The 288,358-nt window shown below is 39.0% G+C and overlaps 1 protein-coding gene across 7 annotated transcripts; it reads right to left on the bottom strand.

The window, feature by feature from the left end:
- Positions 1 to 63,516: 63,516 nt before the first annotated feature.
- On the bottom strand, positions 63,517 to 235,512 carry FBXW7 (F-box and WD repeat domain containing 7). 7 transcript variants are annotated; one of them, XM_079770885.1, is made up of 15 exons: positions 234,416 to 235,512; positions 191,159 to 191,206; positions 160,534 to 160,672; positions 155,063 to 155,112; positions 153,837 to 154,409; positions 90,503 to 90,585; positions 87,386 to 87,527; positions 78,642 to 78,776; positions 73,469 to 73,592; positions 72,635 to 72,771; positions 71,630 to 71,743; positions 70,220 to 70,401; positions 68,333 to 68,558; positions 66,567 to 66,777; positions 63,517 to 65,486 (listed from the first exon to the last, which is right to left on the bottom strand). In XM_079770885.1, exons 5-15 carry the CDS (start codon positions 154,338 to 154,340, stop codon positions 65,218 to 65,220), a joined length of 2,127 nt encoding a protein of 708 aa, XP_079627011.1. In that variant the 5' UTR covers positions 154,341 to 154,409; positions 155,063 to 155,112; positions 160,534 to 160,672; positions 191,159 to 191,206; positions 234,416 to 235,512; the 3' UTR covers positions 63,517 to 65,217. The 7 variants fall into 7 exon arrangements, with proteins under 7 accessions (XP_079627011.1, XP_079627010.1, XP_079627012.1 ...); XM_079770884.1 differs by lacking the exon at positions 160,534 to 160,672; XM_079770886.1 differs by lacking the exons at positions 160,534 to 160,672; positions 191,159 to 191,206.
- Positions 235,513 to 288,358: the final 52,846 nt, after the last annotated feature.

Here is a 288,358-nt window from a genome sequence, read left to right as displayed (position 1 = left end):
AAACTGAGAGACTTTATCACCAACAAATTTTCATGAAAGATAGAGATTTGAAAGAAAGAAAATTATCTCTGAGGGAAAATTTAAGATGCAAGAAGAAATATAAGAATAGGAAAACATGCAAGTAAATCTAAATAAATAGAGCTACACATGTGTAGAGCTACAAGATAGTGCATAATTTAGGAATTTCAAAAAAGCAGTCAATAATAATGTGTAACATAAGAGGGAATGGTCAGATTAAATGTACTAAAAACTTTTAAAAGAGTAAGAGATATAAGTAATTTTAGGCTTTTTTAAGTACAATTAAACTTTTAAGGCTCACCAATAAATAATGAAAATACAGTTTATCATTTCCAAAAAGTAATGGGGAAAATGCTTTATTTAAAAAATTCTCAATCAAAACAAGTCACAAAATAAAGAAAAAAGTATTCAAAATCTATAATAATAAAAGCATAATATGCTAATTAGACTGGACAGCCAAATGACCTTCTGGACATCCTTCCGGATGACCTTCCGGACGAAGCTGGGGCTGTGAGGGCCGAGGCAAGCAGCTGCAGCTGTGAGGGCTGAGCCCCTTGCACGAATTTCGTGTATCAGGCCTCTAGTTTTTAAACAAATAGCACAGGACAGTAAATACAAGTTTAAATATATAAATAATCACAATAAATATAAATGAACTAAAGTTGCCAGATAAAGATGGGGATTGTCAAATTATGTTTTTAATATCAGCTCTATGCTGTTTGTAAGAGACATATCTAACATAGAAGGGATGGAAAGATTGAAAATAACCAATAAAAGCGGATATTATACAAATATCAACTAAAAGAAATCATATATAGTTACATTAATACTAGGGGTTCAGTGCACAAAATTCATGCATGCGGGGGGGGGGTGGTCCCTCAGCCCGACCTGCACCATCTCCAATCTGGGAGCCCTCAGGGGATGTCCTACTGACGGCTTAGGCCTGCTCACCGTGGTTCTCTGCTCTCTGCGGACCTGCGTGCTTGACGCCACCGCAGGCCCTGGTGTCTGCTCTCTGTGGGGGCCTGCTTGCCCTTAGCCGCTGGGGCCAGGGGCAAACAGGGCCCTGCTGTCTACTCTCTGGCTCACCACCACAGGGGCAAGCAGGGCCCTGGTGTCTGCTCTCTGTGGGGGCCCTGCGGGGGACTGCTTGCCCATCACTGCCACAGCCAGGGGAAAGCAGGGCCCTGGTGTCTGCTCTCTGTGGGGGTCCTGCGGGGGACTGCTTCCCCCTCACTGCCATGGCCAGGGGCAAGCAGAGCCCTGCTGTCTGCTCGCTCACTGCAGGGGACTGCTGTCTGCTCGCTCGCTGCAGGGGACGTTCCCACCCCGCCCCTGGCCGCTTGCACGCGAGCCGGCTCGGAGCCCCTGGGTCCCAGGGATGTTCCCCCCTACCTCCGGCTTCTCAGTGCCTGTGTACATAGGCCCAGAGTGGCCAGGGGTCATTCTGGGACCCCGGCTGCTCCGGGCCTATGCACGGGCCTATAGGCTCAGAGCGGCCTGGTTCCTGAGGACGCCTGTCCCAGGGATGCAGGCCGCTTGGCGCTGGCGCACACGTAAGCGGCCACCCCCAGCCACTCCATGCCTGCATATATTAATTAACCCGCCATCTTTGTTGGGTTAATTTGCATACTCACTCCCGATTGGCTGGTGGGCTTCATGGAGGTACAGTCAATTTGCATATTTCTCTTTTATTAGTGTAGATAAAATAGACTTTAATCCTTTTAAATATTAAGGAGCCTCCATAATGATAAAATGTTAAATTCACTAGGAAAAAAATAACAATTTTAATCTTGTATGAACTAAGAACCTAGCATCAAATATACAAATGATATCTGATAGAATTATAAGGAGCAATTGAAAAATCCACAGTGGGAGATTTTAACATACCTCTCTCTGAAACTGATATATCAAGCAGACAAAAAATTAATAAAAGTCTAGAAGATTTGACAACACAATTAACACCTTGATTTCTGGTTTAAAAACCAGAAAACACACGCATAAAATTTATTTTAGAACATGTGTTAAATGGCACATGTGTAAAACTGACTTCATAATAGAGGTCAATAAATAAGTCTCAACATATTCTAAAGAATCTGTGTACTTACAGACCATATTTCATAAGTTACTGCAATTAGCTTATAATAAATAATAAAAAGATACTTTTTAAAACATTTATTTTAAAATTAAAAACTTATATCTAGATTATCAGTGTGTCAAAAATATAACATCATGAAACTATAATAAAACCATTATGACCCACAATGATCATATAAGATGTCAAAACTTACAGGATGCAGCTAGTGGTAAATAGAGGGAATTTTGTAGCCTCGGGGCTCAGTGAAGCTTTCCTTCATTTCTCCAATTAAGCAGTTCATTGATTTATATATTCATTCAAAAAATGCTTAAGCTGGCATTGTGGAAATCATAAGGACAGAGGCTGCACAGCCCTCAGCTCCTGTTAACAGCTGTAGTTACTAATAGCTCCAAAATGAAAATCCTGAGTTGCTTGGTCTGTTCTCCAATTGCTGATCTGCAAGAGCTGCCAGAACTTAGATTGTCTCGCAATCAGGACATCGCAGGCTGTAAATTCCCCATGACTATTCTGCTACTGGTCAGAGGCCTTGACTATGGTCTCATATTCAGACAGACTACAGATAGTGGAATTCGTCAAACCAAAAGGTAATACAGAGCATTCCTGGATATGTTCTTATCTTCTTGGCTTTCCACCTCATCTACTGTAATTCCCATTTTCCCTTTTGACAGTAAAGCTTTTCTCCATATTCTCTCCACTCTAAAAGAAAAAAATCTCATAGGACTAAAGGATAGATATTTCTTCCCATCTAGAAGTTATTTCAAAGATTGTGTAGGAGACATAAGAGAAGGGGTGGGGGAATCTGGCTTTCCCAGGAGCAAAGTTTAAGTAGAAATGTAAGGACAATGGCCATCAGTTTCCTTACCTTGGCAGTGACAGAACAATGCTATACAATTAGCAATATAATGAAGTTGAGTTTAAAGAACATATTTGTTTTTACTGTTGTGTTATCATTTTTAAAAAACATGATCAGATTCCATAATAAAATCAGGATAAGATCCATCTCCAGTCCATTTCTTTTGATTTTTTCAGATTGTCCCAGGTTACCAGGTCTCAAGGAAATTGTGTTCTGTATTTCTCACCATCAGTTGTCTAAATTCCATGCTGGAAAAGTTGCCCCTAATCTTGTTTTCTGACATCAAAGGCTGATACTCATTTCTCAATTGTGGGGGACAAGTTTTGAGGATAAACAGTTGTAGCTGAATTTTAAGGCCACCTAAATCCCAGCATTTGTTTGTTCTGAAACATAATACTCACTGTTCTTTATTTATTAGACTTCCTCATTATGCAGGACATTTTAATTACAGTGCTATCATAGATTACAGTGGATATGGCTCCTCTTCTGAAAGTTAAAAATAGTGGGCATGATGCAGCTGACTTTATAGATGCTGTATCTGGGCAGATAACACTGAGTGTGCCACTGCAAATGCAAACTAGGAAAGATAAATATTGCTGCTAATCATTGGAGCCCGCTGTGTCGTTATTATAGCTTGGCTGTTCAAGTTAAAACAGTCGCTATGAGTCAGACTGTTCCTCCCTTGGGCTTCAGAAAACTTATTTCTTTAACCAAGAGTAGTTTAGTCTTTGGGTTGTGCATGATGAGGTTGCTCCAAGTTCCAAGACAAGGCATTGGAAAACAAGAGAATGTAAGCAAAGCCGGATGCATGAGTTCTCTCCTCAATAGCCTCCTCTCCCCAAAGATTTTCTGCTATTTAAAGCTGAGGTTCCACAAGTTGGTCTTCATCTGAGGGCAAGCTTGATAGAAGACTGGTTTCAAGCAACACACTATTTATGGACATGGAAGACGCATGTGCTGCCTACACATCCTGGTTCTTTATATAAGGGCTATCAGGAAAGTTCAAGATGCTCAGATAATGTACAAACCAGAACTGATAAATCTCTGCAGAGAAGACACCACATACTTTAACTCCTTTTGAGATTAAATTAAAAGCACCCTTTTAAATGCCTGCTTTAAAGACTATGCCTGCGAGGGAGAAACCAAGATGGCGGCATAAGTAAACACCTGAAATTGCTGCCTCGCACAACCACTTCAAAACTACAACTAAAAGACAAAACAGACATCATCCAGAACCACAGGAAGGCTGGCTAAGTGGAAAGTCTACAACTAGAAGGGAAGAGAAAAGCACACTGAGACTCAGAGGAGCTGCAGAAGTAAAGTGTAGAGGTACGGAGGCGCGCGCGGAGAGGGCTGGCAACTGAGTATGCACTGGCTTTTTCAATCCGCAGGGAGACACAAGCTCCTGACTGCTCTGAACTCCAGTTCTGGGTGAGACTCTGGGGACCCAGACTCATACGGGGAGAAACTGGACTGTCTGGCAGCAGGCGGAACTCAAGGGCGGCTTTCTCTCAGAGGTGCTTGCAGCGATTACCAAGGGACACTGAAACCCGGGGGTCTCTTAGGGCAGGGATGACGGGAAGCCATTGCTGTTTCTCCACCCTGAGATTCTGCCCCACCCAAGCTGTGAACAGAGGCTTTTGCATATGAATGGCCTGGTCCTTTGAAATCTAAACTTCCCTAACAAACTGTAGCTGAGTCAGAGAGACCCAGAATATCCAAAAGAAGGCCCAAGGCCCCACAGCAGCTTGCACTGCTTCACATCTGGGCCTCATCTGGGCACCTCCAAAACCCAAACAAAAAAGAGGAATCTTGAGATCTCTCCATAGCTCCTGCTGGTTGGCCTCAGGCAGAGGCTAAATTAGCATCTCCTTGGAGATCCAAGAGCCACTGTACCCAGGGGTCAGAGTAGAACCATCCAGATTACAACTCCTCAGATCCATAAGGGACACACTCAGGGGACAGACTCAGTGAGCACCAAAGCCCCACTGAAGCAAGTTTTGCCTCATAAGGGTGTCTCCAGCACAGAAGTTCTCCCATCGTAGACACAGCTGAGCCTCACAGCCAATTGGCCTGGAGGTCAATTCCTCCCAGTGATATCAACAACAATCAAGGCTTAACTACAACAAAACTGTGCACACAGCCCACAAAGGAGTGCACCAAGAGTGTCTACCTCAGATAACTGGGGAGGCTGAGCCACTGGGCCCTATAGGACACCTAGCACACAAAGCCACTCTATCAACACAGGGAAGCAGCCAAAATGCGGAGACAAAGAAACAGGTCACAAATGACAGAAATGGAGGAAAGCAAACGACTGGATATAGAGTTCAAAACCACGGTTATAAGGTTTTTCAAGAATTTTCTAGAAAAGGCCAATAAATTTAGTGAGACCCTCAAGGATATGAAAAAGGACCAACTAGAAATTAAGCATACACTGACTGAAATAAAAAATAATATACAGAGATCCAACAGCAGACTAGAGGATCGCAAGAATCAAGTCAAAGATTTGAAATACAAAGATGCAAAAAACACCCAACTGGAAAAGCAAAAAGAAAAAAGAATCCAAAAATATGAAGATAGTGTAAGGAGCCTCTGGGACAACTTCAAGCATACAAACATCCGAATTATGGGAGTGCCAGAAGAAGAGAGAGAGCAAGATACTGAAAACCTATTTGAAGGAATAATGACCAAAAACTTCCCCCACCTGGTGAAAGAAATAGACTTACAAGTCCAGGAAGCACACAGAACCCCAAACAAAAGGAATCCAAAGAGGACCACACCAAGACACATCATAATTAAAATGCCAAGAACAAAAGACAAAGAGAGAATATTAAAAGCAGCAAGAGAAAAACAGTTAGTTACCTACAAGGGAGCACCCATACGATTGTCAGCTGATTTCTCAACAGAAACTATGCAGGCCAGACGGGAGTGGCAAGAAATATTCAAAGTGATGAATAGCAAGAACCTACAACCAAGATTACTCTACCCAGCAAAGCTATCATTCAGAATTGAAGGTCAGATAAAGAGCTTCACAGATAAGAAAAAGCTAAAGGAGTTCATCACCACCAAACCAGTATTATATGAAATACTGAAAGGTATTCTTTAAGAAGAGGAAGAAGAAGAAAAAGGTAAAGATAAAAATTATGAACAACAAATACATATCTATCAACAAGTGAATCTAAAAATCAAGTGAATAAAAAATCTGATGAACAGAATAATCTGGTGAATATAATAGAATCAGGGGCATAGAAAGGGAGTGGACTGACAATCCTCGGGGGGAAAGGGGTGTGGGAAGAAACTGGACAAAAATCATACACGTATGGATGAGGACAGTGGGGGGGGGGGGTAGGTAAGGGCATGGGGATGGGGTGGGAACCAGGTGGAGGGGAGCTATGGGGGGGAAAAAGAGGAACAACTGTAATAATCTGAACAATAAAGATTTAATAAAAAATAAATAACTAGTGAGGAATGAGTGAAGAAAACAAGATGGAATCTGTACAGCTAAGCTGATTTAAAAGGGGGTCTGTATAGTCAAGCTGACAAAACTGGTTCAGACTAAATGGGAAGAAGCATGAGAAATAGATTTTATTTTACTTTAACTAGCTCGAGGTCTTAAACTTTTAAACTTTTCAGCTATGCATCAGTACCTGGAGATATATAAATCCTATAGATAACCCTCTAAAGAACTTAGGGAAGACTGTTCACATGTCTAGACCATCTGATATCCATCACCCAGACCATCTGACATCCATTTTCCAGACCACAGGACATCTGGAAGATCGGTATCTCAGACCAGTCTAGAGGCTAAGAATGTAGGACTGAGTCTTCTCAAGAAGGTACTTTTCCTGTAAGAACTCTTAGCTTTTCTTTCTTCCTCAGAATACTCTGGGAATTGCCTAGTTGTGTTTCCGGTTTGCAAACCCTAAGACCCCTGAATAAATCTTTGCCATTTATTTCTAGTCAAAGTCTCCTGACTCTTTGTGCTCAGTTGACACTAGAGAAAAAAAAGACTATGACTATTTATTAGAAACTGATGTATAATTAATTGAATGTAGATCATTTGGGTGGGGGATTAGTGGTAAGAAAATGCCTGTATGTAAATACATATTATTTATTTATATTCTGTCTCATTTAATAAAAAATTTGTGGTGAAAGATTAAAAAAAATAAAATAAAGACTATGCCTGCATACTTTTTATGTTCTAATAGCAGATGCCCTAAGCTAGTCTGTAATATAAACTTCAGATAGAAAGCCCCGACTAGAAGAAACCAGAGGGGCTGTCCTTCAAAATAGCATTCATAGCATTTTTTCTACACGACAAAAGTAAATATATGTTCATGGTAGAAATCTTGTTAAAAACAGAAAAGCAGATCTTGCCACTAAGAAATTACTCACTATATCATCTCAGTCTTTTTTCTTAGGTATACATAGTTTTGTAAGCCTGAACTATACATATGTGTATGTCTGTGTATAATATGATCTACAAGTTTTCACTTAATATGTCATACCCATTTTCTCATATTATTAAGTATTATCATGGAATTTACTTTTTGATAGTATCATGTCATATGAATATACCACAATTTTCCAGATGAGCCCCTTTTGTTGAATATAAAAGTATTTTCAATTATTCTACTATTATAAATCCTAAAATGGTGAACATATTTAACATGCTATTAAATTTTCCAGCAGTGTACTTTATTTAGAAGTTTTGCATCTATTAATGTTCTATTTCTAAAACCTGTGAGACGTGCATGCAAGCAAAATCATTGTGTCCCATGTTTCAGAAAGAATTGTCTTGGGGAAGGGGTTTAAAACTGGAAACAGTCTTGGTACCACAACTATTTAACATTGTGTTTGCTACAGGTCTTCTGAAGAATGCAAAGCCAAAGTAATTCAATTGGCATTGGAATTAGAGCAACTGTTCTATTATTGTGTGCAAACTCCTGCTATAAATAGCCTGACAGTATCCATCTGCACGGGATGCAGAAAAACAAGAAACATGCAAAGTAAAGACCAAAATAGACTTTGGGTCCATCTGGTATACCCTCTTCATGGGGCCCCAAACAGATGGCACAAATTCCCAAGATATACCTGCCTAATGGCATTGTCCTATCTCGGGAAGGAATGGGGATTCCTTCCAGCAAATGGTGCAGCCAAAAAGGAAAGGGAAATGAGCCAGTGGGATTCATCCTTTTATTTAACAAATTATTCTGTGAACACCTGGCATGTTTCAGGCATTATTCTAGACCCTAGGAACACAATAATGAACAAGAGAGACAAGTTCCCTCAGTTCATGGTCTGGTGATGGTTACTGTTTCCCAACCCCATTTTGCCAGTTTTTCCTCCTCTCTCTCCACCTGGTCTTCTTCTTGTCTCCCAGTTGGATTTCCCAGGCTGAGTGTCTGCTTTCCACTGAGATTTTCCTCTAGAAGAGTTTGCAACAGCTGGTAAAAGTTCAGTAACTGGCCATGTCTTCAGCCTGAGTTCTCACCCACTAGACTTCTGGCCAGTTCTAGAGCTCAGAGGCTATGACCTATTTATGAACCTGTGGCCTAGCATAGAAGTCAGCACCTAAAAAAATGCTCAATAAATAATGACCTCAAGATATTAGCCTTTCAAAAGAGGAGACATAGCATCTCTGAATAAGCTCTCCAGAAATTGTCATCGTCTTCTCTCCCTGATCTCTCCCCAGAGGACTAGAAAAGATAGTTATATTTTCTCAAGGAGGTGTGATGGAGAAAAATGTGTGTCATTCCAGGTATTTACTGTACATTAAACTTGGAGGAGCTCTTTCTTTATGGGTCTCACTAACATTTTTCAACTCTTAGCAAAGAGATGGAGATATATGAGAGAGAGAGAGAGAGAGAGAGAGAGAGAGAGAGAGAGAGAGAGAGAGAGAGAGAGAGAGAGAGACCAGTAGATAGAGATAAATGGATGACCGAGGAAGTGGAAACTGGCAGGGAACACCATGTGTCGCAGGCAGGAAAGAGATGAAAGATGAAAAGGAAGACTGATTATAGCCCAAAGCACCAAAGCTCTGAGTGATCCACAAAGAGGTGAGAATCATTGGGAGACTCAGGAATTAGCACTTTCCAGTAGACAGTATCAGGGCTTTAAAGGTTTTTTAAAAGCACGGGCTCCTCACTTTTAGAGTTTACAGCTAGAGGGGAAAAAGAAAGGACAGTCTGTGAGTGCTTTCAGCAAAGGGAAATGAAGACATACACCCATATGCATCGGGTTAGACACATGTACTAAAAAGTAACAGGATGGCCTCAGGTCATCCATTTCTGACCAAATCCAAGCCCTGAATATGTCTCAGGATATGTTCCTTAGAGCAAAGTTACCTCCATTCCTGAGAAAGACAGCAGATCTGAGATTCTTGCAGAGGTTGGGTCCTGGGGTTCTTCAAGGAAAGTTATGAGAATGATGACTGAAAACAGGGGCCCTGCCCTCACTTATCCACTGCCTGAGCCCCACAGGGGATTTTCTCCTAGGGGCTCTGCAATGAGGGGGTGCTACCAGTGGAGATGAAGCTACTACATGGACTCCAGAAAGGTAAGCTGATGAGAAATGAGGGCAGAACCAACAGATGTCTAGCCCAACATCTCTGAGCTCCCTGGCAAGCCACGACCCAGGAGAAATCAAGCCAAATAACTGGGAATGAACTCGAGTTTGAATGTGGTAATTAATCCAACCCAACCATCTGTGCCAAGAAAGAAAAATATCAAGTAGAAAAACTTCCCCTCTGCCAGAAAAGAATGACAAACAAACAAACCATGGCAAGAAATGTCCAATTCAGTCTGCCCTCTTGTAAGACAGCTTGGTGTGGGCTTTTAGCTACACTACTTCTATCTCCTTAACCTCCTTTAAACGAAGTCCACCTCTGAATATTTGTGCTTCAGAGAATGGGGTTAAGACTCAGGGGTGTGTGGAATTGAATCCATTTCAAACGCCTACCTAGTAATTTTTATTTCTAGGAAACTCTGGTCAACCACTGGATCCATGGAAAGCTCAAGCCAAGGTGAAAAGCCCCCCTTGGGAGGCTGGACCCCCATAAATTCCCCTTCTCATCCTGAGTTTAGCAGGAGGCATGTCCTGAAATCAAGAGAAAAGCCACTAGACAAGCCCAGAGAGACAGGCATAAAATGGTTGTTAAATGTGATCCATCATCACTGTGTACAGAAGACGTCGGAACCCATTCCTCTTTACCCCTTTACAAATACTTTCAATGGCCTTATTGTGGGGAATCACCAAAAGTGTCAACCCTGCTATTTCACCTCTGAAATTAACAAGGCTTTTTGGAGGCTGCATCCCTCACCTGTCAAAAGCAACACTCAGCTGAGCATGAGCCCAAAGGTGCGGTAGAGGACAAGCCCTTCACAGGTGGGAAAGAGGTGATGTAGACCCAGGTCCCTTCTCTTGGCAAAGACTGGGATTTGCTGTCAGGTCTAAATAGATTCTTTTATGAAAAGAGCTCAGTCCTTTCTTTGGCAAGTACATATTGGCCTATATTTTTAATCCATGTGGGGGTGTGTACAGATCATATTTATGCAGTCGTTTTCTCACTCAAGGATGAACCTGCTGGCAGTGTGGCTCTGTGTGCACAAATGTGAACGCGGAACCTGCTATATCCCTTCATCTGTTCCATATGGGTATCTGAATGAGCTCTCACATGGGAGCAGTGGCTGGGCTCCCATAGAATCTGAGGCCCCACACTAGGCACTCTAAGACTGATTTTGTGGGTTTCAATCAATTTCTGCCTGCAAGTAGCTAGCCTACTTACAGGGAATGAATGGGGAAGAGAGAATAGAGTCACCACACATAGGATTAAACTAGGATGACTTTTCTAGAGGGAATGACAAATTGTACTCTGCCCTACAAGATTTGTGAATGTAATTAAAGATGTATTGATCAAGTGTGAGGTGTATCCATGTACATCGTCTCATTTATTCCTCGCATAGCAATCCCAGGTGGTAGGCATTACTGGTTCCATCTTAGTCAATGGGTGAACCCAAGCTCAGAGAGGCTACATGCCTTCCTCAATGCACCCAGTGGATGGCACAGCCAGGGTCTAAACCCAGTGTTCTACGGCTCCTAAGCCTGTTCTTACCACTACTAGTCACTGATTTATGCACAGCCCCAGCCAGGCAGTGTTCTGAGAGCTTCAGGTGAAGAGAAGGAAGCAAGTTGAGGTCAAACATGTGACCAGTATGGAGCGATGGCTGGAGAAAATCGACTAGGGCAGCTGGTAAATCCCTTTTCCTTAGGAAGGAACCAGCAGAACCTCATACTGAGGACAGATCGGGTCCCTGCAATACCCAAGGTAGTTGGCAAAGAGCCCAGCATGAGGACTTCTGGACAGTGGAGGTCGTCCATGAACCTCCACTGGGTTGTCTGCAGGGGGATCTATTAAAGTCAAATACACAGGACAGCAGAAGTCAGGGCAAGCTCTGGGGAACACAGTATGTAGGACAGGGCAAGAGGATGTGCCTTTCAGCCCACAACTCTCAAGAGCAGGTAAAGGGAAAACAATGAAATTAAGCTCCAGATTCTTGTTTATGCCTTCCCAGGCTCACCCAAGCCCTCCTGTGACCAGCACCCAAAGTAGCAGTGGCCACTGCTCCTGCCCATCCCCAGGCTCATCTCACCCACTGCTCCCTGCATTTTCTTCCTGGATTTCACACTCCAGTGGCTTCCTTGGGCCCCTTTGCCTCAGAACCCACTGGACACCCCCCTTCTGCTCCTTGGACCTTCGATTTCCCACACCTGGTTTCTTGCTGTGCTACAAATATTGGAAAGAGAAAAATTATTTTCCTAGCCTGGTCTAAAAAAATATCACTAGAACTGCAGGCAGTGGGAGTATATGTGGTTCCTTGTCCAGTGGGAAATTTGCTGGAATTGTCTGGGGGGACTTTATAATAATTATGAGGCTTCTTCTAGTGGGTTTGAGAGGATGAAGTTAGGTATTGTAAGTTATAATGTATGTTCCAACTTCAGGAGCAAAGTAAAGTGACATGATGGGTATATTTTTATAGGGAGTTAAATCTAATTTGAGTTAATGAAGTTTGAGGTGAGGGAGATTGGTGTTAAACATTGCTTGACTGTTTGGTTCAGGAATTAGGTATTTAAATGCTTGATTGCCTGATGCTCTTTTTAATTCACTGTATAGAGAACTACAGCTAAGTCAATGGAGCCAGAGGTATCAATGGGAGGTGGGGATGTCCCCATCCAGAATGAGATGGTCTTGAATTACAAATACTCACTGCTGAAGTCAGCAAGACCCCCATAGAGACATCCCAGAGAACCAAGGTGTGCAATCATCCCCTGCTAGGAGATGCTGCCCGGGCACGTTCTGTATGGAAGCAATAACCAGGGAAACAGTAAGCTGAGGCAGGACAATGATGGGGCTGAGGCAGCCAGAGGAGCCACTGGAGAGGGGCCTTTTCAGGGGAGGGACATGGGAGGGTCCATCATTGATTTCACAGAATTCTATGAGCTCCAGGTGCACCCTGTGCAGGTCCCAGATTGTGAATGTCCCATCACAGCTGCCACATCAGTGTCACACTCTGAAGGAGCATTCACAAGCCTACCTTGTCCCTGTCTGCACTGAACTCCCACTGCTTTCTGGAATAAAAGACTGGACAGAGATTGGTTTGCCCTGGGACTTCCAGCTTGGGTCTTTCTGCTATTTTTTTGAGGGCCTTGCCCCCTGACAACCCAGCAGGCGGGGGTCTGCACCATTCTGTGTGTGAGAGACTACTCAGAGATAAAAGGGATAGATACAGGTGGCTACCCACAGGAAACTCATAGTTTAGTTTTTCAGAATATTCTTTTATGATCTTTTTCCAGAATCATTTTTATAATATTTTCCCTAATAATTCTGAGTACTTTAGATGACATTAAGTCTATACCTTGTTCTAAGCAGAAGGAATAGCTATACAATACATACTATGTAGTTGTCCCATCTAACACCAGGCGGCCTAGCCACTCCCTCTCAAGTTTTCTTTGGTCTTTCATAAAGTTTGTCATTTTTCTTCATACAGGGCACACACATTTCCCTAAAGGGAGAATTTTCTAAGTAGTGTTTTGTCTTGCAAATTCTTAAATTCATTCCACAATATTGTGCAAGGCACTAGGAATTGAGTAGTGGGCAAGACACCCTCTAACCTATCTTCTGTCTAGTGGAAACACTTGCTGGCTAGTAAGAAAGATAGAAGTTTAAGCTGTAATTGGTAATTCCAATGAACAAGATAAATATGGAGTGCTCTGAAAACACAGCAGGGGGTACTTAACCAGTCTAAGGGATCTTGGAAGCCCTTTCTTAGGGCACAACATCTCTGGCTACATCCAATGAACAGGTATGAGGTAACCTGACAAAACCCCATGGAGAAGGAATGTAGTTTCAGGCCAAACACTTTGTTTGTTTGTTTGCCTCTTGTATTTTTCTTGAATATTCTAAGTATATAGGAATATAACTGAGTATTATTCATGTTTATATCCTCTTCTGTTTATATAATATTATTTTACTAATTCTAATAGCTTTTTAGTTAATTTCTTTGAGTTTTCCTGGTAAATAAGCCTTTCCTATGCAAATCTAATCTGTTCACTCTACTTCTACCTTTTATGAAATAAATTATTTATTCACAGACTAAAAGCAAAAATGCATGTACTGAAATAAACTGGAAACCCTCCCCCTTCCTCTTTCATCAGGAAAATCCAAAAGAATATAATCCAAGTGTGTGCCATCCCTCCTGGGTACCACAGAGAGAGCTATTTCATTGTCAGTGTGTGTCTCTTATAATGTAATACAATAGCAGATTCAAGAAAAAAAACAAATGCTTCTTAGCACAATAATGGTAGGGACTAAGGTTATGGAAAGGGCAAGAACAAAGTTCTCCTAATAGGAGCAATGTTGTTTCTTTTATAAAGTTAAGATTGTGTCGCCTTCCAGAGAAAGTTAAACCTTGCACAGGTGAGGTGTGCTACCTTAGGTGCACCAGTGAGGAAGCAGCCACTATAGGCCGAATGGGCAGCAACAGACCCTCCATGACTCTCACCTGTCTACTGGAATCTATTCTCTCCCTGGTGCTGCCAGCAAGACATGGGAAAAGACAGAGGTAGACCTTGCTCCCATGAGGAGACATGGAGTCTCCCAGGGAAGAGGATAGATGAAGATAGGGAACCCATGGATTTGAAAGAGAGAGAGGTTGGATGGGAAGGATCATGCATGGTGGAGATCCCTTTCCCAAGATTCAGGTCTGGAAGGACCTTCCTTTATGTTGGGCAAGGGTGTTGATCAAACTGATGATGGTGCCCCCGCTCCCTCCCCACACACACATACACTGTCTACTAATCTGAGGACTTCCTAGCAGTTCAGGAGAGAACTTGTTTTTTTACCTCCCTGGTGTTCCTGCTTGTCTGGTCAGGGGTGGGGATGAGGTGGGTGATAAGACAGGGTGGCTCCAAGATGGCATGGACCCCACCTGCACTCTTCCTAAGGATCATCTGGCAGACTAAACCCTGGAATCAGAAATGAGTTCAGACTGCACCATTCATTGGCTAGAGACACCCTTTGAGACAGAAAACGAGTCCCACCAATTACCAGTTACACAAGTCATGAACATAATAGGAAAAATCAGTTACACCACAGCGGGAAAGCCACCAGGCCACCTGGAGGACTGTCCACAGCCAGCCACATGTCTGGTGAAAGCATTCCAGCATAAAGCTCCATGTTAATGGAAGCCCGGGTCTCTGGCCCTCTTGGAACTGAATGGGAAGCATACCCAGGCCTATTAATCAGCCTCTTCTGGAGAAGCTGGCCATCCCCAGATCAGCTCTCCATCCAGCTAACACTCTGTCTATGACAAAAAGGTTTGGATTCATCTCTTCAAATCCTCACAGCGGGATTACTAAGGTCTATGATCCCAACTTCACAGGTGAAGAAAGAGCAACAAAGACGCTATAGCAGTCACTATGGGTTGCCAACCCAACAACAACTCACCCCTCATCCTCCTATCCAACAGAAGCCTGATTTTACTTAGGTGTCCAGACTTCTCTACATGGCCATGATCTTCAGGGGCCCCATCACTAGCCTAGGAAGGAGCCATGATGGTTCTACTCCCTTTCTCAGTGATTGGTTAGAAGGTGGGCATGAGACAAACATCTGGAAGTAGAATGTGATAGCATGTCTCCTAGAGAGCTTCCAGGAACTGCTTTCTTTCTCATAAAAGAGACGCGCCCTTGTCTGCAGTTGCACTTTGTTGGGTCTATGTAAGGTTCCTGGAACTGAGGCAGCCTCCACAACCACAGGGCTAGGTTAGGAGCCCAGGCCAGCCCACCAAGGACAACAGTGGACAATGATGGAAAGAATCGAGGCTCTTCATTTGCATTGATGGACTGCTGCATTTGGAGTTACATAAAATCAGAACTTCTTACAGGATATAAAACATTTGCTTTAATTATTCAGTCACTCTGGGTTGGTATTTTTCTTATCTGCAGCCCAAAGCACCTTGACAGATACAGAAGGTGAGTAACTTGCCTGAGGTCATGCAGCTAGTAAGCCGTGGAGTTGGGTTAAAATTCTAGATCTGTGGGATTACAAGCAGCATACACCTACTCTGCTGGGGTGTACAAGAGTGTGAAGAGTAATTTCATGGGATTCATTAGAATCCTTCCCCACACCAGGATCTCTCTATTAGTCGGGCATCTGTCAACTTTCTAGTGCTAAAAAAAGACTCCATGAAAATGGTTTTTTAAAAAGTACAAAACAAATCTCCTTCTCTCTCTTCACAGTGTTTTTCCTCTCTGAAGCATCACAACTGCTTTTTCTTCTGCCCGTGGCGTCAAGATAACAGGATTTAATTACCAAATTTCTACACCCCTGGCATGGCCTAAATGCACTGACCTGAACTGAAATAAATGCAGTTATTAGAAAAAGAAAAGAAATGCTGCATCTATACAGTGAGAGCAGACACAGCGATGACAGTTTTATTTACTTTATCTCCTTGAAGGAAGCCGTTAAGCCATTTCAAAGAGATTATTGGGTTTTAATGATCCAGGACATTAAAAGACACTTTTCCCAGTGACACTGACACTGTACCACAGGTAAAGGAGGTGATAATTCAAAAAACAATGGCCTGTTTGTGGCAACCCCTCCCGGATCTTTCGTGACGGTCCCCACCCCGTGGTCATCCTCCAGATGCTCCAGTTAGTGCGGGTCCCTGGCTAGGGGTGGCATTGGAGAAGGCTGTTTAAGCCTCTGAGTAGGCAGGGGAGATCTTCCCACATGGAGACTCAGAAGTGGCTTTCAGGCTCCACAATGACAACCACCGCTGGTGCTGAGCCCTGTCTCCAGCTGCCACAGAATTCTATCAACAGTGCACTCGGCTGCCTCGCCCATCCAGGGCTAAGTCCATGTTCTCAGAACTAAGTCCAAGTTCCAAGGACCAGCATCTCCTGTGATTCCCCTGGAGCTGAGAGACACTCTCCAGACATTAGTTAGGGAGAGGCTCTCAAAATGACCCGATTTTCTAGGGCTCTGAGCCAACCAACCTAGAGAACTCAGCCACAGCAGTTTCCCTATTATCTGCCTTGCACTCTGGATGTTCACAACAGACTCTTAAAAAAAAAAAAAAGAAGAAGAAGAAGAAGAAGAGACTGCAATTTTAAAAGTTTGGAAACTGAGGATCTAGGCCAATCTCTTTATTTTGCAGAGTCTGAGGGCCAGAGAGAGGAAGGTAAGGTCTGGATGGTGTTGAAGAGAGAGATAAGCTGCAGCCAGGTCTCCATTCTTCCCAGGCTGCTCCTGTATTCCTCCTGATGGGGTGCAGATGCACTTGAAGGTTTTTTTAAAAAACTTCTAACCACCAACTGCCCCCCTCCAGCAACCATGCTAGCCGTTAGCTGGTTGCTGTGCCCTGTCCAGGTAAATAAGAAAGTGACTAAGTGCTCTCCATTCCCCAGGTACCCTCTCTTGGATTTATAAAGTAAAGATCCAGTCATTCATTGGGTATTACCAATACAGTCAGAACTGAGTGAGCTTCCTAACACTTTTAGCCTCCTCAAGTTTTCTATAAGAAACCTACTCTAGAGCTGTTTCCTTGGAGATGTGAAGAAAATAACTTTGTTAATCGTTTTCCTAATGATATTCCTCCTCCGTAAGCATATTGGTACATGGCTGAATTTTGCAGAAATCTCCGGACTTTTCTGCTGAGCTTAAGAATACAACATTTAGATGCAACACCAATGAAGCCATGGTCATTAGAGGTGATCTTACCAGCTTAAGTAGTGCCCTGGTCCTTTGTCATGGAGGAAATTATTGGACCACCTAGCCCAGGGAGCCCCCCAAAACTGTATTTTTCTGGACAGCTGAAGGCACTCAGCCAAGGGTGGGCCTGAGGTGGAGCATGTGTGGGCAGGTTTCCTGATGATAATGTGCACGGAGGAGGACAAATCTGGGTTGGAACTTGTGAGTGGGGAGAAACTGGTGACCTTGTCAGGGACTGAGGTGCCTGGGAGTGCGGGTGGCAAGGGGATCTCTTCATAAAAGGGAGGCATCCCTATAGATAAGGGAACCCCAAGGACAATTCAAGCCTCATATCTAAAAGAAATGAAGACCATTGCTGGCTGTTACTCAAACACTGCTAACAAGGCCGATATGAGACAGGCAGATTCCAGGATTCACATGTTAAGCCCTCCTCCTCTTTCCCAGTATGAGGTGGTCCAGCAGCAGGCAGGAGTAGCCAGGGGTTGGAGCCAGCCTACCTGGGTCACAGCCAGCCTCCCCAGGGAAAAGCTGAGCTGTTTGGGGCAAATTCCTTAGCCTCTCTCAGCCTCAGTTCCCACCACTGTGAGATGGGGATACTGGCACTCACCTCTCAGAGCACAAGTTTAAAAGAGAACATGCATTTGGAGCACCCAGCAGGGTGCCTGGGGCACTGAACAGTGGTAGCTATTGTTAGTGTTAGGCTGTTCTTCAGACCTCCCAGGAGGTCCCTATGGACCCAATCCAGTGCTGGAATAGAAAACCTCACAGGGCAACCCTTCCACCTCATCAGAGACCTGCCTGGTGGCCTCACTATGTTCTAGGGCAACAGCAAGTTTGATCTAAGCATCATGGGGAAGAGGAGGTGCAGGAGGGAACATATGCTGAAATATTTCAAGGGCTCTCAGAGAGAAGTGGAGTTACAGGCTGTGCTACCCCAAAGGACAGCCTGGAGTCCACTTGTAGGGTGGAGCTGGGAGGCAGCCCAAGCAAGTCCCGTCTCCTAATGAGAACAGAAGATGCTGCCTGAAAAATCTCTGAGCTCCCTTCTCGAAGTCCTTTAATGTGGTTATAGTGTGTGTGCTGTAAACAACCCTCAGGAGAACAGAACTAGTGAGACTTTGCCTCAGGAAATGTTTGAGCGGAACCGGATGATCCAGTGCTGTCATGGGACGCCCTGTACTATGCAAGCCTGGGACCCTGGGACCCCCTCCTGGGACATAATTATCTATAGATAAACTGCACAGTCTATATGCCAGGCAGGCCCAAGGCAAGTGCTTAATACACAGTTACTGGCTTCATCCCCCACAACAGCAACACAACACAAGGCAGGCATGCTGCATATCCCCGCTGTACAGAAGAGGACACTGAGGCACACAGATGGTAAATCACTTGCCCAAAGTTGCAGTTACTAGAATATGGACCCAGGATCCAAATCCAAGCACATTTCAGCCTCAGAGCCTATGAGTTAACCATTGCTTTGCACTGCTCCAACCAAGGCAGGATTCATCATTCCCCTGTCTTCATGCTACTTGTGGCCAAGGCCTCTGGGGACAAAGAGGATGGGAGGATGCAGATCTGGGAAGCAGGCGGGGGCCAGGACAGGAGGCAGGCAGTTCATTGCTGGCATTGCCCCTCTGGCCTGGAGTGGGGCCCTGGCGCACAGCTCTCTATATGAACTGAGAGAGATGACCCTGACTAGGCCAGGAGGGTTCTGGGAAGTTTCTCTAGCAGCACCAGCTGCGTAGTTGCTTTACATGCCTATTGCTTCTGTATGTAGTAGATACCTGATTTCCCACATATGCTAACTTCCCATCTGTCTTCTCTTCCCTGTATACCAGCCCCTGAAAGCCACCCTCAACTGACAGAGGCATAGTCATCCATGGGCTTGGGAATGTCCTCCCTCCCCCAGGCCCCTCACTGCCCTCTCCCTTCCATCCCCCCAAAAGATACTTGGAATCATTGACAGCAAGTGGGTCAGAAAGCAAAATCAAGAATAAAGACCCACCTGGCCAGTGTGTCTCAGTGGTTGAATGGTGACTAATGAACCAGGAGGTCATGGTTCAATTCCCGGTCACAGCACATGCCCAGGGAACATGCAGGATACAAGTGATCAATGATTCTCTCTCATCATTGATGGTTCTATCTCTCTCCCTCTCCCTTCCTCTCTGAAATCAATAAAAATATATTAAAAAGAAAAAAGAAATAAAAAACCTAAGGGCAGCAACAATTAATTTTTTTTTTAAAAAGTTTCTTTCATTCATTTAATTGACACAATAGAGCAATTGATGGATGTGTTTGGGTCAACATCAGATTATGCCTCTGTATCAGTGCACACATTTACTAGGATGAGAATATCAGTACTTCCCAGTCTCAGCATTCACACAATTTCTCTCAGTATGTATAGGATGTCCCCAAAGAATGTATACACACTTTAAACAGCTGTTAACTCACTTAATTTTCACCCCTTTTCAGGCTTAACTGATTTTAAATAATGGATGAAGTCAGACTAAGCTCTGAACAACAAAAAAATTTATCCTAACGTGCCACTAGACTTTTTTTTATGGGGATACATGAAAGATAAAGTTCATGGTACAAAATTGGCAATAGTCCACAAATCGAGAGTGCACAAATACCAAACAAAATGATTCTTGATGTTTGCAATTCCATTGCTTTGAGTTATCAGCAGAGCCTGGATCAGAATGGCCGTTTGAAAAGAAGCATTGACAAAAAAAAAATTATTTCTGTAGATTCTTTTAAATTTTGAAAATGAACTGTATGTTAATATACATTGACTTTATAATACTCAAAGTGTGTATACATTTTTTGGAACACCCTTACCTTTCAGCCATAATCTGAGCTAGAAATTTTTGCTCAAATCTTTTACTCATAGAAAGTGTCTGAGTTTTTTCCTATTGGTTTCCTGTGACACAAAATAAGGTATAATTTATCACTGAAGGCCAGACCACACTCACTGCATTCATAAGGTTTCCATTCTGTGCAAATCCTCCTGAGGGTGCACATCTGGCCACAGGCTGGCCCACTATGACTACATTCCTGTTTGCTAAGAGCCCACTAATTAATGCTGTGTGAGAGGCTGCAGAAGGCACCTATAGAGTCATTATATTACCAAGAATTTTCTTCTGCAGGACAACACTGGTCTGGGGTGACCAGTGACTCTATGAGGAAAAATGTACCACCAAACTGAGTGAATTTTCTGATGCTCATTGAGGAGTTACTTCACTTGGAAGGCTTTTTCACATTCATTGCAAATAGTCTCTTTCCTATGTGAATTATTTCATGTTTAATGAGACCTATCTTCTGGAAACAGGATTTCCCACATTCACAGCACACAAAGGGTGTCTTTCCCATGTGAAATCTCCAGTGTATCATGAGAGACATCTCTGGCTGAAGCCTTTTCCACATTCGTTTTATATATATATATATAGTTTCTCACCTGTATGAGTTTGTAGATGGACCATGAGATTGTCCTTACAGATGAAGCTTTTCCCACAGTCACTGCATACACTCAGTTTTCCCTGTATCTATTTTGTAATGTATGTTAAACGATGATTTCTTGAGAAAAGCTTTGCCACACTCTGCACATTCCTGAGATTTTTCTCCTGTGTGTGACATCTGGTGTTCGTTCAGTGTCACCTTTCTGGAGAAGGCTTTCCCACACAGACTACATTGATGGGGCTTCTCTCCTATATGAATATTCTGGTGATCACAGAGCAAACACTTCTCCATGAAGACTTTCCCACATTCATTGCATACATGACATTTCTTTATTTTCTATGATTAGTGATGCTTACTGAGTGGGAACTTAGGCCTGATGAGTTTTCAGCTTTCTGGGAATCTCATTTCAGTATGTAATTATTCACAGTTAGCATGGAGAAAAATTTCCCATCTCCAGAAAGTCTACTAGTCTTCTTGATTTCATAGCTCCTGCTCTAAGCAAAGATGAATCTGCTTTCATACTTTCTCCATGTGAGTCAAACACATCACAATTTTGCTGTAACAGAAATTGAGTTTTGCTCTGATGGACAGAATTTTTTAATACCTTTTTTTATGCCATTGTTCTAGGCTATTTATTGTCCATGCTTTAATTTTGTACGTGCTCTGGGATGACCATCAAGTTTTCAGATTTCTGAACAGGTTTGACAATGGATTTCACTTTCCATTGTCCATGGTGGTTCTCTGTGATCTAACCTGGAGAGTGTATCTGATTTGCTAGCTTGATAACCCACTGAAACCAGGTTGCTGCAGTTCTCCAACATCATATCCCAGTTCAGGTTCTTCTGAGCAGGAGCCAGGAGCTGCCACTCCTCCATGTGATGCCCATAGCCACTTCGTCAAATGTCAGGAATTCCTGAGGCTGGAGCATTTTCTTCTGTTCTCCAAAAACAAAACAAAAAAACAGCTGGCAACTGGGATGCTCTGTCTTGTTGTGTTCTGGGTCTGCTCTAAATTTCTGTTCAGAAATCTATCTTCAGTCAAGTGTGTCCCTGGAAATGCTGATACCCAATCCTACAACTTTTGCCCCATCACATGATTCTATTGCTTCCGGGGAATCAGAACCTGTGCCTCCGAGGTGATGCACTAGGAAGGTCCCACCATTATCTGTGTGTAGTTCTGTTCAAATGTTGAGCCCAAGTCTCAGGAGGAGAGACACCACCAGAGAAATCCACTCTGAAGCACATTCTGGCCTCCTTGAGGCCCTCAGGTCATACCAAAGGCTTTTACAGTACCCTGCACACTTCTGCTTCTCACCCACAGCATTCAGGGCTGTTGGGACAGGGGCCATCCTGGCACCCTCAGCCCTCAGCGGGCTGCCAAGGTACCCATGCCAACAATTAATATTTAACTTGAAAATTGCCTTGGAACAGAAAGTACAAGCTATTCATGTGCAAATAATATGCAAATAATATGCAAACAACTGTACATCAGCCCCTGTAGTTATTCTGTAAACCTCCTTGACCAGCTCTAAGTGGCAGTTTGAGGACCCCCTTTCAGCCTTCCAACCCTGCTCCAGCTGCACAGCACCCCATCCAGGACTGGTAGGAGCCTCTGGGTGACAACTAGCTTGCCCTGGAACTCCTCGGGTAAAAGCCCCTTCCAAGTCTGAGGTCATGCTTTGCCTGCCACAGAGAGTTCCTAGCCATGAAGCCTCGCACCTCTCACTACTCCCCACAAGTGCCTTCCTGAAGTTCCTACCAGGCTGACTGATAATAAATATCTGATACTAAGAAGGACAGAGTTGGAGGAATCATGCTACCTAATATCAAACTGTATTACAAGGTCATAATAATCGAAACAGCGTGGTATTGGCATAAAAACAGACATATAGATCAATGGAACAGAATAGAGAGCCCAGAAATAAATCCACACCTTTATGGTCAATTAATATTTTACAAAAGAGGTGAAAACATACAATGGAGTAAGGACAATCTATTCAATAAATAGTATTGGGAAAACTGGACAGATACATGCAAAAAAATAAAACTAGACCACCTTTTTACACCATACATAAGAATAAACTCAAAATGGATTAAAGACTTCAATGTTAAACTCAAAAACATACCAGTAAAAATCCTAGAAGAAAACATAGGCAGTAAAACCTTGAACATTTCTCATAGCAATATTTTTTCTGCTCTATCTCCTCAGGCAAGGGAAACAAAAGAAAAATAAACAGATGAGACTACATCAAACTAAAACGGTTTTGCACAGCAGAGGAAACCATCAAAAAATGAAAAGACAACCCACTGAATGGGAGAGCATATTTGCAGATATATCTGATAAAGAGTTAATGTCCAAAATTTATAAAGAACTTATAAAGCTCAACACCAAAATAAACAATCCAACTTAAAAATGAGCGAAAGATCTGAATAGACACTTCTCCAAAGAGGCCATACATATGGCCCATAAACCTATGAAAAGATGCTCCAAGTTACTAATTACCAGAGAAATGCAAATTAAAAGCACAATGAGATATCACCTCACACCTGTCAGAATGACTATCATCAATAAATCAACAAACAAGTGTTGGTGAGGATATGGAGAAAAGGGAACCCTCATGCAATGTTGGTGGGAATGTAGATTGGAAAGCAGTATGGAGTTACCTCAAAAAATTAAAAATGGAACTGCCTTATGACCCAGTGATTCCACTTCTGGGAATATATCTGAAGAAACTCAAAACACTAATCAGAAAGACTATATGCACCCCTATGTTCATGGCAGCACTATTTACAGTAGCTAAGAACTGGAAACAGCCCAAGTGTCCATCAGTAGATTAGGGATAAAAAAGCTGTACTACATTTACACAATGGAATAATACTTGGCCATAAAAAAGAATGAAATCTTACCCTTTACGACAGCATGGGTGGACCTAGAGAGCCTTATACTAAATGAAATAAGCCAGTCAGAGAAAGAAAAGTACCATATGATTTCACTCATATGTAGAATCTAATGAACTAACAAACAAAATAGACGGACTCACAGACAGCAGGCTTACAGCTGCTATCTGGCAGGGGAGGGAGGGAGATGGAAGCTGGACTGGGGGCTGGAGGGATTGAGCCCAAAAGAGAAAAAAAGAGAAAAAAAGAGAGAGAGAGAAAAAAACTCATGGACACAGACAACAGTATAGTGATTGCTTGGGGCAGGGAGGTGGAGGAGGGTATGTGGGGATAAATGATGGTGGAGGGAGACTTGACTTGGGGTGGTGAACACACAATACAGTGTATAGATTATGTGTTACAGAAATGTGCACCTGAAACTTATGTAATTTTTTCAACCAGTGTCACCCCAATAAATTCAATCAATGCATGTGAAATAAATAAATAAATAACGGGAAATAAATCCCTGATACTAATCCTCTGCTTCATCCTCCTGCAAGACCTGGCACTGCTATGCCTGAGCCGGCCCCTCCTCCTCCTGACCCTGTTGGTATTAACTCTAAGGGCAGGGTGGTCTGAGGAGGGCCCTCTCAGGAGGTAGGGGCTGGGAGGGACGGCTCTCAACTGAAGAGGGGGCAGCGGAGGGGTGATGTGGAAGCCTAAGCTTCCGAATTTTTCTGCAAGTGGCAGGAAAAGTGTTCACTGTCCCCTCCCTCCCCAGGTCGCCCAAGGCCAGTCCCAAATGGGGGTAAACCGGGAGCCAAGAGTTCACATGCAGGGTTGGGTGGCGTGGCCTTCCAGGCTTGAGGCCACAGGCTGAAGGCTGAAGGCTGAAGGCTGAAGGCTGAAGGCTGAAGGCTGAAGGCTGAAGGCTGAAGGCAGAAGGAAGGGTGAGGAGCCTTTCTCTTTCTCCGCGCAGTGGGGAGCTCCCCAGCAGGAAGCAGCCCACAGTCCTCCGGCCTGTGCTCCTCCGGCCTCCCCTCAAACTGCAGCCAGGCTGGGAAAGGAGTCGGGAGTCACAGGCCAAGGACAGGGAGCAGGTCGCTAGCCGCGCCCAGGCCCTGCAGTCGAGCCTTCCGCCCCGCCCTGGGCTCCCATCTGTCTGCATCCTCACTCTGACACTTCAGGTTCCCGGAGGGCAGGGACGGGTCTTACTTATTCTGTGTCCCCAGCACCAGGCATGGAAGCCTACCTCGTCTGCAGCGGAACCTGAACAACGTGGGTCTGAGCCGCGCTGGTCCACTTGCACGCAGGTGTTTCCAGTCTGTGCCGCTGGCCCTCGTGACCAACTTCCCATCCGCAGGTTTCGCATCTGCAGATTCAACCCTCCCAGTAGCAGGGCCTTCGCATTCCCAGCAGCGGATTCTCTACGTGGATTCCTAATTGAGGAAGGAAAACACTGCTCTTGATTCGCAGTTGGTTGCATCTGCAGATGCAAAGGGTTGACTATAGTTAAGTTTTAGGGGAGTCAAAAATTATAACCGGCCCTAACCAGTTTGGCTCAGTGGCTAGAGTTGGCCTGCGGACTGAAGGGTCCCGGTTGGATCTGGGTCAAGGGCATGTACCTTGGTTGCAGGCTCCTCCCCAGCCCAGGCCCTGGTCGGGCTCGCGCAGGAGGCAACCAATCGATGTGTTTATCTCACATCAATATTTCTCTCTGTCTTTCCCTCTCTCTTCCGCTCTCTCTAAAACAATGGAAAAATATCCTCGGGTGAGGATTGGAAAAAAAAAAGTTACATCCAGGTTTTCCACTGGGCAGGGTGGTTGGGTGCCCCTTACTTTGTGCCGTTCAAGGGTCACATTGTACGTGGAGAGAAGGGTCTGCAAAGAGGTCAGTAAGTCCACTGCAGCATTCAGCACCTAATCAGTGCTAACTGCCCTTGACCACGAATGTTGGATTGTCTTTCCTTACCTGCATTCCCACAGCCTAGAGCAGTGGTCAGCAAACTCATTAGTCAACAGAGCCAAATATCAACAGTACAATGATTGAAATTTCTTTTGAGAGCCAAATTTTTTAAACTTAAACTTCTTCTAACGCCACTTCTTCAAAATAGACTCGCCCAGGCCGTGGTATTTTGTGGAAGAGCCACACTCAAGGGGCCAAAGAGCCGTATGTGGCTCGTGAGCCACAGTTTGCCGACCATGGGCCTAGAGCTATGTGTTGGGGGCCCGGGGCCAGCATGACCGCCCTCACCATGCCCAGGGCTGGATGGAAAGGTGGATGGTGAGAGAAAGAGCCCCCAGCCTGCTGGACCGCCAAGAAAAGTTCTGATGCTTTCCCCCGCCTCGCACCCCAAAGGCACTGATGGTCCAACTACTGAGTTATCCAAGCACTGGCCTTTCCTGGTGGATGATTTGGTGACAGCCAGGTGAGGGACTGAGGCAGCATAGATGTTGATGCATGAAGGTGGGTTTCTCTAAGAAAGCTCTGGGAGGAGGGAGAGCTGGGGCGGAGACTTAAAAGCTGGAGCAGAGACTTAGAAGCTGAAGCTGGGGTTTAAAATTAATTAAAAGAGAATGTGTTCAGGGTTTGGAAACAGCTTGGGCCAAAGTCTCAGGTGGCCGTGGAAAGTGTGGATTGAGGTCTAGAGAACAACATACTGGGTCTTGGGAGTTGGGTCTGGGGTGGCTCCTCCCATCTGCTCCTCTCTGACAATCCCCTGACTCAGTGACACACAGGACTAACTGGGTCACTTATTCACTGAGTATTTAGTGAATATCGTTGTGCCCAGCACTGTCCTGGCACTAAAACAAGGCCCTTCTCTTAGGGACCTTCCATAACAATGAAGAGGGTGTTCATAAGACAAAGCTCTGATTGACCGACAGCTTTGAGAGGAAAAAAATACACTAAACATTTGCTGCATTAAACATTAGTAACGAGGTCCAAAGTGAGATAAAAGTGCATCCCATTTTTAGAAATATTAAGTGTGGGAATGTGCATCTGAGATCTGAAGAATTATAATAATATAATTTATAGTAATATATTAATAACCATGTATAGTAATAGGTATAATATAGTAATCCTATCTAATAAAGAGGGAATATGCTAATTGACTGTCATGCCCTCACAAATATGGTGGTGCCCACAGCCAATAAGGAGGGAATATGCTAATTACTACCACGCCCTCAAAGATGGCAGCGCCCACAGCCACAAGATGGTGGTGCCCAGTCCCCTCAGCCCCACCGGGGCAGCAGGCATTCCTACCTCTGGACTCCCCCAGTCCCCTCAGCCCCCCAGCTGCCCAGGGCTGGCCTGAGGCGCAGGCAGGCCTTGGATGGCGGCTGCCCAGCCGCCCAGGGCTGCCCGAGGTTCAGGTAACCAGGGCTGAGCGAGGCTTGCACTGCCAGCACTGGCAGCAGCAGTAATGGGGGCGTTGCCTTCCCCCGATCGCTGGGTCGCCTCCTGCCTCTGAGGGCTCCTGGACTGTGAGAAGGGGCCAGCTGGGCTGAGGGAATTTTCATGCACTGGGCCTCTAGGATAATGATAAAGGGAATTTTATTTTAATTATTAGTATAACTCACTTGGTTGCAAAGAATAGAAACCATCATAGCAACTCAAGTAAAAGGAACACAGGGCAATTTTATGACACTCGACAGCAGGAGACACATCTGGGCCCCACAGGAACGATGCTGGGGCCTGGCACGTCATCTAGAATGGCAGCAGCCACTCTCCAGGACATTCCTCCTTTGTCTCTTTTTCACTGCACATTTACTCCTCTCTCTCTAGCTTCCTCTGTTTACTCAAGGTCTTTGGGCTGGACGGGCTCTGACTCTGGCCAGGGCCTTTGCCCGCTCCCTCACCCCCCAACCCCAGCTAGTTCCCAGGGTATTCATTCTAAATTCTTGGGAAAGAACTTGAAGGCTCAGTGCATTTGTTTGGATATCAGTTTGACTACTGCAGCAGGGAGACCCCCAAATAACAGCTGGCATACATAGAGCATTAGGTTCACTTCCCTGGCTGTCTGTGCTGCCACGACAGCTAGCCTATGCAAAGCTGTCCGAGACCTCGGTGCCTTCCCTCTTATCACTGTCACTCCTAGGGTGATGACTTTGCCCATATGGCCTGGGATAACTCACCATCATACCCACACGGCAGGAGCAGGATGGAGGGATGGCCCTGAAATTGCACACATCACTTCCACTCCCAGGCCAGAATCTATCTGCATGACTAAGCCCAGCTTCAAAGTTGCCCAGAAAATGTCTCTTTGCTAGGCAGGCAGGCAGCTGGGGGGCAGACAGCCATCTCTGGCACACACAGATCAGTAGGTTATAGTGGGAGGGAGGGAGGACCGAGAGGAAAGAGAGCCGGGAACCAGCACTGGCCCATGTAAGTCTACCCAACGCAGAATCTATACTCAGCCGGACACTATCCATTGTGGTGTAAACTGCAATGCAGCGGATGTCCGACTTGTGAAAACATTGAGGGTGAACATTTAATAATGGGAGTAGGAGAGAGGACACCCACGGGGTGAGCAGTGTGGGACAGTCTTGGGGTCTTGGGAGTTTCATCTGAGAGAAAATCACTTTCCTTGAGCCAAGGAAAGTGTATTAGGTTTAGGTTTGGTAAGGAGAGAAGAGAAACCCACACAGGAGAGGGGACAAGGGAAGATTTACAGTGGTCAAGTTCATAGGCAAGGGCTCTTACCAGAGTTTCAAGTAAACTCTCTTGTTCAGTTTCTTCTAAATAAAAAGCTTTCTGGGACGGTGGTAGGGAAGATTATTTGGGACAACAAGTATAAAGCACCAGGGGTGTGTCTAGCACATAGTAGGTACTCAATAAATGGTCAAGTGTGTTTAGATTTGAGTGCACAAAAATGCAGTGCCCAGTTCAGTGAGCTGGTCCTTGCACATTGCTCAGTCCAGGAGCTCAGTGAGCTGGTCCTTGCACACTGCTCAGTCCAGGAGCTCAGGCACCCTTCCTTCCCCTCTTCCAGTTCTCAGGGAAGTGGTTCTCCAGTTCCAGAGGACATAGAATCACCCCCCACTCCCTGAGACACTGATATTGGTGGGCCTAAGGTGGACCCAGGACTCTGCATTTTCTTGTCAGGAAATTTGGGGCAGGTGGTTGAAGGGCGGAACTTTGAGAGATACTGCAGAAAGGGGAGCTCCATCTCTCAGACTGACTTTTCTCACCAACACAATCATGTTCTTACACACTGACCAACAGTGTGGCCCTAGGAGTACAGCTTCTCCAGTTCCTTTTTATGTGGCATTTCTAGGGCAATGGGGGACGGGAAGGGAGTGTGGTAGAGAGGGTGAGGTGATGGTGGGAGTCATTTGCTGGTAAAAGCTTATTTGGAGCAGCCACAAGCCCACTAATGATTTCTTTCAAACTTCCATTAGAGAACTAACTCACCATTTGGGCAGCATCTGTGGTCGCCACTGGGACCAGAATGTGCAGACCCATTGGAGACACCGAAACACTATTAATAGTGGGGCTGGGTGAGGCCAGGCTCAGGAGGTGTGAAATGCCTCTTCAGGGAGCTGACAGATCCTTTGAGAGCCCAGGTCTTCTCTGATTCGAACTAGTCGTCTTGGCTGCCATCTCAGATGTGACCTCTGGTGCCCTGGGTGAGGCCAGGGCTCGGCCACAGATGACCCAAGTGCAGGCCTCCCTGAAGTCTTTCCTTCTCATGGACCGGACTCAGAGGAGGCCCTCGGTGCTCCGTGTGTAGCATTGATTGGATTTCCCCCTGATTGCAGAAGAAATATACAATCACCATAAAAAGTGGTTTTTGAAGATATGGAAAGGCACAAAAGAAAAAGAAAAGCCACCTGTAATTGTATCATCCAGAAATAACCATCACATTTTAGAGTAACACACTACTAGTTTTTCCTATGCATATATTTGCATAAACTTGCATATATCTCATTTGGATTTTACCTAATCCCCTGCTCTGTAACCTGCTTGCTTCACTTAACAATTTATAATAATTTCCCACAGCATCAAAAGGTCTTTACCATCCAATTTTTAATAGCTAATCATATTCTAGCATATGGATGCACAACAATTTAATTTGGACATTTAGGTTCTTTCTGTTTTTTGCTTTTATTTCTTTTATTTTACCATTATCAATTATATTGCATATCAATTATGGTTTTTCCTTTTTTTCTATTTTATTTTATTTATTTATTTTTTCTTTATTGATTAAGGTATTACATATGTGTCCTTATCCTCCCATTGCCCCCTCACCCCCTACTCATGCCCTCACCCCCCTGGTGTCTGTGTCCATTGGTTAGGCTTATATGCATGCATACAAGTCCTTTGGTTGATCTCTCCCCATTACCTCCATCCTCACCTACCTTACCTCTGAGGTTTGACGGTCTGATCGATGCTTCTCTGTCTCTGGATCTGTTTTTGCTCATCAGTTTATGTTGTTCATTGTATTCCACAAATGAGTGAGACCATATTCAGTTATGGTTTTTCTTAAGATTGATTATGAGAAGCTAAATTCCTAGATCAAAGGGTGTTTTTTGTTTGTTTGTCATACACACACACACACACACACACACACACACACACACACTAGAGGCCCAGTGCACGAAATTCATGCACTGGGTGGGGGGAGTGTCCCTCAGCCCAGCCTGCACCCTCTCCAATCTGGACCCTCTCCAATAGGGGACCCCTCGAGGGATGTCCGACTGCCAGTTTAGGCCCGATCCCTGTGGAATCGGGCTTAAACTGGCAGTCGGACATCCCTCTCACAATCCAGGACTGCTGGCTCCCAACCGCTCACTTGCCTGCCAGCCTGATCACCCCCTAACCACTCCCCTGCCAGCCTGATCAACACCTAACTGCTCCCCTGCTGGCCCAATTGCCCCCAACTGCCCTCCCCTGCAGGCCTAGTCCCCCACAACTGCCCTCCCCTGCAGGCCTAGTCCCCCATAATTGCCCTTCCCTGCTGGCCTGATCGCCCACAACTACCCTCCCTTTCTGGCCATCTTGTGGCGGCCATCTTTGACCACATGGGGGTGGCCATCTTGTGTGATGGTGTGAGGGTCAATTTGCATATTACCTCTTTATTATAGGATAGGAGATATATATATATATATATCACCAAACTATAGATATGCAAGTAGATATTGAATATGTTGCAGACATTGAAGAAGGCGTGATGAAGTCCAGGAATCCACATCAGGCTTCAGGGTATGGACAAGACAGTATAATCCGAGGACTGTCTAACCCGAGCTAAAGTTCAGACCACAAAGGGGGATTTGATCAAGCTGGCTATGTTAGGAGGACCCCTTTCCCACTATACCCCCACAAAACACCTAAGAGTCCCTTAATGACCCACTGAAGATTTCTCTTCTGTGATTATGCTCAACCCATTTTAGGGATTCTATGCAAATCTGAATCAGGCCTATAGTAATTATTTCTGAAAACCAGACTTTTGACAGAAGTACATTTAATTTTTTTTTAAATAGCTTTTTTAGTGCATGCTATTATCCTTGTTACTTATTCAAATGTGTTGATGGGGGAGTAGCTGGAAGGGTGATGTTTGCATTGGCATGGCAACCAGTGACTAATTGAATTCCCCTCACCACCCGGGATGGCTTTTCTGACTCACATATGGCCAGAAATGGATTTTTCCCCGCCTGTGTGTCATTGCTTATGGTAGAGAAATGGTTACCCACTCATGATCTAACCCTTTTCCATTCTATTTATACTTTCAGTTTGTGCCACCTTCAGGACTAATCAGTTTGGTGAGTTTGCTTCCCACCCTGTGAAGTCAGCTTTCTTTTGATCTACAGTTACCTCTTTTCGGCTGTACAATATGCTCCCTGATTATTATAAAAGCTAATATTTATTAAATCATTACTCTGATTCCAGGGACTCTGCAAGGTGTTTTACATACGTTATTTCTTTTAATCCTAGGATGCGGGAACTGTCAGTATGATCCTTTCTTAAACAGATGAGGAAACTGAGGCAGAGGTCAGATGGCTTGCTGAAAGATACAGAGTTCGAAACATGAGGATCTGAATCTGAGATGGCCAGCCTTACCTCCCCACCCCTAACCACTACCCCACCCTGACCATCTAGGATATGTGCGGTCCCCTCCTCCTGCTGTTGGGGATCTGGGATTGCATGAACCATTCAAAGGTCAAGCACAAGCTTTTCTTTCCTGTTAGAATCCTTGGACATAAATCCCAGACTTTCAAGGCTAAAAAGTGTGAGCAAATCAGTCTGTCCTCATGTAAAAGTTCAAATCCTGGGAATTAACCAAGATTTCCCTCCCCTTTCTCTAAGTTACGAATAGTACCCGAATCTCACTGACAGTCAGTTCTTTCATCTAAAAAATAAAATCTAAAAGCTAGCTCACATGAGGACTGGGACGATGACAAGAGAAGGCCTCTGTAAAAGCCTTTTGTGTAGGGTCTGGCACACAGTAGGTGCTCAATCAAGCTTCCTTCCTTTCCTCTCTTGTAGGACTTCCCAGAGCAGCCTGTCTCTGTTGTTGAGTTCTGGACTGTGGTCACCTCTGGCACCTGCATGCTCCTCCTGAGGGCAGAGGGCAGAGCTCACACTCCTCTTTTGAGGGCTTCCAAAAGCCCCCATGAACACCCATGGTGGTTTGGATCCCAGCCTGGCTCTCTGGTGAGTCACGGTGTCAGGAGGTGCATGTTTAGTCCTATGCAGTTTTATCACACGGTAAATATATTTGAATAGTAATCCAGTCGATTACGCCAGTAAAGGGCTAGGACAGTTTAACTGGGGAGGTAAGGCTGGCCATCTAATAGGATTCCTCTGTTTGAAACAGTTTATGGAGAATGGTAGGACTAAAGCAGAGAAAACAAGAGTTTCTAAATCTATCCTAAGGAGTGTGTAAATGTAGTGGATATTTGTAGCTTTGGCCTACCAGCATCCAGGCCCCCTTCTGGTGCCAGAACTTGTATTTTGCTTTGGGAAACCATCCCTCTCTCACTCTCAGGCCACATGTGCAGGAGGGTAAAGCACATTCTAAGCTTTGAGGGTGAGCATCAGGCCTGGCCTTGCCACCTGTACGATGCCCCTGGCTGCAGCCATTGGTTCAGAGATGGGCACATGAGCCAAGCTAGTTCCAGGACTTTGTATGAATTCTATTGATAAAGACGTTCTCTTTTCACCTGAGTGGCTGAGCTGGTAAATTATAAGCTTGGATCTTCTGGGAGCCACCAGGTAAAGAAAGTCTGGCTGAGAAAGAAATCAACACTAAAAGATGGAGCTAGGAGACCAAACCTTGACATTGAATGACCTCCTTGGATCTGGCCATGCCTGAAATGTCACTACTCTTGCACTCTGCAGCTAAATGAGCTAAAGAATTCTAACTTCTAATTGTTGCATAAACTGGTTCGAATTGGGTTTCCTGATACTTGTTCCTAAAAATGTTTTAGTTGTGATTTACCCTAATTCCTGATGCTAGACAGGGCACCCAAAGGAGGGTGGTGGTGGCTCTCCTCTTCCCAAAATTTAAGTGAAAATGAGTACATACAGAGGGATACACCTAAGCCCTGAGCAGAAACTGTCTACCTAAAAAAAGTCAGCAGGTAAAAGCCCAAGAACATGGAATAAATTCTCTTCCTGCCCTTTACTTTAGTTGGGTTTTCCCCAGCTTGAGAGAGATCTTTCAGATCTGAAAACAGCTTCGTCGCTGACAGCTGATGATTGTAGGACTGACTCCCTGGGTAAGCTTTGAGTCCAGTAACTAGGAAGGCTGTCGAGAAAGCTATAAAATGAACACCGTTCTCAGGCTTTCCCAATGCTGTGCCTCCCAGGGGTTCCAAACCAGACTGAGAGTTCACATGGCTGTGCGGGTACGTGCCGACAGATGGATGCATTTTCCTTCTGGAAAGAAAACCATGTGTGTGTTAGTGTGTGTGTGTTGGGGGGGTAGGGGGGAAGGGATCAATAAAATATGCAAATGAAGCCTCAAACTTCAGAACATGTAAATGTGGGTATATTCACTTCTATTGATATGGACAGACACAGCCATGAGAAGTTCCTTGGGTCTCTTGCCATCTGCCATTTACAGAGAGTGGGAAGCTAGGCAGCAATTAGCTGAGGACTGGGAAGCAGAGTTTGGGGAGGCCATTAAGTGCTGGAACGTGTGAGTACCAGCCATCCCCAAAATGCATAGATCCGCTCAGGAAGCCACTCAAAAAAGTGTAAAAAGAGAGGTCTAAATTGTGAAATTACCCTTCATTCTTCTGCTTCATCTAAAGGGCAGCCACTTGGCTGCTATTGTGATTTTGAAATTTACTGTAAGGAACGTTTATGCCACTGGAAAGTTAATTGTGGCCTGCTCTGAAGACATCCTTTTGTGGGAAATTACAGTTGAACTTTCCGAGCCCTGTTTTCAACGGTCAGTCAGTTCAGCGGGGTCTTTCCCCTCTATTGTTCTTCTAAGTTGGGGTGCAGGGCCCCAGGTCTGAGGACGACTGTGCCCAGCTGGGCATTGGCTCTTGTTGCTGTGTAATCATGACATGTGTGTTGCTTGTCCTTTTTGAGCCTTAGTTTTCCCACATGTACAATATCATACTGATACATATTTCCGAGCTTGGTGGTAAAGATTAATAGATAAGAGATTTATGATCCCTTTGTAAACCAACAACACTATAAACACATGAGATGTTATTTTGCAAACTCCTAAGGCCATCTTCTAGCCACACACATACACACACACACTTCATACGACCAGCCATATGTAGGGGCAATGTGATTTTCTACTATGGAATAAGTCCAGTAAAAATAGGTAGACTTTTACATTTTGGGGTTTAGCCCTTGAAAATAATCAGAAGGGACCCTATTTTGAAGGACAGTAAAGACACAAAAGGTTTTTGGGTCCCTCCAAGGGCTGAACAAACCAGAAGGAAGTTTCTGGAACCGACTCTTAGGTTCCTTGGCATTGGGTAACTGTAGAATACTAGTGAGCGCACAATTTTTGCAGCCAGAACAAGCAGAGTTTGAATCCATGCCTGTGGCCTTCCCCTCGTTTCCTTCCTCAATGCCTCTGAGCAGTAACGTCAGACTTAGGGGACATACCAGAGAAGGTTCACATGAGGATTAAATGAGATACTGCAGGGAAGGCTTTTCACCCCGTGCCTGACAAGAAGTGAATGCCAAGAATGCTATTATTTGAGGGGACTAGGGATTCCAGGAGAGCTAAAGAAAAGTATGTTTTCACAAGGCAAGAGAGAAAATAGAGACCCGTAAAACCACCCTAGCTTTGTCAGCAGATTAAGCTATCTCTTTTCTGCTTTTAAGCTACCATTTCCTCTCTCCTTCATTGTCACCTCAACTGCGTGCCACTCTGATTGTAAGTCCTGTATCCCGACAGGGCACCCTGAGGAAATGAAGCACTTCATGGCATTTCCAACTTACAGAAAGTTTTCAGAAGGGCAGCCTTGTTCCGGGTGATGTTTGCAATAATCCCATGAATGAAGAGTCCATTCCCAGCACTGAGACTGTGAGGGGAGAGGTTTAAACAGAGGGGCAGGCTAGAGAAACCAGATGGATTCCCAGAGCCAACGGAATTAGGTCTTTCCAGTTGTGCCTCATCATATTGTAGGAAATAAATTCCCAGAACATGAGATTCTGCCATTTCCAAAAAAAAAAAAAAATTCCAAAGCCCCATTTAATGTTATTTTGCTGATCAGCATCCTGAAGATGGTCCAAGCTGGTTTCCTCACCATCAGTACAAAGAACCAAGAGTGGATGCTGGCTAAATGGGGAATCCTTTAGAAATACCATCAATAGTAATTTTAGCATTTGATCATAGTTCGTCTTAGGATGGCCCAATATCACCTCACTTCCTTTCTTTCTCACTCCAAGCACGGGCCACACATCATGTTTATATTGTGAGCGGTGGATCTCCGACTGGTTTGAGGGAGAAATGAGGACTGTATCTTACTCAACTTCGTATGCACAGTGCCCAGCACAGTTGCTGGAATGGGTAATAATCTGTATAGGCAGATAAATGTAAGATTTCTCAGAAGAAAAGTTTGTCTTCAACAAAGAAAGAGTTGTAAGCAAATATAGATGACTAATACTGCACTGCTCCGTATCTTCCATAACACGATAGATGACTAATGCACTAATCCAAACCTTCCATAAGCAATGGAGGTGACTGATGCACTGCTCCATGCCTTCTATAAACATTTATTGAGAGCCTATTATGTGCTATACACGGTCTAAGGGCTAGAGATATAACATGAAACATGGATGGTTCCTGCCTTCCTGAGATTCAGTCTGATGGGATAAAGGCAGGTGTGGGTCAAAGTCCTTGGTTGCAGACAATATGACTGACTCTAGCTAGTTTTAAACAGAAAGGAATTAATTAAGGCTTATAAATATTTCACAAAATCATTGGGAAGAAAAAGACTCTATGATGAACTTCCAGGACTCCACCAAAATAGGTGGCCATTGCAATACAGATGTCATTGCCACGGGCAAGAACCTCCAAGATAGTAAGCCATCACTGCCACTACCGGCTCTGCAACCACACCACACCTGCCATTATCAAGCAGCAGAATGAATGGCCCACATTCTGCTTTTTTCCCCCATGAAACTTAGATCTGAACCCAAGTCCTGTGTGAGAGCCCTGCCCAACTGGCAGAAGGCAAATCAGTGTCTGTGCCATAGCACAAAGGGCTGGGAACCATGGGCATTCCTTGATGGGAATTGGAAATTTGTACCAAGGGGACCTCTCAGAGTGTGGAGAAGCTATTTTAAAGAGTTTGGGCCATTGTGAATGACAACTGTTCACACAGCTATTAAATAAACAACTATAGGATGAGGGGAGAACGCTGTGACTGCTGTACACCCAGAGAAGGTTTAAATCACCCAGAGAAGGTTTAAATAGCCCAGGGAGGATTAAGTAACCCAGCATGATGCAGGCATCATGGAAGTTACTTTACTTGTTTGGACCTTGACTGAGGAGGGTTTAGCCAGGCAAAGAAAGCATTCCAGTGACATTCAGCATTCCAAAACATTATTCAAGTCAAAGGGAACCAACTGGCTTGTGCTATGTGCTGAGCAGACCATTGTGAACAAAAAGACCCTGGACCCTGCAGGATGGAACGCACCATCCCAGAGAGCAGGGGAGGAGCTGCAAGCATTTTGGTGGAAGGCCGGGTGTCCTGACGCGTGCCCAGCATCACGGCGCTGTGCTTAGGGAGATGACAGATGTGGCTCATTGTCCTCCGTCCTCCATTAGCTGTTGAGCGGACACTGGCCTGAGGAAGGCTAATCCATGTCAGCCAGCGACCTCTGAGTTGGCATGGAGCAACACTTCTCCCAAACAGAGACAATGGTGATCCACTGCCCAAATTTGATTCTCTCTTTCTAAGGACTGAACTGGCAAGGGTGTGGGGTAGGGGTGGGGGATTCATCAGTTGGTTAATGGAACCAGAAGCAGCAAAGACTCATCTGCACATCAGATAGCAGGAGTTAAGGGTGCCAAAGGAGACCCTGAGTTACATGCAAACAGAAGTCACAAAACTTACACAGATTTCCAATGAACAGCTCTCCCATGCGTCCTCTGGCCAGGGTGATGCTGGGGTGAGGAGGTCATTGGAAAAGTAGAAGCTGAGGTAGCGTGGGCCGAGGCTCAGTGATGGCAGAGAACATAACCGCCTGCTGGGGTGGGCAGTGAGAGAGCCCAGTCCTGGAGCTTTCCGGGACACGCCATTTCCTGGGCTCCATTCCAGTGTCTGTGAGGCCTGGCTCTGTGGTGGGCCTGTGCTCCTGGAAGTTCCTCTCTTCTTAATTCCCACCTGCAGCCTCTCCTGGCAGCCTGTGAGGGGCCGCCCAGCCTCTCTGTTCCTTGCATCAGCTCACACACTGGAAGCTGAAAGGCCTGGAATTGAGCACAAGCAACATGGAAGGGTGGAAATATTTTTCTTAAAACTGAAAAAGGAAACCAGAGTTAAGCATTGATTGATCACTGTTTAAATCTTAGATTTAATTATATTTAATTGATATCTATATGTTTATTTCTGACCCAAATGCTTCATCGTGTTTATTGACTTGAGTTGCTATGAAACTGTTACTAACAAAGATTAAAATAATGCATGCCATGATCACACCCTCCCACCTCAATGCCCTTTGACCCCCCCTGGGTCCTTCCCGGAGGTGAGGTTTGGTGCACAAGGGACTGGGTCATCAGGAAAGCAGAGATCAGGAAGGCATGCTTTATTTGATCATTGCAAAGGAAACCTACTTGACATTCAGAACAATACAGTCCTTCTTTCTTAGCCTCTGCATGTAGTAAAATGCTAAACGCATATCTGGTGCTCTTAAATGCACATTGATTTATAATGTTTAAAATCAAAGGACATTCACAAAAGTTTTGCTTCTGTGTGGAGTCAGATTGGAGAAAGAAAGGCCCTGGGTTACTGACATAAACGGTGCAGCCTTATCCCCACTCCTGGGACTTTTCCTTCGCAGAGGGAGTTTATCGATCCTCTGCCATCACTGAGCCTCAGCCCCGTCTGCCTTGGCTCCCACTGTTCCTGGGAAGGGAGGGACCTGCAGGTCCAGGTGCGAGGCTCAGAGGTGCAGTGGGCAACCAGAAAAGAAGAGAGGAGGAACCAGAGCCCCAGGGACAGGTGAGGGCCAGACCAAGTGGTGACCCAGCAGGACTTGGAGCGAATGTGGAGATAGGAGTGGTGGGAGAGCGGAGTCATTTTTGCATTCATTCATTCATTTACTCATTCATTCATTCAGCAAAGATTTATAGAGAGTGAAGCTAGAACTAGAAGACTTAGTCTCTGCTCTCAGGTTGTTACAACCGAAGGAGTGTGGCCATCAGGGTGATCTCTCTGAGGTGGCATATACAGGTGATAGAGAGGAAGCCCAGCCTCGTGAAATGGACTAGGATGTGTTAGACGTTGTGCCAAGCTCTCTCTTTGTCTTTCTCCTTGAATCCTCACAACTACCCTATGAGGTAGGGATTTCCCAGGGGAGGGACACTGAGCCAAAGGAGATGAAGCTACAAGTCACTGTCACACAGCTGACATATGCCACGGAGGCATCCAACCCAGGCTGGCTCCACACTGCTCCCGCGGACCCCCAGGCATCACACGGAGGCACACAGGCATCTGAACACACAGCCGGTCCTGACCCCACTTGCTCTGATGGAAACAGGCGCTAGAATTTGAATGTGCTGTGTTCACAGTCCTAGGGTCGATGGCACCTTGGGCTCGGACAGGAAGGATCATACGGTTCCCACGTTGGTAGAGCGAGGGGTGGGTCAGCTCTCAGAGGTCTCCCCTCCCTCCAACAGTCTCTGCAAAATGTTCCAGATGCTGAACTAAGTTCAGCGGACGGGCACCACCAAGGGGGTGAGGCGGAGGCTAGCACAGGATGGTCATTCTAGATTTGAGGGAGTCAGAGGTTATATTCCTGAAAGAAGGTGAAATTGTCAGAGAAGGCTGGGAGAATAAGGATGAACCTCGCTGAATGGGGCATGGTCAAGTGGTAGAAAATTGAAAATTGAAGGGCTCACTCTTAATCACACAAAGGAGCAACCTGTACAGGTAGCAAAAAGAAAAATAGGGATGGCCCTAGCCGGCTTGGCTCAGTGGATAGAGCATCAGCCTGTGGACTGAAGGGTACAGGGTTCGATTCTGGCCAAGGGCAAATGCCTGGGTTGTGGGCTCAATCCCCAGGGGGGTATGTGCAGGAGGCAGCCGATCAATGATTCTCTCTCATCATTGATGTTTCTATCTCTCCCTCTCCCTTCCCCTTCCTCTCTGAAATCAATAAAGAAATATATTTTTTTAAAAAAGGAAAAATAGGGATGAATGTCTTTGAGACTAGGGAGATAAGTCGTAAAGAGATGTTTTTTATGGGTGCAGTTGGTTTTACCTTTAGGATCCCCATCTTCATTGAGCCTTGTTCTTTTGTCCTAATATTCTGTTCCAAAGGGATATTTTATCGAATGCCCACTGTGAAGAAATAGGCTCATTTACATAAAATTCAACATTAATGTGATAATCAATCTTTAAACTGGAAACTAGGGGGCCCATTTGTCTGGATCCATCACATCATCATTTAGATGCTGATTTATTTCTGCTGCCTTTCGTTCTCCTTCCCTCAGAGTCCTCCCCAGCCCTCGGCACGGTCATTCTTTACTCACTGCTCCTGCATTCAATCCTTCCTCACAGGCACAGCTGTGGGGGTGACAAAGGTGACTCCAGCCCAGATCTTGCTCTCCTTGTGCTCTGAGAGTTTTGAAACAGTTCAGAGGGAAGGCCGCGGGCATTTAGCAAAGGGGGCGATCCTTCCCGCTGGGGAGAATCAGGGTCAGCCCCGTGGAGGGTTAGCAGGTCTCCATTAGGTGGCATTCTTAAGACAAGGGGAGGATATCCAGGGGCAAGAAAAGCAAATGTTAAGGCCAGAAGAGAGGGATGGGGGTGAGGCTGGGGGCTGGGAGAGAGGGAGCCAGGAGCAAGAGCCAGGGGAAGGATGTGTTAGTTTTACAAAGATGAGCCCATTAAAGCCGCCACTTGCTCTGGGCATTGTACAGCAGTCCCCCATTATCTGCGGGGTATATGGTCCAAGACTCCCAGGGTGTGCCTGAGACCGTGGAGAGTACCAAACCCTCTGTAACTATGTTTCTTCCTATACGTACATACCTATGATAAAGTTTAATTTGTAAATTAGACACAATGAGAGGTTAACCACAATAACTAAAAATCAAATAGAACAACTGCAGGAATATACTGTAATGAGAGTTACCCGAATGCCTTTGAAGCCATTATTCAGTCAAGTAAGGGTGACTTGAACCCAGGCACTGCGATACCATGGCAGCCCATCCGACAACCACAGCCGCTGCTACGTGGCTACTGGGCGGGATCATCTGGCGCGGAGACGCCGGACAAGGGGTGATTCACGTCCCCAGCTGGATGGCATGAGGTTTCATCACGCTACTCAGAACGGCAGGCAATTGAAAACGTATGAATTGTTTATTTCTGGAATTTTCCATTTAGCATTGTCATGCAGCGGTTGACCAAGGGTAACTGAAACCTCGGAAAGCACGGCCGAAGGGGGACCCCTGTATTCTGAATGTGCACTTGGGGCCCTGGGGACGGAGGTGTGAGCGAGGTCTTCCTCCCAAGTCTCCCCAAAACAAAGCGCCACGGGAACGCTTTTGCTTTCAGAGTCACGTCTCAGGCTCTGCCCCCCCCCCCCCCCCACCCCACGCCATGTTCTGATGTTCACTCAGTGGGTCTGCTGAGAAGCCACACTTTGCATTTCTGACAAGTGGATGTTGCCTGGGGCCCGCACTTTGAGAACCACTGCTCTCAAGTATTCTTGCGGCGGGCTAAAGGACCTGGGAAGCATCGGAGTCAAAACCACCTTTGTGTTTGTCAGGATAACACCTTTATTAATTATCCTTTTCAAAGAAATCTCATCAAATGAGATGAGCCAAAAGTAGCTGCAGAACCCCCCGCCCCCCACCCCCCAAAAAATTCTTGAGCTTTAAATGACCACGTTAGATGCAGGGCACGTGCTACTAAGTAGGAAATGCCAGTTGGCAGGACTCTGAGCCACATGGGGCCAGGAAGGGGGGTGGCCTGGTCTAGGGCAGCTCTGTAGAAGCTCCTAAACCTGGGACGCCCTCATCTGTCCTGAGGGCATCACCAGCAACACCTCTGGCACCCAGGTGGCCAGGGCAGGAGGCATCAAAAAAGTTACCAGAACAAGTTGCTGCCTCCGGGACCCAAGGCTGTGCTGGGTCCTGGAGAGAAGCCTCCTGAGCCCACGTGGAAACCTCCCTGCTTGCCCCCGCGGAGGGGAGACCCTGCCTTTGGTCCCCTGGCTGTCTGCTCCTGGTGGCATCGCGTCCTCCCAGCAATTGCCCAGCCTCTGGGACTACCCGGCTCAGATCTTATTTCCCATTTATGATTGTTAAAGAAACAATAACCTCCTGGAAGCTAAGGAAGCAGGGCCATCCGACAGGTCATATCTGTACCAAAAGAAAATCTTTGAAATGAATGTCAAGGTAGCGATTTCTTTCATGTTTATCACAGAGAATTTCTAAGGCACTAATGTTGCTCTCTGTTTCCCCAATAAGCTCAGAAGTCTGTGGCACGCATGTTATTTGGAACAAGAGGGTAAAGGGTGGGGAATGGAGGACTTGGGAAGAAGGGTCCTTTAAAAATCGTATTTTGAAAAGATTAGATAGTTGTCTATTCCCAAAAAAGCTACCAGATATGTGGAATGTCATATTAATAGTGGTTCTCTTTGGTGGTAGAATTATGTGCCGGTTTTATTTATTCTTCGCTCTTGTATTTTGCAGTTGGGGGGAAGGGAGAGAGAGGAGCGGGGAAAGTATGTATTTTAAAAATCAATCTTAGGTCTCTTTGGGAGGTAGTGTGCGTGCAGGAGCCCAAATCTTGCCTTTGGGAGGTAGTGTGTGTGCAGGAGCCCAAACCCACAGGCAAATGGTGACCTGAGAGAAGGGTTCAAGTTGGGAACGAGGGACGACAGACCAGGGCAGAGAAGTCCGGGAGAAATGGGTTGGCAGGTGCCTGAGGGACCCACTCCTCGGACAGAAAAGGAAAAAGTATATAATTTTATCTCTGAAATGAGAACTGGCATTTAATTCAAGAGAGAGAGGAAGAGGAAGACACTGAGTGACCCATTTAGGGGAGGCAGGGGTAGGACTGATTGGAGGTGCCCTCTGGCCCACAGCCACCCTGGTGCCCTCAGTCCCCGGCAGGTCCCTCGTCCCTGGACCACAAGGCCCTCACCTCCTCCAGGAACACCTCCGAAATGGAGAGAAGAGCCCCAGCCGCTGGGTTTTCGTGCCTTTGCTGGATGGAGCCGTGGCTGGCCTCATCTCCTCTGGGCAGGACCTGAGTTCTTTTCTTTCTCTCTCTCTCTCCCTTCCTTCCCTTCTTTCCTCTCCATGTCTCTTGCTAAGGAGGAATTACAGCTAATGCTCATGGGTCCTGTGGCATCTCCCCTTCCTCTGTGTCCTGCCCTCTTCTTGTCACCTGCGTGGCTCGGCTCTTTCCTTCCGTCCCAAGAGCTCTGGGGGACGGCACTTATCCAAGTCACCTTCTCAGCTCCCAGGTGCCTCTCACTGCCCCGTGGACCTCACGGCTGGGGATCATCATCCCCATACATTTGTTGTCAACATTCTCTGTGGCTCTTTCTTGGATTCTTGGACTAGAAATAACCTATATGTCAATGATGGCCAATTAACAATAAAATGAAGGCGGTTAGAACAGCGAGATCTAATTTGCTACCCATCAGCTGGCAAAGATTTTTAATTGATCACGTGTGGAGTCGCAGGATACACTCCCTCGTTTGCCGTTGTTGAAAGTACACATGGAGGCCTCCTTCCTGAGGGGAGATTTGGCAAGAAGTGTAGAAACCTTTAAGACCATGTGGTACAACTTGACCTAGCAATCTCACTGCTTGTGGAATTCATCATAAGGAAATAATCAGAGATGGACACGAACAGTTACGCACAAGATGTTCATCAAAGCATTGTTTACATTATTTTTAAAGGAAAAAGTAGGGGTTGATTAAGTAAATGGATAATAACTGCATGCAGTGGAGTACTTGGCAGCGACTAGAAGCCATGTTGCAGAAATACATTTGATGCCATAGGAAATTGTTTGTGCTAAATGGCGAACTAAAACACTGGCTTGTACACCCAGCCTGCCATTGCCACAGCCCTTGCCTGGGCGTCGACAGCCACCTGCATTTGTGACAAGTGATACACCTCCTCCTGCCCCCACTACCCTGGTCTAGCGGTCTGTGGTCAGCTTTTCCCTTGGTAGCCTTTTTAAAAATTGTAAGTGAAAGAGAACCCAAAGCAGACAGGCTTGGGAACAAAAGGTATTTAATTGGCTAATAACCCAAAGGCAGGTCTGGATTCAGTTGAGATACAACATCACCAAGGGTCCCGTTTCTTTCTGGGGGAGTTATCTCTCCCCCGTTTTTCCTTATGCCTGGCCTCTGAGTTGGTCGTGGACGGGATAATGGCCACGTTTTCATCTCTGCGAGGAAGCTGCTGGCAAAGGCCCCCTTTCATTGCCCCCTGGGATGGAGCGGGTGCTGAGGCTTTCTCCTCCGCCCTCCAGCGAGCTGCTGGCAGCTTTGGGCTTATCTTCCCTTTGCGGCTGCAGTGGTCTCACCTGCACCTCGGGTCTTTCAGAGGAGGAAAGAGGACATGCCTGGTGGCTTCTGTGCAAGTTCTGGGATCAATGCTCTCAGTTGCCCAAATTCTTTCACGTGACCCTGACCCGCCCCTGAATTTGAGGGGATGGGATGGGATGGGTTGCACAAACTGGCTAGAGTTCAGTTATGATAGGTGAAAGAAGGACTCCATGCTGGAAAGGAACACATATTACATAAAGGAAAGTCAAATAAACATGGAAAATGTTAAATGAAATACAATTACTCAGATTTCCTCTCAGCCTTTAATATGCTAATGTGCACTATAAACCACCAGAAAAGAGGTGGGAAGAGGGAAGATAAGATATAATTTTACTTTGGGAAACGCTAGAGTAACCGTAAGGGAGATCAGTGCCTATAAGTAGGGTGAGCTCACACCCGAGTCTGCCCAGACAGTCTCAGTGTACACCTGTTCCTCCAGGTATAAATTATGGTATAATTACCATCAGCACTCACATCCACTCTCAAAAGGATCCCAACTTTAATGATAAATTATATGGTCACCTCCAGTGACCTGTGCTGAGGACCCCATGTTGCTCCGTGTTGAATTGTGAATCATTGTCACAATCAGACCTTCCCTTGAGGGTTGTGAATTTGAGACATAGAAAAAGAGACACTAGGAGAACTCAAAACAGCTAAGCAGATGCAGCAGTTGCATAGACAAAGGGAGACTGACCCCGCGGCTGGTGGGTCACCAGGCAGGAGCAGCAGGAGCAGCAGGAGCAGCAGGGCGTGCTTCTCCAACAGAGGCAGCAGTGGGGGAGACGGGGGGGAGGGGGGGGGGGGCGGGAGGGGGGAAGGGCGGGCAGCAGGCGGCCTGCCCTGACGCCCCTGACAGTTAGGCTGCAGGGATGCTGTCCTGTGTGAGCCTACTTCCCAGGATGCTGCACAGCCCTCACCCGGCAGCTCATCTGAGCACAGGCCAAGACGGCCCCTCTCAGTGAGGGCCTCAGCCCTGGCTGCAGGCACGTCAGGACCACCCATACAGCCTTTAGGATATACAGACCACCCCAACACCCCACCCCTAGCCACAGGTTTTTGATCTGAAAGAAAAATATTTCAACAATTTTGTGAAACTAGATTTTCCAAACCTAGCTTGCTCTAGATGATGAGATTATAGCAGGTTTTAATATAGCATCTTTTGTTCTTTGTTGTATTTCCCAAAACATCTGCCATGAACAAATATCTCTTTTGTAACAAGAAAATAAATTGGTTATTAAAAAAAAACCACAAGGAAGTAGAAATAAACCCTTATATTTACATCAACAAGGGTGGCAAGATAATTCAATAGGGAAGGAACAGTCCTTTCAACAAATGATGCTGGGGAACTAGCTATCCACATACAAAAGAATATAGTTGGAGCCTTACCTCACACCATACATAAAAATTAGGATGGCTTATAGCCCTAAATGTAAGAGCTAAAACTATAAAACTCTCAGTAGAACACATATGTGTAAATCTTCATGACCTTGGGTTAAGCAATGGTTTCTTAGATACAACACAGTAGCTCAAGTAATAAAATAATAATAAGATATATTTGGACCTCATCAAAATTTCAAACGTCTGTGCTTCAAAGGACACTATTCAAAAAGTGAAAATGGCCTGGCCGGTGTGGCTCAGTGGTTGAGCTTTGACCTATGAACTAGGAGGTCAGGGTTCAATCCCCAATCAGGGCACAGGCCCTGGTTATGGGCACGATCCCCAGTAGGGAGGGAGCCGATCAATGATTCTCTCTCAGTATTGATGTTTCTATCTCTCTCTCCCTCTCCCTCTCCCTTCCTCTCTGAAATCAGTAAAAATATATTAATAAAAACAAGAGAATAGAGATGAGTTCAGCCCCATCCCACTTCATCTGGTCCACCGGTCTGAAATCTTTCAGCTGCCAGTGTGCTGGAACATTTTTTTTAAAATCAAAAGATGATTGAGGGGCCAATTATATCTTGGTAATGCATCTGCTCCTATTTTTAAAATAAACTTCATATTTTAGAACAGTTTCAGATTTACAGAAAAATTGCAAAGATGGTACAGAGAGTTCCCACACACCCCATACCCGGTTTCCTCTACTGGGAACATCTTACATTAGTATGATACATTTGTCACAATTAATGAACCAATGTTGATACATGACTGTTAACTGAAGTCTATCCTGTATTCAGTTGTCCTTACCTAATGTCCTTTTTCTGTTGGGGCATCCTCCTGGGACCCCACATTTCATTAGTCGTCCAGTCTCCTACGGCTCCCCTTGGCTGTGACAGTTTCTCAGACTTTCCTGTTTTTGATGACCTTGACAGTTTCAAAGAGTACCGGGCAGGTATTTTGTAGACAGTCCCTCTATTGGGATTTGTCTGATGTTTTTCTCATAATTAGGCTGTGGTTACAGGATTTTTGAGGAAGGTCACAGAGGTAAAGTGCCATTTTTATCATTTATCAAGGGTACATAGTATCAACATGTCTTACCCCTGTTGACGTTGACCTTGATCCCCACCGGGCTGAGTTTAATATTGGCTGATTTCTTCACTTATAAGGTTACTCCTTTCCCCTCCTTTTCTACTCTTGGGAAGGAAGTCACTGTGCACAGCCCACACTAGGGAGTGGGAGTTACACTCCACCTCCTGCAGAGCAGAGTAGACAGAAACCCGTAAGTAATTTGGAATTCCTCTGCACAGAACAGTTGTCTTTTCTCCCCACTTTTTAATGCACTCAACCATTTAATATTATTGTGAATATTTATTTTATACTTTCATGTATAGACTGAAGTACTTTTTCTTTCTTTCTATTCTCAACTTGTTCCAACTTTGGCCATTGGGAACTATACTTGGCCTGCTCTCAGAATTTTGGGTGTTTTGTTTTGCACTCTTTTTTTTAGTCCTTCCTTACTTCCTGGCAGTACAATAATTTTTAAAAAATATATTTTTACTGATTTCAGAGAGGAAGAGAGAGGGAGAGAGAGAGAGAGAAACATCAATAATGAAAGAGAATCATTGATCACCTGCCTCCTGCATGCCCACCACTGGTGATTGAGCCCGCAATTTGGTCATGTGCCCTTGACTGGAATCGAACCTGGGACCCTTCAGTCCACAGGTCAACGCTCTATCCATGAGCCAAACCAGCTAGGGTAGATTCCATTGTTTTATTGCAATAAATAAATGCAGAGAGAATACCATAAACCTCACATACTTATCACTTAGATTTCACAACTTTTAACATTGTTGACATAGCTACCTCATATTTGTTTTTGTCTTTATGGATAACAGGTAAAGATTTTAAAAACATGATCACAATATCATTATCCTACCCAACAAAATGAATACTGATGCCTGAATATCACCTTTTACAGGTCAGGGCTTAATTTTCCCTGTTGTTGTTTTTTATTAAAGCATATTTATAATTGGTTTGTTCACATCAGGTTTACAATGGATTTTGTTCATTGTAGGGTCATGGTGCTATTTAAGATGTTCATCTACCTTCACTAAATTAGCGATAAACTAAATTAGACCTGGGAGCTTGATTATGTTTCCTCCAAAGTTAAAAACACACCTTGAAACCGACTGTTCCTTTCGATGGCACTTATCTCCAGTGGGAGTGAACCCCCCCCCCTGCCCCAGGACCCGCATTTAGAAGCAGAAAGTGAGGCCCCAGGGGAGGGGGAGGGAGGGTGGCTTGAAGGTTTCAAAAAATTCACAGCAGGTGATGCCCAGTGCAAATGCCAAGACAGACATCACCAGGCTCGGGTTTTATGAGGGCCGTGACAGCTCCTGCTAGTGCTCTGGTTACTAAATTGCACAGATTTTTATGGACTGCACAGCTCTATCTCCCCCATAAGCCCTATTACTTTTTAGCACGCCGTTCTGTAGCGCTCGGGGTGTTTAGCCATGTACATAAGATGGTAGAGCAGAAACGCCGGTACAACTTTACCGACAAGAATCAGGATGGCCCTGGAAATCTCAGGACAGTGGGCGTCTCTATGTCCAAGGCCCACCCTGTCCCATTGCCACCTCCGCAGCTCTGACCGTCTCTCCAGGGGACGCCCTGGCCCTCCCTGGGGAGGGGTCCTCCTGCGAGGCTAGCTTCTCCCAATCTCCCGGTGCTGCTGTGCTTACTCCAGCAGGCCCCGTCCCTCACCCAGCGCAGCGGACCCGGTTCTTTTACAGAATATTTCGGGTGCTGCCCGGCTGATGCCCAGGACAGCACTTGGAGCGCCCTCACCCGCCGCCCGAGGAGGGAGGGCCTTTTGGAAATACTGGCTGGTGATGAGCCAGCACGGGCAGACCCAGCCCAGGAAGCAGCCCGGGGTGCTGGGTGCTGGGTGCTGCTGGGGGGTTTGCCAGGCCTCCCTCAGCGCCGGGGGGTGGGGGTGGAGGGGGTGGGGGGGGGTAGGGGACTTGGCGTTTCCTCCATGTCTCTGCTTTATTCCCTCTCCTCCTTCCTTATCTAGGTTTCAACAAGTGATTCCGAAATTCTTAAGAGCCACTGAGAAAATTAAACGTGCACTTTATAAAGCACACACACAGCAGAAAGCACTTGAAGGTGCTTTGAGGAAGAGGCCGGCTGGAAGGCGGGTGTGCAATCACACCACCTGCGAACGGAGGGACGGAGCTTGGGGGAGACCTGCTCTGTGTACCCGGGCCTGGGGACCCGCTTTTCCAGGGGCCAGGGCCCCAGCAGCAGCACAGGGAGCCAAGGAGACAGAGCCTGGTGTCAGGACTGCTCCCTCCTGCGTGGGAGCGTGTCCCAGGGATGGCCCTGCTGTCCTCTGGGCGGGGGACATGGGGGGGGGGGGGTCATTTCAGGACTGGTTTGCGCCGCGCCCCTCCCGGCTCCCCCGTGGCTGCGCCCCCATACCCAGGGCTCTAAGACGTTTCTGGGGTTCTGGACTCCAGCGGGGTGGGAAGAGGACTTGGGGTGACCAGGACCGCTTCCCACGCCTTCTCTCCTTGGGACCCTTCTCTCCTGTGGATTGCTTCCCTGCTTTCCCCAAACACCACCACCTCCATTCCTCTCCTCTGCACGGGCCGCCCCCCCACCTCCGCAGACACCACATCCCAGGTCTCTGTCTTTCAGGTCCTGGCTTCCAGAGCTTCCTGGGATCGGGCGGGGCACCTGTCAGGCTCCCTCCAGGACTTGCAGCTCAGCTGCTGGGAAGTCAAGTTTCACGGGCGGGAGGGAGCCCTGGGGTTTCATTCCTTTCAGATCTCCTCCTGGAGCCAGGGCCGGTGCCACAGTACGGCTCCTGCGGTTTCTCTTCCTCTGGGAGTTCAGTTTCTTCATTTCCCAACAGTTGGGCCTGGAGCCCAGGCCCGGTGAGGCAGGCGCAGGGTGTAGCATCAGAGTCACTGAAAACCGCGTTATAGCATCAGAAGTCACTGAAAACCGCGTTACAGCGGGGCGCCTGGCTGGGGGACAGCGAGCAATGTTTTTTCTCCAAATCAAGTCTGCTGGAGGCACTGTGCCACCCGTCCCCTGAACTCCCAGGTCGCTTCTGAGGTGGGACGCTCCTGATAAGAGCTTTCTTATTCATTGACGGGCAAAAACTCTGCTTATCAAACCATTGTGGGGTCCTCTACAGATACAAAGACCAAAAGGAAAATTAAAGCTTTACTGCGGTCTTGCAGACTGCTGCTTCATCTCCTTGTAAATTGAGTGCGATAAGACACATTCTCAGCAGCCCGCATACGCAGCTGTATACTTTTCCTTTGTGCGTGGAAGTGGTACAAGGCTTCCCTACACTAATTACGTCTTCCTGTATGTCCTTGGCTTAAAGTCTGGTTTGTTCACAGCTTAATGTGCACCATTTCTCACTGTAAAATATCGAAGTACCTGGGAGACTGAATACTCTGTCAAACCTCTCTCCCAACACTCGTTGTCAGAGCCTCTGTGTTCCAAACAGACTTCCGAGGGAGAGGGGCTCTTTCCCGGCCTGCCAGTCACCTCTGAGCTGTAACTGTCCACTTGATTGAAAAGCCACGATCGGCAGCAGACTCGGGTTGTGCTAAAAGTAGTAATAATAACTTTTTAAAGGCTTTCTTAGTGTCGGGACCAGGCGTGACTTGCCAGCTCCCCTCACTGCATTTTGTGGCTGTTTGCTGTCCCAACTTGGTTCCCCCGGAAAGGCTCCTGCTTTCTTCAGGTGCTCTCCCTGCCTCTCTGAGGATTTAGAGGAGGGACAGGGGAGACAGGGGAGGGGAGTCCACCTGGGCCCGGCCCTCATTTCCAGGGTCTCTCCCCTCAAACACTTTACTCCTGGAAGGGTGATGCTGAGGTTAACCTAAAACTTCAAGGCCTTTCAAGGTGAGAGGCAACAAGCATTTATTTGAGCTCAATAAGCATAGCTATTCGGGCCCTAGGCAGTGTGGCTCAGTTGGCTGGAGCGTCGCCCCATGCACCAAAGCATCATAGGTTCAATGTCCGTGAGGGCACAGACCCAGGTTGCAGGTTTGATCCCTGGGAGGAGGCAACAGATCAATGTTTCTCTCTCTCTCAACAGATCAATGTTTCTCTCTCTCTCTCTCTCTCTCTCTCTCTCTCTCAACAGATCAATGTCTCTCTCTCTCTCTCTCTCTCTCTCTCTCAACAGATCAATGTCTCTCTCTCTCTCTCTCAACAGATCAATCTCTCTCTCTCTCTCTCTCTCTCTCTCTCTCTCCCCTCCCTCCCTCCTACTCTCCCTTCCTCTCTGTCTAAAATCAATAAAAACATGTCCTCGGGTGAGGCTTATTTAAAAAAAGAAGAGGTCTTCAGAACGCACTGATTCAGGCAGAAGCCCCGATAGTGCTCCCATTAGGAAATGCTGGCGATGGGTCTTTATGGGAAGGGAAGGGGCGCCGGTACAGCAATAGAAGGAGGGCGTCTGTTGGTGCAGATAAGCTAATATAGTGATGCTAATCCCACACAGTGCTTTCAATTTCCAGTCCAGCAGGGATGGATCATTTATAACTGCTTTCTTGCTCTCTTTGCAAACAGATCTTTGGGGCACAATGTTGCGTTAGCCCCAGTCCAAAGGTTACTTTGACCCGTTTTCACAGTCCACAGGGGGAGGCGCGGCAGTTCCTCTGGGACGGCAGCGCCGGCTCCATTTCTCAAGTGTCTCTGTTTATAGTATTTTAGCAGGAGGTTAGGCACTTCGATGGCCGCTGATCTCAGGGAGAATGGCGATGCTGCGATTCACTTTTCTCTGACTTCCCACAGTGCAGTGAGAAGGGCCATTGGAGAGGAAGGACCGTTCAGGTGCACGGCCCGGAGGACTAAGGACCCATTCTGATTCGGCAGGTCAGGGCACGGAGCACTCAGCCTCAACAGGTATCTGGTCACATCTCTGGAACACGTTCCGCAGCCCCCAAAGACACCAATACATTTTTTAAAAAAAGATTTTTAATTGATTTTTTTTTTTAGAGAGAGAGGGAGGGAGAGTGAGAGAGACAGAGAAACATCAGTGTGAGAGGAAACATCTATTGGCTGCATCCTGCATGTCCCTTACCGGGGGTCGAGCCTGAAACTCGGCCATGTGCCCTGGCCTGGAATCCAACCAGCAACCTTTCGGGGCATGGGATGACGCCCAATGGAGCCACCCCACCCAGGGCACCAAAGTACATTCTGCGTCATTACTGTGAGGCAGGCTGATTGCAGGCAGCAGAGGTAGCTTGCACCTCACTTGAAGCTAACAAATGGCACAATATGCCTTCTAGGTGTCCTTCTCCAATGTGTTAAAACAACCCACCTTCTAGCATTGTGCACCCAAGTCAGGCCCCGAAGGGAGAAAGAAGCACAACACCCAGCGCTTAAGTGTGCAGCCTTCGGAGCCAGACTGCTGAGTTCAGGTCCTGCTCCGACTGGCGGCTATGGGCTGGGGCAGCATGCACAATCTCAGCCTCCCTATGCCTGTTTCCCCGCCTGCAAAGGAGAGGTGATGGTAATGCTAGCCTCTACCTCTATCGGGAACATTTTTTGAGCTAAGTCACGTGAGGTGCCTGCCATCAGAAAATCCCTCAAAACGTGTAAGCTGCCATGACCTTTCTGAGAGTGTCCCCTGGCAATGCAGGGGACCTTTTTGTTTCTTTTCATATGGGTAAGGCCAGGCAGCGAATTTTACTGACTCTTCCCAATAGGAAATCATGGGAGAAGACCTGCCACGGGGCATTTCCCAGGCCACAGCACCTGAAAAGCATCAACAGTAGTCCAGAGCAGGGAGAGAGAAGATGCATAGGTGGGTGTTAGCACTTGTTCAAACCATGCTTCTGTGTACTCATCTAGTCTCCAAGCTCCTTAAATTAAGACCCTCTCCTTGGATGATAACCGTGTGTAAGGCAATATTTGCTGAGCCCAGTACCTGCTGCCAATGCAGGACCGAAATGCAAACACACTTGTAAAGTGGAAACACACTTTTATTTCCTGAGGGCCCTGTAATCACGGCAAAAGCTATTACTTGATCGCATAATTAACCTTAGGAATAGGAGTGTAAACAGCACAATGCAGGAATTTGTTAATTGGTCTTCCCTGCTACTGATATTAGCCCCAAGTTGATCTGTTGTTCTTCTCTGTTGATTTATCTTAAGTTTTCTAATTTGGATTTCTCCCGGGTGAGCAAGGGGAAAGGGTGAAGGAAGAGCTTTTTTTAACAACTTGAGCATATTCTGGGGGTAAGTGATTTTTTTTTTTTTCTTGGAGGTGGACACAGCTTGAAGGAAGTTACTCTCTTTCCAGGCAGAGTCAGGCCTCTGGAGATCCAAATTTCTGTCCTGTGCACGGATTAGCCCGATTGCGGGTTACTGATGTGGGAAGCCCCCAACTCGCACCCCAGGCCGTGGAGACATAAAACCGCCAGTAATGCTCACGGGCAGGCATGCTTCCAGGACTCTGAGTCTCAGTCTAATTTAGTTCTAATTTATGTTCCCCATCACCGTGACGCCTGAGCTGAGTGGGAATGAACAGAAACAATGGTGTGTGTGTGTGTGTGGGGGGGGGGGGGCTCAGGCTCTGTGGTTGGAGGGGGCGCGAGGCTTCCGTGGGCACAGGACCAGAACCCCTCTCCCAGGAGGTTGAGAGGATGACACTCACCAAAGCAGGAGACCTGGGTTCTGATGAAGAGGCATCATCACAGCCTTTCTCCGTGGGGGTGGTGTTTCTCTCCCAACGTGGCGCCCCTGTGTGGGACCTCAGGCCCATCTCCAGAGCAGCAAGTCACTGCAGAGGAGAGTCTTTCGCTGGAGCCCTGGCTTCCTGGTTAGGAAGCAGACTTGCTTAATGAGCCCCGGATCCCTGCTGGCTGCTTAAAAAAGAAAGAAAGAAAGAAAACATATAATTCACTGAGGGTAGTGATACTGCCTGATGTGTCACACATCCTTAAGATTCGAGGATCCAGCTTATGAATGGTCACCTATGACTTCATGACAGTAAGAATCTGCCCACTTCAACAAACAACTGACTTCAATTGACAAGTGGTGGTTAAATAGCTCTCAAAAAAGGAACACTTGCGAATGGTCCCTCCAGGTGCTTTGAAACCTTTAGGAATCTCTGGGTAAGAGTCTAGATCGCCAACCAGAAAGCCACAGTGAAACACACACGAATGAATAAATAGCCTGTAGCTACCAGACCCAAACACGAGAGCAGCCAGGGCTGGTGAAGAGGCCACAGGCGACGCCGAGGACTGTGGAGGGCAGCTTTGGAGGGTCCGGAGTAGCTGGCAGGGACCGCGCCCTGCGCAGCTGGGACAGGCGCCAGACTAAATCCCACCACACACCTCCCCGGTGTGAAGAAGCCTCTGGCATCAGGGAAATTGCGCAGACCTTGAACACAGGCACAAAGGAAGTTTCCGGCAACCCATTGCTTCTACTCCCACTGGCCCCACTCTGGCCTTTTTGAAATTCTGATCTGGAATTTCAAGGGAAAAATAGAGGTTCCAAAAGAGATACCCTGAACTTCATTTTACAAAAAGTTCAGTTTCAGTTTGCTGAGAAGCATTTCCTAGAAGAGAGAACAAGTAAGATACCCGGTGGGAGAATTTGGAAGTAAAACCCAATTTGCTAACTAGCAAGAGATGATAGAAACCCTTTTGGGGGTGGGGTGGAGTGGGGTGGGGTGGGAGAGAGGGGCCTATATTCTGGGGCCTCAGAAGTGGCTAGTCCTCTTGATCTAAGCTACTGGGGCTACAGCTCAGTGTATCCATCACACACGCTTAAATCAGAACCCAAAGTCCAAAGCTCTGGGTCCTGCTAGTTCCAGACTTAATTCAAGTTTCCACCCTGGGACGGAAGGAGGGTGGTAATAATAAAGACCCCTTTAGTAAGAGCTCCTGAGCCAGAGATGCTGCTAAGCATCATCTATTCAGTCCTCCAACAGCCTCATAGGATGGGATTCTTACTGGGGTCCTTATACAGGGGAGAAAAAAAAAAAAAGACAAAGAGAACCCAGGTAACTTGCCTCACACAGCTCCCGTCCTAGCCTCTCCTCGGCTCTGGAACTCTTCTGGAAGGAGCAGTCCTGTAAGCGCCACAGACTAGGTGACTCGTGGTGATGAGCAAGGCCAATGCCTTGTAATGGATATTGACTGGAATGAGTCAAGAAATGTCATTATTTCTGAAAAAATGCTATACTGATTATTTTTGGCTTTGCTTTTAAAAAATATATTTTAGCAACGTAATGCAAAAAAAGTAAAGCATATCCACATGCAGCCCCATCTTCTTCCCCCTGTCACAAAGGCAAACACGTAACTTTTTAGCTGATTTTTCTGATGTGTATGCCCTTTCCTTTTATAATACGCACATCCTCTTGTTTCTTAGTGTCTGTCATTTTAGACATTAATAATTTCTAATTATGGTAGATGAGGATTTAACTCTCTTCCCCTGAATTCTTGTCAGCAACAGCGTGTTAATCAGTATTTACATTTGTATGGCTACATAAATATGGTTTGCTGCGGGGCTAATAGTGCACTGTCCTGTCCTTCTGTTTCTTTCACACACTATAGTGAATTAATAATTACCTCGTTTTTATCTGTTGTATAGCTTTTAACAAATTGAAACTTAAAATTATTTTGTAAATGTATCATTAGATGTCCTGAGTACTAGGAGCTTTTTCTCTAAATGGTCTGCACGATGGTGAGGTGATGTGTCACTTCCCTCTGTCGTCTGGGGGCCTTTCCCCTAAGCCCTCCTCCTCACACCTCCCTGGTAGTTCCTGCGCCCAAAGGCCCATCTGTCATCCAGAACTCCCGTCACCCCTCGCCCATGTTGGAATCCCTGTTTTCTGTATACCACGTTTTCCTCTTCCATGTTTATTTCCTTGTTTTATTGGACCACATTTTTCACAAGCTTTTCAAAAAAAGTATTTTGAATGTATTGGGGTGACAGTGGTTAATAAAATTATAGCAGTTTAAGGTGTAATTTTATATCATCTGTATATTGTATTGTGTGTTCACCATCCCAAGTGAAGTCTCTTTCTGTCACTTATCCCCCCTTTACCCTCTTCTACCTCCCCCACTCCCTTCTCCCAGTACTATTGTGTGTGGGAAGTTTTGTTTTTTTGCTTAATCCCTTCACCTTTTTTATTGGGCGCCCCACCCCCCCTCCAACCCTGTCGCCTCTGGCAGATAAATGTTTTCTGTATCTATGAATCTGTTCTTATTTTGTTTGTTTGTTTTGTTCATTAGATTCCACATATAAGTGAAATCATACGATATTTGTCTTTCTCTGACTGGCTTATTTCACTTAGCATAATACTCTCTCGGTCCATCCATGTTTGTCGAAAAGGCAAGATTTCCTTCTTTTTAATGGCAGAGTAGTATGTACCACAGCGTTTTTACCCGCTCATCTACTGATAAACTCTTTCTAAAGAGGCTGGTGGGCTGCAAGATTTGGAAGCAGTCCACAGGCTTCTTAAGAAAGAGTTTGCGAGTAGTGTTTAGAGACTTTCTATGTCCAGAAATGTCTTTGTTCTTCCTCTGACTTGATCAATAATTTCAATCCTAAATTGAAAATAATCTGCCTGTCAAATTTTGAAGACTTTTTCATTCTAGCATCTGATGTTGCTGTTGAGAAATTTAAAGTTCTGATTTTCAATTTTTAAGCTGATTTTTCTCTCCACGAGATTTTAGGGCTTCTTTTTAGCCTATCTGCTCCAAAATTTCATAATGATGAATCATGGTGTAGATTTTTTTTTCATTCATGTATTCAAAGGACATTCAGTGGGCCCTTTCAATATAGGAATTTTCTCTCCTTCAATTCTGTTAAAATTTTTTTTTGTATTAATTTTTGAATGACTTATTTTGTACTATTTTCCTTTTTGAAAGTCCTGTTATTTAGATGTTAGATGTCTCAGACTGATCCTCTAAGTCTTTTATAGTTTCTCTACTAACTTCCATCTCTTCTTTTTACTTCTATTTGATTTCCTTAATTTTTACTTTCTAGCAAAGGTTTTTCTTTTTCTCGTTAAATTTCTATTACATCTTAGTATCCACGAGGCCTTTTAAAAATTGCATTCTGTCCCTGTATTATAAGATGCAGTATCTGATCTTGTCAAGGTTATTAATTGTAGTTCTTTGTCCAAGTTTATTTCATGGATCTCTTGGCTTACTTAGTAAATGCCTTTCTCAGATGTTTGGTGGTTCTTGACTATTTTTTCCTACTTAAGATACACACAGTCAGATAGCAGCGCCCTCTGTGTGGTTGGGACTCACTGAATGAGGAGTTTCTACTTGGATGGAGGGGGGAGCCTACAGTTTACTTGGAGGAACCCTCGCTTCTTTGTCCGATGACAGTATATGGAGACTTTTTCTCCTGGCTTGATCCCTTCTCTGGGGAGGAATCCCCTGGTAGGTGCCAGCCTGTTGGCCCTCTGGGAGGTGAGGGAGAATTGCAGACTGCAGTGTAATCTCCATTTTCATTTCTGAGCTTTCTCCTGTGGTGTGTACTCAGTTGGGATCACATATCCCCTTCAGAATTCTTGTAAACTATGTGTGGGAGAGTGTTGCGGGGCGGGGGGGGGGGGGGGGGGGGGAAGGGGGTAGCGAGGGGGGAGTTGCATAGGTGGTCCCCTGGCTGCCAGAAGATAAGAAAGAGAAGCGGGCTCCACCCATGTCATGTGCTCTTACTTTCAATGAGCCCCCAGTTCTCAGCCCCATGTCTTGCCCTTGCCTTCCCAATAAAGGAATTAGCCCACTTCTCATTTGTATCCCCCTCTTCCTGGGCACCTAGGTGTAGTTTCTCTCATCTACTATCTGGAGACCACTCCGCCATCTGCTTCCCTTCATCCAAAGTTGTTGATACCTTTTGTCTATTTGGTTTTTTCTCTCCTGCTCCCCTTTTGCGATTACTATGCCTTTTCAGTTTCTCTACTATTACTTAAGTAGGTCTTTGGGGAGAAAGAGATAATTTGTCATCTTAATCTGGATTGCATATTACTTCTAACAGGGGATACTCCTTTTTTTGGATTCCTGGCACATTGGGAAGGTAGTGTGGCCATTGTGTTTCAGAAGTCTTATAGATCTCCTCTTCCAGATTAAGCTTGAAATGATGGCCTGAAAGATAGTCTCCAACTTTTTTACTGTTAGTGGAGGCCTGAGCACATAATTAGCCAAGCCCTGTACCAGGTGCTGCACGTGTTACCTCATCTAACACAACAATTACCTTCTCCTTTGTGGGTGATGGGAGAGGTTCAGAAAGAGTGAAAAAAATCTTCCAGAGTCACACATGAGGCTGAGATGAAATTTGAACACAACTGTATTTTTTCATTAATACTGCCACTAATAATAACTGCTAACAGTTATGGATGTATTATGTACCAACATAACTTCCTCATGGCCCTGGCTCTCCTCAGAACTGTAAGAGCCTGCTCCTCACTTGCCCAAAGTGATCTCAGAAAAACAGGGATCCGCATCCCCGGCTTCAGTAGTTGTAACCTTTATCATTCTATTTGTACAAGTTTGGATCTAGTTTTGCTTTTTAAGAGGGTCCTTTATAAACTTCAGGTCCCCCAAAACCTTACCAGAGTAGCATGCAGTTTTACTGTTTACCTCTGTATCTTCTTGTGTCCTTGCGGGTTTATTGAAGCTGCTGGACCGCACTCGGCAGAGTTGGATAGCATCCTCACGCTGAAGGATCCCGGTGGCTGGGGACTGTATTGTCTTTCTGATTGCATTTATAAGGCATCAGGTTTGGTCAGGTCTTAATGGGCTTCATCAATACACGTTTAAAAGGTCTCACAAAGCCCGGCCAGCATGGCTCAGTGGCTGAGCTTCAACCTATGAATCAGGAGGTCAGGATTCGATTTCCAGCCGGGGCACATGCCTGGGTTGCAGACTCGACCCTGAGTGGAGGCAGCCGATCAATGATTCCCTCTCATCATTGATGTTTCTGTCCCTCTTTCCCTCTCCCTTCCTCTCTGAAATCAATTTTAAAAAATATATATTTAAAAAGGTCTCACAAATAACCTTCCTCTTGTGGTGAGTAGTGTCTGATGTCTCTTTTATAATCTATGAACCTCCTTAAAACTGGGTATATTGGCAATGTATTTTTGTGGTCTATTATATTTGAACTTCTGATTTGCAAGAGTGATTCCAACGTAATTTTTCTTTTGCAGAGCATGACAGCCAAAGCAAAACAAAACCCGAAGGTAAACAGCCTTCAGAGGTGCTGCCACGACAGATTTTCCAAAGCCAAGAATGAAACATCAGAATGTCCACTCACTGGTTCCTTGTCCTTAAAAATCTTGGGGAGAATCGGATCATCTGAAATAGAAACTCTGCTATTTTTATACCCAATTGCAAATGGGGACGTGGCCAGCCTTTCCTCTCAGCGATGCGTCTTCTTAGGAACTGGATCTGGAATGTATTCACACTCTACACTGTGGGGAAAGGCGCATTCTGAGTCCTTTCAGCTTTTGGTGCTTTCATTTCCCTGAAGGACCTTTGAAATTACCTTTTGATATTTTTGGTCTCCTCCACCTAAAAAGAGAAGGAGGCAGAGGGACGAAGTTGGCAAGGACTTCACTCAGTTGGGCATCACTAGTACTAATAGAGTGGAAAATGAGAGGTGTTGGCTGATGAACAATGCCATGCTCTGCTTGTTTGTAATTCCAATCAGTGACTAAGCACTCTCACCGACAGAGAGCTGGTGCAGCCACTCTGGCTCTAACTTGAAACCTATCTCCTGGACCGTAGATAGATTTTAATAAGATAGATTTCAGGGGGGAAAAAGGGATCGGCAGCCAAGGCTTCAGTAGTTGTAATCTTTATCATGCTAACTGTTCAGGTTTGGATCTAATTTTGTTTTTTTGGACAATAGAAAATGCCAAAATCACAAACTGGGCATCAACTTTTCAAATTACTATATGGTTACTTAAAGCAGGGCCCCAAGAACACAGTGTGAACACACACATACCGTCTTCAGAGGCCACTCACCTATCATGGAAAAGACTTAGGGGGTCTCCTCTTGGCCACCAACACCTTCCCTTTCTATGTCCCATTCCTCTTTTTCATGGATAAAAGGGGAACAGCTTAAGGGAAATGATGTTATGATTCACTGGGAACAAGAGGCTTATTCCCAGCTTCCAATATATCCTGTATTTGTGTGTGTGTATACACCCATTCACACACACACACACACAAAATCTATCTTCGAAATGCAGTAGGCAGGGAACATGAAAACAACCTGCATCAGAAGCGTTTATTTAGGTCCTTTCATCGACAGCACTAAACCACTTTCTACCAGTATAACTACAAATGGTGCAAAGAAAACAGGAGGTTCCCCCAGAATTGTTGTTAAGGGATGCCGAGGATGAATCCCTCATTGGCTGAAGAATCTGATGGAGCACAGGTTACAATCCTGACTTTGGGGGTTGGGGATGACTAATAGAAGGAAAAAGAATGAAGAGGAGTGTCTGAGGAAAGGAATCAGAAAAATGCATGAATCTATTCCTGCTCTGACAAGCTGCTTGTTTCTGGTTTCAACATGGACTGGAAGGAAGCACAGGAGGATGGAGCTGGGCAGGCTCCTTCGAGTATCTTCTCTCCTCTACCCCATCCCTTTGTTCCACATCATGCCGTGAGTGCTGCAGGGAAAAGTGTGCAGAAAGCAAGGCACCACCGGGGTCTGGGGAGGCTGCCCTTGATCCTGGCTCACCTCAGGGAAAAGCACAGAGGTCTTTTCCTGTTGTTTGATTTAGACTCTTATCAAGTCAGAGAAATAGAAAGGAGACTATAACAGACAGACTCAAAAGGCATAAAGAAAACTGCTTAAAAACAGTTAACACAAATAATTGAATGTCAATTACTTTTTAAAATTAAACCAATAGGTAGGTTGAAATATTAACTTAACAATTTGGTATGCAGTTGCTGTTGCAAATTAATGAGATAGCTGTGGTTATTGAATCTCAGTGTGTCCAAGTGTCAAAATTAAAACACTTCCAATGAGGTGGGGGGGGGGGGGAGATAGAGAGGGAGAAAGGGGGGGGGAGGGGGAGAGAGAGAGAGAGAGAGAGAGAGAGAGAGAGAGAGAGAGAGAGAGACTCCCTTTACTCAATTCAACAAGTATTCCCTGAGCACTTGCTTCGGGCTTTTATGGGTTACCTTTGTGACCCAATTTTAGCTTTAGTTTCAGGCAATGTCTGATCTTTGGGAACTAGTGACATCTAAATGTGGAGACAGCTGATATTCTGATACGAAGATTTAAAAATTCAGTTATAGAAGGTGGTGAATATCTTCATTAAGGAGGTCACAAAGCAGAGTCCCCTTCGTGACCTTTCTTAGTATAATGACAATAATTTCTTTAGAATGAGGTTAACATTTTCTCTTTTGGAAACAATAATAAAGATTATTCATTGATGAATAAAAAAATGAACACCTAAGTATGTACAAAATTGCCATTAGGTGCTCCAATCCAGTCTACCTCACAAGGTTTTGATAAGAGTCAAATTAGACATTTATGTGACTTTACTCTAAAAAATGTAAATTGCTACATATAGAAATGCTATTTTTATTACATTCCTGGATGACTCATGAACACGTTCAATTGTTCCCAGATACAGAAGTTACAATCATCTGGGTCAATTTTCCTAAAGTTCTAGCAGTAGCTACCATTTATTGAACTCTAAGTATCATATGCGTGCTATATACTTTGCAACATTTCATTCAATCCCTACAGAAACCTTGTAAGGGGGTACTCTTTACATTCTAGATAATGCAACGTGAGGTAAAAAAAAAATCTGATGAAGGTCCCATTACTAGAAAGTAGTATTATAACTGAGATTTGAATTCAGGCCTATTTGTCTGCAAGCCTGTGAATTCACTGTCTTCTATAACGTAGGTGATGTTTTTCTTCGATTATGTTAATGAAGAGTCAGTGTTTACCCTCGAGTGGGCAGGGCTGCTGGCCCCTGCACTTCACGGCCTCAGGATTTTTGCTGTGTTCACACAGTTCTTCCATCTTTCCCTGTAACTTGTCACTCCTCCCTGATATCCTAGTGCTTGTAATGTGCTGTGAACTAATAAACCAAATCACCATCCACACTGGAAAGGTATCGAAGGCAGTGGCTCTCGAAGTTGTGCCCATAACTCACCTGGTGAGCTAGTCTACATGCAGAGACGTGGGTCCCATTCCTAGATGTTGTGACTTAGTAGTTTTGGGAAAGTGAGGCCCTATGAGTAAAGAACACATGCTTTGTGAGAAATTTATTCATTAAGAAGCATCCATTTTGTAGATTTTCATCTATGGCTTGGATAGCTGAGATTACTGGAGATTTTATATTTATATATGCACACGTATAGCCACATATATGCATATATGGGGAAGAGAGAACCTGCTATTTAAGAGTCTACATCATTTGAATAACTGACTTCATTTTTTTCATTTATATTAGACTAGAGGCCCGGTGCACGAAATTCGTGCACGGAGGGGGGGGGGTTGTCCCTCAGCCCAGCCTGTACCCTCTCCAATATGGGACCCCTTGAGGGATGTCCGACTGCCCGTTTAGGCCCGATCCCGGTGGGATCGGGCCTAAACGGGCAGTCGGACACCCTTCTCACAATCCAGGACTGCTGGCTCCCAACTGCTTGCCTGCCTGCCTTCCTGATTGCCCCTAACCGCTTCTGCCTGCCAGCCTGATCACCCCCTAACCACTCTGCTGCCAGCCTGTTTGCCCCCAACTTCCCTCCTCTGCCAGCCTGGTCACCCCTAACTGCCCTCTCCTGCAGGGTTGATCACCTCCAACTGCCCTCCCTTGCAGGCTTGGTCCCTCTCAACTGCCTTCCCTTGCAGGGCAGGTGCCTCCCAACTGCCCTCTCCTGCTGGCCATCTTGTGTCCACATGGGGGCAGGATCTTTGACCACATGGGGGCAGCTATATTGTGTGTTGCAGTGATGATCAATCTGCATATTACTCTTTTATTAGATAGGATAGAGGCCTGGTACAGGGGTGGGGGCCAGCTGGTTTGTCCTGAAGGGCGTCCCGGATCAGGTGGGGGTTCCCTTGGGGTGTGTGGCGGCCTGAGCAAGGGGCCTGTGGTGGTTTGCAGGCCGGCCACGCCCCCTGGTAACCCAAGTGGAGGCCCTGGTATCTGGAATTTATTTTCCTTCTACAATTGAAACTTTGTAGCCTGGAGTGGAGCCAAGCCTGGGGCTCCCTCCGAGGCCGGCAGCCATTTGTGTTGGGGTTATAATTGAAACTTTGTTGCCTTAAGCGGGTGGGCCTGGCCAGGGTGTGTGGAAAGCTTTGCTTTCCCTGTTGCCGGCGGCAACCCTGGCCTTCTCTCCCAAGCTCCATTCTGCCACCATTTGTTTGAATTTGTTTACCTTCTATAATTGAAACTTTGTAGCTTGAGTGGAGGCTTAGGCCTGGCAAGGGCAGGCGAAAAGCTTGGCTTCCTCTGTTACCTAGGAAACCTTGCTCTCTGTGGCTGTAGCCATCTTGGTTTGGGTTAATTTGCATACTCGCTCTGATTGGATGGTGGGTGTGGCTTGTGGGTGTGTCGGAGGTATGGTCAATTTGCATATTTGTCGATTATTAGATAGGATGTACCACATAAAATGGTGGCAGAAGAGCCTGAAAGTACCACAGCCTTGCTTTGGTCAAAATTCTAGATGTTTCTTCTTAAAGTCCACTAGTTAACTGACTTCCAACAAGTCGCCTAACCAGTCTGAGCTGCAGTTGCACCCTCATCGTTACAATGAAGACAATAGTACAGCAGGTCCTCGTATAACGTCACTTTGTTCAAGGCTGTCTTGTTTTAATGTTGACAGATGCCATAGGAACTTAACTTGTTTATATCCATTAACCTGCAGTAAAAGTGGTTTCCTTGTATGTCATTTTGTTTCAAGTTGCAGAACCTATGGACGTTGTTAAGTGAGGACTTACTGTACCTACTTCGCAGGGTGGTGGGAGCCCCACAGATCATGCATAGCAAGTTCCTGGTGCTTGTAATATGCTGTGACCACGTTTGCAAGATGTGGTCAAATTCTTAAAATGAAATTTCAGTTATAGCGGTCACAAGTTTTGTGATTTTTGCCCCTTAGTTATACATCCCAAGGTAATAAGGAGACGAACCCAATGGAGCATCCTTTGGAGTGTAAGGAGAGGAAGAAAACCTGCACTCACAGCACATCCTCTTACTTTAGTATCACATGGGCCGGGAAGCACTGATTTCTAAGTCACACTAGGGAACGCAAAGAAACCAAGACTTTGCTCTTTTAATGATTAGAGACAAACCCTAAATACTTATAATCAAGTATTATGACCCCAGGGGAAGAAACAGGCATACTAACATGAAAAAACACATTTTATTGCACTTAAGTTATAAGAAAATAAAATTTCTAAGTGAATCAAACCATAGACACAATCCCTTTAAAGGTTGTTTTCCTCCATCATGTCAGGTTGTTACATAACTAAAATTAACCAACTTGAAATCTGATTGTTTTAAATCAGACTATAAATAAAACAAACAAAAAAAATAAACAGGAGGAGGAAAAAAAAGATCGCCTAGGATACAGTGTTAAACCACTTTCACAGTTCAGCTTGAGTTGTGGCTCTTGGAGAATGAGGCAAACCATGTGACTTTTTCATTCATCTCGTTCGTTTGCATGTGACGCCTTTACTACAAAAACGGAATCGTTTCTGCTTTGTCAGTTCCTCAGAGCAATAAAACTGTAACAGTTGTTTCCCCAAATACTGTAAAACACTAAGACTGACCAGCAACTTTATTTTACTTTTGTGTTTTATATATTTTTAAAATATCTTGTCAGTTTTATTATGTACGTTCATCCATTCACCACAGCCCTCAAAAAGAAAAGTTTCTCCACAGAACAGGCAGCAACAGCTCTGTTCCAAGGAATGTGTTTTAATTTTTGCCCAGATAAAAGAAAATAAGCTTTGCACACACTCTCAATTCTTTACTTGCAGGCAAACTTCACTCTTTATTATCTGAAACTCTCCCATTCTCAGCCTCTTAGAGGCACAGATGGTTCAAGTTTCAGTGGCAAAAAAGTCTTTTTTTTTTTTTCTGTAACCAAACTAGAGCAAATTTGGAATTCAGTCTGGGACTAAAACGTCACAGCAGAAAAAAAATAAAAAAAAATAATTTGCTTTTTTCTTTCTTTCATTTAGCAGCATAAATAAGTTTGGCCACTGGGAGTACAGTACAGGGGTGGGACAACAATCCCATATTTGAAGACCTACTTCTAGCACCAGCATCAAGAATTAAATCCATCTCTCAGGACTCACAGAACCCAGGACAACTTGCCACCTTTGAGCAACATATGCACTGAAGAGTGTATGTGGAAGCGACAGTGAATAGATTAACAGAGGCTAATACTGTGATTGATTGACATTGGCAATGGTTGGCAAAAAAAAAAAAAAAAAAAAAGCTTTTCATGATAACTGTACAAAAACAATTCACAGTAATATATATTGTTTTAGCTTTTCCACTCCAGAAAAATGACTTTTGTTGCAGATGCTCTCTGATTAGAAAGTCAACCATACTTATTCCGATGTTATTGCAGCTCCTTTCTAAGAGCTCCTTTCTAAGGTCTCAGTGGTAAGAGAACAGACGCGCAGAATCTGTGACGATGTTTCGGTATTAACACTGCCCGGTGACCACTGGAGAAGAAAATAAAGAAAATAATTGCACCTGGTTTGATTTAGAAAGTCTCGTTTTGCAAAGCTGCCCTCAGTCAAAAGTGAAGCCTTTGTAAGTGATGAGACAGCGGACGCCTCTCTTGTCAGTTACGGTTTGTCATCTCTTCCTCTTTTCCTTCTTAGTCTGTAGGTCTTTTCATTCTGTTGCCCCAAGCCAACATCCTGCACCACTGAGAACAGGGATTTTTTTTCTTTTTCTTTTCTTTTTTTTTTCCTTTTTCTTTTTTTTTTCTTTTTGCAGGGGGGAAGGGCAGGGAGTATATCGTCTACACATTTGGACAAATTCATCTTTTCTTGCTCTTCACTTCATGTCCACATCAAAGTCCAGCACCAGCAGCTTAGTTTCTTCAGTTCCATTCCGACTCCCAACAGCACACACCAGCTTTGTGTTCGAGGCTCTGATCCGCCACACAACTCCCCCACTCCCCCCACTCTCCAATGTGACTAGGTTTCGAATAAATTCACCCGTTTTCAAGTCCCACAGTTTTACAGTCCCATCGTCTGAGCTGGTAATTACAAAGTTCTTGTTGAACTGTAAACAGGTCACAGCACTCTGATGCTTGTTGGGACCTAGGCAAAACCAAAGGGACTTAATTACTGGTTAGAACTCACGGCTACGAGTTAGTTACCTTGTAATTTTGTAGGCTTCTACATTAGAACATACAATACAAAGAATATTTGAAATGCTGCATATTTAGAAACCGTGCTCTGAGTATTTTAGGATCAGCAGGGATGTAAGAAAATCTGGTAGGTGTTTGTAACTGAAACATTAACTTTCAAGAGTTCTGTCTTCCAAGAAGCTTGGTTAGCTACCAGCACAAATTTGCTTTCTGGCTGCAGAAATGAGAACTCTTCTTAGTGATGGCAGACATAGCCCAGCATCATGGACTCTGTGAGGGATACGAGCATAAGAGATCTACTGCCCTACTGCTCTGAACTGGCCAGTCAAGGGCAAAGGTTGAATGGACACTATTCCAAAACTCTGAGAAAGAGACAAAACCAATGAGTAAAAAGCTGCAATATGGCCGGCCCACAGATGGCCTCACTGAAAACAAACAAACAAACACATTCTAAGGGCTGTGACCAATATGAAGAAGTTAATCATGATGTAAGATTACACTGTTGAGCCTCATTTAATAACGGTGGCTTTCACATTTTTCTTTCTCTAGTTGAGTGGGCACTATTATTCCTTCCCATTCTGATTAAGCAGATGGTTAAGGGTGTAAATTGAGACCAAAGCAACTTTCTCTCAGATTAGAGAGCTCCCACCCCCAGCAAGACAGTTCTTTAATTTAAAATTGGACAACAAGTTCAAAAGGAAATGATCACTCAAATAATAAAATGAACATGCTGCTTCTGTGATACCGCCAAGGTTGGGTAGAGTTGACTGTACATGCAAGAGGTGGTTAAATAATTTTATATCAAAACCACAATTTACATCTTATATTAAACACACAATTTAACACACTTTCTCAAGGTAGCCTTGTTTTGTCAAGTCAAGAGTGGAAATGCTCATAAGCTTATCCAAAATAAGCATTTTCATTTTGTATGAGGTTAACTCTTTTTGTGACACGAAAGCTCCATATTTCTCTTTTGACCAACAACCTAATTTTTAACAAACACAGCTAAAAGGGGGTAGCCAATACTTACCCTGCAATGTTTGTAAACACTGTCCCGTTTTGATATCCCAGATTTTAACTGTAGAGTCTGCATTCCCAGAGACAAGAATGTTGTCTTTGAGCTCCATTCCACTTGTTAACGACTGGTGTCCTGTTAACGTGTGGATGCAATTCCCTGTCTCCACATCCCACACTCGGATTGATGTGTCAAGAGATCCACTCACCACATGGATGCCATCAAACTACAACAAACACAGTGTATTAGACTAGATGTGTGGATATTCTTGATATTACTTATTGACCTTAATCTTAACGGGGGAGGGGATTAGGGCAAAGAGAACAAGTAATGCCAAGAACAAATGAGGTACTAGGATAAACTGCATGTAATCAAGCAACTCTACGGTGCACCTTCTCAGAAGCTTCCATCCGAAAGATACAGAAACAATTAAAAAGAAAACACAACACCTAAAATGAACATATTACTTCCAGATCATCTGGCTACATACAGTAGCCACATACTATGGACAATTTAACAAGGACTACCATTCAAGTTTTATTTCCCTATAGGAAGTTGAAAGTACTGATACAGCTTGTGATAAAGGGTGTGCCTATCAACACCTATGGCATGAAAAGGGCTAGAGATAAGTTTCATGATGTTTGAAAGATAGTTCCACTAAAAATTGTATGTAAAATAAAAATTTCATTTACAATAACCTAAATGCTAATTAGAAAATGTGCCAATAGATAGTTAAATTTGGAATTAGAAGAGGTGGCACGTTTATAATGAAAGTAAGCTACACAGCACTTTTCCTGCTTCCCATTTATACCCAAAGTCACTAAGTATCTACTAATTCCCAGATCTACAACAATGTTCCTACCTTTTTTCTAAACCTAATCGTTTATTTAAATAAGACTATTATATTCATTAAGGTTCTGAGTATATCACAAAACATAAAAACAGTTGAGCCAATTCCCCCTCCTCCAAATTAATAACCTTTTCTAAGCTAACAAACATCTTTATTATATGTTGATATCTTGTGGCATGGTCAGTATTCTATCAATTAAGAAACAAATACCCCAAAAACAGGTCTGTCAGCACTGGGACTATGTACTAATTTGCTGATCACTAATGGGCAATAACTGTTAAATGAACTATATAAATAATTGGAAATATTTTTGAATGGAAATGCTGTCTTTCAGAAAATAAGACCCATTTTCTAAACTTGCTATTAATTTATTTATCTCAAAATATGGCAATCTATTCAAGGACACCAGGTTCAAATGTACACAAAAAAACTAGTCATATTTATTTCTTTATGACTGAGAATCAGCCCCGCGAGAATAGAGTTTATGCAGGAAGTCTCCACTTTTCCTCTGAATGGGGATGGAATCACAATTACATGGTCCATCAACCTTCAGCTATCAAGGAAAAGGGGCAGCTTTTGGCCAAATTAATCCTCTGCTAAGGAGTTTATTAAAATCTGGGTTATTCTCCTATGAGACTATCTACCCATTAATTAATATAGCAAAAAGCTTAGGGCTCCAAAATCCCAGGTTCCAAGACAAATATTTATATTTTGGAGGGGAAATAGATCACGAAAAACTAAAACAAATCATATAATTTCAAGATTTATGTTTTCTTCATGCTAATTTTAGAGTATATGTAAACAACAGGTAATCTGATCAGTCTTTTTTGGATTGCATTTGATCAACAATTTGACAGTGGTTATCTGAGTAAAACTATCTTGTGATTCACCAGTAGAGCATCTAAGGGGTAGGAGAGATAAGATCTCTTACCTGTAATGAATAGACTCTATTAGTATGCCCCTGCAACGTGTGTAGACAGGTCTCAGTCTCTGGATCCCACACCTTCACCATAAAATCATATGCTCCACTAACAACCCTCCTGCCATCATATTGAACACAGCGAACCGCTGCTACGTGACCCATCAATACATGTAAACACTGGCCTGTCTCAATATCCCAAACCCTAAGAGTGGCATCTCGAGAACCGCTAACAACTCTGTAGGAAGGAAAACAGAAAAAAAAAGTATTACAATTTTTAATAATATGAAAAAGCATTATATATAAAGTCAGTGATTATTAAACCTTTTCTTTCTTTTGTTAAGTATTTTTAAAAAACTCCTATGTAAAAACCCTGATATATAAACATACGAAAGTTGAGTTACTCTGATTGGGATGGGAAGTTGAGGAGCCTAGACTTGGCTGGTTTGGTTCCCCACCTGTGAGAGATCGAGCAGCTCCTTGAGGTTCTGTGGGACAGTCTGAAAACTACTGTATTGTATTTTAAAAGGTATGTGCTTTACACCCTACATACTGGTAAAATGAACCAGTTTTAGACATGTCCTCAAAGGCTGCATATGCTTATAAGTATTCAACAGCTATATAGGGCATTATAATATACAGATTTTAGAAGACACATATGTTGAGGCAACATAAATTCCTTCAAAATTTGGCCCAACATTATTGAAGTTACACTCTTCTGAAGACCAGAGTGATACAAATACTGCAACCATCTCTGGATTACAAAGGAGAACTGAAAACACAAGGCATCTTTATATCATTCCTAAGAGAAAAAGAAAGGCCATAGTTTCCACATTTGGAAGAGTAGAAAGTGGAATCATTGAGAGATTTAAGTCAGAACTAATAGAAACTGAAAGGCAAGGTGTCTTCATAACAATTCTCCAAATTTTAATTGTCGAGTACACTGTTCAAAGTAGACTCAAATTACAATGGAAAAGATACTTTTTCTTCACATATTACCAATCTAGTGTGAAATGTGCTCAGTGCTATGCTTCTTAATAAAGAAGATGTTATGGGCAGAGTTAAAGGTAAAGACTGGAATAGAGTCACTAAAAGGACCCTTCATAAAGACCTGTTCTGACAAATGGAGCAGAAATCACATTTGTTTAATGGGGGGGGGGGGGGGCGGGGGGGGGGGTAGGCGGTTACCATGAAGACATGCCAACAGAAGACAGAAAGGACTTTAAATAGGAGGGCTTTGTAGGAGGAGATAAACAAACAGCAAAGGCACTGAGGGAAAAAAAGGAAGCAGTCTGATTTGATGAAACAATTTTGAAAATTGAACTGAGGATTATGTCCTTGATTTGGTAGACAACAGAGGACCAGGTCTGAAAACTGTGTCAATAGTTCAGGTGATAGGTAATGAGAGAATAAATTAAAAACCGCAGGCCTCAGCTTGTGCCTAGATATAGGGAATATGATGGAGTGAGGGTAGGGTAGGTACATAATTAAAAAGACTTGGAGTCTTGAAACTTGAATAGCTGAATCTGTCCCACTAGCAGAAATATAAGAGAAAAAAGAAAAAGAAACAATGATTTTTTAAAGATGATGAGTCATCAAAGATATAGAGAAATACAGATGTTATTCAAGAGTAGAGAATTTCAAGGAGGAAGCCAACAACACTAATAAATGAAAAAGGAAATGTAAAGATAACCCTCCGATTGTAAGCCAATACACTACTGCTTTCTTAGTACAGAAACATCCGAAATCTAATCATTGAAGTCTAATTTAAGAGCACATTATTGCTATCTCTTTATTAGACACAGTTTAAGTATTATATAACTTGAACTCTACACAAAAGGCTCCAAATTCACAAGTGACAGAAGAGGAATTCCCAACCACAATGGGCGTTTCCCTCACCTTTTTTCATGGAGGTGCATACAACGGACAGTGGAAGTATGCCCATATAAGGTGTGTATACATTCTCCAGTCTCGGCATTCCACACTTTGAGAGTCCGATCTGTGGATCCACTAATGATGATATTGTCTCTCATCTGTGATGACCACACTCCACCCGTGTGTCCCACTAATGTCCTCAGACACTGGAAAAACACTTAAGATGATTACTTTTGGGTAGAAAGAAAAATGATTTAAATAACATTTCAGTAGCTCATTAAAATTTGGAGTAAAGTTATATTAACTCAATTGGATTATTTGGCATATCAGAAAATAATTTCTCACATCAGTATAACATGACCCCATTGCTATTTATTGCTTTTTTTTTTATTCAGTAGCACTACATATTATACACATACACACAACTGAGGAACAAGTACATAGAAAGTAAACAATTATCATTAGAGCATAAAAGCTCTAGCCTGGCCTCTTTGATGAAATAATACTAAAATTGCAATTTGGTTTCGTTCATGGGAGTGGATTCAATGAAAGAATGCCAATGATGTTGGGTGTGGCTACATACCACATTCCATCTCAATCTGCCACAAGGCAGTAGTTAAGAGCCAGGTAAGGTACTTCTAGACAAGTAAAGACAGACATTAAAGCCCTGAAGTCAATCCAAAACTAACATTAAACTATGGAAATATGAAGCTACTTTAAAAAATTTTAACATCTAACTTTGAATATTTAGAAGACTCTTGCCCAAGAAACAACATGTGATAAAACATTTTAAAAGACAGATTTTTGTCCCTACACTTTCTTCCATTATTTTTAGGTGGTCAGTTCATAAAAATATTCTCCACTGGACAGATAAATATAAGTCTTCACTGGAGAACCATTAAAATATAATATTGTTCAAGGGAAATTGATTGTTTGGACTGCTTTTTTCTTCAAACTCCTATTTAATACCTGGTCTGCTTACCTTCCATCTCACAGGGTTTAAGATAAGTCTAAATTAACATGATTTATGTATAACTGCTAAATTGTAAGTAGGTTATCAACAAAGCAGTTGAACAAGGAAAAACAAATATCCCTCAATTATAGTTTTGAAAAAGATTAAAAAGGAAGAAGATATAATTTAGACAGTTAAAAAGGTGGGAAAAATTAAGACAAGAAAACGATAAAGCACATCTCTAAAATCTTAATAGGTATATCACAGAGACAAACTATTTAAATAAGAAGACACTAACAACATTCCTATCACGAGAAACATCATCTTCACACCAAGGGAGAAGCTAAATTAGAAGCTCTGATATTTGCTATTAAAATAAGCTAGAGACAAAAATGAGTTCTTGTTTTCCTTTCACTGGCTGATCTTTGCAAAGATATACACAAAACAGTGACTTTGTGAAGTGCAGAGAGAAGTAAACTTACTTTGCCAGTGACTGCTGACCAAACTTTTAAAGTGTTGTCATCAGAACCACTAACTATTCGGTTACCACAAAACTGTAAGCATGTAATCACATGATCATCATGTCCTTTCAGCACCTAGGAGGTAGACGTACAAGTTAGAAATGTTACCAAATTATGTCTTTTAAAATACTGGTGAAAAGAAAAAATGAAGCCATAAATAGGAACAGTAATCTGTAGTCTATTTCTAGAATTAAAGTTTACATGAAATCTGAAGCATCATCAACCCTCATTGATGAATCAAGTATTAAACATTTTATTGTTTCCATATCCTATTATTTATACTTGAGACAGCAACTGTTTTAATTTTACCGGGTCAAGATCTCATAAAGATGGTTCAAACACAAATGTATTTTATAGTCATCTATTTTATTTGTTCAAACCAAAAGACTATGTATCTTTTGACACACAAAAACAAAAGCACCTATTAACTAGGAAGACAAGAATAATCATCAACTTTTTAACTTAAAACAAAAAAAAGCCCATCATACTGTATGCATAGGAATAGAACAGTATCTCCCCAAATTGCTTAGAATTTTAAGCATTTTTGCTATTCTTTATATACTTGAAATGTTATAAGATAAAAAGTCAGAAGTTAAATTTAAAAAATAAAACACACAAAAGCCACCAAACCAAAACATGGGCACTCCTCAAAAATCATATTCAGACTAAATGGTCAGAGAGGGAGCAAATTCTTAGGTAAAATGTATATGACACAAAATTCAACAGGATATTCAGAAAATTTTTCATTTACATAAGAACCAAATACCAATCAACTCATCTTTTATTCAAAACAATGAGTTGTCAGACTAAAGAGATTCACAATAGAAGGATATTGTCAGTTATGCTTACAGTTATTTTAAAATACATTGTTTTCTTTGTTTCTGGAAATAGGTGTCAAGTTATAAAACACAGTAGGTACTAACACTGATTAATGGATTCTGTTACACTGCGCGCGAGTTCAGTTACCTTAGGAGATTTGAGTTCTCCTCGCCTCCAGTTAGTATCAATTCTATGCTGCCTGATGTATGCGCTTTTCCATGGACTGTGTATGAAACCTGGTTTTATTACTTTTCTTCTCTTGATGTGCAATGGTTCATCAATACCTAGTTTTAAAGAGTTAAAGAGTATCATTGCCTTCACCAATAATAAATATTACACATTTTATAATGTACTTCATTCTCCCCTATGCTGAAAACCACCGAAATGCAGGCATTGTCTAATTTCTAACACTGTTTTACAAAACAAAATAATGTAAAGTTTATCTTTTGTATGGTGCTCTTTTATATCAACAATTTCATTTCTTTCTCAAAATGATTCTATGAAATGTTGGTGAGGAAGTGCAGAAATTGGAACCTTAATGCAATGCTTGTGGCTGCTATGGAAAAGAGTATGGTGGTTCCTCAAAAACACTAAACGTAAGAGGTGCCTAAAAAATATTGTGGAGGAATGAAGAGAATATGGAATATTTGAGTATTTAATTGCTAATATATCTTTGGATTTCCTTTAAGTCATCTTCATCTTGATTTTTTCATACACTTGCTATGAGTTATAGTGTTCTTTAAAGGGATTAGCTGCAAGATTTGACTCACTTGAACGTGTGGAATAACCTGTGGATTTTATGTAAGTAGGTGCATGCAGATGAACACTCATTTTTGATTCCCTGATAGGCTGCCAAAAGTTCTCTTTTTCCATTTGCCCACCACTTTATTCTACTTGCACATAAAACTTATGCTTTTCTATTTGTTTTCAGAATCACTTTGCTTTTTTAGAGTTCGAACATTTTCCCTATGGAAACCTTACCCTCTTCTTTGCATTTCTCTCTCCACAGAAGGTTGTCTTCAGCCAAAATTCTCCAGTAGCGACATGTCTGAGCCGCTTGTAGCAGGTCTTTGGGTTCCAGGAATGAAAGCACATAAAGTGCCAGCTATGGAAAGAAAAAGCATAGTACAGCCATATTTTTACATATATAAAAATAATATCTATTCTCTATGGGGAAAGCACTTATAGATAAATGTAATGCAACTCTACATTCTAATTTCTAACTTCATAAATTTCTAATTTATGAGCTTCACTCCATTAACTCCTCACCTCTTCAAGGAATAATTATTAAACCTCCAGCCTCTGCTCTTGCCTTTGCTGAGTCTCTCAACTCAATTTTATCTACCACCTACCTATTTTATTAGTTATTTAAATGTTGTCTTCTCTATCTCCCCAGTACAATGTAAATTCATCCAAGACAGGATATAAGGTAAGAAATAAGATTTCTTTATATTCTGCATGATATGGTTTGAGATCACTTCTGATAGATATAATTAATAGTTCTTTATCACATCAAAGTGTTTATTAGCACAATGATGAACTTTTCACACATTTCCACCCTTTACTATAAGTGACAAAAGGGGACTATTACCAAACTTCTCCATAGACAATACAAAAGTAATTGTGTGCTAATTACTTGACATTGCTTAAGGGGACTTTCTTGGTGGGCCAGCTCTTTATTGATTTAAAAATTTTATTTCCAATACTTGCAAATCATCAATTTCTTTTTCATTGTGTAAAGTCATTTAAAATAAATAAAGGAAATGGGAAAAAAAGAAAAAAAAGGGGGGGGGGGGAATGAAAGCTTCTGAGTATGCTTATTCAATTAGCTGCACAAATCACACAGAAACTAAATTATGATAGTAGGACAAAAATGATCTAAACAGAGCAATAAAAAAATAAACAGAGCAATAAAATTTAGTTTTCATATAAATTAAATTACAAGGATTAAAAGAAACTATCATTTAAAGGGCCAAAGGCCACATAAGGGAGTAAAAGTACAATTTGAATTATTTTTTAATGCTAGATAAAAATTACATGATATAAATTAAGCTTTCCCAATGAATTTGTATGTATGGAGTTCAACCATTAATCACAAATTTACTGAGTACATTCTATATAGAGAATACTTCAACTAGTCAGTATTCAATTTACTACTAATATTGACTAATGACAGTAGAAAACTTTGTGGAATAATTATTTTTGGTCTATCAGAAAAGATATTCCAGTACCATAAACAGAAACGGAATCATTTAAAATAATAAGGCATAACTATATTCAACAATGTATGTACAGCTCAACAACGTAGTTTTTTAATGAATACTTCATAAGACACTTAATTTTGAAATTATCAATCAAAGCCTAGGCAACTTTGCTTAGAGTCAGCATAACAGTAATGTGATACACCACATTATTAATTTTCCATGTATTACTGATATTTAACACAGAAATTATTAGGAACAAAATTATATTTGTGTAAAAGATACACGAGATTTTTAGAATGGTCATATGAAAAAAGGTCTATTCCTTGCTTTAGTTTTTTAGCTGAGTAGAAATCAGATAACTTAATAAAATATCCCATTTTAAAGGCTAGGAAACAAATCCAGAGTAGCTCAGATTTCAAAGGTATATCCCAGAGATTTTCAATGGGTGTGCTAAGGCAGGCACCTGGTGTGCCACAAGAATTTTTAAAACATGCAATACCTGACTAGTTAGGGGCACTGACCTCTTTTCCCTTACATTGTCAAATAAAAAATGATAACAGCTAATACAACAATAGCGATCTGGTTTGAATGAATCAAAATTATGCCTATTTTTTGGTCAGATCAGTCAGCAAAAAATACCTATTTTTTTGGTGTGCTGCAAAATTTTAGTAAGTAGTTTGTGTGCCATGAGATGAAAAAGGTTGAAAATCGCTGGTATATCCTAAAGTCAATGGGTAAAAGTTCCTTCGATACTAGTGACTAAGAGGTCATCTAGGCCTATGTGTGCATGCATTACAGATAAATGTAAAGAAACATTCATGTACTAAAGAAAGTTGAAGTGCTAACTCCATAGGTAAGGGGCACACTTTAAAATAGCAAAGGAACTCAACCATGAATTTCAATGTAGTAAATGTTTTTCTATTTACATCTAGCCAGTTCCATGAAAACATCTAGGTATTACAGAAAATGCACACAGCAAAATGGGAAAATATGCATGAAAAAGTCAGAAGCAGAAAAAATATAAATTAGAAAAGAAGGTTTTTAAGTTAGGGAAAAAGTAGAACACAAATATGCTGGCAACAATATTTTATATGGTCTTTAAATTAAATTGTCAAGCAAAAAGAGAACAGCAATTACTTACACAATTCTTAGTGTGGGTTATGGGGAAGTATACCAGTTCCTCAAAGCAAGCAAAGATTTGTCATGTGAGGTTCCTTATAGGGGACAGAGAATGGGCATGGTCTAGCTAATGCAGTTTTCTTTCTGTTTGTCTTAAAGGTAAAATCTAGATTAGTTATTCTTCCTAAGGACCACTTCCACCAGATAGATGCTATTAAATTGACAGTCTGTTTCAGGTAATTACCTTCTCTTTGCTCAAATTTTTAATTTCAATGAGAGTTGCTTTTTTTGTTTTTCTCTATAAACTATATAAAAGATCACCATATTATACTTAAAGGTAGCTAATACCTTTCCAGAATTGCTATATTTCAGTGGATTAAATTAGTGAAAGAATAAAGAAAATAGTGGCTGATCCTATGTTAAGAATTTAGGTTTGTTCTAAATCATCTACTATATCACCATACTTTTTTTAGTATTTATTTATAAAATAAGGATAATGCTGTTTATCATAAGCCTCTCAAGTGAGACTAGTGGGGTTTTTGGCAAGGTTTTTGAGATTAATAAGCAAATGTTGATAAAGAACTTTGAGATCTGTTTAAATAAATTATAAGAAATTATATGTTCATTTCCTGACATGAAGGGAATGTTTTAAATAATGATAGTACTTAGTCTCTGATAAAATAATATTCATTTCCTTAAGGACATATACCATTACTAGAGGCCCAGTGCACCAATTCGTGCACAGGTAGGGTCTGGCTGGCCCACCCCCATCAGGGCGGAGGGGCCACGGGCGGTTGGCTGGCCAGCCCACCCCCTGGTTGAACTCCTGGTGGAGGGGACAATTTGTATATTATGCTTTTATTATATAGGATTTCTCCACATATAAAGCATTTTTCAAAATAGAAAATTTTTTTCTAGTTGTTGGGAAAAAAGAGGGGGAAATATAGATGCTATTCTGGGCTTACTCTTATTCTCCAACCTAGCCTCACTTCTTTTTCCTCAGGCAATCTTGAAAAGAACACTTAATCCAAAAAAAGTTTTATTTGTGCTTAATTCTTAGACTCTTAAAAATACGTTTTTATTCTTATTTAAAATCACAGTTTTGTGTGTTAAAAAGTAGAAATACAAATAAAACAAAAACTCACCATTCTCAGAGATAAGGGGACAAACTAGACCAAGAGAAAGTCTATCTTTCAACAAAAAGTACTACCTTCTAAAATAAAATAAAAATCAAGGGAACTATGACGTGTATATCAAAGGTGAATAAATTCACTTTCAGTCAAATACTTATAAAAAAGCGTTTCCTATTATTAACATCCTTCTAGAGGCAAAACGAGCTTATATCACTTTCATAAGCCAAATCTATTCAAAGGATTCTGTTTTAGAATGAACCAGCAAGAATAAAAGTTTTTTTTTCTGGGAGAATGTCATTTAAAAAAAAAATAACTCCAAAGAACATTTCAGGAATGAGGTGTTTTTCCTACTTTGCTTTTTCTTAAAATTATGCTTAGCTCCGTACATTAAATACAATGAAATTATTTCATTCATATATAATATGAAATTATTATTGAGACTATCTTAAATGCCTTTGAGATATTTTCAGAATGGTTATCTGAAGAAAAAAAAAACACTCAAAAAACCAGACTGCTTCTTCAAACTTAAAGTTTAAGGTTCATTTGCAACGGTATATTAGCTTTCTTAATTGACATGTCAGTGGCACACACATACTTTGTGAAAATATGATGACATTGATTACTTAATGGTATACTATTTCTCTTTGCTGACAAAAATGAAACTATGTAGCCTATAACATCAATAAAAACTACAATTAAACTATGCCTCATCTATACAGTCAAGGATGCCCATATGATCATAATCAATCTATGATTAAAAAATAGTGTCAGCTTACATAAAGTCAAAAACTGATGGGCATACAAAATTCCAAAAGAGCCCAGCTGATCTGTCTCAGTGGTTGAGTGTTGACCCATGAATCAAGAGGTCACAGGTTTGATTCCCAGTCAGAGCACATGCCCATGTTGTGGGCTTGATTCCCAGTAGGGGACATGCAGGAGGCAATCAATGAATGTTTCTCCCTTCTCTCTCATCAGTGTTTCTCTCTTCCTGCTCCCTTCCTATCTCTCTAAAAAAAATTTTTTTTAATTCCAAAAGAAATGCTCTAAGAATGCAACTGGCATGGGAATCTATAATTGTGTGTGTGTGTGTGTGTGTGTGTGTGAGAGAGAGAGAGAGAGAGAGAGCGAGAGCGAGAGCGAGAGAGAGAGAGAGAGAGAGGGGGGGGGGAGAAAAGTGGGATGATTAGTAGAAAAAGACATACATGTGAAATTCCATATATTTCAATATAATTACACAATGTAAGTAACAGAAAATCACAATTCAATAGCATCATAAAACTATCACTTTCAAAGGGACTTAGGATAAACAAACAACCAAAAAAAAATTGTTGTTTTAAAAATCGGTATTTTTAAAAAATCTACTACTATAATGAACATACCAAGAAAACTAAAAATTGGGTTTCAAATAACCTGAGAAAAAATCTTGGTAAAGAAACAATCAAATTAATGAAATTCAATAGCTTATTCCCATAAATGACTTACTCCAATGGTAGAAAGAAGTCATTCAGTCCATAAGTATACATTAATATGAAAATTATATTATTAATTCATGACAGGTTCTCATTTACAGCCCTCTTTAGTGCTAATTAACAGTGTTAAACTGTCAATACTGGATACCAAAGGATGATAATGTTTAAAGGTGGTCACTGTTACATTCTCAAATAGCACAAAAGGAAGAATATAAGCGATCACCCTTACCTCTTTAGGGAGCAACGAGATGAAGTCTCGTTGAAACTGGGGTTCTATCACTTGCATCATATGTTTTACTTGGGTTGGTTCACAACTATCAATGAGTTCATCTAAAGCAAGCAATTTCTCTGGTCCACTCCAGCTCTACCAAAGAGGAATTAGAAAATGTTATTATTTTCATACATCTCAAATTAAAGAAAAATCCTCATTTACATACAACATAAAAAAAACCTGCTTACAGTGACATTTTCTCCAGAAGGCAATGAAGTGATAATCATTTAGTCTCATCAAATGTACCACATACCTTCATTTTATAAAAGCTTTAAAAAATTGTCATGGTTTTGATGGAAAAATATTTTTGCATTACATAATTGTAATTGTTATATACTCATCTACCACCAAGATACTGGTTTAGAAACCAAAATTTTATTCACAAACATCAATTTGGGTTACTGAATAAATAGGGAATTTTGATAGATGATTTCCTTCCTTTCCCTACATCTTTCAAGTGTGTACCAGAAAACTTGAGGGTTTGAATGAAGCACTCATCTGAGGAGACGAGCAGCAACATCGAGAGAAAAATTAGTAACTGGATACTGCACATCTGACAAGTGTCTTCAACAAATCAAATTATGTAAAAATAATTTCAGATAAAAAAAAAGCAAACAGTAGAAAATAGTAATTAACTTAGTATTAAAATTAGAATATGAGCAAAGAATAAAAGAGGGTAAGAAATAAAACTACACATAATTCTATTTCAAAAGGAACCTGCATTTTGTAATATGTGAAATAGACAATAATTGAAAACTGAGATATACTGAGGATACAGGAAGCCTTATATAGAACACTTTTTATTTTTAAAAGTATTTATGTGGACTCTACAATAAACGTCATCTCTTTTTCTTATTATAAAGTGTAGATTATGGTAATACTATCAAACATTTCAGTATTACTTCCAGAGTACCTATCACAACATTATCCCATTTGACCATTATAAAAACCTGGGAACTATCCCCATTTTATCACCAAATATGAGAAAACACAGGTTCTATCTAATAAACTTCATCCTTTCCTTTCACTTCTATACATACACACCCAGACCATTGTCCTTGAGAACTCACTCACCTTGTAGCCTTTTGGTTAGGGTGAGGATTCATACATAAAATTAAAAATACTCACATACATGTATATGCCCACACATGACCAATTAAAAGTAGTTAATTTGAAGTTTGATTTCTTTTGTTCAGTTTCCCTCACACAGATTTAAATCCTGGTTCAAAACTAACCTCTTTGATGAAACTTACACTGACCAATCTCTACTCATCTCTGAACAATTAGTATCAATACTATAAATGCTAATTCATTGATTTACATTGCTCACAAGATTTGAGGTGGCTTTTTATATATGGTTCCTCTCTGTCTACATTATAAAGATTCATGGACACTAGCATAAGGAGATACCCATTTTGGGTAAAGAATAACTATGCTGACTTAATTAAAATGCAACTTTAATTAAGTCACTTGATAACAGAATAATTTTAATATAAAATTCTAAATCTCCTTTATATATATTATATACATCATATACTATATATATATATATGTATAATATATATATATATATTATACATATATATATATATATATATGCCTGTTTTAAACACATTTTTGGTAGTGTTTATGGTTAAATTTTAATATAAAAATAAAGATAACCTATGTAATCCTCTATAGCAAAAAGACAGTGAAATTATTTCAATGTATTACTACTTTATATACAATATATTTTAACTACATTTATAGCTACTATGAGTAATTCGAATTTAAAGTAACATACCATATATGATTAATGTTTTTTCTTTATTTTTTAATTTTACATAGGATATCTTTATTTTTATATTAAAATTTAACCATAAACACTACTAAAAATATTTTTAAAGCAGGCATGTGTGTGTGTGTGTGTGTAAATATATATATATATATATATATATATATATGATGTATATAATATATATAAAGGAGATTTAGAATTTTATATTATGTATTATTATGATATTTAAAAAGAAAGGAATATTAAAACACTACCTACACACGGAATATGACTGCTAAAAGAAGAAAAAAATAGCTTTTATTAAGGATTTTAGGAGATGAGAGTATAGAATGAAAAAAGCCAGAATAGAACATAAATAACTAATTCAAATCTCAGGTAAATGTTAGACACTGTGTCAGAAATTTCTATATTTAAGGCAGAATCCATGACAAAAGTTAGGCCTTATAGCAAAACGTTTCTAAGACTTTAAGCTATATTTTTATTTTGTGTTAAATAATACTTGACTTTACAAATCAGATAAGATTAAAATTATATTTCATTTAAATAATACCTTCAATTGGCAAGTGTTACTTTGTGACATTTTACTAAAAAATATACCCTAGAAAGATTGGTAACATAAGCTATTAAACTACATAGTAAATGAGACTGTTCCTACTGATCAGACATATTCAACAGTCTAATTGTTTAGATTCACATATCTTAAGTAAAGGTCTGGACCACATAGGCAGCTCTCCTCTGTCCAGCCTGGATTTCTCCCTGAACTCCAGACCTGTATCTAACATTGCTTACTCAACATGTATTGTTGGATATGTAATAGAAAACTAACATTCCATGATCTTTCTCCTTAAATATGCACGGCCACAATCTCATTTCAGTGCAATGTAACTCTATTAGCTGCTCAGGCCAGAAACTCTGGAGCCATCTCCTCCTCACTCCCCCACTTTCACTGGTAGATGGTTCCAATCCATCTGTGAATTCTAAGGCCTTAAACTTCAAAACATATCCAGAATTTGACTGTTACTACACCGGTTTAAACTATTATCTCTCACCTGGATTATACCTAAAACCTCTTACCTGGCCTCCCAGCTTCCCACCTTTGCCCTCCTTGTTCTAACCTCCAGGAAGTGGTCAGTGGCACTGCTAAAAGGCACTCACTCTTCTGCTTAAAACCCTCCAGACCCACTTCACTCAAAGCAAAACCCAAAGTCGGGTTAGCCTACAAGGTTGTAATTTCCTATTCCTTTTCCTACTCTACTTTAGTCATAAACACGCTTTCTGCGCCTCAAACATACCAAGCATGCTCTGCGTCAGAGCCTTTTCACGTGCTGTTCCCTAGGACATTATTCCCTTGGATACCCACGTGGCATGCTCTATATGTCCTTCTCTGGGCAACCTCTTTAACCCTTTGCACTCACTTGCTTTTTTCTCGATTCCTTTATTCTAATGCTAACCGTGTCGAGTCACACTCTTCGAGTGCAAAAGGTTAAGACTGCAAACCAGTTCCAAGATACCAACCCATTGCCCTCCTGACTACAATGTTCTGCAAAACTGTTTTTTGTTGGTTTTTTTTTTGGGGGGGGGGGGTGGTGGTGGTGAGGGATGGGGAGGATCTTCTTTGTTAACTATTGTAGCCCAGATCCAGAGTAGGGCCTAGTATCTAACAGGTACTCAATAAATATTTGTTGGATCAATGAATGAATTCCCAAAGTCAAGAAATACTGCACCAACACTATCTCAACTCTCTCTGGAACATTTCTATCCTTTATATTTGATGGTATTACTAGAACTTGCTTGCTTAGTCTACTTCCAAGACTGGGTGCAAGTTTTGTATACATATATGTTAAGCAGAAAGGGGAAATATGTATTAATTTGAAAACGCTGCAGTTAATACCTATATTAAAATAAAATAACAACCCACACCAACCTTTAATGAGGAATAGTGAATTGGGGGTTAGAAAATCCAACTTTTGGAGGAGACACTGTCACTAATTAAGTTACCATTTAATCTCTGCAGCCTTAGGAAAGTTTCTTTATCTGCAAAAGTGTTGGATAAGTCTGATAATAATTATTTTATTTTTGTTCTGAAAAGTAGTTATCCTGGAAAAGAAAAAATATCTTCCTTTGGTCTTTCATGGTAAAGTTATGTGGAAACATATTAGAGGGGACAGGAAAAACATTCCAAATTCAGAAAGGTTCACGAGACACAAAATTTAATTTATGGACTAAACTGCAAATGCTGACTTGAAAATTCCCCATGTAAGTGATATTTTATTTCAGGTAATTAGAGAATACAGGTAGCAGAGAAGAATAGAAGGAGCACTGAACTATAATCAGGGGCCTGGGTTTCACCAGCAAACTCACTATGGAACTACTTGGAAGTCTCATAATTAGTCTGAGTCCCAGAGACCCCACCTGTATAATGAGGAGCTTGGTCCAGACCAGTGGTTCGCAAATGCTGGTTGAGGAATGCAAGAATCATAGAGTCCTACAACCCACCATCAAAGCGTCTGATCCAGTGGTCAAGGTGAGGCTGAGGACATTTTATGTTTTAAATAATTCATCCAGGATTGATGCAGAGGATTCACACACCAGCAGTGAAACTGACTAATAACACCTGGATGACCCTTAGCATCCAATCAGATACATATTTTATGACTTTGGACAGTACTGGAGTGAACTCCCTTTGCTAGTTCCTCCAGCAGATGGTTATCATTATGTTTCTAGTTCTTGGAGTGGAGTGCTTACTATTTCCCATTCTACCGTGGGTCAGTTCTAATTGTTAACTTCAACTTACATCAAACTCTGACTCAAAGAATATGATCCAGGTTTTGTTTTCTGAAAATACCAAGAATCAGCTTGATCCTATTTTTTATACGAAATTCTACAAAATGTTACATACAATATTTTTCCTTCACTTTTCTCTGGCCTTTTTAACTCCTCCTCACACAACAAGGTTTCTTGATCATACTGTTTCAAGTACAATTGCAAAGTAATACTGAATTCATTTCCTGCTTTAGTATTTTGCTGACTGTTAAAAAAGATCTAAATAAATAAGTTAGAAAGTGTATGCACAAGTTCTAAATGTTACCATGAAACTTGATTAAATCCTTCAATAGAATAGTTTTTACTCTACTTTTAATTTCAAAACACAGAAGTGTTTTCTACTTTATCATTTTAAACAGTATTTTTAGTATATAACAGGTATTTTCAAAATATATTTACAGTTTTAATGCAATGCAAATATACTTTGATTAAAATAATGCTAATAATGTTAAGTTAATGGCATCCCTATGAAGAGAATGTTAACAGCCCCATTTAGACCTCAGAAAACTGAGGCTCACAATAGCTATTTATTGACCAAGAGAGGAAACTAATCTTTGTTGATTCTCCACTGTATTTCCAAGTATAGCTTAAGCACATTTACATGTTTTCTCCCTTTTGACAATTTTTAGTGTTATATCTATTCTTCAGAGGATAAAAATAAAGGCAAGAGTGGTTATATAATATCAACAAAATGACTCAGTTATTAAGAGGCAAAGCCAGAATTTGTACTAAGAGCTTTTCTTCTAAATCATATGTGCTTCTCATTCTATCAGGATGCCTTTGAACATAAATTTCAACATAAGAGAATGTTGACGTTATTGGTATCTTTACCTAGGCTAAAATTTTCAAGTGAAAAACCACTTATTAACACCCAAATGACATAAACAACACCACAATTTTTTTTTCTTTTCCCCAAAATTAACATTGTAAAGCATCAATCTGGCTGCCAAAGCAAGCAGAATCAATGGCTACTGAACATTCAAACAGTACAAAATTTCTGAGTTTTTTTTGTTTTGTTTTTAATTTGCACTGCTATTTTGCAGTGGCATTCTGTTTCAATTTCCCTTTATCCAAAATGGTGTGTCATTTGTTCTCATTCAATTTATAAATTGAGTACAGAGTACTTTGTCAGAATAGATGGAACTGGACCAAAACAATGCTGTATCACTGCCGTAGGAGCAATAACAGAACAGTGAGGGGACAAACTCTCCCATTTTACTTGTTATGCAACAGAAAAGTCATCATTAAATGCCCCCATAGCATGTCTGTAGAAATCATGCCAGTCTAATTATCCCTCAACTATCCAACACAGGTCAACGCATGACTCCCCCACCTTACTATGAAATCGTATCTCTCTGCAAGTTAGGCATTAAAGCATTTTAAGTCCTTAGGCAAGTGATTCATTTCTAGTTACTTTGGCATCAGCCTTGAAAATAAAGGGCAGTGAACAACAATGAGGCTCTGGGTGTCAGAGACAGACAAGGTCCTTATCTATCTGTCTAGTTGACCTTTGGTTGCGAGTGGATATCTTTGCTACAGAATATTTATCTGAAAATAAAATAGTACGATACCTACAGGGACAATTCTACATGTGATTCCTATTAACTAAGAACAAGTTTTCTTCACTGCATCTACTTCTCATATAAAAAGCGATCAAATGGGCCTTTTTACTGAACAAAAGGTAGTCTTATATTCTTTAGTTTACTGAGTCTCATTAATTCTAAGAAACAAGCTTTTAAAAAAATATTAACATTTTGAAGTTGCGATGCATCTAACAATCGTCTGTATCTCAGATTTGCTGACATACAGTATGTGGCAATGTGGACATTTCATTAAATAAAGCCTGAGCTATCTAAACAAGCAAATACTGTACAAAGGACTTCCTAAAACAGTCCATTGCAAAATAATGCACAAATGTTCCCTAGTATATAGACCAGTATTTGAGAAAGTTCCATTAAAAATTAGGGAGGGGAAGCCTAAATGGCTAGCAAAGAATATTTTGGAATATTGGAAAAAATGGACCCATACTCATTTTAAATCTCACTCTGGACTACCTTCTCGTAAGAAATAAAGTTCTTCATATAAAATAACTATTTGGAGGCTATCTACACTAATGATAATTTTTGATCATGTTGTTACTTATAAAAATTTGATGACATCAGTTTTTGCACTGCTCTCAAGTGCTGTGTTGCTCACACTGCATGTGTGTGCAGGTATATATATAACTACACACACCATATTCCCATTTTGTCTGTTAATCAGACACAGTAAAAATCTTTAAAGTATTTCTTTAAGATTATATTAATGTCTGAGTTCTATTTTCACCTCTTATTGATGGATAACTTTCTTTTGAAAAGGATGCAAACAACAAAAATTAAACTCTGAGGGTATACATATGAAAAAAATTTTTTAAAAAAAGTTTAAATCACGATCCTGGAAGGAGGGGGAAGGATAAACCTTGGGGGAAGATAAATGTAATCAATAAATGACTACGAAAATGAAAAAGAAAAACACTAAACCACACACCACAATTGTTTATAATTGTAGTGGTTCATAATATTGTTAAAACAATAAAATACATTTTTCATTCCTCTAACCATAGATTCTCAATATCAGCAATATTAACATTTGGGGAGGGATAACTCTGTTGTGGGTGGCTGCTCCTTAAATTCCTTCTACCCACTAGATGCCAGCAACCTCATGCCTGCAGTTGTAACAACTGAATTTGTGTCAGCCATGGGAAAATCTGCCCCCTGTCAAGAACCACTGCTATAACTTTTCCGTACCAACAGGCGGGGGTGGGTGGTTGAATGGGAGGGTTATCCTACTTTTTCTGAAATCATCTGAAGGGTAAAAAACAATTTTTTAAAATCCATTTGAAAGCAACATTGCTTCAAGTGAGTTTTCTAGCTGTTGAAGAAAAAAAATTGGGACATTTATTTAGTTTTTGCTCAGGTATTTAAAATATTAGGATTTACATAAATGGACATCTTAAAAATCTGAAATGTCAAATAAAGTATCCTCTTTTCAACTATTATTCCCTTATGCATTCATAAAATACCACCAATCGAGCTAGGTAAGAAAATATATTCATTTTACATTAGAATGGTGGCCAATATCACAGATAGCTTCACTTAACATAATTTATATTATTTACTATCTAAAAGAATAATTACGCAAGTGTTTAATCCATGCCAACGATTTTGCTAAATATGTCATTTATATGCATAATCTCACTGGAAGAAGAGAGAAATCAATTTAATATCACTATCATGAGTTGTAAAATTCATAATTTTCAAGGTTTGGTTGTAGCTAATCATCCCGGTAAACTTTCGAAGAATTTAAATGCTACTAAAATGTAGTCATCAGAGTTTGAGCTCAGTGAGCCACACACAAGCATGGCATAGTGAAAAGAAGCTGCATCAACTCTCGGAGGCTACTAGGTAGAGGAACACTGTTCTTCACATTACTCCTAAATGCTTACTAGTAACTTCCAATCAATGCAGTTTAGAACACAAATACATTTAGTGATACCAGAAACCCAAACTAAAGAGGAGAAGGAAGAAAGGTCTTATTACCTAAAAAGGAATAAAGGAAGATTCGGGAATGCACACCACCATAAAATAAGCACTGAACTCTCCTCACTAATTCACTTAAAAATTAAAATGAGCTTCCCTATTTTAATAGCATTTTTAAATTGAGATATTCTTCACATAACATAAAATCCACTATTTTAAATGTACCCTTCAGTGGTTCCCAGCACAGCCATCTTGCTGTGCAAACATCACTACTATCCAATTCCAGAACACTCCCATCACCCCCCAAAAAACTTGTACAATTAGCAGTTAGTCTACTTTCTACCTCCCCTCCACCATAGCCTAGTAATCACTCAATCTACTCTCTGTTTCTATGGATTTGCCTGTTCTGGAATATAACATACAATATGTGGCTTTCTGTGTCTGGCTTCTTTTACTTAGCATAATGTTTTCAAGGTTCATCTAAGGTGTAGCCTGTAACAATTGCTTTTCATGGCTGAATGATCTCTTATTTTTTTTGCAGCAATTAAGTGAAGGATTTCAAGTACTGTGTTTAGACATGTCACCTGAAACATTTTCAGCCATTCCTGGAGGCCTGTAGGTGGTTGGACAGATGTAATTCGGCGACGTTGTTGCCCTTGGCCATTGGCTGCTCTCAGATCTCCAAAAGTTGTTGGTGTTGCTGAACATGGTACAAGCCCAGTGGTACTACAAAAAATATAAGGGTAAAAGTAAAGACAGATATTTATTAAGATTAACAAACTCAAATTTAATAAGAATTATGATCTGGCATATTTCAAACATTAATCAAATTATTATTTTTATTTGCTTATTCCCAGAGAGCAAGGATACATAAAATCTATTCTTCTATTCTTAGAGTAAGTTTCCTCCCTCCTACATAACCACCTGTTATTATCCCAGCAATGCTAATTGCAACCAAGTGACAGAATCTGTATGGCAAAACTACAAGTTGTTGATACATACAAGTAATGTTAAAATATTTCCTTATAAGATACAGGTTCCACTTCTCTTTTGACTGATCTTTAGTGACATCATTAAATAAAAGTTAAAATTTCCTATATAAAAAGGGATGTGAGACTTACAAATACTTTAAAAAATTCAAATGTAGAAATAGTATGTCCAAATGTTTTGGACATTCACTAGTCACAATGTTCCTTGAGTTTGCCCCAGATGCCTTCTAAATTGTTTATAACATTTGTATATTTCCCTTTCATTTTTGTAATTTATAAAGCTTAGTTTAAATAATATTTGAAAGGCGCAAACCTTGATTAGAAATGTATTTACTCAAAACAGGTGTTGAAAACGTATTATATGCAAAATTAAATTAAATCATCCAAACAGTTTTATCCAATAAACTTTGAGCCAGTTTTTAAAACACCCGAAATTCAATTCTATCATTAATTAGTAAAATGAGGAGTTAAGACTAGATTATCAATCTCCAAAGTTGTCCAACTCTCCTAAAAATGACTAATTAGAAAAAATATAGTGATAATTGTTATTAATATATTAAACTTTACTTTCTAGTTTCAATAACTAAATTATTTAAACTCATGGTAAATACTAAACATCTCTTAGAGATAGTTAAAAAAAGAAAGATTTAGTTAAGTAGTTATATTTGTACAATAAATCTTCAATTTATTGAGCTATAATAATAGTATTTTAAATCCAAAGAACATACATATTGTACCCTAATAGTTGAATATCAAGCTCTGATAAACTACTAATAAAACATCTCTCCCCAATGCTTTGCCAGCCAGCATATCTTATTATTTTGTTTTAAAAAAATGTATCTCAGTCACAGATTTTACAGAAAAATCTACCACCTTTAAATCTTATAACATTATACATCTATGACAATTTCTAACATTCAACAATTAAATCTATTTTTTTTCTTCTACCAAATTTCACAGATATGCTCTATTTTCTTCTCTGAAATGAAACAATTTTTAAATAGTGATTATAACTTACATTTTCTAATAAAAATGATGGAAATTTTTTTCATCTTATTACTAGAAAATCTGTCAAAAATTTTTAAAATATCAAATATATACTGACATTTCCAAAAAGATAGGTTTGCTTTAATAATATTATATGTTAAAAGGCTAAAAATAAAACTCTCACCTTTTCAGGTGCTTTCTCAATATAAAAATAAACAACTAAAGACAAATTTAACTAAAATGTGTTCTGTAGTAAAAAGTCAGCGTTCATTTATAAGCTGCCTTAAAAATAACTGAACAATTTAATACCTTTGCCCTGGTATCAGCCATATTAATAAAAGGTCAAAAATTATATGATTATCTGGAATATACATTTTTTTAAATAGCACATTTTTAACATTACTCTCAACTTTCTCATCCGAGAAATACTTTATCAAGACTAGAAGGAAAAAGCAAAAATGAAGTGAGTAGTTTCACTTATCTCTACATCACTCCACACCCTCTGGTGGAAATACCAAAACACAGTCAAATTGTCAAAAGGCAAAGGGTTAAGTAAAGGGAAGGGGACAGTTAACATGAGAAAATGATACTAAAAGCATTTCCTGAATAACTAAGAGAGAGCTTTATTTTTCTTTTCTGTATCATCCTTGCATTTTTTGTATATAAAACTATTCTAATTATTATCATTTCTAGATTTCACAAAGAAGCTTTTGAAAGAAATATATTCCACAACTGAATTATATAAAAATATAAGCTGTTTTCTCTGAAAAAAAGAAAATGCAATCTGTTAACAATGTTCAATCACAAAAACTTATGTCTGAGGCAAAGTTAACAGCTTATAGAATAAAAATTTTACTGCAGCTTATAGAATAAAAACAACTCTAAATAAAAATATTTAGGGAAAAAGTAATGTCACCATCATGAGTTCTTATGGTTTCTATAGCTAACTTTCAGTTATCTGAAGAACTGACAATTATGAAGGAAAAAAAAAGACCAAAAAAAGTTTTTAAGATACTTTTGTCATTTAAATTTTAAAATACCACACTCCAAGTGACATCCAAAGCCATTTTTAATTGGCTGGGTAATAGATATTGTGCTTAACTTAGCCTAATTAGCGTGAGAGTGGGAAGTTTTATACTGATGCAAAATCCAAAAATGATGGAATGGTGCAGGAAACAAGACTACAATTGTATTTAGTTGTTATGGAAACTATTCTACTGGTGTAGAAATGTATGTGTTAAAAACACAAGACCTACCAAGCAAATAAAAGGGGATTTCTAACACAGTAATTTCGTGAAATATGATTTAGTTAGTAATTGTGAGGCTTATTTCACTGCTAATAAATGTATCTTCTATTTTGCATATATAAATATACTCCCTAGAACAGTTGTTGCTATAGTAACAAGATACATTTGCTCATATTTATGGGTATACTTTTTCGAATTCCTGAAAAATTGTGATTTAAAAATTTTGTTGACAAGAGAACTTCTGCTTGTGTCTTACTTCAATGTATTTGTAAAAAATATAAAGCTATCGTGGTAAACATTTTTCTCCTTATTTAAAATAAGGTATTTACCAATTTTCAATGATCTCAAAATGTATTAGACAGTCAACAATACGAGTGACATTTTATGAGAACAAATGGAAAGAAATGCTTTTACAATCATCAACTCTTTAAAGAAACATGAGAATCATGAGAGATTCAATTATTATACTTAATATTACCTTGGATATTCTGAGACTTTGCATGGTTTCTTTCCCAAAGAAAACGAGCGGACCTCAGAACCATGGTCCAACTTTCTTTTCATCTATAAGGTAAAACAAATAAGATTTTTTTTTAAATCACCGGTCCAACTAACAAATTTTAATAAGTATCTTAAATGTTCATATGCCTAAAATGTTAATTAGGAATAGTTAAATATTATAAAACATAAATGTTTCACAGTTTCTTCTTTAGTTCTACTTTTTTCTACTCTTTACAAGACTGGAAATGTGAATTTTCCACCTAATATTTTGTCCAGAGAACAGTGTATGAGGTTTTAAAAATAGATATCCATTATATATATTCCTTAAGAGCAACATACCTTTCATGTTTTCCGGTTTAAGAACCAACATAGAGGAAAATGTCATGTTAATACACACAGAAAAGAACAATATTTAACATGCCTTTCTTACTGATATGCATTTTCCTTTAAAAACATATTTTAAGAAAGATAAACAAAATTCAAAATTTCAAAATGAAAGTAACAGTAACTACATTTAAAACACATATTATAAAAGGTAAAGAGAGCAAGGCAAATAAAAAGATCTTAAAAAGTAATAATAAGACATAAAGCAATGAATATGGGCAATGAGGACAGCAAAAAAGTAAGTCCATAATAAGAGAAATCTGGAGATCTTATAATAAAGGTGGGGAAAAGCCATCAATTGATATTCATACAGAATATAGTTCTATGGACAGATACTCAAGACAAACATTTTAATTTGAAAAGCAACAAAAAGACTTAAAAAGAATGAGTTATCCATCTTTGTAAGGTATATCCAACAATTATAGCTTTAACGTATTTCATTATGCTATATTTATGTAATACTGTAAATGTATTCAAAACTGCATTTTGTCAATACTGAAATATTTATTTTTTATATTTCACTATCGGTTAACTTAGGTAATCAAACTATACATATATCATAAAACCAGGAAATAAGATGTGATAGGATTCAACTTTTTGTATTTCAACAACCCCTCTCAGATGTGTGTCTGCTAATTAATTACTATATTACTGAAAATTACAAGGAGAAAAACCCCAGAGCGATAGCTAGCTCTTACTTGCATAATAAGGTGAAAACCCTTGCTTTGCAGCAGCCTTATTTTCTTACCTATTGCCTCACGTGGGGACATCATAACACATATGCTACACAGTAAATACTAAAGAGGACCAACATGACTCTAAAAATCTCTCTGAACCACACTCTGAATAATAAAGACTATGTTTTTATCATCATGAAGAAAGTCTTGCAAAACACAGGAACAATCTTACAATATTAGGGGCTAGAGGTGAGAGTATAAGCTCATCTACAATGTATACCTTAGTTCATGAAATACTGGCTTGAAATAAATGGAAGCGGTCTCATTTCAACCCTTTAGAACTTTCTGTACTCATTACATTGTTTTAATGTGCTTCTTCTCAAAAACCATTATTTTCTTTCTCCAACGAATTTTAATAAAAATAAAAAATAAGTATAAAGGATTTAATATATACGTAGTCACGTGTTTGCATGGATATAAATTACAGACACGTACACATACACCCAAATGTATCCATCCATCAGGAAGGTCAGTAAGTACATTTTACTTCAAAATTCTAGTGTGTTTTTTTTAAATAACTTCCACAGATTCTTATTTTTAAAATTATTATGAAAAACTTTGATATGAATTCTAATTAAGTTTGGAATACTGGCTTTCAGAACTTCCCTAGATATCTTGTAAATACATTGGTGCAAATGCCATTTGCCACTAAAAGCAAACTTTATTTCCATCTTAGAAAATCTTCAATTAATAAAAATGGCCAATATAGATATCAAGGGAACCACTGAGAAATGGTTTTTATCTTTAGAATATTTTATAAAATAAAGCAGTTCTTGTATGACTATAGAAGTCTTTTAAATATTATATTGTTTACTGAAAAATACCGAGTTTAGAACCAAAAATTAATTCTGCAATTTTTAAGGGATACAGAAAGTAAATATGATCTCTTTAAATACAAATCCCCAATATCCTAGCAATTCTGCACTTTAAAAGAGTCAACTAAAGAAAAAAGAAAAAAAAATATAGATCTAAGGTGTGGAAAATTAAAGGCAAAAGGTTCACTAAAAGCCAACTAAGGGTAGAGTATTTCCAGGTCAGCATTTAACGGAGCCACATTTCTAAAGTCTGAATATGTTTTTAGTGCAAAATTCTCAGGTTCCATATCCATTCTCTTTTCATTTTAAAGCTTTTTTACAGCTCACGTCTTTCCCTTATTTGCTTACATTCACAATATAAAACAGACTATCAGACATCCAGCCACCCACCAAAATTAGAGGATACTGCAGCCATCTCTGATGATACAGATTTTCCTTCTCAGGCAGACACACATTCACACACATTCACACACACACATACACACACTCATACAACACAGGAAGAAAACAGATTACTTACTTTGTAAAAAATCATTTTTAGCGTGCCGTAGAAACCCATGTTTTCTGTATTTTTCCCCTTCAGTGATTCTGTGCCCCCGTGTGTCCGGCTGCTTGGCAGTCTCTGACAATATAAACCTTTTTCAGGTAGGTATGTCACAGATTCTAATGTGGACATGCTCGGGCACGTCAGAAAAGGAAGATTAGGGTGCAGAACCGGCAACAAAACTCCACAGTAAAGGCAAATGCAGCTCAGTATCAAACCGCTCCTCGGGACACACATACATACATGCAGCTTGACTGAGGAGAACTCGAGGGAATAATGAGAGAGAACCGAGAAGATTATTGGAGGAGACTATGCCCTGTCAAAGCCTTGACTGAACAGATTCCTCCCTCAGCAGCAGAGGGATCAGATTACATCTTCCCTTGAACACAGAATGGTGCAGTCCAGGATTCAGCAATGCAGACTGCACATCAATTATATGGTGATCCGCTCCAGGGAACCCGTGAGCACACAAGGCACTGAACAGAGGGAGGATGTGGGCAGCAAATGAGACCGCCCCCACACGGCAGCCCCCTCCACCCTTTCAAACTTTCAGGAGATCATTTTTGTATTTTGTAAAACCTGCCTTTTTCAAGAGTTTGAAATGGCAAGCATCGTTTCCACAAATAAGTCCTTTCAGAAACATTTTGAAAATGGAACATATTTTCATCGGGTCTTCCCAACAGAAGCCAAACAGGCTATTTTCACTAACTTAACCTATTGCAGTCCTGGCACAGACTGACCAGATTTTGCAAGTAGCTGAATGGTACAAAATGGGCAGTCCCTAAGAGAGGGATATTAAATAGCCTTTGGGGGATTTACAATAAAGTAAGCCAGTCTGGAATATATAACATTTACAGAAAATATGCACTAAGTTATTTTTCAACCTGTATAACTTCTTATATTAAGATTTAATGAAAATATCCACTATGCTTTTCCAATTCATTCATTTCAGTTTTCAAGAAAATTACCACACACTTCAATAATCCTTAGTAATTATAGGAATATATTTTTAAGATTAACAAACTACTACTACTACTACTACTACTACTACTACTACTACTACGTGTATAAAGTTTGCCTAAAGGTTAATTTCTCCAAAGGGAGTAAAAACTGTGCTCATTGAAGAGTCTTAGCCTTATTGTTAATTTAATCTTATGTAAATAGGAGGCACTGAACCTCTATCTCCAAAATTATTTTGACAATATGTATCGCTTATCATTAAAAAGGCATTTTACATAATAAAGGTACCAAAGTTTGCCTGAAGTCAACCTTTTTCTTAAAATGACTACTACACAAATCTAGATATTTCATCTTGCGACTTGCTACACAACTAGCTTCAGAGGCAATTATAAGATTCCTTGGACTAGAAAGGCCCATTATTAAGGGTCTAGTTAATTAACTCCTACCCTCCCCATTAACATTCTTTATTACAAGTAAACTGTGTGCCTGTAGTTATTTAAGTATTTAGAAATTCTTCAGAAAAAGGAAATACTATTTAGACTTATTACATTTTAATATTCTCTGACATGGTAATAAATGATTTTTGCTAGGAAATAATTCTAAATACTGTATAAAGTATTATCATAATTTAAAAAATAAATATGTTTACCTTTATAACTAAGATATTAAGTTGTGTAATGTCTTTTACTTTGTAACATAAATGAAATAATCTAAAATTTTATAAAAACCTACATCTAGGATCTCCTCTTGGAAATTATATTCTATAGTCTATTATCTTTTTAAAAAATCTTCTACTCTCAGCTCTTAAATTAATCCCTATCTTCAGAAACAATACACATGTGTATCTAGAAGAAGTTAGTTTTCTAAATAAAAAATTAGCTTACTTCAAAGGAAAGTTCCTTTAAAAAAGAAATCCCCTACTCTAAGAAAAAGAAAATCCAACCGTTAGGAATGGACCCATAAGCCCTTTCTTTTATTAGAGGTCTCAGAGAACTCAGGATTAAAAAAAAAAAAAAAAAAGAAAGAAAAGAAAAGTTGACCTTCCTCTTTCCTCTAACCCCTTCTGGGCTATCTGAAGAAACTAATTATAAATGAATACCTCTAAAATCAGTGGTACCTAGCTTGTCAGAGAATAAATGGACTACCTACCAGTCATAGTTTATACCTTGACTTCAATTGAAATCTTTTCCTATTTCTAGTTGCACTATCCTTTTCAAATTAAGTCTACCCGGCTGAAGACACAGACCAACTTTAATAAACCAGGGACACTGTCTCAAAACCTAAGCTATTTAAAGAACAACAAATATATATTAATTTTGTATATTCAAAGAATATACAAAGAATGATCTTGGGGTTACATGGTTCCTATGAAGTTACAGGAAACCTGATCCTCACAAATGTATGTTTATATGTAGGTAAGTATATTCATGTTTCATTTTTGAATAGGCAAAATATTTACAAGGTTTAAAAATCAAGAAGATATATAAAATATACATTGAGAAGACTTTCTACTACCCCCCAATTCTCACTACCATGAGAATTCCTATCTACCATGATTCTCACTTAGTAATGTTTTTTAATTAGCTTATCCTTTAAGTGAGAATGTATAAGTACTCATGAAGACTTTATTTTCCTAAGTATTTAAATAACTTTCCATAATATCTTGTTTACCATGTTAATTTGAACTGTGAAGAAAAAATCTTCCAAGCAAAGCTAGTCAACCAAGTCTCTAACTAGATTTCAAGTCAATAGAATAAAAATGAATGATTTTCAATATTCTCTGAGATATTGTTAATGAAAATTGTGATCTATTATACTATTTTCATCCTAATCTACATATGAACACAACAAATGAAATCATTCTCACATTCCTATTTCTGGAAGTCTTGGCTAAAATACAGATGTTTAAAACGTGATACAGAAATTTAAATTTTTTAGTAGTATGATTGAAAAAGACTTTGTCTATCTGTTTTATACCTGTGAGATAGAAACATTTTAGAACTGAGATCAGCCTATATCTATGTTAAGTTTGCAAAAAAAGGAAGTATTTTATGCTTTATGTCAGAATGTTAACTAGTAAGTTCGTGAAAAGGTTAGCTAGTCAACCATGATAGCTAAGAAAATGCCTATTTGTCATCCAAAATTTCAGAATTAATCTCAATGTATTAAATATATTTTCACTGCAATATACAAAATCTTCATGTAATTTCAGCTAAGCAACACCTTTCCCTTTCTATAAAAATTATTTCTTGTGGTGACTAAGAACTTATAAATCTTATTGAAAATCTATTAACAAGGGGAATGACTAACAATGAGGTCCTAGAATATAGCCTATCAGATAACTTAGACCCAATGCTCATCACATCACAACTCTAATGAGCCGGGTGTACAAGAATAGATGAGAGCAATAACTTAATTTAAAAAAATGCACAATGATATGAAGACATACTGCCCAGCGTCTAAGCCTCTGGGGGAAAAATGGGTATAGAATGACTAACCTGTGAGCTAATACAAGAGAAATGGTTTTCTGAACAACTGGTTAGGCAACAAGTTTTATAAGAGCAAGTTGTGATTACAGGCAGAAACAAAACTAATCTACAAACAAATAGTGAGAAAAACAAACAGTAAAAGTTTTGTATCTTCAGAGAAGTATGTATTTTTACACATGGTATCAATAGAAGGAGTAATTAAGAGAGTTCTCCTCTTCACTTTGACTCCCAGAATTCATTATTTTGATGAAAATATATTCTTCTATAATTGCACTTATCATCTCATTGTCATTCTTTTTATACATCTTTCTCCCCTATTATCTACTCCTTGAAAGTTTACGTCTTACTTTAAAATATAGTATAAAATGATACATAAATATAATTAACACTTTTGAAAAATCAGCCACATAAACATTTTTCTAAATATGGTATATTATACTTAAAGTTTATCTATTAATTGATACAATAAACACTATTGGTTCTCTTTGCATTGCCTTGCTAACACTTTTAATAGTAGAAGAATGTATTTATATTCTTATGTCAGTGATTTTTCTTTACTATTATCATGAAAACATTCTTTACTCTGATATTACACCAGGAAAACCACCTACTTCAGTTAGATGTCTTGCCCTGAGCATAGAATTTAGATTAGAGACAGTTCAATATTTCAACATCAAAGAAAGGAATGCCAAGCATGTTGAGGCTGAAAAACTTTTTAAAATCTCACTAACGTACTGTCATTAACTTTCTGGGATGCAACTTCTTATTAACAGGTTCATGACTGACACTGGCAAGTTAATAATCTTATCTTATCACAGGTATTATCAATTAAAATAGTATATATGCCCCGCATCTATATTTCCTCTAATGCAAGTGGGAGGCAGTATTGATCAATAAGCTATAGTCATTCATTAAGCACTTATTTAACACCTATTATGTGTCAGGCACAGGAAAGTATATAATTAAGAAAAAATTTTCTTCCTCTACTGAATTTATGGTGAATTTAAGACACAATAGGCAATACACAAACACACATAAACATACACACATCTGACTCTTAGGACTCACATTGAAATCGGCTCTAAACATTTTTTGATAATAGGTAAAATGAACAAAGTGAGCCAGATTATGTTTGAAATCACCATCCAAGTAAACAAATATTGAAATATTACTGCATTAGAAAAATAATCCAAACACTAACTAGTATAAATATCTAATTTAACTTTTGTTTAACATAAATTTGTTTGGGGGAGGAGGAATGTTTATAATAATACAAGCAAATAATATAACAAAATGCTAACCTCAGAAAAGCAAAACGCAAGTCAGAATTTCATGGCTCATAGTGCTTTTAAAATTCCTTTACAATAACTATAATTGTAGAAATGGTACAAATTTTATTTTTTTTAAGTTTTAAGGTATCTATAACTCCTTTTACAAAAAATGCAGCATCTGAAGGTTTAACACAAATTGTAACATTAATTCAAGCAATAGAAGCATTTTTCCATCCCTTCAGAATGGGCCAAATTTGTGATCTGATAAACATAAGCACCAATGTATACATCCACCAATATATTAATATTCACACTTGAGTTTGACACATAATAGAAGTTAAGAGTTCTATTTATCACAGCCACAGAAGAATACAATTGAGTACGTTCATTTTCCTTGCTTGTTTTCTGAAATTTATATTGTTATACAGAGTTGTCAGAGGGACTTAATACATGTTTCAAAATTCTTTAGACTACTTTAGACAGGCAACACCTGCAATTCTGCTATAATTTAGCCAAGTTAGTAGGTCAGTCTGGACTTTATCTAGAAAGCAATTAATTTTTAAATCTCATGCTTCAAACCCAAAATACCTGACACTCTATTCATGAGAGAGACTTGGGCGAAAAGCCTATTTACTATTACCGTATTTTCCGGCGTATAAGATGACTTTTTAACCCAGGAAAATCTTATACGCCGGAAAATACGGTAAACTACCAGTAAGTATCTTGAATTTGTATCCAAAATTTTCCTTTCAAAATTGTATTATAAAATTTTTATAGTGACCTCTTTAGTAAAGTAAGAAAAATATCATGGGAAACTATAAACAATAAGATTGACCTTAAGAAAATTAAAATAGCAAATATAAACCAGGAAAGAACTTAATTAATATGCAGAAAGAATGAAATCAATATTTCCTCAATGTAAGGCCTAGAACCCTGTTCACTCTTCCACTTTTTAAATCTAATTCCATATTTACTGCTATTTGTGATGTTCAAATACATTTACCTGACTTGAGAAAAATTTTCTATAGGTGTGGCACATCATTCTTATATTTTAGAATTAACCTTTCATTTCAAAGACTATTTAATTTTTTTAAATCAGCTATTAGTCATGATCAGGAAGTTTTGAGAAAAGAGCTAGACAAGTAAAAAAAACAAACTGTATCACCTGAATCAACAGAAAAACATTAATAGAAGAAAATCATAGAGTTTAGAACCAGAAGGGATCTTGAACATCATCTTATCTAATTTCCCTTTGTTTGTGAAATGATCGTGAGCTTGGGAATCAGAGCAACCTGAGTTTAAAACCAGTTTTGCCATTATTAGAGCGTAACCTATCAGGGGTTACTTGATCTTTATGAGTTTTGTAAAAATCTACCTTACCAACCTAACCCACAGAGTCCCTGTGAGGACACGGTAGATGCCCAACAGATATCCTATAAATACTCTATAAAATAATAACAGTTATTAATAGGTGAGAAAGGTGAGGTAGGGAATTAAGTGTCTGGCTCAGGATTATGCAGCTGTATTAAAACCTGAGACTCTGGCCCCAAGTTCATGACTTTTAACTGATTTCCATTAGATATGTGATGGTAAAAGTTGATCCAAAAAGAATTAGACATTTCTAAAGAAGAAATAAGTGTTATATTTTGCAAAAAAAAAATTAAATATATGAACTATGACTAAATATTGATTATTCAGTTCATGGAATGATTATCTAGGTCCATATTGTACAACTATGCTTCCACTATACGTGGGAAATCTGAGGCAAAGACATAATGATTGGGGAAAAGGTGACAGAAACAGATTTAGGTTAAAAGAAAACAATAAAATAAGAAATAATCACCTACTACATCCTAATAACTGCAAAATGCTACTGAGGACAAATAAAAGCATTACAATAACCCTCCTCCCCCAAGATTTTTAAAATCCTAATAGCGAGACAAGAAACTAATTGAGAACAATATTTGACTAGATATCAAGTGACAAACTGGGTAGTGTAAGAGGTTGGAAAATGGGGAAATAATTTAAATAGTCTCAAAGATTTTATAAAAGACATGGTCTTGCTTCTAAATTTAAGACAAATATTTGGTAGATGTTGAAGATAAAGGAGACTGTGAACCTATGATATATGTGGAAATGCCACAACCATTAACTTGAAGGATTAACTACAGCTATAAGACTTCTAGCAGTCCTTAGTCTTATAAGGCTCATTCAGGGATAACCTATTTAGCTCTGTGTCTCTAAATTCAAACATTTAATATTATACTTAGAATATTCTTTAACTTACAAGTAATAGTTTCTTTAAAAGTACTTCCTGCCCTGACTCATTCTTCCATTTTAGGGCTCATATGTGTCTCTCTGTACAAGGAGAACTTTACTGTGTGGGTGTGAACACTGTTGACTTTTTATTTAAACACTGACTAATAAGGGGTCCTTCTGTTTCAAGAAGCATTCATATTAGAAATCAAACTCACAAGCAGGTTGTACTCTTGAATATGGGGAAATAGTACAAATCATGTAGGATCTTGTAAGCCATGGTCCAGAGCCTGGACTTAATTCTAAATACACTGTGGTATCATGAGAGGATTTCTAGAACAGGAGTATTTTAACACAATATATATGTTATATTATTTTTATATTTTCAAAAATGTATATAAAATTGAAGACCACTCACAAAAAAATTCTCACTTGCTGAAATTAGAGATACAGAGAAAAGAATACATAACTGGATTTACTAGTAAACTCTTTTCAACTCTTTCATGTAGCAATTACTCTTCAATTTCCTTCACCATTTGTCACCTCATACTACTCTCAATCTCAGCATTTATCTCAAAAGATTCCTAAACTTGGAAAAGGAAGAGAATTGGAATAGCAGGTTAATACTTAATCTATAACATATGCCAAGCACTGTTCTAAACTGTTTCTATCTAGTAACTCAATTCTACCAGATCATATCTCTAATTCTTTGCTCTTTAACTTTCTAAGTTCTGATTTTATCATTCCACTTGATAATTTACTCTTTTTGAAAAAGAGAGAGGTTGGGCTCAGATCTCTGGAGACTGTCAATGCATCTTCCAGGCCTATTTTAGCAAATATCTATGATAGTGAAAGACATGTTTACCCTGTATTGGAGGTGAAAGGATTTTACCTATGGTACACTTTTTCAAACGATTCTCTATGACCATAAAGGAATCCAGAACATAATCACAGAATCTCAAGATTGGAAAAAGCCTTCAATTAAAGTTTAATACAGCCTCAGGTACAACTCTTAGGTTCACTCTCACTAGCTTGTTGTCATCCAGGATCCTCTTAATCTAAAATACATGTTATTCTCAACTCCACAAACTTCTATTATTTGGCTTGCTGAATTTGATAATTATGTCCAATTATAAATATCTTACTAGCAGGTTCAAACTTAATGCATTTTAAAAAATATAACATCTCTTCTCATCTCAAGCACCTTACATACATACTAGAAGAATTCCAAATGAGAAAGGATTACTTTAAACAATATTTAAAAATTTTAGGTGTGAATCAAAAGTTTGTGGACATGAACTAATTTCACTTCTTCAATAACATTTATTAAGCAGCTATTCCATATTGGTGTTGGGCTCCTAAGAAGTATGAATCACACTTGCTTTAGAAAGTGTACATCACAGTGATTTTTTAATCAATTCTTTACTTATTTTAGAGAAGCATGTCTGCTCTTTAAGTATTCAAGAGTTTGATGTAGCTGTCAAGTGAGGAGGGAAGAACCTAGTAGTCATGCCCCCAATACATTAAAAGAAGATTAGAAATATTCATTTTAGAAGCATCAATTTACATTTTAAAGCAATTACTGTATATATAATTTAACAAACTGCATTCCTTGTGTCAAAAGAATCAAGAATTATATGAATAGCATAATGTTTACATGATCCCCCTACCTTTTCAGGACATTCCAAAGGACTGTGAAGACTGAGGAAGTAAAATCTGAATACAAAGAAATTGCTGGAAATATGTGGGTCAAGGTAGGGTTTGTCATAATTTTGCTTGTCACGGAAATATTTTCAAAGTAACTATTAATTTGAAAAGATATTTGATCTATAGTAGTGTTATATTTCCAGTGACTATGAGCCTAATAGTTAGGAGCACTTTGATAAGCTTAGCAAAACTATTGTAATAAAAAAATTTATTTTTAAGTTCATTTTCTTTACTAAAATGTACTTTAATATTTTAGTGCATAATTTAAAAAATATTTGTATATAAATACTGGAGGACTCCAAATGTTTAAAAATGAACTTTGAAAGTTTATTATATTTGATACATGACTCTAAAAAGTTATTTCCCTAGGATGAATACCCTAACTTTCCACTAGATAACTGAAGGCATGGTATAATGACGGCATGATGACTAGTAAACAAATGTGCATTACAACTTAAGAACTGCTCTGTACATACAGCTGGACTGTTGAGAAGTACATCATGGTGATATGAGAACACTTTTAAAAACTAAATCTTACTATATATTTTTTCAAATGTTTTTACTGATTTGAGACAAAGAGGAAGGGAGAGCGACAGAGAGATAGAAGCACTGATGAGAGAGAAACATGAATCAGCTGCCTCTTGCAACACCCCCTCAGTCCCCCTGCTCTTACTGGGGATCAAGCCTGCAACCCAGGCATGTGCCCTGACAGGAATCAACCGGTGACCTCTAGGTGCATGGGGTGACACCCAACCAACTGAGCCACACTGGCCAGGCTGAAAATAATAAATTTTTATTGAGTCTGAAAATATTTTATTGAACCTGAAAATATTTTTATTGAGTCAATGAATATTGACTTCTACAACCACCCACAAAAAATAAAAGAAGCCTACGAGGAATAGCTTATTTAACTCTACAAGATAATATAGAGTCAAAGCTAGCATAAAAGGTGAACTTTATTTTTAAATTTGAAATACTTTGGTTAGCACTTGGGATGCACACACACACACACCTCTTCACTTTAAGCCTTTCCTTTAAAGTTATTCTATCAAGAGACAAAATAACATATTTTTCAAGAAATGTAAAATGAAGACATGTTAGTCATCATGATCACAATGCAAACAGCAAAAATTAAAATTAAATTATATTTTCTAAGGTATTTTTACTCAACTAGCTTTATTAAACAATTGCAATAAACAGATTTTGTTAGACCAAGATGTAATTTACTCCCCACTAATTCATTTTTTTTTCAAAAAATTTAACTTTATAATTTCACTGTATTTGTTTATAGATAGGTAGCATAGGAAAATGAAATTATTGTGAGGAAAAATTATGGTGAGCCTCTAACCCCAATTTCCACCATAATATTATCAGTCTCATCCAATGAATCCTATGTGTTATACAATGGTTCTCTATTTTCTAAACAACAAAACAAGAGGGAGGGAAAAACTAAACAGTGATTTAAACATTTTATTTTTATAGATCTAGATCCATCACATTCAAGAAATATTTAGGCAGGGTTACTGAAAACCAAACACTAAGCAAAAAATAAAGGTTGTAAAATTGAGCAAGATGTAGTCTCTATCCTGGAAGAATCCCAATTCAGGAGGAAGAATAGAGAAGTCAATAAAAAATGACAAATCAATATAATTGATAAATGAAACTGCTCAATTTTTATGGCAATGCATAGAGTTGGAAAGAGTAAGAGATAAGTATTTTCAGGAAATGAATAAGGCAGTACTTTAAACCAAAATAATAAAGGAAAAATAAATACTAGATTTTAATCTGACTTGAGTGCTTCTTCAGTACCTACTATCAAAGATACTATAAACAACTAAAGAAAACTTACTATATGTTAGGCACTTTCCCATGTGCTTTATTTATATTAACTCATTAACACTGCATTATATTATCTAATTAAAATTCATTGAAACCCTGTGAAGTAGGTACTATTATTATCCCTGCTTTACAGATGAAAAAACAGGCACAGAGAGTTTAAGTCTCCAAGGTCACATAACTATTAAATATTGGAGTTAGGATTTAAATACAGGCAGTTTTTGGTCTCTAGTCTATAGAAAATGAAATAGGTTTTTCCACGTACATAGCAAGAAGTATTGGTAGTTAAGAAATCTCTAGGATGCTTCCTGAGCTATTTCAATGTGCAAATGTGTGATGTGTAAATGAAATATATATTAAGAGTCACAGCAGACACAAAGAAAGAAGAGACAAATTAGGCAACTAATTGTGTACTCTGATACACTTCTGGGAATTTACCAAAAGCTATTTGACAAAGAATTAATACACCACTGCCAATATTTCCTTGGTGAAGAATTGACCCATCATCTTTGACATTATATAAGCTAAATTAAGTGATCAGTAGACACAGTGAAAGGTGTTCATAACAATACGTGGATTTTGCTTCCTTTTCCTAAATCCATAAGAACTTCTATATCCTACCTTCACTCCTTTATGCCCTATGCTTTATTTCCCTAAAACATAAGATGACAAAAAAAAGGGGGATGAGGACACATATGTAATACCTTAATCAATAAAGAAATTAAAGATTGAAGAAAAAAAAAGATGACACACACAAAAAAAGCTGAGAACAGAATACAGCAAAACAGCTCCATTGGAATGTCCTTTCGAAGGAACTAATAGCTCTTTCACCCTCACCAAAATGATCTGAACACTACAGAAAACTGGTAATAACATTTACTTAAGAAACTATTTCAAATGTTCTTTGTTGTTTACTCCAACCCAAATATACTTGACAGGGAATTATGACTTCTACTTCATTTTGAATTTTTTAGTTTAGTAGACAGCCTAAAAATACTTGACTTACTAACCAAGTAGTGTGTGCGTGTCAATGTATGTGTGTACTTATATGTGTGTACATATATATATATGTGTGTGTGTGTGTGTGTATACACATACACATATATACATATATATATATATATATATATATATATACATAGAACATGCTCTTCAATATGTAGTTATCACTTGATACAGTTTCTTAATGATACAGTTTCTTAATGTCACCACATATGACCTCTTCTAAAAGCCAATCCATCTTTAATATATGTCAATTTGATCCATGTGTGGTTATTACTTCCTAGCAGTAAATATCGTGTTGATACAAGCATATTTCTATCCTACACTTTATTGTTTCAACTATCTGTAATTATCTTTATTCTACCTAGGATACATAATTATAACAAATGTAGATTTATATGGTTATTTTAATCTCCCACAGACACTCATTCATTCAATAACTTTTATTTGGGTGCCTATTATACATAAGCTAAATTAAGTATGATCTTTGCTTCATGGCTGGGTTTACATTGTCGTATGGGAGAAAGATAATGAAACAAAACAAAGCAAAACTGAAACTATGGCAAATGCTACAGAGTGTTAGAAAAGTGCACAACGTTAAAGTGTTGATTAGTCTGCAGGTTCAGAAGCCTTTTTTCTCTAAAGGAATGGCTAAGCTGTGTTGGGGTGGAGGAGGGGGCACCATATGGCTGCTTGCTCAGAATAAAAGTACTTTGACAGGTGTAAGACAAGGCTAGGGAAGTAGGCAAGGGCCAGATTATGCAAGAGCTCCTAAGGGATTTTGGTCTTTACCATAAGAGTAATGAGAAGCTAATGTAGGATGTTAGCCAAAGGAAGGACATGATCAGATAAACCTCTTGAAAAATCATTCTGAATATAATGTTAAAAACAGAATGGAAGTGAGAGTGGATGTGGAGCAACTGTGTGAGGAAGTTATTCCACTAGACCAGGCAGGAGGCAATGTTGGCTTGGAATCTCATGGCACAACAGAGATGGACAGAAGTGAACAGTTGACAGATGTTTAAAACATACAACTGATAGCACTTGGTGCTAGATTGGTCATGAGAAGAAGTAAAGGAGAGGGAGTTGATCAAAGATGACACCAAGGTTTTCTCATGCAACTGCATGGAAGATGACAGAGGCTACTGGACAAGAGCAGTATTGTGCTTCTTTCCAGGGGTAGAGAGGATCGCAAGTTCCATTTTTGGTCATATTTGGTTAAAGGTGTATTTGAGACGTCCAGGTGAGGATATTATACTTCAACTAGCTCTGGAGCTCAGAAAAAATGTCTGAATTGGAGATGAAAACATGGGAATCACCTGTGTATAGGCCATCTCCAATTTCCTTCATAGAGTCACCTCCTCCCCATTCTTAAGGTGTTGATCACAGTGCTCGGATCCACCCTGTCACAGTGTAGGCACATGTCTATCTTCCCCATTAGATTACAAATTCCGTGAATACAGTGACCACTTCTATTTTGATTCCTGTGGTACCTCAGCTTCTTATGGTACATAGTTCCTGCACATATCAGGGTATCAATAAATAACATTTATGATATAATTAGCAATGAAAGACATACTCTAATCAACAATGAACAGAACTATCTTACCTTATAATAGACAAATATGCAAATTGACTGCACCTTCGCTACGCCCAAGCCACGCCAACCAACCAAGCCACGCCCACCAACCACGCCCACCAGGAAACCGTTGCAGGGACATTGGGGTGTGGCGGAGCCCAAGGCCAGGAAAACCTCGGGCGGAGGCTTTCCCGGCCTTGGGCACCAGCGGGGAGCCTGCATGGATCACAGGAAACCACTGGGGGTCGGCTCCTTCGATCCTTAGCAGGGATGTTGGGTGCGGCCGAGCCCAAGGCCACCGCCCGGGGCCAAGCCCTGACCCTGAAAGAAGGCAGAAGGCGGTGGCCACAGCCAAGGCCTGGGTCCCCGGTGCCGGCAGAAAACTGGTGCAGGCAGCCAGGTGAATGAAGGTCTATTGCACGAATCTTCGTGCAATCGGGCTACTAGTAGAAAAAATAATTGAAATACTATTTTCAGCTTAATTTGAAAGACTTGTTATTTTCAGAATAAGGTAAGGTAATGTAAGTAGGAAATAGAGAAAAATACATTTTATAACATTTAGTATTAATGTATTATATATAGTATTTATAATATTTTATATATTTTCCCTTCAAGGGAAAGTGATAACATTTTATAGATATTTATCAGTTACACAATTCAAGTATAAATTTAATGGGAAGAAAACAATTTGATGTGCAATGAACATGCAATTATCTTTGTTATTAAAAGAACCTCATTTAGAACTTCCTGTACCTTTAAAAATGCCCAACAGAATACAAACTTTTACTATTATAAGAAATATACAGTTTTAACAACACTTAATGTGTAGCGTTTCCCACAGATCTTAAAGTAGTATTTTATTTATTTGCAGGCATTAACCTAAAAGATAGCATTTTTGCACCTCTATTTTACTGACAAGAAAGTTTTTGAGAATTACCAAAAGCATTATAACTAATTTCAGCTAAAAAAAAACACCTTTCAATTTCTATGAACAGAATAACAGGCTGAGTTCCATTTCTATTTAAATTACATTGAATACTGCATATCTTACATATAATTGCCTAGCTTTATTTTACTTTAGCTGCTCTTTATAACCATATTTCATTGAGACAGAATGTATCAAGAAACACTACACTTAATGAAAAAGGTCAAAGGGCTAAAATCCCACTGAAATACTTTTTAAAAAAAATATTGATAGTTATTTCAATTGCTACACTCATTTTGGTTTGGAGAATATGAAAAATGTGCAAGTAATAATTTTAACAACAGACACACTTTGGGCATACCATTCACTTCTAACTTTGAATGCAGACAGAACATACCTCATCTTAATCTTCAACGTGGTCAACACTGTACATATGGATTTCAAAATTGTCTCTGGCTTTCAACCTCTAATACACATTCTAATGTTATATATCCAAGCTGAAGAATGTTATTACATTGCCAAAAGCATATACATTTTTGTATATAGGCATAGCCTGGAAATTTTAAGCAAATATATTAAAGACTACAAAATACAGTGCAAGACTATGAAAGATGCAAACTAACAGTATTGATGCTTTTAAAATTATATTAAAGAGAAACAAAATACACTAAAATAAAAAGGGAAAAACTGATAAAAATTTCTGGAAGAGGTGGTTGGCCATTTATTACTTTTCTGTATTAGAGTTAATTAATATTCTAAAAAGGTCTACAAAGGCTGAATAACCTCTTAAGCTCTGAATTCATGGCACTGACCTTAGACTTTCTCAGAATGATTTTTAATGCACTCTGTTATTAGTAAAACCTGTTCAAACACATGCCCCATCTGCCAGCACCCCATCTGCAAGAGAGCTTCTTATTTTTGTAGACAGCACAACTTCTGCCTGTTTCCTTCTCTTCTCTACATACCAGCTGTATGGTAATGAGTATGGGCAGCTGAAAATACAGCATGATAACAAAGCTAATATGAAAATGGCAGAACAAGACTTCCCCTTCAATGAAGCACTTGCAGCATGAACATAGCAGATAAGCTAATAAACAGAAGTGGAGAGGGGGGAGAATTTTATTTGTGTGTATTGAGGGGAATGTCCTTGTGGGAGTGTGTATGTTAAATATGGGGTTTCCACATAATTAAAAATAAAAAGTAGCACAGGGTAAAAAAAAAAAATCTAAATTTCTAAGTACTTTTGTTAAAAATTGTGAATCAATTCTTTAAATGTTTTTAAAATCTCAATTCTTATATAGTGATGCTATATCACGTACCATTTTGACAAGCTAGTTTTCAAAGATGTTAACAAGTATGTTCTATTTCCTAACTAACTTATTTGGGGCCTTAGGGGGAAAAATGGAGTCAGAACTTAAAATCATAATGGCAACTATTTGTTAGACTTTTAGCAACTATTTGCTAGACGTTTTAGATAACCTGTGAATCAATAAATTCTATGTTTTTAATTCCTATACAGCAATTTAAATTTTTTAATTTAATGGTATTTGAAGCCAGCACATTTATTCTGAACATCTGAGAAACTCCAACAAAATACTAAGGTGGCACATGTTACCTTCTTAATTGAGGAAGACATAATGGGGTTAATTTTTCCATATGTGATAGTCATGATGAATGAATCTACATAACGTAAGTAGAACAAAATCACATTAATTTTTTATGTGCAGTATCTTTCCATTTAGAGATTAACAGTCATTCAGGAAACAGTTTAAGAAAAAGGACATTCAAAATTGATGCTGTATATTTTCACAATTTGAAGAAATTAAAATTGAAAATACTAATCATGGGTAGGTAAAAGATATAAGTACCAATATATCAGAAAAATTAATTATATTTTTTTTACCAATACATCTTCAAAAAGTCTTATGTGGGCTTCATAACAGTTATTAAGTTCTTATTATATAACTGTACTTTCTATAGGTTATTTCATTGTATCCTCACAACAACCCTACAAAGTAGATACTATTATCTCTACTTTATAGATGAAGTTAAATAAGTGGTGGAGCTAAGAACCTAAACCCAGGTCTAATTGGTTCTATCACCTATGCTCTTAAGCACTCTGCTTCTGAAAGAAACTCCAGCAGGGCAAGGATGTGGGACTGTTTCTTCTCAGTTGTACTCCAAATGCCTAAAGCCATTCTTGACACATTGGAGATGCTGAAGAGACTGCATGGATAGATGGAAGAGATAACTACTCAGTTGTTTTAAGTGTGAAGCACTTTCAATGAAAAAAATCTACTATACAGTTTGTAATAACCCAAATTGTTTAAATATTGAAATAAATACTAAAGAATTTTAAAATTAAGACTGCTTAGTAACCTAAGTTTTGTTCACCTGTCAGTTTGAAAAATTAAGACTTTATTTTTTTAAATTCTCATAATTAAACATTCATTTTGAAAGGGTGGTACAGAATGAATAAGAACAAAATTGCACTGATTTTAGTATTTTACATATTTTCACAGATTGACTTGTCCTCATTTTTACTGTTTAAGTATAAAAATGCAGTTTTCCTGTTAACAAGTTTAATTCATTCCTTGAATTCAAATATAAATCAAGGCCACGAAATCTTTTGTATAATATATATGAGAATAACGAATAATTCCAACTTAATGGAATAGTGCTAATTATCCTTTAAAAAGACATATAGTTGCATTTTCTCAGAAGAGCAAACTTTTAACAACACTTATGGATTTAAAAAAAATTCAGACAAGATTTACAAAAACAGTCCTATACTGCCCCTACATGTTCAAACTCATAGTAACAATGACATTTTAAATTCTAAAGTGATAATGCAGAGATTTCTGTGGATTACTGGAAGAGCTGTTTAAGCTTAAATTCTTCCCAAGTGAACTATATGAAATCACCCACACATAAAAATGTAATTAAATATAGGAATAACCCATAAGTTTCCATTTTCATTTTCAATACTAGCAAGGAGAAATTTAAGAGGATTTCCTCCAACATTATCATATCATTTTTTCTCTCAAAACAAATTTCCTCATCATTACATGAAGATAACATAAAATAACCATAAACAAATGGCTGACTAGCCATGTCTCTCTGGGTTAATATTAATGTATTAATGTCTGAGAAATACTTACTGTTGATTGTTTCCCCCCAGAACTAAATAAATATCAATAAAGTTTGTAAATATATACATAAGCACTTACATATATAGACACTACAAAAGTCACAAGAGAAACCTTTATTAAAGTAATATCAGATTTACTTTAAAAAATTTTTTCTTTAATTATTTTACCTTTCACATTTTAGGAATAAAACACTATATATGCAAATAAAGAGGTGTGCTGCATCAATAGGTACTTGTAAAAGGAAATAACTGAATTGTAATTTCTAACATCAGGAGTGTCATTGGATTTACCACAAATGGTAGTCCAACTGCTATTACTTCTACAATAAAAATTACATATTTACAAATCTTAAATTAGATCTTTCATTATTTATATCTACCATAAATTATATCTATCATTATTTAACTGGTTCATATGTGAGACACAAATTAACTTATACAACTTTCCACAAGTCAGGGATAGGGTCAAGAACTTCAACTGTGGCCCAGGAACAATCCAGAAAGAAATCACAGTGGTGAGCCTGATAGGATATTAAAGATTGAAGTTTCCTTGCAAGAACATGAAAAACAGAATAAGATGAAATAATATTTAATCTATCAGAGCCTCAAAATAATATTCTATACTGACCATGATCTAACAGTATTTGAAAGCAAGTAGATCATACATTTCATACCAATATAATCCTACCAAGTCAGAGAAGATTATGTCTGTGTATGATTGCACATATATGTGGATATCCATATATACATATGGAGAAACTATTACACAAATGATCATCCGCTGACTTAGAAATGAAAAGTGCATAACTGAATAAAGGAGTCTGGTGAAACACTATACTGGAGCAGACCAAACATGCTGCCCATGCCTAGACAGAATTCTGAGTCACTAAAATGTTAAAGTATATAAAGGTAGGATTTTTTTCCTGCTTTGTTCACTAATGCAACTCAAGTACCTAGACCTATGCCTCACAATTAGCAGATACTTATTTGTTGAATGAATGAATAATCAATGTTCCTCTGGTTTTGATAAGTGACCAAGAATGGGGGCAATGAGCTAAGTCTCTCAGAGACAGAAAAGCATCCATGTCCTTCTTCAAGGAAGGTCTTTACCTTACTCGTCTTTGTTACACTAGCAACACACACAGGGAATATGCCTAATATCTATTAGCAGAATTAAAATTAATTTAGTGGTGTTAATTTTCCATGGAAATACTGGGAGAAGTAAAAAATATGGCCAGGGATCCCATTCCTCATTTTAAGTGTAAATATGCTAGCATGAATTAGGTTATATGGAGCTGCCTATAACTAGGTTAACACAATTTAGGTATTCATTTATATAATGTATGTTTTTTTTAAAGCATTTAAATATTCATGTACTCGGGGACTTAAGATAAGACTTAGACTACTTTGACATTTCAAAGTGTACTCCATTTTTCATGTGGGTGATAGCTGTAAAACTCAAAGGTCTGTAGAGTTATTTCCACAACTTTAGAGAAAACTGTGTTGCTGACTTCAGAACTTTTTTGAGTTTTGAAAGTAATATGGTTCAAGTAGAGTGTTTTATAGAACACTCCCAGTACATTAAACATTAATATTTTCACAGCAAAATGTAAGAATATTCAGGTAAATAATAAAAGTGACTTTTCTTTTGTCTCAGTTAGGGTCAGATCTGGCTAACTTCAAAAAATTTATTTAGTTCTCAGGGCTTGTTGAATTTGTGGTCTGCACACAAGTAACTGGGTTTATTATTTCATACTTGTTTACCTTGCCAGAAGCTTAGTACTAAGTTTCTTTTTAACATATTTTTCATCTGTCTCCCATATTACAAGTCTTAATATTGTTAGTTTCTGTAAAACATAACTTACAAATATAAATAGCCTTGCCGTGTGATGTTAAAATTACTAAACTATTTGTACAGATTGTTATCAACAAAAGGGATAAAAATTCAATTCATGTCAGTTATTTCTATGATGTAGTTGTAGATTTATAAATCATACTGTAATTTGTTTCATATTCATATCTGACAACTGAGGCACAGTCTAATTATTATCTGATGGCAAAAACAACTAGACAGCAATGTTATCAGTAATTAGATATCGAGACCATCATAAATTGTGGTAGCAAAGTGAGGATTCCATATTTAAAGACACAGGGTTACATGGCAAGTTAACCCTTAAAACATCTGGAAACTAAGGATCCAGATGCTTACCCTGGCCAGTATAGCAAGCAGTGTTCATGATGCTGGAGCCAGATGCCCAACTTAGAATCTTAGCTCCATCACTTACTAGCTTTGGGCAACTAATTTAACCTTCCTATGCTTCATATTCCTCATCTGTAAAATGGGTTATTTTAAGGGTAGAATGAGTTCATTTGCATAAGTATTTATTAATTTATTTATTTTTAAAAATATATTTTATTGATTTTTTACAGAGAGGAATGGAGAGGGGCATAGAGCTAGAAACATCAATGATACAGAAACATCGATCAGTTGCCTCCTGTACACCCACTACTGGGGATGTGCCCGCAACTGAGGTATATGCCCTTAACCAGAATCGAACCTGGGACCCTTCAGTCCGCAGGCATTGGTTCTATCCACTGAGCCAAACCGGTTAGGGCTGCATAAGTATTTAGAATAGTGGCTTCCTTGCATCCCAAGTTAGACTATACTATTATCATATTTTATAGTCAACAAAATGTTAGCATTAACAGTTACTTTTCTGTTCCCCTAAATTAGAATCCAAGCTCACTATTATAGTCAAAGGTTCTAGAAAAGTTCCCAACTCTGTTCTAAGTGCTTGATACATATTTTTGGACTGATAATAATATTTATACATTCCATGCCAAGACATAGTGAATAATTTGCAGTATAATTAACATGAAAACACAAACTATAAGCCCAAGTTCCTTCTGTCCATCATTTCTCTGGTCATCTGGTTAGCAAGCATCCTTCATGTTACTGTGAAGCCTTTCCCCAGCCATTTGCATTGACACTTTGGGGGACCTGCTCATGCTCCCACCAGTACTTTGTACATGGGCCCATTTAAGCAAGCATCCTTTTGTACTATAAGGGTTTATTTATGATTTTACCACTAGACTATAAAATGCTTAAAACAACGTGAGTTTTTCCTTTTTTGCATATCCACAGATAGAGGGGATGAAAAATCATCTCCTTTTTATTTATAAGCAATGCCTTCCTTCTAGGCTGCAAGAAACTGCAATTTACATTATGTTTACTCATGTTTCTGCATGAGGCATGGAACATTCTTAAGAAGAAAAAGACTAATAGGATCTAATCAATTAATTCCTTTATTGATAAAATAAGTAGTGATAATAAAGGATATTAAATGATGTGAAAATGCCAACTTCCCCCGAAGTTCTGATGGAACTGTGTAGGAAAAAAACTTAGGAAGTTACATTTCTTAAAAATCTGGCACCCCATTGAAATTTCTCTCCAAACTTGCTGATACCATCACCTTGTTCTTCCTACTCTCCAACATACTGTAATAATTCTTTATTTCAGCATTTTCTGACATTTGGGGGCTATTGTGGACACTCAAAAGTACCACCTAAATGACTACATCCTATGTTTGTTTCTCCTTCATTTTCAAAATTGGTAAGTAGTAATTACTTTTAAAATTAAATGTCAAACTGTATCTGAGTTTAGTTAAATTTAGAAATGAAAAAATTGAAAATCACAGCTGCACAGTCATTTTAAAACATTTAGTAAACAAAAACACACCATAGTTTTATAGTACGAAAAACTCCTTAAAGAATTTTCTGAGTTTAACACACACTACAATGAACTGATCATAAAAATATTTATACTCATGTTTCCCTTCATATCACTGGGAGTATTAAAAGATATTAAACTCTTTGAGTTTACAGCCTAATTGAGACCTGTTTGAAGCTGTCAAATAATACCATTGAGCAGTACATATATGCTTAAGGGCCAAAGATAATGGCAACAATGACAGTATGTTCCATTAATGAATGACAATGGTGGATGCAATCAGTGCCAGGAGAAAGGTTCCTACAGAGAGGGAAGCTAGACTGTGAAGTCATGGAAAAAGTCTAGAGAGACAGAGGTACAAATGTAACTGTGGATACTGAATAGATTAATATGAGGAAGGAGAGCTTGATGCTGGCTTTTTAAGGGTATCATTTTTCTAGTATATGTTAAAAAATACATCTAATATTTCTACTTGGCTAAGATGTTGAGTTTCATGAAATGTCTTTCAGGCATCAAGACATTTTAGAAGAGCAGACTTGCTACAACTACTTTAAATGAGAATTAATCAAGGCTAGAATAAAAAAAAAAAAGGCAAACTGGGATTGGGGCTAGAGGCAAAACTATGTCAGAAATGTAAGACTAAGTAGTAGTGCCGTAAGAAAAGGCAAGTATTTCTGGCAGCTGCTCTTGCTAGCACGAGAAGTACTCTTGTAGTAGAGATTATTAATAGCAATATGCTTTGGGAGAGGCTGTCATTTACACTTACAAATATCACACTAAAACCTAGAAATGTAAAAGAATAAACTAAGGTGACAAAATTTGAGATAATCATAAGACTTACAGTAAAAACAATGTATTAAATAAATGATAAATCATGAAATTATGCATGTGGATCATCTTTTTAGATGAAAACAGAGCGATAGTTTTAAAACTACTATGGGAAGAGTAGAAGAAAATTATAGTTAAAAATAACAGGTGGCAGATCTATGCTACATATTATTTTCTAGGAAGAATAAAAAAATAAAATCACCATGAGCAACAAATAATTTCTTTATCTATTTACATATTGTCCTCACGAAGCTTTAAGTATAAACACATATCATTATTTTCTACAATGAAAAAAATTTCCTCTGATGGAAAATGATAATGTATCGACTGAGTAAAATCTACAAAACTTTGCCATGGTAGGAGTAACTTGGCTTAGAATATGTTTCTTTCTCTTTAAGCAACATTAGAAGTTCCTCATGCTGGTTTTTAATTGGTAAAATCTTTCTGGAAAACAATTTGGCAGTATTTAACAAGAATAAAAAAGTTCATACTTTTTGACCCAATAATTCTACTTGTAGATATCTGTGTATAGAGATATTAAAGATTTATGTATAAAAGAGTTCAAAGCAGGTCACTGCCCAAATGAACAATAGTAGGAAAATTATGATATATTCACATGGCAGATTATGCACATCTGAGTAACAGCCATAGGGAACCACCAGCAATTTGTTAAAAAATGAATTGAAGTACCAATTTTGCTTTTTAAAAAATTATTTACTTTAAATTGTTATTGAGCCCAGTTGGTGTCACTCAATCATTGAGTGACGACCTATGAACCAGGAGGTCAGGGTTCGATTCCCAGTCAGGGCACATGCCCAGATTTCGGTCTCGATTCCCACTAGAGGGTGTGCAGGAGGCAGCTGATCAATTATTCTCTTTCACCATTGATGTTTCTATCTCTCCCTCTCCCTTCCTCTCTGAAATCAATAAAAATCTATTTTCAAAAAAATTGTTATTGAGGTTATTTCTGAGCAGTGGAATTACTGATAATTTAGAAAATTGTGAAGAAAATTTTTTCTAAATTTACATATTGAGCATTTCTTATGTTTATCAAGAGAAGTAAAAGGTATTAATTAACGGAAGACAATAAAAATTCCCTTTATCACCATTCAACTCAGAAAACTTGAGGAATTAAAATTTATTAAATTTAGGAGGGTAATAACTCACAAATTTGCTGTACCAACAGAGCTTATGATATTCTACTTTTGGGCTACATACAAAATTTTCATACAAATAAACATCCTATCTAATAATAGACAAATATGCAAATTGACCATACCTCCGACACACCCACAAGCCATGCCCACACGCCACGCCAATCAGAGCGAGTATGCAAATTAACCCAAACCAAGACGGCTACAGCCACAGAGAGCAAGGTTTTCTAGGTAACAGAGGAAGCCAAGCTTTCTGCCAGCCGTTGCAGGCCTAAGCCTCCACTCAAGCTACAAAATTTCAATTATAGAAGGTAAACAAATTCAAACAAATGGCGGGAGAATGGAGCTTGAGAGAGCAGGCCAGGGTTGCCGCTGGCAACAGGGGAAGCAAAGCTTTCCACACACCCTGGCCAGGCCCAACTGCTTAAGGCAACAAAGTTTCAATTATAACCCCAACACAAATGGCTGCGGGCCTCGGAGGGAGCCCCAGGCTTGGCTCTGCTCCAGGCTACAAAGTTTCAATTGTAGAAGGAAAATAAATTCCAGATACCAGGGCCTCCGCTTGTGTTGCCAGGGGGCGTGGCCCGCCTGCAAACCACCACAGGCCCCTCGCTCAGGCCGCCCCACGCCCCAAGGGAACCCCACCCTGATCAGGAACACCCTTCAGGGCAAACCAGCTGGCCCCCACCCCTGTACCAGGCCTCTATCCTATCTAATAAAAGAGTAATATGCAGATTGATCATCACTGCAACACACAATATAGCTGCCCCCATGTGGTCAAAGATCCTGCCCCCATGTGGACACAAGATGGCCACCACAAGATGGCCAGCAGGAGAGGGCAGTTGGGAGGCACCCGGCCTGCAAGGGAGGGCAGTTGGAGGTGATCAACCCTGCAGGAGAGGGCAGTTAGGGGTAACCAGGCCGGCAGAGGAGGGAAGTTGGGGGCAAACAGGCTGGCAGCAGAGTGGTTAGGGGGTGATCAGGCTGACAGGCAGAAGCAGTTAGGGGCAATCAGGAAGGCAGGCAGGCAAGCAGTTGGGAGCCAGCAGTCCTGCATTGTGAGAGGATGTCCCAGATTGGAGAGGGTACAGGCTGGGCTGAGGGACAACCCCCCTCCGTGCACGAAGTTCGTGCACCAGGCCTCTAGTTTTATCATAAATAAATAGAGATGTTGTTTTCTAAACAAAGGCAATACAACTATTTGATAAAACTGACACCTTTGTTGAAATATACTAATGGGCTCAACAACAGTCTATTAAAGGAGCATAACAGATTAAAATGATATACAGCTTGAACTAACTGAAGATTATGCATACAAAAACCAATTCATGAATGAGATTAAGATTTTGAATACAGGTTTGTCTATTGTCACCCTCACTGAGTAAACAATGAAGAAAAAACTTGAACTCAGAGGAGTACAAGCTAAGAGAGGTATAATGTTTTTACTTTTTGTCACCTTTATCATAGGTACTAATTGAGCAAATTGATGAGAATGATGCCTCACTGCATGCATGGTTAATGGTTCATCTGTCAGACACTGTTCTCAGTTGTTGTCTGCCTCACACAGATCCTGAAGTGTGACAAAGACTCATTCCTTGACCAAACTCTAGTCAAGTCTCCTCTGATTTCTTTTTCAAGAGGCCCTGTCCTTCAGCATGTTCTCAAGAGCCAATTTTTACCAAGAATCCTACTAAGTCAGTTTAACCAGAATCTCCCAACCTCGATATCTGACCAACCTCCATACCAGATCACCCTCCATATCTGCTGGGTTCCTCATCCTCCATCATCCTGCAGGTGATGTCTAACCGCTTTTGGTTAAAATAATGTAGCCAGAATTCCCTGATGTTTCCTCTTAGCAATTTTCCATCCACTTACTCACCCTGTTCCTTGGCTATAAATTCTCGCTTTTCTTTGCTGTATTTGGAGTTGAATCCAATCTCTCTTCCCTATCACCAAAACTCCTTTTAGTAATCTCTACCTATGGCGATAGTCCCCCAAATAAAGTCTGTCTTTAGCAAGTGTCATGAATCATTTTTTCTTTAACCTCAGCTTGCAAAAAGACAACAAAAACACGCATACTATTAAATATTTCCAGTTTTTTATAATTATAATTATTGCATAATCTGTGAAGTAACTTTATAAGTGAAACATCTTAAGAGATTACACACACAATAAAAACCCTAAATTTATAATGGACTATGCTACTAAAAGTTATTTGTAGGTCAGCTGTTTGAATCTTTGAATGTATTTTCTCATAGAAACAATGTCAACAGTGATAGGCTCCCAGGCTTACCTTCCCAAATACTAATGTAACAGTAATTAAAAAGTGTTAAGTTTACAAGAAAAAATGTATAAAGGTTACAAAATTTAGTAGAAAGAGAATGACTACTACCTGTAGCATTAGAGAATCCTAGGGTTAAATACCAGCTTTACTATTTACCAAGAAAATTTAGGGAAAGTTAACTTGTTTGAGCTTCAGTTTTTTAGTCTAATGAAGAGAAATATTACCTAATTCACATTATTAAACTAACATTTAAATCATTTAAGGATTAACTGAGTTAAATACACAAAATAGCTGGGACAGTGTGTAGGATACATGGTAGGTTCTTTTTAAATGATAGCAATTATTAATAGCATTATTATACTAATACTGTACATTAAGAAGGGAAATAATAAGCAGTATGTTAAAATCCTAGTAATAAGACACACAAAGATTTTTCTCTACTTAACTACAAAAGAGTAAGAAGAGCAGATGAGGGATTTAAAGAAAATGAAAGGCTTAAGGCTCTATCAATATCACACCTAAAAATTTACCATAAACTGAAACTTACATACAAGCAAAATGATATATGCATAAGATTTACTATAGTATTACTGTAATCATAAAAACCTGTACATAACTTTTCTGTAAATAAAGTTTTATTAAAACAGACATGTCCATTCACCCACCAAGTATTGTCTACATCTGCTATAATGGCAGAGCTTAGTAGTTCTAATAGTAACTTATGTGGTTCATAAAGTCTTTAATATTTAATGGTCCCTTTGCAGAAAAAGTTTGTAGATTCCTGATTTAAGTTAATCCTCAGTGATAACAACACACAGGAGTGAGATTAACATTTCCTCAAATGATACAAATATCTGATTTTAATTTTATTCCTATTTTCACTTTAAAGAAAAATTTTAAATATACTATTGTAATAGAACTTGATATGGAATACAATGATTACAAAATTATTTTCAACCAACAGAAATCCAGTCATATATTTCATTGCTGCCTGAGCTCTTGGGTTTCAGGTGAACCAGTCCTCATCTCACATTGTCCCCAACTCACCTCCCTGCCACTCCACCAGCAGCTCTACCCTGTGCTAAGTCAGCTGTGTTGCCAATGCTTATGGACATACAATCACTATGTGGTTCAAACTCAAAAATATAAAAGGCAATCTAAAAGCAATATTTGTCTATAAACCAGCACAGTCAACTAGATTATCTTAAAAAGTCCTATGTAAATCAACAATTGCATGCCACTTAGAACTCTCCACCAAAATAGTAACATTGAAGAATAACCTTACGAAAATATCCTAAATGCTTTAAAGTCTCCAACAAAAACAAAATGAATTAAGAAATTAGATTTAAGCAATGAAGTGCATTTTCTTTCAACATACTATTTTTAATTGTAAGACAGCATTGTTTCTCTTATCACTTAAAAAAAATTGCTGCCAGGAAAGCTATAAAATTCCATCAAGCTGTATCATTAGTTTGTGTATATTTAAAATGTAGAAAAATAATGTATCTTAAGATTTAAGAACTACACTATTACCACAACTAGACATTCCAATTTCAAAAAAAATAATATATTTTTTAGAGATTTTATAGATTAAAGAATTTTTTCCTGTAAAATTTCTCTTCCTTAAAGGACAATCAATTTTTTTAAAAATAAAAATTTAGGTACTCAACTAGTATTTTCAAATGTTCCTGATATTGAGACTTACCTATAGGACTTCAAAAAATACAGATAGATCCTTGAGCCTTATCCAGACCTCTTAAATAAGACTATCCAAAAGAAGAAACCCTAGATTCTGTGTTTTTAACAAGTATTCTAGGTGATACTTATAATCAAGTATGTCTGAGCAAATATAAGTAAACTAGAGGCCCGGTGCACAAAATTCGTGCACTCGGAGGCGGGGGGTACCTCAGCTCGGACTGCACCCTCTCGCAGTCTGGGAGCCATCAGTCAGATATCCTTAGCGCTGCCACAGAGGTGTGAGAGGCTCCCACCACCGCTGCTGCGCTAACCAGCCATGAGCCTGGCTACTGGCTGAGCGGCGCTCCCCCTGTGGGAGCATACTGACCACCAGGAGACAGCTCCTGCATTGAGCATCTGCCCCCTGGTGGTCAGTGTGTGTCATAGCGACCGGTTGTTCTGCTGTTCGGTCAATTTGCATATTAGCCTTTTATTATATAGGATTATGAGGATCTTAAGACTAAAAACACTTTTTTTTAGGTAACTGATTAATAGCTAGATTGCTATTTCTTTACTATTGGTAGTATTAAGTCCAAAGTATCTATATAATAAAAGCCTAAGCGATTGTTATGGTGGAATGACCAAAATGACTGGTCACTATGATGCACACTGACCACCAGGGGGCAGATGCTCAACGCAGGAGCTGCCCCCTGGTTGTCAGTGCACTCCCACAGGGGACCGCCGCTCAGCCAGAAGCCAGGCTCCCCTGTGGGGAGCAGGCCTAAGCCAGCAAGCGGACATCCCCCGAGGGGTCCTGGACTGCAAGAGGGCACAGGCTGGGCTGAGGGACCCTCTCCCACCCCCCAGTGCATGAATTTCGTGCACCAGGCCTCTAGTCTCTAATAAGTAACTAGAATAATTCAAACAATAATAACTAGACTACCAGTACTAATATTATACTTAATAATGAGATTAATGGATTTCCTGAAAACACTCAAAAGATATAAATTGAAGTTGTAATTTTAACAACTACTTTAAAGGTTTTTTTACAATCTTCAATGTTATTTTATTGTGCAAACATTAAGAGGACCAATGTCTATAATGGAGAGACAATATCACGTTTTTCAAGTTTTAATAGGTCAAGACTACATACAGTCTTACAAAGGTCGCTGTACTTTCCATTAGCTCACTACTTGGAAGAAATAATGGCTTACAAAATATCTGCTTCATGTACTGTGTGTTTAACAATCTGCTTGAAAGGACCTATCACTAATGTAAAAGATAAACGGGATGCTAGACACAAAAAGATTAATTATATATCACACCAAAAGTCTCTTTTAAATCTTTGATAAAGAAAAATCCATTTTAAAAATGTCTATCATTAACTTTACCAAGGAAAAGTTAGTAAATTAAATAGCAAAGAGCATGTGAATCAATTTAAAGCTACCTAAATAATCCAGTTGCAAAAAGGAGAGAGGGAGGATATAATTACACTATCCCTCTAATATTTCTAGTAGTCAAGTCAATGAGTTATGCAATAGTTATTTGCAGTCAGGTAGTCTAAAACTGAATGTGTTAATTTTGTTTTTAACTATCTTCTGAAAAATTTTCTACTATGCATTTTATTTTTCAAATTTAGTCCCCTTTTATTATTAAAAATCCAAGGCTATAATTTAACATAACATAGTAACCTAGAAAGTCAAACTGAATAGTGACCTTAGGAAGCCCTGAGGGAAAATCTTGAAGTTCTCTCTTAATTTTTAGAACAAAGTATCTTTATCGTTAGAATCTTAATCCTTTCATTAAAAAAACCCACATTTCTTTTCCTCAATTAAAAAATGTACTTGTATTGGTATTTTCTTTTATAGAAGTATTAAAATACAAGCTAATTTATTAATGACTTTAAAGCTATTAGAGGCCTCTGTGTAAATGCTTAAATCAGAGCAGTGACCTCATTCAGAAGTTACAAAAGCGACAAAGTGAAAGAAGACGAAATAAAAGAAACACTTTCTGAAAACAAAGTAGAAAAGAAAATAAGAGTGATGGAGATATTTGTATTCCATTGTCAATGTTTACACTGTATTACATTTAAACTGTATTATATTTAAATGTTTTTCAACATGGCTACTACTTGTTTGGAATACAACTAGAAACTAATCAAAAGGAACTAAGATAATAAAAAACATATTTTATGAAGGTTATTTAAGTCCCAGGAAATAGAAGATTCTCCTTACTAAGAAGAAAAAATATTTTTCATGAGTTATGAGTTAATCTACTTGTTTAATAGAATGTTTCCCCTTTAATTAAACAAGGTTTTAAAAAAGGGTATTAAAACACTAATAGTACTGATATATGCAAACACTCATTTAATCTCAGACAGGTGGTTTTTTTAAAAAATGTATTCAGAACCATAAACATATTTTAGATCTAAAAATACAGCACTCTAGTTATTATTTCAAAATGGCAATACAGAAAATACAACAAAACTGCTCATATTAACAGGGTCAAAATTTGGCGGGGAGAGAGGGCAAAACATCCTGAAAAAGATCCAATAGATCATAACTTGATTATACATTAGCACAAGTTCTACAAGATGTTTGTTAGTTCAGGACTGTCTATATATAAACTGTTATCGTAACTGCCACACAATGGCACGTTATTTTTATTTTACATAACAGCAAAAAGTAATAGCTCTATTATGTTAAGTTTGCATTTAAGAAATAGCAATTTAAAAATAATACAGCTTAAAGTGCCAGATAAAGCTACGGAACTTGGAATACTCTTTACATTACAAGAGCTAAATGCTGTAATTCCCATGTATAAGGAGAATACCATCAGGTTTTTGCTTTTCCCACAAAATAACAACTACAAATTTTGGATTTTAATATTTGCCAACATATTTCAAAACGTACTTGTTATATTTACCAACTTAAAATAAGGAGTCTAATATCAGAAAAAAATAAACGAACGAGAGATAAAGGTGGATTGGGCAACCTTGCCCTCAAGGCTCTCTATCATATTATTAAAACTATCACATATAAGTTTTTGCTGGCTACATAATGTACTGAGAGTTTTAGTTATGAAAATCAATTGAAAATTGAAGCATTTCTTTACTAAAGGAGACAGAAGTATTTCTTTTCAATAAATATTCCTATTTTTTCAAATGTGTAAGACTTACCCGTCTTCGACAAAAGGGGAGGCCTTGGGCAATGATGCTAATGCTAAATATCTTCATCACAGTTTGGTGTGGTAGAGGCTCTTTTGCACTTTTAAAATCAACAGGAACCAAGCCATGGTTTAGAGTAGTTTTCCCCAGTTTTGACATTTTAAAACTCTTCCTGGTTGATGAATACCCTCTACATGTAATACAGGCACATTACTAAAAACTCTAATCAACAAATTAAAATATAATTTTCTATTAAAAAAAGAAAGAAAGGCTGAGAACCCAAGGCCTGCTGCTTTTGTCTTTCAACCTTCTCCTACCAAATGTCCTGACCTGTCTGAGGCTTGGTGAAGTGCAAACTATCCTAGAATAGCCAGGAATTATAAACTACTGAAGTGAGAGCTCCTGCTCCTGCCAGTCAAACAGCTGGTGAACCTCCCATGCACAGTCAGTAATGTGAATACAACGGAAGCAGGGCTGTGCTGTAAAGGCCCTTTTAAAACTTCTCCAACTATTAATGTAGGTATTCATTCCCTAGAAAGTGAAAGTAAAGTTTCTTTACAAAAAATAAAAAAATAAACATTGTATTTCCTCATGAATATCTAAGCCTTTCTTACCCAAATATCTGCATTAATATTTTAGGAATGTTTTGGATTATGCTTCAAATTCAAGGACAGCGCTTATGCATGCTCAAAAAATAAATATATATATTTGTTCTATGTTACATATATTCAGTATGAGCACTGTATTTTCAAGTGTTTGTCTTCAGCATGCTTTTTCTTTTTCCATACATACCATTCTCTCTCTCATACTCAGTAAGACATTGAATTGACTTGAGATCTCTATAGCTATTAATATGCATTTCAGGTTAATCTTTACAGTAGATGTTTTAGTTTGTAAATTTTAATCGCTACAATTCTGAAAAACTCAGTGATTCCATGTGAAAGTATAAAAGGCATGTGTTGTGACTTATTAAGGATATTTAAAAAACAAGTATTTATGGATGTAACCTGTGATGAGAAGTAATCCTAGTAAAATGAATACTAACTAACCAGTTCATTACCAATCCTTAGTGCCTAGTTTCCCCAGCATACTAAGGTCATATAAACCTTTTTTAAAACATAGAGAGGGATGTGGTGCACAATCCATTCCTCAAGAACCTTCAATGGCTCCCAATGCCTAAGATGAAACCTCCCCACTAAGTGGCCCCAAACTAATCTTTCCATCATTATCTAAAATATTTCCCTAAATTAACACTTATACCAGTGCTAAACTTTATACTACATTTCATATTCAAACCCTTGAACTAAACAGTTACAAAGATGATAAGAAAAAAAGGTCAGTGTGAAAATTAATAGGTAGTAGAGTTTTTTTGTTGTTGTTTTGTAATCCTCACGTGAGGGTATTTTTCCCATTGATTTCTTAGAGTGGAAGGGAGGGAGAGAGACACATGGATTGGTTGCCTCCCCATGTGGCTCGAGCCTGCAACCAAGGTATGTGCCCTTGATCGGAATTGAACCCATGATCCTTCAGGCCAACCATTGAGCCAAACTGGCTAGGGCAGTAGTAGTTTTAATAGACAGCAGATACAGATGTAAACTATCTGTTCACAATGCTGTTAACTGGTTTGTTTTCTCTTTCTATTCTACGTTCTTCTTTCAATAACCACTCATCTCTTTATCTCTCCGTCTAAGAGCTTTTATGGATCTTTATAGCGTGCATTTAGGATGTGAAATGGAGGGAATTAAAAGAAGAATGCCAGAGTGGGTGATTTCCTTTCTAACTTTGGAGAGATCTGTCTTACTAAATATAAAGTGAGCTGCTGGAAAGCCGATACATACACAAGAAATACTCCCAATCCTACCATGATACTACTTTCTTAAAGTATAACTTTCTCTTATACCACAATTTAAAATGTAGTTAAAAATGCAAAACTATTTGCAAAGGTGACATATTTAACTACACAAAAGTAAACAACTGAATTTCTCCAAAGAAGATATACAAATGACCAATAAGCACATGTAAAGATTCTCAATGTCATTAATCATTAGGGAAATTTTAAATCAAAACCAGAATAAACCACCAATGTCCATCCATTAATGAACACTAAAATACCACCGATGAATACCCATTAGCATGGCTATTATTAAAAAACAAACGGGGAGGGAGAGAAGGAGAGAAGATAAAAAATGCTGGAAAGGATGTAGAGAAACTGGAACCCTTGTGCATCACTGGTGGGAATATAAAATGGATGTAGCCACTGTGGAAAATGGTACAGTGGTTCCTCAAAAATTACCACATTATCCAGCAATCCCGCTTTTGGATATATATCCAAGGGAATTGAAAGAAGAGGCTCAAACAGACAGCTGTACACCCATGTTCATAGCAGCATTATTCTTAACAGCCAAGCAGTGGGCGCAGCCCAGGTAACCAATGATGGATGAATGGGTTAGCAAAATGTGGTATATACATACAATGGGGTATTATTCAGCCTTCTGACACATGCTACAACATGAATGAACCTTGAGGACATAATACTAAGTGAAGGAAGTCAGTGAAAAAAAGGACAAATATTGCATGATTCTATTTATATGAGGTACCTAGAGCAGTTAAATCCATAGAGACAAAGTTGATAGCTGGTTGGTTGCCAGGGGCTAGGGGAAGATGGGAATGGGGAGTTATTATTTAATAGGTACAGAGGTTCAGATGAAGAAGATGAAAAAGTTCTGAAGATAGATAGTGGTGATGGCTGCACAACATTATGAATGTATTTCATGCCACTAAATTGTATACTTAAACTTGGTTAAAATGGTAAATTTTATGTTATATATATTTAACCACAATAAAAATTTTGTTTTAATAAAAAAAGGAAATAACTAAGGATACAACCATAATCACCCAAAACAAAAACCCCAAAGAAGATCAAAGGATTGAAAACAGGATACTGAAAATCTGTAGGATGGGATGGTAGAAAAAGGTGAGCCAGATGTCTGAGATAGTCATGTCTTACAGCCCCACTAGACTTTGTCTCATTCTAGTCTCAGCATCTCCACTGATACTCACTGTATTTTTTAGCACAACAATAATCTTTTTTTGTGTGTAACAAAACCTTCAAATATATTGTCTTATTCTCCTTACTAGAAAAAAATTTTTGAAGTAGCTCCCACAGAATGCCGCCTCTCCAAGTTACTATCAATATCTACTTCGTTAATATTACACACACATATTTTTATGCAGATTGACATTCCTTATTTTAAAAAAATTCTCTCAGTGATATCTTTGAAATTAGTTAACCCCTCAAAATTCCTTTCTATGAACCACATAGAAGTATAATTTAAACTGTTATTTCAAAGCAGAAAAATTACAAGAGAGTACTATATTCCTCCAGTTTAACGTATGCATTCTGCACAGAAAAATGAACCAAACTTATCAACTCCAAATTTAGCTTTCACGTAATCCACTGGTTAATTAATGATAACATACTAAAAATATTAAATTTTTTACTTTTATATTTAAAAGCCCTCAAAGAACTTTATAGTAACATGTAGATAATTTAAAGATAAGGAAGATCAGCCCAGCCAGTGTGGCTCAGTAATTGAGCATCAACCTATGAACCAGGAGTTCACAATTCGATTCCGTCAGGGCACATGCTGGGGTTTTGGGCTCAATCTCCAGTTGGGAGTGTGCAGGAAGCAGCCAATCAATGATTCTCTCTCATCGTTGATGTTTCTCTCTCTCCCTCTCCCTTCCTCTCTAAAATCAATAAAAATACACTTTAGAAAATAAAGATCATGAAGGTCTCTAATCTCTCTGGAGTCTGATTCTAAGGAGGGAGGAAAAACTGGAATTGAAAGAATTTGGATTGGGAAAATTAAAACTAAAATCAAGTATTCATTTTTCTGCTTGTAAGAGAGCAGAAATTCTTACAAGGTAAGAATTCATTTTCAAGAAAATGTTTACAATTATAATAGGAGTGAAAACTAAGGCTTGTTTCTACTAGTATGTCAAATGTTGTGTTTTACACTGGATGCCAAGTTCTGGTAAACACAAAGCAGTGACATTCTAATTCAACCTCATTTAAAAAAAATCAGTAAATAGCTGCCCTCAACTGGACAGTATAGAGCATTGCAACTCTAGCAAACCAAACACTAAATCAAATTATGTCTACAACAATATATTTTTTTAAAAAGAGACATTTAGAGTTGTTGCACAAAATGAGTGCTAATTTCCAAATGTCTATACTACCACATTTCATCTTCTGTGGAACATTCATTCAGTACTTCTAAAGCAATGTTCTCAATCAGCATAGAAACATTTGAAATACCAAATCTTTAAATACCGAAGAAAACCCTAGTCAATGAGGGAAATCATGGAGAATACTCAGGAGAACCCCAATTGTTAATACTTTAAAATGCAGCTAGTTCCATGTGTTCAAGAAAAAAATAAGTCATAGTTCCCAATTATACTTTTTAAAACATTTAAGAAACTCTTAATTATTAACTCCCTCCTCCCAAACTAAGACTTTTCAAAACAGACAAGCTCTTTTTGAGATACCAACAAATATTGAGGAAGTACAACATAGTAGGTAGGAACACGGACAGCGGGACCAAATTGCCTTAGTCCAAAGTCTGGTTCTACTTATTGATGGTATGACCTTAAATTAATGCCTCTGTCCCTCAATTCCATGCACATAGAACCTACCTCACAGGATTGTTATGAGGATTAAATCAGTTAATGTAAGTGAGGCACCTAGAATAATGCTTTAAATCTAGTAAGTGTTTTATAGATTACATTTCATTTTAAAAGTCACTAGGAATGTAGGCAGAGATTCTAAAATCTACCTGTAATAACTTTACAGTAAAATATTTAACACATCATCATCTGCAACTTTTAGAAAGACTCCCACAATTCTGTCAAAATTTTTACCTAAAAATGAAGGTGTAGTATCATAGCATTTTAAGATTATAGACATCACCAACTATCCATCCAAAAACTCAACACTGGGGAACATACGGTAAAGAGGTATTTTGCCCATGTATTGCTTCCTGGTTTTCCTTCTTCTAAGAATTTGCCTTGGTCAGATGTTTATATATAAATGCTACATGCAACAAAATATCACCAAAATGGTATTTCTAAAATGTATTACAGTCGCATATACTCCAATTCTCTTACAACAACAACAACAAAAAGATTACAGCAGTTTATTCTGGATTTCCTTTCATTCATTATGATACAGAAAGCTAGGATTTAACTGCTCTTGACCAAAGCCCACAGCCTAAGAGTGGCATAAAGATTTTCCATTTTTCAAAAACTATTTTTGATGAGCTAAAACAAATCACTTGGAAGATAGAAGTTTACCGACAAGTATAAATGATTTTAAAGCAAGAGTTTTCAAAGGCTCACATCAAAAACTTTTGAAAGGGAGAATAGCATATGCTATTTACACTCAATATTATGTCTGTGAATTTAAGCAACACAAGATTTACTCTTTTACAGAAAAAGAAAAAATTCCAGATGCTAACATTGTACCACTACTAAAATGAAATAACCACAGTCAATATCTTTTTGAGACAAGAATATGTTATTACAAAGAGATATAGAATCTTTTATTCGGAGATATAGAGTGAAACAGACTATTCTCTATATCTCCAATTCTAAGTCATTGTTTCAATCCTTGCTAACACCTTAGATACCAGAGTGTTAAAGTATCTCCCTAAGTCTAAGCAATTCATGTACAAAGACAGAGAGTAATCTAAGCACAGTGGAAAACAATATCAATCAAGAAATTAAGTTCTTTGTTTAATGATAAACAGTCAAGCTTGCATTAGGAACAAGTTGCAAACACTATATCATTACTTCAATTGTAGAAACAAAGGTACAATTAGATTCAGTATGAAAGAAAAATGTAAATATATGACATTCTGTTTAAAGTTTTATTATTCATAGAAGGCATAAGTCAAATAAATAGAAATCTTTTATAAAAATTAAAGTCACATTCAAAACAAGTCCTTAAAAAGTTCTAAAAAACAATTAAATGCTTTAAAACATTAAAAGTGTTCACGAAGAAGGATTACAACTTTCAACTATAATGTATTTGAGATATTACATTCACGTAAATATTTAATGGGTCAAAACATATTACTGTATTTCCCTGATAACTTTCTTTATCCAGGCAAAAAGGCCACTCCTAACTACTTAAAAGAAATTAGCTTGGGTAATGAGGCAGTACATACAGTTTATACCAGTATAAATGCTATAAAAATGTGACCTGGTAATTAGACAGTTGCAAAATAAAAGTATTACATATATATAAAAATAAAACTGCTACAATACCAGGTTGATAAAATATTGTAATTGCTGTGATATATAATCAAGGTCTGATTATTGCTGGACATTTAGATTGTTTCTGAATTCTCCTGGTAATTTCCAGTTATTTCCAAAAAATACAGGGTAAATTTCTTAAAGTTTATCTTTATTGTTGAAAGTGTTACAGATGTTCCCCTTTTTTTCCCCATTGACCTCTTCCTACCCCATTCCCACTCCCCTCCCCCCAGGCCTTCAGCACACTATTGTCTGTGTCCATGGGCTATAAGATCTCTGGTTAATCACTCTCCATCCACCCCGCTTACCCGCACTGGGTGAATTTTAAGTTTCAGCTCCTCCACTAACCAATGACCTTAGATAAGTCTCTTAACTTGTCTCAGGTTTCAGACTTCTAGAATAAGGAGGCTAGAATAAGGAGATGATTGTGAATGAAGTCCCTTGCAGCTATAAGAATATATTACAGTGCTAGCAGTACCAATTATGGAGTCTTATTGTAATTTGTTAGATTGTCAATTTGGTGAGTCTTCCTTTATTATAGTTTAGTTAATAGTACAGTTTTACAAACTATAAAGAAAATTCACTGCTTCTATTCATTTGTATATAACTTCTAAAAATAGACCTCTATCCCTGTGTTGTGAATATTAGTGTTGCTTAATTAGAAAACATTTTTATTTGGAAAAAAGTTATAGGCATAAATGATTTTTTTTATAAAAATTATTTTAAAAGATGAAATTTAAAAAAACCCTCAAGAATTTTTTATTCCATACTATACTATTATATGTATTTCCTTTCCTATCTACCACAGTTGCCTAAACAGTGACATAAGAGTATATTTGTTAGTTTTTTTAGTAAACTTTGGATTTTATTTCATATTTGTGTCTACGAACTTCAGTTGTTAACATTAAAATGACATTTTTCCTCATTCTTTTATTAAGCATTTAAAGAAATATTTGAGAGAAAATGGAAGTCCAACTATTGGGTTGAATTTATTAAGTATTTCAGAAATGCCCAGTATAAAGTCTCAATGACTATAACATAATTTAAGTTTAATTCTTACAGTCTGTGCTGGGTTACCCCAGCTGTTAATTGGTCTTACACAGCTGCTCACCAAGAATTTAGTTGAAGGTTATTATAGTTATACCTTTAAGTCAACTATGACAAAAATGACACAGTAATTATAGGTATTTCAGTCATGCAAAAGCCTCATGTGATGACAGAATAAGTGATTTAAAGCAACTTAATTTTATACAATTCTCAAAATATAACTTAAGTGTAAGGACACAAAAACTTTTTTAATAACAGGTTTTTAAGGTCCCTCATCTAAGTTATTTTTATGCACACATTTAAGCATAAAAGAGTCATTAACTTCAGTTAAACTAAATGTTACTTATCAATTATTTATTTTTCCTGTAAAATTTTAAGACTGTTGCAGGCCAGAGAATCATAAATAAGGATATAATACCAGTAATTCTTTTAAACACAGAAAATACAGCAGGTGGTTTTCCTATATAACTTTAAAAAAAAAAAAAGTTATAATGCAGGAAGTTCACCAAAGTGATATTTTAACACTTTATATGAATTTATTCTATAAAGAATACAAAACTGAACTTATGAAAATATAAGATATTTAAGTGTTGACAATTTTAAAAAGTAAAATAGTAAGAAGAGGGGAGATAATTGTTTCCTACACTGTTGCATTTTTTATGCAATTATAAATAAAAATAAGTTCTTTTGAGTGAAATAAACTTAGTTCCACAACTTCATTTATATAATTTGAGGTAACATGCTGTAGAAGCATGTGAGATTTATCAATATTCACTAAATATTAATAAATGTTTCACTGAAAAATATTCACTTTTCAATATTCACTTCATCAAATTTAAGTATGAATTACTTTTATAATAGAAAATACTTTCAGTGTAGAACTAAGCTATAGAAAATACATATATATGTAGGGCCTCATTCTTGGATGAGCTGACAGTTAATACAACTGGACTTCCACATTGTCAAAATTATATATTCAAGGAAATGCATTGTCTGATAAACATCAACATTAATTTTATAGGTAAGTTTACATTAAACTGACAGTCTAAGTTTTCACCCTTTCCAATAAATAAAACATTAACTGATATCAAGAAAGTTTAAAAACAAAGAAAAATCCCTACAATTCTTGACTATGCCTGAAACAGAAATCAATAGCTGATATAAAGGAAGTTTGCAACTACAGGACTCAGAAAATACAAATGTATTATTTCAGATTCGTACAATGATGTGGGGAAAGGATTAAACACTGACAAGAGTTCCTAGTAGATCATGCTTTATTGCACTTAAAATATCAAGTAAGACAAGACTGTAAGGTATTATTATCCTACATTTTACAGACAAGGAAACTGAGGCTCAGAAAGGTTTAAAACTGCCTAAGCTATTACAGCTGCAAGACAGTAGAGTTGAGATTTCTACTCTAGCATGTCTGATTCCTAAATTCATGCTTTTGTAATAGAACATATATTTTATTCTGTAGGATATTAAGCCTAGCCTATTTGTGTTACTTCCTAATCTAGTTGGAGATTTGTTATTATATATTTCAGATACGTAAGTTTGTCAGATAACTGAGTTCTAGATAACTGAAATAAAATATTACATAAGACATATTATACAGTATATGCAATCTGGTTTAACTAGCCTGATTTTTGTGAAGTCCAAATGAAAAATAAAAAAACAATTATAATAGCAGCCCTGACCAGGTGGCTCAGTTGGTTGGGGCATCATCCTGTACACCAAAAGGTTGTGGATTCGATTCCCGGTCAGGAAATATACCCAGGTTGCGGGCTTGATCCCCGGTGAGGGTGCACATGGGAGGCAGCCGATTGATGTTTCTCTTCCACATCGATGTTTCTCCCCCACCTTCCTCTCTCTCTCAAATCAATAAAAATATATCTTCAGGTAAGGCTTAAAAAAAATTCTAAGAGCAATATTATTACCTCCTACAGCAAATTGTTTCTCTCTCAAAGATTGCACTGCAATATCCCCTATCTCACAAGCTCTTCTTACAATATTCTCCCATTGGGAGGTGGAGTCTGTTTCAACCAAGAGAAAATGTAAAAGTCCATTATGTGATTTCCTAGGCTAAATAATGATAAAGAGACTCTGCTTTCACCTTGCTTGATGGTAACCCTCACATGGTAGCCCTTTCTCAAGTAATGATTGCCCTAAGGTCCCCATGCTATGAAGAAGCCCAAACTAGCCCTGGTAAAAAGACCATATGTAAAGAAGTCCATGGACTATGTGAAGAAATAAAGATTTGTGGGCAGCCCCCAGCTGACTGCAACCCTGAATCAGCAATGTCTAAGTGATCCCTTCCGAATTCATAACCCACATGAACAATCCTATCTAATAAAGAGGGAGTATGCTAATTGACGCTCACGCCTCGCAAAGATGGCGGTGCCCAACGCCAATAAAGAGAGAATATGCTAATTGACTGTCCCACCTTCAAAGATGGTGGCGCCCACAGCCACAAGATGGCAGCGCCCAGTCCCCTCAGCCCTGCCGGGGCAGCAGGCGCGTGGCAAGGTCAGGCCCGCCCCCAGGTGGGCCCAGCCGCTCCGTACACCTGCCTCCAGAGTCCCCCAGTCCCCTCAGCCCCCCATCTGCCCAGGGCCGGCCCGAGGTGCAGGCAAGCCTCGGATGGTGGCTGCCCAGCCGCACAGGGCCGGCCCGAGGTGCAGGCAAGCCTCGGATAGCAGCTGCCCAGCCACCCAGGGCCGCCCGAGGCTCAGGTAACCAGGGCCGGCCGAGGCTTGCGCTGCCAGCAGTGGCAGTAGCAGAGGTGTGATGGGGTGTCGCCTTCCCCTGATCGCCAGGTCGCCTCCCGCCCCTGAGGGCTCCCGGACTGTGAGAGGGGGCAGGCCGGGCTGAGGGACCCCTCTCCAGTGCATGAATTTTCACACACCGGGGCTCTAGTGAGAAATAATAAAGTAATTGTTTGTTATAATCTATAAAGCTTTGGGGTGATTAGGTAGCTACAGATAACTGAAATATCTTATAAAATAAGGAGCTCCAAGAACACTGGTTTACTGCTATAATATGATAAATGGTCATCCTAGTAGTGTTAACTTTAAATTTTAACAAAAAAAAAAAGGATGATCCAAAATGAAAATTTAAGTTAGTGGGCATTTGGAGCATGGCAAAAGTCTTGCTGACAAATTCTCACTTTAATTATACCCATTGGAAATGAGGTGTTTAGCAACTCTCTGGCTATTTTAATAATAACCCTGACAAACAGTTACATATTACATTAACTTGGATTTATATCCAAACTAGTTTGATATGTGATAAATAAAAGAAAAATCAACTTTTGGATTTCCTACAATCATGTTTTTGTCTTTATTCCAAGCTAACTCAAATAACTAGAGGAGCAGGTAAGTAAAATGAAAGAGAAATGGCAGGTAAAGTTTAATACCTAGAAAGTCCATTTAAAAGATGCAATTGATGGTTGTCATGGAAGCACGTGAGCGCAGTAAGCCCAGATATTCCACATTTGCAAAAGAAAGTGAAAAATCAACATTTTTATGTGAACTCTCCAAATTTTTATTTTATTTATATTTATTTTATTTTGTTGTTAATCCTCACCTGAGGATTTTTTCCCCCAATGCTTTTCAGAGAGAGAGAGAGAGAGAGAGAGAGAGAGAGAGAGAGAGAGAGAGATCAATGTGAAATAGACACATCCATTGGTTGCCTCTCGCATGTGCCCCGACTGGGGAGTGGAGAGCAAACTCATAACCTAGGTACATGCCCTTGACAAGGAATTGAGCCTGAGACCCTTTGGTTTGAAGTCTGATGCTCTAACCACTGAGTACACTGGCTAGGGCCAAATTTTTAAATGTTGGCAACAAATTCAAATGTGGTTTTTAAAAATACCATATAAGACACCAGTTAGTAATCTCTGCTCTATTTCTTTGTGGAGTACAGAAGCATAAAAATAAGGTAAAAATAAAATATAAGACTACTGACATCTAAATGATATAGAATAATGATTCTATCTTAATTTTACTCTTTTTTTTTCCTATACTAGTTAATGGAGTGATTAGTAATCTATACTAATAAAAGGGTAATATGTTAATTAGACCTGGTCAACTGGACATCTTGCCCTCCCTCCCTCCCTCCCTCCTTCCCTCCCTCCCTCCCTCCCTTCCTTCCTTCCTTCCTTCCTTCCTGACAAAGCCACAGTGGCGGGGGCCGAGGCAGAGGCTGTTAGGGGCGATCAGGCCAGCAGGGGAGGGCAGTTAGGAGCGATCAGGCCAGCAGGGGAGGGAAGTTAGGGGCGATCTGGCAGGCAGGCATAGGGGTTAGGGGTGATCAGGCAGGCAGGCAGGTGAGTGGTTAGGAACCAGCGGTCCCGGATTGCGAGAGGGACGTCCGACTGCTGGTTTAAGCCCAATCCCGCAGGGGGACATCCCCCGAGGGGTCCTGGATTAGAGAGGGTGCAGGCCCGGCTGAGGGACCACCCCCTTCCCCCCGTGCATGAATTTCGTGCACTGGGCCTCTAGTAAGAAATAAACCCCCAAAACTAAAATTGTCATACACATTACAGATGTACCTCAGCATATTTAAATTTTCACTCACTAGACCCTAAGATAGATGGCAGCATATTGGCTAGGTACAAATAATTCCTTCTAGAAAATTAAATGTATAATGTAGACATAGAAGACCAACATCTGTAGCTACGGAAACGACTAACTCTTGACACTTAGTTCCCAAATGCACCAGTACTTCCTTCATACTTCCATTCCTCATTGCATCTGATTTCAATAACCAGAAATTGCCACTTAATATCAACCAGAAACATAAAAAATTAAAGCATTTTCACTTTGAAAGTAAAGCACCTCATAAAAGCAACTTTTATTTCTAAAATAGAGAAGCTATCTTTAATAGTATCAGCAAAGACCAAATGAACAGAAGGACACGGTACATTTGAAGAAAAGAAATCTTTTTCTAGCCAAAAATAATCTTATTTTTAGCCCCAGTGATCTATAAAAACAATCATACTTTATTTACATTTCATATAATTAAAGATTAAAGTTTACATGCAAGATGCCACCCTTACTACTAGTAGGAATCAAGTTAATATTCTACATCAGATACAGCTAGTAGCTATAGCAACATTCTTTAAAACATGTTCTCTAAGATACATCCTAGAGAGAATTTTAACTTGATTTATTTTAAACTTATTCATTTGTAATGACTGTTTTCATTTGTTTATAACCATCTCTTAACTGAAAAATTTAAGTTATTTCCTGTAATATCAAGCAGTAATTCTAAAATTTCTACAGAAGTAGCAAAGAGAATCTTCCCTTGCATTTATTCTAGGTCCAGCTATTCAGTTCAAGAACACCCAAGTATCGTTATAGAATAGAACTAGCATTTTCATCTCTTCTGAAGATTTTCTTTGAGAACTCAAAGCTCCAAGATTACCAAAATTTAATTTTAGGTTCTCTTTCAAATTCCTTCTAGGTTCAGCATTAATAACCAACTGGGGAGTGATGGTACCTGCCAGAAAACAAAAATGCTTCATAGTTAGCCCTAAGAAAATTTACACTATCAAATAACTGAACTTGATGCTGAAAGTTACAATAATTTAGACCAAAAGAATCAGTGGAATAGTTTCAACACATCTAAAAAAGTAGGTATCTTTGGAACTAAAATAGTTTACATAGCTTATTACCTATTATCTAGCCTGAACTAGTTAGTTAAGCTAGTTTCGGTATAAGTCTTATAACATTATAATGATAAATCTTATGAAATGTAATAGCTAACATTTATTAAGGACTTGGTATCTGCCAGTCACTTTTCTAAGTACTTTAACTATATCATCTCATTGAATCTTCTCAGTAATACTATATATTTCTAAATGTATTTTTATTCATGTCACAGAGAAAGGGAGAGAGAGAGATAAAGCATCAACGATGAGAGAGAATCGTCAATCAGCTGCCTCCTACATGCCCCCCACTGGAGATTGAGCCCACAACCTGGGCATGTGCCCTGACAGGGAATTGAACCATGGGTTGATGCTCAACCACTTAGCCACACTGGCTGGGCAATCCTACATAATAAAATGGTAACATGTAAATTACCATCACTCCGCTACGCCCACGATTGGGCCAGCAGGAGGCGCAGGGGGCGGGACTCAGGGTGGCCGGGGTAGCTGATTGGGCCAGCCGGACGCTGAGCTCGCGGCGCCACTGGCGCCGCGAGCTCAGCGTCTGTGTCATGGCTGCCCCGGAGGCTTTCGGAAGGCCTGGTGCACCGGCGGACAGACAGCCAGCCGGCTCCCCCGCGATCAAAAGCCAAAGCGGGGGAGCTGTCTGTCTGTCTGCGCCGGCGCAAGGCCTTCCGAAAGCCTCCGCGGAGCTGGAGGCTTTCGGAAGGCCTGGGGCACCGGCGGACAGACACACAGCCGGCTCCCCCGCGATCAAAAGCCAAAGCGGGGGAGCTGTCTGTCTGTCTGCGCCGGCGCAAGGCCTTCCGAAAGCCTCCGCGGAGCTGGAGGCTTTCGGAAGGCCTGGGGCACCGGCGGACAGACACACAGCCGGCTCCCCCGCGATCAAAAGCCAAAGCGGGGGAGCTGTCTGTCTGTCTGCGCCGGCGCAAGGCCTTCCGAAAGCCTCCGCGGAGCTGGAGGCTTTCGGAAGGCCTGGGGCACCGGCGGACAGACACACAGCCGGCTCCCCCGCCATCAAAAGCCAAAGCGGAGGAGCTGTCTGTCTGTCTGCGCCGGCGCAAGGCCTTCCGAAAGCCTCCGCCGCGCGGGAGGCTTTCGGAAGGCCTGGGGCACCAGCGGACAGACAGCCAGCTGGTACACCAGGTGCATGATTAAATCATGCACTGGGCCTCTAGTAATACTATACTAGACCCAGTGCACGAAATTCGTCCCTCAGCCCAGCCTGCACCCTCTCCAATCCAGGACTCCTCGGGGGATGTCCGACTGCCAGTTTAGGCCTGATCCCTGCAGGATGAGGCCTAAACCGGCAGTCGGACATCCCTCTCGCAATCCAGGACCGCTGGCTCCTAACTGCTCACCTGCCTGCTTGCCTGATCGCCCCTAACCACTCTACCTGGCTGCCTGATCACCCCTGCCTTTGCTTACTGGCCTGATCACCTCCTAACTGGTCCCCTGCTGGCCTGATTGCCCCCTAACTGCCCTCCTGCCGGCCTGGCCGCCCCCTAACTGCCACCCTGCTGGCCTGGCAGCCCCCTAACTGCTCCCCTGCCGGCCTGGCCTCCCCCTAACTGCCCCATGTGAGAAATTCCTTTCATATGATACTAGAAAAGGGGCTGTGTGTGTGCGTGTGTATCTGTGTGAATGACATTTTCTCTTCCTGAGAGGACTCGGCAAATCCTTCTCCTAATTTTATCACAAGGAAGGAGAGAAACAAATTAATAGGGCAATATTTTTCAAACTTTAATCTATATCTAATCTATATCATGGGCGCTTAATCAAAATGCACATCCCAAACCTAGAGATTTGGTTTGGCACTTCTGGCATGTAACATTGCAACTTACATTTTTAATAAACACTCCAGATGGTTCTGATCCATCTGGCCTAAGGTCACACTTTAAAGAATACTGGAGTAGGCCAACCTGTATGAGTGGCCAACCTGTGTCCTATTAACAGCTTAGTCCAACTCATCATAACTCGCTCCTTACTCTTCTCTTGGCCTTATCTTCATAGTCTATTCCAGTATTTTCCCGGTTCTGATTTTCAGGTACACTTGATCATTTTACTAAATTTGTTTCTCCTAGATATATGCCACCTCGAATTCATTGTGGAAGTTACAATACACATTTCTTTTAAAGGAGGCCAATTCATATGGCAGTTCAACACCTAAAATCAGTATATTAAATTCATAAAGAAAAAAGTCCTCAGGCCACCGACTAAGGCACTTACTGTGCTATGTATGTGCTGCACTTGCACTGCAAAGAACTTTGTGCCCTTCATCGATTTGCACTGGATGCAAACGACTTTCATTTTGCAATGAGTAATGAACTGCACAGTCTTCTTCTATATACACTATCTAGTGAAAATGGGTGGCCCATAGGTCAAACCAGCCCACAGAAATGCTTTTGAAAAATTTAGAGGTCAACATATAAAAAACTGAGAAATTATCATCTAAAAATCAGGAATCCCAGTGGCTTTTGAGAAACTGGAAAACATGGCAATATCAGGATCACAATTTTCACAGTCACTCCCTTTAGCGAGGCTTTGGCTCCCTGGGTCTTATGTTTAGTCCACTTTATTCATTTAAACTAGAGGCCCGGTGCATGAAATTCGTGCACGGGGGGGGGGGGGGGGGGGGGGGTATGTCCCTCAGCCCAGCCTTCACCCTCTCCAATCTGGGATCCCTCTCACAATCTAGGACTACTGGCTCCCAACTGCTCGCCTGCCTGCCTTCCTGATTGCCCCTAACCACTTCTGCCTGCCAGCCTGATCACCCCCTAACCACTCCCCTGATTGATGCCTAACTGCCCTCCCCTGCAGGCCTGGTCACCCCTAACTTCCCTCCCCTGCAGGCCTGGTCACCCCTAACTGCCCTCCCCTGCAGGCCTGCATCCCCCCCAACTGCCCTTCCCTGCAGGCCCGGTCACCCCCAACTTCCCTCCTCTGCCGGCCTGGTCACCCCTAACTGCCCTCCCCTGCAGGCTTGATCACCCCCAACTGCCCTCCCTGCAGGACTTGTCCCTCCCAACTGCCCTCCCCTGCTGGCCATCTTGTGGTGGCCATCTTGTGTCCACATGGGGGCAACCATCTTTGACCACATGGGGGCAGCCATCTTGTGTGTTGGAGTGATGGTCAATTTGCATATTACTCTTTTATTAGATAGGATTACGTTTCTGACCTGCATTACCTCTTGGTCATATCCTATAAACTGTGATATGGAGAAGTGAGGCTAAAAAATTTTTCTGGTTGGAAATCATTCCAGTGTAGTCAAGGCATCACTGATGGAGATTAGTTACAATATAGGTAGTATTTTAGAAATATCTATAGTACTCATACTAACCTAATTTTCCCAAACCTTCAGAGTTTTGAGGGAATCTAAGTGGTCTTTTTACCTTTGTAAAATACCACATACCATCAATTCTGCACTCGCACCTTCCCCATTAACCTTTCTGAAATGAAATGCCCTCAGAGTGGAAGTATGCATTTAGCACAGTAATGTGCGCCACACCTTCTTTATCCTGCTCCCATAAAAGCTAGTATCAAATTGTGGCACATCTTAGAAGAGAAATGGCCATTCTTTCAAAACTCAATAATATTGCTAAATTCAACCAAATTTTAACTACTAATGTTCTCTCCAGATACATGTCAAAAAGGCAATATTTTAATGTCTTCAATCCATCAATAACACCTAATATCTCTCTCTCCTTCTTGAGAAAAGAGCAGTTACGGTGTTTTTCACCATATCCAATACTGATCTCTTTTTTTTTTTTACTTGTTTACCCTTGACCATTTAACATTCATTCACCAAGTAGATTGTGCCATTAAGAGCTAATTTCATTACCTGTGCATAAAGATCAGAATTCAAGCTCAGTGCTTAATCACTTAAGCTCGTTAATCTGTCAAAATACAGCACATGGCAGTGATACAAAATACACACACACACAATGTAACTACCAGTTTGAAAATACCGCTATCATAGCAATGACTTTATTTTTTTATTTTTTTAAATATATTTTATTGATTTTTTACAGAGAGGAAGGGAGAGAGATAGAGAGTTAGAAACATCGATGAGAGAGAATCATCTATCAGCTGCCTCCTGCACACCCCCTACTGGGGATGTGACCGGAATCAAACCTGGGACCTTTCAGTCCGCAGGCTGACGCTCTATCCACTGAGCCAAACCGGTTTCAGCGATGACTTTAAATTGAGTTCATCAATATTCACGAGGACTAAGTCATCAATAAAACTGAGAACTAAAGATAGAAGTTTAGTAACTTCATTATAGTTAAGTAATTTGAAGAAATAATTTAAGATATTAAAATTAACAAATTCAAGGAAGAAAAACTCAAAAGATAAGGTTCTCTTAAGTCTTCATATGTATTATTGCTTTCTCTCTGTTACAAGATCCTTTCTGCTCTCCTCCAGGTGTAAATGTTTCCCCTAAATTCATCCTAATCTTCCTTCACAAAAAGGGAAGTGTAAACACTAGTTGAAGAGAAAATGTCCTTATTTCCCCCCTCAAAACATAATATAGAAATTAATAATGCAAAGTGCTCTCTGAAGTATATCTAAGGAAGAATAAAAATTTAACTAAGATGCTACTGAAGATGTTAAACTTCATCTTTAGAAGCTATCAAAATCAGTAGTAATCCATAGGTCAAATGTAGCTCAAAGACAAGTTTTTTTAAGCTTGTACAATATTTTCCTTTTTCTTTTTTTAACTGAACACTAACACCTTTTAGGAAAGGCATATACCCTACAGTTCGTAAGAGCCTGAGCCACCTTACTACTGGGGTAACCATGACTTTCTTCACTCATACACAATGTCAGTTGTTTCTCATTTCTTCACCCCAAGCAACCAAAAGAAATTAAGGATGAAGAATCATCTGTTCAAATATTCTTTAGTTAAGGATGACAGGTGGTGACACCCTGAAATATTGCCTTCTATCTAATTAACACAAGAGAAAATTTAGACAAGAATTTAAAGGGATCATTCTTTTCTCACATGTAAGCTGAGGAAGCTCAGAGCAACTAACAATGAAAAGACTTTTGTTTTTAATGTGTTTATGTGCAGATACTTGAGAAAGTTTCAAAAAGCATACTTATATCCCCAAAGCACAGTAAGTTTGTGCACATGTGTACATTTATTCTAAAGCTCATTTTTTTTCACTTTTGTTGCATTGTTTCTTTAAAACAGCAAAATGAAGATATGTTAATTGTTAGTTTTTTAAAATCCCTAGGTATCTCACATATTACATGACAATGCACATAACTAATCCCAATATTAATTTAAAATTCTGAGGGAAAAAAATAGTGTACTAGAACACAAAGTAGAAGAGAAGACAAGCACCTACTAAATATATTTAAATACATTAAAAGCAGCTCCTATCAACAGCAATAAAGTACTATATGGCCCTCTAGTGTTCAATGAAGAAATAGATTAATTCTTAAGTGAGTCTTAGATATGATATTTCATAGTAAAAAATATTTCCTGATTTATTATATATGCTAAACAAGCTCATGTATGACTTCTACAAAAACCTAAATATGTTGTATCTTTTGTGACTTTATTTCTCTGTGCCTTCTTTTGAACTATTATCCATATTTAGAGTATCCACTGAGAGAACTCTAAAATGTTTTTAAAGTTTTCCCATTAAAAAAAGTGGCTGGGTAAGAAGGGTAAAGGAATTAAGCAAAGAAAAAGAGAAAGACTCATGGACACAGACAACAGTATGGTGATTGCCAGAGGGAAGGGGGATTGTGGGGAGGTAGAAGAAGGTATAGTGGGGCTAAATGGTGATGGAAGGAGACTTGACTTGGGGTGGTAAACACACAATTCAATATATAGATTATGTTTTGTAGAATTGTATACCTGAAACCTATATAATTTTATTAACCAATGCCACACCAATAAATTAAATTTTAAAAAATTTAATCCCTATACTAAATGGAAAAGAAACAGCAGTTCTCACGACTAAACAATATTGAATTTAAGGAAATTTTTCAAAAAGAAACAAAAATAAGAGTGCCATGACTACAAATTAGATATTTAAAACACACATAAATTCTCTAAGCATATTTTCTTTTCTCTGTGTTCTACTTCTGTAATTCATCCAACTGGTTTTTTCCCTTTATCGTGATTTACAGATAATAGAGATTCACTACAGCAACCAAAGCAATAAAATACATAAAAATTGTGTCTCCCAGGGAGAGGCCAAAGATGTGATTAAGACTCTAGGAAAAGAGTCAAGTAAAAAGTATACTCACAAACAGAAAAGAATCTTGTTAGGAAGAGTCTTAAGATTATAATAACTGGTGAAAAGGTTTAAAAATTAATATTACCATCTAAATTAAAGCTGGTGAAATATAATTATTATTTACATATTGGAGTTGTAGAAGATGATGGGGGGAGTAGTATATGAGCAATATCTAAATTACACTCCCAGTTCTATCATTCATTTTCTGTAATCTGAAGTTAATAATATTTCTAAGTTAAAACTTTAGAAATAACAAGATTTTGTGAAATTCCTATATTTGGCATTAAGATTAATCCTTGACATTGGATGTCAAGGTAAGTTTCAAACTCTGAAAACAACCCTCCAAAGTCCCATTTAGCCATCAGCCATCAGCAAACCACTAAGAAACAGATAGGAGCCGAAACCGGTTTGGCTCAGTGGATAGAGCGTCGGCCTGTGGACTCAAGGGTCCCGGGTTCGATTCCGGTCAAGGGCATGTACCTTGGTTGCGGGCACATCCCCAGGAGGGGATGTGCAAGAGGTAGCTGATCGATGTTTCTCTCTCATAGATGTTTCTAACTCTCTATCCCTCTCTCTTCCTCTCTGTAAAAAAATCAATAAAATATATATATAAAAAAAAAACAGGATATAAACAGAAAATTTAAATAAATTTGCCCAATGTAAATATATATAGATATTTGGAATATATTCAAATATGTAGCAAGGTTCTATACTATTTCAAAAAAATCTGCCACTATTCAAAAAAGTTACCACTCTTTATTTTCACTTCTTTACAGCTTCCTAACACTGTCGAATCCTCCTTATCCTCTAGCTTTCATCTTCTCACTTCAGATATCACTGATTTAATTATTTGGATGTAGATACATATGCACTGAGAACTACAAAACTGGGAAGGACAGTGAAAATTCTGAAAGACAGAATCCTGATAGAAGCTCATCTTAGTGAGGAGGACCTATGTAAGGCAGGAGCCAAAATGGTTGAGGATGGAGTCAATGTGTCAAATAACGATAGAAAATCTAATAGGGGCAGATTCAAAGTCTTATACTTAGATTCAAAAACCTGCAAATACTCACACTAAGCAGAACAGGATTCAACAGGACCATTTCTATAAAAACACTTAAAGACTTTGTTTTCTGAAAGTTCAATTTAATTTTAAGCAGTTCCTGTATGCAAAGTACAAGGTCCTATAAGACACAGTAGAATCTTAGAGAACCAGGTCTGTCAACAATCTAAATGTGGGGGGAGAACACAAAACACGAAAGCTTACTATAACTACCACAATTCTACCTAATATTACCTGCCCAACCTATAACACCAGGGTTATTATTCAATAGGAAAAAAGCTATTCCACAATGACTTCCATAGGTTATCCCAGGGGGAAAATGTTGTGAATATAAAGGGGGAAAAAAAGAAACAAATTAAAGAGCCCGGAAATAAACCTACATGCATATAGTCAACTAATCTTTGACAAAGGAACAAAGGAGCAAAGGCAATACAATGGGGCAAAGACTGTCTATTCAACAAATGGTGCTGGAAAAACGGGATATGCAACACTAAAAAATGAACTCAAAATGGATCATACACCTAAATATAAAACACAAAACCATACAACTCCTATAAGGTAACATAAAAGAAAACCTAGAATACCTTGGGTATGGTGACGATTTTTTAGATGTAACACCAAAGGTACAATCTATGAAAGAAATACTTTATAACCTAGACATTAAAATAAAAACTTCTGCTCTATGAAAGACAATGTCAAGAGAATCTATATATATATAAGGCTAATATGCAAAGTGTCCCCTTGGGAGTTCAACCGGGAGACCAGGAGTTCAATCGCTTGCTATGATGTACACTGACCACCAGGGGGCAGTGCAGAACAAGGGAAGGAAGGCCCCAGCCAGCAGCCAGCAGCTGGGGAAGGAAGTCCCTGGCCGGCAGCCAGAAGGCCCTGATCAGCCCTGATTGCTGGCCAGGCCTAGGGACCCTACCCATGCACGAATTTTGTGCACTGGGCCTCTAGTAAGAATATAAGCCACTGACTGGGAGAAAATGCTTGCCAGAGACAATATGATAGAGGCCAGTTATCCAAAATAGATGAAGGACTCTTAACACTCAACAATGAGAAAACAAACAACCTAATGAAAAATCTGAACAGACATCTCACTAAAGAAGACATACAGGTGGCAAGTAGGCATATAAAAAGATACTGAACATCATATGCATTAGGGAATTTCAGATGAAAACTACATGCCACTGCATACCTACTAGAATGGCCAAAAGCCACCAAAAACAGTGACGTCATCCAATGCTGGCAACAGGAACTCTCATTCATTGTTCGTAAGAATACAGAATAGCATAGGTACTCTAGAAGGCAGTTTGGCAGTTTCTTACAAAATTAAGCATACTCATATCTTTCAATCCATCAATTGCACTTGTTGGTATTTAAAGAGTTAAAAACGTATGCCTACACAAAAATCTGCACATGGATGTTACAAGAAGCAGGAATGCAAAATAGTATATGCACTGACCCTCACTATGCAAAATATGCATCCATGTGGTCAGGGACTGGCTAGGAGTAAATAAAAATGGATTCGCTAATTATTTGTTGACTAACTATTAGGCATGGGGATGTCTTATACCTGATAAATATTAGTAGGCATGGGAATGTCTTATACCTGATAAATATTATTAGGCAAGATATAAAATCAAAGGGCTTGAAGAGGAGTCAAAAACAATTTTAATACAATGTAATATGAATTATAATAAATATACCCTGAAAATAGAGATTAAATTGGACAACTTTGGGGAGGGCATGAAAACAGAGGGTAAAGTGGTGGCTTTATGGGTTCAACAGTCCAACTCCTCCCAAAATTACTAACAAATTTTAACAGAAGTGCAACCAGGACCCAGAATGAGTTCTGAGTTAAAATCCTAGCTCCACTACTTATTAGCTCACTCACCATTGATGAATTACTTAATCTCTCTTCACTTGTTTCTCATCTCTGATATGGATAAAAATTAGAAGCTACATAAACTAGACTTTTAAGATTAAATGAGATTATATATGGCAAGTATTTAACACAATGTCTTGGCACATAGTAATTAGTGTTCAATAAATGGTTTATTTATCATATTACTAATATCATCATCATCAAGGCTATTTCCATTGCACTGATAAGATTCAGAATAATAGTGATAGTCTGGCTCTACAGCACCTCAGTAGCACCATGTTGACTACAGGACACAACGCTTCAAGAGCAATTTGTCCAGAATAGCAAACAGAATGACGACCCTGGAAAACACATCGATGGCATTCAGTCTGGAGAAAGATTATGGATGAATGTGACAGCAGTCTTCTCCTATAAGAAGGGCTGCCATTTCTAGATAGAAGAACAAGGACCAAAGAAGACTAATAAGTGTAAACATAAAGAACTGTGTAAAAATGTAATGTTACTTCATACTGCAGTATTCTCTAGAGATTACTTCATTTTCAAGCCCAAGTCTATTGATAAAGCCTTGGACTTGGTGATCTCAAAGGTCCCCTCCAGTTCAGTTTCTATCACAGGAGACTTAAAATTCTAATGGAAAGCCTAAGCAGCTTAAATTAGTTTGACGAAATGGGGAGTTGGGAATAGGGGAGGGGAGGGAAAACACTGGTGACTTCCTGGTAAAGCACTTTAGAATTATATTTTAAAGACAGACTCTGAAATTGGTCACAGAAAGATTTTAAAATGAAAGATATTCATGTTTCATGGAGTCAAAAGTGCTATCGAGAGTGCTCTAAGTTACTCTCAAAAGAAACCACATACAAAGAAGGATATCACCATGCTAAACTATTACTATAGCATATGGTAAGTTGATCTTATATAAGAAAAAATATAAATAATTCAACCATATTGAGATATAATTACTAATATTTGGTTTAATTATTTCTGATTTTTCCCTATGTAGATAGATAGGTAGATACTAGTAGGTAGGTAGGTAGGTAGGTAGGTAGGTAGATAGGTAGATTAATGTATGCCTGCTTTATAATTAGGATCATATTGTATACATAGTTTTTAGTTCTACATTTTTAGTAAACATTGTTTATAAACATTTTCCTGTTATTAAATTTTCTTTAAAAACATGGTGTTTAATGGCTGTATGAGTTACCTTCAATTGATTTCTGTATCTTAGCAACATGGTTCTAAAATTAGGATTTTAACTTCTCCTTGGGGAGTCTTACTCTAGAACTACTAATGTATTATAATATTCCTCAATGTAACCATCTTTATATTGAATACTTGAATTTTAAACTAAACATAAATGGCATGCCTATTTATAATTTATAGTCTAGCTTGGGTAGACCGTAAGAGCTGAAATGAGAATTGTTCACATTACAATTTGTGGATCTTCAACTCTCAACCTGAATCAGCACTAGAGAAAAATATATCAAATTTCTTCTGTTTAAAAAAAAAATTAAACGTCAACTCAAAACAAACTTACAAAAAAATCACAAGGTAATACCAAATGAACTGTGCAGCATAGAAAATCAACAATTGATTCAAAGAATTAAAGTTTCTAATTCTAGGAAGGTATAAAGATAGAGATGAAATCAGGGTTTTCAAGGATCTGGCTAGCTGGAGAGGAGCAAAGTCATTAAAAGCTAGTGAGGGCATAGAGATGAAATCAGGGTGAAAAAAACTGTGTAAGATTATAAAAGATTTCAAATATCCACTTACGGACTTGGCTTCATCAGAATATTTATATTGAGGTTACAGATATATATGGAGGTAAAAATCCATTTTAAAAAATGCATCCAATCGTTCATACTGCCAACTCATTGTCAAGGACGTGACATTATAGCCTAGTGCAAAGAGAAACCTAAGCAAAGATGCTCGTGACATTTTTAAACATCGACTCTCTAATTTTTATTTTATAAGCACCTGGGGGTAAAAAGTCCAAATATTCAACTCTGTTAAATTTTCAGTAGACCCATGGGATTAGAGAATAAGAAAAAGTCAAACTGTTTTTCCACCAAATGACCATAAGACCAGGATATTAATAAAGATTGTAAATCTGGGGAGGAAAATAAAAAATTGTTATGAAAAAAGAAACAGTAGTTTTAAGTGGACCACTCTAGTGACAATGCCCAATAAATAGAAGTGCAGGACTGAGGTCTGGGTGAATGATGGGAGCTTGAGACATCATTTTGAAATTGTCTACCAAAGTCAGAAACAGAACCCACCATGACATATTTCTTTATCCTCTTCATACCATCCTCCCTAACACCAACAAAAACATCAATACAGATCAGATCACTGCAACTATAACACCTGAAACAATTTGCCTCAGGAACATTTTGAAGATAACCATTTGTTGTAATTGTGGATACACAGAGATATTTATCTTCTCTGTGTACAAACCAATGAAACACTTACAAATTTTTTTAATTCTCCATTCTGTGGAGAGACTTTGTTTGTCTAGAATGAAAACCAATAATCAAAGTAATCTTTAATTGCTTGCAGTAAAACATATAAATTTAAACATGACCAATATTTATAGCTATTGTATTTTAAAATAATTTTAACAAATATTTTTAAAACTACACTAACAAGAAATAGAAATTGACCATAAAATAAAATTCATGTTGGCATCCACTTGTAAGATTCAAGCATTTAAAAATACGAATGTTTTAGAAGAAGAAAGTTTAAAAAACTGACTTAAATTCTAATGAAAGGAAATGATACATACCTGTAAACTGGGAAGATGTGTGAATAGCATCCCCTTGAAAATATATGTCATATTTTTATTTTTATTAGATATGGGCCCAGCTTATTATAGTATTTCCAATCCTCCTGTGTATCCTTTTATCTATATCTTTTTCCACTAGAGAGTGATATAAAGACTTACCTCTAAAAGTCATAAAAAACACATAGATAAACTGATATGTGCTGTGGGGAATGAAGATTCGGGGTGAGGGATAAGAGAAAGCCTACATCTGTGAACCCCCTGAGTGTAGCAGGTACTATACTACTTGCTTTACATATGTTATTTCACTTAGTCCTTACAAAAGCCCTAAGAAGTAGGTACTGTAGTCTTATTTTACAGATAAAGGAACAGTTCAATGAGATTACATACTTAGGATCATATAATGAGTGGCAAAATCAGAATTCAAGCTCAAATCTAAAAAGCTCTTACCACTCTACTATGACATGGGGAAAATCTATCTTCTCTAGTGTGCCCCCTTTCCTCCACTTCTATTGTCCTCTCCACATATTTAAAATTAGGTTAAACTAAACTGAGTGAATGTTTCCAGGTTTTCCTCCTTCACATAAAGGTAGAAGGCATGGTTATTAGTTGGGCTATGTTTATTATGGATGTTATTCAAGAAGACTGCCTTACATAGCACTTGTTCTCTGGGCATGTCTATACCTAACAGAATTTTTAACTTAAGCTCTTTGTCTCAAAAGAACAAGACAAGACCAGGAACATCCTGAAGCAGCCAACACTCTCTAGGTTTCTACTCGTAACAGATTTTAGTGCCCTGTTATATTTCAGATGTTAGCCACATTGTCCTACAAAGTTCCCTAGTAGCTGTGGTTAATGGGAGTGGTTGGGGGTTCGTGGACAACAAACACTAACCATTTATTTCTTATTTGAGGCAAAAAGGATTAAAAAAAACTAATTAGTTTTAGGATGGTAGGAAAAAAACAGATTAATCTGAGATCAGAAATGAAATTGTGTGAGAACTGATGGAAGGCACTAAACAGATATGGAAGAAGCAGAAATCGGTGCTCAAATATGGTTCTCTCCATGAAAAGATCAAGGGGATACTAGACCTGGTTTGATGGTAATCTCATTTGCTTTTCATTTTAGTAGAAAATGAGCTGTTACTGTGCATTAAACATGCAAAATAAGTCTTTAGTGTGGGCTGGGCATCTCTTCAGAAAATAGGTTTTATTTTTTTATTCTTTAATGTGATAAGGCTGTTGACAGAGGAGTTAAAACTGAAGAGATGGGCCTTCCTATCTGGGGAAGCAAATTTACTTTAGAATTTATAGGCAGACTAATGAAATCAAGTTGACAGAAATAGCCGGCATACAACCCCTGGTTAAGAAGCACATTTGATAAACTATAGAGAGAGTGGTGTCTGTTATCCAGCCTCGAATTCCATTGTTATATCTTCCTTTTACTACTTTAGACTTGAGCCCTCATATCTTCCATATGGTTTGTTAAATACACACAAAAAAGCACTTAACTGAGCTCTATATTTTTTAAAGGGTAGCTTGGTGATTTCAAATGTGATATGGCAGTAGAAAACCACCACACTCCAAAGTCTAGAATATATACAGACTTACTTGTAGTTCTTCTGAAAATCTTAGTAATGTCTGCCTAATTCTACCTAGAGGGCAGCATAGCAGAGAAAGGTGTTTTGTTTTTATTTTGAAATTAGACTAATCTAGATTAAATCCCATATTAACCTTAAAAATGGGATTTTAAAAGTGATTATTATACCTCTACTCTTCTCAAAAGTCACAGTTTAAAGACCTGAAACTGTGGCCTAGAGTAATGTCTGTAAAAGTGTCTTATGTATATAATGATTAAAAATTTAAAGCGGCTCCAAAATGAAGTATTTGAAATAGAGAGTTTTTCCCTATTTATTGTACTAAACACATTTATACACACAGGTGACTAACATTTTCTTTGTAAGCAACACAATAATAACTGACGTTTTTTAAATGTTCTTAAAAAATAATAATAAAGTACTCTGGGAATGATCCTGAAGAAAGTTTCAGGAATGGACAAAAACAAAACCAGGCCAATTTCAGATGGAAATCCTACTTACGTAGAAGGGCTTTGCTGCCTTAACCATCAAATGGTTTTATATTCTCCTTGCCATATTTATGGAGGCAAGCGATCTCAAAATAAACAACGTATTAAAAGCATATACACACACATACATGTATATATGTAGATATATGTATATGTACACAACCTATAAATGCATACACACATCTATCTCTGCTATCAGTACTCAGTATACACCTTTGAGCTTGTATATACAAAACAATAATTTGTATTCACAACTCAAGAGTCATCAAAATGACTTAAATTCAGTATAGTTTGTTTCAAAGGAGGTACTATATACAACACACATCTAAAAGTTCTGTTTACAATTTCATCTTGAGGGGGGAAAAAATAAATAAAGCACCTGTCAAACCTGGGTGCTGGAAGTTTTCCCACTGAACATTATGATGGCTTCTCCTGTTAGAAAAAGATCTGTTTTGCCTAGCTGGCTTTCTTGTTGTAATTTACAATGTAGCAGAAATCATTGGTGGTTTTGCACTGCTTAGCAAGTCCTCGTTTTGATTACATTTCTTTCTTAAATAAGATAATGCAATTAAATACTAAACCCCCATTCCTACAACTGAACCCTCAGAAAAAAGAGGAAAGATATAAACTCCCTCTTTGGCATACTAACCTTGAAGGAGAGAGACCAAGAGATGGGGATGAAAGCTGGGCAAACTGCACTATGAAAGGTCTGAGCCTTACCCAAAGCAGGGCTGCAGCAGTGAGACTCAAAGCACTGCCTGAACACCTGGAGGGAGGGACGAGAAAATGCCTCAGGAAGTTCCATCTAAATAAAATCTACACTTGCAGGCAGGCTAGGGAAATTAGGAATAAACATGTTTCAAGAGTTTAACTTTCACATGCAGATGCAAAAATGACAGCAATTCAAGTATTAAACTAAGTATCTAAGATATATCATTCCAGGTCAATTTAGGTTAAAAGAGATGATGTTAAATCTGTTTGTATATTGTTTATGGACTAAATCAGTGGTTCCCTATAAAATTTGAAAAGAAGCAAATAGGAATAAGAAGATAAACTGCTACAGTCCTGGTTGGGTGGCTCAGTTGGTTGGAGTGTCATCCCTTACACCAAAAAGGTAGCGGATCAATGTTTCTCTCCCACAGAGATGTTTCTCTCTCTCTCTCAATAAGTAAGTAAATAAAACAAACAAACAAACAAACTTATCCTGGGTGAGATTAAAAATCCTACCTAATAAAATAGTAATATGCAAATTGACCGCACCTTTGCTATGCCCAAGCCACGCCCACCAGCCAAAGCCACACACACCAGCCAATCAGGGCGAGTATGCAAATTACCCAACAAAGATGGCGGTTAATTTGCATACGCTGAGGGAGGGAGGAGTGAAGACTGAAGACAACTTAGAAGGAAGAGGGAGGAAAAGCAGAAAGCAAGGTGGCTGCCAGAGGGAAAGCCGGGGCAGGGCGGGGCGGGGCGGAGTGGGGCGGGCGGCAGCGGCGCGCGGGTGCAGGCGTGGCGGCCACAACGGCGGCCGCTTGCAGGATTCTTCCTGCAAATGGGCTACTAGTAAAAGGATAAACTACTACAGACATTATTTATTTTAATGTCTATAAAATAAGTTATTATTCCAGTTAAAATGTTCCTTTCCAAAGAATTAATTCATAAGTCTACTCTAATTGGATATTCATGATTTTTATCTAATTTTCAAATGATAAAGAACCAGAAAGCATGCAAACATAAAGATCTATGGGCATTGAAGCTTGAGGGGGGAGGGAGGATAGTTGTTACATACCTCATTCATTCTGAGCATAATTCTTTTTACTTTCTTTCCTCTTTGAACAGATCATTAGATAGCAACACTGCCTAAAATATTGAAAAACTACACAGAATAATACCCATGAAACCTCACATCTCTGCAATCCAGCTTCAACAATCAGCAACTCATGGCCAATCTATACCTTCCTTTTTCTCCCCTTAGGTATTATTTTGAAGCAAAGCCCAGACATTATATAAGTTAATTCTTACTATATTTTGATGAGGGTGGGAGGGGAGAATACAGCAGAAAGACTGGGTAGTGAGAGAAATAATGTTCCCTCTTTCCACAACTCCATCCCGGCCATGACCACAATTTTAAGTGATATAATATCAAGGAATGTTTTGAGGAAAGAAGCCCACATACCACCCCAAAGAATAAGCACTGGAAGATCAAATTTACTGCGGCTGCCCTAATACTTCTTCCCTCCAGCTCAGACAGACTTCAACATTTCAGCACCTCCCTGCCTGTCCAGTAGCAAAGATAATACTGGGAAGCAGTGATGGTGTGACTGGTTAGTGTATTCCAGTCCCTGATCTCTGGCACAGCCTCAAAGGACTGTATCCAATAGAACTGTTTTTCTCAGTACTAGACTAATCACTAAGGCCCTGAGCTAATAAGACTCCTCCAGTTTAGACAGGAATCTAACCATCCACCTTTTAAAATATGTCTACAGTTGCCCAGCTGATGTGCTCAGTGGCTGAACGTCGACCTATGAATCAGGAGGTCAAGGTTTAATTCCAGGTCAGGGCACATGCCTGGGTTGCGGGCTCAATCCCCAGTAAGGGGTGTGCAGGAGGCAGCCAATCAATGATTCTCTCTTATCATTGATGTTTCTATCTCTCCCTCACTCTTCCTCTCTGAAATCAATAAAAATATATTTTTAAAAATAAAATAAAATATGTCTATGGTTAACTCCATGGGCAACCAGTAGGAAAATGAGATAAGGAGCAGAGATAACAGAGTTATCTCCCAGGAATGGGAAGGGAAAGGAAAACTGCAGGCAAGGGAAGGAGTGGCAGAAACTTAGCAGGAAGTTGAAAATCTCAGCCTGGTGATATCATCTCCTCCAACCTCTCACGGTCAAATATCAACCAAAATGATTTGTTAATCTGTAGTAAATATTCAAATGCCTTTGAGAAATACAGTGTTTCATTGAAATGAAGTCAGAAAGAAAATCCAATGATTCTGTTGTTCCTGAATATTGTAAATATGATAAAATCTGGAGGGAAGCAAGCATTGATGATAGCATCATGAATTCTTGTTGTTTCATAATGTAGGAAAAATGTTTACTCTTAAATGTCAGTGTCTAGTACTTTATAACTTTTAAAAATACTAACTCAGATTTCACCAACAACCAAATATTAATATTCAGGCTATAGTCTCACCTTGTTTAACTACATAATAAAGAGACTATTTACAAAGGATAAATTTTAATCATCACAGGAAGAAAATGGATTGAAGTAACTTCCAATAACTCATGTGTTGGATTAACACCTGTGAACACAAAGCCACCCCACAGGCTGCATTTTGTAAATAAGAAAGTATTTTTACTACTTGATTTACACAAGTCATGTTTCATCCCAAGCCTCTTCACTGCACACAATCTACTAATCTCTGTCCCAGGGATAAGATTTATAATAAAATTTGAAATTAATGATTTTTCATAATAATAAATAGGATCAATTACTTTCCCTCCATTTGTAATAAGACTGTCCCAGTATCAATATTTCTATTTCTAATATTTTTAATACCTTCTGTAAAACAAAATTAGTTCATTTTATTATTACATATCTGAAGAATAATTTTGCAGTAATACAAAGACTGTGAGAAATTTTATTACAATTAATATGGATATATAAAATTTCTCAAGTGCACAGCAGACTAAATATACTCACTTTTGTTGTCTTTGTATAGAATGATGAGGAGAGTTGGTGAATAGGCAGGTCCACGATACTACTGGAGTTTGTGACACTGTTACTATGTGTATGTTCATCTTCCCTGCTACTATCATCAGACTGATCAAAATCATCACTCTCCTGGTCCATTTCCTCTTCCTCTTCATCCTCCTCATCTTGTTCCTCAGCATGCTCTTCATCCTCCTCTGGTTCTTCTTGGTTTCCTGAGGAGTCCTCATCTACAGAAATAAAGCGATTATTGTTTTCTTCTAATTGTCCTTGCTGGGAATCATTTTGGTCTCCAGTTCTAGGTTCTGCTCCGACAACTTCACCATTCCTTGCGGTGTGCTCCTCCTCTTGTTGCCTTAGCTGTTGCTGCTGCTGTTCCTCCTCCACCACACGATTCATCTGTTCCTCATCTGCCTGGCTTGCGGAAGGGTTACCTCTCACAGAGCCTCCAGTTCGTCGTCTTTTGCTGCCCACAGAGAGCAGTTCCTGATTCATTTCCAAAAGCCAGCTTGCTACTTCTTGGACCTTGGCTAGACTATCAGAAGATGCAAAGGTTTTCACATTCTGTAGGGGAAAATGAAGGAAGACAAAAAGGTTTGTACAATATACATTATCTCCTACTTTTATGTTTTGTTTATATTCCAAATTTTATTAAAGATTATAAAAAGTATTTGGTGCCATTGAGGCATTAAAATATTCTTTAGGAATCAATATAGAAAGTTTTAAATTGTAAAAGTTATGAGCCTTTATAAAAACATACCCCCAAACCACATAGTAAACAGCTTTATTTTCATCTTCTTTTTTAAAATACTTTTAGAATGAAGATTTAATTGTTTTGATCACTAAAAACGTTTTGAAATTTTGGATCAATAGTTCATAAACTGTATCTTTTGTACAACTTCCACAAAATGTTAAAAAGTGTCTCTCACAAACACAAACAAACAAACACCCAGCCAATGCTCAGTTAAATTCAGGAAATGCTGAGGGAAGCCAAGTTAAAAAGGCTTTTTTACTCTAGGAATTTCCCAAACTTCTCTGATCACAGAACCTGGCCTTTAGACACAATTTTCTGCCAGGTACCAAGTATAATATTATGAGTTTCACTTTTCACAATGAATACAAATCAACTGGATAGCAAATAAACTAAAAATAAATAAAAATAAATAAAAATAAAGTTTGTTTTTATTTTTAAAGGAAAAAAGTTCATAAGATCATACCCTCTGACCCAGTAACTCCACTTCTGGCAATCTATCCTAAGGAAGTAATCCTAAAACAGAAAAAAAAATTATGCATAAGATGCTCACTGCAGCTATATCCACAAAAGCAAAAAAAAAAAAAATAATAATAATAATAAATGAATAAATAAATAAATATCAATAAAAAAGCAAAATCTATATGTTCAAGACAAAGGAATCCATTAGATAGGATTGATACAGTGCAATCACTAAACATCATGTTCACTTTTAAAAATATGAAAACATGGATGCTTATATTATGCTAAGAGCAAAATGCAGGGAATTATATGATCACAGCATGATTTTTAAACTACATAAAGACTAGAAGACAACATTTCAAAATATAAGCTGCATTTAGGCAGTGGTATTATAGATATTTTAAATTTATTTTAACCATATTTCTCAAATTTTATATATCAAGCATATTTACTTTTGTATTTTTTTAACATAGACTCTAAAATTTGGTGACAGAAACTTTTCATAATGTTTATTCTTAAATTTCATCCTTTGAAGACACATGGACATGTTCAAATAATGCCAAATCATTACACAAGTTCATATAAAATTCCTTTAAAATATCTTTAAGGTTTAAGATATGAAAAGTACAATATCCATTTCTATCACACCTTAAGAGTAACCATATTATATCACAATGGTGTGTGGATAAAACAGTCCTATTTACTTTTCCAACCTTGCCACTAGATGGCTGAGTTCTCACTGCAAGCTCTGAAACAGGGCCAAGAAAGTCTAACATAGTTTGAAAAAAGCAATATTTAATTGTATTTTCTATAATCTACATTTTCCAAGAAATAAGCTATACTGTGGGGTGGGGAGAATTCTTGAATTCTAATTATACTAGAAATGTTAAGTGTAGAAAGAGAAGAGTTCCAAAAATTGAGCCCTGAGGCACTCCAACATTCTGAAAGAAGAGGCGTAAACCAGCAAAGATGATTAAGAAAGGATATCAGGAATGAGTGGTATCCTTAAAGCCACATAAAGCATATCCAAGAGGAGAAAGTAAATAATAACAACCATTGTGATAGATCAATGGGATGAAGACAAAGAACTGACCACTAGATTTAGCAACACAGAAGTCACTAGTAATGGGAGTGATTTTTGGTAGTTGAAGTCTCATTAAAGCAGAGTTAAGATACTGGGAAAAGAGAATAGAGATGATCAATATGGACAAGTTATTAGTCTGCTGCAAAAGAGAATAAACAAGGGAGTGGTGACTGATAGGGGAAATAGGGTAATTGGTAGAGAAGATTTTTTGATGCTTTAAGATTGAAGAATTAGCAACATAACTGTATAATGACAAGAATGACCCAGTACAAAACAAAAAGTTGAAAATGTAAGCAAGAAAGAGAAGAAATAGTTATGTTCTTAGTTGTTAAAAGGGGATGAGAAAGAATTCAAAAGTGTAAGTACTGGTTTTACTTAGGAAAATGAATATGTCATTTATGGTGCCAGATGGAAAAAAAGAGTAGTATTATAGGTGCTTTAAATTTATTTATTTATTTTACTATATCTCTCAATGTGGAAACAATCAAAAACAGGTGAGATTTTTATAGTGGCAGGAGTCTTTGGAAGTCCCCTTCTCATTCCTTTTGTTTTTTAACTGGTTTAAGTAGGAAGCAAGGTCATCAACTGGGAGAGGAGGTATTCAAAATTTGAAGGAGATATGAAATAGTCCTTTAGGGCGAGAGGAAGGGAACTTCCCTTGGTGCATGTAATTTTGGTGATCAAATGTAATCAATAAACTATGATGTAATATATATTAAATGGGGCTTTTAAAAGTCAAGTGACTCTTATTTACAACTCAGGCTAGCACAATACAAAACTTCTATTTGACATAGACTGAAACCATTAAATATAAATAACTACATCAGTTTTGAACAGGGGTAGAAGGTAAAGTTCCTTAGAAAAAGCACATTAAATCTATCCACTATTTTCAGAAGGTAAACTCCAGAAAACAAAGGTCATCAAAACCTTACCAGCTAATATATGTCGAAGACAAACTGAAAAACATCACAGGAGAGCAGGTCAAAAATAAGATACTGAAAAACACTGACCTAAATCACAAGTGAATATATATCGTGTCCCAATTATATAAAGGTAAATCTCTTGTACATAGGTTTTCAAAGACAGAATCAAAATCTTGCTTTAGTAACTGTATCTAAGGTAGCTTTCTCAACACTGGAAAGGACATTTTCACTTGCATGTTTATACACAGAACACATGAAATCAGGGACGATGCCTGGGATGATGCAGGCCCCAAACGAATTGCCCTTTGTGTGTCCAAACTAACAGGCATATTTTTACAAGATTGAAACAGGTCGAATGACACATTAAGAGTAACTTACAAAGTGAAAAGATGAGAGAACAAAGTTCATAAAACAAGTCATAAAGAATAGCAGGCAGCCTATCAACAAAGAGAAAATTTATTATTGGCATTTCTAAAATAGTACCAGAACTGGTCATCATTGAACAGTTCTGTTACCAATTATAAATAACAAAAATTCAAATCTCTATCTTCGTGGAACTTTGTGTTATATTGGGGGAACAGAAAAGAGTGCCTTAATTTAAGCCAATAAAGTTCAGTGACTCTCATATTTACAGTGTGACATGTAAATACCTTTCAAATTAATGCAGATTCTAATAAACAGACCTGATCAAAACTGGTAAATCCAAGCAGAAAAATCAAATTCAAAGCATAGCTAATGTAAAATAAACAACACAGCTAAAAGTCAGATGACAGGAATTCCAGAATATTAGAAGAGGCTGAAAATATCTGATAGGCAGGTAAATTTTTTTTCAAGTAGTATATATATTGGATTAGATTTCTCTGGCCTATTTTGGTAATGAAAATGGGAATGAACATATAAATTTTAATTTTCTGTTGCTATTCATAAATTTTAAAATTAAACAAAAACTGTATTCATAAGTTTGGCGAGTTGGCTCAATTGGTTGGAACATCCTCCCATGCACCAAAAGGTTGTGGGTTCCATCCCTGGTCAGGAAGCTTACAGGAGGCAACTGATGGATGTTTCTCACATTGCTTGCTCTCTCTCTCTCTCTCTTTCTCTCAACATCTCCTCAGGTGAGGATTAAAAACAAAAACCAGTATTTCTAGGAAATTAATTCTAATAATAATCCAATAAGTAAGCTAATCACCTAATTAAAATAATACTTATCCAATAATTAATAAGAAATCATAATCAACTCCTAAATATTTTACGGGGTAGAAAGCACCTTTTAAAAAATAGTTTATAAAACCCTATATTTTTTTTAAAAATTAAGTACCCATGATCTTAAACTTGAAACTGCATACTGGAAAATTAATAAATGAAGTATTATCAAAAGAATACATACTCTTGCTTTTGAAATTCTAATTCTAAACTTTTTTAAAGAAAACTTTTTATATAATTTCAGATTTGTGTCATAAAAATATAAACATCAATAAACAGAATCCTATATATACTCTTAAAAAAATATATATGTATCAAAGTAAAATGCCAGGATGCTTTTATTTCTTCTTACCAGTAGAGGTACTAGTATATAATGTCAACACAGATCAAATACATCACTTACGTTTTTATCAATAAGTGGTGAGATCACACTAGAGGTCAGTAAAATAAAATCTGATGGCTAATATATTGACATTAAATTGTAGAATTTCCTTGAGTGGCATAATGAGAATGAAAATGATTCAAAGTAAGGACAGACAAGCAATTGAGGTTCAAAGAGATTAAGTAAATTTCTCAAGATTGCCAGCTTCTAGCAAAGCAGCACTCAACTGAGTTTTTTCATGTGCCTCAGTCTACATAACTACATAAGAATATATTCTCTAACGCTGATAGTACGTTCTTTTCCAAAACCAGAATCACTGTAATCCCTAAAGATTATTTCTCTAAAATAAATATTTACTGAGCCCTCAATATGCTTCAGGAACATATTAATTTTCTAGAGAATAATATTTCTTTAAAAGTTAATCAATGGCTTTTAACCTGACCAGAACCCATAGTAAAATTAGATTTCACATTATAACTCTGTATACATGTGTTTAAACAGACCTAAAATAGTGATTTCAGAGAGAGGGGATTATGAAATGTTTTACATACTTTAAGTCTGTAAGTTACCACCCTTAATTAAACACAGTCTGTTCTCATTATTTACAGTAACTGTGTTCTATAAAATTGCCCCAAATACTGAACCATAGCTCCTAGGAGAAACACAGGGTTATGTTTCTGAAAGCCTCTGCTCTGGTCATGACATTTTTGCCAACCGATCAATACATAATGAGGGTTTCTATTTAAAGACATGCTATTTAAAAATATTATTTCTGATTTGGTAACACTGACCTCACGGTTAACAGCATTATAGCTCATGCCTGAACGAAGCTTATCTAACCCAGCTATGTCCTAAATAAGGTACAACACAACACTAGGCAGCACCTCATCACTGCATGAGAGACACATGAATTGCACACAACCAGACCCAGGCAGGGGATTGGACCTGCCCTTGCCAGGGAATCCAACCCCAGACCCTTCGGCGGGCGGCGGGGATGCTCTAACCACTGAGCAAAACTGGTCAGGGATGACATATTTCTTTGTTCACTGTTTAGTAACCCTATCTGGCAATGTAAGTCACCTTCCCTCACTCTTCTATTCCTCTGTGTTACAGAACTTGCTAAAATTGTCAGGTACAGGTCTTGAATACAAGAACTTCCCCCTTCTACTTGCAAAAGGGTAGGAAATACCAGATATGATCACATCAGAGAGCCAGGATAAAAGCTCAGAATACTGGTTTTTCCACTTCAACAGGAAAGGTGGCAGTTTTCTAGAGTTCACAACTCCTGGTATTGAGAAGTCAGCCCTGTGAAACATTCTGGAGCAGATAGAACTTTGAATGAAGAATATGATAGGGCTACATAAACTGTCCTAGAAGGAACAATATCTGTATCTGCTACGTTAATAAGGAGCCAATAACCACAGGACCAGAGAAAACAGAATCTGCTAAATCTCAGGAATAACTTAGCATCTTTAAGGAAAGCCTGAACACTATCACAATGAGCAAGTACTGACTCAAATCCTTGTAGCTTTGGCCTATACTCTGCCTCACTATCATTTCACAAGAAGGGTTTGAACTTCAGAAAAGGCACACTACTGTAATATAGAAAGTTACTGTCTGTAGAACACTAGTGAGTCTTTTTAAATAGGATTCCCATCTTCTTAATAAGCATGTAATTTTTGCAAGGCAGCATTGTAGAGCACCTGGGGGAAACACTGTCTTCTTGCTATTTGCTTTTTAAATTTAAGAATCCTATTCTCATTTGCTACTGCTTGATGCTCCCTTGCCTGGGTTCCTGGGAGGTTTCAGTCGATATGTGTGCTATTAGAATTCAGTAGCTCCTTCCAGATTTTCTTTCTTCCTCTCTGAGGCAAAATAATTACCTCATTTAGTTGAATATGCCAAAGAATCAATATTCACGGACAGACTTCCATCTTCCTCTTCAAAATCTTGGCAAGAAGGTTGGGTGGACATATTGGGGGAAGACACTGCCTGACTGTGTGGTTTCAGAAAATGTATAAACTGAAAAAGAGAAATATTTAAACTCTACTATGTGCCAGGCACTGGGGATACAATGTTGACCAAAGACATAGCTCTGCATCCTAAAAACTCATGAGAAAAACATCTTCATATATATAAGTATAGTAGGAACCAGGAAAATAAATTTCATTCTAACCTGGCTCCATTACCACCCACCAATATCACCCCATCACCACAACCAAGAAAATCCCCCAAAAAAACAAAACATCTAAAACATAATTCTAATACCAAGAAATATTTATAATCCACGTAAAATGATTGCTTGCTTTTTCTTTCTTCCTTTCTTTCTTAGTAAAGTCTGAGAGTTATTATTTTTAATGGTAAGAAATATCATGATTTTTCTTACAAAGATGTTCTCTATATATGTAGAAATAAAGTAACACTGTCATAATGATTAAATCAGTAAACTAGACCCCTTATGTGATGATCTTTCATTTTTCAGATGAGACATTTTTAAAATTTTTCAGGTTACAGAACAGTATTTCTAGAGAAACCTAACAAGGCAGTAGTTGTAAAACACTCTGAAACTTCTAAACACCCTCAATTTTAGTACAAACAATGCTGTGTTGTACCCTCAATCTAACACTAAGAGGAAGCATTGTGGGTTGGTCACAACTTGAATTCCTTATCACAATGAGGACTGCCTAAGGTTCTTACCACTAAACTCAGCCATTCAAATAATCGGGAAGACCGCAATGATGCCCACTGCTCTCCAGAACCCCTGGAGTTCAGATTTGTTAAAAGAAATATTTCCTAGATCTTCAAGTTTCTGGATAGGATTCTTTCATTCTGAAGTTATTCCTCTCACCCAGATAAAATAGAGTTAATTCAAAATAATAATAATGATTAATGGAAGGCTATAAAAGTATGCCTTCTACTACAACATTATTTCGCAAATGTTTCATCCTCAGGAGCAGCAAATGTTTCATCCTCGCATGCGGCCGCCTCAGCGGCCGCGTGTCACCACAAATGTCAGTGCTGACACGCGTGTCATAGGTTCGCCATCACTGCCCTAACCGCTTCTGCCTGCCAGCCTGGTCACCCCCTAACTGCTCCCCGGCCAGCCCGATTGCCCCTAACTGCCCTCCCCTTCTACTACAGGAATTCAGAAACCAGATTTGAGATATAGAAACCAAAATGTTAGCGCAGTGGTCGACAAACTCATTAGTCAATAGAGCCAAATATCAACAGTACGACGATTGAGAGCCAATTTTTTTAAATTTAAACTTCTTCTAATGCCACTTCTTCAAAATAGACTCACCCAGGCCGTGGTATTTTGTGGAAGAGCCACACTCAAGGGGCCAAAGAGCCACATGTGGCTTGCGAGCCATAGTTTGCTGACCACTGTGTTAGCGGAACCTTATAGGTTAAGAAATCTGTTATACATTCAGATGAGTAAAAAATGCTTCCACTGCATTCATATAAAACAGCAAACATTTATAGACTGCCCACTAGAGACCAACACGATGTCAGTTACAGAATATTCATTTAATCAAGAACCCTGAGATCTTATTCCCATTTTACAAAACAAGAAATGTGCTTGGATTAAGGTTACTTGCCCAAGATTTATAGTTAGTAAGACTTAGTAACATGTTTGAAATACAGATATGTCTAAGCCAAGGTTTGTTAAGTTCATTCCACTAGGCCAAAATGTCTTCCAATAATGCACAGTAAGGATCTTACAGCGGCAAGACAAAAGACACAAGTGACAGTAACATGACACCACTGCAACTATCTTTTTCATATAAAAAAAGCCCCTTCTTAAGGTAAGAGACCTCTTTCCTTTCTCAGATACCTAAACCTTGCCTTTCTTCCAGTAAGGGCCACCACAAACAATGGGTCTAGGCCCTCGGAAGAGGGGTCTGGGGAGGGAGCTTTTAGGCTCCCCCTAGCAAAGTAGAAATTATATGGTATTTGTCCTAGGTCCCCTTCAGGACCAAAGGGCTTCAGTAAATTGTACCAGCACCATACATCCAAAATCTCATGTACATACTCTAAAATTGCTTTTGCTTACTAGTTACAAAATACTCTTATAGCTATATCTGAATCTGTAAATGTAGCTCTGTACTTACCTATGATTACAAGTATTTGATAGTTTTAATTGATAATTGATTTTAGGCAAAACAATGAAATGGAATTCTATAGACTCTAACCCAAACAAGCTATCCAACTTTATCATCTTGCTTTCAACCCAACTGCAAAATATTATTACCTATTTATAGAATCTTACTTTGTACCAGGCCTTGCTGTTTTACATATGAATCTTGATTTCACTATCAAAGCAAACTAATGATGTAGATTCCATTTTATAGATGAGGAAATGAGGTTCAGAAACTGTGCTATATTACCTCTCAAGCACTACCCATCTTTGCATAGTAATTGTCCCTCTGAACCTCTATCTTCTGTTTCGTACTTCCAGGGCAGCAGAAATCCCATAGTATTGTGGTCTAAGACAAATAATTCCTGGCTCCAGCAAAGCTAATGGTTTTATTTCCAAGGTAATAGGACTATTATCACTACAGAACATTAATAAATAGATCATTTCAGCACAATATCAAAGTCAAACTGAAAGCCAAACAGCTGAAAAAAATTAAGATCATAAAACACAGTGGTTGCGCTGGCCAGTGTGGCTTAGCTGGTTGAGAGTTGTCCCATTTACCAAAAGGTTGCTGGTTCAATTCCCTTCCCTTTCTTTCCCTTCCCTTCCCAGGCAGGGCACATGCCAGGGTTTTGGGCTCAATCCCCAGTGGATCCCACTGGGGACATGCAGGAGGCAGCTGATCGATGTTGCACTCTCACATCAATGTTCTCTCTCTCTCTCTCTCTCCCCCCTCTCCTCCCTTCTTCCCTCCCTCCCCTTCTCTCTCCCCCTATTCCTCCCTCTCTAAAAATCAATAACAAATATTTTTTTAAAAACAAAACAATAAAAACAATGGTTAAGAGCCCAGGTTCAGTAATTAGACAACAGCACAAATTCTAATTCTACCACTACTTAGTTATGTACCCTGGGGCAAATTATTCAATGTCTTTAAATGTTACTTCATCTGCAAAAGGGGATTTAAAATGCTACAGGTATCTCACAGGATTACTGTGAGGATTAGAGTGATCATTTTTAGGCTCCAGCCTTCATGGAGGGATCTCATTTTAGATACCTTATGACGCATGGCCTTCTAATTTACCTCTGTCTCTAGCACTTGAGGCAGCCCTTAAATTAGAAACCCAAGGTCTCTAAATTTTGTCCCCCCTACTCCCCATATCACACAAAAGTTGGTTTTCCCCACTCTTACTCCCACTGTCTCTTGTTCTTAGTCACTGTGAAATTTTTCTTCTCATTTCAACAATGGTTAAATAAATCTATCCAGCAAGGTAGCAAGCTATTTATATCTTTACTAGAGTCCCAGTGCATGGATTCGTGCACATTGAAAGGAAATTAATTAGAAGAAATATTTTAGAGGCCGGGGAAGGACCGTGGGAGATTGGCCAGCTGGGAAGGGACCGCGGGGGGGGCTCCAGGTCGTGTCCAGCCCATCTCCCCCAGTCCTGACCAGGGCCAATGAGGAACAGCGGGAGGGCTCCAGGAAGTGTCCGGCCCCATCTCGCCCAGTCCAGATCAGCTGGATCCCAGCAGCAAGCTAACCTACCGGTCCGAGTGTCTGTCCCCTGGTGGTCAGTGTGCGTCATAGCGACTGGTCAAACGGTCAAATGAATGGTCAGACACTTAGGCTTTTATTATTTAGGAGGATTTTTTATCTAACATTTTAGTTGTTTCATTTGAGAGGGTTTTTCATAGTACCTATTTGGTATCCCACCATAATGCTAGAAACAAAAGTCATAGTTAACTCTTTACAGGGAAGCCTTAGATGACTTTACAAAGAATATAATAGTTTAAATGAGTATTAAAGTACTATTAGGTGGCAAATTGAGGTAAAGTAGGAAAAACACATTAGAAAAGTAGCAAATTAAAGAAATAGAGTTAAGATTGAGATGATTGGTTTTGCTGGGTTTAAACTTAATTTTAGGATATAGAATTGCTGGAAATGAGACTGATGATGGACTAGATCAGGCTAAAGACAGATAGGGTCCAACTCTTGAAAATCTTGGTGTGTCATGATAAGGAATCTGAATTTAAGACTGTGAGTCACTACAGGGCTATAAGCAGAGAACTGCCACTGTTGTATCAATGCATTCAAAAAGATTATTCTGGCAGAAGTGAAAACAAGCAAACAGAAGAGACAAGAAAGTCTTGCTTTTCAAAATTAGGGCTTCCACCAGCAATTCTGGCATCACCTGGGAGCTTGTTAGAAATACAAAATCCCACTCTACATCTACCTAATCATAATCTGCATTTTTAACAAGAATCCTAGGTGAATCATCTAAACAGTCACTGATGCAAAACAAAGATCTGCAAAGTCAATGAACATTAGCTTTATTTTAAATTTTAAGAAAAAAATCTTAATTATTCTAGAATACATGACATTCATTTGGTGTTCAAGTTGCTTTGTTTGTCTAATAACAAGCTGACTGTTAACACCGTTAGATTTAATATTTGAGGTTTGGACACTACATGCCTGTGAGACGAAGTGATTTGTTATTTAGTTGTGACATAAGTTTGAGTCCATTAACATGCTGCTGTCTAAGAGCAGACTATTTAGTAAGCCCAGGAGACTATTATTCAGAATCAGAATTAGTTCTCCACTCATTATTGCATATGTGGTAACTCTCTAGGTTAAAAAAGTGGGGTAGGAAAGACCTTCCTATTTTGTAATAGAAGTGAAAAGGCAAAGAATCTGATGCTTTTAAATAAAAAATTATTATAAAAGATGGAGACAGTTCTTAGCTATAGAGCAATTCTGTATTTTTGGATGCTTCATTTAATGTCCTAGCTATGTTCCTGTTTAATGTCAAGTGCATAATATATTTGAATCATTTTACTTATTAAATTTAATAAATATTGATCATCATAGTCCTAGCTTCAGAGAATACTTTTTTTTTTTGAGTTTGACAAATTTATTGGTATTTTAGTAAAGACATTCATCTCAGTTGTTTCTCTCTCCCATCTTGACCATAGGCTAATATTTTGTTTCAATCAAGGAAAGAATATGCAGGAGAGGGATTTTATTTTAACAGTAAAATAGACAAAAATGAAAAGTTTGCCTATATTAAAGCAAGTTAAATTCATGTATCTTGATATCAATAAATCAAGTAAGTAAGAACTAACAGTTCTATATACATTTCCATTGTTTTACTTGCGTCTTACTCTAATAAATGAAAGTGAGCAAAGTATTAGGAATATATACAGGCTGCTTCTCTGGAGTTACTATCTCTTAAAAGAGGTGAGCAATTAGTTACCACCATTAAGACAGTCTGATGCTGCCTGCAAATTTAACATTGTAGATGTTTTCAAGGAAATCATTATACTGCATTTTTCTTTTATCTATTACTCTGCCTTATAAAATGTGTTTAATCGTCACATTAAAAAAATAATTCATATACAAAAACAAAACAAAACCCTATAACACATAGCTCTAACAAAGTATATGTGGTCAAAGAGAGAATGTTTTTTTAAAAAAGTGTTTTCTCAAAGAATGCTGCATCAAAGTTATTGCAGGGGGTGGGGTGAGCAAGAGGTGTTAAATGCAAAAACCAGGTGTAGCTACCATAGATCCATTGAATCCCAATCTGCATTTTTTTAATAAGCAGCTTCCAAGTAATTATGTGCACATGCAAGGTATTCTTTCCAAATTTGGAAGCCATTATTGTTCATTTTCTTACCTTTTTATTTGAATATAATAAGCATACCCAGAAAAGTCCCAGCACCGTCCTAGATCAAAAATAGAACATTCTGACACTCTAAAACCCCCTCTAATGACTCCTAGAAACTAGCCCGCTATTCTAGCAATTAGAATATACAGTGGGAAGAGGACAGTCTTCACTAAAACCGGAAAGCCACATGCCAAAAAATGAAACTGGACTCCTATTTTATACCACATACAAAAATCAAGTTTAAATGAATTAAAAACTTGAACATAAGACCTGAAACCATAAAACTCCTAGAAGAAAACTTAGGGGGTAAGCTTTTTTTAATACACACATGTTTTTATTGATTTCAGAGAGAAAGGGAGAGGGAGAGAGAGATAGTAACATCAACGATGAGAGATAATCATCGATTGACTGCCTCCTGCACACCCCACACTGGGGATCAAGCTTGCAACCCAGGCATGTGCCCTGACCAGGAATCGAACCCTGACCTCCTGGTTCATAGGTCAATGCTCACCACTGAGCCACGCCAGCCAGGCTGGGAGGGAGGGGGGGAAGGGGACAGGTGGTGGGGGGAGGTAAGTTCTTTGACATCAGTCTTGGCAATGACTTTTTTTTGGATTTGACACCAAAAGACAACAAAATAAAAAATAAACAAGTGACACAGCATCAAACTAAAAAACTTCTACTAAGCAAAGAAAACCATCAACAAAATGAAACGGTAACCTACAGAATGGGAGAATATATTTACAAATCATACCTGTTGAGTTAATGATATCCAAAATATATAAAAAAACTCATATAATTCAAAAGCAGAAAAGCAATCCAATTAGAAAGCTGAAAGAGAACTGAATAGTCATTTTTCCAAAGATGACATACAAATGGCAAACAGGTATATGAAAAGGTACACAATATCACTAATCATTAGGAAAATACAAATTAAAACCACAATGAGAGATCACTGCACACCTGTGAGAATAACTCCCCTAAAGATTCCTCAGCAATGGGCTAGTGTCATCTGGATTATTTTCAATAATCATTTTCATTCCAATCACAGTATCATCTTAAAAAAGCAGAAATACACAATTTCTGAAGGTATTTTAAAATATCTGATGCATTCTTAATGGTTCTAATGAAACTATTCAGTACAATATTCAGACTCATTGCTCCCACCAAGTTTGACAAACTCAACAAATTTAGGAATACAACATGTAGCTTGAAGCTGGTGAATTGACTTTTAGACACCTCTTCATTCCACTATTACACAACCAGTGTCCAAAATAGTAATTCACTTGTACAGCTGCAAAACAAGCTTCTCTGGATTTCTTCTAAGGTCAAAGATGCCATAAGAATTCAAACTATAAGGTGTCAGGATGTCACTTTTACTATATAAATATTTACAAGACTTTAATATCTCTTTAAAAATTAAGGTAAGTATGTGTGTGTACATAAATACTAAGCCATATTTGCAAAATTACGTAATTTGAATCAGCAATATGAAAAATTCTTTGGTATCTCATTTTAGAATTACAAATTCAATTGTATTTTTCTGAAATTCAAAACTCCTGGTACATTAGAGCATACTTCTATGGATTTTCTTTTGAGGCATATGCTCTACTTTTTCCTACCACTTTTAACAAAAGTTCATTAATCAGGAAATCACAATGAATTATCAACTATGTGCTAGTTGTTGCTGTATTTTTACCTATAATTACAAGGATAAAATAATGACCATCTTAAAAAGTAGAAATTTTACTAAAAAACACATATATTAACTAGGCAAATTTCATTTATAAATTAACCCTAAAGGAAAATTCATATGATCAGTATAATACTGTAGTATAAAACAAGCAACCTGATATAATTTGACCTGGAGAGATGCCATGTTTTTTTTGTAAAAGTAAACAATGAATTTACCAATGCCTGAGTATTATCGTTTAGCTAGGAAAATATAGTGTGTTGAAAAAGTACGAGCAGGCATGAATTAAACTGCTGACACAAACTTAAGTACAGAATCTTTCACTCAAAAGCAGCACTGGTCTAATTAGAATAAGAACTTACATCAAGAGCTGCCCTAACAATCTTTTATCATCATCAATAATTGAATAAAAATATGAATAAGTGAAACATTAATCAATCAAAGAAAGAATACACCTTACTTAAATCAGTAAGAAAATCCACACGTATGTGTGCACCCACAAGTATGTGCATATATCTTTACAACTTCATTTCTGAACCTATAGTTAGGTTCAAACTGTGCTTCTGCATTTCTCCATATAAAACTAAAGATAGGAATATGGTAGTCAGTGAATCTGACTTTTTTGTATGTACAGGTAACCTTGGGCAGGTCCCTTAATCTTTGCAATCTCAAATTTCATTAGAAAAGGAAGTAATATTTGAGTATCTACTATGTGCCAATCACTGTGCTTTTATATAAATTATCTCTTAATCTTCAAAATATTCCTACCAGATTATTAGTATTACCCTCAGATAACCAAAACTCAGTCACTTAAATCTGATTTGATCACAAGTCTGCCTAACTGCAAAACCCCTTTTCTTAACTACATGGTAAAGATAATGCATAAATTAATACCTAAACGATTTGAAGTACACAATAATTCTAATAAAAGCTGTCATAATCCACATGGCCTGTTTTAAAACATAAAGCTATACAAGCGTAAGAAACAAACAGTACTCTACTGGTACACTATTCCGTCACACTACTCTCCTCCCTACATCTCAAAGAAGGCAAAAATCCTAAAACTGGCTGACTGATGTTTGGTACAAATGCTTAGCTTTATTAATATTTTTTTATTAGAATTGTTACTGGTTTTGTTAGTACATAGATTACAAAGCTGCATAGGTTATGAATGGCCTGTTCCTATTTTTAGAGTGATTTTGCAGAACTTTTAGGTTTTTCCCAGAGATACATATATTGCTTTATAACAGGACCACCTGTGTTGTGGTAGTGAAGGAAACCCAGCATCTCCACCTGCTTTATTTAAACCCAGCCTAACTTCTTCAGAATTTGCTATTATGGGGTAAAACCAATCTGCATTATAAAACTTTATTGCTGCTAAAGACTTAAGAACTACTTTGTAAAAGCAAAATACTGCCCATTTTTGTTTTTGCTTTAAGAAATATTAATTTTAAAAGTTGGAGTGGAATATCAGAAATGAATAAAAATTAAATAACATTTAAAAATACAAACTGTAATAATAGATATAAAACATATCACCTCAAAATTCTGCTAAATTAAATTTTAATTATAGCATATACTGTGTGTTTTTACAAACCAGTATTTTGAGTTGTTTTTTAATTTTATACTAATGCCACAAGGAGGATGACATTCATTAGAGTGATACAGGCTTTTTCCTTAGGACAGACTGTTTTGGTTTATAGCATAGCACACTTGAAATTATCTTATGGAAATGTCAAATTAAGGAGAAAGCAATCTCTACCTACTTTGGTCACAAAGAGAATACATTTCTTTTTTCTAATATGAAAAATTACAAAAATTGACTTTAGCATTTAAATCAGTCTGCAACATGTGCCTAAGACATTCCTAACATTTTAAGAATGTGAAGTACTAATCAAAATTTAATTTTATTAATACATGTTATTAAAAAAGTGAAAGTTATTAAATTTCCCCTGAAATGTTGTGCTACATTTAGGAATTTTTAAAGCACTTTGTATGATGTTCTGAAACAGAGGCATCTGGAAATATCAAATTACTAAAGTTAGGAATGCCAGTAAAGTATGCCTACCACTTTAAAAATGGGAGGAAAGGATACAGGAGCTGGCAGAAAAAAGGAGAAAATGGTATCTTGAACAGAACAAGGATACCAACCTGGTAAATAAATGTAATCCATCTCCACAATGCCAAAACACATCCTATCTGCTTTTGTATCAAAAGTCACTTGGATCTTGATGGTTCATATCACCCTCCATTCTTTTTGCCAATTAGTGATTATTACTATAACATTCTGAATCAAATTCTGGCTCAGGGACTATCAAAAGGTCAGTTATAGCTCTGAAAGTCTGTTTTTCTTTCTTCATTGCCTAAGGTTAGATGATTTGTTTTCCAAAACTTTCACTTGGGTACACGTCTCCTCTGTGCAAAATTTTCAAGATGGAAATGGCAAGTTTATCTTATTAAAATAAAAATACTGATCAAGAACAGTTTCTATTATAAGACAGAAAACATGTATTAAAACTACACAGTCCCACATAAACTGTTTATAAACAACTAATTTACACTTATTGAGAGTGAACTTCAAAACTTTGCTGTTGTCAATTTTCGATACCTCAATCTCAAAGGTTCTGTTTCTTTATTCCTCCTTCTTTCTCACTTGTCTCTTAAGAAAAAAGTGTGATCCTGCCCTGGCAGGTGTAGCTCATTTGGTAGGAGCATCATCCAGGACACCTAAAGGTCCCAGATTCGATTCCCATTCAGGGCACATACCTAGGGGGATGGGGGAGGGGGGCGCAGAATCAATTAACATGTCCTTGGGTGAGGATAAAAACAACAACAAAAAAAGTGATCCCTATCATTTCCAAAACTATCCCTACACCTCCTCCAGAAACTTGACCCATTAATCATTCCCCTTCTGCTTAAAGATTCGATTTCTTCAATCTCACTCTTGTCTCTCTTTCTGTGAACATTCACAAGTGTATAACATTCTTTCTTGGATGCAAAACAATGTAAATGAGGTGAAGCCTTAAAGTGGGAAGGGAGTCGTCCCAATCTAATTAGACAAATTTTAAAAATAATAAAATTCAGTATTTTTTTCATTTCACTATTTAATAAAGCTCTGGTCATAGAATGAAAATAAAAGAGAAAGCAAAAGTAAATATCATAAAATATGTCACAAGCAAAGGCTGTACGGCAATGACTTCTAATCTTTATTTTCAGCACCCAAGACTTCTTTGTTATGAGAAAATATATCTAAAACTTATCACAGATACAATTCTAAGATATAAATTTTAAAAGGTACTCTAGAGGATGAACTGCTATGACCTTCAACAAGTCAACTCCAAAATTTAGGAAATAATTTCCTATACAAAAACAAAGTATGTTACAAAACTTTGCTCTTGCTCTTTTGCTTACTTTTAAAAAATAAATAAACTAATTGGATTCTTAGACCTTATCTTTGCAAAGTTAACACTGTGATTTTTACTTACTCTTAATCACAGAGTTGGGGGTAAAGAGTAACTTTTTTTTTTTTTTGCCAAAATACTGTAATATCAGAATTCTGAGGTTTTTCCAACAAAAATTGTGATTTTATAGGTTTACAACTTATATGTATTGATGAAAAAATTTAAAAAGTTAAGAAATTTATAAATGTTTAAGCATGAGAAAAACGAAAAGGATACATCTGTAATCATAACTTTCCATCACTGTCACTCTCTTCTCATTTCAGCTTCATGTAACTTCTTCCTCAATTACTTTATTCATTATTTTCAACTTACATAAACTCTAAGTCATGTCCAATCTCATCTCTAGGCACTAAAAGATCTCACTTATTATATGTGCATTTTAACTGTCACATTCATCTACTCTCAGAGTATCTTGATCCAATGACAAAGCTGCAATTATAGTAGACTTAGAAATTCTGAAGAATATAGACATGTAAAGAAGAAATATTTTAAATTACCTAAAATCTCATCATCCACAGATAATCACTTAATAAATTTGCTGTACCTCCTTTTGGTCTCCCTCTCTACTATGTACAACAAATACATATTTTCAAAACCAATATTACTTTAGGTTAAACTCCATAAAAATTCTGATACTCCCTTATCTACAAAAAAGGCAATTTCATATGCTTCAACCTAATACCATAGGGACTACATGTGTATGTACATATAAGTACAATTTTACATTCTTCTGCTGAGACTTTATATTATACTAGAGGTCCAGTGCACGAATTTGTGCACGGGTGGGGTCCCTCAGCCTGGCTGGTGATCAGGGCTGTCTCACCCAGTCCCGATAGGGCTGATGGGGCCAGCCAGCAGGGGGGGACCATGGGAGGGTTCCAGGGCATGTCTGGCCCTCTCACCCAGTCCCCATCAGCTGGATCCCAGCAACAAGCTAACCTACTGGTCAGAGCGTCTGCCCCCTGGTGGTCAGTGTGCATCATAGCAACTAGTCGACCAGTCGACTGATAGGTTGGACACTTAGCATATTATGCTTTTATTATATAGGATATATAGGATTATGAGCATTTTCCTAGTTTTCAATATTCTTCCCAATATAATGTTTTAAGGCTAGATGGTGGCTCAAACAAATGGATATTATAAACTAATTTAACCATTTCCCTGATGTTTGAAACTAAATTATTTCCAGTTTTTCACCATTACAAATTATTCTGGTGGAAATAATCCTTATACCTAAATCTTTCTGTAAATCTGATTTACTTCCTTAGAATAACTTCTTAGAAGCAGGCTTACTAGATCAAAATTTATAAGCATTTTAAATACTACTTAAGCAAGTTCTTAAAATACCTACCATAAGAGAATTTACATTACCAGTCTACATTTCACCATTAGTGTATGAGATTGCTCATTCCATCTCAAACCTGATTTTAATGGTCTGAGAGATGACTTTACAAATCATCTATGGTTTGTAAACCAATTCTTAGAGAAAAGGAAGCTGACGGACAACGTATACAAAAAGGTAAAAGAGGAGCACATTATCAACATCAATTGTTCTCAAAATTTGGTATGCATGAGAATCATATGGCTTGTTTGAGCATGAAAGTTCCTGGCTCCCATTCCAGTGACTCTGTCAATGGGTTCTGATACAGATTTATGTTTACTACCACCCTGAATGACACAGATGCAAGTAATCTCTGAACCACACTTTGAGAAACATTACTGCAAACAGAAAACAAGTGCTTTATATGAATAATTACTGCAACAATAAAAAGCATATTCCAAATAGCTGAGTAAGACGTGAATGCATCAGTTACTTCTTATTCAAGACACAAAAATTAGGTACCATTTAGGTCTTCAGACCAAAACCTGGCTTCATCTCTATAGTCACTGCTTAATTAAAAGTGCAAATACTTTAAAATATTAAGGTACTGTATTATACCAAAGCTTTTAAAATATACAGGGTGTCCCAAAAAAAGGTATATACACTTTAACAACTGATAGCTCCATTTTGAAAATGAAATGTATTTTAATAAACACTGCCTTTATAATTATTCAAAGAGTATTTATACATTTTTGGGATACTATATATATATATATATATATATTATATATATATATATTAATTAAGTAAAAGTTTGAAAACTGGTTCTATTTCCTAGCTGTGTGATTTATGGTAAGTTATATAACCTCTCTGAGCCTCAGTTCCTTTATCTTAAAAAATTACAACAAGAATACCTATCTCATAAATGACATAATATAGAAGTGCTTAGTTTAGCATCTGGTCCAATTAAGGGTTCCATAAGTGTTTGTTACAATTATTCTGATATAATCATCACTTTGAAAGTGCCTAATTCAATCAAATCACAGACCACTTTGCCTAGGTAACAAAGAGGACTGTATCCAGCTTCTGATGGACCATGTATGGAGCAAGCACTACTAGCATAAAGGCTGCCTTTCAAAAAAAATGATTACTAAAAAATCTGCTAGGTACTGAAATAAATTATTTACAAAATTACCTTTGTTACAGAGCATAGGGAAAAATTGCAGTGACAGAAAATAATCCCAAATTTTTCTTTTAAGAACTAGAATAATTATTCAAAATATTTATGCTATATAGAGAATATTGGATATCAAAAAGATATAACAGTGCTCTTGGCAAAAAACATGCACCCCCTTCTCCACCCCTCCTCCACAAAAAAAGAGAGATGAAAAGTAAGACATTTCATTACCTCCTAGAAACTGATTCTTTAAGAAATTTTATCTTTCCTCCTAACTCCAACTTCTATAGCTTCCATGTCAAATATTATAACACATCATACCAGTATGAACAAATTGATTTCTTTTTAATGGAAATTTTAAGACTGTGTTTAAGGAACCTTAAAAATGTTCATACATAAATTTGATCAAGGTCATCAAACAGATTAGTGGCAAAGCCTGGTTAAGTCAAGTACAAGTAGGCTTTTAAAAAAAGAACAGGCAGTTCCACTGGGGCTAAATGTCACAATGTATACTGCCTATTTATTTTACACATCTAAATACTGTCTAAATACAGAATAATCATAGTATCTTCTATCTCTTATAATCAATCTTTCTTTTAAGTAGTAAACACTTCTGGTATGCCCTTCTTTTCCTCCTATTTGCTCAGCCCTTTGCAAAAAAGCTTTAATGCACACCACTCCGCTGAAACTTATATTAATGATTAATGAGTTGGTTATCTACTATTTAACATTTCAATACATATGAAATTTAGACACATCCTTGACCAAATCTCAAATGATACTGACATACTTATATTAATCAGTGTTCATAAAGGAATTTGGGGAGGAGGGGTGGATAAACTTGTTACCGAATGAATAATAAAATATTGCAAACACTACTTTGTAAATTACATTACAGTATTCTATAATTAATGTTTTAAGTACCTGAATTCAGGATAAAGTACAGAATTATATTGGTAATATATCTTTAAAGAAACACTAAGGCCGTAAACATTAAGGGCAAGTATTTAAGTAATCAAAAAGTAAAGCTTTCTTCACACAGTGCTTTGAATAGTATATATAATGGTAATTTTATGCTAAATTTCTTCTACAGCAAATTATTAACATATTTAATTAATATAAATGTTTTTAAATGTCATTGGAAGAAACAGTGTCTCTATCATGGCAAGAACATAAACTTGTTAAAGAACATATATTAGAGAAGGACAGTATTTTTGTGTCAGATTCTGCACAAAACACTCTACATACTGGATAGTTAAAGAGGTTAGAGGAGCTGGTGAAATATGAATATAAACAAAGTCTTTAACACTCAGCAAAATTTGAATATAGACAAAGTCTTTAGCACCTGAGTCTCACTTTTGTTTCTGCAACACTAGTTCTCTTCTATTTTAACCTTTTGCACTCGGATGTCGAGTGTGACGGTTATTGAATGTATCAATAATTTGAAATATAAAAAAATCCAAATAAATAAGTTTGTATGAAAAGAAACTCCAGTTTTTTATTCTACTGCTGTGCTTTGTAAAATCTGGGGTATTTAAAAAATTAAATCCCGAGTAGAATAAAGGAATCGAGAAAAAAGCAAGCGAGTGCAAAGGGTTAAGCTTTAGTCCTATACTTCCTTTGTAATCAATTATTTTTGAAAAGGCATATAATAAAGGTGAAAACAAAGATTATTAAAATATAATCACTGGAAATTCATAATCTTGGATATTAAGATTTTGATTTGCTATATCCTTAAATATTGCTTTAAAATAGCTACTATGTTTTCATCAATAATCCTTAGAATTGGTCCAACTCAGATTTCCTAAATATTTGCATCTATGAAACTAATGAGAGCAAAAGACCAAAAAAGGATACAAAACAACTCTTGTGCAATTCTCTAGTACAAGAACTTACCATAATTCCATTATTATAATTACAGCTAGAGTTTTAAACTTATGAAATTTGCAAATGTTAAGAATATTCTGTTTCATTTAGATAACAAAGAATAGTTAAATAAATTCTTATATTTTCAAGATATGTTCTGTGATCAATAGCAGAGTATGCTGATACTATATGTTGATGCTAAACTGAGAGTATGGAGCAGAGAGATTATATTTCATTATATTCAAGGCTAGTAGTACTAATGGACTTTTTATGAATTGATGAATGAAATAATATATAGTCTCTAAAAGTTTATGGCGGAGGCACTCAAATTAACTGAAATAACTGAGGCTACCCAAAACTTAAAGCAAAGACAAAAAAGAGAAACTTAGTATTCTAATTTTAAAAATAAGTGCTGCTGCTTTAAGTGGCCAGCCGTCTCACATCAACTCCAGGCTGCAATCACAACATCCATTAGAGTGCTCCACAGCTCAGAGCAAGCAAGCAAGTGGTTGTCAGTGCAGCTAGTAAATCACCTGATCCTATTACAAAATCAATTACTGCAGTGCATTTCCATTGCTACACAATCTGATGATGACAAAATGATATTGGATAGCTACTGCAAGGTCAAGAAAACTACCAAGAACATCTTTAATTGGTCTTTTATATTTAATCATTTGGTCCTAGTTATAATGCATCCATTTTAATTGTATATTCTTATTTGAAATAAATCTATGTAGTTACCTTTGGTTGCCTGGGACATTCGCTGGATAATCTCTGCAACTGGTCTGATGTATGGCTACAAGAGAACAGATCGGAGCAGCAGGTCGAACGGCTCAACCTCTTCATTAAAGAAGAAATAATGCTGCAGCCACAGCCACACATTGACTTGCTCATTAGATGAGAATTTAACTTAAAAAATCAGAATTGGTAATGTCCCATATATACTCAAAATTGGCTAAATGCCTCATTCTGCAGCTCTCTGGCTGAAAGAAACACTGTTAAAAAAGAATAAAACAGCAGCTTCCCTACAGAAGAAACCAGCCACAAACTCATTGCCAAGAAAAACTCGATATTAAAAACAGAAGTCTCCCAGCTACTCTTTAGAAAGAAGGTAAGAGGTGCTTTAATATTTCCAACTGGTTTATATTAAAACCCCAGTACTTAGCAAAGGAGCAAACTGAAGATATTACACCCCAAAATTATACTAACCACTCTCTCTGTCCTCCATCAGTTTAGATCTGTTTGCCTACTCCTTCAGCTCAGCCTATCCAACCTGTTCCCTCTGTAAATGCACACTATTTCAACAACCAACAGGAATGAGCCCCACCCCTCCCTGTCCCCATACACACTGTTCAAGAACCGCTCAATATCTGGAAAAGAACTGCTGCTTCACTGCTTTGAGAAACAACAGGGAGCAAATTACTGGACGGATTCTTTAACTTACCAATCAGAACTGCTGACCTTTTATGACTCTCCGATTCAAGAAGCCTGCCAAACCCTCACAGTAAGAATAATCAACTGATTTTATTTGTATATTATAGATTAATTAACAAGATCATTTTCAATCTTATTATTCAATCTAAAATGCAGAAACACAGGCATAAGTATTTTTTAACAAGATTTAGACAGTAGCTATTTAAAAGATCTTTGAGTATTGCTGGGAGGGGGCAGGATGATGGCTGATGTGCAAAGTAATATATTCCCTCTGAATATTATACTTAAACTTGAGGAATACGGAGCAATAAAATTCTACAGCAAAAACAGTGGTGTAGATAATTATGGACTAAATAAACAAGGTAATCAAGGAGGCCCCGACTATCATGAATGTTAGAAGAGTTTTAATGAGAAGAAAAGGATATGTATCTATAGATACGTATTGACAATGAGTAAAAAGCCTCAAACACCTGGTTTTCATATTAAATCTTCTCCCACTTGGTTATTTGCATCTCATTAAAAATATTCAAAAAACACAAACCACCCTAAAAACTAAGCAATAGTATTAAATATGTTAGCTATTTATACTCTAATATCTTTTATATGTAAGCATCCTCTTTTGCCTATAAAAATATTTATCTATAGCATGTAGTTATAATGCATATTATTATTTCCAGGACAAGAGAAGATAAGATTAATATAAATACTTTATAGTCTTCACAAATAATCATATTTCAAATAACTATAACTTAATAAACATTCATAAACCACTGATTATCAATCTTTTTTAACAGCACTGTTTTTTGAGGAAGATAGTTTAAAAACTAAATGTAATAAGAAACAATTCGAATTTAAATGTATTTTTAAAACTTCCTGTTTTCTATGGCATTGAAAGGTTCTTTATTTGTGTGTGCCTCATGCTCAATTTCTTCCTTGGTTTAAAGCTAGAAAGAGCCAGTATTGCCCCTTCCTTCATCTTGCACTGCCCTTTTGATATTCATGTTATACATAAATCAATTTCCAGAATATCTAAAAACAGGCATGCACTTCACATTGAATTAAAAAATAACAAACACCTTTTGTAGATACAGGCTATGGAAACAAGCAAAATAATGCAGTAACCTTTTACTCGCCTGCTGGAGGTACTGTCTGCTGCATAGGATTTTAAATCCTCATCTGCAGATGCAATTGAGTTGGTATTGCTAAGAACTCTGCTTTTCCTGCATGCTGCTTGCTACAGCTATTCATTGAAAAAGCACATTACGTGAAAAATGTGAAGTACTATCAGTTTAAGTTTCTTATATGAGTTAACAAAAGAACTTATACAATCTAGCTATGGCTCTGCTCTGTCATATTTTCACAAGCATTGCCAGACACATTGGGGGAAAAGGTCTTATTGCTGCTAATGAACTGCTCCTAGCAGATATGTGAGACTGGGAAGCCAAGAGAGGTAATGAAAAAATTAATACAGCATCCTAACATAAGAACAATGTACCATGCATTAAAACCTCATACAATTTATATTATCAACAAATATAATAACTTGAGATTTTTATTAGCTTTATAATTAACAAAAGCCTGAAACTAAATTATTGTGTCTAATATTATAGGCTAGCTTCAATAAAAATCCCCACCAAATGCTATTAATGAAAGTAAGTTATTCTACTAGCTACTCAAAATCAATGTTGTTTTTAAACAAAACCATGAAATAAAAGATCCAAAGTATAGATTACTTGTGAAGTAATTTGACATGTAATGGTTCATCCCTCTCGTTCCTCCACTAATACCCTCCGGATCTTATATTAGTTATAACTAAAAGAGAATGTAAGCAATAAGGGCTATCTTCATTTATTATTTTTCCTTCCATGTCAGCTAATTTAATGTACTATTGATTCTTAGGTTGAATACAGATGGAGGCAAAAGGCAAACCAACAAAGATAAAGCTTTAAAAACCATCTGAAAACAAAAACACATAATATTGTTCAGGAAAAAGTTAATATTTATCTTTAATTATCTTCCTATAGATATGTTTAAAAAGAGACAACATTAATATTTGCTCATTAATGACAATTAAGAATCATGATTATTTTTTAAATAAACTGTATTTTAAAGTTGTACTTTCCTCCTTAACTGCACATTACACTAAATATCAAAAACTTGAAACATTTTTACTAAAAGACAGAACTCAAGAGAGCTTTCTGTTGCTATCTATTTCTATTGAGTTAATTTCTACTTCTCTAAGAAATATGATAACCTTTCTATTACATGGTAGTCTAAAAGATGTGTAATATACAAACACAACCCCGCAGGTCAGGACATCCTCCCTCAATGCCCAAGCCAACTTCAATATATAAGTAAGCACAATCCAACTTCAATAGTTTCCAAAACTAAAATGTATCAAATAGAAATTTATCCAATTGAAACTATTATATTTTTTAAATAACAGTTTCCCTGGTATTTACTAATACCAGTCAACATTTGAATTTCCAAGATTGTGTCAAAAATGTCTTTTCTAGGTAATCTGATCTAAACAGAATCCAAACAAGAACACTCATTGTATGTGATTATTACATTTCTTTTCTCTCTTACTAGTACTTGAGAGCAACTCCTCATGCTCCTCTTTTTTATACCAATAAACTGCATGCTTCTTCACTGCTACTCATTTTGTACCCCAATCTCTCATATTTCCTACAAATAACTTTTGATGACTATAACCAAATTCTAACCACTAAAGAAATACTAGAGATATAGGTGGCCTACATAAAATTCCCTCTAACTCCAGAGAATCAAATAGCAATTCAAGTCTCTTGGCAATTGTTGAACACTTGTTAAAATTAACTTGAAAAATTTAACATGGTGCAATAGCTCTGAAAAGACAGAAGAGGGAACTCTAATATTTTAGAATTCCATACTTAAAATTTTAACATTTAAACACTTATTTTCAACTTTGCAGTGGTTAAAAATATAGTAATGTTTTATATAATTTTCCTTGTAAAAAAACAAAAACTCTACAATACAGAAGAAAAAGAATTGGAAGAATAAAGTGAAGACTGAATGAATACACAGACATTTCTAAATTCTATCACACTAATAAATTATAACCATTAACAAAAGCTATCATTTAAAATTACAGTTGACCCTTGAACAACACAGAGGTTAGAGGTCCTAACCCTTATGTACCTGAAAATCTGCATATAACTTCTGACTCCAAAAATCTTAAGTTGCCCTTCAGTATCCACAAGGGATTAGATCCAGGACCACAAGTGGATACCGAAATCCAAGGATGCTCAAGTGGCCAGATCAACACAGTCAGCCCTCCACATCTACAGCCGCAAATCAAAAACAGTACAGGCATTTATCGAAAAAAAAAAAAAAAAATCCGTGTGTTAGTGGACCCACACAGTTCAAACTCATGCTGTTCAAGGGTCAACTGTATTCTAACAAACAATGCACTCCCATGTTCTAAATAATTTCTTCAATATTAAATAAGGATACCTGAATAAACCCAATGTATTTTTTTAAATAACAGTTTTTGTTCAAAATGATTTTTTAAATAGTTTGTTTTAAAAAAAAGTCGGGAAAATGTACAGCAAATTAGTTTTACATACCCATTTTTTTCTAAAGGAAACTGCAAAAAGACTTGAGTAAAATGACTTCTCAAGGATAAGTATACATAGTCTATTAAGATGTTTGTTTGGAGAATACAGATATTTTTTAAACATAAATTTAATTTATATAAAAATGCACACCTGTCACTTTAATGAAAACTAAAGTACTTTATGCGAGAACATAATAGAAGAGCGAATTTATAGTACACAAGTGACTACTACGCCAAGGCCAGATGGAACAGAGTTACCAGGTAACTAAAGGACAGAACTCAAGAGAGCTTTCTGTTGCTAACTAACAAGGATCCCCTTTACTCCAGTTTCCTATAACATGTTCATTTCCTTTGGAGTTCCCACCAGTAGCACCTTTAGTATTCCTATTTTCACCAAAATTCTGCTTATGATAATTTTGGTATTTCTCTAAGAATCTACACGCTTTCTTCACCATGATCCTTACATTCTTCTGAGTCTTCAGCATCTTTAACACCCATTTCTACCAATTCTCTGTATAATGATTTAAGTATTTTGTAAATACTTTTTCTCTGTTGCACTCCTCACTTCCTTTGGAGGCCTCACCATAGTGTTTAACATCTGTGTTTCTACCAACAGTTCATTCAGGGCAATCTAGAATTTTTCTATCATACTCCTCAAAATTCTACCCGTTACCTAATTTCAAAGAAATTCCTCTGTTTTTTGGTATTTGTTGCAGGAGCCAAATCTATATTTTCTTCCTATAGCTGCTGTTACAATACTGCAAACTTGGTGGTGTACAGTATGAATTTATTATCTTGTAGTTCTTGAAGTCAAAGTCCAAAATCAGTTTCACTGGGTTAAAATCAAGGTGTTGGCAGGCCAGTGGTCTTTTTAGAGACTCTAGAGGAGAATGTTTCCTTGTCTTTTCCAACTTTTAGAAAGCTGCCTGAATTCCTTTCCTCAATTTTCAAAGTGCATCACTCTAACCTCTACTTCAGTCTCCTGTCTCGTTCTTCTGCACTGATGATGGGAGGTGGTATGCATGGATACCAAGAGGAGAGGGGATGGAATCTGTGTGGCCCCACCCCCACCTGACCACTAGTCCTCTCTTTCATTTGGCAGTGCCTAAGTTGTATCCTTTATAATAAAAGTGTAATTGTAAGTGATGGTTCAGAGATTTCAGTGAGTTCTGTGAATCACTCTAGCAAATAATCCAACATGAAGGGTACACATAGAAATCTCTAAATTTTAGTCAGGTCAGACAGAAGTAGAGGTTCCTGGGAGACACCACCGGGCGCAGGTGTCCAAAGTAAAGGCAGTCTTGCTAGGAACCTTGCCCTTGAACTAGTAGGATATTACACTAACTATGGGTATAAATTGAATTGAATTGAATTGTAGGCCCCCAGTTGTCAGGGAATTGGGATAGGAACATAGATATTAACTGTAATTTAGGAAAGATTTCTGGGTAGAAGGTAAAGGGTGGTGGTATTCAGTTTCCAATGGATTTCGCCATCACATCTATCCTCCCAATACCATAAAAAAAGAGAAAGTTCAGGAAACTTTTGTAATTTGATGTTTAAGATAAACTTCCTAAGCAGATTGACAGAGTAGTCAAAAACAAACAATACAAGTGATAAGGTACATTTATTTTCACTTTTAAAAGGTTTATAATAAATTTTCCACAAGCTTTTTGACATTTTTAACTCTCCAAGTAAAAGATATGTATCAACTTAAGTCAACTAAAAACAATGATCCAGATGTGCATGATCCAGCATACCACAGGGACACTATTAGGAAATCAACACATCTGGGCTCTAAGCCAAAGTATACGTATGATATATCATTAAACATTATATCAAAAAACATTTTCAATTCTTTTTTACTATTCAGTATATATTCTATAGAGATTATGTTTTAACGTAAGGTTTTAATCATATTGGAGCTAGAATTGCTAATTTTAATAACAAATGAATTCAGACAAGTCAAAATTCCTCAAAAGCAAGGTCTGGGATGTACTATGGGTAAATATATATTACTGTAAATAAAGATGTACTATACTTCCTCTGAGTTAAAGAAGGAGCCAGTCATCCATGGCAAGTAACAATACTAAACAAATAGAAAAATTTTAGTTTATTCTATTAATAGTGTAAGATAGTGATATTCAACCATTTTCCCCCCAATAGAACTCTTTCCAAATGAAATGTTACTTCCTTTAGAATTGCTTATGGTAACAGTAAACTGACAAATAAGTCCATGTTTTTGTTTACCTCTTCAATGGTTCTCTTGCTTCCAGGGTTTCCCTCAGTAAATTTCCAGTGCTTGGCTAGCCCTAACTATTGTCATATGCCACTGCAACTATAGACGGCTAGTATGCACCCTAAGACAAGAAAGCCACAAACATACAATTCTTACACATTACAGTTGCAGGCTTTCTGGCTTCTGCTTCCTTTTGACCATTTTCCACTGTTTTAAATAGGTGGAGTTTTTCTTTCAATATTTTATCCAGATTTTTATCATTGTTATTGGAGTGGTGGTTCATTCAACTACTTTACTGGCATCATTGCATCATTGTTGGATTTAAGAATCTCAAAATTCTATTAATGTGGATTAAAAATTCACAGTCTTGATTTCCATTCCTCCCACCAAATTAAGGTCTTCATCTCATCACACAAGAATTTAAAGTACTACCACCTTCCAGTTTTCTCTCCCTGAACTCACACAGTAAATGGAGAGCAGTTTCTTGCCTATATACTACTTTTATCATTAGAAAGAGTGTTTTCTGTGAAAACCAGAAAATGTGTAATCAGAAACCTCATATTAACTTTCAACTCCACCACTACCTGTGAAACTATAAGCAAATTATAATCTCTGTGACCCTTATTTCTACCATCTGCAAATAAGAATATCTTCTGCCTCATTAGTTAAGCTTAGGACCAAAATATGGTAAGTAATGTTAACAAGTGTAGACAAGAGTTTGCCACAGATGTTACAGGGCTGTGACATGAGAATAGGAGAATGGTTAAAATCATTATCTAATACAGAACAAACTGAACAGACTGGGAGACTCAGATAATGAGTTCATTCACTGACTCAACAAGAATGTATGAGTTCCAACAATATATCAAGAATTGTACAAAGCAAATTTTTCAGGATGAGAAATAATAACTTTGGGTGCTGAGAATGTAATAACTGAGAAAAAATAGATAATGAAGGAAAACATGGCATTTATAAGGCATCACAAATTTGTCTTAATTCACATAATGAAAACGGACCATCTTCTAGAAATGTATTATATGATTAGTAGGGGAAAAGAGCAAAACTTCAACCCAGTGTATACTTAATGGGTGTATGAAGAAAGAGCAATAACAAAGAAAACAAATATGTAGTCAGAGAGGTAAGAGAAAGCCATTTAAGTATACTATCACAAAAGACAAGGGAGAAGTGGCTGCTAAGAAACAAAATACCAAGTGCTGAAAAAGGTAGGGTAGGATGAGAAATGAAAAGACACAGATTTAGTAACTGGAACTTTAGTCTTATCTTGGGAATGATAGGGAGTATTTTAACAGCTTAACCAATGCCTATCTAGCTGGTTTTGTGAGAAAAGTGGTTTACTTTCACTTGAGAAAGCAGAACTCTAGTAGAAACAATAGGCAAACTACAGAAGGTGGTTGAATAAGAGTTAAGAAATTGGACACTTAGCATGGACTATAAATCAAACACAAGTTTGGTGATAATGAGAAGGATAGAAGAGTAGAAGTAAGGCATTTTTCAAGATTAAGTGTGATACGGCAAACAACCCAGCACAGAGCATAAAGAGGGAGAATACTGGAAATAGCAAAGTTCCAGTGAAGGGAAGAAAGATCAGATTAAGAATACAATTGTACCTCAATTGCAGGCTGGATCTCCAATTGGGGCGAGTACGAGAAGCAACCAATCAATGTGTCTCTCTCACATTGATGTTTCTCTCTCTCTATCTCTCCCCATCCCTTCCACTCTAAAAATCAATGGGGATAAATAGACTTGGGTGAGGATTAACAAACCAAAAAAAAAAAAAAAAGAATACAGATGTTAACTTTCTAAAAAAATATATTTTATTAATGGGTAAAGATAAACTAAAGAAAGAAAAAGTATAGCATATAAAATCAAAAAATAGTAAGAAAAATAGGGATAGGATCATTTGAGGGCAGTGGAAAGGTTTCAAATAATATTCACCATAAAATAGATTAAAAATAATAATAATAAGGCTTACCAGGAAGCACTGACGCTAAACTATTGGGGGAAATGTGAACCTCTCAGAAGAGTAAACTGATAAAACTCTAGTAAAGCGAGGCAGTCCATGAACAGGGAACAATATATAAGAAATAAACACCTGAATAGCCTGGGAAATTTGTGACAATCAGGAGAATGGAAATTCTAGGAATTAATAAGAATAACATTTAGATGGCTACTAGATTGAATGTGGGTCATAATGGATTTTTTCACTTAAAAAGTGATTTCTGAAAGAAAAGGCTTTTAGGAAAACTTCACTGCATGAAGTTTTTCACTATACTGGGAGAAAAGGGAGTCAATACTACTTTTCAATGGTTTTCAGACACTTGTGAAAAAACAGTGTGACATTTATAATAAATATTAAGTAAATAGTGAAATACCCTTTTGAGGAAGAATAGTTCTATCCATACAAGCCTCACCAATGACTAATAGCTCTAAGGTGTATTATTGATCAGCAGATTAGCAAACTCTAGTACATGTGCTGAGAAGCTGTTACCTATCTACACTAATAAAAGAGTAAGATGCAATTTGAATGTACCTTCGCGATGCCCACCAGCCAATCAGGGGTGTGTATGCAAATTAAACCAACAAAGATGGCGGGTTAATTTGCATACGCAGGCACCAAGCAGCCGGAGGCAGGTGTTGTGCACTGCACCAGCCGCTCCGAGCCTCTGGGCAGTATGGGAAGGTGGAAAGGCGGCTCCATTCTTGCACAAATCTTCATGTAACAGGCCTCTAGTATAAGGCAGACCTTATTGACTTTAATGACAAATTAGTAGTTTAACTAAAGAGTAAACTTTATCTTTGTAAAGAAAAGGGGTCTCTGTTAATATTAAATCCATATATATGTGTGTGTGTGTGTGTGTGTGTGTGTGTGTGTGTGTATGCCTAATATGCAAAGTGTCCCCTCGGGAGTTCAACTGGGAGACCAGGAGTTCGATCACTTGCTATGATGTGCGCTGACCACTGGGGGCGGCGTGGAATGAAGGAAGGCCCCAGCCAGCAGCTGGCTGCTAGAGAAGGGCGGACCCAGCCAGCAGCCGGAAGGCCCTGATTGGCCCTGACTCCCGGCCAGGCCTAGGGACCCCATGAACCTCTAGTTTCAAATATAAATACTCAAAGAGAATATTTGCTCAATAATTATGTTAATAAGCATACAGAACAAGAGAAGGAAAAAGAGAAAGAATGCACAAAAACCATTTTGCCTTAATTCAGTCATAAATAGGTTATCAAAATCCTCTTAACTACCACATTTGGTACATTCCATAGGAGGACGTAATTCTCTCAACTAAATATTTTTTATCACAATGGAAAATTTAACACCATCATGAATGGTATAATATCAGTTTTCATTTCCTTTTCCATTGCAAAATGTCCATGGAGAGTATAATACAAACTACAAAAGCATCAATGTGAAAAACAATATTACCCATAAAATGGGAACTTAAGTGATTTTTAGCCAATGGACACCATGATTTAAAATCAACTAAGAAGAAGACTATCAATAATCTTAGCTCTATAAAATTTCATTAAAATATATTTTGGTTAATATTAGTTAACACTGAATATTGTTAGATAATACAAAAGATAGAAACAAAAGTAAATTTCCCTAATAAAAAAATACATTTATTACACTATATAACAACACCTTTGCCCTTACATAGAATGGCAATGCTACTAAGAGTAGTCACATTCCACTGTTAATTGCCATTTCTCTAAAAACTAACTTAGACAACATTATAGATCAATATATCATGAAATATGCCTTCAATTGATAAATAAAAAATAAGAAACTAAAATGGTCCCATAAAATTTTGAAAGACATATACATAATAAAGCAGAGGAAAATACACATATTCCAAATGTAGGTTTACAAAAACATTGAAATATTACCTACAAATAACCTGTACAAGATTAAAACCACTAAGATTCTCAAAATCTATTGTCTCTTCACAGGAAAGACTTAAAAAAGAATTGTTACTATGCTTAGCCTAAAAAGCAATGGTTTTATTAAGGTACAAAATCAAATACACAGTAAGTACCACGATAAACTAAAGTATTAAATTCATCTCCAGTCCAAAAAACTAAATATCAATTCATAAGACTAATAACAATAAAAATATTATACACAGTAACACAGTAACACAGTAACATGATAGCACATGGGATCAAAACATGTTTTGCTTAAAACAATTAGCTGAGGAATCGAAGCACAAATACAAGAATAATTGCTTCCTTTGGGCTTTGGCTGTCAAACACAGGAAATGCCAGTGCTTTATAGTCCTGTGATGATTAAAATCTTGTCACAGACCTAGACTACCAACAAATATTTATTTAAAAGTAAATTTACAGTATGATACCAGAAGCGCAGCAACAAAAGAAAAAACAGATAATTTGGATTTCAAAAGACACCAGAAATAAAGTGAAAAGACAATCCACAGAGTGGGAGAAAGTATTTACAAATTATATATCTCATAAAGGACTAGTTTCTATAATATATAAAGAATGCTTACAATACAACAATAAAAAGTCCAATTGAAAATTGGGCAAAAGATTTGAACAATTATCCTAAAACCATATATAAAAATGGCCAATAAACACATGAAATAATGCTCATTAGTCATTATGGAAATGAAAATCAAAATCACAATGTAATACCACTTCACATCTATTAGCATGGTGAAAATCCAAAGACTGACAAAAACAAGTATCTGTGAGAGTGTGAAGTAACTTGGAACCCTCATGCACTGTTGGTAGAATTATAAAATATTGCAACCATTTTTGACAGTTCCTCAGAGCTAAACACAGTTACTATATTACCGTGCAAATCCACTCCTATAAGTATACACGTAAAAGAATGAAAACATATGCCCATACAAAAACTTATCCAAAAATGTTTATTACAGAAGCATACCTAAAGCCAGAAAGTAGATACAGCCTATCAACTGATGGATGAATGAATAAATGTAATATACAATGGGATATTTTCTGGCCACTAAAATAAATGATACATGCTACAAAATGGATAAACCTTGAAAATACTATGCTAAATGAAAAAAAGCCAGATACAAAAGGAAAAATATTGTCTGACTAGAGGCCCAGTGCACAAAATTCGTGCACAGGGGTGGGGGGGGGGGTGTCCCTCAGCCCAGCCTTCACCCTCTCCAATCTGGGACCGCTTGAGGGATGTCCGACCGCCACTGGGATCGGGCCTAAACGGGCAGTCCGACATCCCTCTCACAATCCAGGACTGCTGGCTCCCAACTGCCCTTCCCTGCAGGCCTTGGTCCCCCCCCAACTGTCCTCCCCTGCAGGTCTGGTCCCCCCCAACTGCCCTCCCCTGCAGGCCTGGGTACCCCCCAACTGCTCTCCCTTGCTGGCCTGGTCTCCCCCAACTGCCCTCCTCTGCTGGCCTGGTCACCCCTAACTTCCCACAACTGCCCTCCCCTGCAGGCCATCTTGTGGCGGCCATCTTGTGTCCACATGAGGGCAGCAATCTTTGATCACATGGGGGCGGCCATCTTGTGTCTTGGTGTGACGGTCAATTTGCATAATACTCTTTTATTATATAGGATTCCAATTAATATGAAATGTCCAGAATAGATAAACCAATACAAACTGAGAATATATTGCCTAGGGCAGTGATGGCGAACCTATGACATGCGTGTCAGCACTGACATGCGTAGCCATTTCTGATGACACGCAGCCGCATGCCGAGGATGAAACATTTGCGACTAGAGTCTTGGAGTTAGTTTTTTCCTCAAAGTGACACACTATCCAAGTTATGCTCAGTTTTTTGGCGAAGTTTGACACACCAAGCTCAAAAGGTGGCCCATCACTGGCCTAGGGTGTTAAGAGCAGGGGTTTTATGGAAAATAGACAGTTATTGCTAAAAGATAAAGGGGTTTGGAGGGATATAAAAGTATCTTAAAATTAGATTGTAATGATTATTCTACAATTCTGAATACACTAAAAATTATTGAATTGTACACTTAGGGATGACTTTTCTGTATTGAACTATATTTCAAGGAAGCAGTTACTAAACATAAATGAATAAATTTGCAATAGGGAAATATATGTCAGAAACATATATAATGCAAAGATGATTACTTCCCTCAGACTAACTCAAATACATGTATCAATGAGGGGGAAAATGTCAGCAAATTACTCTTTTCTATTTAATACATCTCCAGATATCAGTTACCACATTTTAAAGTAGTAAAAATTGGTTTAAAAAATCTTGTAACATCATTTGCTCCTAAAAATATTACATTCATTTTACAATAAATAGAGTAGTATAATTGTTAAATACTTAAGCATCAATTATGATTATTGTAGAATTTTAGAAACATCATTTGGTTGAATATTTGTTTCAAACACATTAAAGAGAATAACAAATGAAATTAATGTTTTTTTATTAAATATTTCTTCATGTAGCTAGGAAATTTCCTTTGGCTAATCAAACAGGTGTATTCATCCTTAAAGATATTTTTACATTCAAACAACCAAAAATTTTTATTACAACATTTGATTAATCAATGTCTCAGTACTTACTCCCCATCCTACATAATAAAATGGTAATATGTAAATTACCATCACTCCGCTACGCCCACGATTGGGCCAGCAGGAGGCGCAGGGGGCGGGACTCAGGGTGGCCGGGGTAGCTGATTGGGCCAGCAGGACGCTGAGCTCGCGGCGCCACTGGCGCCGCGAGCTCAGCGTCTGTGCCATGGCTGCACCGGAGGCTTTCGGAAGGCCTGGTGCACCGGCGGACAGCCGGCCAGCTCCCCCGCGATCAAAAGCCAAAGCGGGGGAGCTGGCCGGCTGTCTGCTCCGGCACAAGGCCTTTCGAAAGCCTCCGCCGTGCCGGAGGCTTTCGGAAGGCCTGGTGAATGATTAAATCATGCACGGGGCCTCTAGTTATTTAATAATTTTAACAGGTATCATGCTTAACCAAGGCATTATTATCCTACATAATAAAAGGGTAATATGCAAATTAACCATCACTCCGCTACGCCCACGATTGGGCCGGCGGGATGCACAAGGGGCGGGACTCAGGGTGGCCGATTGGGTCGGCGGGAGGAGCGGGGGGCGGGGACTTGCTCCTCCCGCCGGCGCAATCGGCCGCCGCACCGCTGAGCGGGGACCAATGGGGCTAGCGGGAGGCACGGGAGGCGGGGACTCGCGAGTCCCCGCCCCCTGCTCCTCCCGCCGGTGCGATCAGCCGCCATGCTGCTGAACGGGGACCGATGGGGCTGGCAGAAGGCACGGGCAGCAGGACTCTGGGTGGCCGATCGCGCCAGCGGAAGGCACTCCGATCAGCGGGTGGCCAGAGCCAAGGCCTGGGTCCCAGGTGCCAGAGGAAAACTGGTGCCGGCGGAAAACTGATGCCAGCAGCCAGGTGAAGGAAGGTCTATTGCACGAATCTTCGTGCAACGGGCTTCTAGTATCTATATAAATACTATGTAGTTGAAGTAAACATACTGGACTAGCCCAGATAGGGCCTGATCAGAGTACTGGTCTTCATCTTGTCTTGTTGTGGTGAACAGGATCTAATGTAAAGAGCACTCAAGTCATGGATGGCTAAAGAAGAAAGTTGTACTAGTATCAACAGCTAATAGAAAACTGTTACAAAAATCTCGGCAGGATAAATTTCACATTTCTTTCTCTGAATTCCTTTAATACTTAGCTTGCACACTAAAACAATTTTCTGAATACAATGTGTAGAAAGAGTCAGAAGGAGAGCAGAATAAATATAAAGAGAAGAAATTCCAGTATCAGGTAAAAATTTTAAAAATATAAATTACAACTGTCATTCGCAGTGGCTGTTGTAAATCTCATTAATGTTACATACATGTAAACTTAAGTAACATGCAAACTATTTAATATAAAAAGTATGTACTTACCAAATATTTAAATAGCCTTTTAAAAATCCCACTGATCGTTTAGACTCCCTAAATAAAAAAAAAAAGAAATAATTTTTCAACTTCAAAAGTTAACCCTACTCTGAAAATCTACCCTAGAATCCCATTTATGAGAACAATTTGTCTTTCTACACTTTACAACCCAGATTAATGCTGAAACTTTGGCACATGACAAATATAAAACATTTTTCCTAGTCTTATAAATTATGGAAATTTTATAAGTGATATGGAAATGCTAAAAAATTATTAAGACATTGGCAGAATTTACTAGATTACAAAAAGAGCAAGCTCTATAATAAATTAGATTTTAAAAATTATAGACCAAGAAAACAGCACACTAATAACAATGTCTTAGAGAAGCATCCATATATTAAATTTTTCTTGGCCATCAATATACAATGTTATACTCTACATTCTGGTTACCTAGTTACCATCTAACTAGCATCTATAGAGTTAAAGTAGAGTCAATGCCTTGGGAAGATGTTTTACAAAGTATTTTTATTTAAAAATTAACTTAAAGTAACATTTTAAAATTCACCCTATGTGAGTACTAAGATATTAAAATATTTTAACCACAATAAAAAGAAATATATAAAATGACAAATTAACTTTACTATTTACAAAAGTTAGCTGTATCTAATAATTTTATAATAAACATAGTATATATCCTTTCAGTCAAGTCTCAAGTGAAAATAACATTCAAAATAAAGTTCAAAAATTCAAGAATAAAGCACTAAATATTATAGAGCTCTTATTCTTTATCAGGCACATTGCTCAGGCCTTGAAAAATATTTATACACATTTTTAAAACACTTCATTTATTCCCCATTTTATAGGCAAAAAGCCAAGCCTTATAGAGATTAAGTCATCTGCTTACATACAGCAGCTGCCTTTGGCTGCATAACCCCATGTCTTTAAGGCACCATACTATGACTCCACAAAAACAAAATAAATAAAACAGAACATGACATAATAAGAGGTAAAACCAATTATCTCTTTTGAAGTCAGAAAAGAAGATGTTTTTAGAGTCCTTTTCAAGAACCTTCAGAATAAAAAAATCATCTATCTTAACTAGCATAAAATGTTACCATATTCGCAATAACAATGCCATACATAAAAATAAAAAAGTTTTCTTATGAGTAAACCATACCAATAAGATTTTCTATCACTACCACTGCTAAAACCAAAATTGATCAAATGAATGACATCCATATCCACAAACCAGATAAAAGGGGGGAAGAAAAATTATATTAGAGACCTAAGCAATAGTTTAAAACAATACAAGTTTCTATAGGATGACAGGAAAATCTCATCATTACTTTGAGGTTAGCACAGGTTTTTTAAGATAGAAAAATCAAAACAACATACTGGACTTCATTAGCATTAAAAGTTGTTCTTAAAAAAATGAAAATGAAAGCTACAGAGTAGGAAAAAATAACAATGCACATGTTCAACAAAGAACTCATATACAAAATACTTTTTAAACAACCTTATATTACACCAAGCTAAAGACAACCCAGTTTTTAAGATGGGCTAAAGACTAAACAAAAATTCACAAAAGATAACTTCAAAACCCAATAAACAAATTGATAAGGTGCTCAATGTCACTAATCATTAGGAAAATAAAAAAACACAAGTAGATACTGATACCCACCAAAATGACTACTTTTTACCTAAAAAATAAAAAAATAGAATACCAAGTATAAGTGAGAATGTGCAACAGCTGGCATTCTCATGCACTGCAGGTAGAAGTGTAAATTGGTATAACCAGCATAGAAAACTATTTAGAACAGTGATGGCGAACCTATGACACGCATGTCAGCACTGACACGCGTAGCCATTTCTGATGACACGCGGCCGCATGCCAAGGATGAAACATTTGCTGCTCCTAAGGATGAAACATTTGCGACTAGAGTCTTGGAGTTAGTTTTTTCCTCAAAGTGACACACTACCCGAGTTATGCTCAGTTTTTTGGCGAAGTTTGACACACCAAGCTCAAAAGGTTGCCCATCACTGATTTAGAAGTATCTACTAATGGTGAAAATACATATAGCCAATGACTAAATCATACTATTCCCAGGTATACAATCAATAGTTATCCTATATAATAAAAGGCTAATATGCAAATCGAACAGCGGAATGACTAGCGAAACGACTGGTGGCTATGACACTCACTGACCACCAGGGGGCAGATGCTCAACACAATAGCTGCCCCCAGCCCGCAGGCCCTAGGCCAGCCAAGGCAGGTGCCAGTGGGCTCTCCCCACCGCCATCACCCCGCTGGTCACCCACAGAGGGAGGTGACTGGCAGTGGCGGCGGCAGGGCCGGCAAGTGGGTGGCGCCAGGCTGGCCAAGGCGGGTGCCAGCAGGGACCCCACAGATCAGCCCTGATCGCCCGCAAGGCCTAGGGACCCTACCCGTGCATGAATTTCATGCACTGGGCCTCTAGTGTGTATATATGCGCTCAAAACAATATGTACATTTAGTATAGCGGCATTATTAAGGGGCTCAGAACTGAATATAAACCAAATGTCCATCGGCAGTAGAAGGGAGAAATAAACTAGTATATTCATACAATGGACTCCTAAACCTCAATGAAAATGATGCCACACACAAAATAGGCTACATCTCCCCAACATAATACTGTGTGAAATAAGCTTGGGGGATGGGGGATGGTGGCACATGAGGAGATGCATACATATTAAAATATCTTTTTATTTTTATTAAATTCAAGAATAAGCCAAACTAATCTCTGATCGCAAAGTCAGAATAACAATTACCTTGGGGTGAAGGGATTATTTGACTGGCACATGACACAGACAGGTTTCAGAAGAGTCAATATGTTGATCTAGCCCAGTGGTCGGCAAACTCATTAGTCAATAGAGCAGCAAACCAGGCTCAGCTCACGAGCCGCAGTTTGCCAATCACTGATCTAGCCTATAGTTAAAATGTGTGTTCACTTTATAAAAGTTCATTAATATAGAAAAGTTTATCAATAGTTTTCTGTATGTTAATTTTACTTCAATTATTTCAAAATTTTTATTTTAAAAATGTTTAATAAAATTTTAAGATGAAAAATTATGTTATGTGCCATTAAGTCAGTTTCAGCTCCTGCAACCCAATGAATGAGTGATGTCAACAATGTCCTGTCCGCAAAAGCCCTGCTCAGCTCCTGCGGACTCATGCATGTGGCTTCTTTTATGAAGGAGTCATCCAGATGAAAAAAGTACTTCTTAGTACTATAACTTCAAGTCATCATCCTAATGATACAAAGCTCACTAATTTGAAAATCTGAATTTCCTAATAATGTATTTTAATTTATTACTACTGACTGTATAAAGGTAAATTAAATATGTCTGGTCATTTTGTATTAAAAGTTTAAGAATAGTTTCAATGTAAACATAAATTTTACCATCAAGAGATTTCCTATGATTTTCTTTAATAGCAGGAAAAGTTTTGCATGAAATCTTGATAATGCCTGTTCTACTCAAGCTCAAGTTAGGTTTACAACTGTGTAATTTCATTCACTCACGTATTAAAAGTATTAATAGCTAACTCAGAAATTGATTTCAAAAGCAATCAAGTGGCCAAGTTAGGCATTCAGAAAAACTTTAAGGCAAATTACTTGGCCCTATTCCTTAGAAAATCTTAGACTTTTTAAAATCAATATCCTTTTTTTTTTCCCCAGTAGATAAAGGCTTTAATTTAATTTTTTAAAATTTATATTTATTGTTGAAAGTACCGTATTTTCCGGCGTATAAGACGACTGGGCGTATAAGATTTTCCTGGGTTAAAAAGTCGTTTTATATGCCGGAAAATACAGTAGTCCAATATATCTAATCCATTACATCTAATCCCATCAATATAGTCCAATATACCGTATTTTCCGGCGTATAAAACGACTTTTTAACCCAGGAAAATCTTATACGCCCAGTCGTCTTATACACCGGAAAGTACGGTATTACAGATGTCCCCTTTGTTTTTTTGTTGTTTTTCCCCCCATTGGCCCCCTCCTCCCGGCACCCGCCCCTCCCATTCATGGGCCATGCACACATGCATATAAATTCCCCTAATCTCTCCCCTATACCCCCCTCACCCCAATAACCTTTTGAAGAAAAACCTGGCAAATAAATATTCTTATATATCTAAAAAATGTTTAGGTTAGTATTTACAATAGTACCTTCTTTATTCAAAATATAAATATCTATATTTCCTTTTGTCCCATTTTATCTGTTATATTTATCTGAAAATTATTTTTTTTAACTAACCAACTTATTTTTCAATTCTCTAAATTAAATAACAGCATTATTTGATAAGATTTGAAAACTTTTATCCTAATGGAAAACTGCCTTGTTACAACCTATTTGTCTTAAGCATGTGAGACATCCTATCCTATATAATAAAGATGTAATATGCAAATTGACCATCACTCCAACACACAAGATGGCCACCCCCACGTGGTCAAAGATGGCCACCCCCATGTGGTCAAAGATGGCCACCCCATGTGGACACAAGATGGCCACCACAAGATGGCCAGCAAGAGAGGGCAGTTTGGGGCGACCAGGCCTGCAGGGGAGGACAGTTAGGGGTGACCAGGCCAGCAGGGGAGTCGTTAGGAGGTGATCAGGCTGGCAGGTAGAAGTGGTTAGGGGCAATCAGGCAGGCACGCAGGCAGGCAAGTGGTTGGGAGCCAGCAGTTCTCAATTGTGAGAGGGATGTCCCAGGTTGGAAAGTGTGCAGGCTGGGCTGAGGGACGGACGGGGACACACACACACACACACACACACACACACACATCCATGCACGAATTTCGTGCACCAGGCCTCTAGTTTTTGTTATATGAGCCTCTAAGACACAGGTCAGAGGAACAGTATGGCACAGGCCCCAAAAAGCCAGTTCCCTGAACAATTCCAAGAGCTAAGCATCCTTTGGACAAACTTTACTTTAAACAACTCATCAAAACCTCACAATAACTTTCCTCGGTCTTGGGTTGTTTTATCTCTAAGATCTTGGCCTGTTACAGATCTCTCTAAACCTTCAATTGGCCAGGAACTGCTGTCAGGTTTCTACTTGAAGGCAGCCAACCACTGGGTTGTAATTCTGATACATAAGGTGCACAAGCAACACTTTCACAAAACAGATATTTTTAATCAGTCTAACCACCCCACCCCAACCCTGGTCCCCAAACAGAAACCTGCTTCTTCTAATCCCGGTAATTATCTTTCTAAATGGTATATTTTCACCAAGATTGCTTACTTACAGTTCCCACTTTGGACAACTTGTGATATGAACACAATTGTTAATTTGAGAGGCACCTTAGAACAAAAAGGGGACTGCCCCAAAGAGAAGTTTGTCTTATCTTCCTAAAAGAGAAAGAACAATGTGGTAAACCTAAGGGAGACCTCCTCAGAGGTCAAATACCTCAGCAAGACCACACAGACAAATACTAGGAGTAGGACCAGGATCATCTAGTTAGGGTCCTCTATGAAGCTGAGAGCCAGCAGATCCCATCCCAAATCTATAGAGTCTACAAAACTAGACACACATTAATTAAGACAATTGCCTAACTTTATAATTTCTAGTAATACTTAAGATCCCAGAGAGGAAGATAGGATGAACAGTCTTTCCCCAAATCAAAAAATGAACAATAAATTCAGCAACTGCACACTGTTCATTCAAGCAATAAATGTAAGGAAGATTGTTCGTAAATTATAACCATTATTTAAAAGTCTAGCATCTTAAAATAGTGCTAATGATATACTTTCCTAGAATACTGCTATTTTGTTGTTGTTTGCTAAATTCTAAAATCTTACATAATCCCTGAGACTGTACTATTCAATTGTGGAAGTAAAAAAGTTAAAACTAGGCTGGTAAAGAATATTTTAAAAAACAGTCTCAGCTAGTCAAAAGTCATAAGTAGTTACATAGATGTCAGATCTTGAATAATCTGGAACACAGCATTAGAAACCATTTCTCAAATTCCCCAGCACCCATTCAACTTGACCAGATTACAGTATTTCACAAATCAATCCAATGCAAAGCAAGAGTTTATCTCCACCTTATACAGAACTCAATCCTATCATACCTTTCAAATGTCTTCAAAAAAACTTCATACCATAATAATTTTAAAAAGATGTAAGTTTTTACCTTAAAAGTCTCATGTTGCATTTCTATTTCCTTAACAAAGAAGGCATAGCATTCAGTATTTATATTCTCAAGCATCTTGCCTGATTGCTACAAAACTGCAAAGGAATGCTTGCTTATACAATACCTCCAACGGTTTGAAAGGAATCCCTCAATGTTCTAATGACATTCTCATAGACACTACCAACAAATGTGAAAAGTAAATTCATAGGACTTTTAAAATACCTGATTGTCCCAGTTGTTAAAACACTGCAAATGTAAGTTTCAATAAAACTTCATGCATTTTTAAAATCCTTTTCACTATACAATTACACCTTTATAAAGTTATACTCTCAATGTTTCTTCAACATTTCCACAAACCTAAAAGTATTTCTAAATTTCTCACAGTTCTTGTCAATTGCCAATTTTACAACATACTTCTTATGATGCCTAGGCCTTATATACGGTATCTTTCACTACCACGTTCATACCCCTTAAGTCAACACAAGCCCCAATTATCATTTTATTGCAACGACATACAACCACTGTGAGAATACTGATCCCCTTCCAAAAAATAAACTTTATCTAGAAATGTAAACTGCTACCCACCTTGATATCTGCAACTGGAAGATTCTGCAATAAATTGAAATTTTTTGGAGTCCTAAGATCACACATAATCCCTAAGACTATACTATTCAAACTGAGTTTTAAAGAAAATAATAACTGAAAAGAGTAAACATATTAACTCTTCAATCAATGCTATAAAATGTAATGCATTCTATTCTAAAGAAAAGAAAGCTTCCACAAAATCAAATCCATCAATACGGAAAACAAAAGCCCAAAAGGATTTATTTGAAAAAATATAGTTAGTAAAAAGCAGGCCTATCTAGAACCAAGTGTTCAGAATCCCAATCTCCTTTTCTACTACCCCACTGACTACGAAGTAATTAGAACAAAGTAATTAAAAAGGTTAAAACATTTTCCCTTTGCATTCAAAAACACATTATTCCAACCAACCATGTTTCAAGTGTACATGAAACATTTGTCAAAATAAGCCTTAATAAATTTAAAAGAATTAAAATAACTAAAATAACATACAATATATGACATAATAGAATTAAGCTAGAAATGAGTAACAGAAAGATACCCCTAAATCCCAACTATGGGAATCCAAGAATACATCTAAATACCCTATGGATCAAAGGAGGCTCAAAAGAAATTAGAAAATACTTTGAACTAAATGAAAATAAAAATACAACTTATCAGAAAATATTGGGATGCAAAATAGTGTTTAGATGGAAATTTTATAGCATTAAATGCCTATGTTAAAAATAGGAAAGAAGGGAGTAAGACTTTTAAGAATATCTTTTTATATAGTTTTGACTGTTAAGCGTTTTACTGTTTTACTATACTAAAAGAGAAATAAAATTAAATCAATGGGGGCAGCTAAAATACAAGCAAAAACAAATGAACCTAAGTGTTTATCAAACTGGTGACATAAAAAAATAATTAATTAAAATAACTTATGAGCATAGTACTCTTATATATATCCTCATTGAGATATATTTTATGGAAAAAACTGCATAGAAATCTTAAACTTTCATTACTTATTGTGCTTATTGTTGGCAGCAGCATTCGTGTGGCAATTCCAATATTATGTCATGTATACTGTAGGACAGAAAATGAATGAACATATATTGATATTATTCTTAACCAGGATCCTCACTGTGGGAGAAGAGAGATCCAAATATGCAACAGGAGGAAAGAAGAACGCTGCAAAGAAAAGAACCCTTTGGTAGTGGATTGGGATTAAAATATTAGTGTGGTTTTTTGGGGTTTTTTTTAAGTATTTCCTTGTTCTGTCCAATGAAAAGAACCCCCAATAGAAGCAATGACATTCATCCAGTAATACAGAGCACATCCTATATGGAGAAATAGCTATTTCCTAATATAGGGTAGAGGAAGCATAAGGTAAGAATGGAACATTTGTTGTGCCAGAAAGCAAATAAGTACTCTAAAAATTAAGGGACATATCAAAAAGACATAAAAACCAGATTGAATGAGTTCCTACTGGCTAAATGTTAATAATTTGAACCTTCAAAAGAAATATAACAATAATGGGTCTTAGCTCACTGAATAAAAGAAGAATCCATGAGCCCACAATGATAATGAAAAAAGGAGGCTAGAAACTCTTCCTTAGAGAAGAATGTCAGTTAATATATGTGTGAAGAATATCAGAACTAGAAAATCATCATTTTGCAAGCATCAATGTAATCAATGATTCAGACTAAAATCAACAGTGTTAAAATCATTGGGTGAAAGCCTGTTGAGAAACTATTTATTCAGCCTCAAGGCATGTATTAATTACCAAAGAAAAAAAGATACCTTTACAATGCAGAAATTTGGCAGCACCAGCTAAATCAAACAATCCAGCTTAACATCACAAATAATGGAACCAATCTATAATAATAAAAGTGTAATATGATAATTAGACCGGACGTCCTTCCGGACCTTCCGGACAAAGCCCCAGTGGGCAGGGGCCGAGGCCGAGGCGGCCGCCCGCAGCAGCAGGGACCAAGCCCCTTGCACAAATTTCATGCATCAGGCCTCTAGTTAGTAATACAGAGATTAAATTAAGCAAATTTTAAATACTTATATAAACATGGATAAATCTTGAAATGAACATTGAGTGAAAAAAGCAAATTACAAAGGGATGTAAACAATGTAATACTATTTATTTACATCTTAAAAACAAATCAATATTATTTACTCTTTTTATAAATGTGTGCATAAAAGTGTAAAAACTTAAAGGATACCTTCAGTTTAGTAATTACATCTTGGAGGGAGGCAAAGATTTAATTAGTAACGTTAAAGTATATTTTCAATTTAGTTTAAAAGTTCTGAAACAATTACAGCAAAATGTTAATATTTGCTTATTTTGACAGTATGGATACATAAGCATCTTATATTCTTCCTTGTATTTTTTATATTTTTAAATATTCCATCATTTAGAAATTTAATTTTTAAAATGAATTGCTACTATACAAATCTTAGTTCTGTGATTCCTGGTATTTAAAACTATATTGCTTTGAAGAACTTTAGAAACAGGCTCCCAGTAATCTCTTTAATCTCTGACATTAATGGACAGAAACAAATCAACACTTCAAAAATAATTCTAATAAGCAAAATACATTTCATTTACTTAAATAAAAAATAACCTGGAAGGCATGCCATATGTGGGGCATTACACCTTCTCCAGAGTTTAATATTTCCTGCATTTTATATTGCTCTTAATATGTATCACCATTTGAAGAATTAAAAGTTTATCCATTCTAATAACTCAGTTTTTTCAATCATTTACACATAACTCTACAAAACCATCCTATTAAAGTTATTATTTTAATTCCAATTAATAAGCTTATTTTTAAAACCTACTAGTGTTGTAAAATCAGTACACACAAAAAAAATTTTTAACTCAAATTTTTAAGTGATTTGATAACAAGTTAATTCTTTATCACATTCCCTTTAATGCTTTAATCTATTTGTGAAAACTTTCTATTTTCTGCTTATGAGAAGGTCAACGGCTTTCACTTCACTACTCTAACATAATCATGAATTGAAATAAGAACTCTTAGCTCTTTGGACTGACAAAGCTACCAGTATTCCTAAGCCAATAAAGCGATTCGTTCATTAATGCTGCTAATAAAGCAACCTTTTGTTAGTCTATGAAACATCAGAAACCTCAGAGACTCTAACTTCGCAATTTTCCCGTTTTTTGCCATATGAATTTAAAAGTTCTCTTATGTACCATTTACTTTAACAACTAAAACATAATCATTCTAAAAATTTGACCTTCCATTCTAGGTATTTAATAGCTTAACACATTAGTTCCAACTTCAGAAAACTGTTCCTAGAGGAAAGATGGGCATTTTTAAAAAATGACTGTAAGGTAGTTTTTAATAGTGTTTAATAAATATAATAGCATGAGGATATAATTAATTGAACTGAGACAAGATAAAAAACATCTTCAATGAGGAGATATTTTTAAACTAAATAAATGAAAGTATATTTAGGCTTAGAGAATAGCTTATATACAAAACAAGATAGATAAAACATCACGGTAAATTCAAATTTTTTAATTAATTTAGTAAGGCTGGAATGTATTGTGCATATAAGAAATTAGTAGAAAATGTCTGTCAGGTCTTAAAGAGCCACATTTGCACTACGCTCTAGAATTTGGACTTTATTCCATGCAATGGGCACTCATTAAAAAGTTGTAAGAAAAGATACGTGGCACTCAGGTCTGGGTTTTTGTGTGTATGTATTTTGTTTTGTTTTGTTTTTAGAAAAGTCACTCATGAATGCCCAAAAACTTCTATTTTTAATAACTTCAGATCCACAAAACAGCTAAGTCACTTGATCAGTCCTGCAGCTTAGGAAATAGGAGAACCAGGACTCAACGCTGGCTTGAGTCTTCCACATTCTTAATACTATAATATGCTTTTCCCAAGAAGAGACAACAGTTAAAAACAATCATAACAGCCCAGCCAGTGTGGCTCAATGGTTGAGTGTCGACCTATGAATCAGGAAGTCATAGTTAGATTCCCAATCAGGGCATATGCCAGGGTTGTGGGTAGGGGGCCAGGAGGCAGTCAATCGATGATTCTCTCTCATCATTGATGTTTCACTCTCTCTCCTTTTCCCTTCCTCTCTCTGAAATAAACAAACATTTAAAAAAAATCATAACAGAAATCTAACTACTTTGTTAAACTGCCTAAGTATTCCATGGAAATTCAAAATAGCAAAAATCAAAAGCACTCCCTTTCCTTCAATATTTTTGATTTGTATTTGTATTAGAGATAATATGTTCAATGGTATAATTACAACTAAACATTTTTAGCAATCTTTATTATTTACTAGTTCATAACTTCATTTGGAAGTAAGGCATATCAAAGTTTAAAATATACTCTATGGGTATCTATATATATAAAAGGCTAAGTGACCATCGCAACCGAACGGACGACCGAACAGGCTGCATGGCACGACCAGGCCAGCAGGGGGGTTAGTGAGAGGCGACCAAATGACCGAGCATCAGGCTGCATGGGGTGACCAGGCCGGCAGGGTGGGCAGTTGGTGGTGACCAGGCTGGCATGGGGGGCAGTAAGTGGCGACCAGGCCAGCGGTGGGGGGAAGTTAGGGGCGACCAGGATGGCAGAGGGGGGCAGTTGGGGATGACTAGGCCAGTGGGGAGGTAGCTGAAGGTGACCAAGCCAGCAGGGGGCGGGGGGCAGTTAGGGGCAATCAGGCAGGCAGGCAGGCAGGTAAGCAGTTAGGAGCCAGTGGTCCTGGATTATGAGAGGGATGTCCGATTGCCGGTTTAGGCCCGATCCCTAGGAGGTGAAAATTTAATAAGGATTAAGTTATCCTTATTAAATGATCATTTAATTTAAATGAGCAACAATATACCAACAAGCTGAAGAATGTGGATAAAATGGACAAATTCCTCGAAAATATGGTGCAGGCTGGGCTGAGGAGACCCCCCCCCATGCATGAATTTCATGCACTGGGCCTCCAGATATATATATATATAAAAGCCCAATATGCTAAGTGTCCAACCAATTGGTCTACCAGTCGCTATGACGCGCACTGACCACGAGGGGGCAGACGCTCTGACTGGTAGGTTAGCTTGTGCTGGGGTCTGGCCGATCAGGACTGGGTGAGATGGGCTGAATATGCCCTGGAACCCTTACGCGGTCCCTCCCTGGCCTCTGAAATATTTCTTCTAACTAATTTTCTTTCAATGTGCATGAATTTGTGCACCGGGCCTCTATTAAAAAAATAAGAAAACAGGGAGCCCTTAAAGATCATCATCCCTGATAAACATCAAAACTAACAGGCACATTAGAGAAGAGAAAAAGAAGAGGTATTTAGAGTAATCTTTGTAAATAGGAAAGGGGTCTTTTATTTGCATAGCTTCCATGTAAGAAAATAGAAAGAGAAAATTATAAAACTCAAGAGCATTTGAGAACCAAGTGGCAGACTTTTTGGACATGGTTCAAGATCAAAGGACATAGTATTATTTCTCTTTTTTAGCAGATGCCAATAAAATAAAAAAGAATTACTACATATCAATCATTCTCTCACATTCATAACTTTTTATAACATACTGACTAAACAAAGTATGCAATAATATAATAGCTCTTCAATTCTTATATCTTTAATAAAAAAAAAGAAAAAACTACAACAGCACAACCATCCCATAAATTTATTATGCTAGTCACTAACAGGGCAAAAATAAATATATTCTGCCCTCTGAAAACTTAGTCTACTGGAGAGATTGATATGAACTAATCAAACAAATAAATCACAAATATGATAAAAAGCCATGAATACACACAACAGGGGCATTTAACCTAGTGAGTGTTTTGAGTGAGGAAAGCCTTTCTTTCAAAGAAGTGACCTTTAGATTGATATTTGGAAAATGTTTAAAAGTGAGGAGGGATTTAGGAGAGTGGCTGATGGGGGAAGGGATCATGCAATTAAGGTGTGGTTCACAGGGTAGGACAATTATATTGGCAAAGTTTTATTTATTGAGGTGGTGGTGAGAACATAGGTGCTATGTTTGTGTTTTCATAACATTTGTATTAAAAAAACTTTTTATGTTGAAAATTTCAAACACAAAATAAACAGAATATAATAAACCCATATGTATCCATTACCCAACTTTAGCAACCATCAATATCCGGCTATTCTTGTTTCATCTGAATGAACCCTCCACTCCCTGCCACCCAACTTATTCTCATACTAGAGGCCCGGTGCACGAAATTTGTGCACGGAGGGGGGGGGTGTCCCTTAGCCCAGCCTGCACCCTCTCCAATCTGGGACCCCGTGAGGGATGTCCGACTGCCCATTTAGGCCCGATCCTCGTGGGATCGGGCCTAAACCGGCAGTCGGACATCCCTCTCACAATCCAGGACTGCTGGCTCCCAACTGCTCACCTGCCTGCCTTCCTGATTGCCCCTAACCGTTTCTGCCTGCCAGCCTGATCACCCCCTAACCCAGTGATGGGCAACCTTTTGAGCTTGGTGTGTCAAACTTCGCCAAAAAACTGAGCATAACTCAGGTAGTGTGTCACTTTGAGGAAAAAACATTATTTCGCAAATGTTTCATCCTCAGGAGCAGCAAATGTTTCATCCTCGGCATGCGGCTGCCTCAGCGGCCACGTGTCATCAGAAATGGCTACGCATGTCAGTGCTGACATGCGTGTCATAGGTTCGCCATCACTGCCCTAACCACTCCGCTGCCAGCCTGACTGATGCCTAACTGCTCCCCTGCCAGCCTGTTTGCCCCCAACTTCCCTCCTCTGCCGGCCTGGTCACCCCTAACTGCCCTCCCCTGCAGGGTTGATCGCCTCCAACTGCCCTCCCTTGCAGGCCTGGTCCCTCAACTGCCCTTCCTTGCAGGCCTGGTGCCTCCCAACTCCCCTCCCCTGCTGGCCATCTTGTTGTCCACACGGGGGCAGGATCTTTGACCACATGGGAGCAGCCATATTGTGTTGGAGTGATGGTCAATTTGCATATTAGTCTTTTATTAGATAGGATAGAGGCCTTGTGCACGGGTGGGGGCCAGTTGGTTTGCCCTGAAGGGTGTCCCAGATCAGGGTGGGGGTTCCCTTGGGGTGTGGGGCGGCCTGAGCGAGGGGCCTGTGGTGGTTTGCAGGCCAGCCACGCCCCCTGGCAACCCAAGCGGAGGCCCTGTTATCTGGAATTTATTTACCTTCTACAATTGAAACTTTGTAGCCTGGAGCGGAGCCAAGCCTTCTGCTAGCTCCGTGGCCGGCAGCCATTTCTGTTGGAGTTTATTATCCTTCTATAATTAAAACTTTGTAGCCTTAAGTGGAGGCCTGGGCCGGCCAGGGTGTGCAGATAGCTTTGCTTCTTCCATTGCCGGAGGCAACCCTAGCCTCCCGCTCTTTCCAGCTCCATGGCTGCCGCCATTTCTGTTTGGATTTGTTTACCTTCTATAATTGAAACTTTGTAGCCTTGAGTGGAGGCTTAGGCCAGCCAGGGCAGGTGGAAAGATTGGCTTCCTCCGTTGCCTGGGAAACCCAAGCCTCCCTCCTGCTCTCTGTGGCTGTATTTTGGTTGTATCTTGGTTGGGTTTATTTGCATACTTGCTCTGATTGGCTGGTGGGCGTGGCTTGTGGGTGTAGCGGATTGATGGTTAGTTTGCATATTACTCTTTTATTAGGTAGGATTTTAAGGTAAAATTTACATATACTGACATATACACTCCTTTACCATAGTACTCTGACAAGTACACTCCTTAACCTCTATAAGATACTTTCTCACTTCAGGAAACTCACTTATGCCCCTTCCCAGCTGAGCAGCAGCACTTCCCATAACTAAAGAACTAACCCACTGTTCAATATTCTTTTTACCACAGATTAGCTTTGCCTGTTCTAGAACTTAATATAAATGGAATCAGAGCATACTGTGTCCAGCATCTTTCACTGGGTGAGTTTGTGAAAGCCATCTATGTCATTGGCATGCAAGTTTCTTCCTGTTTATTACTTAGCATTCCACTGTACAAACATATGAAAACTTTTTAACCACTTATTCTACGGATTGACGTTTGGGTTGTTTCCAGTTGTTAGTTACTATGAATAAATCTGCTCTAAACATTATTTTAAAAGGCTTTTTGTAGACATGTTTTCATTTCTCTTAGGAAAACACCCAGGAGAAGAATTAGAACTGCTGGTTCCAAAGGTAGGTGTAATGCTTAAATTTATAAGAAATTGCCAAATAGTTTTCCAAAGTGGCTCTACCATTTTATACTCACACCATGGATAAAGGGGGACTACTGTGTACTGCTTTCCATGGATGCTGGAACTGTCATCAAAGTACTTCTCATTACCTTGGTGAATGAAGTATTAGACCTCTTTGTAGATAATGGTGGGAACATGGGGAGGTGGGGATGGTCTCACTGAAAAATCCACTCCATCAGTCCTATTTCCCTTATTCTTTTGAGTTCTTCCTCTAACTATACCATGAGTTTTTAGTCCTTTAACTTCATTTAATATAGATCAATGCTGAAAGCAATCAAGGGAGCAAACAATAGAACACATCCTAGCTGCTTGAGCAATACTGAATCCAGAATCTCTGGTAATTGCCCCATGCCAGTACACTGAGCCAAATGCAAAAAGCAAGTTTCCCTCTCATCATCAGAACCCATTTCTCTACGTATTCCTGAAGTTTTTACTAAGATGTTAGCAAAAATCTTTTAATGCTAATAGATAATGCTTTTCTTCCTATTTTGACTATGCAAAGGCAAATCATGTACAATATGACTCCAGTTAGAGTTCTGTAATCAACAAGGATTATAGAAAGGGGTAGGAGGAAGCTAGCTTCCTTTGAATGGTAACTGTCAAAATCAAGATTGTTATAGGTCTCCAAAGAAGACAATGAAAGACAGCTTCTGTCAGCAATAGACTTCACAGAGTTTGGAGACCTGTAATGTTTCCATAATGCCCTATATAAAGTAAATTGATTTAAAAGATTAATAGCAGCAATAAATATGGCCTATGTCCAATAAGGGGCATTTATTACATTGCTTTTCATCTCCTCAAATTTTCTTAAAATTAGACAATAAATCTATTTGTTATGTATTTAGTATGAACTGTCACTAAGATGAGGCAGCATTATGGTACTCAAATGCAAGAGCAATTAAATTTAAGCCTCCAGAGGGCAGCATTTCTCATTGGATAGACAGGTGAAATGCAGGATAAGCAAGTTTCTTTCTGTAAGATGCCTCAGTCTTTAATATATCATTGTGCATTGTGAATCTTTAATAGGCCATTATTATGTATACAGTGTTCCTTCAAACTTACTTAATCACAGAACCCTTTATTCGAGAACCATTTCTAATGCCTACTATAGAATGCATTTTGGAAACAATCTAGTGGGCAAATTTTCTCAAGACAAGTTTTACTTCCTTCTTTATTCATGAACTTACACTTCTAATTTTTAAAACAGGTCTTTAGACATCTCCCTGTATTCACAGATCATGACTAGGAATCAACAAAACCTGGTAAGAGCATTCATCTATTTTGTGGAAATCAGAAACATGCAGAACTTATTGCTTGGCTTGCACAAAAGACAACAGCAGATACAGGGGCTGGCAAAAGTAGGTTTACATTTGTGTAGAAAAACTGACCTAGTCATAGTATCAAACAACTGTAAACCTACTTTTGCCTATCCCTGTAAATAAAAGAAAAAAGTTTGATGCTATAAATAGTTGAGATATGGACTCTCATAACTTAAAAAACCAAAGGAGTTTAAGTATATTTAATAAAACATTTTCCTATTTATCCAAATATTAAATATTTGAACACCATTAACAATCTTTCCACAATTCATGTCAACTGAAAGTCCGTTTTCTAATCTAAAGGTCTGTTGTAAACCTGATAAGAGCCATACAGATCACTATAGATAAAACATTCTTAATTTTACTTGTGAGAAGGAATTTAAACAAAATTACACACCTTTTTTTGGTCTTTCACCAACATGATAAGTTTTTAGAATGTAGACATTTTTCCACTCTTCAAGTATTCTAATAACAGGGGGATCAAGCCATGGTTTCAAGTAAAATGTGTGTGTCCAAATGCTTTTCTAATTACTAAATATCATTTTACCCATAAACAACATTTGAAACATTTCCTATTTATTTACTTATTTATTTATTCATTTCCTTTTTAATGCTTCAGGACTATAAGGCATGCTACAAAGAAAATGCATATAATTCTAAGCAGCTTTTTCCAGGGTTCTTGATTCAGAAGTCTTCTTGGGACTCTGCCTTTGACATGAGCATTAACAAAAAATATTATAACCCCTAGTCCCCAATCTCCAAAATACTTTAAGAAAGTATATAACCAACTCTTTAAGTTTTAACTTCTAGTCCTGGAAGTACAGTATACTAGTGTAACCAACCAATACATTAGCCATTAGCTGCATGTGAACCCTTGAAATGCGACCAGTGTTAATAAGGAATTGCATTTTTATTTAATTATAAATAATTTTATTTAAATATAAAAACTGAAGCAGTATAAAATGTCCTTCTACTAAAGATAATATTATTGTTTTGGTAAGTCTACATTTCATTGTAACCTCTGCACTGCACACTAAACTGTACATGTAGAAATATAGTGACTCATTTCTAGTATTACACAGAAATAAAACTGATCTAGTCAGTATCAATTAACTATTCAGCTGGATTTTTTTTTTCTACAGACTAATGTAATAGTGGTGCAATATATTTACTTAATATTTTTTGGCAAATAAGTTGCAGTGATGCCTATGTAAATTAAAATTGGTAACTAAATAGAGATACTTTTTCACTTTAATTTTAGTTGCTTTTTAAATTTTAATATTTTGAATATAATTAAGTTACTTTCTTTAACTCTAAAAACAAATGGACAAAGGAAGTGGTAGACAAATTGTTTAAATTAAAATGAAGGTATTTTACCTATGCAGCATCAAGTGGAGATATGGAAACTACTAGTACTATGACCATAACAGTGAAGTGAGACTGAAAGAAATTTTACTATTAATGACAATTACAATTAGCTGTAGCAGAGCAAAATACAAAAGATGTTTCTTATATAAAAAGTTTTTTCATTATAATGGATAGAACTGTGCAAACTGGCTATAAAAATGACATAAAACAGTTTATAAAATTTAGAGTTGCTTTTCAACTTATACAATGTCCTTTGGAACTTGATATTAATAATACTGAGTTGACACAAGAGTTAGTGAATTTGCTTAATTTGAGTAGCATAACTTTGAAACTAACAAGCTTTTACTTCAGAGTCTAATACATTCTACTAAAAGTTTTATCCATTTGGGTGCAAATATTTAAAGAAAGTTATTTTTGGTACTTAAATTCAAATATTAAAAATCATAAGAATGTTGGAAACAACTTCGGTATGTGAATCTACATTTCCAACCATAAACTATGAAATCTAAATGAAGATCAAGTATTTCTGATGAAAATTTAGTGACCAAATTGAGATGTAAAATATCAGGTTTCCAAAAGTTAGTACCCCCAAAAAAGTAAAATATCTCAATGTTTTTATATTGATTATCAGTAAGTATGATATGTTTTGGATATATCAGGTTAAATAAAATATATTCAAGTTAATTTTGCTATTTTTTGCTATTTTAATGAGGCTACTGGAAATTTTTTAATTATATACAGTATGTGGCTCAAATTACATTTCTGTCACACAGGGCTATTCTGGACAAGATTAAGGATGAACATAATTAAGTTTATCCTTATGAGCAGAGCGCATTCTTTAGAACATTGTTATCAAGTACTAAAATATCACCTTGAAAGTTCACATTATGATTGCCCGTCACATTATATGCACAACACACAGAGAATGAGTCTCAGCAGCAGAATATAAATTTGCCTGAGGAAGATTCAATGATATACTGTTTTGCAGCATTTGCAACTTCAGTGTTACAATAGCTTAGTCTTTAAAAAAAAAACTAAAACAGGATGAAACCATTCTCTAGGAAACTAGTTGCAGAATATTATCAGCAGCAAATTATCTATATATATAAAAGCCCAGCAACCGGAATGGCCGAATGACCAGAATGACCAGAACGACTGGTAGCTATGACGCACACTACAGCAGCCAACCAGCCTGACCCAGTCCCTGATCGCACCCCCCTCAACCCCCCTCAGCCAGCCTAGCCCTCAATCGGCCCGCAACACCCAAATCGGGGATGGAGTCATCTGGCCAACCACCCATAGCCCCTCCCCCACAATGGCCCGGCCCAATGGGCCCCCAGCAGGGCAGGCTGGCTGGACCCCACCCATGCACAAATTCGTGCACTGGGCCTCTAGTATAAAGATAAGGAGTGGTAAAATTGTATGCTTATTAAGAGTAAAGATGCAAACCATATGAAAATAAAAGAAATAGTGATACTATAATAGCTAAACATTCCAATTTTTTTTGTAACAGGAATAGGCATCTCATTTCCTATACTTACATCCTAAGGACATCATAATGTTGGACTCACACAAAAAAATAGAATGGCAAAGCAAAACTATAGCACTTTTTTTTGTTAATGAATTGCAATTTTTCACAAAACAGAAACAAGTCTTATGCATACTCATGCTTTCCACAGAAGCCAAGAGAGTATCCATCACATGATACTAAATTTATTTCTTTAGAACTTACTAAGTACAGTATGTTTAATGCTTAAAGTGACTTATCATTTTGGTTTTAAAGTGCCTAAAGAGTTTTTTTAAATAAATAAGCACATGAGAAATATATATTCTAAACACCATGATATATAAGGATAGACATATACACCAATGGAACAGTACTGAAAATCCAGACATTACACCATACATCTATGGCCAATTGACTTTTAAGCAGGGGCGCCAAGTCCACTCAATGAAGAAAAAATAGTTTTTCAACAAAGTGCTGGGACAACTGCATTTTCACATACAAAGGAAGGAATCCACACCATATACAAACGTATACTCAAACTAGATCAATGATCTAAATAAAAGCTAAAATCACAAGCTTCTTCCAAAGAAACACAAAGGGGTAAATCTTCATGATCTTGTATTGCCATGACTATGGCAATGGATTCTTACAGATGACACCAAAATATGAGCAGTCAAAGAAAAACTAGGTAAATTGGACTTGATCAAAATTAAAAATGTTTGTACATAAAGAGACATTACCAAGAAATTAAGACAACCTACCAAATGGATGAAAATATTTATAAACCATATATCTGATAAGGGATGAATATTCAGAATATATAAAGAATTCCTACCACACAAGAACAAAAAGACAAACCCAATTTAAAAATAGTCACAGGACTAGATAGACATTTCTCCAAAGAAAATATATAAATGGCCAATAAGCACATGAAAAAAATGCTTAACATCATTAGTTATTAGAAAAACATAAAGCTTCTTAAAGTACTAATCCAGAAAAAAAGTCTGGAAATCTATTATTTCTCTCCAAAAAGAAGTTGGCATGATTCTTCTTCCCTTTTGCTCATCAAGAGCAATCTACATATAAAAAACCCTAATATGCAAACAGACCGAACAGCGGAACCGAACAACCGAACAACTGGTCTCTATGACGTGTGTTCACCACCAGGGGGTGCATGCAGAACATGGCAGGCGTTTTGCGCAGCGGGATGGTGAAGCAGATGAGCGAAGGGAGGGTGGGGGCAGATAAGGCAGGGCGCCAGTCGCTGTCATTGGGGCGAGCCTCTGGTGGTTACTGAAAATTCTTTGCTCCCACACGCTGCAGTCCCGCCCGGCGCTCGCACCCGCTGCCAGCGCCAGCCCCGCTCGCACCCACTGCCAGCACCGGAGCCACCGTTCACACCCACTGCCGGCGCCCGGTGCTGGTCCCGATTGCTTGGTGCCATCAGTGGGTGCAAGCGGCGGCTGCTGGCCCCGAACACCCCTGATGGCTTTTCCACCTCCCCATGCTCCTGAGGGGTAATCTGGACCGGCAGCTGCCACTAGCACCCACTGACGATGCCGGCCCTGCTTGCACCTGCTGCTGGCGCCAGCCCCAACCACTCCACACTGTCAGTGAGTGGGAGCAGCAGCGGTGGGAGCAGGGCTGCCGGCAGAGAGGGAACCGAGGGCCATGGTGTGAGGGGCCAGGCGGGGGCACAGAAGATGGGCCGAGACCCACCCCTGTGCCCACTGCAGCCACGTGGCCCACAGTTCAAGGTGCACGAATTCATGCACTGGGCCCCTAGTATGAATATAACAGAAAGGACGGGAGCTTATTTAAAATCAGAAATATCTGGATTAGCATCCTGATCCTTGCACTGGAGGCATGACCATGGGCAGTTACTCAAATTTTCTGGTCCTCCATTTTTTTTATCTATAAACAAAGTCCAAAATATCCATAGCTTCCTTTTCCCGTTTATATTCCCTTATTTCTTTTTCTATGTTTACCAGTATAGGTAATCAAATTTCAAGTAGATACAGCTTTTGATTCAGTAATTTCACTTTGGAGAAAGTATCCTGCAGAAAATAAATAAGAAAGTTCTCAATGTACCATTGTTATGAAAATATCAAGATACATTGTGAAATAAAAAAAGAAAATCTGTATACTATGTTCTCTTTTATAAAATGGAATACCACTAAACATTTCTGTGAGGGTGTGTATGTGTGTGTGTGTGTGTGTGTATGCATGTGCATATAAAAACATTCTGGAAATATTTTTAGGTACTCTATATGTTAAAATATTTCACTTTTACTATTTCAGACATGTTAAAAGGAGAAAAAGACTGACTCTATGTGGATAAGAGGAAAAATAAAACTGAAGCCCCATAATAAACAAACTGCTAATAGTGTTAACCAGAAAATGAATGATGAATGTGTTACATGTATCAAATGCTGATTCAAAGAGGTATTTTTTCATATTATATGAAAATAAATAGATCTGTTTGACATAATGAATAAATCCAGAAAAAAATCCTCTTTGTTCCACTTAGTGTTTCTCTGTACTCTGTTCTAATACTTGCCTTTCTAAGTCTCCAGAATATGTACATATACATATACAATATTTATACACATTCATTCATTCCTTGGTTTGTCAATGTAGATCTTCATTCTTAAAGTTTAGATTATTTTATTTTCTCTTTAGCTTCCATTGCCCTAGGGGCAGTGTCAGTGAAGAAGTTCTTTTGGCATATGTCTGAGATTTTGCTGCCTGTGGATTCCTCTAGTATTTTTATGGTTTCCCATCTTATGTTTAAGTCCTGTGTCCATTTTGAGTTTATTTTTGTGTATGGTGTAAGTAGGTGATCTAGTTTCATTTTTTGCATGTATCTGTCCAATTTTCCCAACACCATTTATTGAAGAGATTGTCTTGACTCCATTGTATGTTCATGCCTCCTTTGTCAAATATTAATTGAGCATATGGTTTGGGTCGATATCTGGATTCTCTATTCTATTCCATTGGTCTATATGTCTGTTCTTGTGCCAGTACCAGGCTGTTTTGAGAACAGTGGCTTTGTAATACAGCTTGAAATCTGGTATTGAGATCCCTCCTACTTTATTCTTCTTTCTCAGGATTGCTGTGGCTATTCGGGGTCTTTTTTTATTCCAGATGAATTTTTGGAGAGTTCTTTCTAGGTCTGTGAAATATGCCGTTGGTATTTTAATGGGGAGTGCATTGAGTCTATAGATTTCTTTGGGTAGTATGGACAAAACAATGAAAGAGAATTATAATTACAGGCCAATATCTCTCATGAACATAGGTGCCAAAATCCTCAACAAAATTCTAGCAAACCGGATCCAGCAGTATATCAGAAAGATCATACACCATGATCAAGTAGGATTTATCCCAGGAATGCAAGGATGGTACAATATCTACAAATCAATAAACGTGATACATCACATAAACAAATTGAGAGATAAAAATCACATAGTCATATCAATTGATGCAGAAGAAGCATTTGACAAAATCCAACACCCTTTCTTGATAAAAACTCTCAACAAGGTGGGAAGAGAAGAATCATACCTCAACATAATAAAAGCTATATATGATAAACCTACAGCTAACATCATACTCAATGGGCAAAAACTAAAACTATTTCCCCTAAGAACAGGAACAAGACAGGGATGCCCACTCTCACCACTCCTGTTTGATACAGTACTGGAAGTATTAGCTATCGCAATTAGACAAGAAGAAGAAATAAAAGGCATCCAAATTGGAAAAGAAGAAGTAAAGCTGTCCTTATTTGCAAATGACATGATATTGTACATAAAAAACCCAAAAGACTGCATCAAAAAACTAATAGACTTAATAAATGAATTCAGCAATGTAGCAGGATACAAAATTAACACCAAGAAATCTATGGCATTTCTATACACCAATAGTGAACTTACAGAGACTAAAAAAGCAATCCCACTTACCATCGCACCAAAAAAATTAAGATACCTAGGAATAAACTTAACTAAGGAGGTAAAAGACCTATACACGGAAAACTACAGGACACTGAAAAAAGAGATAGAGGAAGACGTAAACAGATGGAAGAACATACCATGTTCATGGATTGGTAGTTTAGATTATTTTAAAATGAATTGAATTGACAAACGTATCTATATTGTCTACATAATCTATCATTCACATGTAGCACTTATTTTAGAAATACTAAGAAACACTACTGGAAAAGAAGAGTAAAAAGAAAAGGAGCTTGAGGTCACACTTTATAAAACTTTTAATGCAAACTAAGTATTTTCTATTATGCTGTATGAGCAATAGATAGCCACTGAACATTTGAACAAGAATGTGAAGCAACAATGTTCTTGGAGAATAAATGTGATCTCAAAAGCTGGGGGATTATTCATACTAGCCAAAAATTGGAAGCAACCCAAATGTCCATCAAGTGATGAATAGATAAACAAAATGTGGTATATTCATACAATGGAATACTATTCAGCCATAAAAAAGACTACAGTACTGGTACATGGCATAACACAGAAGAACCTTGAAAACACTATGCAGAGTAAAATAAGCCAAACACAAAAGGCCATATATTGCATGATTCTATCTACATAAAATGTCCAAAATAGGCAAATCTATAAAGACAGAAAATAGATTGGTGCTTGCCTGAGAACTGGGGGCAGGAGAAATGGGGACTGCTAATGGAAATAGGGTTCCTTTTCGAGATGATGAAAATGCTATAGAATTAGGTAGCAGTGATGCTTGCAAAATTTTGTGAATATACTAAAACCCACTAAATTATATACTTCAAAGGGTTAAATTTTCTGGTATGTTAAGTTATAGCTCAATAACAAAGAAAGCTGAGGGAATGTATAAAAGACTGCAGTCAGGAAAAATAGAGAGCAATTATAATGGTTTAGCAATGAGTACATAAAAGCCATCAGAGCTTCTATTGTTAATCCCAATCCAGGGAGCACCATTCGGGATATTGTGCTCCAGAGAGCACCCATCACAGATACTCTTTAGACTAGATATAGCCTGGGAAATAGAAATAATTAAATTTAAGCAAAGGAGCAAAAGGACTGTCAATAAAACTTAATGTGACTGACTATAAAGAGGAAGGAAAAAGAACAAAAAAAGAAATCTATTTTCTCTTTGCTTGAAAATGAAACATTCACAAAGAGGAAATTCAACAAAAGTTAACATTTGTTATCTTGAAATTGAGGAAATAAGGTCAATTTGTAGTTTCTTATCCAGAGTTTTCCAAATTTTCAACAATGACATTACTTATATAATGAGGGAAATGTATAAAAATGTATTTAACTTTATAAACAAAAAACTTTGTATAACAACCATAGAAATCATTCTGAAACACCAACGCCCTAACCTATTGGAGAGTCAAACATTATTCAAGCCAATTTCCTGAGGTGTTCATATATTATTGTCTCTAATTTTTAAAAAACTTCATAATCTACATCTGCACTGCCCAATGTGGTAGCCACTAGCTAGTGAACACTTGAAATATGGCTAAGTCCACAATGAGATGTGCTATTAAGTATACAGTATGAATCAGATCTCAAAGTTAGTGCTAAAATGAGAATCTAAAATCTTTAATAAGTTTTCATAGCTTTCATATTGATTTCCTGCTGAAATTATAGTTTGGACATATTGTTAAAAAAATACATACTATTAAAATTGTCACCTGTTTCTTTTTAGTTTTTTCAATGTAGCAACGAAATCACTTAAATTTAGTTATCTGGCTTGCATTACACTTCTACTGGACAATGCTGTGTTAGATGGCAGCTGAATGAGCTTTTGAGAGCTTCACTTGAGTCCTCCCGTGGTCCCTTTTTCTCATGTTCCAGGAAGACTTTTCCCAGAGTGTTTCCTGCACTAGAAAACACTGCACACACCAAGCAACATGAAACAAGCAATAATATAGGAAATGACTAGAAGGGAAATCTTTTTATGTTTCCTAAAATTCAAATTGTACTATGAATCTTAATAAGAAAACCTGAGATGATTACAATTTGAGATTGTCTTGGGGGTTATGACTACCTTATAACAGGTGAAAAGCCTCAGATAGTAACAATGTGAAATTTTTTAGGAGCTTGGAATTGTAGTTGAAAATTATTTCTGTTTATGGCCCTACAAAGACAGTAAGTAGTAGAAAAGTGGATGAGGAAACTATGCAAGCACATACAAGGGTTAGGAGAGCCAACTTTGAATCTTCTGAGGGAAAAAATGTATAGACAAAGTAGAGGCCAAGAACATCCCAGAATTGTGTTTAGAAATCTTCATGAAGAATCATTTACCCTCACACTGAAGGAATAAATCTAAGACCTAAGAAAGAAAGGAATGTTTTCTGGGGATAATTAAAATCCCTAATCCATCAACTTTAAATTAGGAAGATTATTATAGGTAGGCCTGACATACAGATTTCAGTTCTTAAAAGAAGGCAGAGAGGTTCAAAGGGAGATTCTCCTACTTTCCTTGAAGAAACAACCATGTTGGTCTGCCCACAGAGAGAATAAAATGGTAAGAACCCAACAGTGGAGCTTCAGGAGAGTGGTCCCTGACTGGCAGTCAGCAAGAAAAACTAGGACATCATTCCCACAAACATAGGAACTGAAGTCTGCAAACCATCAGGGAGCCTGAAGAAGACACTGAGCTTCATTCAAATGAGATGGCAGCACTCTGACAGCTTGATATTTCAGCCTGGTAAGACCAGAGGACAGGACCCAAAAACTGTGTGATAAGCTGCTAAAATTGTGGCAACTTGCAATGCAGCAATAGAAAACTAATACAGATGACTTCTTAGATTTGAGGAAACATGGTTTACATTATTTCTCTAAAAGGCTACTAATCTTTGCTCTATCATCAAAACAATTTCTAATACTTCACGTTACTATGAGTGATATGATTCAATTTCACAAGTCAGCAGGATTAAGGTAATACTACTCTCAAAACTTTATAGGTAAAAAAACAACTTTATACCACCTAAGAATTTATTTCCTCCAACTGGACATGCAAACAATACTTTAATCTTAGTATATTTGTTTCTGCTTTTCAAAAACAATGACATACCCCCCACTCCAAAAAATTTCAGTCCTTATCCATTTCTAAAGGAATTGAAGTCAAGTTGAATGCGTGGTAAAAAAACAAAAAACAAACAAAAAAAAAACTAATTTTGAGATCTAGCATATAATTTTGGGCAAAGATCTATTTTCTAAGAACCTCAGGGAACTCAGCTATTAAAAAAGGGGGAATAACAGAAACCTCAATAAAATCTGGAGTCTAATTAAGAGAAAAAAATACATACATACATACATGGATAATAATGTGTGCTCTGCCAACCTTAGAGCATATAATAAATGCCATTAAAATAGCAGCACTTTTATAGATCTTACTGTGTGCCAGGCACTGTTCTACAAATAACAAAAAAGAAATTAATTACAGATGATAAATATAATATAGAATAGTGATTAAGGCCCCAGGTTCTAGAAACAGACTGCCCAGATAAAGTCCCAGTTCCACTAGTTAGTAACTAAAAGTGAGATCTTGAGCATGTTTAACTTCTCTATGCCACATTTTCAACCTTAAAATAGGGACATTAAAAATACTTACCTCAGAAGGCTCACATGAGGATTGAGTGCGTTAATACTTATAGAGGACACCGATGAGTGCTGGCACCTATTAAGCACTCTAATGTTGACATTAATATTGTTTTTATAATAGTGCCATGTTAACATTCACTTCTAGGAAAAGCAACCTGTGGTAGATAATGTAAAAGAACACTAACAAGCCTAAAACTTAGAATCCTAAACTCTTGACATGATTATCTAATTCCATGCACCAACCCCAAATTCCTAAATTCTTATTTACCAGAATTCAATTCAGCTTAGGCCTTTTAAATCTTCAATAGAATATCATTCAGCACACTGCTCTTAGTGTTTACATAAAACTTCTGATAAAATTTTACAAAAGCATAAAATTAAAATTCAGGAAGGGGAAAAGTTCAAATGTATATAACTGGTTACAAATACAGTATTTAAAATGCGACCAAGAGTAAAAAGAGAATCTTTTAGGAAACATGGTTAAAGGCCAATATCCAGGTTAAGCTCTTTTTAAGGTACCAAAATAACACTATAAAAACTATTTTAATCTTATAATGAAAAAATAAAAATCATACTGCCCAGATGTCAAAACTATATTCCCACTATATTTATTAAATGAAAAATATCTATAAATAAATTAACTTAATAAGAAATAGACCTGTATGAAGTATGAAAAAGAATTTTTTAAGTGACAAACACAATCTTGGCAAATAAAACTAGTTTAAGAAATCACAAAAAGGAAATACTCCACAAATAACCCATTGGCTTAAATAATTTATAGCTTAGAGACTAACAAATTTTCTGCTATACCTTCCAAGCAAGCCAAATCATAGGTTTTAAAATCCCAAATAATATATTTCAGAGGTTCATCCCCTAACAAGAATCTCTTTCAAAAAATTTAACTCAACTACAAATACATTTTTACATAGAAAAAAAAAATTATAAATACCACTTTGCTCCACAATCTTTTAGACAGATTCTGCATAGACAAATTTCTTCTACTGATAAAAATGTACCTGGGACACCTATCCTGATGGTGATACCAAGAGCAAGACTAAATTTAATTAAAAAAATGCAGGTTTAGTGCAAGTCAATTAAAATTACAGGCTTAAATTTCACAATTATTTTGTACTAGAGGCCCGGTGCACGAATTCGTGCACGGGTGGGGTCCCTCGGCCTGGCCAGCATTCAGGACTGATTGTAGCCATCTTGCCCAGGCCCGATGGGGGCAAGGGGGGCCGGCCAGCTGTGGAGGGACCACAGGAGGGCTCCAGGGCATGTCTGGCCCTCTCGCCTAGTCCCCATCGGCTGGACCCCAGCAAGCTAACCTACCAGTGGGAGCGTCTACCCAGTGCAAGTCATAGCAACTGGTTGAGTGCAAGTCATAGCAACTGGTTGAGTGGTTGACCAAACAGTCAACCAATTGGTCAGACACTTAGCATATTACACTTTTATTATATAGGATAAGGACATAAACCTGGGAATTGCTTCTCTATGAGTCTGTTAATCTTTTTCCTTCTAACATCTGTATAGAAAAAATGCTATCATTTCCCCCTCCTATCCTATATAATAAAAGGCTAATATGCAAATAGACCAAATGGTGGAACAACCGGTCGCTATGATGCGCACTGACCACCAAGGGGCAGATGCTCAACACAGGAGCTGCCCCCTGGTGGTCAGTGTGCTCCCACAGGGGGAGCACCACTCAGCCAGAAGCTGGGCTCCCAGCTGGTGAGAGCAGCAGTAGTGGCGGGAGCCTCTCCCGCCTCCACAGCAGTACTCTCAGCAGCGCTAAGGACCCACTCCCCTGGGAGTGGGCCTAAGCCAGTAGGCGGACATCCCCTGAGGGGTCCTGGACTGTGAGAGGGCACAGGCCGGGCTGAGGGACACCCCCACCCCAAGTGAACAAATTTCATGCACCAGCTTCTAGTCTCAGTATAACCAATGACTTCCCATTTTCAATACAAAACTCCTTCAGTGAAACTTAAGAGAAAGTATGCATGGTGATTAAAAGCATAGATCACAGAATCAGATGGATCAGAATTTTAATCCCAGTTCTGTGTGCTCAAATTCCTATCTATATTATGTTCTTGGAAAATTCTCTGAATCTGTTTATTCTGCCATAAAACAGGCATTAGTACCTGTTTCATAGGGACTGCTGTGAAGAATAAAATGATGCATATAAAAAGCCTTAGCACAGTGTCTCACATAAAATAAACACTCCATACGTGCTAATGTTAATTAAAACAATAAATATCAAATTATTAATTTATCAAATTACCAAATCAATATTTTTATCCTCTAGATTCATACCCATCTCCCTCCTAGATAATCTATACTAATAAAAGGGTAATATGCTAATTAGACTGGGAGACCTTCAGGAGACCTTCCGGACATTTTTCTGGACAAAGCCATGGTGGCGGGGTCGAGGTAGAGGCAGTTAGAGGCCAAGAGGGGAAGGCAGTTGTGAGTGATCAGGCCGGTGGAGGGGGGGGCATTGGGGGTGATCAGGCCTGCGGCGGGGGGGGGCAGTTGGGGATCAGCAGACCAGCAAAGGGACCAGTAGGGGGCCAGCAGGCCATCAGTCGGGGCCAGTTGGGGGTGATCAGGACAGCAGTGGGGGGCAGTTTGGGGTGAGCAGGCCAGCAGGTGGGGGCAAGAAGGCCAGCCGTGGTGGCAGTTGGGGGCTAGCAGGCCGGCGGCGGGGGGCAGTTGGGGGTGAGCAGGCCGGCAGACAGAGTGGTTAGGGGCAATCAGGCAGGCAGGCAGGTGAGTGGTTAGGACCCAGCAGTCCCAGATTGCAAGAGGGATGTCAGACTGCCGGTTTAGGCCCGATCCCTGTAAACCGGCAGTAGGATATCCTTCAAGGGGTCCCAGATTGGAGAGAGTGCAGGCTGGGCTGAGGGACACCCCCCCCCCCCCCAATGCATGAATTTCATGCAGCAGGCCACTAGTTCTTTATAAATAACTGGGGGAACCCTGGCTGGTGTGGCTCAATTGGTGGAGCATCTTTCTGTACAGCAAAAGGTTATGGATCTGATTCCTGGTCGGAGCACATACCTTAGGTTGCAGGTTCAATCTCCAGTTTGAAGTAAGGGAAGCAGATGATTCTCTCTCTCTCTCTCTCTCTCTCTCTCTCTCTCTCTCTCTCAAATCCATGCATGTCCTCAGGTAAGGATTATTTTTAAAATAAAATAAAAATAACTGGGGCAGCTCTCAGGTAAAAATTAATCATCATCAAAAGAAAAAGAGACCTTTCCTAGTAGGCACCTTCCTGGCCTCCAATTGTCCCCTCTCTCTCCCATGCTTCAACAGCATCAGTCATTATCCCTACTTGAGAGTAAATATATACTCACTCTGTTTGGACCCAAATGTACACAATTTTACTTACTGATAACTCATCCAAAATGTAAGACTAATACTAAACATTCATCTTTCAACAAGTCCAATACTACAATGGGCCTATAGGTGAAAAATAAATCAACCAGAAGCATTTTCAAAAAAAGTATTTGTTGGATCAAAAGTCTCATTACTGAATCAAGAAAAAGGTTTACCTAATGTGTCAGGTATACCAAATATCTAGACTGTTTTACTTCTAGGATATGCTTTCTAGGAATGCAGAAGAAAAAAGTTCACATGGATTCTCTTTCAATTATTGGGGCTGGCTTCTAATTCATTCAGTAAATAATTGTTGAACACCAATGGACAGGTAGTACACAAAGCACTTGGAAACAAAGTGACAAGATAATATCCTCCTCACCCTGGCCGGGTAGCTCATTTGGTTAGAGTGTTGCCCCAATACTCCCAAGGCTATGGGGTTCCATTTCTTGTCAGAGCTCATACCAATCAATGTATAAATAAGTAGAACAATAAATCGATGTTTCTCTCTCTCCCCCTCTCTCACTTTAAAAACCAATTTTTTTAAAAAAAGATAATATTCTCCTCTTATAGAGCCTATTAAAAAACCTTCCCAGTTTTTTTTTTTTCTCTTCCTTTTATTTTTTAACACACTATATGCCTACTATGTAGCAGGAAATGTTAGGCACTTGGAGGGTGGAGATATTAACTGAAAAGATAAATAAGACATAACCCATGTCCTCGAAGAACTGACAGATCAGAAGAGAAAAATACAAATAATTATATTAAGTGCTATAAAAGCCACATAGATACTACGGGTAACCAAAAGAAAATACAACTAACTCCACTTATGTAAATCAGGACAGTCTTCCCAGAGGAGGTGGTATTTAAGTAGGGTCTTAAAAAATAAATGTTTCAAAAATGAAAGGAAAAAAAATACTCAAGGCAGAGGAAATAACGAGGTACAGAGACAAATTATACATGAATGTGTGTATATATATATGAACACACAGATTTGCATTAAAATATATACATGCTGTATATAAATGGATATACAATGTTTAGATACAAGTGAAGGAAGTCATCTGAACTAAACAATACAGAAAATAATGTGATTATGAAGACCTGGGGTGGGGAAGGAAGGGGGAGTCAATTGAGGGGGGGAGGGACATCTGTAATACTTTCAATAATAAAGATACATTTTTAAAGAAAGAAAATAATGTGATTGACTATTTTCCCAATTCTCCCAAAGATAGTATATAACTAATAGCATTTAATTTTCTCCAGTAAATAAAGGGATAGTGCAGGGAGGTTTGAATGGTAGACAGAATCCTGGACTAGAAAGGCTCTCTCTTAAGTGTTAATTCAGGTAGGAATACTAGTATAAAGGATAGAAGCAACGAAATCAATTTAGAAACTCCTAAAATGGACAGGAACTGGGAAGAGTTCCATTTTAAACAGAGAGAAAAAGAAGGGTGGGGGGAAAAGGCCTAAGTTAAACAGCATTCAACTCAGTGAGTGATAAAATATAAAGGGCGTGAGGGAAATAAGACTCGATCCAAGCTTTCTCTCAATAGATCATTCCATCAACCTTGATACTTGTTTTTTGCCATTAGGGTACATTTGACTTTACAAATATTTACACAATGGCACTCATATCTCTTGAGCCCCCTACCCTTGATATACTTTTACATGAACAGTTTGCCACTGGGGGGGAAAAAATCCAGGAAAATCCACCTGGAAACCTTTCCTAGTTTCTAAGTAAGTATAAGCACTCTTAGATTACGTTTGGAGTAACTGATATAACTTTTTTTAAAAATCATGAAAGCAATCTCCCTTTATGTGTCCTTTAAAATGAATATTAACTGAGGCCTATTCCATGTCTATGACTTATTTTTATCAATAATACAGAATCTAATTGGCAAAGTTCCTTACACAATGAAAATATTCAAATAAGCAACTGAGAGCAGAGTTTCCCAACCCTGATACTATTGACATTTGGAACCAGATAACCCTTTGTTGTGGGATGCTATCCAGTACATCACTTTGACCTGGCCTCTACCCACTAGATACTAGTAGCAACCCCCCACAAACACACCTCTCCCAAATTGTGATCCTCAAAAACATCTCCCTCCAGATATTGCCAAATGTTCCCGGGGGCCATTATGTGACAGTCATTGTCCTATGCTTATTTATTATTTCATTTAACCTAACAACAAAGTATCTGTTTCCCCCATCTTACAAATTAAGTGAGGCCAAAAGAGATAAACAACTTGCCAAAAGTCACACAACCAATAAGTGCAGCAGTCTGTATTTGAACCCACACAATGGTGGCTTGAGTCCCTGCTCTAATCACTATCATGCCATCTCTTATTAATGCCTCAGCCTTTACCATCTGATAATTGGAAAGTAGCATTTTGAATCTTATCTGGAAAATAAAAACTAAAATTATTCACACAAGTGGAAACTAAAAGGCTCCAAACTCAATTCAGAATAAATTAACAAGTATTTTTTAAGTACTGACTGTATGCCCAGTACCAACTTTAAGAACTAGAGTGGTTCAAAGAAAAGGAAACTACCATTTATTAAGGATTTGGCTCAGGACCTTTTTCACACATCATCTCTCTGAAATCTTACAACATCCCTGTGAGGAAGGTATTATCTTCTTTTCAAGTGAGAAAGATAAGACTTAGAATAGAAAAGTGGTCCCTGACCTAAAAGGGCTTACAATTTCATTGAAGAGACCAAAATAAATAAATAAATAAAGATTTGAAAAACAACAATAGGATAAGCACGTTAAGTACTTCATTTAATAATACACAGGACATGCAAAATAGAAAACGGGTAATGGGAAAGTGTACAGTTAGTCAGGGAATACTTCTTAAAAGAGGTTTCTAGTATCCCCTCTCTTAAGAAATGCCATGAATGAGCAAAAGGAGATAAGCTGGGGAGAAGCCACACTTCTGTAAACTATGTAAAATAGAAGTCTGGGGGCTGAAAGGAAAGTTTTGTGATTTAAGTAGTAAGTCAAGGAAATGATGAGGAGTATAAGGCTGCCTTAAAATTAAGGTCAAGCTGTAGCTGGAAACAAAGAAACTGGTTCTATGATTTTAGGGTGCCAGTGCTGCTGAATAAAGGCAGTAGTATTCTAGTGATATATTCAGAAGTAAAGACCACAAATGCCCTCAGCATTTTAAAAAAACCAGCAACCTAATGAAAATAACAATAATTTAATAGTCATATTTATTATTATTACAACAGCTAACACTTATTGAGCACTAATTCTCAGCTAGCCTCTTGTGATGCATTATCTCACTCTATCCTCTTAACTACACTATGAGAAAGGTAGGTACTATTATTATCATCCCAGTTTTACAGGAAACACACAAAATAAACAACTTGGCCAACCTCAAAAAGCAGCACAGCTAGAACCTGGGTCTATCAACCTCAAAGCTTTCCTCTCAACAACTATCTCACATATATCGAATTACAAACATCTCTCTAGGCAAAGCTTGAGAAATATGACCAATGAGGAGACAAGAAACTCCAATGTAGTTAAAAACCCTTTGTGGGTCCCTTCTCCTAGCAGGTATTGTGGAAATTTTCCCACACACTGACTATCCTATACAGATTAAAATTGGTTTAAAGCAGTGGTCGGCAAACTCATTAGTCAACAGAGCCAAATATCAACAGTACAACTATTGAAATTTCTTTTGAGAGCCAAATTTTTAAAACTTAAACTTCTTCCTATGCCACTTCTTCAGAATAGACTTGCCCAGGCATGGTATTTTGTGGAAGAGCCACACTCAAGGGGCCAAAGAGCTGCATATGGCTGGCGAGCCGCAGTTTGCCAACCACGGGTTTAAAGAATCCAGATGTTGAAAAGCTAAGAACTAAAGCCAATCATTTAATCAACATTTCAAAGGGTGGTAGATGATAACAAGTGGCAACACCCCACATCCACAACCCAAAGCAATAACAGGGTGTGACCTCTGACTAAGTTAGACTGACCTCAAAACTTCCTGAACCACTCTCCCCTTGTATTTGCCTCTTCCCTCCGTCCTTTGCTGTGTGTCTCTCCCCTCCTCTGTACATCCATCTCTCCTACTAAATGGCCTGTATGAAAAAATCAGAAATTTTGTGTTTCCTGCTCTAAATTTCTAATCTAGTAAGTTAAAATTTGAATATTTTTCTAATGAAAAAATTCTACTTGTGTAATACTCAATAGAAAAATGGTTCCCCATTCATTATAGCAGCATTCCAAAGTTTCTATTACCAAATTCACAGTAGTCAATTTAGAACCACCAATCATGCAAAAGAAAACTAATGACCCACATAGTTATCTAACCTTCTGGTATTATTGCCTACATAACAAATAAGCAGGAAGAAATTGAACTCACTAGAGAAACTATGCTCTTCTCCCATCTATCCAGTAACCTATCCTATATAATAAAAGCCTAATATGCTAAGTGTCCAGTCATCCGGTTGGCCATTCAACCAATCAAAGCATAATATGCTAATGATATGCTAAGGCAGCTCAACTGCTTGCTATGACATGCACTGACCACCAGGGAGAAGACAGTAAACCGGTCGACCAGTCGCTATGATGTGCACTGACCACCAGGGGAGTGGGCCTAAGTTGTCATTCGTACATCCCCCAAGGGCTCCCAGACTGTGAGAGGATGCGGGCCGGGCTGAGGGATGCCCCCCTCCAAGTGCACAAATTTCATGCACCGGGCTTCTAGTTCATTATAAAATACTTTTTTAAAAATCTCTAAAATAGAAAGAAGCATAACTCCAATCGCTACCAACAAAGAAAAATACTGAATTTTTAAAAACTAGAATATTTATTAAATTAACCACTTAACCAAAGACCCACTAATATTTAAACCAATCTAATTTCTCTATTTACACCAAAATCTAAAGCAAACTTGCCTTAAAAGAAGAAGTTAGAGAATGAGGACAAAGCTGGCAAGAAAATCAGTGCCAAGAAATATATCTCAATCTTGCCTTTCTGCCTTTGGATTTTTTTCATACACATATCTTAAATACACAGTTCTATTAAATAAACAGACTATGAAGGCATAGCCAAATGGTTCTCAAAATAGAAATACTTTCCAAATACAAAAACGACCCAGAAGCATTTATTTCTTTCATTGACCAATAAAACACTGTTTACACCAAGCTTGAAGAAATGTTACTTCTGAAACTAATCTTGTAATTAAAAAGTACTAAGCATGAAAGGGAATATAAAACAATAACACCACTAACACTATCTCTGTAATCATTTTAGGAAAAGGAGGAAACTAAAATTTACTTAAAATAGAATCATCTAAATAAAATTCCTTCAATATTAATTTGAGATGAGATGTAATAATAGAGATAAAACCTATTAAACTTCTCCATAATTTCTTTAAAGTTTTTTATCCCCAATAGTTAAGGAGATGGACAGTTAAGACACTTGATAACTGACATTTATAAATTGACAATTTAAACAACAGCCACTTTCAGAGATAATCAACAAATTATTTTTAAAAGTCCTTTCTGATCTAAACACTATTGAGGTCTTTGGAAATGAATTCTAATTCCTGCTGTGTTCAAATCAGGAGTTCTGCCATGTCTCTGATCTTTTTTTTTTAATTAATGTTAATGAATCATACAGACACTGATTTAGATGTGTTTGAAAACACTGCAGAATTATTCAGTATTATTTGTCAAACTCAAGAGATGAATTTAAATGTTGGGCAACATAAAACCTGACTTTAGCCTTCTGTCTATGTCACACTTAAAAGATCTTTAACTTAACAAGTTTACAGTGATCAGTCACATTGCTATATGCCAGGCACTGGACTAAGAGCTTTGCATATGTTTTATATCATCTCATTTAATCCTAACAACTCTGTGAAGGACACGGTTTCCCCCCATCAACAGGTGATAAAGCTAATATTAGGATAAATAGCTTGTCCAAAGCCACGAAGCAAAGAAATGAACTGCCTAACAAATGAGTCTTCTGCCTTCATAGTATGACTATATTTTATTAGGTAAATGAGAAATGAACTAGCAACATGTTGCTGGTTCCTAGGTATGCACAATATTTTCAACCATTAGATAGTTATAAATTATTATTATTATTAGTGAAGCAACTCCTTTTAGATCTAGAGAATGTCATGCAAATGTCTATTATTTATTGCCCCTTACACTGCCCTAAAAAACATACCATCCTAAAAGTCTAAGATAAATACATTCTTCCAAAATCAAACCAGCAATTTGCCATCAGACTTGACATTTGGCACTAATATACAGATGCTCCTTGACTAATGGTGGGGTTATGTCCCAATAAACCCATCATAAGTCGAAAACTCATTTACTACACATAACCTACCAAACATTGTATCTTAGCCTAACCTGCCTTAAACATGCTCACAGCACTTACATTAGCCTACAGTGTGGCAAAATCATCTTGCTGCTGCTATCCAGCGCCATAAGAGAATATCATACCCGACTTACTGCTAGCCCGGAAATATATCAAAATTCAAAATTCGAAAACTGACCACTATCAAATATATATCGTTTTCACACCACCATAAAGCTGAAAAGTCTAAGACAAACCATCGTAAGTCAGAGACCGTCTGTATATTGATGGGTTCATTCAAGATGCTGTGTGATGAATAAACCAAAAGAAAACACAGTATCTTGAATCCAATGGTGAGCCTCTCAGAGGAAAGGCTAAGTAACATTAAAAATATTTTGCACTATGTTTTAATATTTCCTAAATTCCGAAGCAATCATGCAGAAAGGAGCATGTGGCACAATACACTAGGTACATGCACACAGAGACACACTCACAATGCTACCTCCTTCCTAAATCCACTCAGGTTTCCAGTAGCTATCTTTCAGCTGGAAAGAAAGGGCAGAAGAGACACAGCATAGCAACAGAAACGGCACAATACTTGACTGATCCACAAGCTATCCCTTAGATGATGGGGGAAAAGAAAAAAAAGATAAGATACTCAAGCAATAAGGCCTCTTGTGCATTCTTGTTTATTATCTTTCCGCTTCCTGCATTGCAGCTACAACACAAACGTAGGCTCTCATACTTGCTTGTATTAGCTTGCTGTTTTAGAGAAATCAAGTGTTACTCAAAATTTTGAAATATAGTGCAAAAAAAGGTTTAACAGCATGAGTTCATAGTTTGAAAGTACCTTTAGTCATCTGTCTGCAATGACAATTCAGCTACACTTAAAAATAATACACCACTCTTTTCCCTTGTCCACAGAAAGTGTCACAATATAGAATATTTCTATTCAGAATATTTGCAGATATGAGATGAACACCTGGCATCTCTTAAATTGCACCCATTCTTAAGCTTGAGAAAATGATAAAATTACTTGAAAGGTAAAAATTTAATTGAAGATTTTTTTTAAAGAATTAAGGAAAGACTCCTCTCCTAATAAACAGAAAGCAATTTTACAGTGACCCTCTAAATAGTATGCTAAAATTGTCAGATTATATAAACTCCTTTTAAGGAAGAGGGACTAAAGTACCAATTACATGTGCACATAAAGTAAAAGTAGGTTTGAAACTAACTAAAAACTGATCACTACTGCAAGAGTAACACCGTTCTCTGACATAAACAGGAGAATCCTGAGATGAATAAGATTTATGAAATCAAAACAAAAATATACCATCATCCAATGCAAGTATTTGTTGATGTGTGAAACTAATGTTTTCATATTAGCTACAATGTAAAATTACACAGAATGAATTGTCCTTTCTAAACAACACATTTGAGACAGACTAACCTACGAAATCAACCCATAGGACACATTTACTCTTAAGGATACAGCAAAGGTTTTTAAAGTATACTTTTACATAATTTAAATGATGTGTTAAGATATACTACTTGGAATTAACAAAACAAAAATTGTGGGAGCCAATAATTGTATACACTGAATTGGTCACTACAAGAGATTAAGACTTTAAGAGACAAGTCTCACACCTTAATGTTCTTATAATTTGACTAATACTTTCATCTGATTCAAGCCAACTATAAACACTTGTAATTTTATATCTAAAGTAAATGCTTCATAATTTATTTTCACAGCCTCTCAAAATTATATCCATAAGTCCCTTCAACTTTTGACCTGGATACATAGCCAGTATATCACTATATGCCAACTATGGTATCCTATACAATAAAAGCCTAATATGCTAAGTGTCTGGTCGTCCGGTCATCCATTCAACCAATCAAAGCGTAATATGCTAAGGCCACTCAACCACTCACTATGACGTGCACTGACAACCAGCGGGCAGACAGTCGACTGGTCAACCAGTCACTATGACGTGCACTGACCACCAGGGGGCAGACGCTCCGACTGGTAGGTTAGCTTGCTGCTGGGGTCTGGCTGATAGGGACTGAGTGAGACAGCCTGGACATGCCCTGGAGCCCTCCCGCGGTCCCTTCCTGGCTGGCCAACCTCCCACGTCCCTCCCCAGCCCTGATCGTGCACCGGTAGGGTCCCTCAGCCTGGCCTGCGCCCTCTCGCAATCTGGGACCCCTCGGGGGATGTTGGAGAGCCAGTTTCGGCCCAATCCCACAGGCCAGGCTGAGGGACCCCGCTGTTGCACGAATTCATGCACCAGGGCCTCTAGTCTATTTATAAGAAACACAAGTAGTTCCTATTTTTTGTTGCATCCCTTTACAGATGGCATTGCCACTGCTCCTTAATCCATAGTTTTCATCACTATCTTGTACAGTAGACTCTATGCTTTATTCAGAATCATATTAAGACAACCCTTGAGGAACACATCTCATTTAGAAAACAAACCACCTAAAATAGCTGTACATCAGATTCATAATGGATGAAGCTCATACTGTATTGTTGGTGGACCTGGCAGATGCCTACATCAGGGGTCCATAAACTACATGCCCAATCCAACCTACCTCCTGATTTTATGTATAAGGTTTTACTGGAACACAGCCCCACTCATTCCCTTACGTATTGTCTTTGGCTGCTTTCACACTACAAGAGCAGAATCGAATCACTAAGACAGGGACCATGTGGTCCATAAAATCTAAAATATTTACTAACACTTTACAAAGAAAAATTTGTCAGCTCCTCCTCTACACAATGAGATAGCAGAGGAAACATAAGACTTTTCCCAGAACCACCTCCAAAGTACATGAATTGGGCTGCTGCTAGCCTAGGTGTGGGCTTTGCAGTCAGTCATCTGGTGCTAAAACACACAATGCACACCCTCAAGGCTCTTTAATCTTCCCATATCAATCCCAAAGCACAGCACATGAAGTTATGACTCCCAACAACCAGAGTCCCACCTTTCCCTCTGTCTGTACTAGTAAATCATGTACAGCTGCCCTTTACGTTCATCAAAACATGGTTTTACCTGCGTAAAAAAATGTTGTGGAAAGTAGGGGTGAAGAGAGCAGGCATCCATGTGGCATACATTCCAGTCCCTGTACCCTCATCCTAGAATCACCCTAGATTTAAACTTCTTGTCTAAATATCTCTTCCCCAGAGAGTTCTGCCATTTCAATGATCACTCTTAAGAAGCTACTAGGAAGGTGGAAATTTCAAACTCAGCAATGCAAAAGTGGGGATATATGTATTCCCTGCCTCACAATCCTTAATCTTTATTCTAGTCAACACTAAAAGCTAGCCACACTAGCTGCAGGTTTCCCCACAGGAAGAAAAAATAAAAGGACAGTCTTTCAGTTTCTTATACTTCAAAGATGTCTGGATTTTTTAAGTGCTAAATTGTTTTGTGTTTCTTTTTTAATAAAAGCGTTTTCCAAAAAAGAATTTCAGCACTTCTGTGCCAGCACAGGGATATCCCCTCCATTGTACAGGACACAAAGACACACACCAACCTCAAGCAGGGGAAGCAGCGTTCTCTGCCAGCTATTTTTAGCCCCACTTTGTCAAGTTAGAGGCCAAATTTAGGATAATGATGCTGGACAAACTTTAAAAACATGAATATGGTGAAAGAAATCTGTCCTTTTAGGTGTAAGTTCCTTAACAGTGAAATCCTATATATTCTTTCAACTTAACCTCAGGGGACTTATATATACTCTACAAGTTTGTCATAGCTATTTCAAAAATACAGAATCATAAGACTAACTACTGGCCATATTTAAAGGCTGTTTCTCTCTTTTCAACTTCAACTCTTATTCCCTTTTAAAACATTTATTTTAAGGAGAGTTCATCCATTCACTGTTGCTACTATATCTTTGCTAACTTTAATGATTTTTCTCCCCTCCACCCCAAGTAAAGATACCCATTTTTCATTCTCCATCTGCACTCCCAAGAAACCATAATACTATGAAAATGACTCCCAGCTCTACATTTTCAGCATATCACTCATTATTTTATTGTCTTGAGCTTGCATTAGTATCCAATGTTTGTTTACCCTGAAATTTAAGGTCAAAAAAAAAAAAAATACAATGCCCCATTTCTGAATTATGTTTTACAAGAAACCGCTCATTAGCACCATACTAAAATACTGGAAGAGCCTTCTTTTTCACTCCTCCATCTGTACAGCTCTTCAGTGACCATAGTGTAAAAACGTTGGTTCCCTAGAAAAAGATATAATGCCTCTTGGCCTAAAATACAGTTTCTCCTCATCTAAAACTGTCTCAGGAAAATTGTTCTCAATTGCTTCTTTGATCCGTAAACATGTATTGATCCTAAGCCTATTCAACACAGATTGATCCTAAGCCTATTCAACAACTTACCTCTGTATTCCTATCAATCTAAATTTCTAATTACATTTGTCCCTCACACCCTCCAATTCCAAAAGTCTGAAAAACTTTTCTTCCCAAAAAAATACCTTCGCAGATTTGGTTCAGACATTCCAATTAGTCCTCCATAGTTCAACACTATCATTTCCCTAATGAAAAATGTACAAATACATTTATATCTATGAGGTACCAAACACAGTAACTGACATATGGTGGTAGTAGATAAATAGTGGTCCATTCTCACTTTCCTACAGTTTTGTGCAATGTGTGATTCATTGCCTTTGCCATCTATAAATAAAAGCATCTCAAAGGTAGGGATCCCAAATACTTTGTTTCTTTGATACCCAAATATGCAATAAAACATTACCATAGTCAAGCAATAAAAAGTCTTAAGGTAAGTAAACAACTTTGATGGAGTACAATCTATACTTAAACTATAGTTTGTTGGTTTGTCCTCCTTTCCTCCCTATGAAAGATTATACTTTTCTTCCTTCTGTAAAACATGGGATATGTGAATTCCTCAAGGTCACAAAATAAGATAACAGAACCAGAAACATTTGTTTCTGGATTTTACATCTAACATTATATCCACTACTCATGTCAGTACCCATTTAAAATCGATAGAGCCCAAGCCAGTTTGGCTCAGTGGATAGAGTGGACCAAAGGGTCCAGGGTTAGATTCCGGTCAAGGTTATGTACCTCAGTTGCAGGTTCCTCCTTGGCCCAGGCCCTGGTCGGGACTGGTGCAGGAGGCAACCAATCGATGTGTTCCTCTCACATCAATATTTCTCTCTGTCTTTCCCTCTCTCTTCCATTATCCCTAAAAATCAATGGAAAAATATCCTCAGGTAAGGATTAAAAAAAATAAAATAATAAAAGTAAAATAGAATTTAAGGTTTCTCATTAAAAAATAACAAGAACAAGGCATATAAAGAAAAACAAAACAGGTGGAGAAGTTCCAGAGGAAAGCAAAATAATCAAAGGAATTGAAGAAATTAGTCTAAGATATGCAAAGAGGCAGGAAAGATAATGGTAAAGAGAAACAATCAAAATCTGTAAAACCAGAAAAAGAAAACTCCAGCTTATTATAGCATTTCTCAAAACACAAACTCTGCATGTGTCCTGGAACATTAAAGAAAAAAGGTTTGGGAGAAATGAATGAATTGTTACATAATTTAGGCGCTAATAAACTTGTAGAACTCATTATTTCAAAAGACAAAAAGTATAGAATGGAAACATTGTTTGAGAAAGTATCAAATTTAATAAAGATCCTGAATGGAGAAGTTACCATAGCTAACCTCAGACTTACATTCATTCCCACAAAGCTTCTCTCAGCAGGGGCTTGAGAGAGAGCAAGACCACGCAGTTGTCTGCAGGGACCATAAATCGGTATAGTACTCCCTATGTTATTATATAAAATTCTATCCCATGCTGAAGCCTTCAGGTCTGTATAAACTACTTTCCTGCACCTTAGTTTGGAACTCTGGGAAGATACCTAAAATACAGGTCAAAGATTTTATAGACTTCACCTCTAAAATAATGGAAGGGAAAAAATCATCCTTCAAAATATTAAATATCAAATTTTCTCATTAGATAGAAAAATAAAGAAGCTCAAATAAGCAAAGTCTCAAGTCACTCTGCCAAATAAAAGAGTGCTGACAGGGAGGGCATATACTACTTGCCCCCCAAAAAAGCATTTGAGTAAGGAATAAAAACTTTTAAAAACTGGTTCAAGTACCGAATGCTCTCCCCTAATTAACTTGTGATTCCTAAGAACTCACAATTTCCCGAGTAACCGAAATCTGTTACAGTGTCCTCCTGATACACAGGAATTGGACCCAGGAAATGAGAAGGTAAAAACTCCTGTCCGGACCGGTCCTGAAATGAAAATCTCTTCAAGAGTGCAAAAAAAAGGGGGGGGGAGGGGTACTTTACTTTCAGGGGTTCACGGGGTAAGAGATTCCCCCTTGAGAACCCAAATAAGAGTTGCCCGGAAACAAAAACTACAGCGCAGGTTTTCACACCTGGTGTACCAGGAAAAGGTGTATTACAGAGATGTCCTTTGTGTACACATACGCTCCGGCTTCCTCGATTTCCTTTTGTCAATTACTGGCCAGAAGGGAGCAAGTGTCCCCTCTGGAGAAAGACAGAACTCCTCTCGGAGAAGCCTGGAAGCTTCCGTATTGCACGGAAAGGAGCTAAAAGGTTAAACGTGGGGGCTACCTGATACCTTCTCCTGCCTTGTGGAATAAAGGTACCTCCCTCTCATCCATGCACTCCCAACGCTCCAGGAAACCATCAGCAAAACCCCAGGAGGTTGCACCGGCCTCTGCCCACTTCCCACCCCTCAAATCCCTTTCCCGGGGCCACTCACACTTTGGAGAAGGACCGTGCGCTGAGCCAGTGGGCCGGCTCCCTTCCTCCTCGGGACCGAGGCTGCGGCTGCGGAAGGCGCCGACCCGCGCGTCGCTGAGAAGCGGGGCTCGTGTCGCTCAGCCCGGCGGCCACCCGGGTCCCTTCCGCGCAGCGGGAGCAGAGGCGGCTTCGGCCCCACTTATCTCTTTTCCTCTTCCTGGGTCTCTTCAGGCTGCCTTCGGCCCGTCCTCGGCCACTTCTCCCGGGACAGTCACGTTAGGGAGGCTCCGGATGGTGTGTTTAGAAAGTTTCCTCTGGGCGGAGAGCGGCCGGCCCCCCGGGTCCCCCCGGCCCCGCCGCCCTCGGGGCTGGGGCGGGGGAGGGGGCTCTAAGAACTCCTCCCGGAGTCCTGCCGCGGAGCCGGGGGGCCGGCGACTGGCCCGGGGAGAAGACCCCCGAGGGGGTTAAGGGCAGGTGGAAGGGAAGGGAAGGACTGCAGCGCCGGTCCTGCTCTCCCCGCCGCCCCGGCCGCCGCTTCACATCGGGGTCCCCGCCCCCCGGCCGGGGGTGATTGCTGAACCTGGGGCCCCGGATCATACACTCCGGGGCGAGATGCTAAGGCCCCGGGCGGGTGGCCGCGGCGGCCGCGAGGTGGGGGACCCGGCCGGCTCCGCTCGGCGCCGCCCCCGCTCCCGGCTCCTGCATGTGTCGCTGCGGCTGGGACCCCCTTCCTACACCTCGGGGGTCCCTCGCCCGCGCCCCAGGACCAGACAGAAGCTCCGATCCCTCCTCGGCGTCCTCTCACCGGGAAGCTGCTGCCCGGCCCCGGCCCGAGGTAGCCTCCTCCCTGCTTCCCGGCCGCCGGCTCCGGATCGGGCTCGGGCTCCGGCGTGTGCAGCCGCGGCTGCCGGCCGGGAAGGTGAGGGGGGAGCGGAGCAGTGGCCGCGGCTCCCGCTGGCCCAGGTGAGGGCGGAGGTCGCGGCGGCAGCCAGCGCACGGGGGCGGGGTCTCCGATGCTCGCAGGTCTCACGCTCGCGGCGGCGGCAGCGGCGTCCGGAGCCCAGCTCGCAGTCTCGCTCGCTCTGTGCGGGGCTCTCGCCTCACTCCAGAGAGAGAGGGGCGGGAGGGGAGCGGCGCGCGCCGATGACGTCAGTCGCCTAGCAACCGCTCTCCGCCCCTCCCTTCGCTCTCCGCGAGAGGCGTCCTCCGCCAGCCTGGGTTCCCCTTCCCAGCCGCCCCGCCCCGGCGACGCCGGCGCACTCCGGTGACGCTCGGAAGGAAGAGGAAGTCGGGACTGGCGAGCGGGTGGGTGCGCCTCGGGCCGCTGGGCTCGTCGCCGCCGCCGCGGCCTCTGCGGTCGCGTCAGAACTGAAGAGAGGAAGGGGAGGAGCCGAGTGGAGCCCGAGCGGCCGCCCGATCTCACCCCGACCCGAGGGCGGCGGAGCGGGCTTTTGCTCTTTAGTGGTTTCCTTCAGGGCAGGTGGTGACTGCTCCTTTGGGAGCCAGGAGGAGGGAGGCCCGGGCCGCGCGGCCACGCTCGGGTGCGCACCCCCTGAAGGTGAGGCCTTGGGCCCCAAAACCGGCCTTTGAGAAGCTGTACGGAGCGAGAAGTTGTCCTACGGCCTGACCCGCGCGCTGCACCTGTTCCCGGGAGCCAGCGCCCCACCCTTTCCGCGGTGCGGGGCGCGACCCAGCGCCGGAGAACGCGGAGCCGGACCGTGTGGATGTTTAGTGAATGAATGAACGAACGAATGAACGAACACTCGCGGAGCTCAGAGGGGTGGATGGAGTGCTAGCGCTCTGTTAACTGCATAGCATTGTAAAGATGAGAGGTGTAATGCATCCCTTCTTCCCCCTCTGCCCCCCCCCGCTTCCCTCACCCCAAAGGAAATAAGGGTGCGGCTTGAGTACCAGGTCACAGCCTGAGTCTTTCTAGTGAAAAAGGAGGCGCGTTGCCCGGGCGAGAGAAAGGAGTCATCCTCCGGGATATTGTGGAAGGAATTGTGACAGTTTTCCAGGGGGGGAATTGAATAGTGCCTCACTCCTAGTAATCACTCGTGCTTGTGGCCTGCAGCTCGGGAGAACTGGCCTTGGTTGTGAATCGGTATACAGGACCGTCACCCAGAAATTGTGGCCTGCGTTTCAAAGGCTATTTACTCTCTAAAGTAAATACTATTACTGTTGTGCAGCTTTTCATACAGATGTTATCCTGGAAAGTACATTCAAGTAAAAAAAAAACTCATGAAGTTGAAAGTGTAGTTCTCTAGGAAAAAAAAAATTAAGTGAAAAGACCAGAGTCCTCAGGTTGAACCTGTCCTGGTGAATAGTGTGAGGATGAGATAAAAGCAGCAGCAATGATGAAAGGAAGCAGATTCCACAGTTCTGTCATTGGGCTCTGGCAGCCCTACCTCCTCTGGAAGGGGCAGTACTGGATATTTCAAGGCTTTCTGCCTCAGGGGGATGAGGAGCAAGTTTTTATAGGCAGGCTGGGGGAGCTTGGGGTTTCTGCCACTACTGCTGCCACCATATGGAAATAGTAGACCAAGGAAACTTATAACTGGATAAATCCCAAGGCTCGTTGTTATTAAAATCCTGCAGAAAAAGTAATGGGACTGGGGAGGGGTGTTGCAGAAGCAAGAGGAGACAAAGTAGCACCTGCCCAACTGCCTTTGAGCCTAAATTCCAAGAGCCAGGTGAACTGTCCTGCTTAAGCTACCCTGGATTTGACTGTCTTTTCATAACCTGCCTTGTTTATGTCCTTCCAAGTAAGACTCACAGAGAATCAAACCATCAAGTGATGGCCCCACATGGCTGCAAAACAAATCTTTTATGGTTTTGCCTGTCTTCCTGATTTCCTGATGGAAATTGAAGGAATAAAATGCACAGATTTAGGGGATTTTTTGAAGCTGAGCACCTCAGATTTTAGTACTGAGAGGTTTTTATAGTATTTTTTCCCCATTGGTTTTAGAGAGAAGAGAGGGAGAAGCATCGATTGGTCACCTCCCATACACGCCCTGACCCTGACCCTGGATCCAACATCATCCATGAACCCACCACCTAGGTAGGTGCCCTGACCAGAAGAGAACCTGCCACCTTCCAGTGTACTGGACAGTGCTCCAACCAACTGAGCCACATCACCCAGGGCAGTTCTGTGGGTTTTGAATAAAAAGAGTGCAACCTAGTAACGTATACCTCAAGGAAAGTGTGTACCAGATGGACTTTTTCAGCAGCCTGATCTTAGAACCTTAGTGCTGAAGACAGAATGGCACCCCGGAGAGCCCTCCGCCACCCACCACCTACAACCTACATAAAAAGAACCAGCTACACTAAACCTCACCACCCAGCGTGATAACCAGAGGAAACAGCTGGAACTGGTGACTGGAAAAGAGGAAGTTCATACATATCCAACTTGGTCTGCAACTTTTTAGTTCTTTTATTTTTTATTAATTAATCCAGAGGAGAACACAGCTAGTTTTCAAAATTCAAAAAACTTTGGAGTTTTAGGTAACAGTTGTTTTCCTGGTTCATCAATTTGTTTCTGATAGAGATCTGCTTTCTATGTTGAAATATGACAAAGGGATATTTTTCTCCTACACTTGAAAGCTCTTATGGGGAATTAATCAGTGTTTTATTAGCCTACATCATTGGTTTTTACTATTAAAGATTTCTTAATTATCTGGCAAAATTTCTTTTTACAAATACCATTTATAGTATTCAATTACTTTTAGAATTTTTATTGTGAAATATACATTAAAATGCATAAAGCAGTTACTCAGTATAATGAGTAATTATAAAATAAACCTTCCTGTGACCAACCAGATCAAGAAATGGAACATTGCCAGCACCCCAGAATCCCCCCTGTTGACCTTCCTGAACACAACTCATCCCCTCTTTTTCAGAGGTAACCTTTTTTCTATCTTCTGTGATAAGTATTTCCTTGCTTTTCTCTATTGTTTTATCACAAACATGCATCCCTAAACAGTATATCATTTGGTTTTGTCCTTTCTTTTGAACTTTATTAAATGGAAAAACCTAATATGTAATCTATTATACTGGTACTTACCACTTTAGCTCAACATTGTTTTTAATCTATATGTTGTTCAGGTTGTTCATATAGCTTTAATTTGTTCATTTTAATTGCTGAATATTATGTGCCATGATTTACTTAGCCATTCTATTGTTGATGGATATCTGGGTTGTTTCTAGTTTGGAACTGTTATAAATGCTGCTGTGAACATTCTTCATATGTATTCTATCATGTCTATATCAGTTTCTGTATAGTATATACCTGGAAGTGGATATGCATATCATAAATTTGAATAAATAACACCAAGCTGTTTCTGATCTCTATATATATATATAAAAGGCTAAGTGACCTGACCGTACGACCATAGACCGACCAGTGGTACATATGACACGCACTGGCAATTTGAAGATAAACATTGACTCACACATGCACAATACGTATAAAGCTCTCGCTGGCGCCAATTGCACGTGTGTGTTTCAATTTGTCATTGTCGATCATGAATTTGGTTGACACTTCTATGATAGAGAAAGGGCAGATAGCAATATTAAAATATTTCTTCTAATTAATTTCCTTTCAATGTGCATGAATCCATTCACCGGGCCACTAGTGTTACTATAATTTTCATGCCTAATCTCTGAGATGCCCAGTTCGGTATCCTCATTTGTTGTGATTTAGCTTCATTGAATCTCCTTACTTTATAGGCAACTATGTAACACATTGTTTCCCCTGGCACAGATTTTTTTTCATTTCCCAGTTTCATTCATTTTATAAAAGTCACAATGGCTTTTTGTTTTCTACCTAAAGTTCCTGCTAAAATACATGGTTGGTTTGGGTTTTTATTTTTTAATGTCACTCATTAATATCAAGTACATACCACCCGTTTCTACCTGGCAAATTGTCCCAACATATTGTTTGGTTGTTTTTATCATTTTCTTATCAGTCAATTCTTGGTTTACAATCAGTGATATTTAAAACTGGAGGAAGAGGAGTCCCAGAGAAATTAAGTGTCTTACCCAGGTCAAAAGAACAAGTAAATAGGAAGCCTGGACTCCACCCCAAGTAGTCAAATAGAGTATGCATGCCGGTATATCACACCAACTCTTACTAGTAGTCTTCTGGAGCAGAAAGGTAAATTAATTCCCATGGTCTACAGAATATTGTCCACTTCCATATGCCAACCCTCTTACTCTACCATTGAATAAGGTTATGTTAAGCCTACCAGTATTAGAATCAGATTAAGATTGATATAAATAAATATAAAGGTTAATATAAATGATAGTGCTAAAATTTGCTTTTAAAAAAATAAGCAAGTTTGTATTGTCGTTTTGTTGGTTTTGTCTCAATTGGTTGAGCATTGTCCCATGTACCCAAGGGTCACTGGTTTGATTCCCAGTCAGGGCACATGCCAGGGTTATGGGCTCGATCTCCGGTGGGGGGCATTCAGGAGGCAGCCAATTGATGTTTCTCACTTAATGTTTATATCTTTCCCTCTCCCTTCCCCTCTCTCCAAAATCAATAAGAACATTTTTGTTTTTATTTTTTAATGATTTCTTTACTCCCCTTTCTCCCTTATAGCCTATTTGTCACTAGGCCCCATTGCCTCTACAAAGGATTACCATACTTCCTCAATATCTGAGAAGAGTTACAAAATAGAAGGTAGGTGTTAGCTGTTAAATAATGCTGGAAAGGCCCTTGATGATGATGATCGGCTCCCTAATAATTTCATAATGTGGTTAAAAACATTGGAGGATATCAGAACTTTTTTTTTTTTCTGGAGGCCGGACCCAGACCTGGGGCAGGTCACTTCACCTGTGCTGTGGCCCTGCTCCAGAGGCTCCCGGCTGGCTCCTCAGCAGTGGCTGGGGCAGGACCTGGGCCCGGGTCCTACCGCTCTGCAACAGTGGCAGCCACAGCAGCTAGAAGTTAACATTTTTAATACAAGGACAAACCAGCCTCGAAAACTTACCAACTGTTTGATGAAATTGCCCCTGTTTTACCTTTATTATCGTCCAGGTTTGCGAAAAGATTGATTCTAAAAAGGAGTGATAGAGTACTTCTAGTTTTTGTTTTGTTTGTTTGTTTGTTTATTTTGATGACTTTTAGTTTTAATAGAAAATAAATAAATTTGAATCACTTGAAATCTTTAATAATTTAAATTTAAAGTTTCATAAGAATCCTTCATTTGGTTTTGTCAATAGTCACAAAGTATTTTTATCTAATAAAATCTAGCTATTATATTTTAAATATTGAGTAAAAACAGCCTCAAAGAAATAACTTCATAAAAATATTAATGTAGGCTTAGATGTACCTTAACTCTGAAGAGCAAAGGCTTTAAAATGTTCTGGCTTGAATTTTAAAGTTGAGTTATTGAATTAACTATAGGGAGTTGCCAAAGGTAACAAATACATAAATACTAATTGTATATTTTTTTGTGGTAACTGCCAAAAAGCAATGATCTATAGAAAATATTAAAGGGTTAGAATATCTATCATAAGCATAGAATTTTCATATTTCACCATTCAGTGAACAAAAACTTAGCACCTATTGTTTCTTAGCACTGGACTAAGTGCTTGCTTGACAGATAATGGTGAAGAGAAACAGACCTGTCCCTAGCTTCATAGAGCTTGCATTTTAGGGCCTAGTGCAGGCCAGGCTTGATACTTCACACCAGCTACTGTCATCTAAAACTGTTTTCATGTATCTGGTGATACAGGCAATGAATAAAGGAGTGACTCCTTTTATTCTCTTAAGCACATTAATGCTAGCAACCTTTGATCCTATTGTCATTTGTCAGATTATCGTGATAATTTTGAAAAATACAGAAACATTCAAAGAGTAGTATGTGTGTCCATACACATTTCACCTGGATTTCTGCTATATTTGCTTTATGAACTTTTTCTGAACCATTTCAAACTAAGTTGCAGGTCTCATGATGCTTCACTCCCAAGTACTTCAGCAGTTATAACCTAAGAAAAAGGATATACCTAACCCCTACCTTTAATCAGACTTATAAAAATTAACAAAAATATTTATCTAAATACAGTTCATATTTAAATGGTTACTTTCTATCCTCATTGATATATAACTTGTAAATAACATTGTGTAAGTCAAGGTATACAACATGATTACTACAATTAGGTTAGTTAACACACTATCACCTCACATAGTTACTTTTTTATTGTTGTTTGATGACATTTAAGATTTACTCTCAGCAAATTTCAAGTATAAAATACGAAGAGTATTCTTGATGGCTGTCCTCCTCCCCCAACCTGGGTCCAGTCAGGTTCACATATTGTATTCTTCAATCTTATTTAAATGTAAATATTTTTCGAGAAACTAAAAACTTGGGCTCTAATATTTTAAAGTAGTTGCTTTACATGATGTCCTTTCTCTCTTTTTAAAAATGTTATATTTTAAGTCTACTAAGAGCATTATGTACTTTTTAGTAAAGAATGCACTCCCTTCTTCAAGAGCTTTTTCACTTACCTTTGACATCACTTAATGCAGCTTTAGTAGTTGGGGGAGTCGCTCACTGAGATGCTAGTCATTCCATTATTTTCCGAAAGTAGTCTGTACATTTTCTTAGACACTGCTTCCTTCCACCCATGCCCCACATGCCATCCTCTTTCTCCCAGGCAAAATCCTATTACCTCTTTTCCCCCTCCTAGCTTTCTAGGAAGCCATTCAGGAGCATCTAACTCCACAGTTCTTATTCTCTATCCACGACTTCTGCTGAGCTCCACCAGAATTTGCACCTGATTTCCTTTACCAAAACCTTTTCACTAAGAGTCCTTTGCACCAGAGCCAATCACCACTGCAGCCTGCCACCACTAACTAGGTGTGTACTTGACTGAGTCCAAGGGAAGGAAAGGACATAACATTACAAGAACTTAGAATGTGCAGTTATTTTATTTAATCTTCACAAAACCCTGCACAGGAGGTGTAAGATGCCTACATTCCTTTTTCCTCTTCCTGGACGCATAGGAAGACTGTTGTTCACAGCCTGCCTTGCAGTGAAGCTGGGGCCATGTGATTAGTAAAATGTGGGCATAAATAATGTGTGTCATTCCCAGGCTTGATCCCTAAAGTCTCCCATGAGATAATCAGCCTGTGATTTCTCACCTGTCAACAATACTTAGAAGCAAAGATGTTAAGATAATTGGATCACATGCTAGAAGTCCAGATTCCTTAGTTGCTACTTGAAGGAATGCTATCTGACCTCCATCAGACAAGTGAGCTGAGCAAAATATAAAATTGTATCATGTTAAATTGTTGAATTTAATACCAAGTTTGCATTTAGAAACATAAAGAATAGCAATTCATTATGTTAGTATTTTAGTCTCGTGAGGTTGGGTTACATAAGCTTTTGTGAGCAGACTTGAGAAGCTATCCCTTTTTGTTACACTGTTTTTATAGAAACACAATTTCTGAGTTCCAATCTGAATGACAAAAGAACTTTTAGGGATTGACTCTTCTGTGAAAGAAGTACCACACATTAGAACATCAGCACCCTCCAGGCTTTTAATGCTTCCTTTTCAACAAATAGGCAAGGTATCCTCAGGTTCTCCAGCCTTCTATTCCAGGGTTGACATTTCTTTTAATCCTATATAATAAAAGCCTAATATGCAAATTGACCGAACAGTGGAATGACGGGTCACTATGACGCACACTGACCACCAGGGAGCAGACGCTCAACGCAGGAGCTGCCCCCAGGCCCCAGGCCAGCCAAGGTGGGTGCCAGTGGAGGCCCCCGATCGCCCTGCCGGTTGCCCCACAGATCAGCCCTGATAGCCGGCCAGGCGTAGGGACCCTATCCATGCATGAATTTCATGCATCGGGCCTCTAGTAACCAAATAAAATGTCATGGCTTACCACCTAATGTTATGAAAAGTTCAAAGCCAGCTCTCTCCACTGTGGCTAGCATCCTCAAAGAATTTTAATACCTTGCCCCACACTGGACACTATTATTTCCATTTCATCAACATAAAACTGTCCTATGTAGTGGACTTTTAGGTTGAGAGGTAACAAATTGTTATAAGAACCAACTTACATCAGAGGAAAAAACTTTAAATTCAATGTCAGATATTACTTTTTCTAAAACTGTTGCTCGTTGCAACCTTGGGGAATTTCTCACTGATGATGTCTTTTATTATTATTGATTTTTTAGAGAGGAAGGAAGGAAAGGAGAGAGGGAAACATTGATGGGCTGCCTCGCCCCTAGGCGGGATCAAGCCTGCAACCCAGGCATGTGCTCTGACCAGGAATCAAACCAGCAACATTTTGGTGCATGGGACGATGCCCAGCCAACTGAGCCACACTAGCCAGAGCTCACTGATTATGTCTTAAGTCTCTTCCTATCACTCTGTATTTGCTTCTCAATCCCAGCAGTCTCCTTAAGTACAAGATTCCTTTTACTTTATTGCATAAGTCAACTCTATTGGTTCTCAACCTTTTACTAAAAAGCTCTTCAGCCTGGCTGGGGTGACTCACTGGTTGAATGTTAACCCATGAACCAAGAGGTCCCTGGTTCCATTTCTGGTCAGGGCACAAGCCAGGGTTGCAGTCTTGATCCCAGTAGAGGGCATGCAGGAGGCAGCTGATCAATGTTCCTCTCTCATAAATGTTTCTAACTATCCCTCCCCATCTCTCTCTTAAAAATCTATATATATAAAAGCCTAAGAGACTTTTGACCAGTCGCTATGACATGCACTGACCTCCAAGGGGCAGATGCTCAATGCAGGAGCTGCCCCCTGGTGGTCAATGCACTCCCACAGCCAACCTCCCACGGCCAGCCAACCTCCTGCGGTCCCTCCCCACAGCCAGCTGGCCCCAATCAGCCCCAATCAGGACTGGATGAGATGGCCCCAATCAGCCCTGATCACTGGCCAGACCTAGGGACTCAGCCTGTGCATGAATTCGTGCACCGGGCCTCTAGTATATTAATTTTAAAAAGCTCATCAAATTTGTGGTTAATAATGTATACAGATGCAAATAACATACTCCAAGTGGCATAAACATGTTTCTCTTAATAAAGAATATGCTAGTAGAGAGCCCAAGATTGGCACAGGCACAGAAGCTCAATAATGCCATCAAGGACCCAGGCTATTTTTCTTTCCTTGCCATCCTTATTGCTATTCATGTCATTGCAACTTGCATCACCAAACCTGTGTCACAAATAGGCTGCTGCTGTTCCTTAGGAGTCACATCCACATTGCAGACTGGAAGGAAGAGGAAAGGGTGGCGCCTGTATGAGGAAATGCGCTTTCTTTTCCCAATGTTTCCAGCACACTTCTGTTTAGGTCTTATTGATAGAGTGGTACCTTGGGGGATACACCAAGATCTAAAGAAGGCTGAGGAGTATTTTAGCTGGGCCTTGTTGCTCAAAGTGAGGTTGGAATTCTGTTTATAAGAATGGTGGGGGAAATAGATAAGTAGGATATTAACAGTATCTGACACATTTTGTCTTTCTTGTGACTGCTATAAGAAAATACCATAGACTGGGTGGCTCACAAACAACATAATTAATTTTCCACAGCTCTGGAGGCTGGGAGTTTGAGCTCAGGATGCCAGCATGGTCCAGTTCTGGTTAGTGCCCTGTTCCGAGTCAGACTGTCAACTTTTCATTGTATCATCACGTGATGGAGAGCAAAAAATAGCAACCTCCTAACTCATAAGGGCGCTAATCCCACTTGTGAGAGCTCTACCCTCATGGTATCATCTAATCCTAATCACCTTCCAAAGGCCTCACCTCTTAGTACATCACATGGCAGGGGATGAGGAGTGGAGATTTTTCAACATGTGAACACTCAGTCCATAACACCCTTAAAGGTGTTTTTCTTAAAATGACCATCTAACCCAGAGATGAAATGTCACTGTCTAAATCCTAGAAATAGCTACCATAAGTATTTGTTTAAAATAGCAATTTTCCCCATTGTTTTGCATACAAATATCAGTCGTATATAGAAGCTTCTTTTTGCTTCTTGTAGTTTAAAAGTTCTAGCAACTTAATTTCAGGAACATTTTTTAAATAAATAAATTTGTGATCGCCAGATGGTTGGTGTTAGTCTCTTACATTATCATTGCAAAACACATCTTATTAGTGGTATCTTAAGCTCTTCTTTTAGGCCCATGTGTAAGAATGATTGAATATTCATTTTCCTTTTAAAACAAAAATAAGTACTGTTTTTATTTATTTTTAAAACAATCTGAAACTTATAAAAAACTTATAAGGACAGTATAAAGAATTTTTTTTTCTCTTGAACTATTTGGGAGTAAGTTGCCAACCTGATGACCCATCACCCCCAAATACTAAAGGGTGTGTGTGTATAGGACATTCTCCCACACAATTGCAATATAACCATCAAAATCAAGAAATTAATATTGATAAGCACTACTACCTAACCCCGAGGCCCCCATTACATTTCATCAATTGTCCCAGTAATATCCTTCATAGCAAAATAAAGGATACATTTAAGAATGTGTGTGGCACTGAATTGTCACATATCTTTGAGTCTGAATTGCTTCCTCAATCTTTAACTTTTATGACCTTGATACTTTTGAAGATTACAGCTAATTATTTTGTGGAATATCCCTCAATTTGGGTGTGTTTGTGTTTAGCAGGAATATCACCAAAGTGATGCTGTGTTCCTAGAATCTCATCAGGTGATACTCAGTTTCAGTTGGTCCTATTACTGATGATGTTCACGTTAATCACGTGGTTAAATGGTGTCTGCCAGGCTTCTCCACAATGAAGTAGATCCAAAATGAAGTTACAATTTTTTTTATTTTGAATTAATAAGTATTAACTTTGTGAGGAGATACCTTAAATCTAAATAAATCTAACTTTAAATCTAAATAAATACTCTATTTCTCATCAAACTTTAATTTCTTTCTCTCTCTCTCTCTATATATATATATATATATATGTATATATATATATATATATATATATATATATCCTACCTAATAATAGACAAATATGCAAATTGACCGCACCTTCGCTACGCCCAAGCCACACCCACCAGCCAAGCCACACCCACCGGCCAATCAGGGTGAGTATGCAAATTACCCCAACCAAGATGGCAGTTAATTTGCATATCAAGACAGTGTAGAAAGAAGCCAAGAGCTGCAGAAGGGAGCAAAGCTGCAGAGAAGCAAGCAAGCAGGACGGAGGAGAAGGAAGGAGAGCAGGCGGGGCGGAGGAGAAGGGAGGAGCGCAGGCGGGGCCGGGGGAGAAGGAAGGAGAGCAGGCGGGCTGGTGGAGAAGGGAGGAAAGCAGGCGGGCTGGCGGAAAAGGCGGGGCGGGGGAGAAGGGAGGAGAGCAGGTGGGGCAGAGGAGAAGGGAGGAGCGCAGGCGGGGTGGAAGAGAAGGGAGGAGCGTAGGCGGGGCTGGGGGAGAAGGAAGGAGAGCAGGCCGGGCAGGGTAGAGTGCAGCAGGAAGCCCTATTGCAGGAAACTTCCTGCAATGGGAATGCTAGTATATATATATATATATACACACATACATACATATGTATGTGTCAGTATAAGTTCATGGGTTTCTATTTTTGTTCAATGAGTTATAATCTGTTACTATTATTTATTTTAATGCTTAAATTGTCCCATATTTGGCCAGTAGGAGCCCCTTCAAAATGGCTTCTATGCCATTTTATCTCATAATTCTTTGAGTATTTTCTTTTTTTCTAGCACAACAAAATGTTACAGGCTCATGTACTTTCCTTGCCCCAGTGTTAAAATTGGCCATTTCATCAAGGAATAGTGTTCCCAAATAAAATAGAGGTTAATCAGTTAAATTTGAATTTCAGATAAAAACTGAAGTATAGATATGCCCCATGCAGTTTTCTTATTTGCTAATTATTTGCTGTATTTTTATATGTCTGGTACCCTACGGAGGAGCCCTTGTTCCTTTAAGTGGTGAATGTTAAGAGGAAGCCACAATCTGGGTAGGCCTGCTGGTTGCAATTTGAGTCCATAGCTCTCAGCTCTTGATGGACAGTGAAAGATGAGACAGAGGGCCGAAAACCAGGACTACAGGCTTTATTAGAGGAGAAGGACCCTGCCGGGCTGTCTCGCAAAGGGAGAACAGCAACACATGCAGAGGTGAACACGCCTTTTGAGGGGCGGAATGGGAAGGGATGGGGCTTAGAGTACTCGGCACACGCTGATTGGTGGTTTCAGATAAGGCACGTGATTAGGCACTTAGGTACTTAGGAATCAAGGGCTTAGGGTATTTGGCAGGTGCTGATTGGTGGTTCAATGTATAGTCCATATAAGGTGCCTGGTTAGGTGCTCAGGAATGTCCAGGCCGCAGGTGTAGGTTATGTCATACTCCATCCACCAGTTGGGGGAAGGGAGGATCTATCAGACAGAGCTAGGGAACATTCGTGTACACACACATTTATATATATATATATATATATATATATATATATATATATATATCGATGCCATATAGATATAGACACATTGCAACCCATGAGTTCACACTGATAACTTCTACTTCCAATCCAACACCTGAGGGTTTATTCTAGTTTTCTCCTTTCCATATTTCTGACTTCACTCTCCTAGGGTGATAAACCTGGCTCACATTACTCTTAATATTTTTACTTAATTGATCAATGCCTTGGCATAAAATTAAACTCACATCGCTGTCACTGCGCACTCACCTATGAGGAGGCCCTCTCAGCCTGCTTGTGCTCAGACCTTTGTGTCAGGCCATCCCCTTGGGCTCTGACACTGCAGGTCACCCCACAGTGTGGCTCCTCTTTGTCTTTCGTGGGATCTGACCACCCCCACCCTCATGTATGCTACCCCCAGCAGGGATCTGCTCCTCTCTCTGCTCAGGCTTGGCTACCACACCCGAGGCCATCCTCAGGCTTCCTCAGCCTGCTCAGAATCTGACTCCACACCCATCCTTCCTGTCTGTACACACTCCTCACCTTACTCTAAGCGTGAAAGTCTTCAGATATAAGTGATACTTAAGTATGAAATGTTATATTACTCTTACTACTCATAGCACAGTTGAACAAAATAGATCCAGAGACATAGAATCATGGAACAGACTGTAGAATCTCAGAGGGAAGGTGGGAGTGGGTGGGTTGGTGAGTGGGTGAGAAGAGATCAACCAAAGAACTTGTATGCATATATGTAACCCATGGACACAGACAATAGTGTGGTGAAGGCCTGGGGCAAGGGGTGGAGGTGGGCTAGAAGGGGTCAATGGGGAGAAAGGGGGACATATGTAATACTTTCAACAGTAAAGATTTAATTTTTTATTAAAAAAAGAGGTTTTCAATGTAAGAGGCTTTGACAGAAGCCACTGGAAACATAGTTACTTGGAAATATTTGTAATCATTTGCATTGAGCTGATAATAACCACTACTTATTGACTAATAATAAAAATCCAAGAAAATCAAAATTATAAATGTAAACTACTGTTTAAAAACCTGTTTGCCTCCACTTCCTCTCGAAACCCCCTAAAATAATAGTCAAGGAACAAAAAGACATAAAAAGTACAAGAGAACATGAGATGAAATGACAGGAGAAAAGAGATGTTCAGGAAAGTTCTAGAAGGTAGGAAGTAGATGGACAAGGAATAGCTAAGACAAAAGGGAGCTAAAACTTAAGTTCCTGCAGCAGAGTGTCCAGCAGTGACCAGCCGATTCCTGATGCGGAACTCTAGAAAATGTCAAAACTCCAAGTCGCTAGCTGCCTCTGAAGGCACTGGTACAGGGCAGAGCAGGAAACAAGCCAAGAATCATCAGACATTTAAGGAAAGTCTAACGTGAAAACAAAAAAGAAAACTAGCCTGGAGAAAACGGAGACAGCACAGAAGAAGAAAAACATCAAAGATTAAAACTTTATTAAGACGAAGGGCATGGGATAGTAGTGTGCACGTGTGTGTGTTGAGATGATCTTTAATTATAATAGACACTTAATAGATGATGCCTTGGTTTGAAACCTCATGACATATCTGTATCAGCATGTTAATTACATGAAAATACTAAGGGGAAAGCCACCTAAAAAGTTGTAAGTCGTTGCCTCTAAGAAAGCCACATTAGGTGAGGGGAAAAGCAGGTGATTCTTGTTTTTCTTTTCTTTTTTTCTTTTCTTTAAACAAGCCTATATATTACTTTGGTTAAAAAAAAAACCCACAAGAATTTGATTTAAGAATTATGTTTGTACAAATTGAAACATCTTAATATAGCACATAATTTGGAAAGAAGCAGGCTGTAAGGGTAAGAGCCAGAATATAACACCTCCATTCAATTAAATGGGCAATTCTGCCCTTTTGCTGCTTACATAAATCTGTAGAAGGTCTTAACATTTGAGATTCAGTTTATACATTTATAACTTGGGTATAATAATACTTGCCCTACTGCATTAGTTTGCTAGGGCTGTCATAACACATAATGCTACCGACCAAGTAGCTTAAACAGAATTTATTTTCTCACAGTTCTAGAGGCTGAAAATCTAAGATCGAGCTGTCGGCAGGCCTGGTTTCTCTTGAGGTCTCTCCTTTTGGCTTATAGCTGGTTGCTTATCACTGTGTCCTAACATGGCCTTTTCTCTATAGGAACCCCATTCTTAGGGTTTTTTTTTTTTTCTTTTCATATAAGAATACCAGTCATATTGAATTAGGGCCCTACAATAAAGTAAGACCTCATTTTAACTTAATAACATCTTTCAAGACCTTTTCTCTAAATAGTTACATTCTGAGGTACTAGAGATTGGGATTTCAACATACAAATTTTGGGTGAACACAATTCAGCCCATTGTACCTCCCTACTACATTCATCCATTTGTTAAGATTTATTGCAGCTCCTTTCACGTTCCAACTTGTGCTAGGCACTGAGGATTGAATGAGAGGATCAAATGAGATATTGGCATTTTGAAAACTAACTTAAATATAAAAAACACTAGAGGCCCAGTGCACGAATTCATGCACAGGTGGGGTCCAGCCGGCTCAGGCCCAATTGGCAGATCAGGACCAGGCCTGTTGGGAGGAGGAGACAGCAGGAGGTTGGCCAGCCGGCCTGCCCCGATCAGGGCCTGATCAGCTGGGCCAGCTGGGGAGAGGGGCTGCAAGCAATTGGCTGGCTATGGGGAGGGGCTGTGGGCAGTGGGATGGCTGGCCCCACCCCTAAATGGGGCTGAGGGAGGGGCCGTGGGAGGTTGGCCAGCTGGCCCTGCCCCTGATCAGAGTGGGGGGGCCAATCAGAGGCAGAGCTGACTGGGGGGAGGGGCCACAGGCTAATCAGGGTGGTGAGGTCCTATCGGGGTTGAGGCTGGCCGGTGGGTGGGGCTGCAGGAGGTTGGCTGGCCGGCCCTGCCCCCTATTGGAGTAGGGGGGAAGACCAGGGGTGGGGTCAGCTGGGGGGAGGGGCTATGGGCCAATTGGGGTGGGGCGGCCTGATCAGGGGGTGGGGCCAGCCAGGGGGAAGGGCCTTGGGTGGGAGAGGCCAATCAGGGTCGGGGCCGGCCAGGGGGAGGAGCCGCAAGAGGTTGGCCACCAGCCCCGCCCCCCAATCGGGCAGGTTCGCTGGCCACACTGGGTGTCATAGTGACTGGTTGTTCCAGTCGTTACGGCGTTACGGTCACTGGCTTTATATAGATAGATAGATAGATAGATAGATAGATAGATAGATAGATAGATAGATTAGGGCATTGCAGCAAATAATTAAGTTGAATGAAGTCAAATGAGAAAGATGGAAAATTTCTAAAAGGGAAAGAAGTGGAAAGTGTGGGCAAAGTTATTGAAGAGTAACTTTTATTTCATAAGCATCTGATATGTGCCAGGCACTACAATAAGATTTATGCAAACAATCTCATTTAATAATTACTACTACCCTGCTGGATCGATATTATCAAAATCATTTTACTAGTGAGAAATTCATCACTCACAGACTCAGTAACTTCCTAGAGTTGTACAGCCAATAAGTGGCTTGAATTTGGAGCTATCTGATGCCAACACCTAGTATCCATGCTCCTTCCACTACTCTTCACTGAGAGTCAACCAGCAAGGAATTATGGCTAGGCCTTATTTCTTTTCTTTTTTTTCTAATCTTCACAGAGGGTATGTTTATTGATTTTAGAGAGAAAGGAGAGAGAGACAAACAGGCAGAGAGATAGAGTGAGGGAAAGAGAGACAGAGACAGAAACATCTATGTGAGAGAGAGAAACATTGATCAGTTGTCTCAACATGCCCCAGTTGGGGACAGAACCTACGCATGTGTCCAGACAGGAATCAAACCCACAATGGTTTTAGTTGGTAAGGACGACACACACTCCAACCAACTAAGCCATGCATCCAGGGCTAGGTTTATTTCTTTATGTTATTTTTTTTAAATATTAAATATATTGAAAAAGTATAATTTATGTGTATAGAGATTAACAATAAAAAGAACACCTGTGTACTCACCACCTGGCTTTGGAAAGAGAATATGTATTGACAGTATCTTAAAAGTCCTCTTATACATCTCTCTCAACCCCTGTTCTCTCCCCTCTTCTTCTCAGAACTATTATTCTAGTTTATTATTTACTAACCTATCACACACACACACACACTTACATTTTCGTTTTGCATGCTTAAAAGTCTAAATAAATGATGTGTTCTTCTGGGACTAATTTTCCTCCATCAACAATAGATTTATTCAGGTTGATGTCAGTGGCCATAATTGCACCTCATTGCCTCAGATGGTCTAGTGCTGCCAGTCTGACCTCTAGAATCCTATTATTCCCATCGAGTCTGGGGCATCTCTTACTATCAGTCTTGCTATAGAGGACACGCAGTTCTGAGCTTCTCAGAATATAGGAGCACATTCCTTATCACTTCAGTGAGGAGAGTGTCCCCTGAGCCCTACCAGGGAACATTTTTAGCTGGTAGTTTCTCTGAAGTTACATTTTGCATTCTTGATTCTATACTGTTTGATTTTTTTACCCACTTCCTCATCTTTTTCTAAGTAATTCCAGAATCTCCATCTCATTGTCATTTTAAAGTTTCAAGGAGCCATTCCCGCAATGTACTAGGTACAGTTCTAGGCATTCTACCAAGATATTAAGTTTTAAGTCACTGAATAATGCACTCATATTAGTAAATTCTCCCCTATCCAGCCTTATAGTCTGTCCTCCCAAGTTGAACACTTTCAAGATCCAGGCAAATTCTCCCAGCTCCTGCTGCTACATATTTGCCAGGTTCTGTGATGCTTTCGGTGAACAATCTCTTTCTTCACATAGCAGTATTTCTCTGCTTGGCTCATAATAAAACTTTTAATTACTGGTCTAGAAGCAATAAAGAGAGGCAGGAAAAGATCTCACAGACAAGCATCATCTTGCAAGGCATCTGCCCTGGCTAAGGCCTTTGCACAATCTCCAGGCAACTAGAGACTGGCTTCCTCTAGCAAGAGGGAGAGCTTCGGTGAGTTCTGGCTCAGAGTATGCAGAGGGTCTTTGTTGCCACCTGATCCAAATCTAGAATCCCATTCTGAGGATCTCTTTCCTTGCATCACTTCTAGGACCTACTGACTTAGACTGAGTTCCTCTACAACATGATTTAAGTATGTAAGACATGTGGTATGTTAGACATGTAAAATGTGATACCAGGAAGTATTGTTCGAGGAATGGAGAAGTGAGCCATCAAAGGGAAGAAAACAATACAGAGCTGGAGACAATGCAAAGGAAAGGAAATGTTCATGAGCAGGGTACCACTAAGGACAACTGCGGCTCAATCCCACAGGGAACCTCTGGAAGACAAGCAGAATGCATCAAAGTTGTCCCACCCAAGGAAGCAGGGAAGCTAGGGTGTTTGTCCTTCAACTCCCATTTGCCATTGGCTGAGGGCTGTTCCCCAAGAGCTGAGGCAGGATCTGCACTGTGAGCCAGAAGGGCCCATTGCTGTTACACTAGGGAGAAGGAACTGGTTAGTCTGGAACAGTGTAAATCATTGTGGGTTCATTGGTCTCCTCCTCGTTGATGTATAAGCAAATGATTTCCTCAGGGAAGAAAGAGAAGACCTTCAAAATAATAATCACAGTACTTGTTGCCTAGGGAAAGCTATTGTTGCTGGGAACTGAATACCCGACAGTTCTGAAGCTTTGATCAAGGACAGTGATCTTGCCTGTCTTGTCTACTCAAGACAAGTGTACTCAACAGCTATCACTCAGCCTGGCACATAGTAGGTATTTAATACATATTGTTGATACATTTTCAAAAGTCCACAGCCTTAAAAGATTTGAATTTGGGTGGTGGGCACACATGCAATATACAGATGATGTATCATAGAATTGTACACTTGAAACCTATATAATTTTATTAACCAATGTCACCCCAATAAATTGAATAAAAAATAAATGTCTATAGCCTTGAAAACACATGGAGGAATCTGAAATGGATAATGCAAGTGAAAGAAGCCAGTTTGAAAACGGTACATACTGTATGACTCCGAGTGTATGACATTCTGGAAAAGGGAAAATTGCAGAGACTGTAAAAGATCCTTCACAATAGATAGTTATAATGAAGATAAAATGACATAATGAAAGCAAAAGTTATTGTCATTATTCCTTCCTTCTTTGGAAAATTACAGGCTGTCTAAAAGGTACCTAGGAAAGTGCCTAATGTTTTCAGAGTATCATTTAACCCTTGGTGCGAAGACAGGAAATATATAACTTTGCTTTCAAGTTCAATAGACGGTTATCAGCAGGGCTGTATCATATAGCCATGTGAGTTATGCACTGCACAATGGCAGGGGGCACCATTTATGTAATTTGGGACCTGTCGCTGAAAGCTAAGGATTAATCGGTAAAGACTTCAGATCCCACTATCTATGACATACTCACAGATAATTACACAAACCAGATAGCTAGCTATCCAAACAAGTGGCACATGTACCTCAAATTCTAATATATAAAAACCCTGGGTCCGTCACATCCGCAATGACCGGGAGGCTTGACTGTTCGCCAGGCTGCATTCACAGCAGACGAGAGGGCTGAACTGCTGACCTCTCGGAAAGAGAGAGAGGTGGGGCTGATCAGTAGTGGCAGCGGCTGCTGGTGAGGCCCAGATAGAGAAGCAGGGTGATCAGACCCTGCTTCTCTCTCCCTCGCCAGCAGCCAAGCCTCTCTCTCCCTCCCAGAGGTCAGCAGTTCAGCCACTCACCAGCAGTCTGGGGTGGCTGCTGATCAGCCCCACCTCTATGATCAGGCCCAGAGATAGGCCTGGAGATGCTAACTGGCATAGAAACCGACCAATCAGAACCAAATCTGGGTGAATTCCAAGGAGCCAATGGCTGCCTAGGAGGCGGAGCTTTTGATACTGACTGGTATGGAAACCGACCAATCAGAACCAAATCTGGGTCAACTGTGAGGAGCCAATGGCTGCATAGGAGGCTGACTGGCATAGAAACCGACCAATCAGAACCAAATTGGCCAACAGAGGAGAGCAGTTGGGGGCGAGATTAGGCCTGCAGGGGAAGGCAGTTAGGGGTGATCAGACAGGCAGAAGCAGTTAAGGGTGATCAGGCCGGCAGGGAAGAGCAGTTGGGGATGAGATCAGGCCGGCAGAGGAGGGCAGTTGGGGGCAATCAGGCCAGCAGGGGAGAGCAGTTGGGGGCAAAATCAGGCTGGCAGGGGAGGGCCATTGTGGGTGAGATCAGGCCAGCAGGGGAGGGCAGTTGGGGGAGACCAGGCCGGCAGGGGAGGGCAGTTGTGGACAATTGGGCCAGCAGGGGAGCAGTTAGGTGTTAATTAGGCGGGCAAGGGAGTGGTTAGGGGGTGATCAGGCTGGCAGGCAGAAGTGGTTAGGGGAAATCAGGCAGGCAGGCAGGCAAGTGGTTAGGAGCCAGCAGTCCCAGATTGTGAGAGGGATGTCCGACAGGGATCGGGCCTAAACCGGCAGTCGGACATCCCCTGAGTAGTCCCAGATTGGACAGGGTGCAGGCTAGGCTGAGGGACACCCCCCCCACACACACACACACACAGTGCACAAATTTTGTGCACCGGGCCTCTAGTTTTCAAATAAATTTGAGACGTACAATACATTTAATGAATGAAAGGAATTTCCATGTTGAAGCTCTAAGTATATTTTAAGTAATGAAAGACATATACAAACACTAAAACTAAAAGGGACAACAAAAAGTACAAGAATTTTAGCCCCCCAAATCCCACTTATTTAAGTCCTACCTTCAATTCTAAGATCAGCCACTAAAGAAATGTCTCCTAAATTACAAATTTTAAACTTCCATGAGAAGAGGAAGTTTCTTCCTTGTGCAAATGAAATATGCTCTCAAAAAGAGAGAGAATGAACTGGACAGAGAACAGGTGCCAGAACCCTGATCTACTTAATGGCAGGGAACACTGATCCTAGACGTTCAAGAAATTTTTTCAAAGTATGCACTTCCAATCAACAGCTCAATAGAATCTTTATTTGGAAGTTATCCTAATTCTCATCTGAAAGAATGAACATACGAAAACAACATATTCTAAAGAGAAATGCAGTAGGGAGCTAACCCTACCAGATACATTATAAAGCAACAAGAATTAAAAGTTTGTAGTACTGGAATGGGGATTGAATGGACAGATCTCTCAGTGGAACACCATTGGGAGAAAAATCAATGCATATCTTCACCTCACATCATGAATAAAAAATAAATTTTAGAATATGTAAAGATACCTGAAACCTATATGATCATCTTAACCTATGCCACTCCAATAAATTAAATAAAAAAGAATATGTAAAGAGATGAAAAAGACAAATCAAGCTTTAGATAAGCTAAACGAAGAGAGAATTAAGTATTTCTCAAGCCTCTGGGAAAGTATGAATTTCTAAGCTTGAAAACAATAGAAAAAAATAAAAATTTGACAACATAAGAACAACCATAATTTTGAATGTTAAAATTTAAAAAAGCAAACAGAAAACTGAGAAATGTATTGCCTCTAAAGGGTTCAGATAAATAGATAGAAAATAACTAAGATCCTAATAGATAAGTCAGTGAAGGGCATGTTTAGAACATTTATAGAAGACCTACTATGACTAGTTTTAAACAAAAATTTTCACCTGCAATTGTGATTTTAAAAAGCAACAACTAAAACAAAAACACATCATTTTCACCTATTAAATTGGCAATATTAAAAAGTTGTGATATCATTAATGTGGAGGGGACAGAAAAATAAACATGCTGTGCATTTCTAGTGACACAACCTTTTGGAAAGTAATAAATTTGGTAAAATATATTAAGAAGAAAATTATATCTCATGCCCTTTTATCCAGTAGATGAAGAAAATGCAAGCAAAAAGCCATATGCTCTTAGTCACAGAATATTATGTACAGTTATAAAAGATCAGAAACAATAATTATATAACAATAAGGAACTGGTTCAGATCTTGCCAAATGATGGGTTGAACAAAAATTAATGAATGAGTGAAACACATATGGTGGAATATTATTCTGCAAAAAATAAGATCACTGTGTGAATCAAATGACCACGCAATGCAGCTATTGTTTTGAGTTTTTCCCCTCCTTTGTCCAGCATGCTTACCAATTTCCTTCTGATAACAACATCCCTTTCCTTTGGAGAATCATTCCCAACCTTGTGTTATCCTGGTGGCCTAACCTCATCTCTGTTAACTGGTGAGCATATGACGCAAAATGGACTAGTGACAACGGCCCCTGTGCGTGGTAATTGGTCAAAGGAAGAATACTTTTTCTTTTTTCTTTGCCTGACCAATTTCAGTCCTTTCACAGGTTTTTCCCAAGTGAAACTAGACAGATGTTCTCTCTTCCTTTGGATGACCTTGGGCTACTGGCAGCTGCAACCCCCTGCTGGCTGGGTTGAGAAATGCAGAAAAAGAGAATGGAGGTAACATAGGAAGAGAATGAGGGAAAAAAGAAAAATCTGATGACATTCCTGGACCCCTGCACATAGCTCTACCTAAATTCCCACTTACATGAGCATTCCTGACACATGGTTTGGAATGGTTAAGCCAGTATGCGTTGGGGGTCTGTCCTTAGCAGATGTGTCCTCACTCATGCAGAAACAATTTCCATACAGTGTGTTTGGTGACCAGAATATTCTTAAAAATCTAGATTAGAAATGTCACTGCCCTGTTTAAAATCTTTAAATAGCTTCACATTGCTGTTGGACCATGTCCCACAGGATCCCCCCTCCCTAACACACACATACACACGCACATTCTCTCTCTCTGTCTCTCTGTCTCTCTCTCTCCTTCCTTCAACTCAGCTCCCTCCATATTCCTCTTGCTCATTTACTCTATCACATTGGCCACCATTCTGTTCCTCAAACAAAGATCATTCCTGCCCTGGTGTCCTGGTTGTTGAACTTGTCTCATGTGAGGAATGCTCTGGCCTAGACCTCCACAAGGCTGACTTTTCCTTGTCAATCAGGTTCCATCTCAAATAACACTTCTGTGAGATCTCTCCTGACTACTTACTCTACATTACGCTCCTTTATTTACTTCACATTACCTACATCTATCTTAAATGCTCTTATTTACTTGCCTTGTGTTTTACAACAAAGAAAACATTTAGGACAACAACATGTATGTACACTGAGATTACAACTAGAAAACAATAAGCATACGAGAAACTATGTCAGATTTATCACACTGGGGTAATGGGGACTGATTGATTTTTGAGGAAGGGAGAGGGATAGAGAGAAACACCAATGAGCGAGAAACATAGATCAGCTGCCTCCTGCACACCCCCTACTGGGAATGTGCCCACAACCAAGGTACATGCCCTTGACAGGAATCGAACCTGGGACCCTTCAGTTCACAGGCCAATGCTCTATCCACTGAGCCAAACCGGTTAGGGCAGGGCTGATTGATTATGTCTGATTTCTTTCATCTTTTAAAATTTTTCCCATATTTTCTGTAATGTATTCTTAAAAAATCTAGATCAGATTTAATTAATTAAGATACAGATAGAAAAAGTCATAGGCTCTTCAGAAATCATTAGCTTCTTGGCATTTTTATGAAGAATTTCAGTTACTCCAGTCTTAATTTTGAGAAACTATAATGGCAGGTTCTGCCAACAACTATCTTCAGAAAGATCTATTGGTTAAAAAAAAGAGGGGAAAAAATTAAAAGGAGCATTTGGTAGGACAGATTCTAATTGGATCATTGTTTAAACTGCCAAAGCACAAAATAAATGTGATGAGTTTTCTATACATATACATAAGCTCGCATCAAGACACACAAAAATCAGATACAATAATAAAAGTTCTTAAAGTAATTTGTCCCAATGCCATGGTCAAATGCAGAATAAAAAGGATCCACTATTTGTTATCAGCAACATGGAAGTAAATAAAAAGGCTAAGTAAGGCCTAGGAATGCTACAAACTTTGTTTGAAGTGGTATTTATAATTTTTTAAAATTTAACACTTTATGGAAATATCCCCAAAGCCTAAGGTGATCACATCTTCTGTCTTAAAATTCACAGTGACCCTTTCCCTCCTTGAAATCACATTTCTCTTTATTATCAGTCTCTCCTTGCTCTTTCACACAAGGGACCTTGGCACTTCTGACCTCCAGAGAGCCCATAATTTCACAATCACATCACTGGTTTATTTAAGAGTTTCACCTATTTTTCAACCAGCTAGTCTCTACTTGGTGAATAACATAATTCACTTTTTTTTTTTTTACAAATAGTTATGAAGTACCCACATGTGGTAGATCTTGGGCAGAGATGAGACATTCATCTCTATTAAATCACAGTTTATTGGGAGAAACAAAGACAAGTGATCAAATAAATTATATACAAAAATGGTTAAGTTCTAGGGAGGAAACAAATAGGATTTTCTGCTAAGATGGTCATGGAAAGTCCTTCTGGAAATGTAAATTGGGATCTAAAGCATGAGAAGGAGTCAGCTTAGGTTAGAAAAAAACATGGTTTATGTGAAGGTTTACTAGCATATGGCTGGAATATCATAAGCAAGGGCTAAGTGCCATAAAGTAAAATGAGTGTGATTAGAGTCTAGCATGGCCTTACAGGTTGGCTTTTATTTAAAGTGAATATTGAAACAGTTGAAAGGTTTTAATCTAAAAATCAGACATATCTGATTTACTTTTATTTTTGCTTCACTTTTTCCCTTTATTTACTTGTTTTCAAAATAATGAGTGGGTTTCTTAGTATCTAAAGGATATATAAACTTTATAATCAGATTATTGATACAAAATACCTGGCTGAGATTTTGATTGAGATCATGTTAAATCTATAGACTAAATTGGGATGAACTGACATCTTGACAATATTGAGTCTTGTCATCCATGAAGGTGGACTATCTCTCCATTTATTTTGATCTTTGATGTCTTCCATCAGAGTTCTGTAGTTTTTCTTATATAGATCTTGAAGATATTTTGTAGATTTATACGTGTTTCTTTTGGTGTTAATGTAAATGGCATTATGTTTTTAATTTCAAATTCATTGTTCATATATAAGAAAGCAACTGACTTTTGTAGACTTACCTTGGATCCTATAACTTTGCAATAATAGCTAATTAGTTTTAGGAGCTTAAATGTTCCCAAAGAATTTTCTACATAGATAATTTAGTATCCATCAAAGGTTTTGAAATATATATATCATTATGACTTCATGGATTTAAACATTTTAATCCATTTCAATCTCTTGCAATGATTATTTTTTATCAATATATGGAGCCCTTGGGAGTCTTTTTAAGTAGATTCTTGAGAACTTTTGACAGTTCCTCAGTGGTCTTGGATTGCTTCACTACTGTCTAGTATGGCAAGACATTCCAGGCCAGTCCTTTACATTTCTTGCCTCAGACTTGTAATCAGCTTATTTTCCAAGGAGCCCTGAGTCTTTTCATTGGAAGTCCAAGTGAACTACCACACTGTCTCCTAACCCATTTCTTTAATTCCACTCAACTGGCTTTTTTTCTACTTTCTATATAAAAGCAAAGATGATTTTAAATCACACTCAGAATTATGCTTTCAAAATACCATCTCCCAATAAAAGGCTCCTTAGAGGAAAAAAAAAAAAAGACTGAAGAACAACTTACAAGTTTTGGGTGAAGACTGATGGAGAATATCAATATCAGAATAAGGAATATTCTCAGAAAGATCTGAAGTGGGATATTAAATCACTGTTTCAAAATGCCAATAGTCTTAAATTTAAAGCTATTTTATAAACAATATATTCAAAAATCCAATACCCCTAGTAACTGTTCACATTTCTATATTCTTCCAGTTCTTGTTGACTAAATCTACAATTTAAACATTGCAAGCAGTATGTTCATTCTACTTTTATGTCCTGACTAGAGGCCTGGTGCATGAAATTCGTGCATGGGGGGGTGTCCTCAGCCCAGCCTGCACCCTCTCCAATCTGGGACCCCTCAAGGGATGTCTGACTGCCCGTTTAGGCCCGATCCCAGTAGGATCGGGCCTAAATGGGCAGTCGGACATCCCTCTCAAAATCCAGGACGGCTGGCTCCCAACTGCTCGCCTGCCTGCCTTCCTGATTGCCCCTAACTGCTTCTGCCTGCCAACCTGATCACTCCCTAACCACTCCCCTGCAAGCCTGATTGATGCCTAACTGCTCCCCTGCCAGCCTGATTGCCCCTAATTGCCCTGCCCTACAGGCCTGGTCACCCCTAACTGCCCTCCCCTGCAGGCCTGGGTTCCCCCCAACTGCCCTTCCCTGCAGGCCTGGTTGCCCCCAACTTCCCTCCTCTGCCAGCCTGGTCACCCCTAACTGCCCTCCCCTGCAGGCTTGATTGCCCCCAACTGCTCTCCCCTGCAGGCTTGATCACCCCCAACTGCCCTCCCTTGCAGGCCTGGTCCCTCCCAATTGCCCTCCCCTGCTGGCCTGATTGCCCACAACTGCCCTCCCTTGCAGGCCTGGTCCCTCCCAACTGCCCTCCCCTGGTGGCCGTCTTGTGGCGGCCATCTTGTGTCCACATGGGGGCAGCCATCTTTGACCACATGGGTGCAGCTATCTTATGTGTTGTAGTGACAATTTGCATATTACTCTTTTATTAGATAGGATGTTTCCATGCGGACAATTTAAAACCTCATCACTTTAAAAGACATTCAATCATGCTAACCTATAATAATTTACATAATCATTTTCTTATCTTGGGTTAAGTTGATTCTGATTTTTTATTATTGTGTCCCAGTTAAGGCTCTCATTATAAGCAACAAAAAATGATTTAAGTTACTTTAAGATAGAGAGGTGTGTCATGAAGTCAATGGGCAGAAATGTAGTTTGGGCATCTGGAAGGAGCCAGAAAACTGTTGGTTTGTTTTTTGCTTATCTCTGGTTTTCTTGGTGAATCTGCTTCATTCTTCTTTTCCTTATCCTGATTGTCTCTCCTTATAGGGGAATAGAGTTACCTTATAGCAGCAGTTTATTTTACCACCCTGGTAACAGCACCCCTACTGCTTATACAAAGACTAACCTGCAATTCTCTGTCCCAGTTTCATATCCCTGCTTGCATTAGATCCATCTCTGTTTGAGTTGTAGTTCAGGAGTTGAGATTATCCAGCATCACCCTGTAGATGGTGGTGGTGGTGGCGGGGTGGTGGTGGTGGGATGGCTCATGGGCTGGGCTGACCCCTAAAAGACGCCACTGCAATTTGACTAATGCTGCTATGAACAAGTTTGCGGAAGTTGCTTTTTTTTCTTTGTCCTTGGAGTATGTTCTTCAAAGTGGAATTACTGGGTCTCAGAGTAGGAACAGTTCATGACTTATCCTTAGACAATGTGAGCTGGGCCATGCTGAGGACAGGAGAGGAAATAAGGGTGTTGGGAAATACTGGTCTGGCAACTCTGAACAAACTCTTCCTTATCTCCACGATATGCCTTTTAAGTCATTGCCTGTTTTTACCCTCAGAAAGCACTCTCTTTACATTCCACTTTTCTTTTTTGGATTTTTTTTGTTGTTGGTGGTATTGTTTTGTTTGTTTTGTCTTTTCAGTAGTATTTACTGAACAGAGGAAATGAGAAGACAATGCAATCCAGTGCTCATGTAGTTACATCACTTCTTAAAGAGTTAAGTATCCAAATGTCTTCTCATGAATAAATAGCCCATATCCTCTCCTCTTTCTAATAAGTCCCATTTTCCAACCCTTTTCACCGGTTTTTGGCTTTTGCCACTTTCTCTACTTCCTCCCCTCACACTTTCCCTCCAGAATACAACACTGAGAAATACTCATCAGCTTAAACTATTGGTCCCTTTGAGTAAATTATAACTTTCAAGGATATTGATTATTTAAGTACTTTACATTTTCAACACTTCTAACAAAATTACATTGTTCTTTTTCAAAATTTTAATTTACCTTTGAATTCCTCAATTCATGAGTCTGGGAATTGGACAAAATTCAGTACAAGACCTCAGGAAGGGGGGTGGGGGGAGAGGCTACAGAGAACTGGGACCGAAGATGTCCCAGGTCGACTTTGTCCTGGCTGATCTAGCTTAGTAGACTGTGAAAGAGGCTACATGTAGGAAGCGGGAGAGAAGAATCAGCCAATGTAAGATGGGGCATCGGACTGACCTAGAGGAAATGACCAAGCGTGGCCTCTGAGCTGAAAACTAGTTACTGAAAATAACAGTCCTGATTCGGCAAGAAGGTAGGCTTGAGTTCAAGATAAAAGTCCAAGGAGTAGATGAAAAACGTTCAGCTTAGGGGACCAGAAGGAGAGCCAGAGAGATCTGATTCCATACAGCAGCATTGGCGGCAGTATTTGCCATGTATTTTCAATACATTATAATTCCCCAACTTGCCATTTTTCTTCACTGCATTGTAAAGTCCACTGTGGCTTATTTAAAGTTGTACAGTTCACAAAGGTGCTGTCAGAGCATGACTCTTCACTCTTAAGTCAAGATCTCACCCTGTTTTATTTTTAAATGCAGGTGACAAGGGCTGGCCTAGCCTGGCAGGTGTGTTCTTGTCCACAGCAAGATGAGACTGTGCAAGTGCCATTGGCTGGGGCTCAGCCCAGGCATGGGGACGTGTCTGCCCCTGGAGGGTCCCTCAGTTCCTAAAGGAGTTCCTCCACAGGTACAATGGGGAGGTAAGGGGTCCTTTCCTTATAGCATTCATTGTTTTACTCACTCCCACCTAGTTTTAAGGGGCTAAAGGGAATGGTAAATGGTTTCTGAGTTTGTAGGGAAAAGTGCTAAAAGCGGATAAGTACTTGGGAAATTGTCTTGAGTTCAGAGAATGAACAAGGCATTAATGTGTAATGGAGGCACTTATAACTGTTCTGGGAACACTACCAGTGTGTTAAGAAGATGGTCAGCCATTTGTTTTAAAGAATTCAAAGACTAGCAAAAACCACTCTGGTAGTTTTGGGGGGAAACTGTGGGCAAAAATTACAGAAGAGGAGGAGCCCATGAGGACCAGGAATATTTAATGCAGCTGTCTATTAGGGAACATTTAATTCAATATAAGATAAACAGCTGTTGTACTATAAAACAAATATTTTTGCAACATTTCCATCCTTGCCTCCTTACATTTCTGTTCTCATACTTTGCTAGAATGTAGAATAAAAAAACACACACAACAACAACAATGTGAAGCTCAGCTAGAATATGGCTTGATTCTATTCATCAGTATTAAGAGAAGTATTTGGCATGTTTTTTCAATACATTATAATTCCCCCAAATTGCGTCTTTTCTTCACTCTATTGTAATTTCCTCCCATGTTGCTTTATTTAAAATTGCACAATTCATAGAAGATTAAGGCTTGCTCCAATGAATATGCTCAAATTTCTCATTTGACACAGAATTGTATGTGCTTCTGTCTTTGTTAGTGACTAACCCTCTCTGAGTAATTAATTCTTAATAAATATTAAGTGATATATTTGCTTTTGTGTTCTTGGCTAGAAATTCCATGACTGGGCATACTCTCAAATTTTGCCCCTTTTTGGATAATGTGCTTTTTGTAATAGTGAATCAAAATAGATGTATATTCAAATGCTTCCTTAAATTCAAAATAGAGAGAAAGGAATTCTAGGATCTTCAAAACACTAAGGAAATGTGACTCCACGATGGAATTATGTCAAAGGAAACCACCAGAGTAAACTGAAGACTATTCTTCTCACCATAAGCTCTACAAGTGAAAGGAGAATTTTTTAAAAAGAGGAATGCTTCAAATGATATATTTTTAACAATTATAAAAATTATTTCAACTATATAGGCAATGCATGATAATGAATAGATGGGATCTGATTTAGCTAGATGGGACTATAATTTTTCAAAGCAGTGAATTCCAACTTGTATTTAGTAAGTTTTTGGGTGGTGTTTTTTTTTTTTTTTTTTTTCTATGCTACTGACCTACTTCCATATGTGGACTTACAAATCCCAGGCTCCTAGGAGAGTAGGGAAGAAAGGTACTTGCTTATATTCTGCAACTTATTACACTAATCTATAGTCCTTCAAGTCTGGGCAGGGGATGGCCTGTGCTTTTTTATAGAAGAACCTTTTTGTCCTTTGTTGGGGACGTTTCCAGCAATTTAACAATCGACTCTAATAGAATCTTATGAATAAAACTAATGAAAACATGAAGAAATGAACTCTAGAGACCAAACATACAGTAGCTTATTGTTCACTCTCTGGAGAATAGAAATACCTTCTCTAACAAGGTACAATGGTACAAACAGGAACTAACACTCGGGTTTCAATGAACAAGGCATTTAGGGTCAGGAGAAGGCCAATATTGCCAACCTTAATCTGGTCATTTGCTTATACTCCACAAACAGGTATAAGCAAAAAGGTAAATGTGCTTCAACTTTTGGATGTGTTCAGATGATTTTTAAAATTGTTTTAAGAGAGCAACAAATTACTGGATCTAGTTTTTCATCCTTTGCCCCATCTTAATGTTTTGTTTGTTTGTTTGTTTTTGAAGGGACTTATGTATAAGTAGTGTTTTATCTTTCACTGAAGCTAATCCTTATTTTGCCTATTCTCTTGTATCTTAGGAAGTATACGGAGAACTTGGAAAGGGAGAGTTGGTACAACTGAAATACCTAGATGGTTTTTAATGACCAAACTCTTCAATATATATCAGAATTTTTATTGGAATTGCAATCACAGTCAGGTAAAAATTACTCACTTCTTTGGGTATGTGTTCTCATCTATAAAATGAGGGCTGTATGTGATTTGTATTCAACCAAGGGTGCCACCCAGGCCTCGGACGGTACATGAAATGATTTTAGGTGATACATGGACAACTGTTTTAAGTTATACATTTAGCCCATCAAACCTGTAATTGGTGGTTGGAAGTAAAATGAGCTTTTTTTTAAAAAAAAAAAGCCAGTCAACATCAAGTATTAAGTCAATGATAGGAGGATATGACAAAATGGTGATATATTATTTTTTAATAAGTAATATCTGGAAACTATTAGACTGGATAATCCCTAAAGTACATTTTAGCTCTAAATCTAAAATGTCTATAATTTTTAAGCCTTTGTTCCAAATCTTGTTCATATTGACCACAATAGAGAAGCCCAAATTAAATAAATCTGATGAAGGTTAAACAGCAGAAGTGGAAAGAAAGAAAAGTGCTTGGTTAATTCTTAGACTGGATAATCACTCAAGAATTAAAACTGGATACATTTTATTTGATTTTGACATAGAATTTTCACATAACTGTCTAAGCAATCTCATGCAACACTTTCATAAAAGCCTTTTAAAAAAAAACCTATCTTGAATTATGAATTATGTAAATGTGCCCCAAGTGTTTATACTATGCTCAACACTGGTATTCTAAAAGAGTTGCAAATTCTGGATGGTTGTCCTTTAACTGCTTGTTGGAATGGAAAGATAGTAACACACGTACTAACTTCATTTATAGAGTGCCCAGCAATAGCCTTGCACTTTATAAACTTTATCTTACATTATCTTCAAACAACCTAGAAGACAGGGATTGTCTCCTCTATTTTCAGGTTAAGAAACTGCAGCCCTTTGAGTTTCCTAACTTGCCAACTGTCTTACCCAAAGGCTCACAGTTAGTTTGTGGTAAGACTTAAAAAAAAAAAAATGTTACCCAGGTCTGTCTAATTTCTAAGCACACGTTTTTTCCTACAACATAAAAGTTTTATGTTAGGGTTTTAAAGAAACATCTCTTTTTCCCTGCTTGTGAAAGAAAGAGGCCTTTGGTCCAAAGGATTTGACGAAGAAAAACTTTGGAAGAATTCAAATTCTTAAAGAGTAGGTCAGAGACTTAGGCTAAAGTAGTAACTACAGGGTGGGCCATTTCAGAGAAATAAGTGGTTCTCCTAGAGAGTGTCATCTCTGTCTTAACAGTTTACTAGTATATTGAATTCTTGGGGTCCCTGGATTGATATGTTTCCTCCACCTCTGCAGATACCCACCCGTGCCCCTGAGCTCACATGCCCAGGCTGAAAGCTGGCATCGTTCATTCCTGTGGTGGTTTTCTCCCTGCACAGTGTATCTGTCCATAGCCCCAGCTAAGAGCCTATTCTCTCACTGACCTCTCCACCAACTCTTAACTCTCCATGCTGTTTGATAAACTTATGCAAAGTCACCTCTTGACCTTACTCCCCTTTTATCATCCAGGAGTCCTCTTTGGAATGCTCTAAAAACTCTAAGGAAGGCAAACTAGCCATTCTCCTTTCCTTGAGAATTCTGTTATCCAAAAACAATTATGGGAAGTTAGAATGTGTGCAGTTAGAAATTATGTCTGCAAATAAAATGATCAACCCCTGGTCTTCTGAAAAGAGAAAAGTTCTTATATAAATTGACTTGATTTTTTTTTAAACAGAGTTTTAAAAATATATCTGATCAAGCGAGGAAATAAAGCTGAAAACATTTACAGTATTTGGAATGCACTCTTAGTCATAAAAGTGCTAAGGAGAAAAGGAAGCTACTTCTAAGCAAACCTTGTTTGAAACACAATGGCTTCAGTTTAGACAGCTGCCAGGTGCCCTTTGCAGTTGCTCAAGGGCAAAGAGACTAGCAAAGAAAATGTGAATGGAAACTCTAGGTTAAATCCCACTCCCAATTGTTTCTGTTATCAGCACCTTTCACACTCACACTGAAGCCCTAAAGAAGCCTTGTCCTCAGGAGACACCTCCAGGGCTGGGCTAACCCATCTATTAGTTTCAATATCAGATTGCCAATTTTGCAAGTCAAAAATGGTAAAAAATCAGTCAAATGATGTCCATTTCCTCCCCATCATAGGAGGTGACACTTTTGCCTTGAACTTGGTCTCTACCTCGTTCACTTTTAAGGGACACATCTTCTAGTTCCTTTGCAGCATCAGTCCCCACATCCAGACATCATCAGACTGATTGCTGAACTTCAACCTGGGTAGGAGATCTGCTCTGTGGCCCCTGTCCCTGCCCTACTTGCTAGGAAGAGGGGTTTACTTTAGAAGGACCATATCCTGACAAAAGTAGGATACGGGATATAGCTCAGAGAATTCCCACCACTGAGCAGAGGCTCACTTCGTACACACATCGACACACCTAAAGCATGGGTGACATTTTCTATTTTATAAAAAAAAAGTCAGTGGGTACTCACAAAATTTGTTTCATGAGCCACCAATGGGTCATGACCTATTCTTTGAAGAGTGCTTCTCAGAAGACCTTCTGGATCAATTCTCTGAATACAAGTGAGAACATAAAAACCATGACCTGGTTTTTCTGGTCCTGCTTTACTCCTTTTGTAGTTCTGACTCAGGGTTTTCTGACCCAGGACCTTGACAGCTGCCTTGGGAACCTTGTCCTTGCCTTCTTTAGGCCTGCCCTCCCCAGCTCCACCCCAGGCTTCCTGTCTAGAGTTTCCTGCCCCTTGAAAGTGTGGACATGGCCATGATATAAAGTTGTAGCTTCAGTGATTCAATGATTCTATGTTTTAATTCAATTTTAAACACTCAAGATGCATTTAGTAACAGTTTATCTTAACAAGTAGCACCCCAAACAATTGAGCCCAAGAACTAACACCATTGTCAATTATGAAAGAGATTGATATTGAGAAATGGCAAAATTACACTTCCCAAGTATATTTTTCAATGGCTTTTCTATTCTTTAATATTTAAAAAAATGTCAGAATTTTTCTCCATAGCTTTGATTATAGAATTGCATTATATATTTGTGGTTATTTGATTAATCTCAAGTTCTATGATCTTAGAAACTGTAATGCTAAGTATACCTATAGTAGGTTTCAATAAATATTTGCTGAATGAGTAAATGAATGTTTCCTTTCAACAATAAAGATAAATTTTAAAAAACAAAATAAGGAGACTTTGGTAAGATTTCTTCCCCCCCCCCCCCGCCCCCCACAGAGGCTTTGAACTTTCTCTCATATCTTATACTAGAATACTGAATGTGAATTTGTCACTGAATCAAAAATTAGATGTACAACCCTACAGGTTTGAGTTATCTTTAGGATTCCAGTTGGGGTATAATCTCCTCAATGCACATCAGCATCCAGCCCCATAGGTAGCTTTCTAATTCAATTCTATAGCTGCCATCTATTGAACACCTCATAGTCATTCTAGGAAGTAGCTACTATTAATATCCCTCATTATACAGAAGATAAAATTGAAGCTTGAAAAGGCTTGACCTAGGTCTCTAGATTCTATGCCATTATGCCTTTATGATACCTTTTTGTGAAACTGTACAGAGCAAGAGCAGAGCCGACTTTTTTGGACACCTTTGACAATCCAATAGGGAGTCACTGTCAGCCATGACAGTTATGTCAAATGCTATGTCAAGACTGAGGTAATAGGTATAATAGGAATGCCCTTAGGTGGGGCCCAGAATGCCCAAAACTACAAGTCTGGACACTGATATGAGTGGGAACTCCACCCTTGATGGGCTCTAAGAACTCAGAGCTCTGACCACCCAATGCTTGAGCTTGGCCATACCAGGGGTCACCCTAGAGCCCTGCTGGATTTCTACTCCACTGCAGTGGGCTGGCTGGAGACCGAACCCCCGCCCCTTCCACCTGCAGACACTGCCAGTGACTGGGACTTACTGTTGGACACTTGCTCTACTTGAGTGGGTAGAATGTGCAAAAGGTGTTAAAAGGAGTACTGAGGAACATGGTTTTGAGTTCTCTGAATTTTACAAAAGCTGTGGTAAATATTACTTTTCTCGGAGTTGCTTCCATTTCCAAAAGACACATATTCTGATATTTTTTTCTCTCTCATAATCGATAATCAAAATGAGTTCCTTTAAGAATCTGGCCAGCAACAAACACAGTGACCACCCAAAGCACTCAATAAATGCTTAGTCAGTAAAAACTGGTATTAAGATGGACCTCAGCAAGCATGGGGCTGAGGCTGCCCGCATCAACCCCGAGAGGTCCGTGAACATGGACTGTTGCCTCCTCTACTTCCTTCTGCCCCTTCTCTTCCCTTCTCCTTCCTTCTCTTCTCTTGCCCAATCCCACCTTTGACCTCAGGAACTAGATTGAGATTCTTTCTGCTGGCTCACAGTGGGAAGGTGCAATAATTAGGTAACAAACAATTAGCTGACAACATTAAGGCAACTGCCCCCTTGATTTCCATCTGCAGCCAGTACATCCGGGGCTTGGACAGCTGCCAGGGAAACCATGGTGACCCAGCCTCCAGGGAAACAAATCCACAGAATTGAGTTAGGTGTAAAATCTAAGTGGAAAACTTTGCAGATAAATAATGCTGCTTTGATGGCCAATTCTGATCTTGTCACAGAGAAGTTAGGAAGTAGGATGAGAAATGGATTTTAGAGTTACAGGGGTTGATTATTTTGTAATACTAAGGAAACAGTGGGAAAAGAATCCTACACACAGATGAGGAAGACCTGTTTCTGGTCCTCCCAGTCCGCCTCACCCAGTGGCCTGAGGTCCTTTCATACCTATCTGGTCTGGGGAGTCCTTCATCTGCCAAAAAATATATACCTGTTGAGCAGAAACCGCAAAAGGCTGTTTCTTTCCATGTCACGTGAAATAATTTATTTTTCCGCTTAGAGAAAGATACTATAGTAGTAATATAAACATCATAATTTTTAAAGGAAACATGCAAATACCAGATTGCCAGGACATGCACACTCTGGTTGATAGGGAGTAATTTCCAAACTCAGGGAATTGGTTGTTTGAAGTAGGCCTCTCCTAGGGATCCCTGGAAGCCCGGATCGATAAGCCATGCCACGGCCCAGGCAAACCAAGCCCAGCACCGCCACTCTGAGCAGGTTCAGCCTGCACCCAACAAGTTGGCGGCGGCGGCCCTCAAGGTGGCGGGGGAGTGGGCTTCAGAACTAAATAACTAGATGTTCCAAAACCTGCTTGTCCCTCCCTTGACAGCAGTGACGCCCAGAAAGCCCATGTCATGGCTCTTCCTTCCGAGTCAAAGGAAGAGGTTGCCACTTCAAAATTGTTCATGGCATGAAAGAGTTGGGTCACCATCTGTGAAGCCACATGGGAGACAAACCACGAAAGTGTGTGAATTGTGTGACAAGTGCTTCAGCAGGAAAAACAACCCGCCTGTGCATATGGAGTGCTACACCAGCTAAAACCCTCAAGTGTCACCTGTGTGACTATGCCCCTGGACAGCAGCAGCCTCAAGAAACACCTGCAGATGCATTTCTAGAGCAGTCATACAAATGTCAGCTCTGCTCCGACGCCAGCCATAACTCTACCTCCGATCCCATGCAGATGGGTTCCAACCAAGAGAGGACCATGGTCAGGGTTCAAGGTCCATCTGAGCTGCTGGCCTGAGTCTTCCCCAGGCTGCCAGCTCTGGATAAGCCACATCCAGACTAAAGCGAAGGAAGACGCATCCCCATAGACACTGAAATAGACACAGATGCTCGCATGTTGAGGTGCTTCCTATTGGGGGTGTATGGGGAAACTAAGATCTAGTAGGAGCAGTTGACCCAGAGCCAACACAATGCCCTCCTAGGCATCCTCACTCCCAGCCCCAATTCTCTGAGCTGCTCCACACTGGCTCTCAGAGACTCTGGGGCAGACAGTGTGGGACTGAATGCTGGGAAGATAGGCATCTTTTCTGGAGAGCTGGCTATGGAAGTGTGGTGAGTTCTGATTATACCAGACATTACACTGTCGGGAAACATTAGCCAGAAACTGTATAATCACAACATATTTATTGAGTGTCACCTATGTGCCACATTTACCTCCCCCCCCACCCCCATAATCCTGAACTCAGCCCCCTGACTCAAACGCTGTGCCCACCTCCTTAGGCTTGCCACCACCATCCCTGACCACTCAGACCCAGACCACTAATGCAGTGGTCTCCAAACCCCTCATCTGCTTCCATTTTGGACACCCCCTGCTCCAATCCTGTCTTCTCACTCTTTCTAAATATTAGTCAGATCATGCCACACTTCCGCTTCAACCCTCCAATGGCCACTCATGGCAGAGTCCAGGGGGATGGACCAGGAGGCTCTGAACCTGACTCAGTAGAGAGACACTAGGAGAGGGAGATGGGGCTTGAAGAAGCAAAAGGTAGCAAAACCAACCAAAGAAGGACACCCTCCCTCCCCAGAGGCACATGCTGAAGATGTCTGATGGGTAGGAGGGCCATCCCCAGGGCAATCCTGAGGGCTATGAGCTGAGGATGGTAGGACCACCTGTGGGTAGGAATGTAGGTCCTCTGAGTCATCCCATCCAGGAACACTTGGTTTAAATAGGGGCAAACTGGCTCCATAAAAAAATCCATGAACTTGTGAGACCTGACAGTTGTCACTGGTTTCTGCTAAGTTCTTACATTGAATCCAGGTCTCTTCGTCCATTTTGGGGGAGCAAAACACATCTTGAGAACATCTGAGAACAATGTTTAACACCTTCAAATGAAATCATGAATGGCTGGAATGAAAACATTTGTCTCCAGCAAAGTCTAGAACTGCCCTCCTGAGAACCTGAGGAATGGAAGCGAAGAATGCAGGAGCTGAAGGGGCCACGGGATTTGCTGGAATGCTCAAATGCACAGATGCAATAGGAATTGAATGATAAAGGGAGCCAATTAAATTTTCTGGTTGAAACCACACTGAAGGTCATCCATGTGCCTGATCTCCTCACAGAGATCCCATGGAGGCCGACAGCTTGGAAGCAGAGGAAAAGAGAAACATCACCCAGTTTCTAAGTTGGCAGCCAATCGAAGAGTCTCATTTTTGCTATTAACTTAAAAGTGTACGAAAAAGAAAAAATATACAGAAAACTGTGAAGAAAGTCAAATGAATGATGTACTTATGGGACAAAGAAACCATGTCTAAACAGAGCAAGCATCTTTATAGTCTGAACATTCACAGCTCAACAGTGAGACTCAGAAACTTCGGCTGCAACTTCAAATGCTACAGGAATCACATCAAGAGCAAGTGAAGCAGCTTCTGAGAAAACCAATCAGGGAGGAAAGGCACTGCCTGGACATTGAGAAGAGATTTTGCAAGGCACGTGGAAACCTGAGCTATACCCATCAGAAGTGTAGCCTCTACCAGGAGATGGCTGAAGATACGGAGGAAGAATTGGAGAGAACCATCTTCTCTTGTCAACACCAGATTCTCCTCTATGAGAAAAGAGCTCAAGAAAGGTGGATGGCAACTCTGTCAGCCAAGAGACAGCCCAACAAGCTCAGAAAGGAAAACGAGTACATTAGACAAATACTAATGTCCAGGTTAAGTCCAGTCCTTTCCCAAGTGGAGATTTTGCTCCTGATGTTCCACGTGCAGCCCACAGAGGTCCAGGAGTACCAGGGGATCCCTTGGGTCACTAGGTCCTTCAGGAAGGTCATGCTGGGAGGGCTCAAGGATTGAAGGTCCCATCAAGGTTTAATTCATCTTTTCCAACAGCAGGGCCTGAACTTTCACCATCATGGCAACACATGTGCCTGTGTCTTCTCTCTATAAAAGTAATTTGGGGCCCTGGCTGATGTGGCTCAGTTGGTTGGCATTGTCCTATGCAGGGAAGAGTTGCTGGTTCAATCCCTGGTTGAGGCAGCTGAGGGATGTTTCCCTCTCACCTAGATGTTTCTCTCTCTCTCTCTTTCTCTCTCTCTCTTTCTCCCTATCCCTTCCTCTCTCTCTAAAAACCAATTTTAAAAACAGAAATTTTGGCTTATCTCTTTTAGTCTCTCCAGTCTAACCGCTGTTGATCCTCCAATGCTTATATTTAACTTGTATAGCATTGTACTACTTAGGTAGTAGTTGTTCAAATGTAGATTCATTTAATATAATTTTTAGGAATACATTGTTTTCATATCATTGGACCCTCTATAATTAAATAGCATCAGTATTTTTTTTATTTCAATAAAATGCCCACTTTTACCTAAACCATAAAAAAAGAAGCCCTGGATGGATATAGCTCAGTTGGTTAGAGAATGCATAAATAATTGGAATAACAAATCAATATTGATCTCTCTCTCTCTTTTTCTCACTCTCCCTCTCTCAAATTAATAAATTAAAAAATTAAATAAATAAATGTAAATATTATAACTCTAACAAAACATCCTTTTTGCATGTTACCTTCCACATGCATGGTTTAAATACAGTTACAGTCTGAACATTAGTGAACTAATAGTGTACATTTATTTTATGCTAAAATATTTAACAGTAAATAAATCCAACCACTTGAACAAAAACCTGTTCTTTGATCTGTTTACTAAATTTACTATATACAAGTTCTACATAAGTTCTTTCATTCCTCTTTCCTTTCAGGAATGAAATATCCCACATGACATTAGACATTCTGTTTGACTTTTGGACTTGTGCTGTCAGTGGGATTTTATTTGTAAACTAAACTTTATACACACTTGGACTAAACAGAGCCTTTACAACCACCATGACCTTTGGGTTCTCCCAAGTTTCCAAATGGCTTCAGCTTCCACCACTCCATTAAAAATTGCTCCTCTCAAAATGAGTAACCATCTCCACCTTCTTCCTGAACACAGTCTTTAAATGTTGGCATTTTTCAGGGTTTAATCTGGAGCCCTAATTTCTTCTCTCATATCCTCTCCAGTGGGCAGATAATCTATTCCATGCTTTTAAATACTTCCCCAAGCCTCTCCTCTAAGCTCATATACGCCATATATTCACCTTAGTTATCAAACTGCCTCCTCGCCATTTTCCTGTTCAACTGAAGATTGAAGATGCTGATGGAAATAATCACGGAAGAGTCTTAGAATGTTATCATCCTTAAGAATTCAGAATTTTCTTCACAGGCACCTCAAATTCAATATCTTCAAAATAAAACTTTTGATCCAACCCACTCCCACCGCCAAGACATTCCCTCCCCTAGTTTTTCTCCATCTCAGTGAGTGGAACCATCCTCTGTCCAGTAGCTAAATCTATCAGGCCCTGTCATACTTAATTCTCCCTTCCTCTGTTCTTTCACTTTCAATGAATCCTGCCATTCCTACTTCCTTAAATATTTCTCACCTTCAACAGTTTCTCTCCATCCCTAAGCCATTCTCTACTCTTTCCTGGATCACTTCAGTAGTGGCTGACTTCCCTATTACCCCTCTTGCTTCCCGCCAGAGTAATTTTTAAAAAACACAAATTGAATCATGATACACCACTGTTTGACAACCTTAAATGGATTGTACTTTCAATAAAATCTAACCTTCTTTCATGGCCTACATGATCTGGCCTCTCCCCTTTTTCCTGTCATGTCCTACCTGTTCCTTGCCCTATACATCTCAGCAACACAGAACTCCTTTCTCTAAATCAGTGGTTCTCAACCTTTCTAATGCCGCGACCCTTTAATACAGTTCCTCGTGTGTGGTGACCCCCAACCATAAAATTATTTTCGTTGCTACTTCATAATTGTAATTTTGCTACTGTTACTGAATCGTAATGTAAATACCTGTGTTTTCCGATGGTCTTAGGCTCTATAGCAGCGGTTCTCAACCTGTGGGTCGCGACCCACAGGTTGAGAACCGCTAGCAGGGTCGCCTAAGACCATCGGAAAACACAGGTATTTACATTACGATTCAGTAACAGTAGCAAAATTACAATTATGAAGTAGCAACGAAAATAACTTTATGGTTGGGGGTCACCACAACATGAGGAACTGTATTAAAGGGTTGCAGCATTAAAAAGGTTGAGAACCACTGCTCTAAATGAATAGACTAACCCCATCTTCTGCTCTAAAGTCTTATATTTACTATTGTTCTGCTTGGGACCCTGCTCTCTGCTCTTTGCTTGTCCCCCTCTGCTCATTCCCTGGGCTTCAGCTTCAGGAAGACCTCTTCCAAGGGGCCTCCCTCTACCCAACTAACTACACACACACACACACACACACACACACACACACACACACACACACAATTAATATCCCACTGCATCTTTTCATTGACAGCATTCATTGAATATTTAATGATGTATTGTTTTCTTTTTTGATTTTTATTACTTTTATTTATTTACTTATTTATTTTACAAACAAACACTTGTATTGAGGGCTGACTTTTAATTATGCATTTTTGTTTATTGACCATCAAATGCTTCAGTCACTTTTCTTTTCTCCCTCCATCCTTAGAGTGTTTCTTTTATTTTTTCTTTCTGCCACTTCACTTTTCACTAGGTAATAGTACTAGTATATTAATATTTGTTGGCTGAATAATTTACAAACTGTGAACACAAGATAATTGGTTTTTAAGGGGGAGGTATTTAAACTTTCAAAAATTAAAAAAAATTACATTGCTTCAAAATCTTGAGGTTTATAATCATTTGATAATATAAGCCAATAAAATAATTTTAAGTAACAGTGCTCTACAGAAACTGGCCTATAAGAAAAGAGAGGTGATAATTTGTATATGTGTTAGGAATGTTTAACTGAAGATAGAAACTGCTGGTGGAGCCCGGGCGGCATTGCTCAGTGGTTGAGCACCAACCTATGAACCAGGAGGTCATGGTTCAATTCCTGGTCAGGGCATATGCTTGGGTTACAGGCTCAATCCCCAGTGTCGGGTGTGCAGGAGGCAGCTAATCAATGATTCCCTCTCATCATTGATATTCCTCTCTCTCTCTCTCTCTCTCTCTCTCTCTCTCTCTCTCTCTCTCTCCCTTCCTTTCTGAAATCAATGAATACATTTTTTTAAAAGAAACTGCTGGTGGACATGATGACCCTGAAGAATTCAGAATCTTCCTCTCCTGATGTTTATGGGAAGAGGTAATGTCAGTGGTGTTAGCCAAGGCTACTCTTGTTCACTTATCTGTTACAATAAAGAAGTCACATGATCTGACAAAAGGAGTGACAAGAGGGTTTTATCATTATGGAGCTGGTCCTTTGAAACATTCAAACATCTGGGATTCCCTCAGAGTTTAGGATTCTTTCCTGGCTTATGAAAAAATGCATTTAAAAAAACATCTGGTTTGGATTTCTTCCATTTGTTAATTTGGTAAGCAGTTTAAAATATCACATAGTCTGAATTAGCCAGCATATCCAAACATTTTGAAGGAAAGCAGCCTTCAGTGAGGAACATTATGGAACTAGAAGTCAAGTTAATTTTATAGTAGTCTTTTGTTTATTTTTACCTATAAAAGTAAGTGCAAAATATTAATTATCCACCATGATGAGAGGAAAATATTTACCATTTGAATGAATTCTGTATCTTTGGGTATAGCATTATATTATCCTGTATCAATAGATGAAGAAAGGAAATGGTTCAGATGCAAAATCAGGGCTAAGGAGAGCTGAACTGAAAGGCCAAGTGGGCTTGCCCAGTGTCTCCCAGCTTTTCCTTTAAATGGACTAATCCCCACAGCAGAAGTGGCATGCATGCCTGCATGTGAGTGTGTGCAAGGTTACCACCCTGGGGAGCAAAGATGCCCATAGTAACAACAGAAGCTGAGCAGAACCTACAAAGAGAAGGCTGAACAGCAGAAACTAGGGTGTTTATATCAGACTTCTGGGCAGGATAGGAGAATTTTTTTAAATAGTACTAAAACCAGAAGTTATAAACATCCTTTCTGAGAGCTTATGGGGACAGCTCGACACAGAGTAAAGAATCAACTGAGAGGGAGGGGTGAAGGAGACTTTTCTGAATAACAGGTGGCCACTGCAGGCCCTCGAACTTGTGCATTGATGTGGGGAACACTTGCCTTCCACTCCACACACATTGCTCGCCCACAACAGCAATACAGTTGACAAAAAGGAGCACTTTAGGCAACTGCAGATGGAGAAAGAAAATTAATGAAAAGGCTTCATGCAAAGAAATAACCATTTGGATGATGACAAGCATGGGTGAGGAACAGCATGCAGCCTGGTGAGGGATTCCTCGTCCAGGAAAGAAGATCCTGATAGGCCAACACAGTCACAGTGACTTTGGTGGACTCTGGTTAAGAATCACATTAAATACTCAGTGAGGAGGGATTAAAAGTCAATGCCAGAACTGCTCTGTATATTTTCATATGTTTAATACATATAAACTTCAACCGGGTCAACTATTTGGTTAACTCCATATTGTTAGTTTCTGGAGTATAGATTCAATCAATCTAAAGTATTCTAGGGGTCTTTATAAGGAACTGAATTTTTTTTTTAAAAAATCTAGAGGCTTTGTTAAAGAAAGAATGCTGTCCTCCATGAATCCAGCTCTTAATTGCAATCAAGGTCCCAAAGTGAGCAGGCCAGGTCAGCAGCATGCCTTAGAGAACAGTGGTATGAGGGGGTTTGTTCCCCCTAAAGTGGGCTTGCCTCTACACTTTCAGGAATGGATGTTAATGTGATAGAAGTATTTCTGATCCTAAGGTGAGAGGTTGAAGAAATAAAGAAAAAGGACTAATAGTAGGTTCTTGCTTTACCTTCTTTTTTATTTTTGTCTTTCATCCTTCCAAAGCCTGTGTTTATCCACTAGACGGTCATCTCCTACGACCACTGGCGGCCATTGCTGGGGATGGCACAGTGTACTATGACAAGCATCCCGAGGACTGATGCCTGAGCTGAGCGTTAGGAAAGCTGGATTTGAGTTTGTGATCTGTACTAGCAACTAGTTGAGTGACCCTGCTCAAGTCTTCTGGTCCTTCCAGGTCCATAGATGATCTAGTTCTGCTGACAACATTCTCCCCTCAGACCCAGAACTCTCTCTTGCTTGACTCTACCTGCCCTCACTCTCCATGGCACATAGATTCCTAAACTCTGCCTTGAGAAGCGCTCAGTGGTTTGGCTCCACAAACTCATCAGGTCTGGGGCCTCTTTCCAAGAAAGTCTCGCTCAGCTTATGGAGGACCTGAGACATTCTCTACTCCAGTTATGGCCCCTCTCCCATCCTCCCTTACCTGCCTAGTAAAGCCCAATGCTTTCAAGGCCATGCCAAATCCTGAGTTCACCAAGAAACATCCTCAAAGCTTCTCAAAGTATTTCCTCTGTCCTCCAGAGTTATTCATGTATATGTCTCCCTCACCTGCTCCCCCTCGACTGTGGGGTCCTCACAGGAGGGATCAACTCTTCTTTGCCACATCCCCTAGCTTTTTGCTTTGCTGAGTCTGTTGAATTGCTTTGAACAAAATAATTCTAAATTCTTATTAAATAAAGAATTACACTGGGATAAGTGTAAAAGAACTTCTGCTTAGGTTATGTAGTACACATGCAACACATTCTGTTACGTGTTTTTTTTTAAATTTCTTTGTTGAGATAGAATTTGTTTGCTACACAACTTGCCCAGTGTACAATTCAATGTTTTTAGTATATTCACAGGGTTGTGCAACCATCACTATAATCTAATTTTCGAACAGCTTTGTCTCTCCAGAAGCAAACCCTGTACCCATTAGTAATCACTCCCCTTCTCCCTGCCCCCCTAAGCCCCTGGCAACTTCTTTCTGTTTCTATAGATTTGCCTATCGTGGACATTCATTTCAATGAAATTGTACAATATGTGGTCTTTTGTGATCTAAATGTTATGCTATTGAAGCATTCAGAGATTTTTCTTTTTAAAGGGTTGGCTCCTTTAAGTAAACCTCTTGCAAAATCCACTGTAGAAGGGAGAACGCATTCATCAGGCAGGAGGAACACTGAGTGACCTTTTTAAGGGTGTTTTCACAGCAAATAACAATTCTATCATACAAATAAATGACTCTTATTTACGGGGAGGAGGCTTTGGGCGAATGGGAGACACATCGAGGAGCAGCTGTCTTCTCCCAAGGCTGGCTCTCCCCTCTAGAACCTGCTGGAGGCAGCAGCCCCCAATGGGAGGAATGATAAATTTTTGGGAAAGGCCAAAAATGTGCTGTGTACCTTCTCACTAATAGGATGAGGTGCCATTTTTCAATAATCCTTGAAAAAGGTCCTGAGAATTAAATTCATCATCTTATTACCAATTTCATGGATTCTAAGGTGTACTTTTTTTTTTTTTTCACTTGTAAATGTTCCTTCAATTTGGATGCATCTTACAGTCACCACAGACCTGGTGGCAGTCAGAGAGTTGTCCTTGCTGGCACCAGCACAAACCTGTCACACCTGTTCCTAGGCCATTTCAGTTGAGATGTGCCTGGTTGTCACCAGCTGTGCTGAGTCCCCAGGCCATTTACAATGTCCTCAGAAATGTATGCTAGACTTGATATTTACCCTCTACATACCCATTATTCCTGATGGCACAGAAGATAATGTGTGTAGAAACACAGATGTTGACTGAGGGTTAAACAGTGATTCAGAAGACTCAGACTTTGCACGCAAAAACATGTTAAGAATACCCTAAGCCAGTGGTCAGCAAACTCATTAGTCAACAGAGCCAAATATCAACAGTACAATGATTGAAATTTCTTTTGAGAGCCGAAAACCGACTTCTGCGCATGGGCCACGAAGTTTCATTCGCACTGTACGTGCGCGCCCGCACATGGTATTTTGTGGAAGATCCACACTCAAGGGGCCAAAGAGCCACATGTGGCTCGCGAGCTGCAGTTTGCCGACCACTGCCCTAAGCTGTTATGTTGCTCTTTATGTATGCACAAGAGTGATATGTGATTTTTAAAAATCTGTGTCAAACTCGAGGAAGGAGCATTTCAAACTGATTTTTTAAAAGAAAAGCTTATGTTAGAGTTTAATTAGCAGGTATTGGTTTCTTTCTTAGTGGTCCTAAAATAAGGATACATTTTATAATCTCAAATTCTGTACCTTAAATTTGGTCTATTCCTGGTGTATCTCATTCCATGCTCTTTGTGAATTAGGGAAGGGGCTGAGAAATGCAGCTGAATTCTCAAAGACTCACACCAACAGGACTAGAAAAATGAGTCCTAAGTAAGGAACTTTTGAGGTTGCTTCTCATGCCCCAATGCCTGTACAGAGAGCAGCAAAAATCCCGATGGAGATAAGCAAGCTGGGATACACAGGACTCAAGTGGGATTCCGTGTTCATGTGCTGGCCAGCAGCCTGGAGACGCCCTATAAGCTCCTGGAATCCTCCCGAGGATTGCAGAACTCCATAAACTATATGCTGACATCATCCCTGTCTGGGCGAAAACAGGACCAGCAGCCACCCAAGAATGGCCTTTCAGAATCCCTAGTGAATTAATCACCATAAACCCGAGCGGAGAGGGAGAACATGCTCAGGCCTTCGGCCTGCCTTGGCCCAGGAGTCCCACCTCCCGTTCTCTAATTAACTTTACAGTTGCATCTGCCTTTCCTGCCAAGCTCTCCCATAAAGGAATTTATCACCTTCTGTTCTGCTTTTCTTCCCAAGTGTGAATCAGAAACCAACAGTACCGTTTCAAAAGGCACTTTCAATCAATCCAATTATGCTCCCCAAGCACCTTTATATGGAATGAGTGAGCTCTTCTACATTTCCTTTTGAGGCCTTATTAACCACGCTGGCCCAGAAGCTCACTGCTCGCTGGCGCCAATAATAATAAGAAGAAACACTTGTTCATGTGCCAGGCACTGTTCTGAGGCCTTCACCGATACTACCTCATCTAATCCTCACGGGGAGGCAAATACTGTTATTACACTCATGTTACAGGTGAGGAAACGGAGGCAGAGAGAAGTTAAGAACCCTGCCCACGGTCACGCAGCTCTAGACAGAGGGCTGAACAACAGGCAAGCTGGCTCCACGGTCCATGCTTCTGAGCACCATTATGCTCAACCATGAAGAAAGGTATCAGACTCTCAGGTTGCCTGATATGAGAAGGTTAGCTAGTCCTGTGGTTTTCACACCTTTAAAATCAGTCTTACTTAGAACTCCTATATATATAAGGATCCACTCAGAGATGCCCTGTTTGAAATGGGGGCAAGGCCCGGCAGGCATTGTGCCTGCTTGGCCTTCCTCTGGACCCCTGAGGTGGCCCTAGGGCATTTCCTGGGATTCCAGGGGCTTCTGGGAAACCTCTACCTAAATGCTTCTTCTTATTGACGAGACCTCAGAGAAGCAGCTAATTTCCCCAGGCTGCAGAGTTTGTCCCGGCCAGACTGTGGGCAGAGAGAGCCCAGCTCTCCTGACCAGTGCCTGGCTCCCTGGCCCTGCCCCAGCGCGCTGCCTCTGCATGTTGGTTAGTGCCTGCTACGCCGCCCTTAATGAGGACAAACAAATGTGCTCATCGCATTCAGTTCAAGTGTGAATGATGTGATCATTCAGCTCCTGCTTAGCAATCCTTTCTCCGGAAAGATCTGGGGCAGATGTGCAGAGCTTGAAGCACAGACTCCCAGATAACAGTGGCATGCCTACAGGGGCGTCCTCCAAACCAGGGCCGCAGGGGGGCTCTGCTCACCAATTCCTCTCAATTAGTCTCATCTCCAAGGACCTTTCTTGTCCAGCTATTACTATTATTTCATTCCAGATAGTGCTTAGAAGTTCGTCTTTCTAACTGACCCCTCATAAGCTAGGGGACAGAGATCCTAAACCACCTGAGACATTTTGAAGGATTCCTTCAAGGTGGTAATATCTCCTTTTCTGAGAGTATAAATCAATCCCCGACTCCTTCTGCATGAATCACTTTGTATTTGCAGAGAGCCCACAAAGCATCATTGTTTTTGAAAGCATTGCCACTTGAAAACGAATCTGTGTCCTTCCCTTGAAAGTGAATCTGTGTCCTTTCCTTCGCGGCGGGCGCTATCAAGGCCTATTCTGAAGGCTCGAACCAGACCCATGGCATAATTGGCCATGAAGTAATAGTAACATACAATTACCACTCTGTATTTTTAAGCTAATAAAGAAATGATTCTTTGATTGCAACACTTTCCTTTGTGTTCACTGAATGCTGACTACCTGGCATGGCAGTTTAACAGCTTTTTAAGAACTCAGGTCACACGCATAAAAAAAACCTAGGCCGCTTTGCCTCTCTTTCTGGCTTTGTCTGATGCTTGTTTTGATAATTTCAATAGTGTGATACATTTATGCAGGGTAAAAATAAGAAAAAGAAGAAGGAGGAGGAGGTGGTGGAGGAAGAAGGAGAAAGAATGAAGTTTTTTTGCCCAATACTGATGGGGAAAACATCCATCTTCCTCTATGGAAATTTTGAGTCAAATGCAACCACAGTATTACATTCTGAATCTTTGAGCATCTTCAGATATGCCTGCCTTCATCTTTTGCACACTTGGCCAAGTTACATATCCTCTCACTTAATTTCTCTCTAGAAATAATGTCTTATTAGTCATTAGGAAATATGCATTCCCTCTCAGTCTGGCTTCAGACCAGGGAGCTCTCAGGTATAACTTGGAAACTTGTGGGGAAGTGAGCCACTCAGTTGTGAAAGACAGGAGCATAATCTTTCTGCTTTATGTTAAGGTGGCTATCTTCTTTGATCTCACTCAAATCTTACGTCAGTAGTCTGAGACAAGAACACACAATGGGTTATATACTGCTCTTTGTAATACTTTAAGCAATAAAATAAAATTTAAAAATAAAGAATGAAACTGAAACCACACACACACAAAAAGAATACACAATGGGTAAATATCTCCTTGTCTGAATGCAACCAAGTATAAAAGAAAAAATATACTTATTAACAGTAAGTGCCATTAGAATTGTCTCATTTTATCCAGTAATTTTTCTGATGCAATTGCTCTTAAGTGGAACATTTTCAATAAAGAGATGTGCAGTCTCCACCCAAGACCTACTAGGTCAGAATCGTTTGGGATGTGATCCTAGCAATGTGTTCAAAGGCTTCACAAGTTTTTTGTTGCTGTTGTTGTGTCTAACCTAATTGGCGAAGAATGGCTTCTCTCCATGGTTCATATTTGTATCCTAATTTTAAAAAAGAATTTTTAATTGATTTTTTTAAGAGAAGAAGGGAGAGGGAGATAGAGAGAAACATGGATGTGAGCGTGACATTGGACCCAGACACGTGCCCTGACTGGGATTCGAACTGGCAAGCTTTTGGTACACGGGACAATGCCCAACCAACTGAGCCACCCTGATCAGGGCTGTAGTTGACTTTTTAGGAATTTAAAGCATTCTCATCATTTTTCGGTAACATCATATTGATTTCACTTATGGCAAAATTAATTTCCCTGGTAAAAACATCACAACTCCAGCTGATGATCTGGAGAGTAAATGATACCAAGTTTCAGTTTGAAGGAAGCACAGTCTGTGTGGGTTAAAAACTCCTACCATCTGCTGACTTTATGCAATGACATGATGTCAAGCCAGCAGCAGACAGGTGCTTCTGTGTCCTCCAAGACTGGCGTGGCCCTTGTCACTAATAGGCAGTCTTCAGCATAGAGGCCCAGCACTGAGCAAGCCCAGCAGGGTCTCTGGCCTGTGCAGGTGTCCCCTTCTCCTGGGGAAGACTTCTGAAGCCTTGGGGAGAATTATGCTGACCATCCAAGGAGCGGGCCGTCCAAAGCTGTCATTCCCAAGCAACGCTCAGTTCCTTCTGGAAACACACCTTCCTGCACACACCTGGTATTCCTGATGAGCGGGTCGCTGGCTGCCCAGAGTGTGAGTGGTGCAAGGGTGAGGAGTGGTTAAACAAGGTGTCGCAGGTAGGCCAGATTGTACCAAGTTTAGGTTAATGTATTGTTATTTCTTATGCCTATGAACTCATTTTACACGAAGAGCATTTTCTCGTGGGTAAAACAACACCCTTTCACAATGGCAAAATGTGAAATTAGAAGGAATCACAATAGGTTAAATCTGCTCTGAGCTACGGCTTCCCTTGTGCAGATGCCTGTCATGAGTAGCTTGTAAAACCAACCACTGTGACTGTTCATGCATAGGCTCTGCTGATTTTACAAATGCATAGTAATGCAGCCGCCTCTCCAAGGGCAGGCTCCAGCCTGACGTTTGCACAGCCAGCAGAAATAATTTCTTGCAAGAGATAGAATTTCAGCGTTTAGCAATATTTTTTCAAAGGAAGCTGCACTCTCAGCCACACTCGCTATTTCAGAGGAGGTGGCTGCCCTCCCCCCGGCTGCTTCCCTTCAAATTAATGGCAGCCAGCAGGCAATCAATGCCTTTTCTATAGGACGGCAGAGGAGATTCTGCAGGCCTCTATGTTGGGGGTATTTATTATGTGAGGCAGACATGAGGTTTTAAAAAAATACCCTGAATTGTTTTTTCTGGATTTTCAAAGTAAATCATGCTCAATACAGACATGTTGAAAAATAACAAAGCCTGAAAAAGAAAAAGAAATCATTTGTAATTCAATCATTCAAAGATAGCCACTCTACTGTTCCAGTGTGCTCTGCAGCCTCTTACACAAGTAGCATTACACGTACAGTCGCTTGCAGCCTGATGCTCACTCAATGTAATGTGCATGCTGCACATTTAGTTGCTTTTGTGTGTGTGTGTGTGTGTGTGTGTGTGTGTGTGTGTGATGAAGAATATTTCAGTGAATCTCCTTGGATATGATTTTTAGTCTACATTTCTCATTATTTCCTTAAGGTAGATTCCTAGAAGCAGGGTTTCTAGATCAAAAGATATAAATGAACATCATGGCATTTCAACAAGGGTTTTCTAGGTTGACTGGAAAATACACTGCCGTGTGTGACTGGTTGTGTACGGCTGTTTCTGGCTGAGGAAAAAACACCTGCCCCCAGCTTTTCTCCGCCACTCCTTTCTTTGTTGTTGGTTGTGACTGCGGGTTTGATGCTTCCCTGAAAGAACAGATGATTCAATGACAGGACCCACGCTGTCCAGCTTCCTTTTGTCCCTTCAGATCTTCTTCTCTGCTCTGCCCTGTTCTGTGCCCTGCAAGGCTGATCCTCATGAAGTACATCCATGGGCTCCCCCACTCTGTGCATTCTTGTAGGTTCAACCCATGAGAGACTCTGGCCACCATTACAGGGAGGGAGGACAAAGAAGTTGGATCTTTATCCCCCAGGCTGCTCCCTGAAGAACTGCTGTGGGTGGACTGCATTCTTTTTCTTCTTCCTTTTTTTATCTGCCTTTTAAAAATTGTGATTATATATATATGTAATATAACATTTACTATTTCAACCAGTTTTAGGTGTACAATTCAGTAGTGTCAAGTACATTTACAGTGTGCAGCCATCACTACTATCTATTTCAAGAACTTCATCATCCTTAACAGTAATCCCATACCTGTTAAACAACAGCTCTTTGTTTCTCCACGGATAGCCCCCGGGTGAGCCTCTATTCTACTTTCTGTATTTATGAATTATGCCCACTCTACGTACCTCTTATGACAGGAATCATATAATATTTGTCTGCTTATTTCACTTAGCAAAATGTTTTCAAGTTGCCTGCAGGGGTGGCTCAGTAGTTGGAGCATCATCCTATGCACCAAAAGGTTTTGGGCTTGATTCCTGGTTAGGGCACACACCTAGGTTTCAGGTTCCATTCCTAGTCCAGGCACATATGGGAGGCAACTGATGGATGTTTTTCTCTCATATCAATGTTTCTCTCTCTCTCTCTCTCTCTCTCTCTCTCTCTCTCTCTCTCTCTCTTTCTCTCTCTCTCTCTCTCTCTCCCTTCCTCTCTCTCTAAAAATCAATAAAAACATATCCTCGGGTGAGGATTAAAAAGAAATGTTTTTAAGGTTCATCCATGTTGTAGCATGTATCAGAATTTCATTCCTTAAAAAGGAATAGGCATTTGGCTTGTTTCCACCTTTTGGTTATTGTGAATTATGCTGCTATGAACATTGCTGTACAATGACTACATCCTTTTTCAAGGCCATAAATCCTGTCAGGTGGCGCTTTTCATATTGCTACCCTCTCTTTGTTCCCATAACCACTCCCTTTCCTTGGTCCGTTAGGCTTAGTGGGTGAGTAGCTCCCTACTGTTGCTAGTCTTGGGGTATTGTACCATCTCTTATGGGTTTCCCTACAACTTATCCATGCCTTTGTAGTCCTTCTTTTTATTATCTTTCTTTAAACTACCCAGTTTGAGGGTGCAATCTATTCCTTGCTGGGATTCTGACTTTCACTGAACTTTTGCTGTAAGCTGTCTCCACTTGAGGCTTGAAACAACGGACCACCTCTCAGTGAGTACCCAGGCACAGCACCCCATGCGTCACGTCAGTAGATACTGACAAGCATCTGGAAACTTAAAATAATACCGGTGCCCAGGCTCCATTCCACTTCAATTGGTTCAAAATATCTAGTGTGATGACCTGGAAAGCTTTCAATGTAAAGACGTTCCCTGGGGGGTTTTAATGCTATAGGTCCAAGGTCCAGCACGAACCCCTGGCCCTGGAACTCTTGTCTGCAGCCTGGAACCAAGGTATAGTTCTAAGTCTGCTTTAAGAGATTAAGCCAACCTTTTTGAACTAAAATAGCCAAAGTACATTGAAGTGAAGGTATTTGAAAATTAATCCCATTTCATTCACATGAACTTTCTAAATTAACTTAGTTTCATATGGGGTTGGCTCCCAAATCAGCAAACTTTTGGGAAGGAAGAACAGAGAATTGTTTTCCTACCCAGAAATTGTCTTCTAAGCTGCCAGTATATTGTCCATTTCTCTCCAGGCACTGTCTTATTGCGCACTAATATTTTATGTTCAAGATTCTGTAAGAAGTAATAAAAGGCCAAGCTGAGAAGCTGCCAGCATGCAAGCTTCATCTTTGTGAAAGTTGCTTCATTAACAATACTTCTTATAGTTTACTTCCTGAGGTCTACAAATACAGCTGTCCTTCCTTGTGATGTCAAGAGTCACAGCAGACAGGCTATGATTGCATTACCAGTCCCTCCTGGCAAACAATGGCTACGAATTTAAATGGTTCGCAGAGATAAGTAGGGAGCTGAAAGGGAAGATAGGAAAACAGGCTTTATCTACCTCAGTATTTTGCCAAAGGCAACGATGCATTCCAAGTATTAAATGAGTTCTTATAATATCCTTTGCTTATTACCTCATTTTTATTGTCAATCCTGTCCGGTGGTGGTTTCTGGCAATTCATTTAACTTCTCTGATCTTCAACTTCTTCATCTGCAAAAATAAAAGAGAGAAAGAGAAAAAATGTTTTGCTATACTAGAAAGCATTTAAGATCTCGTCAAATTAAAAATTCTTTGGTCCATGAATTTCATATTACAAGTGAGAAAATGAAATGCAGAGGAGTTTAAATGACACTTCTATGTTCAAACCACTATTTAATAGCGGGATTAAGCTTCAAATCCAGGCCTACTGGTTCTTAGCTTAGTAGACAGACCAAAACGAAGCCATTCAGAGGGCTAAGAGGAATTCAATTAGCAGTGAAACAAGACAAAAACAAAAAGAGAGAAAAGGCAAGCAAATAGGAACGGATGCTGTAAATACTAGACTTTCACCATCACTGGTGACTGAACAGGAGTGTGGTTGCCCTGTGGTTAGTGCAAACTCAGCGCTAAGGTTTTTAAAAAATTGCAAAAAATATGAAATGCCTCCAACCTTAAATGAGCTGGGTGGGAGCTAAGTACAAAAGAGGTGTTAAAAATGCCGACGAAGCCCTGGTGTGGCTCACTGTGGCTCTCGGGTCAGGTCAGCCACCAGAAACATCCCGTGGCTCTGCGTTTAGCCTGGGCGGCTCACATGCCAGATGCGAATGCTTCACAGGGCTCAACAGTACCCCTTCTGGGAGCTGGTGAATTTTTCCAGACTTACCCACAACCTCTTCTGCCCCCTCACCTTTGAGATCAGTTGAAT

Source organism: Cnephaeus nilssonii (assembly GCF_951640355.1).
Source record: "Cnephaeus nilssonii genome assembly, chromosome: 5".
Taxonomy (NCBI): domain Eukaryota; kingdom Metazoa; phylum Chordata; class Mammalia; order Chiroptera; family Vespertilionidae; genus Cnephaeus; species Cnephaeus nilssonii.
This window is presented reverse-complemented; position numbering and strand designations above follow the sequence as displayed.

Excerpts from the sequence above, each read along its gene's own strand:
- FBXW7 (XM_079770885.1), bottom strand. The coding sequence starts at position 154,340 with ATGAATCAGGAACTGCTCTCTGTGGGCAGCAAAAGACGACGAACTGGA. Across the intron at positions 87,528-90,502 it reads AAAGTCTCAGAATATCCAAG|TACCACTGGGCTTGTACCAT; the intron begins GTAATATTAAGT and ends TATTTTTTGTAG. Across the intron at positions 66,778-68,332 it reads ATAGAGTCTATTCATTACAG|TTTGATGGCATCCATGTGGT; the intron begins GTAAGAGATCTT and ends TGTTTGTTGTAG.